The sequence below is a fragment of the Aphelocoma coerulescens genome, chromosome 1 (assembly GCF_041296385.1).
Source record: "Aphelocoma coerulescens isolate FSJ_1873_10779 chromosome 1, UR_Acoe_1.0, whole genome shotgun sequence".
Lineage (NCBI taxonomy): Eukaryota > Metazoa > Chordata > Aves > Passeriformes > Corvidae > Aphelocoma > Aphelocoma coerulescens.
Window position 1 is genome coordinate 72,612,996 of NC_091013.1, and position 287,329 is coordinate 72,900,324.

The 287,329-nt window shown below is 43.0% G+C and overlaps 7 protein-coding genes, 1 long non-coding RNA gene and 1 other non-coding gene across 22 annotated transcripts; 3 read left to right on the top strand and 6 right to left on the bottom strand.

Annotated features, from left to right (window-relative positions):
- Window positions 1-7,973: 7,973 nt before the first annotated feature.
- POLR1D (RNA polymerase I and III subunit D) lies at window positions 7,974-25,530 on the bottom strand. Of its 2 annotated transcripts, none has more exons than XM_069012788.1 (3): window positions 25,410-25,530; window positions 17,406-17,480; window positions 7,974-9,313 (listed from the first exon to the last, which is right to left on the bottom strand). In XM_069012788.1, the coding sequence occupies exons 1-3, from the start codon at window positions 25,433-25,435 to the stop codon at window positions 9,028-9,030; spliced, it is 387 nt and encodes a 128-aa protein (XP_068868889.1). In that variant the 5' UTR covers window positions 25,436-25,530; the 3' UTR covers window positions 7,974-9,027. The 2 variants fall into 2 exon arrangements, with proteins under 2 accessions (XP_068868889.1, XP_068868899.1); XM_069012798.1 differs by having other exon boundaries at window positions 17,406-17,476; window positions 25,410-25,502.
- A 177-nt stretch (window positions 25,531-25,707) lies between these two features.
- On the top strand, window positions 25,708-85,452 carry LNX2 (ligand of numb-protein X 2). 7 transcript variants are annotated; one of them, XM_069012833.1, is made up of 13 exons: window positions 25,708-26,239; window positions 55,018-55,083; window positions 55,552-55,602; window positions 56,126-56,183; window positions 58,624-59,155; window positions 66,866-67,104; window positions 68,143-68,342; window positions 71,936-72,307; window positions 73,830-73,976; window positions 76,188-76,365; window positions 78,092-78,323; window positions 80,070-80,228; window positions 83,064-85,452. In XM_069012833.1, exons 5-13 carry the CDS (start codon window positions 58,755-58,757, stop codon window positions 83,197-83,199), a joined length of 2,064 nt encoding a protein of 687 aa, XP_068868934.1. In that variant the 5' UTR covers window positions 25,708-26,239; window positions 55,018-55,083; window positions 55,552-55,602; window positions 56,126-56,183; window positions 58,624-58,754; the 3' UTR covers window positions 83,200-85,452. The 7 variants fall into 7 exon arrangements, with proteins under 7 accessions (XP_068868934.1, XP_068868924.1, XP_068868943.1 ...); XM_069012823.1 differs by lacking the exon at window positions 56,126-56,183; XM_069012825.1 differs by lacking the exons at window positions 25,708-26,239; window positions 56,126-56,183 and adding an exon at window positions 35,659-35,809.
- Window positions 85,453-88,502: 3,050 nt separating this feature from the next.
- LOC138109477 (uncharacterized) lies at window positions 88,503-122,801 on the bottom strand. 3 transcript variants are annotated; one of them, XR_011150503.1, is made up of 5 exons: window positions 122,556-122,801; window positions 98,420-98,636; window positions 95,364-95,430; window positions 89,901-89,982; window positions 88,503-88,644 (listed from the first exon to the last, which is right to left on the bottom strand). It is a non-coding gene; the product is annotated as an uncharacterized lncRNA (long non-coding RNA). The 3 variants fall into 3 exon arrangements; XR_011150502.1 differs by having other exon boundaries at window positions 88,503-89,982; XR_011150504.1 differs by lacking the exons at window positions 98,420-98,636; window positions 122,556-122,801 and adding an exon at window positions 97,527-97,697 and having other exon boundaries at window positions 88,503-89,982.
- Window positions 122,802-123,024: 223 nt separating this feature from the next.
- Window positions 123,025-127,990, top strand: MTIF3 (mitochondrial translational initiation factor 3). Of its 3 annotated transcripts, none has more exons than XM_069012895.1 (4): window positions 123,025-124,473; window positions 124,993-125,456; window positions 126,704-126,849; window positions 127,706-127,990. In XM_069012895.1, exons 2-4 carry the CDS (start codon window positions 124,994-124,996, stop codon window positions 127,916-127,918), a joined length of 822 nt encoding a protein of 273 aa, XP_068868996.1. In that variant the 5' UTR covers window positions 123,025-124,473; window position 124,993; the 3' UTR covers window positions 127,919-127,990. The 3 variants fall into 3 exon arrangements, with proteins under 3 accessions (XP_068868996.1, XP_068869007.1, XP_068868991.1); XM_069012906.1 differs by having other exon boundaries at window positions 123,025-124,449; XM_069012890.1 differs by having other exon boundaries at window positions 123,026-124,586.
- Window positions 127,930-132,796, bottom strand: GTF3A (general transcription factor IIIA). 2 transcript variants are annotated; one of them, XM_069012871.1, is made up of 9 exons: window positions 132,643-132,796; window positions 132,311-132,411; window positions 131,826-131,922; window positions 131,549-131,637; window positions 130,548-130,621; window positions 129,227-129,310; window positions 128,610-128,839; window positions 128,458-128,517; window positions 127,930-128,204 (listed from the first exon to the last, which is right to left on the bottom strand). In XM_069012871.1, the coding sequence occupies exons 1-9, from the start codon at window positions 132,787-132,789 to the stop codon at window positions 128,046-128,048; spliced, it is 1,041 nt and encodes a 346-aa protein (XP_068868972.1). In that variant the 5' UTR covers window positions 132,790-132,796; the 3' UTR covers window positions 127,930-128,045. The 2 variants fall into 2 exon arrangements, with proteins under 2 accessions (XP_068868972.1, XP_068868978.1); XM_069012877.1 differs by having other exon boundaries at window positions 128,155-128,243.
- A 64,524-nt stretch (window positions 132,797-197,320) lies between these two features.
- On the bottom strand, window positions 197,321-198,885 carry RASL11A (RAS like family 11 member A). The gene is made up of 4 exons (XM_069013006.1): window positions 198,706-198,885; window positions 198,563-198,619; window positions 198,411-198,490; window positions 197,321-198,205 (listed from the first exon to the last, which is right to left on the bottom strand). Exons 1-4 carry the CDS (start codon window positions 198,824-198,826, stop codon window positions 197,759-197,761), a joined length of 705 nt encoding a protein of 234 aa, XP_068869107.1. The 5' UTR covers window positions 198,827-198,885; the 3' UTR covers window positions 197,321-197,758.
- A 5,332-nt stretch (window positions 198,886-204,217) lies between these two features.
- Window positions 204,218-209,070, bottom strand: RPL21 (ribosomal protein L21). Its single transcript, XM_069013013.1, has 6 exons — window positions 208,971-209,070; window positions 207,503-207,581; window positions 206,885-206,946; window positions 205,777-205,889; window positions 204,961-205,111; window positions 204,218-204,356 (listed from the first exon to the last, which is right to left on the bottom strand). Exons 2-6 carry the CDS (start codon window positions 207,567-207,569, stop codon window positions 204,267-204,269), a joined length of 483 nt encoding a protein of 160 aa, XP_068869114.1. The 5' UTR covers window positions 207,570-207,581; window positions 208,971-209,070; the 3' UTR covers window positions 204,218-204,266.
- On the bottom strand, window positions 205,585-205,717 carry LOC138120252 (small nucleolar RNA SNORA27). The gene has a single exon (XR_011155794.1). It is a non-coding gene; the product is annotated as a small nucleolar RNA SNORA27 (small nucleolar RNA).
- Window positions 209,071-223,279: 14,209 nt separating the features above from the next.
- On the top strand, window positions 223,280-256,296 carry USP12 (ubiquitin specific peptidase 12). 2 transcript variants are annotated; one of them, XM_069013022.1, is made up of 9 exons: window positions 223,280-223,522; window positions 234,418-234,498; window positions 239,957-240,170; window positions 243,151-243,377; window positions 248,366-248,442; window positions 248,629-248,712; window positions 251,056-251,253; window positions 253,060-253,138; window positions 253,673-256,296. In XM_069013022.1, the coding sequence occupies exons 1-9, from the start codon at window positions 223,475-223,477 to the stop codon at window positions 253,772-253,774; spliced, it is 1,110 nt and encodes a 369-aa protein (XP_068869123.1). In that variant the 5' UTR covers window positions 223,280-223,474; the 3' UTR covers window positions 253,775-256,296. The 2 variants fall into 2 exon arrangements, with proteins under 2 accessions (XP_068869123.1, XP_068869132.1); XM_069013031.1 differs by lacking the exon at window positions 251,056-251,253.
- Window positions 256,297-287,329: the final 31,033 nt, after the last annotated feature.

Here is a 287,329-nt window from a genome sequence, read left to right on the forward strand (position 1 = left end):
CATGCATATCTTCCTTCCCAGAGGATGACTTTCTTCATTAACACAGAGCTGTCTACATTCTGTGCTCTTGCGGCCTCTCTATTTTGCCAATAAATGGGAAATTTCCCATTTCATCTCTTTCTTCCCCTGAGCCAAAGAAACAATCCCATTGGGAGAGCCACCATTAGTCAGAGCCCCCTTTATGCTAGCACAGTTGATGATCATAATATTCTTAAAGTATTTTCCCATTTCCATTACCAGGAATTCTTCCTCTCCCATTGCAGCAGGTAAAAAACATAAGGGAGTTGGCATGCTTTTATGGTGTCCATTATCTCTACATACAGTGAAATCAGTCACACTGTTACCAACAGCAGTTGAACCAACAACAAATCATCACAATGTGATGCTTGGAGATACTCCTAACTCCTTGGAGATACTCAGAAGTCTTCTGGACATGGTCCTGGTCAACAAGCTTTATGTGGCCCTGCTTGAGCAGGTGGTTTGGACCAGGTGACCTCCAGGAAAAGCCTTCCAACTTCAGCTCCTCTGTGATGCTAGGTTGAATGCTGAATATTATAATATTGCTAAAAACTCTTTATGATATTGATAAACTACTGTGAACATCCTTCAGAAAGGAAAGGTAGCAAAAATCAGCAAAGGATGTTGAACTTCAGTGATAAAAGAGACTATGAAACAGCTTCACTTCAAACTTGCACCAACATAAATTCACAGTAACTCTTTGGTTTAAGGATTTGCAGAGATTTAAAAAAGGAATCCAGTCCAAGTCCCAGAGTTCTGAAATAAAGTGTCTTAAAGGTCAGTTAAATACAGTAATGCATGAAAAACCGTTGTTGTGGAAAACTTCACTTGGAAGCCATTTCACATCGTGCCTACTTACATTATTTGCAGAAGAATTTAACTGCTTTTTTTCCCCACAAGGTTCTTCATTTATAAGCTTTACAAACACAAGCAATTCAAAAGATTGTATCTGTATGCAGCTGTTTCCATCATGGTCAGACCTATAAACACAGCTCTGATTTGGTGCGATCATGGTCCATCCTGCAAGTGAGTTGTGATTCACTGGGCAGCAACTTTGCCCTTCTTTACAGCATACAAATTAGGATGGTAGCGGTACACATTTGCCTTTAGGTAAGAAATATTAAAATTCAGGGAGTGGTGACCTCTGAAATAGAGAGCTAATATGCTTTTTATATAAATTCCCAAATTTACTCGCCTAAATTTACATATATAAAATACCTACTCAATTACAGAACCAGATAGGAAAAACTGAGCAGTAACACAACACATGGTGTAATCTGGTTCTAAGGAGAGCACTGATGTGTCTCAGAGCTTGTTTTCAAGGTGTGCATGTCTTGTCACTACAGCTGTCACATTAAGGTTGTTAAGTAACAGCTAAAATACACCTCTGAACAGGGGAAATCAGTAGACTGCTATTGCAGCTCAGATACTTTGAACTTAGCAGAGCTTAGAAGCTACTTCCATATTTTTATCCTTTGCAAAGAAAATGATTTAACCAAACCTCAGTACAATTCTTCACTGTGTTATTACCTCACCAGGTACTTTACCATGATATAAGCACAAAGAAAGCCAAATAAAACCCGCAGCCAACTCCTCCTCAGTAAGGTACATAGTGTACAGCTCCTTTGCTGCTGACGGTGAAAAAGGATGCAGAGACCAGATGCCTAATGGCACAGGAGAGGGGAAAAGAGCCTGTGCTACCCATGGCACGGCTGAAGTTGGCTCTGGCCCTGGAAGTGTTAAATGCTTTGTGGTGAGGTAGGACAAACTTCACTTAAACTCAATTCTGTGGCCAGCCCCGATTGTTTTGACACCTGCACTATGTGAGGGATGGCATGGTCTCCTTTGTGGTGCATAATGACACATCTTCATTATTGTTCTAATACTCTGAAAAAAAAAATCCCTAATCTTTCTGTGGTGCCAGTGACTGTAACAATGCCGGGACGTTTTATTTTCCTCCTTGCTCTCTCTTTCCCTTAACCCGCTATTGTTGCCATAGCCACGATGGTGCAGTACTGCTGGTTCAGGGAAGTTTCTGTACTGTACCGCCCTGAGCTTATTGTTTAAATCTGTATTATTCAACTGTTCTGAAGATTTACATTTTTAATGGCTCATTTATGTAATCCCATAAATAAAGTAGCAGAAAAGCATCCCACACAAATGAGTGAATTGGGGTTTGAAAAAAGCTGCTGAAGCAGGTCACTCAGGGTCTCAGCTGCGGGGCCTTGATTGGTATCAGCGATATAACCACTGTGGCAATGGACTTAAGACCACCCAGTCAGCCCCAAAATGGTGCATTACCAGGGAATAGTGGAATGGTGCTATAGTTCAATCTCCCCTATTTAACAGGGAGCAGAGTTCTGCTGCAAAAACCATTTCAGCCTCAGACTCATTTACCTTATTGCTTTGACAGCTGCACCTCTCCCGCCTTAAAGTTTAGATGATTAGCTTTTCCCTCCTTGCAGCTGATGGCGATAGGCTTTTTTTCTGAACCAGTATATTCCTGAAGGCTGATAAATTCCCTCTGAAGAGTCAGTGAATTCAAGCACCTGTCTGAAGAATTTGTTTTACAAACTGAGCACTGAGATGGAGATACATTCTAACAATTCTAAGCTTCTGCCCAATGCTCCCCTTGCTGGCTCCCTCCCTGCACACAAATCCTTCATGAACTGTAAAACCTTTGAGCAGGGCAAGTCTATTCTACTAGTCGTGCTAATGAAAGATGGGGAAGATACTTTGTTTTCAGTCAGTTCTCACCCTTCAAAGTTGATTTTTGGTTGTTACCTCATAGACCAGCCTCATAGCTGCTGCACATTTGGGGTACTCTGCCTTGGGGCATCCACTGCAGCTCCTGAAGCATCCTGCTCAGCAGGACAGGTACCAGCAGCAGTGGCTGACACTTCACACCCTTACGCTACTCGGCTGAGTCAGTAGGAGAAACCCACCTAATCTCAGGCTTGTGACCCTGGCACAGCTTTGTCTCCACCAGCAAGCCCCACCGCAGAGGGTGCCAGGCTCTGCATGGGCAGCTTGCCTGGGGTGTCCCTGTTTAAGGTACTGCAGCCAGGCAGATGTGAGGCAGCATTCCTGGGGCTGAAGGATTGCACTGATGTAACTGCGGAGAGCTGGTCCTCAGTGCCTCAGCTGTGCCCTCATCACCTGGACAGCCTGGGCTTCAGGGGAGCTCAGGTCACAGCAAGATGGGGTAGCTGGGGCAGGGGGACAAGCCTGACAAATGGATATAGGACTGGCACTCCTTGTCACTCCAAGAGTTCTTCTGGGGATCCCAGCTGGCAAAGCACATTTGGAGAACAGTTTGCTCTCCTATCCCCTCCAGGTGGACACCCCTGCAGCTGCAGCAGGGAAGCCTGGCAGAGGCACGAGCTGAGACCCTGCCAAGGTCAGCACCTACCTTGAGGGCCTGCCATCACCCACCTCCCAAACGGTACTGATGGGTAACAGTGGGGACCATCCTTCCCCTGGCAGCCAGGCCAGGCCAGGCCCTCGCCGTGCTGCTCCCAAACATTCCCTCCTCCAGGAGAGCTGTGGGAGGGCATGACTGTGAAGACAATGCCATCCATCCTCCCTGGCCCTTCCCAAGGCTGTCAGGACAAGTGCCAGCCAAGGCACCGGCTGGAGGACAGACAAGCAGCACACAGTCAGAGCTGGAGCGATGTGCCCTTGTGTCCAGCACCGCACCGCAATACCTGGTCTGCTGTTACTGAGACACAGCGGCACTTCCCTCCCTACGCACGAGTGTTTCTGATGCCAAGAACAAGGCGTTTTCCCCCAATTCCAAAGCAAAGCAGCTCCTCACAGAGGTGTATGCTTGCAGAAAGCTCTGCTGGCAGATAAACCGCAGCGATCCACAGGGGAGGGGCAGCTGGACAATAGCCCTTCCTCAGTTTACCTGCTGGATCTTGTTCTGCCTGGCTGCATGGAGTGGAGTCAAAGAAGCTGCTCAGAGGCAGGGAGCAGGCAGCAAAACAAAGGCGGGGAGAATACCAGCCAGCCCAAAGGAACAGTGGGGAAGCTGGTAATTGGGCCGTGTGTGTTTGGCTTTCGCCAGGCTAGCAGGTTTGTTTTTCCCAGGCTGGAGCCCAGACTGAAAGAGACACGAAATTATTAAAGACCTCAACCTAGAAAGGAGAAAAAAAAGGAAAAAATGTTAGTAGTGAAGGTTGGAGGTGAATCTCAAGTAATAGCGGTGCGGTGGGGGCTCTCTTGTTCCTTTCCAAGGGCATAGATGCCCGGGAAATCATTTTCAATGGCAAAGAAAAATGAAGTTTAGATAAAATTCATTCCAGTTGACTTTTATTGCTAGTTTAACTCATTTCTTCGACAGCTGGGAGCTTACTGGGCAGGATGCAATAGGTCCTGCTACAGAAAGGTAGAGCTGTGCCTTCCCGGTCCCTTTCTCATTGCAAGAAGTTTCCTGCAGAGATCCAAGTCTAAAAGAGACCTGTTGATGAGGCAGACCCAGAGCCACCCTCAGGGATTCCCCCACAGTGGGGCTGATCCCCAGTCCTTTTGCCAGGCAGATGTTGCAAGGAGCTGTAAATCTACCTGCAGGTCTGTAGACTTCTGGCAGGCAGGATGCGTGCAGGAGCTCAGCGCAGCAGAACTTCCCTGATTCACACCAGACATGGGTTTACTCATTGACACAGTACTACCCACTTCCCTAGGAGCCTATGCTTTCTCACAGACATTTATTTAACCAGACTGACTCAGGTGCTTGACATGAAGGAGGTCTTTCAAGTAGGCATGCTCCACACAGCATCTTGCTGGAGTCCTCTGGAAGGGAGGTGGAGAGCCAGAGCATGGGAAACTTCACCTGTCTCTCCTTGGGGCATCCCCCAACTTAGTAAATGGACACTAGGAGAGAGAAGGGGGTAACACTCAAACTTTTCTAGACAAAACACACTCTGTTCTCCAGGGACTTAGCAAGTGCCTTCTCAGTATGGAAGGGTTCAGAGAGGTACTGACCACACAGCACTGCCTGGAGGAGCACTGTCTGCTAATATGGTAGGGAGAGAAAACTGTATTTGAATATAATATACAGAATTAATGTAACGGCTTATGTAGGGCCTTGGTTTTCCTTCATGTGTTATACTCCTTTCTTAATAATCTTGCTATTGAACTTAAAACCAGTTCATTACCAACAACTGTCAGTTGTTGCTGGTCCTGGTGGATTAAGCTGCTTGCTGGCATTTTTCTTTGAGAAATTTTAAATGACTAGCATTAGGCACCTTTCATCTCTCGTGTGGTGCTTTAAAAGACACAGGCAATTCCTTTCCAGGAAAAGCTAGAGAATTCAGAAGACAGAGTCTCAAGCAGATCAGAATGCCCACTCATGTTTCCCAAAACCAGACTTCGGTTGTACTTACACAATTGATATTGAGATACCACTCAGTTGATATTTGAGATATCACTCAATTGATGTTGAGTGTCATATTGCTGCTGTAAGCACTTTCTGCAGGCAAAATTTTTAAGGCTTTCTTTTAATCAGTTATGCGCTCTTTAACATTTACTCTTGATTATTTCCTATTGACAGTCACTAAAACGAAGTGTATATTAACGCAGACAGGAGTTTCATTCATAGATGGTGAGCTACAACAGGATTATTTGCAAGTGCAAAGATCACTCACATGAATAAAGATTCGGTGGATCAGTGACTCCACTGGTAAAATGACTAAAATCCTTCTCCAAACACAATCCAGATATGTTTTCTTGCTACTTATCCAAGCAAGTCTGCTTTCGTGTTGTTCCAGCTTAATTAACTGAAAGCACATAATTATTAGTGAGAGCTTCGATGGGACAGGAGAGGAAACATGCTTCTTGGTGATCGACTTGCAGCCACAACAAAAAAAACCCCAAACCAGTTCTGTGCAGGAAAAGCAACCCCCTCCTGCTACATTATTCCATTGATCTACAAACATTTACATCTCCTTTGTTAACTAGTTTTCTGTAGAAATTTCGTGATCACTAAGGAACACTCTTTCAACTGCACCTCAAGAAACTTCTGGTTTAGACCGATCCAGTCTAAAAAAGAGGGTGGGTTTTTGCCTTTAAGTTGTGTTATACATTAAATCTGTTGGGCTTTTCTTGGATTCATGATTCATTGTAAATAATTCAAATTGGATTTACAAAAGAGAAGAGGCTGTACAATGAATGCAAGAACTGCATGTTACTATCTCTCTGACCATCAAAACTAACAAAAGCATTTTGTGAAGGCTACATAAAATGTTTCCTCCTCTTTCACATTGTTTTGTGATCTCCATTCAGTACCAGATTGAGGAAAATGAACATTTGGAGGATTTCTATCCAACATAATGATGAAGTCTAATGAGAAAATTGTTCTGGCTATGGCCAGAGAATAGTCTCACCTGAATAAACTTTATCTACATAATGTGCACTGAAACGAAACATAGACAACACCAGTAGCTCACAGATTAACAAGAAACACCTGTGAAGTACCACTGCAGCAACACTAAGGCAAGGTGCACTCCCTTCCCACGAGAGTAACTAGGAAAGCTGAGACCAAGAACATACTATTTATTTACGTATTTATTTAAGGACTAGGCACTTTTACAAGTAACAAGTGTACAGCAGTTAGTAACACATTGGGAAAAGTCATGTCCAAATCTGAATTTTCAAGGTTAAATCCTATCTTTAAGATGCCTTATAAACATGATGCTAGTGTTGCACAATATGAGCAACTGCAGACAAAATACAAACCTGGCTTTGTGCACCCAAGTTCTTATTTAAAAAGTAATCACTGTGCCCCCTTCCAAGTTTACTGTGATTCTATAAAGAGTTGCCTTAAGAACAGTTAATGAGCAGCAGATGATTTTGTTTTTATTAAGTACACTTACAAAAGACAACATTCAACGATGGAATTAACCAATGCAAGATTGATAATTCGTATATTCTGTAAGTCAGAAAAATGTGGAATTAAATCTGAACCTACCACCAGCACCACCACCACTCATAAAAACAAGCTTTCTCCAGTTATCTGTGCAGGTCATGTCAGATCCTTTAGCTGAGCATTTCCAGTATGCAAGCATTATCAGCAATCCAGACTTAATTTTGAGAGCATGCTCTAATCAGTTTCCCTACCTGAAAGCCTGGCATAAATTAACATAGCATCAACAACAGCCCTTACCCAAAGTGGTATTTGAGGGCCTGAGAGTTGAAAGCTCTCAGGACAGCATATACCAGCATGAGCCAGACCAGCAAGAATTCACAAAAATTTCTTCTGTGGAACATCTCCAGTCCAAATCCTGACCAATGGTGAGATGAATTCTCTGCTTCAAAGTCACATCCATCCAGCACTGTCATTGCAGCAGAACGCAGCCAGTATTATAGCTGCTGTCCTTCCAAAAAGGATTATTAAGGAGTACACAACCGGCAATCAGCAAAATAAGGACTGCAAACATCATCTGCTTATTTAAACCAAAGACAGTCCTTACATTCTCCAAAGATACTCCTTTTTCACTGATCCCACTTAAATAATTGTAAATTTTCCGAAAGACTGAGAGTTCTATTTTAGTGCTGTGGGTCATGCAGGGAAATAGAGGACCTGTGCATAATTCCTTTGGGGAAACGTCAAAGTATCCCACTTCACTGGATATGCTGACCCTGGCAGTCTCCAGAAGGCTCAACACCAGTATAACTACCTTCCCACTACTCAGAAGAGCAATTCCCAGCTCATGCACCAAAATCCAGCCAGAGCAGACCTCCACTTTGGCCGCCCCATGCCGCAGCTGACACGAGCTCTCCGAGAGTCAGGTAAGCGCAGAGAGGAGAGGTGCTCGCATGCCTATAGGTGGCACTCTTGCTCTGACTCAACACGGAAGGGCCACGGAGCCCCGGTCCCCCTGTCCCTTGGAAGAGAGAGGCACATCTCACTTAAAAAACCCATCAAAAGCATTAATTCCACAGGGCACGTTCAATTAACATTTTCGATTTTATTGTCACACACTCAAAAACAAAACTATGTCGAAAACAATTATTTCTGGGAACAGTAAAATACAAAGTATTTCATACAGAAGTTTGTTGTTGTAACACAAACAGAAGTGAGACATAGAATATGCCAACGTGTATTATTTGTGCTCACAGTCACAAGTTTAAAAACTGTACCGCTATAGAATTGTCACATAGGCTTGGAAAGTGAGCGTTTGAATGTTTAAGCATCACCTCTGCATTTCTAGTATTACATATTTACTTTGAAACTTTCTAGCAGTAGATAAGAGAACATGAAAATTTTGTCTTCAGGGTTTGTTTTGAAAGCACCGTGACAACAGACTGTTAAAACTACTTCCTTACAGAGGGAAGTCTAAACAGAGACAATTATTGCAGTTGCAGCTTTTTAGGGGTAATGTTTATTGTTATCTATGATAGGTTTGTGAATATACATTAACAAGCAAAGTCACTATTTCCCAGCAGTCCCTCCTGGAAAGCAAAACCAGCATCGCCCATTTAAAATTTTTTTTATACTAAAGAAAGCAATCTCATATATTCTATACAAAATGCATATGCTTGGCCAGGCACTGACCAGCTTTCTCTTCTACGTTCTAAACCAAATAAGCAAAACTTCTTTATTGGCTAGCAGCAAAGAAGTTCTGCAAACTTCATGCAATAAATAGAATTCTGCTTAATTTAAATTTATTTCCAGAAGAGTGACATGACTAAATGATTTGTATTAGACAGTGACACACATATCACGCTCCATCACCAAGACCCTAAGCTTAGTCAGAAGGGGAGAGAGGAATGGAGTAAAGGGAATGTCTGTTCTAAAACAACTGAAAGTTTTATGCTGTACTTCGCTTTTCTCTTAAAAGTCCCAAAGGAAAGTTTCTAAAGCTACCTCAAGGTTACTTCTCACACAGGCAACTTGGTTCCAAATGCAAGTTTGAACATCATCTCTTCCCGAAAAACTGAGACACCCCTGCTTTCCTATACTTAATGACATTCCTGACTTGTAACAACACATACTTGTCACTCTCCTCATCGCTTGCTTGATCGCTTTTCATGTTTATCCTTTGTGTGCTGGTTCCTGCTTTGGTGCCTTGGAGGAGAGTAGCTGACTCTCCTTCTGGACTGAAAGCTGGGTGTATACGGGTGAATTCTGCGTTTCTTTGGTTTTTCTTCTTTCCTGCTTTTGTTTGGCTCAGACTCCTTATTGTCTTCCTTTTGCTCACGCTCTTGGTCTTGTTCTTTTTGAGATGGCAACGTGTTTTTGATGGTATTAATAAGAAATCTTTTATTTGTACCAGCAAGAGGACATTTCAACCTGTAAAGACATTTAAAAGTGATCAAAAGAGAAGGTAAAAATATCTCAAAACAAGTCTGAGATTTTAACTTCAGTGATTTTAAGACAGGTTTGTGATTTTGGCTTTCCTTGCATGCCACCTAGTGTAAACTCTCAGTACAGAAAAAGAAGTTCCAGATTATCTTCATTCTCCTTTTGTCTTACTCTTTATGGAAGAAAACTATTTTACTTCAACACAGTGAAAATCCACATGATTTTCACAAGGTAGTGTGTGCAGGGGGAAGCAAAGGATAATATATTTTAAGGTTGACGGTGCCTAACTTAGGTATTCAGAAATCAAACATTTAGTAACATATCCTAAGTCAAATTGGAATGGTTTACAGAGATCGTGATCTTCTAAAGGCAGCAGTATCTAGTGAACTGTGATATTCAGAAAGTAAGATACACGGGAATGAAGAACCCAAATAGCTGTAGCATAAACATATACATGAGACATACCAATTTAAACTTATACTTAGCAACCACCAAAGTGTTTTATTTCTTCTTCTTAAACAGTAAAGATACTTATCCAACTATTTTCCATTTTTTTTTTTTACTTTCTCCTCTCACATCTTAACAATTTTGCACATAATTTATCAGCTAGTTTTAGTAAACAAGTATCATGAATTTCATTAATCTTGTTGGTATCAGCTGTATTCTACTTACTTCCAATTTATCATCTCTTAAAGAACAGAATAAGAAAAAGCAAGTTTGAATATGTTCCTACAGAAAGCAGAAATCACTCTGAAGGCTTTGTTTATATTTGGAGTCACTGTGGTGCTTGTCTTCAAAATATTTTTGAGACAAGTTATGGGATTACTTTTAAAAAAATCAGAGCTCTTAGAGATCACAGCCACTTACTGAATCAACCACAAAGTCATGGAATCCTAACACCACAACGTTAAGATCATCTATTCTACTTGAATATTTTGTGTAAGTGTAGAAACTATACCCTAACTACTCAAAAACCTCTGACACCTCTGAACAATCAGAGCTATCAGAACAATAAGCAAACTGCAACAAAGATCACATACGATTATTTAGCACACTTCATGACTTAACTGGACATGAAATTTATCATGATGTTTTGCTTCAGGCCTGCCTACTAAGCATTCCTGATAATTGTTCTTTTCCTAAATCCTTTAAGAACTTGGGAGAGCAATTTTAGAAGCACACAGCCATGCTGTTTCATTTCCACTAGGTATTTTCTGACACTTTTATTGCATAGAATTTTAGAATTTTCTAAACTTTCTTCATATAAATCTACATTATTTTTCTCAAATTCTGGTTTTAAATAAATAAGATCTTTAACCTAGTATAACTTTTGTAAATTAGGGAAACTATTTATCCATTAATTGTATTACTGAGTAAAAACAAGAGGCTAATAAATGTCAGTAGAACAGGGTTTCTACTTCAAGCTACACCACCTATGAACACGGTGCTGAACATGTCATGCCACAGGTTACACTCAAGACATAACACAAACCAGCTAATATTTAAGTCCTCTATATATCTTATGTGAGCATTAAACTAAACATTTCCTACCAAGGAGGGCAGCTTTCTGTAGGCTGCATCCAGGCAAAAACTACTTCACATTTGTTCTTCCTCTTGCTTTTTCTTAAGAGCTAATGCACTGATTTAAGCACTCATATATGTAAGGCTAGAATGAGACAGTCAAAGTGCCAAAAATAAATCTGTCTGCTTGAAGCATTTACTTCTTTTTGACACTCTGAGTGCTGCCTGAGCTATACTAAGAAAGAAAACTGATGAGAAATGCAGGACTTGAGTCAGCTAAGAGATGCCATTAGTTTACCATCATACTGTGATTAAAGTGAGCCACCAGGCTTTCATGGAGCAGCAGTAAGTCATGGCACTGAAGCAAAACATTAGTTCTTAGTTTTATTGACCTCAAGACTTCAACAAAGCAAATTCTACCTTTAAATCTTAAAGTAAACAAGATGTATGGCATGTGCTACATTACATACACACACACACAAGTGCATATTTACATATAGCCATGGTATATATGGAACTGTGAACATTAAAGTGAATCGTATTAATCCACTGATATCTTTGAGACCATCTCTAATGGTGAGAAAATTGACATCTCCAAAGATCAGCCTTGGGTTTGCTGTAGGGTCTGATCCTGCAGTGCTCAGTTCACAAATAGGTTTGCCCACAGTGTGAGTTCTGAAGGGCTGGGAGGCAATCTCAGCCTGGGCACGGTGGAACACAATACTGCTGTGACCAGTGAACAGTGCCACAGAACTGATTTGACAAGCTTTGCTTTAAAACAAACAAACCAACCAACAAACAAAAAGAACAACAAAGACATGTTAAAAGAACATTAAAGTTCTGAACTGAAATGTGCCCCAAGCAGGGCTGCAGGCATGAGTGAGTGACACAAGCACACAAACTGCAATGCTAGAGCCATCCTGTCTACTAGACCCCTGTTCTGTAGCAGTGTATTCAGCCACTGTAAGGTTCACTTTTTGCTTTGCGTGCTCCAAAAGCTAAACCAATTACCAACAGAATCTTGCCTCCCTCCACAAATAAATCTCACACCCCCCAAAACCTCTCCATGATGCAATAACCAAGACAATGCAACGCACTGCATTTTGACAATGATAGTGCCTTTTGAGAAAAAAAATTAAATCCATCATTGTGAACATAGGTTAAATCTCAACCTACTGACCCTTTAAGCCAACTTCTGTGCAGGAATACAGAATTTCTAACCAGTGCCTGTCATTCAGTGCAGCAGTGCAGTTCAGCACAGAAATGTACTATACAAGTTCTTAACAGTAAAAACATGCTGATACCATTAAGACACAAGAGCACAGTGCCATGTGCCATAGTCTTGTCTCTGCTGAGTAACTAGATGTACTAAACAGGATTGGCACAGTCAGCCTCATCATACAGAGTAAAGCCATCTTTCCAAGAAAAAAGTTCACTATGAATGAACTGACAAGTACATTTCTACCATTTCCAAACTGCCATAGAAAATATCATATTTCAATAGAAGAGTGACTGAAGGGGGGGAAGCAGCGACAGATTGCTTTGGCAAACCAACTAATCTATGCTGTTACCCTGTCACAGGAGACCTTACAAAAGAGGATGCCTCAGAGGACACTTAAAGCTTTGAAATATGGTCTTGGCAGCCAGATGCAGCTGGCAGGACGTTGTAGGATCATAGACTCACCTGGTTTGGAAGGGACCTTAAAGATCATCAAGTTCCAACCCTGCAGACAGTAACACCTTCCACTAGACCAGGTTGCTCAGAGCTCCATCCTACCTGGCCTTAAACACTTCCAAAGATGGGGCATCCAGAGCTTCTCTGGGCAATCTGTTCCAGCGACAACTTGACTTGGGATGTGCCCTGATTACAAGATTTTAACATATTTACTTTGCAATCTCTATCTGTACCCTGTTTCTCCTCCTCCTCCTATTCAAATGAAAGATGAGGGGAATCACATTGCAGTGTTTCTGCACAGTCACACAACACCCATTCAAAGACAAAATGCAACACAGCACTTCACAGTTCCGGTACCCTCATCATCATCATTCTGCATTCTGCTGTACTTCTAACAGATTTGGTATGGAACAGAAAGCTATCCATAGGAATGAAAGTGGTTTTAGGATTTCTTTACAAAAAACAGAGTCAAAAATAATTTAATGCTTCCAATTTTTTTTTTTTTTTTGTAATTTCAGCTGCTCTTACAATGCAGAGCTGAACAAACCTTCCAAAAATATCCTGCTTTCCAGTTCTTACTTTGCATAAGCTTTTCAAGTAAGATGATAAGCTACATTCAATTTAGCTTTAGCTCACATTATCAGCATCTTTGAAGATCAGACCTATACACTGGAAAAAAGGGCCTCTAGAACTTTTTCACACAGTAACTTTTGTGGCATTTTAACTGCCTTTCTTGGTTAAAGTACAACAACTGCTTAAAATGGGACCTAATTTCACTGCCATAAAGAAGCTTATGGATTATCTACATAGAACCAAGAGAAACAATTGAAGGAAGCTGAACTTTTGGCTTCATTTTAACCAGACACAATGGAAACCCCCAAATATCCTATTCCATCTATGTCAAATAGCCTCTGATGAAACAAAGAAATTTATCTAACCATTTCAAATGTTCTTACATTATTTTTCCACAACTTCTCACCCTAGATCCAACTGATCCCTTCAAATGTTAGCTTCCAGACAGCTGCTCTGATGTCTTTTCTCATCTCAGAAGTTCCAGCATATCAGCATCATCACTAGGATTCAACCACAAATTCTGCTCTCTTCTGATCAACAATTCCAGGATTAAGACACCTTCAGAAGCAGGTTCTTCCTTACCCTTCTCTCACACATTTCCTTTCATTTGTGATTAGCTGTACTAATGCTTGAGCCAGATATATCAGCAGCAGGATGTACATCATGTGTTATCATAAGGATGCAGGAGACCCCCCCCCCCAACAAGAATCACCAAGGCCACAGAGTACATACAAAAAGAAACACTGCAGGAACTAGAAATACTGTATTGCTGAATGAAATCTATAAATAAGAATATCCAGTATTTCTTAGATTCATTTACCATGGACCTACACACTGCCTATCTGAGCAGTCCCTGAGAGTATGGAGGCCAGTGAGCTGAGACTCTTAACCAACTAAGAGATCATGCAGCCCACCAGCAATACTGACAGTTGCTCCATGTCCAGAGAGTCTCAGAGAATTACCCTTCCTGCACAAACTCTCGGCCAATATCACCGCCAACCTCCAAACAGGGACAAGCCTTTCTTCCACCAGCCTATAACCCACACAGGTTGCAGCACCTGCCCATGTCATCCACATTAAACTTGTAAGACAATGTAACACCACCAAAACGTTCCCAAACTGGAAGAAATACTAACAACACTGTCCTGTATTTCAAGGCTCAGTCTTTATATGAGAGACTGGGCTACAGGTTGACTGCTTCGTACATTTTTTCTGTACCTGTCAGCTAAGCTAGCTTGGATACTTGTATTTTAGGCTCCAGCAACAGCTGACTATCCATCTCAAACGATGAGACAGCAAAAGGTTAGGCAGGGGTGCTTGGGGAACTTTTTTGAAAGTTTTTGTGGAGAACTAATCACACTGGACAGTAACAGAGCAATAGCTTGAACCTGAAAGCAGTTCCAAAAGTGTTCAGAGGCTTGCTGGCTAAGGTTTTGCTGCCATCAACATCCACCAGGAGACACTACTCCTTGTACTGGTATGCACAGTATAGTCACCCCACCCAGGAATGCCACTTCTCCATACACCTCCCTCTGACCAACTTCTGTCAAATGCCACTGACTCCAGAAATGTATTTCCCAGTATTCAACAGCTGCTGGAAAGCAACATAAACTGGAATCAGTGAAGTATGAGCAGTAGTAGCCTCTGCTTCTCCTTACCCAAAGACAGATGGCAGAACAAATCTTTTCTTCATAGGCCGAGCTGCTTCAACTTTCCAGTGCCAATGCAGGACTGATGGCCTTACACTAGATGTCTCCAGGGTTTGTGCATCTCTTCTCGAGGACTCCTCTGACAAAGGGCTGAGGAATCCCAGAAGTCCTCATGAAACACACCTGTAAGTATTTTGAGTTTGGCAAGGAAGGAAGGTTTTGCGTTTTACCTGTTAACAATGTGCTTTTAGACAAGCTGATGATGACCTTGTCTTTGCTTCTATCAGCTACGATTTTGTGGATCTGGTCTACTAATATACATTTTCATGAACTAACTTTTCTGCTCATTTCATTTGCTATCCACAGAGCTCTGAGCAGCAGTTACCTTCTTCTCAGTAGTTTACACCTTGCAAGGTTACATATCAGTCCTGGATATAATTTCTGAAGGCCTTCAGGATTTACTTTTTTCCAGGATCAGTTACACTTGATAGCATTTTGCTGGAGTATGATACTCAACTGAGCACAGTTAAGTTTTCTTTCAAACATTTTACCCATTTTATCCCCCACATCTATATGCAATACCCAGCTGTTGGGCCAGTTCAGAAGCACCAGAACAGTGTAACAGGGCATAAAAATATTAAAGAGGTGAGAGCAGTGGCAGCTTGCAGCTGCTGTTCTATCCGTTGTGCCTGCAGAACTGAACAGCAAAGACTTACTGGGAGTTTGCCTTTGGGGGGCTTTATACTTTCCTTATAGCCACACACACCAGCCGTACACTAGCCTATGCCAAACCCTACAGCAGCAGATTTGTGACAAATGGGATTACTACCAGTCTAGGGATAAATTCAGTGACATAAAAATCCCTGGAGGTGCATTACAAAGAAATCACCTCTGAGAGCACGATATTCTGAGCTGCAGAAGAAGTACCTTGAAGAAGGTACGACAGAGCGTATTCAGAAACAAAGATATTCAGCAAAGCACTTCTTAGGCACCGGGTATGGGCCACTGATGGAGACAGGGCACTACATTTTGACCTAGTACAGGTGTTCTCAGGTACCACTACAGTCTTCAGAAAGTACTTCAACAGCCTCAGTTCAGGATATCACCATGCCAATCCCTACGTCCCTGTGTCCCTCTGCCTTGAAGCCTTCTTGACAATCCTTTCCTCCTACAGCTTTAACAGAACCCTGGCCTAGCCAGACACCATTAATCTGCAACTGCTCTGAAGAACAGGCCACCCTTGGCTATCCCATCTCCTGGCAGGTCTTGGGCATCAGGCTTTAGCAAACTGCATCCCGAGCTGATCATCACAGCCAGCTGAACAGGACCACTACCCTTTTACAAACAAGGAATAAGAAGGAGCCACACTCAGGAGCAGATGCCCATACACTCTCCTGGCAGGTATTCCAGACTGAACAAGTAGCAGCAAAATTGTACAGGGACACCTGATTATCTCCCTGCAGAAATCTTCAGTTTCCATATCTGGAATCAACTTGCAAATTCTCAGTAACTGGATGCATGCAACACTTCATGGTGCTAATTATGTGCATTGGCCACATGGCTAGGCTGACAGGGTCAAAGCACGGTGGATCAGTACAGCTATAGCCACTCTGGGGGATTAAACCAATTAAGCTACTTTAACAGAAAGGGTACAAACTGCATCCCTAGAAATACTGAGTAAAACATACAGAAAACCCCAACCTGTTTGAAAACATAAAGGAGTAACTTTTTTATCAGCAAGGCATTATTTTAATCTCTTCAGAGCTACTAAAACAAACAGATAACTGAGCTGAGAACTTCATGAACAGTGCAAGCTTCTCTCTTACTACGGCTGATGGAGGAAGCCAAACCTTATCTACAAGTGCGTTTAGTGCAGTCAACTGGTGCACTACTTGTATGAACATCCCTAGATCCAACAGCTTATCAAAGTCATACACACTATGTCATGATGAATGACTCTCCTCAGCATGTTATTACTTCTCTAATTACAATTACATGCATTACATTCCATGACAATCTAGCTGTAAAATCTGGAATACTGCATTGAAGAATCAATGCTGTATTTAAGATTTAAATACTGCGATTCTTTTCCCAGTTACTATACAAATTAGCCCCTGGGTTTTAGGTTTTTTTAGTATTAAAAAGTAACCCTATTCCAAAACTGGATTATACATTTGAGTTCAATGAGTTCATTTTTGGCTACAATTTACACATGAATTGTCTACTAAAGGATAGTTTGTTATTTTATTAGTACAAAGCTTTAGGTTTCCTTGTCAGGTTATGAATTCTTTTAACTTAAAACAGAGTCCAACCCAGGAACATGTAGCTAGTATGTAAGTACATGCATAATGAAGACGACTGGCATGTTAAAGACTCATGAGGTTCCAACCCAAACTTTGCAATTCAATCTATTATAAGAACATATTCCCAATTTTTCAATTGCTTTGTCTTCAACACATTCAGACAAGCAATTTCACGCAGACAGAATTTACCTGAACTTCTTTCTTATTTAGACTGGAATTTTTGTCCAAATTAACATGTGGATGAAGATGAATTATTTAAACATGAAACACATAAAAAGGTAGAGACTTCTCTCACACAATAAATATAAGATTTATTTTGGCATCAGTTGTAGCATTCATTTCCTTTTGGCACAACTTACCAACCCATAGCTCCCATTGTTTCAGCTCTAGTTCTCCCACGTTTTGCCTCTTTAAGTAACTCTTCCACAGCCTTCCTAAGTAAGAGAAAAAGAAAAAGGTCACCACTTGTGGAACACAGGAAGATGCCACTTTATGCACTTAAGCAAATAAAGCAGATAGCTTTATTCACTGTAGTGAATTAAGCAATAAAGAAGCTACCAAAATCACTTCGACTTTAAGATAATTCAGATTCCTATGCACCAAGATTAAGGGAAACATTCTGAAGTACTGAAACCAACAAAAGTTGTTGCAAATACAAAAACTGTAATACTGCATGAAGAACAGGACTTGGCACACTTCAAATCCTTTTTAAGCACACTTCTGACTGTGAGGACAAGTTGCATATCCCGTCATACCACAGGCACTCACGGAAACACAGTTATCTCCCAGGTAAGCTATCATCTGTGGGCAGTACCTGCTCCAAGATGCCAAGTACAGCATCAGCAACCTCACCAGCTACTACTGCCTTCCCACGTAAGAGAAGAAATGTGTGTGGCATGGCTACTTGCAAGAACACCAAAAAAAAGGGTGAAAAACACAGGCTGTACCACTGGAACGTGAGAGATGTTGCATTCACAGATCTTCATGAAATTACAGCAAAATTTATTTTTTTCTCCAGACCCAGAACTTGCTATCTGAGCATCCTGAGCTAGGTTATAGTGATAACGACAGGAACACATGGCATTTATAGAAGCTTGCCCTGAGCCTTCAAATAGCAATGTCAGACAAAGGTGAGGAAAAAGGAGAAGAAAGTGTCTGACTTTCAATTACCAGTTACCAAACTTGGTGATTCTCTTTCTGAGAAAAGCCTGTCATTATTATTGTACTATAAAATCTGTCACAATTTATAATTGAAATAATAAACCAAAGAATTTGAGCTACAGAGCACTAATAAAACACACACATAGGTATTTAAAACAGCTATGATTCAGTCTTAGGGAAAAGATCATAATAAATTAATATGGCGACACCAATTCTATTAACTTAGGTAGGAATTACACACTTTTAAGTATATGAGACTTTTTTTGTTATATCAAAGCTCAGACTGACCTGGAATCCATCTTAGTAGCCTTCTAGGTCCACACCTTCATTATCAACATTGTTCCCTAATATTGTTGTTTCAACATCACCCTTTTTCACTGCACCTTTACAAAGCCCTTTCAGCTTGCATGGACAAATGAAATGCAATGCTCAGATCCTCTTTGAAATCGTATGTTTCCACTCACTGAACTTATATCCTCTACACAAGTAAGCCAAAAGCTACGCAAACAAGTTTTTAAAATTTGCTTTTAGAGGCCTCGCGGGACTCCACATTCCTCGTTCTCTTCATTTTTACAGCTTGGTTACAATACAAACAGTTCCGTGGCTGCCAGCTTCAATTCTAAGGGCAGCAGCATGAGCAAAGGGAATACAGCATGCAACTTTCACATGAGAACCATCGAAACACTGGGGGACTGACAGGAGGGAAAATTAGGGACAGGGGCACATTTAAGAATCCTGTCATCATTCTGACATCTTTTATAGCAAGCACCACTTAAAACTTGCTGTGGCAAATATTTTTGGGCAACCAAGCTACAGAATTACAGTAACATGAAGGTACAAGCAATGATATTTTTATCTTCAAGAGTATGGTACAAGACCTATTTACACTTCTGAGGGATTAGACTTTTTCCTCTTTCTATATTCCAAGGTTACAGGCAAAGCTCCCATTGCATATATCCTAATAACCAGTATCACAAATGCGTGTGTCAAAAGAATAATGTCAAAGGCTCCCAGTCAGGCAAAATGAGAAGTACTTTCTATTCCTCACTCAGGGGAAGAGCTTCATCATTTTTTTCCAAAAGGTCAAACGAATAGACTGAAAAAATGAATAAATGGTAATAAAGAGGCATGTCTGATAGGTACAGGCAATGAAAACACCATGTTATCACAGAGACCACCCAATGTCTGTGATTACAGATGACTGTCAGAAGAAGACGTATCATGCTGGATCCGACAGCCGAGGCCAGACAGTCACAGCCCCACATCCAGGTCCAACCAGTAGCAAGGCTGAAAAATCTGCTCCTAAGAGGCAGATGCACACACCATGTACTTACACTGCTGGCCACATCAATCACAGACAGACACACACAGTGCTCACACCGACAGCTTTATCCTGCTCTTCTCTCCAGCCGGGTGTGGGAGCCCAAGACTTCAGCCCAACTGCACTGCTGGTACAGACCACCACGCAGGGCTGACTGGGACACCTTGGTCCCCCAATATCCAACCCCACTGCAGTCTTGCCTGTAGAGACACACAGGCATACATACACATCTCACCCCTGACCCTACAGTCTCTCCAGCAGCTGACCAGGACTCCCTGGTGGTCCCAACAGCTAGCTCCTCCTGGCTCTTGGAGATACAAGCTTACACTCCAGCTCTCTCCTTATTCACCCACTTACCAGCTACTCCAGCTTGATCTTCACCAGCAGCCACTTGGTCCCATACTTGCTCCAGTACTACAACACAGATAAACAGGTCCCCAATCCCACTTCAGGGGCTAACATTTGGTTTTACTCCCTCCATGAAATGTCCCCAGTTGGTCTGGAGACCAGGAGTGCCCCAGGCCTCCAGCCCAGGGTCCAAGCCCAACTACTGGCATCCAAACCTTCACATGTTCCAGTTGCTGGCACCATGGACACATGGTCCCTCTGACCCACAGTCTGACTGTAGCTGCTAGCGCTGAGATGTATACCTTCTCCCCTCAGAGGCCCTCACCCAAGAGAGAATTAGAAAGGAATTTAACTGGAAGACAGGACAGGCTGCGATGATTAGGCACAGGGCATGGCCAGACAGGAATACCAACCGGCAGCCTATACACATATGACCAGACCTTTTTATCCCCTTATTCCTCTATTTTCCCACTCTTACTTCTCCCCAAATCACTTGAACTTCCCGCTTTCCCTGTCTTTGGTTCCTCCCCTACACATCCCATAATAACCCACGAGTTAATCAACACGCACAGGTAAGCAGGGTGACCACCACGCCACAGTTGAAACGCAAAGCGTGGATTTCTTCCCTTAGCTCACTAACAAGGCTGGGTGGCATGGACGTGTGGGGATACAGGCTCTGTTAGGCTCAGTTCATCCTAGCGGCCAGGGGAGCCCACTGCCCACCCGAGTTTACCAGAGGGCCTCGCACTCGTGCAGTTCATCACCCTGCTGTACTTTATATCATCTCCCGGCTTTTGATCTCTCTCTCCCAGCAGGAGGTTCAAGCCTGTCTCTGAAAATGCCTCTTAAGTCTCTGGTAACATTTATGTTATCTCTACAGCTCTGTCAAACCAGACAGAGTATAACCAGCAGTAGACATAATATGTGAAGTTTTCCCACACTAATATTCTTAGCATTCCCAGCTGCAACATCACTTGAGCAAAACTATTCCCTCCCCTTGCTAAATCTTCCCTTTTTGACTCTTTCCTCCCAACATGCCATATGTGATCACAAACTGCTTTTCTTCTGCATCCCACAACCCCTCCCACATCCCTATGCAGCAACGCCCTTGAGTCCCAAAGATGCTCCAGCACTGACTCCTCTTGATAGGTATCATGCCTGGAGGCCCAGGCTATCTTTTGGGATCAGCCCTGGAGTGTGAGGGGGGCCCAAAGAAGACATCCATTTCTCTCTGACCTTACTGTGGGTTCCTACCCACCAGCTCCTCTGGGCTCATGGAGATGGAGCTCTGATGGGCTGGTAATTCTTGGCACGGGCCTGGGAGGAGCCAGGACTGGGTGTTATTTGGGCTCCCCCCATCCATCATGGTCTCTCTGTAGTCCTCACTGGGAGCTTTTGGCACATAACCTAAAAAACCCTGTCATCTCCGCCCATGCCATCGTCTCATTAAAGATCCTGATGAGAACTCTAACGAAAATGATCTACTGGACTTGCTTCACAGCACAGCCAGCTACAGAAGTGCACAGACCTGGAGTAGGATGGCATATTCATATTCAACATCTCCCAGTCAGAGAAGGGACATCTTTAACAAACACATCTTCGTGAAAGCATTAATAACTGTTTGCAGTCTATTCCACTACTATTCAAGCTCAAAGACCAAGCTTCTCCTCTACTGTAATCGACAAAAATCACACTTAAGCCTACTTCCTGAGGCACTCTAGGTCCTGACAGCAAGCTGCAAGCTCAGGGAAAATAATTAGCAATTTTTAAAATCAATTTTCTCAAAGCATTTTTATGCTAACTATACAACTTATTTTTAACTGTGCATGGGGCTAGAAATAGAAGTGAATGTTGGTATTCCAATTACAGCTGAATAATTAATATCATGATCTTCAGTCAAACAAATGACTGAAGACACTGACAGTGTTATTTAAAATTAACTCTCGTGAGCTGGTCCTATCTGCTAGCCCTTACGAAGAAAACTGATGAAAATGGAAGTCAGGAATAAAACCTAAGCCACAACTGTAAGAGCAAGAATGAAAAGAGGCACAAATACACCACAAGCTTCCTAACGTTTGTTCAAAGGCAAAGACGTTCCACACCAGGCACATGAATGCTCTCATTCTTTGTGGATCAGGTTTTGTACTTATTTAAACATTCTACTTGTCAATCTTGTGAGTGCTATTTGCAGTACATTTCTGTGCTGATATTCTCACCAGCCTGAGTAGTGAACATACCACTCCATTTCAAACACCAATCTTAGCTTGCAGACCACCTTTTTTTTTTTTTTTTTTTTTTTGCCAGGAGTATGGAATACTGAATCCTGACACTTGACACTGTTAAAATCAACAGTAAGTACCATCAGTTTTCTCCAAGGCACAAAGCTTGCTTGCTAAAAAGCATAGTTGGGCTGTCTGTGCAGCAAAAATATTAGATTATTGATTCTCAACTCAACTACAGGCCTCTTGTTACAGAATTATAGCCTTCTTTGTGATTCAGAGCAGCATCTCCTTAGGAAACACTTAATCCCAAGTAAATGATGCTCTAAACAAGCTTGGCAGGCACTTCTAATAAAGTATGATATCCAAAGTTGAGAAATATTTGTAGCTATTGAAAGACAGAATGGATTATGGAAGGGTTTGGGCACACAGTCTAACAAAGCCACTTCCTCTGTACTTGAAGAGAAACGATGCATCTTCTGTGCTTCAAACACACAGAACCACCATGACAATCATTAAGGAAGGAGAAGGGAATTAATTTTTTTTTTTTTAGATAGGAATGAAAATGGTGAGCTTCGTAGTATCCCAGTGGACGTTTAGCTGAAATAAACTAGGAAAAGCACATACAGGTACTTGCAGAGGAAACAAACTGAACAGCTCCTTCTGGCTGGTTTGCAACTTCTTTCACCTCCTTCTTGGGTCATAACTTCACAAGTTAACATTATATGTTAACAGAACTAAGAATTTTCTTAAGAATCAATGGAATCTCAAGGCTCAAGTGTCTTCACTGATGTACCAGCAAGTTCACAGGAGAAAATCTCAGTTCATACTTCCATCAAAGGTTTTTGGGTGAGATGGAGCAGAGGATGTAATTCAGCAGAATGTAGCAAATATTACTATTTTACACACCTGTGGTATTTACAGCTTTTAGAGTTTTAAAATCCACAGAATGCAACAGTCACACAGGAATTTATAAGTTAGTACTCAGCTTTCTAGGAAAACTTCATATTAAAGTGAGGAAAACATCAAAAGTAAGATCAAGTGAGAGTCAGACATGGCAAAATTGAAAAACAATATCAGGAAATGCGGCAGTAAGGATCAAATAGAAGAAGCTAGATGAAGAGACTTCTCCTTAGATAGTCACTATAAAAAAATAGGGCAACTGACTTAACAGATCACTTTTTGGAATATTGGGACACAAAATTAATTTCTGACCTGAAAAAGCATGCACAAAACCAGTTACACTTCCTTCTCCCTCAAGGTAAATTAAATAAAAACCACATGTACAAAAACCTTAAGTTTTTCTTTAAGATTGTGCATTGCAAAACAAGCCTGAATTCAAACTACTCAAAATATTCCACATAAACTTGCTTTTAAAGACTAAAAATCCACCCAAAGTAGTTAACACTGTGGCTACAGAACAGAAATACCATTAATTGTATGCTAAAGCCATACTACAAACCCCCTAAAAATTAGAAGCCTAAACTACCATTGCCACACTATTCTCAGGAGAATATGAGCTACAGGTTATTGAATATGAATCTAAGGCATAATGTCTGTAACCCAAAGGACAAAGAAAGGTCTCTATTAGACTGGAAGGGGTCTGTATTGAAGATTGTACAGGGAAGCATATTTAGTGAGTAATACCCAAGTACGACATCTAAACGCACACAGCACAAGCTCATTTCAGGGTGCTACTACCAAATTGAGCTGTTATGAAAAATTAAGGTATGAAAAAGTAACCAATGATAGGTGGATCCAGGACAGAAAGAGTTAATTGTCAAGTGCCCTACGTTGTAGTTACAATGTGTTTGGAGCCGACTGAACACACTCTGAGGTGAACAGTGGCATGGATTGGTGACACCAGACAGCTCAACCCTCCTGTGTACCCTTTGGTAAGTGTCACTGAGCTTCATCCTCATTATCTACCGCAGCCACAGAAAAGGAATAGCAAATCCCAGCTTGGACTGAACCATTAAGGCAGGGTAAAACTTCAAATGTAGCTCCTGGGAAGAAGAGCATTAGTATCAGGAGGAAACTGTGGAGCAGTTGGCCATAGCTGGGTGAGTGAGCAGCTATGCCCTGAATTGCCCAGAGAACCCCAGGTCCCTGGCATGGCAATAGCAACCAGAAGTCAGTGTGGAAGAACAGTGACGTGGTTTCAATTTGCCATGAACAAAAATGTTTAAGTTTGGAATGGCACTAGTAAAAAAATGTTCATGCATACACAGAAAGAAGCTTTAATTATTAAACTGATGATCTGAGAGCAGAAGTAGCTTAGCAACAATTAAAAGCCTCTTAGAAAGCATTATGCTCTCTAGCCCTTCCAATGTCCCAGTGCTATTGCTTTTGGCACATTTCATATACATGCCAGATATAAAGAGAATAAAGTTATTTTCTACAAGCATACTCAGACACGGTTTCTAAAAAGTTAAAGGTGAGAACCATGAGGAGAACGGTTCAGAAAGCTTCTGCTCATCATGTCACTGTAACAGTTGGTTTAAACAGCCATAAGGAAAGTGAACAACCCAGAAATACGCTTGCAAAAGGAAAAAAAATCCAATCACACAAATACGGCTATTTTGCAAAAAATTTGTGATATAAACACCAAAAGTCTATTCCTAAAACACAAGTAAGAGAAGCCGACTTTGAGTATCCAAATATAGAAATCTATGTTTTATTCTTCAGTGTTTGCTCGGGAGGACTGCAACTCAAAAGGTGCAGCAAGACAAATCCACTGGTCCCAACGAAATGCCAAGTAGAAAACAATTTTATTTTTTGACAAAATAACTGCCAAGCATTTTATATTTTCTTGATACAGGAACAGGGCAAATTCAACAACTGGTCAACAGGCACATCTCCAGCACTGAAAACTGAAATTTGGGATTTAAAAAATTTATTTTACCTAGTACACAATTCACCAAATTGTAACAGATGAGGGGTGAACCACCCACGACTTTCCAGTCTTGTCTCTAAGCGATACCAGCACGCACCCAAAGTTCTGTGCGGAAGACACGGCAGAAGCAGCTCCAGGCCGCGCTCCCCTCGGGGCGCACCCGCACCGCACAGCCCACAGGAGGGGCTGTCTGGGGACAGCGGGCAGAGCCCGGCGGAGCTCGGGGCCCGTTCTGCACCGCGGAGCACTCGGGCCGGGAGGAGCCGCCCCACGGCCGCCGCCAGCCCCCACCGGCCCCAGCCCAGCGCTGCCTGGGCCTCGCGGGGCGGGAGGCGCTGCTGGGCCCAGGGCGGCGCAGCAGCCCCGCAGAGGCCGCTCGCCCTCGGGGCCGCTTCTCCCACTATCGCTCGTCCCTCACCTCTCCAGCTCCGGGTCCTCCTCCATGGCTCCCCCACCGTCCCCCGCTGCGACTCCTCAGGCGCAGGCCGGCGCCATCACCCGCTGTCGGCCGTGCGGGGCGGGGCAGCGGGGCGGGCGTAGGCAACGGCGAGGACCCCGGCAGGAGGAGCCGGGGCGGGGCGAGCCGGGCCCCGCCACACCCCGCCGGGCACCTGCAGCACCGGTGGTCGCGCCCCCCGCCAAAAGGAGAGCGGGGGCGGTGGGCTCCGTATGCGGGCAGGACTCTCATGCATCTCCGACAGGGCGGGGGAAGAGGGCGCGGGGCGGTGACTGAGTGTGGGGAGGGCGGGAGCGCCCGGAGGCGGGAGCGCCGCTGGAGCTGTTACTCACGGACCCCCCCGGGGTTTGCTCCCCGGGCACGGCCGCAGGGCTCGGGCAGGCAGGGACAGGTCCACGGGCTGCCTTGGGCGGGCACCGCCCCACCCGTCCCCTCCTCCGTGTCAGCCCCGCCCGCGCCCCCCACCGCTCCGGGCTCCGCACAGCCGATCAGGCGAGCGGCGGGGACACCCCGGCCCGGGGCTCCGCCGCGTCCCGCCCCGGCCCCGCTGCCATAGGCTGCGGCACGCCCGGCCCCGCTCCCGGGGCCGCCGCCGGAGTGGCGGAGCGCCGCTGTCACTTGGGCCGCGCCGCTGCCCGCGGCGGGGGGCGGAGGCGGGAGCACCGGCCCGGCCCGGCCCGGCCCGGCGAGACACGTTCCCGAAGTGCTGCTGCCCGGAGTTTGCTTTCCCGAAGGCGGGGCGGGCGCAGCCGCCGCTGCTGAGGAGGAGAGCGCGGCGCGGAGCCGGCGCGGTGAGTAACTTCCATGCCCCGCCGCGGCGCCGGGCGGCTCAGCCCCGCTCCGCCTTTCTCAGTGGCAGCCGCGCCGGGGGTCCCCGCAGGGGCGGCGGAGCCGGGCTGAGCCTCTCTGCGCGGGCAACAAGTACGGGAGAGGGACCGGGGCCAGGAGCCGCCGTGCGGGGCTGAGGTGGGAGCTTGGGAGTAGGGTCCCCGCCCTGGAGCCCCGGCTCGGCGGCGGGGCTGAGCTCGGCGGCGCCTGCCCCTGCAGCGCGTCTCTGCGAGGCTGAGCTGTGGGCTCGGGTGCTGGAGAACCACTCGGAAAGCGCCTGGTTCTGGATCCCCCGATGCACCTTTGCTGCTCTCGTGTGGCTTCATTAAAGAAGCTCCTTCCTGGAAAGGAGTCAGATTACTGCGTGCGGGGGAGGCAGAGGAACAGCTGCGAGCGAACCCCTGCTGCAGGAGCGGGTTTCAGGTTGTGGGTTTTACAGCTGCGCCAGAGGAACTCGGGGCTGGCTGCGAAATGCCGCTGGAGTCCGTATGGTTGGCAGCTATTTCCAAACGTTCACTCTAGCTCTCGGTGCTCTGACCCACACTCCCTGGTTTCCCCCCTCATTTGTTAGCTCTTAGCACTGAAAATGTGGTTAGAAAACTTTTTGTCTTTTATAGTTTTAACAAGGCATACTTGTTAAAATTATCATTGCTCTTGACGGAATCATACTATTTGGTCAACTAACTGAGAAAACCGTTCCTGGAGCTCTGGTAGTCCCTGGTGATTTTTCTTACCGTGTTCCTAATGCACAGCGCTGATTGTTTACTTCTCTAGGACTCTATTAAGTACTTCTGAGCTTCCCTTAATTCCTCTTTTAATTACATGATATTAGAGGTTATTTTTTGTCTGTGTGTAAAGTAAAAAATGTCTGTTAGGGATTAGCTTTGGACTGTCTTTGATAGTCTCTGGAAATACATTTTCAATCATAAATACTTTCGAATTTCTGTTCAAAAGAGAAACTGGGGTGAGCTGGACTCTTATTAAATAAACACTTTGAATTACTGATTTTTGGTTTTTTATTCCTCTACCCAGTTCTTCTGGCTTCATAATGCTTTATTCTAAGCTGCAATCCAGCAGCAGATCAAGGAGGCTTAGGAAGAAACATAAGATGGTTTTGGTTAGTATCCCTACCACTTGGAAAATAAACATGTTAGTACCATATGCTTCCCCGACTTTATTAACGCAAATTTTCTCAAAATGGAAGCAAGCTATATCACTGTACTTGCTAGAATCATATGACTTAATAGGAGTATTTGTAATTACTTTATATATAATATATAATTTGCTTTATAATTACTAATTTTTTTCCTAATTATCAGATCACTGAGTAAGGAATCCTCTTTCCTGAATACAGTACAGTATAAAATTATTAACTCCAGAGTCAGTAGGCTGCAAAGAACACTATTGTGCCCAAGTAGATTCTTTCAAAATAAAAAAAAAGTTGTAATATTATGTTTTAAAGTGCTTGTACTGTTGCAATTCTAAAATCGATGGATATTTTTAAAAGCTTGTAATTTTGCAATGAGACTTTTGGTACTGAATTTCTTACTGTACTCACCCTTAACTTTGCTTAGTGACTTCAGCAAGAGGGAGCCCAGGGCCTTGGACGCAGGTCTGAGATTTGCAAACATGGTATCTTTTCCTAACACTGCCCCCGAATTTTCTATTACCAAACAGCAACAAAAAAAAAGCAACAATTTAGAGACAAAACTTTGGAAGAGGAATGTAATCTGGTGATTGGGTGGAAAAGGACTGTTCTTCTGAGACAGGTTAAAAAATAAGCTTACTAAAACCTGTCCTGCCAAAAACGGTGGCTTTGACATTGCAATGTTTGGCATTTGTTTGTTGTGCTCTCATGGAAGCACTGATCACCTCAGGGAAAGTTTCTTTTTTTGTAAGCCTTTACCCATACTGAGCAGCCTCAATCTTGGTATATATTTATGGGCCTGTACTACTAAAAAAACAGCAGAAGTTTGTTAGGTACTAGTTAAAACTGTATACTTGAAAATATGCTGAAATATCCCCTTCTTCCATCTCATTTTTCTGTACTTCTGAAGAATATTAATATATTTGAAAGCAGTTGGGAAGAAGTTATACCAACAATATCAAAGTGAAATGTGTAAAGACATGATGTGTACTAGACACTGAATTAATATAAATTATTGCCTCGCATCAGCACAGTGTTGCTTGTTTAAAGAGCTGCTAGACATTAAGAGCTGTAACTAATAAGAAAACAACATTAATTTGGTGTTAAAATGCTCCCTGGTGTAAAAGGCACCAGAGGAAGCTGGTTGCCTATTTGATACAGTAGTGGCTTGTCTCTGATATTTGAAAATTCTTTGTTGATTTGGTTTGCAGAAGCATTTTTAATGTGACACCATTGAATTGCATGCTGCTTAATTGCTTTATTAGGTCAGTGGAGTTTGTCCTTTAGAAATTGTAGTGCCTTTTGAATATGAAAATGCTTTTAAATATTAGTATTAAGTTATGTAATTGATAGGTCGAGGTTTCTATGGAACAATAAAAATTAATAATATTGTTGAGTGTGCTTTTTGTGGGTTTTTTTGGTCCTAATTCTGTAGATGCTTGTGCTTGCATATGCTTAATTTTAAACATCCAAGTATTTCTTTTGGAATTAGAGGGTCTGTTCTTAGGCTTAATGTTAAGCCTGCATGTAAATGTTTTCAGGGTCAGGATTTACGTTGGCAAAATTCATAGGCTAAACCTGTCGTGTTTTCATACTGACTGGTATGTATCCTGCATGAGATGATATAGGTGGCTGGCTGGGGACTGGTCTGCATCTCGACACATGTGGAGATGCCCTCAGCCCTGCTGTTGTGTTGCAGGGGGTATCAGTGCTGTACCTAAGATGACTTCACCCTTGCAATGTGCTCTGCAGTACTACAGATGTCTCTTTTATTTCCAGAGTACTTTGGTGATACCAGAGATGTCAATCCTTTATGTTCTCATAGATGCTTATTTCAACTGATGCCAGGTTTTGCAAGTAATTTGGGGGCTGGAACAGGAGGGGAATCTCTTGCAGAGTCTCTCCTGCTGAGCTGTGTGTTAGATGGTGAACGCAAAAGCCAAAGTATGCAGCTGTTTGATATAAAGTCAGATAACTTGTGAACATGCAAGATTTCAGATTGTTTTGCATTTTTGCAGTTTTTTCCATCCAAATAGTGGGAACTATTTTTGACATGGAAACTTGGGTTAACACAGCTCAGTATTTGTAGTCTCATTTTTGCTTCAAGTACAAGTTGGTATTGCTCTGGAGTTGTGGCATTTTATTAAGAAAGTCTAGAATTTTCTTGCTGGCATCACAATGAACTGGACCAAATTGGGTAGTAAAGTAATTGTTAGATTATAAATGAGTCAGATCAGATACCTTATATGGAAGGTAATTTTTACTCAGGAAGAGTTGGTTTACTTTGGAATGGAGTGATAGATGTTGTATTTTGCCTGGCTGTTTTTACTTCCTTCCACAGAGAGGAAGTCATATTGGAATGGTTTGGGTAGAAAGGGACCTTACAGATCATCTGGTTTCAATCCCCCTGGGAAGGGACACCTGCCACTAGACCAGGTTGCTCAAAGCGTCATTTTGGAGGAGGTGATCTTTGAATATTAACCAGCTTTTTTGGGCTCCTCTTCCCTCAAGGGTGTTATCTCATTATGCTAAGCCAAGCAGACCCCTGGAGAGGCCAGTCTGCTCCCCTGAAGCGCAGGGTACTGAGCCTGCCATGCTCGCTGCCCTAAGGTTCTCAAACTCCACCATTCCAAGGTGACTGCAGCCAAGGCTCCCCCCTAGCTTCACATTCCCTACCAGACTCTCTTTGTTGCTGAGAATAAGGTTCAGCATAGCATCTCTTCTTGTTGGCTCTTCTGTCACTTGGAAGAGGAAGTGTTTTTGTATTTCTTTGGAGAGATTTGACAAACTTAATCACTGTTTGATGGGCTGTGCAGAATTTTTCAAAAGAACCCTTTTTTGCAGAACAAAAGGCAATTTACTCAAGTAGGATATCCAATATATGAACTGATCCAGTTTTAAAATGATGTAAATGGTAGTAATAAGTAGTTCTAAATAATGAAACAGAGGGAACAATGACTTATTTATCCTTTTTCTAGCATAGAGTACAACGAAAAGTGGTCCATGTTAAAGGAGAACCCATATGTTTCTGGGCAAAGGGAGGCACCCAGTAGTTGCAGAAAGGCAAACCAGGACTTTTGGATTGTGTTGCCTGGAATGGTGTAGTGCTGTCAGATTCTGCACAGTGTGGAAAAATGAGCTACAAGCTTCCTACTTCTGCTTTGTAATTCCTTGCAGTGGGAGTGATTTTGAAGTGTGATACAGGCTGTGTTCCCCAGCCCCCGAGATCTCACTACCGCTGCATGTTCCCATGACCTTCTCTGAGGAGGTTGCACAAGCCCAGTGGAAGATGTCAGGATGCTGGCATTGTGCATTCCCAGGGGCTTGCTCTTCAGAAAACAATTGGTAATAAGCACAGTTTATTATTGGGTTCAAGTCAGTGTTCTTAAATGCTGGCACTTTTATTGACTCTTGCAGTTGTACTCATTGTGTAGATTTTTGTTACATTCTTTGCATGCAATTTTTGCTTGAATCTGCGCTGTCTGCCACAGACAACCCTCTCTTAATGCAGTGTCATTGTTAAAAACGGTGGCCCCAAAAGACCAAAGAATACCGGTGATGAAGGATTTTAAGCTCTTACCTTCCTGTGGCTTTCTTTGTTCTTCACATTGGTGCTAATCCTTGTTTCTGAATTCATAGATAGGAAGAAGAAAGCTGGTGCAGCAGAGGTTTTTGGCACAACAGAAGAAAATTGAAATTCAAACAAAGCTAATGGAGGCTGACTTGTGTACTGAAACCAGTTCGTGGAAAGCGATTTTCCATGGTTGCTGTCTTGTGCTTGGACAAGCTGTCGTGTTCTGCCACAGGAATGTTATGTTTACTTTGAAAGGACCAACCCAGGAGGCTTTTCTTGTGCTACAAAGCAACATTTCAGAATCCAGACATGTCATGATTCTTCTGGCCATCGAGTTTTGGTTGGCTTTCCTGAACAAGGTCTTAATTTAAAAAAAAGCAAATAAAGCTTGCCTGGTATCAGTGAGCCACCTTTGTTGGTACATTTTACTTTGTCATGAAGTGAAAGTGCTTTTGTCTGCGTACCTCATAGTCCCCAGATGAAATGAGCTGTATCATAGTGGCAATAGGATAGAGCCTCTAGTGGGGGGTTCTGTGGCTATGGCCATGTCATCCAAATAATTCCTCTAATTGACCAGCAAAACCAAAACAACAAAGAGAAAGCCCATTACCCCTACAATGCTCTTAAGCTAACCATGTTCTGACTTCAACACAGCTGGTTCAGTAAGAGCCTGTGCAGAACAGCACCTTCGAAGTCCATCTTAGGGCCAAGCAGCCTCCATTTAGAGCAAGTCGCATTTCAAGGATGCTGGAGACATTCATATCTGGATGTGCCTCATGGATAGTGCACTGAATATCTGCAGTAGATTAAATACTTAAGTATGGATCTTATTAAGTTGCCTCTACATGTTAGGAGGTTAAAAGTTAAAGAAAAAACCCAAACTAGTTACTACTATTGCCAATTCATGTAGAGGAGGATTCTTTACTGTTACTTCGAAGTTCATGCATTTATGTGCCTGTGGCCCACCCTTCTTTGTCTTCTTGTCTCTTCTTACTGGATCTATTGCCCTGCCCCATGTAATTTTCTCTTACATTGGTATTTTAAATCGAGTTGTTTGGCATTTATTTATAACCAGAATGAATTAAGTGTAAGTGAAGGCTGATCAATGCATCACAAGACCACATGGATCCTGATGTGTTGTGTAAGCGTTCTGATTGTGTTCAAAGAGTTTGCCATTAACCCCATCCCAATCGTGCATCTCTGAGTACCTTGGAACAGTGCGTGTGCACCACGGCTCTCAGCCAAACCCATGCTGCTCCATGGGGGCTGCCCCAACTCTGAATTAAAGTAACTTGTTTTTTAAATTTCTCAAAATACTTTTTCAGTCAGGCTTCTTCCGGAGCAGGTTGATGAGGGTTTCCTTCTGTCTGGCCTCTTTTTCCTGTTTTTATGTCTTGTTTGCTCTAGTGCAGTTTTCTCAGCCTTTTATTGTTACTGACAGAAGCTAATGAAGGCTCACCCAGTGAATTAGTAAAATAGTTCTTTCCTGCCTTTATGTTAATTAAAAATTAGTACAAATCAATTCCTGGACTATTTTTACAATTAGTCCATTGCTAAGCTGTCATTTCTGCTTCAAATGAAGATTGCAGGTTTAAAATTCACAGGGTTTCCTGCCTAGTATTAAACCAGTATTGAATGCCTTCAGATTGTAGGTTTGCTTCTTAACTATTTTAATTCCTTTTAGATGTTAAAGGTACAGCTAGATTCATCCATATTCGATTAGACTAAAAACACAGATATGTTTGTGTATTTGTGGATCTATCATGCATTTCATGCAAATGTCTTAAAACTGTGTAAGTTAGGTCTGTACATACACATAACAAAACTTCATAAGAATTCCGTGACAGCTGTCAAATGTGTTTCCTTTTGAAACCACTAATAAAAAAGGTACCTTTCTACTTTGTCTGGCAAAGTAACTACTCTTTATTCCTGTTATCTGGGAGGTGGCTCAGCATGTCTGTTCAGCACTGATACTTTTATATTCTATAGCTGGAAGTGGCATGAGCTGAATTGGGCTTTACTACATGTACAGCAGCAATATACCTGTCGTGGTGTATTTATACAGTGTTGGAATGATCCTGCATAAATAATCCTGATGGATTTAGTTGTGTGGAGGGTTTTTTTCCCCATTTTGAAATCTCTTTTGACTGTAGCTGCTTACTTATCTATTGAATGTGGCTCCCCTGCTTTTTGCAGGGAAAATAACTTTGCAGTGAAGCAAAAGTGAAGGTGATTTAGTGGTGGTATAAAGGAGAATCAGCAGCACAGCTTGTCTGAGCACTTGACCTGAGCTGTCTTGCCGTGTAAGCAGAAAAAGAGAATCTATGGGAAAATTAACACTAAAGTAAGTGGTAACACAAGATTTTGGGTTACTGGAGTGTGAAATGAAAACTGTTAACAGTCCTTTCTTCTGCAGTAAGAGATGTGTGCTATTGACCAGAGAAATGCTGTAGAAGTGTAATGCTTTCCTAACTGATATTTCGAAAAGTTTGGAAAGCTGTGAAGCCAGGAAATGTTCCTAAGCATTGTGCTGTTACGAAGTTGAAGATGCTTGACTAGGAACTTTTTGGTACAGCTTGACTTGTTATCTTCTACAAACAATCAGATCTGGATTTCACAACAGGTGAAGCCTTTGAGTAAGCCTCAAGTTCAGTGAAGGCAACTTATTTCACACAGTAATGTTAACATTGTTCTGACATTTTTATTTTTGCCTCAAATTGTCAAAGAGGAAAGAGTTTTGTTTTAGCTGATACTGACTTTGAGGATAAAGAAGATGTTTTGATCTAAAGTGTTCCTATAGGTGAGTCTGTCTAAACCTGAAAACCTGCTTAGCAGGTTAAGTTGATATGCAGGAGAGAAGGGATTCACTACAGTGCACCCAGGTATTAGGAGCAGTTGCTATCCTTTATATACCATTTTTAAGGTGATGTATCACATGTTGAATCCTATTTAGCCATCCCTGTGGCTTGATTGTACAGTCGAATCCACACTGGTGGCTCCATAGGGTTCTTTATGGGTATGAGAGTTCTTTTGTCTGCTTTTGCTCCCGAGAAAGTCACTGAATTCAGCACAGTTATGATGATATGGTTGCAGAAAAGCAGCCCTGATGGGCTTTCTTTGCTAAGGCTCAATAGCTGCTTGTACACATCTGGTTAACATTCTACTTGACACTGAGCTTTATGTGTAGGTGTACATATAAAAAATTAATTTCTGTGTGTAAAGAAATAAAACATCTTAAAAAGGGAAAAAACAAACCCTATAGTTTGTTTTCTTTCTTTCTTTTTTGCTTTTCAGATCTTAGAAATCCTTCCAGATTTAGCTCCAACATTAACTATTTTTATGGAAGAATGGAGTATAAATACTGAGTGAAAGACATTACAAGATCTGAGCCAGTATGTTTTTACCAATTTAATTATTGTTCAGTTCTGTAGTTTTTACTTTTTAGTAGTAAAATAAATAGTCTTCTGACGCTGTCAGCAGTTATAGCAGTGAGGAGCTTCAATCATGCAGTGTTTAAATAAAGAGGAGTACTGTTAATTGTCAACACTGATTATAGAAAATGTCATGAGTTTGTGTTCCATTGTGGGGATTTTCACCCCACACCAAGAGTTTGGAACACAGTAAATGGATGATGGAAAACCAGTAACCTTTGTAAGATAAAAGGAGTTTATTTTCTTAATTTTCCAGCTGATGAGTAAACAAAAAAAGACACCAAGTTGCTTTTGCTATCATGATATATTTTTATTAGTCCACAAGTTGTTCTGTCCTTATTTAATAATAAACTTACCCAGTTTTCTGACATAAAATTATCCTGCTTTTCAAATTTGGAATAAATTTGAAGCAATTAAAAAGTGGAGTAATCAAGCAATCATTTAATCAGGATTAAAACTGTATGTAAATATATTTAAGTATTCATCTATAAAATTACATTTAAATATAGTGATAACAGTCTTTATTAGAAAAAGTGCTCTGATTTAACATGAATTGACAAGGATTAGGATTTAATAATTGATTAATTACTGTTTCCTCTTCGAGGGGGGAAAATACTTTCACCAAAGGTTTTGCTTTTAATACTACCATCTTTTTTCCCAGATGTTCTCGAATACATTCTGCATTGTTTTAAAACAACTCTAATCTTTAATACGATTATCTGTAAATTTCCTTTGTTTACTGAGGGATTTTTTCAGATTATCAAATCATTTTATATACAAATCCTCCTTTCCTTGGTGTATGCTGTAACTCTCCATTGCATGCCTGAGGCAGTGCCCCAAATGAAACCAACTGACATCAATTATTGATGATTACTCTGCCCGCTGGGAAGTGAAATCAAGTCTCGGGTCTTAATTCAGGATTTGTTTCAAACACGGGGTAATGAGAGCAGGTGCAGGGAGACACCGGAGCAGACACATTGATTTGCACTGTAAGCATAGACAGGTGCCTTAGGAGTACACAGGATTGAGAAGACAAAATGGTTACAGCTGGAGTTGTCATTGTTTCTGAAGAGCTTGGGTGATGTGTTTTCCTGGTACCAACATACCAAAACGAGAGGAGCTATTTTTTTCTCATCATGGTGGTAATATTTCATTACACTGGGGCATGTGATAGCGCTTAACAGGAGGGGAGAGCCCCTCTGTCCCAGTTCTTCATCCCACCTAAATGTGGCCTGATTTGATTTGCTGTGACTCCATCAGGCTTCACAAGCTGAAACTGTACTCCTTGTTTCTCATGCACCAATAAGTGTTTTTCAGTGGCGTTTCCTAAGTGTGGACTCAAGCAACCTAACAGTGGAAATATGCTTATGCATCCCTTATGGTACTCCCTTTTGTGTCCATGCTTTGTGTGGGATTGGGTTGTGGGGGAAAAAGCTTCAGAACAGAAACCAGCAACTGGGTTACAAAATAGGTTCAGTAGACATGAGGAAAAATTGAAAGGCAGTGGATAAGCTAAAACATGGCATTTCTTAATTTTGTAAATTAGCTACATGTAATTGTAGGCATTGGTACATGTAATTTTTGACATTGTCTTTTTAATGCAACAGTTGCAGCAACTACATCATCAGTAATGTGAGGTTGAAAAGGAGCTGGCAATACTGCCTGAGCTACAAAACAGCTTAGACACAGCCGAAAACTTATTATCTTATAGGGAGAAATAAGTCTGCTTGATTTTTTTTCTGGTGAGCAAAGTAATGAGTGAGGATTTGGGTCCAGCCAGATTTCCTCCACTGCAAATTCTTTCCAATGCTGGCAGCCCCTCATTGGCCTGCCTGCCTGGGTTTCCCTGCAAAGCATTCACTCTTGTGTGTTGTGTTGGTAAGCTGTCTTCAGGCTTTCTGAGCAACAGACAAAAGAAGGGAAATACACATTTTATTCAAAACCCAGTGTGGAATTTCTTGGGACAGAGCAAGGTGTGCAGAAACGTAAGCATTTTTCATGTTTGAGGTTGTCAGAATCTGTTGTAGGGAAAAAGGTCGGATATAAATACAAGAGTCGGATGTTTCCCCATCAGGACTGCCCTTCCATCCTCCATCACGGATTCAGGAGTTCCAACACCAAATGTTAGGCAGGAGCAAGAAGTAAGTGAAAGAGGATGCATCTTCGAAGGACAAAGCAATGCAGGGAGAGCTTCCCTTGTTGGCAAAAGCCTGAGTAAGCAGGTGGGGCTGGCAGTGTGCCCTGAAGGTTAATGCAGTCGGTCACCAAGCTGGAGGGGAAGGCAAAGCCCTCCGTACGGCCAGGCCTCTCAAGAAAGGTGCTCTGAGCAGGCTTCTGGCTGCTGCCTCTCATTTCACCTTGGGTGCTGGGAGCAAGAAATGGTAGCTAGGACTGAGACAATGCAAGGCTAAAAAAAGCCAACCAAAAAATCAATGTTTATAGTATTGATGGCATTTAGAGCCATGTGGGTTTCTTTCTTTGGTGAGATCCAAGTGGCAGGAGGGCCAATGTTTCCTTTCTTCTGCAGCTGAGCTGCCCCAGTAGGCTCAGAGGCTGCTGTCTGCCCACCCAGCCACCCCAGCTGCCTGCCGTGCTGGCTGGGATTTTATGGTGCCTCTGAGGCTATTCCTGGATGTCAAGTCTATATTAGAGCAATACTGACAAATTTTTTTAGTGCTAATGCAGGAGCGGTCTAGCTGAGCAGAGACAGTGATATTGTTAATTTTCCAGGCTGTTGCTATCTTACTCTCAGCTGTCCCTAGACATCGTCACCATTTTATGTTTCCTCTCTAATGGCATGAGCCCGGATGTCATAATACTCAAAATCAAATGTACCAGAAAATATAATAAATTAGAGTTGGGCTAGCAGAGTAATTGAAGAATAAACTGAATTTAAACTAAACAGGATTATGTTATGAACTGATTGCTATTCACAAAATGCGCCAGAGGAGTGTGACTTCATGTAGATTTACTATTGATGGCAGCATTTCCTAGATGGCTATTGGCAGTAAAGAAATGAAAATGGTGTGAACTTTTGAGTTAGTATCAGAACATAATATTGCAGTAAAGGAAAAGTACTGTTCTTGTTACACTGCAAAGTAATTCTGGAAGAAAAATTTTCTTGTGTTTTATTTATTTATTTATTCGAGATGTTTACGTGTATTTAGAAATCCTTGAGTTTATAAAAAGGGAATGCGGGCCTTGGCATGGAAAGAACTAAATTTTCCCTCAACTCCTAATGTAATTCTTTTGTAAGAAACTACTTAGGAAATGTAGCAGTATAGTGGGTTCCTCTCAGTTCAGAAAATTGAGTTTAAGGACATTTGATGTCCTTGAGGAATTTTAAAGTTGTTTGCTGGGACAATTTTACAGCAGATACTCTGTGTATTTTTCTTTGAATAGAATTTTCTATTTTTTATTTCATTAAAATTAGGTAATACATAAGACATTTGAAAAATAACCCTCCAGATATGATGATAGTAGAGATGTAGGGAGATGGCGTAAGATATGCATTTGTGAGCTACAAGTTACCTGAGCTGAGCCCTGTGTTGTTCTGTTCTCTTGAAATGTGAAATGAGGTAGTGCTAGTGAAAGGCACCCTGAAGGTTGCTCATAAAAGTAGAAGCCATGGGAAAGCCTGTGGAAATGGAAGCAGTCAGCAGCAGGTACTTGCTAAAAGATAACAAGTGTTGTCTGAGCTGCTGGGTTGAGAAATCTGCATGGGTTGTACGAGAGTAGGCCCTGTGCTGAGGCTGGCCTGTTGATGTTGAGGTAGTCAAATTGCTGGTGTGCAGAGAAACTTAAAAACCACACTGGACAATACTTTATTTTATATTTATTCTAATTTTGAGTATGCAAAAGAAATTTTGTAAGGATGAGATTTTTGGTGGCAGTGATCCAAGCTCAAGGCAAGACTCTGCCACTTTCAAAATGATGTGCTACCGTGGAATACCAGCAAACGGAATGGCTGTTCAGTGGTAGAAATCAAACAAGCCTTTGGTGGCGGTGGGGACAGAAGGGAAAAGAGCAATATTGCTGCACCAAAATAATTAATTTTGTAATAATAAGCAATATGGTTTGTTAATAATTGAATGCTTTTAAGTTTAAAGGTTTAAGTTTCATTTAAACATGAAATGGTATTGTTTACTTTCATTATTCTTATAAAATTTAAGTAAGGTTCTTTACCAGGAATGGTAATGAAATCCATTTGATTTTTAAACTAATACTACAGAATAGTAAAAAAAGGCAGCTCTTGTGAGTTAAGTGCTTGAATATATACAGTAAGGTTTAGCATTATTAAACTAATTCAAAGTGCTGTTAAATCCCTTGATTTAAATTACTTCACTGTGCCATGACCTGATGCAATAAGAAATTAATCTAGAAGATGCAATTAATATACTACTTACATCCCTCATGTAGCACTTAAAATGAATTCTTTTTCTGTGTGTATTTTGATCACTTAATAATTTATCTCCTCATATCCTGTCGAAGTAGACTTGAGGGATCACCCCAGGAGGGAGGATGGCCATCTACTGCCTGTCCTTCTGGGCTGACTGGGGAGATAGTGAGGGCTAGTTTCATAAACAAGCTGCAGACCACCTTGGCTCTCTCTTCAAACTTGTGTAGAAGAGAACTTGGGACAATGCTGTTATAAGGGAAAAAATGATCTTCCTAACAGTAGGGGGGAAATAGGCAGCATTTAACCCACTTAAAAAGAAACAAGCAGTACTGGAATTCCTACAGGAAAGTTTTGAGGAAAGTAGTCTTCAAGATCTGATATTTCTGCTTGCTGCAATGGGAAGTTCTGATATTTTGTTAAAAATTAAGAGCTCTTCTGTGCTAGTGAGGACTCCCTGTTACTTTCCATCTGTCCTGCATCCCAGGTGACTTTTGGTGAATTAAAAAACACTGCTTATCTTTGAGAGCTTTCCCCAGTGGAGCACAACACTTGTACCAAGTATTGTATGATTAAAGTTTTTTCTAGCTATGGTATCTTTCCTAATGCTTCTTACCTCGTTAACTTAGCACATGGAATCTATGCTATAGGTGAGCTCTTACTGCGGGTAAGACCACTGGAGAAACTTTGAGTACAGTTGTTAGGGAGAAATATGATGGGTAAATGGAGTTCTTTCAGAGACTTGTGAAGCATGATTTTCTTTCAGAAAGATTTGTGGCATGGAAGAAGGTAACTATTTCTGATAAAGTTCATTTCAGTAGTAAGCATTAGAAACAACTCAGTTCGAGCAGTCCAGATTGTTTTGGAAGCTGCAGGCAGTTGACTGATATTTTAAAATTTAAGCAGTATAATTTCTTTAACATTTAGAAGCAGAAAATCTAAACCATTTTCACAGGGTGAATGCATCCTGGAAACATGTGGCAGTTACCATGATTAACCATTGGAAAACAGTGCTGTGCTCTATCCTGTTGTAATGTGACTAAAAGTCCTTTGAGGATCAAAGGGAGTAATAACAAAGAACTCAAAGGTTCTGTTGCTGGGGTATGGGGCACAGGCACCTAGGACCTGTCAGTTTCTGATGTGAATGCTTTCAGTTAACACGTGAAAGCTGAAAGGACTTTAAAAAGAAGAAAGTTTAGAAAGAAATACTAGAGGATGCTTTATGGTATTTATTCAAGAGCTCTTCTTTCCTCATCTGATTGGTAGTGCATATAACCATAGTGCATAAAAATGATGGGAGTTTTCATAATTTTAAAAAATGTTTACATATCTGGTGGCATCACTGATGGGCAGCTAATCCAGCTAGGTATGCCTGGTAATAGTTTGCTACAGACTGAGTAAATACAATAAACACCTAATGATGGGAAAGCCTCAGGAACAGTAAACGTGACCAGCTAATACCAATGGGTAAAGATTTCACTGTTGGATGCAGAGCTGCAGAAATGTGTATTAAATGTGTATATGTGAACTAATTGCTTCAGGTAGTTACGTTGTGCCCTGATGCTGTTGGGATGAGCATTTAATGCTACAATTCCTATTGAGGAATGCTTTTCCTGTATTAAGTGGGCAGGGAGACAATATTATGTAAAGTCATTGATGACCTTGCATGGCGGCTGATAAGGCAGGCCAGGTGGGATGGGAGATCTGAGGCTGATGTGCAGGGCAGCCACATCCATGCTTGTACACCCTGCTGCTGCAGTGGTGTTAGACTGCTGAGGATCATTGTATAGTATGTTGTTGAATACTGTAAGGAAAGACTTTTAAAAGTCTAGCAATCAGCTTTGCCGTGGAGATTTTTATGCCTGAAGAATCTCTTCAGTCTATTATTTTAAATTATATATGCCCCAGAGCAAGTATAAATCATAGAATCAAAAAATACCAGGGTGGAAGGGACCTCAAGGATCATCTGGTCCAACCTTTCTTGACAAAAGCACGGCGTAGACAAGATCATGCAGCACCCTCACCAGATGCGTCTTGAAAGTGTCCAGCATTTGGGAATCCACCACTTCCTGGGGAGGTTATTCCAATGGCTGATTGTCCACATTGTGAAAAATGTTCCTTTTGTGTCCAATCAGAATCTCCCCAGGAGTAACTTGTACCCATTACACCTGGTATTTTCCATGCGTCTCCTTGTAAAATAGGAGTCCCCAGCTTCTTTGTAGGCACCCTTTAAATACTGGAATATGTTGATAAAGTCTCCCCTAAGCCTTTTCTCAAGGCTACACAAACCCAGTTCTCTCAGCGTCTCCTCATATGGCAGACTTTCCAGTCCTTTGATCATCTTTCCCCTCTCTGGGCCTTCTCCAATTTCTCCACATCTCTTTTGAACACTTTAGGTGTGTCCATTAGATAGGGAGATGAACAGCTCATAAATTCAGATGTTGCTCTGTTTCATGTTCAGTCAAATAGACTGATGGTTTTAATGTAGCAGCACAAAGGCATTTTGAGTTTTGTGAATGCAAAAAGGACTATTAATTCCAGCTTTATCCCTGAAAAGTTGAATGAAAAGACCCTTTCATATGTTTTGGTATGTCCTTTTCCTACCTTAGTAAGAACTGCTTCTCTTTAGCCTTTATAAAGGATGTAGTAGCTGAAAGGACGCTTTTTTCATGTTAAAGAAAAGAAAGAAAGTGAGAAACTGCAAAATGAGTTTAGAAGATTGTCAGCAGAAATATTTCATGGGGCTTACAGAGGACCCCTTTGTATGAAAGTGGGAGAACTACAGATATAAACTAAGTCCCTAAATGAGGCAATAGTTTGAAGTGGCATACCAGTAAAATTGGAATTTTTTTTTCCTCCCAGCTCTTCCACCTGTCTGAAGAGGGCATGGAAAAAACCCATCAGAAAAGTTCATAAAGGTTAAAACCTTTATGATTGTCAGTGATTTAGAGATTATTGGGTAAAGGCATTAAATAAGTGGAGTGTACAGTGACTGTATCATGGGCTGTATGTTGTTCTGTTACACCTTACCTTTAAAGTGTCGTGAGTTGAAAATGTGTTTCCTCATATTTATGCACACCATAGACCAGCACAATTGCTCAGCTAAATAAACAGGACATTTTCAATTATAAGGTGCCATTACCTTTGTGTGTTCTTGTCATTTATGAAATCAGTGGGTGGTTAATTAAATTGCTCCTTTGGACTCTCCTGAAGGCTGTGTATTAATTATATTTTAGTGTTGGTGTGCACATTTCTCAACTTTTTAATGAGGGTAAAAGTTGTTTACCTCTTCCTTTGGAAAGCCTTTTTTTTTAGATTATTGTAATATGGGGTTTTGTGGTAAATTTTTCTTTATTTCTTTCATATAAAATCTCATTATTCAGCTGCTCTTTGCAATCATGTGGCATGCTTAGTTTAAATGCAGTCTTAAAATGTTAAATTTCATGTTGCAAACTATTACTAAAGCTGCAGTCTGTGCATTAAACCCCATGTTGTTGGAAGGAATAGGTTCATCACTCAGGAGAACAGGCTTCCTTCAGCCACTCAGGTCTTTTGAAGACATGGCTTCTGAATGCAATTCTGGGGCTCACATCCAGAATTCTTGTTCAGCCTGTTGGCTGAGCAGGCAGATTTCAGCTGTCCTCTTCTGCTTTCCTCAGTAGTAGGAGCAGCGCTGATGCTTGCGAGTTTGGAGGGAGGCATGTGGCAGCAGGGCTGGGCTGGGGAGCAGCTTTTGTGTGGCAGGGTAAGGGCTGTGCTTACACACCCTTCCTCTGCTGTGTGGTGTTTCACCACACCGTTTCATGCAGCTGAGATCCTCATAGTAAAAATCGTGGTATCTTAGCAAAATGCCATTTCCAGCTATGACTTTATTTTAATTAATGTCACATGTACTGAAGGAGCCCCACGTAGGTGTAGTATTGGTGTGCTCACGGGGGAATACAGTAGCTGAGATTGGTTTGCGTTGGTTCTTCAGCTGAAATGGTGCATTACAAGTAGATGTAAGGACCCAAAGAAAATGCCCCTAGCCTGACATTGTCATTTTAGTGCTGTTGGAAATGACTCTAGCAGAGGTCAAAAGTTTTCTTAGTGCTATGTCTTCGAGATACAATCACTGGTTTTATATCATGGGAAGGAGCAGAATGGGCCTCACTTCTTACTGGACAATTTATTTAACTGTTCTGATGGTCTCACCAGGAGTGATGTCTCATCTAAGCCATGCAGCTCTTCTGTGAACCAGAATGACATCAGTCCTCTTCATTATGCTGTTTATCCAATCCTGTTTGTTTAAAACCAATGCAAGCCAAGAAGAAGCAAGAAAAACAGTTTTGCTACTTTTTCATATGGATGATTTACTTTGCAGTCGTGTTTTCTCAAGTGGAGGGTATTATAAAGGCCACCCTGAAGTCTTCTGAAGCATCCACTGAGACCTCAAACTGAACCTTTTGCTGCTGGAGAACACTCTTGTACAGCTCATTTATCATGGTGTTTGTAGATTTGGGGTTTTATTTTCATGCACTTCATGGAACTAAGAGAAGGAAGAGGATGGGCTGTAAATCAGCCCAATTTTGTAGTATTCAAAAAACCAGGAGCTTAATTTGAAAGCAAATCATAACAATTTTTTCCCCTCCTTTTCTAATTGACAAAAGTAAAGCCATTTCAGGATGTGAAATGGACTTTCTGCATTGAAGACACCTCTAGTATTGAGATACTGAATTATAAAACTATACAGAAGTTGAGACTTTTTCAGGAAGTACGTGCAGTTTTGAGAACAGTTTCAATGTCTAACTTTCTTCTTCAAAAAAGCAGGATTTTTTTAAATAGAGGAGTGGAAGAAAGAAAAAGGATGTTACATAATGCAATTTGTTGTTTTTCTTGCAAACATTGTGTTGCTTTACATAGTATTTATAGCATATAGCAGGACAGAGACTCAAAATGTCGTGTCTGTGTTGTGAAGCCACCGTATGCACGGAGTTACTGTGAGGATTCCTGCGCGGGTCATCCCCGCACACGCTCTCTGGGTGTGCTTACCAAACTGTGATGTGCTGCATGGAGTAGCAATGTCTCATTATGCGTTCATGAGAAATTGCTGGCGACATTTTAGCCCGCAGTTAATTTTAATGTTAAGTTTAGGTTTTGAGAAGGACACGGTGTAAGAGAGTGCCTGCAGATCTTTTACACTGACTCCTGCTCCGGTTATTCGTTGCTGAGCCACAGCTGTTAGGGCTTCACTCATATTCATGTGAGGTTAGGTGATTAATTTACTGCTTTAAGGAAATCAAACCCCGAGAGCTGCTTAGTGGCTTTAGGAGGAACTGGTCCTGTTTTAATTACCCACTGGTGATTTAATTTGTGTATACCGGCATGTCAACAACCTTTTTCCTTGGAGTTCTTGTTGTCATGTGATATCCCCTCCTCCAGGAGACCAACAGTATGTTCTTCTGTTCCTGTTGGGCAGGTGTTCTGTGCTCCCTCCTTGCCTCTGCTGGGATGGAAGGCTAAGAAATGTAGACTAAAAAGGTGATGAAGGGAAGGGGCTGTCATGCTCTGTGTTGCAGGTTTTGTAACAGATCCTGGGTGCCGGCTGCCAGGGAATTGTACCAGGGTGTTTTCAGGGCTCTGCTCGGCATTTTAAGGATGCTCCTCTTCAGAGGCTGGGCGATGAGTCCTTAACTGCAGGTTAGACCCTGTGATGAGAATTAAAAACGAGAAATGAGGGGTATGCTTTTGATTCAGCTTGTTTCAAATGCATAGGTTATTCAAACATGAGTATAATGTGAGTCTCTTTTAAATTAGCTGGTTTGTGCTTTTTGGTTTTGTTATTTTTTTTTTTCTTTTTCCTAGGCTTTTTCCTAAATTATATGGTTCTCTGGTATGTTTTATTTTTTTTAACAGGCTGATGCTTTGCAAAATGTTGTGGTCAGGAATCTAGATTTCACTTGACTAAATTGTATGTATGTATGTGAATTTTTAAAGATTAAAAGAAATTTAGCTTTGCACAGTTGTAAAATTCAATTTTAAAAAACACATTGCATGAATTACGTGAGATAATCTTACAGAGTATCTTTGTTGTCAGGAGGTGAGAAGAAGGGAAATAAAATGAAATATTTATGCAGATACAAGCAGAGGTCTGTGTACCTTCTGCCTGAAATTAAACCAACGTCCTCCTTTCTCATGGCTATTTGTATTATTTATAATTGCATGAGATGTGTATCAAGAGGGTGGCTGGGGAATAAGCTCTTAAATGTGAAAGCTCTTTGGTCTCCTAGGATACGTGTGTAGTAGTAGTTGTACAGTTATCCATAAGGTTTTCCAGTGGGCATCCTAGAAACCCCTGGTAAACTTCCAGGTAGCCTTTATTAACCACCTCGCAAAAAAAAGGTTGCTCATTTTGCTGGGTGCTGTGCAGAGCATGCAAACTTTAAGTAACACAAGTCCTTTGATTAAGACTTATTTAAAAATTGGGAAGGGGTGATATGCTTCTGAAAAACAGAGCGAGAAACTGAAGATCATTCAGGCATTTGTTCCTTCTATTTTTAATAAATCTGTTTGCCTTCAGGATTTGTTGATGTGTAGGAATTTTGAAATAACTGCACTTGATGTTTCCAAGTGGAAATGTTTGTCCCAAAGAATAATTCCCATTTTGCTGTTTTTCCAGGATTTGAGGAGGGGAAGGAAGGGGAGAGAGAAATGGGAGGGCAAGTGAGGCATCAGGTCTGGCTGTCAGGAGTTGTTTCTTTTAATTGCAGATTGGAAGTTGTTGGTGAGGTTCAGTGGTTTTTTTGGTATATTTTCTTACCCTAAACATACTGTGTATCAATACTAACAATAATTATTTGGGATAAGGTTCTATAGCTACTTCATGGCATGCTTTGGCCCCCAGTTTTCCACTAGTTAGGAATCTCTAAGCCAAAACACCCCCTTGGTTGCATTTGCAAGTTTGAAGGGAGTCAGGAGGCTAGTGGAAAACAAGGGTCTCCAGCCAGCAAGAACCTCAGCCGATGTGCTGTTCTCCAAATCCATCATCTAGAAAAAAACCACACCTTTTATTATATATGGGAAAGCTGCAGTGATTTATTTTCATGTGGAAAAAAAAGTCTTTGTAAACCCTTTCTGTTTTATATTCCACTTAGTAATAAGGGTTGGCTAAAGCAATACAACATGCTTTAATAGCAAAGTATCAGTTCGAATTTAACTTTATTGAAACTTAATATTCAGTTAAACTGGTCTGATAGGACAAGCAGTAAATCTGAGTTCATACTTTTGTAGTCCTGAAGTTTACAAAGGGAAATGTATGCAAATTACTCCCTTTAGCCAAAGTAGGGTACATTATTGCGGAAGCTTTCCAGTGTAACTTACTGGTTCCGTGAATAGTTTTGTCTTTTCTGTCTTAAAATTCTTCAGCTAGGATGGCCTTTTCATGACTCTGTCCTCCCTGTATCTTTCATTTACAGTGTCAAGTTGCCTGGGATATTATTTATTGTTTCTGTATTCTCATCCTGTATGACTGATATTAAGAGGCAGTGTTGCTTGTAGCTGAGTCTTCTGCTTTTAAAGTTGTCTCCTTTGAATGAAACTCTCATCATGTTCTTGTCTGGACTTCAGGCTTTCAGATTGCACACAGAAAGGACAGGATAAAGGCTTTTAATTACCCTGTTTGCTCTCCTCTTGGTTTGTTAAATTGAAATTATTAGCTTTTTAACTCTGAAAATCAGTGAAAATCAAGGCTGTTTTCTTATTGCAGAATGAAACAGTTCTTCACTGAAGTGTGGAAAGTTGGGTTTCTGACCCAAATGTCTGTGTCTAGGTGGAAGCTAGTAACTATAGAGCAGAGTATTGTTTGGGGTATTTTGTGGAGGTTCCCTCATGCTTCTCTGTATTAGAAACTTGATGCAGAAGGGACCCTTCTCAGGATAGTGTGCACTTGTTTTCCGGGTATTCCTTAGCTTTTTTTAGTGACTGCCAAATGAAGATGACTTATGGCATTGTCTGTTTGACCCGCTTAGACCCAGTTCCTTTGAGTCACTGCACTGCTCTGAACTTGATGGTATGTTTGAGTTACTTCTTTAAAGATCTGGGTTTTACCAACAGCCAGTTTGCAGGTGAACTTCCGAATAACTCCTTGACTCCCTATCGCTGCTGATAGGAGCAAAAAAGCTTGGAAGTATGCTATTTCCAAATAATCCGTTGCCTGAAGCTATCCTGGCCTTATGAACACAGATGCTGCTTGCTGTCTCTGTATGAAGGGTAGGCAGGTGTCTACAGCCCCTCTGGTCCTTGTGTTGCATTTCTGGTGTCCCACAGTCTTTGTGCACAGCACTGCTCCCTTTTTGTGGAAAAGAAATACATCTCAGGGGAATGTGTGTCCTTATCTTGGAGACACCATAATACTTTGGAGTCATTTGCACAGCTCCCAGTGCAGCTGCGGTGTTGTCTGGGATGGTTTCTGGCTTTTGGACAATGTAGCAATTTAAAAAAAAGTTTATGAAGTTAAAAAAAAAGTTTAATTTAAGTATCTGGCATAAAACATGTGAAAGTGTTTAGTCTGAGTTGGGAGTTAAAAAAAGTATGGAAATAAAAGATGGTTTGAATTTTTTATGTCTGTGAACCTAGCCTAACTAGTTGAGAAGTGCTTGGTTTGGGAAAATGAAGATTGTGGTTAGAGAGAGTGCAAAGAAGATGGGTACTCCAGAGGGCGAGTCGTCTGCCTCTTAAAGACCTTTTTCCAACAGCACTGCTAATGAAGTAGTATCCTTCAAAGCAAGACTGGTATTTTAAAAGCTAGCTCTTAAGGTTTGAATATATAGAATAAATGAGGAAGTGAAAATTGTGTCATCCCCCACAGAATCTCAAATGCAAAATTTCAGCCTGCTGAGAAGAGATTGGACAGGGAGGAGGAGGAGGAGGAGAAGGTTGGCTCCTTCCCGATGTAGCATGTTTCTGTCAGCCTCTGTTGCTGCAATCATTTCGACCATGGATACAGAAAAGTGGTGCCTGAAGTTAGGAATCTGAACTGGTAGGACTCTTTAGCACACCACTCCTTTACCACTGTCTTCCCAAAATGTGGTGAATTGGAATTCCCTGGTGATGTGAGTAGATGTCTTATATATATTTTGCAAATTCATTATTAACTGTCTTATGAACTGAAATGCATTTTTCTTTCCTAATGTCATGCCTTTGGTTTTTTTAACAATTTGGGTTTTGTTTGCTAGATGAGTGTAGCAGTTGGAGTCCGATGCCTCCCCACCCTAGCAAGCTTCTGAGCTTTCACCCATTTGCTTGTAGCCTTCTGTGAGGACTTAGCTCTCTTTTATTGAGCAATTCTATTCTAGTTTATTTATTGATTTATAGTTCTATTAATAGATCTCTTCTGTATAATTTCTGCCTGTGGCTGCCAGTTTGATGTTTTACACGGGTGCTTCCACTTAACCTGTTTTTAGTGTCATTTTTTTTCTTTGATTTTTACTACTCACTTAGAAGGTAATGATTTTAATTTTTTGCCTTTGTTTAGGAATGTTACCTTTTCTTAAAGAGAATGAGACTACTGAGGAAAGCGGACAGAAATGCTGTAACAGCAATTCTGCTCTTCCACATTATTTATTCTGCAAGGGGGAGTTAGGAGATTGCTGCTTAATATTTAGCCCCTGTCACTCATGTGAGAATACATACCAGGGCCTGTTGGCCTGCTGTGTTTGTGCTACTGTGCGTCTTTGTTAACATTTCTCACTTGAATCTTAAAGGACTGTTTTTCAACAGTGTAACCACCAAAGTAGTTTCTTTCTGAGGGCACTAACAGGATTCAGAGGACACGCTATAGCAGCCAAACTTTGCACCTCAGGCAGGTAAAGAGCTGCACCGTAGAAGCTTCCCTATGTAATAGCTAGTGAAATTCTATATTTTAACGTGTGTGTGTGTATATATGTATATATAACGTGCAATCAGGCAAGCTAATACAGAATGTGAAATAAAGAGCTGGCAAACATGGTTAGGGGATAGAGAAGTGTTTTTGGAAAAAATGTTCATTCAACAACTGTTGTCTCTACTTTTTCTTCCTGGCTGTGTAATTACAAGAGCTGAAGTGGAGAATATATGATTCCTACAGCAGGACTAAAAACAAATGCAGGCTTTGCTTCCATATTCTTTGTGTCTGTAAAATACGTATAATCAGACTGGATTTTACATAGTCAACTCAGTGTCCACTTCCTTTTCTGAGTCCTGTCTGGAGGCCTCAGATCAAGCAGTAGTCTACTGTGTATGTAAAGACCTGTTTGCATACAAAGTATTTAAATGGATTTAATTTAAGATAATATTTGTATATTTTAAGACTACAACTTCTAGATCTAACATGTTCTTACTATGTAAATTTTGCTGATGTGTGGAGCCATTTATTTTCAGTATCTGTACAGAGTATGTCTGTTGCAGTATGACAGGTAGCCTAACTGGAAGGTCTCAGTGTAAAGGTTTTAATTTCTGAAAAGCATCTTACAAAATAATATGGAGGTATTTAGTGCAACTAATGTTCTGCCTTTTTTGTGTGCCCAAAGCTGGGTCAGGCAGCTAGCTCTGAAAATAACCTTTTTACACTTACCAGAAGGAAAGTTCCTCCTGGAAATTAACTGGAAATTAAGTTATGTACAGCAGCAAAGTGAAATGTCTTCAGCAGACTTAATGGGGAGAGGCACAGCCATCATACTCAAGTGTTAAGAATCAAAGAACTTGCCTTTACTGTGGAGTTAATTCAAATGACGGCTATTGCATGGCATCCTAACATAATTCCCAGGCATGAGTAGAGACTGCTCAGGCATGGCAGCGCTTTTTGGAATGAGTCACCTGCTTGCCAAGGGATGGCCAGAGCCAGCCCAGCTTTCTCTGATCCCTGGTTGTGCTGGGCTGCAGACCAAGTGGGGCAGTTGTGGTGGTGAGTCGGTCACTCTGCATGCAATACCGCTGCTCATGGGCAAGTTATAATTTGGCCTGCACCCAGGTAACCTGAGCTAAATACTCTTTTGCCTGTGGGCTTAAGGCAGCTCTTATTTTCTTCTTTTTCTCGAGAGTTCTGATGTGGTGATACTTGTTTTATTTTATTAGGGAGAAAATAAGTAGTCTCTAGGCAGGGCAGACCGGTTTAGGAGGTTGCCTTAGCTCATCAAGTGATGTTCCTTAGCTGCTGGGATTTGGCAGGTTGAGGCTGAAAATTGAAGCTGCCAGCTTCAGACCAAGTCTAGAGCATCCTCTGCACTCTTTCTGCTGTACTTTCAAGTTTCTTCCTCTGGCCATGGGTTGCCATAGGCTCCTTGCAGGCCAGGAGCACTCACTCCTGCAGAGGACTCTGCCTCCTTTCCTGCAGAAGGATGACCGTGTGGCTTATCATTGATCTGAGCTGTCTCTAAACCATGTCCTCTTGGCTCTGTCTTGCACAGATCTTAGAAATGCCTGTTTTCAAAGAGATTGGAGCTTTTTGTTAGCTTAGGAGGTAGCTTCATCTTTTTCATGCTACGTCTAAGCTAAAAAACTGCTTAGTAACAGCATAGTTAACCTTTGAAAATAGCTTTCATCATCACTCAGGTTGTGATTGATGGGGGAAACCAGCTGTAACAAGTTGCGCAAGGTGGCATATGCCTGAAGGAAGATATGGGATGGTGTTTCTCCCTGAAAATAGTTAAGTCCTACAATTTAACTATTCAGAAAGTTCTTTCATCCTTTCCACCCCTCCACCCCCAGCTTCTCTCTGTCATCAAAGCTATTTCGTGATTAATCCCAGTGCTGTCTCCCTGGATTTCCTCCATGCACACCCGTAGGGATGGGGGCTGGTTATAAAGAAGTGCAGAAAAAGGGAACATAGCTCTCCGATTCCTTTATTTTCTTTGAATCACTACTGCTCCTTAAAATCTGAATTAATCAAATCAAGTTCTCTCTGTACATGTCCAGGAATGAGCTACGTTTAATCTTGTTAAGTGTATTCTGTTCATCCACAGAAGTCCCCGTTTCAGGGCAAAGTGCGTAGGGGAGGGCTTTCCAGAAGGTTTAGCATCTTGATGGACAGCTTTCTGCTGCCTTCATCTCTCCCAGCAGAAAGGGTGGCACATATGGCAAGGGCTGGTGGACAGATTGCACGGCAGAAAATATTCATGGCAGATAAGCAAATGTTTTACTCTTTCTTGCTTTTCTCCTCTGCTCCATCAGCAAGAAGAAAGCCTCACTAATTGTCTCCTTTTCATGGATTTTTGACTGTTGGGGTACTTTTTTCACTTCCACTGGATATAAAAGCCCACCTGTTACAGCAGCAGTAATTAAATACTGCTTTCCTTATTCTTTCGGTGCTAGGAAGGAAATTTGGTTTTGGGTCTTCTGGCAGGTAAGTCTGCATTTCTTCACTTCTATTTAATTTTGTTTCTTTCTATTTACTTTTTTGCTGCTGCAAAAATCCAGAAATGAGTTTTAGGAATTTGGAGGTTTCTTGCAGATTTTTTTAATGCACTTAAACCTAAAAGTTGCAAACCTGCTCGATTGTTGAGAGTCCTTGGAGCATCTTGATTCCCCAGGTGCTTGTCCTGTGTTTGGGGGTTCCTGCCATGGCATGATTTCTGACACAGCAGGATTAGCTCCCAGAAACAGGCACGTCCCCTTCCACTTAACAGAAAATTTTATGTACCTCCAGAAAATGGATCTTCTTGCAAATTGTAAAGGCAGCTCCTACCTCTCTTATGAAACATAATGGCAGAGAAAGGCAAATGCTTGAGTAACACTTTGATAGGGTGGGCAGCAGTGCCTGGAGAAAAGAGGGTGCAAGTTCAGGTTCCTCAGTGGGGTTTGTGCTTCCTGCAGACCAGGACAGCTGACTGGCCATCCAAACCTGGGTGGCTCTCATCTAGCTTGGCTTGTGTGTCCTACTTCCTCCTTTTTCAGCGTTACTCTTGCTCAGTAGGACTATGCAAAATTTAATCTGTAGATGCGTAGATGTATCGTTGTTAAAGATTCATACTTGCCTCCTTTTCTTCTGTTCTGAGATGATTTATCAGATGTAGCTCTGTATTTGCTATAAAGAATGGATATTTCATTGCAGGGACCTCTGTATAGTCACAGTCCTTATCTTTCCTGTCTCATTTGAGACCAATTTGACGAAAGTAAAGCTATTTTAATCTCCTGGTCTCAAAATAGAAGCCATTCCATTTGTGCCATAGAAGATGGCTGCAGCAGGATCTTTGTCTGGTAGAGCAAAACCTTCTGCCTGCTTGTTTTATCTCTGGGCACCAAGTCCCTCTTTCCTGTCATCCCGATGTTGAGCATTCCTGGGTTTGAGGTGGTGGTTTTGGGAGGTGGGCATCATTCATCATCTCTCCCAAGGATGGTCAGTCTTGTGCTTCCCCTCAGTTTCCCTTTCCCAAGCATCTCTTCGCTTTCTGGTTGCTCGGATCCCCTCAACCTGTGCAGGCAGCTGTGGGGCAGAGAGGGCAGCGCGGACGGCGCTCCTCGGTCCCCCTGCCTGGCAGCGTCTCACACCCCTGTACAGCAGGGACCCTTAATGTTGCGATGGTAATTAAAGCCCATAGCCCCCAGTTGCCACGGAAACGCAGCACTCCACAAATACGAAACACAACTTACGGTCCTGTTAATTTTCCCAAACGCTCCTTATTTGTCAGATTTAAGCAGGGTTTCATGTTGCATCCTTGAAAAATGCTGTACTGTGAAAATACCCAGCAAGGGAATGCGTGTGCACTTTTTTTTGTTTTTGAGGAATTTCGTATAAAAACCCTCACCCCTGGGGCAGGGAGGGAAAGCTGTCACCTGTGACCCATTGCCTTTGCAGTGGTGATGCCACATCAACACCTGGTGTAGGGCTGACTCCTTGTCTGTGAGGGCATTCTTTTGATGGAACAAAAAGACTAGCAAAGACGCAAAAAAAAAATCTCTGGAGGAATGGTTTTACTGCAAGCCCAGCATTGCGTGGTTGTGGTTCAGTGGAACAAAGTCACCATTCAGGCACAATATTATTTAGTTTGAATGTAAAAATTCCAGTCATTCTGCTGAACAACTTAAAAACATGGAAAAGGTTGCTCATCAGCACAAAAAATAGGTGTATTGGATAATTGGCGTGCAGTGACAGTGGGGCTGCAGCTTTAGCAGAAAGTGTCTCAGGCTAATTGCTGTGCTCTGTCCATCTCTTGTAGATTTTTGACTTGGAGCTGCCAGGTGCCATGTTTTGACAAAAATTTCATTTGTTTGCATATTCAAAAGAGGAGGAGTCTAACAGGATTATTGCCTCATAAACTTGGACAAGGATTGAATCGGGGTTTGGTGTTTGAAGGCAGTGCAGCCCTCGGATATCAGTATGACTAACATAGAATGTAAAGTCAATACATGTTGCATCATTTGTTTGCTATATGGCTTTAATATTAAAGCAGAGATTGTATCTAATGAGCTAGGTCACACTTATTGGGAGATGGGAAATAACATTTTTCCCCTGTGGTGATGTTTGCTAGCTATTTATTCTCATTGTTTTTTATTAATTTCTTCTGTCTTTTATTCTTCCACTTAAGCTAGGGTCTGCTTTGAGAACAGTTAGAAGTCATCAGCCTGATGCTGATATTCTGTGAAGAATACTGGACTGGGAACTAAGAACTAATGTTTAATTAATGTATTATGTGGTTTTAAGCAATGGTTTTAACCACTGTCTAGTTACCCTTTCCTGGGGCTTATGTCGATCCACTCCTGACTGCTCAGAGAGCCTTTTCACAGCTGTGGCATTTGAATGAAGCAGGGGAATTTGGGAATTACAAAACCCTTCCTAGTTACCTTAGGCAGTCAGGGGCCACGGAGAACAGATTTTGGAAATCCTGTGACATTTTAAAATTAAGCCAACCTTTCCTGAAATCCAGGGTGACGGCCGTGCTGTTGTTCAGAGTTATTGATTGCTGTGTGTTATGTATTGCCTTGCAAGGTCAAATCTGCCTGCCCAGGACAGGACTGCCTGAATTTAGGGTCACATGAAACCTTTGCCGTGGCTGTTACAATTTTTTCCGTATGCTCCCTTTCCACACTGGAGAGGGATAAGGAAGGGTTATACTAAGGCATTCCTGTGATGCCAGCAGGCAGCAAAATTTTGGGATCTCATCTCCTCTGGGATGAAGAGGAGAACCAATACCCAGTGGCCTTTAATCAAGGGGAAAATACAGGTGGACAGCTTTTCACTTGCAGCTGGTTTAAACTACACAGTAGAAATTAATCATTGATTCAGTGGTTAGATAGATCTCTGTGCAAATACATCCCTTCTGGTTAGAGAGTTTTCAGGCACAGAAATGAGATTTGCATCCCAACCATTTTGGGATACAGGGACAATGGAGTCCTCCAAAGGAACAGGGGTGTCATTCATCTCAGGGTATTCTTTTGACATTTGCTTTTGGTTGAGAAAATTGCGTAGACAGTTGTAAACAAAATAGAAAATTGGGGTATATTAAAGGTAATTTTTAAAGAGATTAGTTGGTAAGATGGATGTTTTGCATAGTTGTTTACTTCTGGGGTATACTTGGGTTTTTTGTAAAATTTTGAACAGTCACTTAATGGGCTGTAAATCTCTAGGATTTTAATAAGATACTTTAGAAATAGGTTGCTTAAATCTCTGCGACTGTTAATTGCAAAATACATGTTTCCATTAACTTCAAACTGAAACTAGTGTTAATTATTTGTGACTTATGTAAAGACAACTACAGTTAAAAGGTTAAATTATTGCTACAATTCTAGTTTGCTTGTGGTTTGCTTTTTTTAATTTTAATAGTGCCCATTCAGACAGAAGGAATAAACATTGTGAAATCTGATGTAGGTATAAAGACTGACATCTTCTGCTTTTGTAAAAATGTGTCGAGCTTCTCCAGAGAATGTTTGTTGAATCAATAAATCAGAACTAGAGGAGGCCTAAGGATAAGGCTGTCTTTTTCAGTCTAAAATTTCTCTTGCACACTCTTCACTTAAAAAAATAAAATAAAAATTTGCACAGCTGGATGTCCAGTCTTGTCCAGTTCCCAAGTAGATTGTAATTTAAAACTGAAAGCAGGGCACCACCTGCAGTATTTGACTGTTTCAATGAAGTCCTGGGAAAATTACTTTCTAGGGAATTACATGACTTGAATAACAGGCCTGGCTGCCTCTTTTACCCGCTTCATATTTTTTATAATTCTGGTTATTTTTCCTGTTTGCAGCTTTCCTGGGCTGTTATCATCCTGTGGAGCTGGTGATCTGCTGTGATAAGAGATACAGAAAATAATGTAAGGGATGCAGAAAGAGGGTCGAAGTAGGGTATTTTAAATGGCAGTGCTCTGGTATTGTGGATTTCAGGGATATAGTACTTTACATCAGGGAAATGTAGTCCTGGCCGGTCATCCCAGCTGTTGCTCAGACCACAAATTCTGTGTTTGTGAACTTTGTAAATAAATTGATATTTTGCGCTGGGAACAGATGGTAAAAAGTCCTTAGACCAATAATGAGTCAGCCACAGCGTATGAACAATAAAACTCCTGGTGAGTGTTTCCTCAGTCATGGAATAGGCTTGACCCAAGTACAGCACAGCAGTGTGAAAGTAAAGAAATCTTGATTTTTTTTTTTTTTTGGGGGGGGGAGTGGTGGTGTCTTTATTTATTTATTTTTGTTGGTTTGGGGTTTTTTGGGTAGTGGCAGTGGGATTTTTTTTTCTTTTGAATCTTCGTGCTGTAATCTACGATCCCTTTCTTCCACAGCACTGCTGGCAGAGAGGTGGTGGAAGAGTGGTCACATCCACTGCAGAAGAGGTGATGGACTTAGTTTATATGGTATTTATTGATGGTTTAAGCTACCAGGGCACTGGCAGCACCGAGGCAATGTCAGCTGCCACCTGAAATAGCCTGTCTCTTGGCCAGGGTAGCACCTCTGCAGCAAAGCACAGCCCAGGGCATTTGTCCCTGCACCAGCAGCATTCAGACACTGGGATGGGTCAGCCCTAGGAACAGGTGTGTCTGCTCACCTCCTGCAGTGGTGGGCAATAAAGTGACAAACTCTTGTGATTTCAGTAAGTAGAGCCTGTCTCTGGGTGTACCTTCCCTAAGAGAGAAGGCTTGTCATTATAACATGGCAGTGAATGCCTGGTTGCTCAGTAACTTCTCTGGTTTTACCTTTTGTTCAGAATTTATAGAGACTTGCTAAAGTTTTTAACACAGAAAAGGATTTAATTACAACCTCCTCAAAGAGAGGTATCTTTGACCATGGCCAGTCATAGAGGTCAAAATACCTCATGGGTATATTTACTGTATGACACTGCCTTGTGCTCTGTCACAGACTGCCATGTGAGTTACATCGACTTCAAAGGATAGAAATGCTAGAAGCCTTCAAGGAGGTGAGTTTGGGATGCTCACTCTCAGGGGTCCTAACTGGATCTCCAGTACAGCAGTGCACAGAATGGTATTTGGGTTTTTCCATAGCCTCGCTGATGGTCTTCAGCATCCTCATGGGGGAAGGTCAAGGGGCAAGTACTGATCTCCACACTCATCATGACCAGTGACAGGACTCAAGGGAACAGCATGAAGCTGAGGCATGGGAGGTTTAGGTTGGATATCATGAAAAGTTTCTCATCCAGAGGGTGGTTGAGCACTCGAATCATATCCCCAGGGAAGTGGTAACAGCACCAAGCCTGACAGAGTTCAAGAAGAGTTTGGACAATGCTCTCAGGCACACAGTGTGATTCTTGGGGTGTTCTGTGCAGGGCCAGGAGTTGGACTCGATGATCCGGATGGGTCCCTTGCAACTCAGAGTATTTTACAATTCTGCGTAACAGGACTTGGTCCTTTGTTGGGATTTTGGTTGCTTGGAGAAGGAGGGAGATTCCTGGTCATAGCCAGTAGTAGCAATGGGTCTGCAGTTTGGTCAGCACACTCGTATAGTGGTTTTTGCTGCCTGTTCTGGGTGTCTCTTTGCTCTGCAGGGCTTGTTGATGTTGCAGGTACCCCCAAGTACAATACAATTCATGCCATATATTCCTCCCCTGGTGCCTTGAGTGACAAAATAATTTGGTAAAGTCATAAATCAGTGCTGTGTTTTTTCTAGAACATTTATCTGGTTTATTTTTCGTTACATAAAGACCAGCCATTAGATGGGTCTCATCCCTTCTGCATTAATCCAGCAGCATGAATGCAGAGCGAGAGAGCTGTGGTTTGAGCACGAGGGCCCTGTGCGCTGCTTTCCTTATCTGCTCTCCAGTCTTTGAGCTCTTACATAATATATTTAAGACTGGTTTTTTGACTAATCTCTTTTGGGGTCTCATTTTGCATTCTTAGTCTCCAGCAACAAAGAACTGCTATATTCTTCCCTTGTGAAATCCTTTCCAGAAGGTGCACATTATCTACTACGAGACAGGGCAATGATGAGCATCAATTTCCATGGCAGAATAGGAGCCTGGATTACAAATTACTATTTAATCCTTTTTGCGTCAAAGGATATAATAATCCTTGTAAAATGTGCTCTAAGTCTTGTGCTTGGCTGTGTGAGGTTAAGGGGCAAAAATCAAAATAGGGAATCTCGTAAAATGTAAGACAGGGGGAAATGTATATGTTCCACATGAATTTCAGAATATGTTTAGAACTGCATTTCAACAGCCAGAATAAAGATGATGGGCTGATACCTAGACTACTAGTTTTCATTTCCCTGTATGCTTGCTATTACTCTGCTAGAAAACAGTAGGTCTGTGTCATGAGTGTTGCTTGCTGAATTGCAATAAAGAATTTAGGCACAAAGTAAGCATTGCTCTGATTTGATTTTTTTCCTTCCCCCACAAGTGAGAATGTTTACCAAAACTAACAAATATGGAGGTGTCTTAAGACTGTGAGAAAATTTGTTTTATTTTTTAAATCATGAGGCTGTGTGTGTCAGGCAATGTGATTCTGTAAGGGAGAGAAGGGTAAATAAGGTTGGGAGGGATAAGGATTTAGTGTTTGAAATTGCAGACTGATGGCTGCACAACTTCCTGCCCAAGCAGCTATTTTAAGAGGGGCAAAGTTTAATAACATAAAAAGTTTAGAAAATAAATCCCATGGTGACAGACTACAATCCTTTCTTGCCACACTGAGTATGCTGTAACTTTTAGGTAAAAAGCAAAACAAGGAAGTTGTTTGAAATCCGTAGTTTCATATTACTAGTTTATTCCATATTTTTATTACTGGCCTCTGTACTAAATTAGATGGGGCATACTGGATAGAATCTGTCCTTCTTACTGTGTAGCAATCCACAGAGAAAACCTAGAAGTAAGTGACGATATATCTGCAATATTACTCATGGAAGGAACCAGGGTAAGCCGTTTGCTGTTATTTTCAATGCAGTGTATTTAGAACTTTGCTAATAATCTAATATTCTATATAGTCAAAATCCTAAAAATAGAATAGGACCAGATTAAAATTGTTATCTCATATTAAAGAACACATTTAATTATTTGATCATATAGCCATCATTCCACGATAAGGTATTTTTGTGCCAGCTGCTAATTGCATGCTTCTAAGTGTGACAATGCATAATGCGGTGTCCTTGCTGTCACAAAATGGTCATCTTGCAGGTGAAGACTGTGCACTACAGCAGCCCTTATGAAGCCATAAAATGTTTGTATTGTAAAAGGATTCGTATTTGTGGATTTTTTGTTGTTCTTTTCTATGACAAATTCACAGAAAACGGGAATATTCCCCTGATCTATCTAGCTGTTGTATTTTGGTAAACCCAGAAGTCAAATGTTTTGAAGAGAACTTCCATATTTCCTGTAAAATGAATAATTTCTATTTCTTTATTTGTTGTAGAAAATGACACTTGACTGAAGAGCATATATAAGTCACCCTGGAAGAAGTTGCTTCGCTGTGAGCTTTACAGGAGTATCCCCATCCTATGAGAAGGAAGAGGAGAAGGATCCGTCAGCCTTCTTAGCTGTAAAATGGGGACTGCAGGTGATGACATGGCTGCAGTGGAGCAGAATGCCTCCTTGAACCCTCTGTGCTTTGAGTGTGGCCAGCAGCACTGGACAAGGGAGAACCATCTCTACAACTACCAGAACGAAGTGGATGATGACTTGGTCTGCCACATTTGCCTTCAGCCCTTGTTGCAGCCATTGGACACTCCCTGTGGACACACTTTCTGCTACAAGTGCCTAAGGAACTTTCTGCAGGAGAAGGATTTCTGCCCATTGGATCGAAAAAGACTCCATTTTAAACTCTGCAAAAAATCCAGCATCCTCGTTCATAAACTGTTAGACAAGCTCTTTGTTTTGTGCCCCTTCTCTTCTGTGTGTCAGGAAGTGATGCAGCGATGTGACCTGGCCGCACATCTTAAAAACAGGTGAGCGCTACAGGTGCTTGCATTGCATTTTCCCTTACACCCTTGTTTGTGGCCAGTTTGTGAAGCAGTAGAAATTGGGGGCAGGAGAGGGGGAGAGAGTTGGTGGTGGCTTTTAAATTCACGGCAGAAGACCGTAGGAAATGGTCAGTCTGTAACTGTGCACAGGCAATGCACTGGATTACCCTTTTTTGTTCATCCCACCAGAAAATAGTGAAGAATGCTTGGTGATAGCCATAGGGAGAATGACGTAGATCATTAGAGGTCTGAAGAAAACGATTTATCAAGAAAAATAAAATACAATGGCAGTTGATTACAATAGGGGAAAAAAAGCTGGGGGGGGAAATGAAGAGATGTGCAGACTGTCTGCAAAGAGGAGAGAAATGGTGCAATAGGAGCAAGAATATTAAGTTCAGATTTTAGGAAAAAAAGCTTTAGAATGGTTGGGCACCAGCATAGATTGGTTAGGTGGTAGTTGTCCATTCCCCGTTTTTAGAAGTGTTTATGAACACGTTAAACAAATTTTCATCAGGAATAGTTACATCAGAATTGGTTCTGAGGTAGGCAGATGGACATGGTATCTCTCATTACTGGTGGGCCTTCTCTGCCTGCCTTTAGTCCAGTCCAGTGACACTGGTGACCACCCAGACAGAAGGGTTCATTTAAGAGGTGCACAGACCTCCTCCATGGACGCCTTTCCAAGTCTTGATCTTTGTCCATTTGGACACTCTTGGAGACCATCTTCAGGTGAACAATGATGTTGTGGAGGACATTGGGAGCATGTGCATGGTGTGGGTGTGCGTGCAGGCAAGTACTCTGCAGAGAAGGGGAAAAGGACAGACACCACCTGCCTTGGAAGCTGTTGGTTTGCATTCATATTTCCAGTGTGCCCTCTTCCTTTTTCCACACATCCTGAGCATTCTGGGGATTCAGAGCTTGGGAGGACTCTGGGCATGCAGAACATGCAGCAGCCCTGTGGACTGTGGTGAGCCTGGATCTGCCTGGGTATTTTTCATTGTTGTAGTATGGTGTCCATGTCAGGGAGGTACAGGGACTAATGAGGAGACTTTCTCTCTAGATTTTTATGTTCTTTAAATTCTCTGTGTGGTTTCCATGTTAGCTTAAGCACTTGCTTGTTTCCTTGTGGCAAGTTTCTGATCTATATGATAACTTGGGGGTCGTGAGGAGGCCTAACTGTTTTATGATTTATAATCCTGGTATTAAACTGATTCAATTTTAATAAAAAGCAAAATGCTAGCAAGACTACTGCTAAATATTTGATTCATCTTCTGGTTTCCCACTGTCATATCACTCACCTCTTCAGCCCTTTTTCCTTGGCTGACATCTTCTTGAACGATATTAGGGCTGTTTACAACAGGATCATGTAGTTTATTTGTACATAGAACACTGTATGCCCTCTTTTAAGTATATGTGAAATATCCATTTACTTAATGCACAAGGTTATTATGGAATCCAAGTGAGCTGAGTCACAGGCTTTTCCTGTTTGTCAACTGGAAAAAAGCTTTCAGTTGCAGAAGGCTGCTCATTTTCAATTCCTTCTGTTGTCTTGGTTATCTTGGCTGATACACATTTTGAGTATATGGTGATTTACAGTTCCCATTAAGTTTATTTGCAAACATCTGAACACCTATAAATTGTCATTGCTGACATAAATGATGGCAGTAACTACGTAGTTTGAATTTAATTCTATATGGATTAGTGAATCCGGTAAAATTCTACTGCTGATCATTACATTTAGGAAAGAAATAGAAAATTCAGTATTATTGTAATTGTCAGCATTGATTAATATAAACCAGTCTCAACACGCCTTTACATGAGCTGGTTTCTGTTTCTGAGAAAAGCAGTATGGCTGGTTAATTTTCACTGTCTAAAAACGTTCACACTGGGGTTTTCCAGTGTTTTTTTAATTGCCTCCATTTGAGCATAAAAGCTGGAAGAAAATGTCACTGTATCCACCAGGTGCCTCAGACTGTAAGGTTACTGCAAGATGCTCCCACAAGGAGATGAGAGGCATCAGACACAAACCTGATTACTTCTCAGTCACTAATTGCACTCCATGATACCTCGTTGCACAAAGAAAATATTCTTGATTTCTTAAACTCTTGAGTTTCATTGCATTCACTTGCAAACTTGGTTTTTAAAGTTAAACACAATGCATGTAATATGATTTAAAGGAAAGAACCATATGAGTAATGTACTGTTTTTCAGTCACTTGGTATAGAAAATTTGTTAATGTTTGGTAAAGTAAGTGCCAGTTTCATTCCCGGTAATCATTTAAGGCAAGACTGGATGTGGATCTCAGTGCCATGGTCTAGTTCACATGGTGGTGGTGTTCAGTCATGGGTTGGACTCAATGGTCTCAAAGGTTTTTTCCAACCTAGTTAATGCTGTGATTCTGTGATTTCTAAATATCAAAGGTAAATTTATGAGAAGAAAATCCGACAAAAAGTTACTGAGATTTTCTGTGTATTATTTTAATTCGGTTAATTCTTATGGGTTATTCAGAACTGAAAAAAGTCCATTGTACAAAAACATATTGTGAAATTCATACAACTTTATAATGAGAGGGTCAGGTATTGTGTTTATGGCTTTTGAGTTGGGCTTTAGCTTTCGCCTCCTGTATTTCCCTATGGTAGCTTAAGTTATCATTTTGGATGGAGACATTTTTCTGACTGGGCAACATTGCAGATAATTTTATGTCAAGTTAAGTTTGAACTTTATATAGGATTGCCTTTTTTGGAATTGAAGAAACAATTGGGCTATTCATTGTATGTCACTCAGCATGCTTAATATATGGATTTAGAGTAACAAAAGCCATGGGAAAACAAGTTGTAAAGGTACACAATTTTATCATTTAAAATCATGGCAATCCCAGTTATTTTGGTGTTTATGACAGTGTTGGTGAGTCCTGTTCTTCCCACCCTCTCCTGTGTTAGCTGCAAGCAGTTGTCCCAGCCTGGCACTTCAAACAGCAGAAGTGAAGAGGATCTATAGGATTTAAGCCTCTTTTGAATAAGTGGATAGGCAACAGATTCATAGTTTTTCCATGCCCTATGGGTTCTATCCATTGCTGGAAAGGTAAACAATCTGTGGTTGTTCTCTGCTCTGAAGCTTGTTGACAACGTAGTAAGCTGCTCTTGGGTGGGAGAGAGAAGTATGCACCAAAACCACTCTTTTTTTAATTTTTCCTTAGTCTTCTCTGACTCCTAAACCTAGGTAACTCCTGGTGCCTCATTTCCCCCATTTTCTTCTCTTTTCCCTTCTTTTTTTTTTTCCCTGTCAAAAAAAAAAAACCCAGACACTTTACTTTCCAAGCAGCATCAGGTTTTACTTTGAATTGCAGCTGTAAATCTTGCCAGAATTACTGCTTAAGGTCATTTTGCTGGCAAAGTTTTATGAGCAATAGCAAAGGCACTTGGGTTGCTTCTTTGCAGTCTTTGCTTAAATACAGCTCCTGCTTGGAAAATGATTTAGTACAACTGGTCTGAGGTTATTTAGTGTGTTTGCTTTTATCAAACCGCTAGACTGGGTGCAGAAGCTGATGGCATAGGTTACAATGAATTCTTTCTTTTCAGTAGTCAGTGAGCAAATGTGTTTTTCAAGCTCCTACTGTTATTCCACAGAAATACCCTGTAAACTACATCTTAATTTTGTATGAAAGCTCTTTTTATCAGCAAAGAGGGATTGCTGCTAGTGTTCCAAGAAGTCAGCTTTTAAATGAGAAATCCAGCAGACTTGGCAGTAAAAAAACCCAACAAAAACCCACCAAACAAAAAGAGCCATTTTTCTTCTCTGTCTGATATGAATTAAGAAAAATTGAAGGTAAAAGCTATACTTTGTCACCATCCAGAACTGAGCAGAAGCTGGTGCTAAAGAGGGTAGAGGAAGAAGTGGAATATAAGCTGAAGCTAATTTTACATCCCTAGAATAACTGCCCTTCAGTCTTTCCATTAAATAATATCACTCAGTTGCTTTAGCTGGGTATTTTTACTATCATAGAATAGTTTGAGTTGGAATCTTTCTCTTGAGCATCTTGTTTCATGAAAGAAATTAAGGAATTTCTAAGTATTCTTAAAACAGTCCTGCCTTTGTTCTTGCTCCTAGACAAGGTATTCTGGCCTTGTAGGTAGATTCAAGATGCCATTTCTATAAGTTTGAATTCAACCCTTATTTATGCAATTTGTTTTATGAGAATGTTTCCATGAGTAAAGGAATCCAACCTTCAAAGCTTGTTTTCATCATGAGATGCCCATCTGTGTACATAACTTGTTACAAGATTTAGTCCAAAATGCTTTTTATCCCAGATATTTGGTATTAGTGAAAGTGTGCACCTCTGGAGATTTATTTGCACTTTGTAACTGTTAGAACTGCTGTATGGTTTTGCTGTTTGTGAATAATACATTCTTACTGCCAGTAAAAATCTTTTTATGTTGCAAGTGAAAAGGAAAAATCTCCGTTTAGATCTGCTTGAATACCAGTACAGGGCTTTGCTGCTTGGTAGGCAGCTGTGTTTAAAGACCTAGGAATTGGCATCCCATGAATTAATGTCTCCACTAGACAACTACTTTTTTGGCAATGCAGGTGCACTATACTAGACTGAAATTCAGAGTCTATTACAATTACTGGTTAATTTGGGGTAGAATCTGTGGGGTTTTCCCCTTTTTTGCCTCATACAGTGCTGCGCAAAAGGGATTCCGCTGAACTGAGTAGGTGTGCTCAGGAGGCTGTTTACATTTCTTGACACTAGCTTTTGAAATGATAATTAAACGTCATTGGCAAAAATAAACCTCAAATCTATTTATATTTTGTGTGATGACTTTCATCAGCTGGCAGGTAATGATGGGAGAATGTGCTCTGTGAAGGAGGGTGGAGGAGGACCTGGCTGTGGTTTAGGAGGCTTTGACAGAAATAGGACACTTCCAGGGATGAGTTTCATGCTGTCCTGGTTTGACACAGCTTAAAAAACCCCAAAACTCCAAGGTGTGCTTTGCCACCTCGAGCAGGTCTTTTGAGCTCCTCAGGCCTTGTGAGATGGCTGAGTCAGAGTCAACAACAGCACAGTGGTTTGGTAGGAGGTACCTGAGGAAGTATCTTGCTCTCGGAAGTAGTCCAGTAAGGCTGGACTCTGATGTCAGGCTCAGTGGGATTGAAGCGTGGTTCTCTGACAGTGTTGGTTTCTGTTTATTTACCTCCTTGCTGAAGAAGCACCGCTTTTATAGCACAGCAGTTCAGGGGCAGCAAGGACACACAGCTTGGGGTGGTTTTGTCCTAAATTCTTGTGAATCAGTGTGTGAGAGCATGTCTGTCAGAGCTCCCAGCAGACAAAAGGTTTTCTCTGCAAGAGCATTTACCCCTTGCTGTGTTGCTGCCGAAGTGAGTGATGTTGGAGACTGTTTCTTTATTTTATTTTCTTTCCCTGTTGACACTGTTAAGGTTTGAGGGAGCATGTGGCTAACCCGTCAAGTTAAAGTATGTTAGAAATACTGAGGGAAGTGATAGCATCCTTATTTTTCTTGGTCTTTTGGGACTTTTGTGTTGAGGTTTGCATTGTGAAATAGTTGGTGATAGAAATATCCTGGTGATTTTCACCTGTAATTGTGTGTCTCTATCACCAGACAGATATATTGGCCAATCAGTCCCACTATGCCAGTGGTTTTCTGTAGTAAATACTGTCTGGGCAGAGCCAAAAGATAGGGTTGTGTTCCATCCTTAAAATAATAGAAACATTTTCACAAAGCAAAACCTGTCAAATAATTTTCATCTTTCATGCTTACACTTTCTTAGCTTTGAAGAACAAAATGACCAGCAGTTACTTTGGGAAAAGCCCCAAGGAATTATTTCTGAAATGCATCATGTCATAATGTGAACTGTCTCTAATGTATGCTTTTTTGCATATTTCAGAGCATATTTGGTTACCTTTTTTTTCTTCTTAACATGGAGAAGGCAAAGCTCCAGGGAGGCCTTATAGCACCTTTCAATATCTAAAAGGGATGTAAGAGGGCTGGAGAGGGATTTTTTGTAAGGGCATGTAGTGATAGGTCAAGGGGAATGGCTTTAAACTGAAAAAGGGTAGATATAGGTTAAATAATAGGATGAAATTCTGTTCTGTGAGGGTGGTGAGACACTGGAAGAAGGTTCCCAGAAAAACTGCAGCTGCCCCATTGCTGACAGTGTTCAAGGACAGGCAGGATGGGGCCCAACCACAACCATTTCTATCATTCTATGTATATAAAAAAAAAAAAATAGATATAATGTATTTACAGCATGGCTAGGGGTCACAAAAGCTTTATCAACATTCTTTGGATCTGAAAACTTTGTTAGCAGGTTATCTTCAAAATCCCTGCTGAAACAGTCTAACCATATAATTACCAAATCCCTTTTACAGAATGTCAGAACAGAGTCGTGATTCTCAAAACATTCTGGTTTAACAAGTTAGGATGTCATTAGGCTTCTGCTGTCTTTTACTCTGTTGACACATTTCTTCTCTTGCAAAAATAAATAATTTCTTCTTTTGTTATAACAGTCTGCCAAATTCTCAAATACTGAGTCCTTTCAAGAATGTGATTCATTTTTTTCTGGCACTGCTACAGTATGAGTGTTTTTAGGTGGTCAGCACCTTCAGAAGCAGGAACTTTGAGGACATCGAGTACTGTAAGACGTGATTTATCAGGCACTGGCAGAACTGTCACAGAGGCATATGTAAGATTGATGTCCACATCTAATTATGTACATGTAAGTGCAAAATGATTCGATAAATGAAGACTTTCCATGAATTTGCAACATTGTGGCCCTTTTATGCAATAAACTATTGTAGGCTTTTAAACATAGCCACCCCCCCCCCCAAAAAAAAATACTGCATTAAGAGTAATGGAAACTCAAAAAACTGAGTTTGTAGTGAGAAGCATCAAATGCTGAGGGAGCATTGCTGCATGAGGGAAAAAAAAATTGCACCTCCTATGTGAAGTCAGAAATTAAAAACAGGAGACAGGAGGGAGATGTAAATGCCTTCTACTGGCCCGAGAGAAGATGATGAACAGAGCTGTTACTTTTGCTAAACCTTTCATACAGATTCCTAGACAAGCATAATTTTCTTTCAGTATTTCAACGCTTAGATTGCAACATAGGTAAAATTTTCATCTCTTTACTCCCTTGAATGAGCCCAGGAAAATATGATGCTTACTTCTGGCTTACTAAGGTGAAAGGAGATGGCTTCAGTGGGTCTCCCGTTGTGTCTTGAAACAGGGCTTCTCTTCTGTGGATTTTTTTTTACCATCCTGTTTAATCTTTCCAGCAAGGTTATCTTCCAGAAATTGAAATGTACAGAATCCACCTTCTAGTGGACCGTGTCCCTGTCCATGGCAGAGGGCTTGGAACTAGATGATCTTTAAGGCCCTTTCCAACCCAAACCATTCTATGATAACACAGTAAGTCCACATTCAGAAGGTGTTACAGCACATTGAGTTCATGGCCAAAAGACTATCTAGTAGAAGTTTTGTGAGCAAAGCAGTATTGGGGTTTTGTCCACTAAAACATATTTTGGCCTTAAAATTCATTGTGTTTAATATTTTTTTAAGGCTGTGTTTAAAGCTGTGGCTTTGAAGAAGACTAATTTAATTTGATGAAGTACTTGGGCATTTTGTGCTACAAACAGGGCTGCAGGCTTGAACCGTGATTTAAATGTTGTCTTCACAGGTGTCCTGGGGCTTCCCATCGGAGGGTTGCTCTGGAGAGAAGGAAAACGAGCAAGCTGCAAGCAGAAGCAGAGGGCGAGAGTGGTCTTGGCGGGCTGGAGCAGCCCAGCAGTTTATCCCCGGATGCTGATCAGGGAGTAGTGCCAGCTGAGCAGAGCTTTACCTCACCCGCCCTTCCCGTGTGGACAGATGAGCCCGGCATCGACAATCCGCCTTTTGAAGAGAACACAGTAGCAGACAGTATGTCATCACTTATCTTCTCAAGTCTCTTTTATCAGATGTGGAAACATTTGTGGTGTCAGAGCTTGTCTCTTACCAACTGTGAATGTGCATCTTTGGCTCTTTTCTTTTGCAATTTCTGGAGAAATATTAGTGGGTTTCAATTATGTGCAAGTTTACAACTGAGATAAAGTCGCAGGAAGGAAAGAAATATCTGAGTGTGTGCCAGCTACTGTGGTGCTATATCATTTATTGTGTCATGATGCAGTAGTTCTTGTTAATCTGCTAGTGGAACTGGCCTCACAAGTGAGATAGAAGGAGTGTAACCTTTGTAAAATTACAAAAGTTGTTTTCTAAGATGAGATTTGTTTTTCCCTCTTCACCCTCTCCCCCCAACTGGATCAACAGCCTTCCCACAGATGGAGCGCTGTCCTGCTCGGGAAAATAGGCAGCTGAGTTACTCCTGCATCCAGCTGCACTGAATGAGCAGTAACACCTTTAGCATCTGGGATTTTTGAGAGGAAGTGCTGAGCCTTACCACAGAGGAAAGTCCTGTCCCCTTTCCTCTATATTTGCCATCCTTTAGCATTCTCCTTTTCCCTTCTTAGTCGTATCCATGTTTGCTTCAGAAATGGGCTCCTTCAGTTAACCCAGTAACTCAACAGCAGCTCCCAATGCAATTGCAAGACAAAGAGGTTATCGTGGAGTAACCCCTAAAATACATTTTTATCCTCATCACCAAATGCAAATCCCCAGGTGACCCAATGAAGTATATGAAATTTATTATAAAGGATGGGATCCAAAGGGTTCAGAATATCCTATTCCAATCCAAATGACCCCATTTCAGGAAGCATGGATGCTGCTAAGTCTTTAGAGAGCTGTTTCTAACAAGCTAGGGGTTTCAACAAGTAGTGGAACGGACTCATTTGCACTGGTTTAGCTTTTTGTTAAACTGCTGCTTTGTGACCTGTCTACATTATCTTTTGGTGATTTATTTTATTGAAAGCGAATGGGGTAGAAAAGATACTAATTGTCTTTCTTTCTAAAAATAATTGGCAGCAAATCAACAGCCACCTACCTTGCCTGAAGGAGAGATCACTACTATTGAAATTCATCGGTCCAATCCTTATATTGAATTAGGAATTAGCATAGTGGGTGGCAATGAAACACCTTTGATCAACATTGTCATTCAAGAGGTTTATCGAGATGGGATCATTGCCAGAGATGGAAGACTTCTTGCTGGAGACCAAATACTTCAAGTATGGAACCTAATTACGTATTCTGTCTGCTTGCTTTCTATTCACTCCTTGCAGAATTGTTGTTAAAATGAGATGGAAGATTTTCCTTGTCAGACTATGTTGTGTCAATGTTAGCTTTGCAATTATCAGTTGGAAAGCAAATTAATATTCAGAGCAGAGCCTGTTGTTCTAGCACTTTTGGCTATCATGCTTTACGTTGTTTGTCGGACCAGTCCCTGGCATTATCTTTCCTCCCTAGCATCTGTTGTCAACGTTTAAAATACAAGTTTATTTTTCTGTTTTTAAATGTTGTGGGACTTGGTCCTTATTTCAACTTTATGCATGCATTCCGAAGGAGCCCAAGGTTATTTCTGGCTAGCAAGTTGGCGTAACTTGTCCTATGTAAAAAGCAATTTGTGGATTGTAAGGCTGGCTTCATCTAAAATGTTATTTTAGTCTGGCTTCACTCTTGCCTTCCAAAAGCCGAGGCAGTTGACCGGCATCTTTCAGTATGTATAAAAGACTCAGTGATAGCCTTCAATGGAATGATTTAAAGCCAGGTGCTGTAAGTGTTTAAAGAAAAAAAATAAATAAAATGTAAGTTTGTTTTGATTGATTGTGTATTTTTGTTTTGGTTCTAAGTAATTAGCCACAGGCAGTAGAAAAAGATAAAATTCTATTAATTCTGAAGTTTAAATTTTTATATTTGGGGAAGGGGTTGTTTATAGGACACTTCAGAATGACAGTAACTGCGTGCTGCATAAACAGAACAGTCATCCAGCTTCTATTTTTAATCATTCCACCTGAAACAAATATGTTATTGTCAATTCAAAATTACTTCAGTAAGAATGTTTGCTTTTGATCTGGCAGCCTAAGATCAGTCCAAATGTAGTTGTAAGCCTTCTTCATTTCACTGTTTTGAAATCAAGCCGATAGAAGTAGCTTAAATACAGTAGTTACCCTTGGAAGGAAATCAGTTTGCACTTCAGAAAATAAAGTCCCTTTTGAGAAATGTGCCTTTTTCCTCTCTTGGAGTGTAAGCATAGTGGCTGGCCAAGAAAACAACCCAAGAGGTTTCCAAGATGTTGCCTTTTCAACAAGTAATTGCAGACACTGATTGAATGCTGCCTCATTTATTTTTATACTAAGGGCTCTACTTGTTTGACAGAATAGGGAGCTTGAGTTCCAGTGAAGCTTTGGAAATTCCTGCTGTTTGGGCAGGTGTCAGTTACAGTTTCCAAAGCCGTAAATGGCAGTGAATTGACTGTAAATAGGAATTTACAAACTGCAGTGAGTCTTCCCTATCAACATCCTGGCAGTGAGGCTGTCAGATGCTAAGTGGGTATCCACAAGAGTCATCCTCTCATGCCAAGGGAGAGGTACAGAGGGCAAAACCTAAATTTTTAGGGGAGATAGAATAGCTTTATTTCTTTGAATTTACCTGTGCAGGTGCTAAGCTGTTGTATTAAAATGATCAGGTTCAATCTCTGCCATCTGTAATTAGGTGCACTTAGGTGCAGCTCAGCATGCACACTTTGGTTGGATATTTCTGAAAATGTCTTCCAGGGCTTTTATGAGCTGTAAAGGTCTAAAAGAAAGAGCCAGAAAGGACTGTGAGATGAAACTCAGCATTTTCTTGCCCAGTCAGACAAGAAGTATTACCCTTTTAAGAGCTGTGGGAACAGCATTTAGTAACAGCTACATAAAAGCTTGTGTTGTCTGCAAGGTACAGATAGGTGCCTAACATTTTCAAAGTGCTCTACAAATTGTCGTTTTTTTGTGCTGGACTGTGACTGTAATTCATGTGAAGCATGTCCTAATGAGAATCTCTTTCCCCAAGAAGTGATAAGGCTGTTGTATTCTGAAATTTTAAACTGCCTTTTAGAAAGAAGAATTACATTTTATTGCATATATTCTTCTTTGCCCTTTGAGTGCTCCTGTATTTTATGTATTTACTTTAGCTAGCTACAGTTAAAAATAAAAATGGATTTAATTTAAGGGTTTTGCTGGATGAGCCCTAGTGGTTTTTGCAGGAGGCAGCTCTAAATGTTATTTCTCCTAGCTGTGCCTCTTTTCCCTCTGCCCAAGGTTTACAACCTGTCTCAGGGCAGTAGCAGAGCAGGACACCACTGTGGTTCTGTCTGAGCTCATGGTGCTGCCAGCAGCTATGGCTTTGTGCTGGGTTTTGGGCTGGAGGTGGCTCAGGGAGGGTGCAGTACCCCTTTACCATTTGGAAACCACCTCAGCCAAATGGTTTGGCACAGACTTCTGGGAGCCCCTGAGCTCAGATGTGTGATGTAAATGTGGCAGCTGTTGTACATTGCTTAGTATATTTAAAAAATTTTAATATTGCTATTAGATGGTGAGAAGCTGCATGCTTGTTTTTACTCACTCAGGTTGCAATGGGGAGTATTGAAAGGCTTAGGTAAGGTACATCAATCAGTATAGACCATTTGGTGTTAGTTTCTATCTGCTGAAATTCGGGGGCAGGGGTTCCTCCACCAAGGCTCAATAATATGTGCTAAGGATGAAATTGTAGTGTTAACTTTAAACCTTCTTTTAAAAAACAAGGCAAACACAGCTTTTGTGCTGAATTTTTTTCATGTTCCTCTTTTCTGCCAAATCTCATTGCTCTGTCAGTTCTTATTTTTACAGTGCATGAAATGACTGAAGGTTACTGATCGTTGTATCAGTGGGCCATACAACAAACACAATTCTTAGTTGTAGGTAGAGAAAGTTAAATCTGTTTTTCATTTACAACTGGATTTTGTGTGATACAGGTTATAAGTCTGAAACTCTGACCTAGTTGAAGTCTGTGGAAAATCTAAGTTCATGTTAAGACTTGAGAATTAGTACAACTACCTTTTTTCTACTGTCTTAATGAAGCAATTTCATTATTCTGGATTTCAGTTTTTTTAAATGTTTTTTTCACAAAATGCAAGTACGGCGTATTGTAACACACAAGCTTTCTTCAGAGATTTGGATGCATTCTTTTTATAGTTATTATTTTGCAGTTTTAAGTGATGCTGGGCTTGGCACTGAAAACACATGCCATGTTCTTCTCCTGGGGAGCAAACAGTGTAAAGATCTAAGGAAGACAAGTATAGGAGACCAAGAGGACAGATGGCAGAGGGTGTTAACTTTGGAGGACGTGTTGTCACCTTTGTGGGAAAAGGCCTAAAACAATGCTAGAGGAAGCGTATGTTGGATATTAGGAAAAATTTCTTCACAAAAGGGTTGTTAAGCACTGGAACTGGCTGCCCAGGGAAGTGGTGGAGTCACCATCCCTGGAGCTGTTTAGACATGTAGGTGTGGAACTTGGAGACATGGTTTAGTGGTGGAGTTGGCAGTGCTGGGTTAACACGTGGACTTGACGATGTTGAGGATCTTTTCCAACCTAAAAATAAAAATGTGTAGATTGAGCATCCAATGTGAGTTTGCAGGAGAGAATGGAAGGACAAGGGAGGAAGCCTAGTAGGGTCCGACATGTAGGTTGCTCCAAGGCTGGTTTTGCGGTGAGTGCATTTACTTTGGAAAGGGCTTATTTCCATAACCAGGAACAACTAAACATACGAAACATCACTGTGACCTTTGTTTGCTGCTGTTGTTTGCAGGTCAATAGCTTTGACATAAGCAACGTGTCCCACAACCACGCTCGAGCCGTGCTGTCGCAGCCGTGCTCGGTGCTGCAGCTGACGGTGCTGCGGGAGCGGCGGTTCGGCAGCCGCACGCACACCCACGCGGACGCGCCGGCCTCCGGGCGGGAGGACAGCTTCCAGGTGACCCTGCACAAGCGCGACTCGAGCGAGCAGCTCGGCATCAAGCTCGTGCGCAGAACAGACGAGCCAGGAGTTTTTATCCTCGACCTTTTGGAAGGGGGCTTGGCTGCTCAGGACGGCAGGCTCTGCAGTAATGACCGCGTGCTGGCCATTAATGGACACGACTTGAAGCACGGCACACCGGAGCTTGCTGCTCAGGTTATACAGGTAATTTGCTTTCCCTGCCTGAGCCCTTAGCTCAGCTTTATTTCTTGGGCAAAGCCTGGGCTGGAGTCTGTTCCCAGGCAGAACAGCTTTGTGTGAGGCCTAAAAACCTGTGTCAATGTAATTTACAGTGATTTATGTTCTGAAAATAATAGTGAAGAACAGGATCTGCTTTGGCACCTACCAGATGAACTTCACCCCCTCAGAAGTGAAAAATGCATTAGTCTTCCCTGAAATGCAGCCTGAAGATTAGAAGACAGCTCATACGAGCAAGGAGTGTAGCCTATTGTAGCCTATTGCTTAGCAGGGAAGAAAAAAAAAACGAGGATTATTATTATTCTGTTTATGTATGTATTGTATTTTAGTCTCTCAGTAAGCTCTATAGAAGTGGGCTTTGGTTTTTATTGATTTGCCTGTGCATGGGATTGAGTTAAAACAAGAAAGTAATTTGTCAGACCGTAGAGTCAATAGGTAGCAGCTGATAAGTCAAATATAGGTTTTCCATGAGTTCTGCATGTTACAGCTCATTTTCTGAGTGTTCAAAAAAGGGCTGTTTCCAATGTCTGGCTATGTTCCGGACATGAGTATTACCCAAAGCTTGATGCAGTGTGACATATGACCCTTCTGTGTCCCCACAGGAAAACCTTTACTCCATGCCTTTCTTCCAGTCTGTAAGGAAACAGATGCAGCACTGCTACTTCCTGCTGATGGGATATTGTGAAAATGGCTCTGTTTTTAGGAAAGTTGGAATATACCAGTAGTATGTTCCTGCAGTCTGGTCATCCTTGCTTAAAGCACCACATAGAGAACTCTGATACAAATGAGTAGTAAATACTTGTTCCAGGAGTCATTTCAAGAGTTTTCCTTGCAGTGAAATTAAAATAACAACAATCTTGGGAATTGTAATTTTAGTTTCCCAATTTTTGTAAACAGTGATCAGAATTTAGTATTGCATAACTTTTACCTTTTAAGGTGTGGCTTTGCAGCAATAAAAAGAATTGGTGTTTTATTTAACATCTGGTAACTCCAGACTGGAGTCTCCCAGTATTCCCCAAAATCCGGAGTATGATGGTATGCTCATGTGTATCATCGTTCTTGCAAGTGTCTTTGGGAAGTACCAAATGCGGTCAGAGCTTTTGATCAAAATCTGCAGATCCTGGGGCTATCACATAGGCATTTCTTCCATTTATTGCTGTGTGTTGCTGAAGTTCAGAGGCTGCAAATCAAATGGGGTGAATTTTAATGTTTGAAGCTTTGTAACACAAAGTGAGAAATGGTCCTTTTGACAAAGGATTTTCAGCTGATGTAAAGGTGACATCAGAGGAGAAGGAAGAGTGTTAATTTCCCTTCCATTCTGGGGGGAATTGCAAAAAGAAGCAAGTAAGAGACTGAGCAGTCTATAAAGGAACTGGAAAACAAAGTCTTCTGTTGTCTGGTTTTGCATTCTGTCATATGTTTTCCTCCCTTTCTAACAATCAGTATCTATCAAACTTGATGATGTTTGATGACCTAATGTACTCAACAGGCTAGCGGGGAGAGAGTGAACTTGATCATCTCTAGACCCCTGAAGTCACAGACAGTCAGTATTATCCGAGACACCGGGACACACAGCAGCAGCTCACACCAACACCAGTCCCAGCAGCTGTTTCACAGCAGACCTAACTCACATAAGGTTGGTGCTTCTCCTTCTGAAAGGAATAAATACTCATTTACTCATGTGATGGTGTGTGTAGCAAGGCAAAGCTAGAAGAAAGGATTATGTCTTCTTTCTAATCTAATTAATAAAACAACGGTGATGACTTCCAAGTGCTCAAGTCCTGCATCATGTCTGGAGTAGGAACGAAAGATACAAAACAGGTTCTCAGTATGTTTTTTGATTTGCTGACTACAGTGAAAGAAGCAAGTTCTGTGGGCTCATACAGCTGTAGTTAGACCTTGTCTAAGACAGTGGCTGGTGTTACTCCTTCATGGAAGGGCTGTCATTCAAGAATGTTACGGTTTTTGTTGCTGCTGCGCTGGCTGCAACCAGGAAGGAGCCCACCATCCAGCATATGAAGAGCATGTTGGAGGGATGTGTCATCTCCTTCATGAGTCTACCATCCTGGCTACAAGACTGATGAGTACTGCAGGGTCTCAAGCAGGGAGAGAAAGGCAAAATGAAGAGAATTCCATGAAGCTAGTGTCAAATTATTTAGAAGAGCTGCAGAAATAGAGCCTGTGTCTGAGATGTTCTTGTAATTAGAAGAAATACAACTTCTCACTCTTAAGAAGTTGACTTTGTGAAATAATTATGTTGGCCATGTCAACAAATCCACCTTTGCTTCTGTCCACTCTGTTTGCTTTACTATTTACTGTCGTACTTCTGTTAGGATAATTTACGTGTGTTAATAGTATTTTCTTTTAAAAGCGGGGATTGTTTCAGAAAAGAACAAATGAGGCTCTAGGAAGGTTTTTTTCCTCCTGAGGGACAAAGGTGAGGTTCCTTAAAACCATGGCTGTGGGTACTTGCCACAGTGCTGGGCCATACCTACACAACGATTAGTTCATTGGTGTCAGAGTGTGAACCAACTTTGCATGTGCCAGCATGGGTTGTGTTCTTACCACAGTTCCAAAGTTGGATGAGTGGATTTCCCTCGTGGATCAATGCTATCTGTGGGCTCTTTAAAAATGGGAAGTCCCATGTAACAGCAAGAGGATGTTTCTCATGTTTTGTATCATTTATCTTTCTCTCATTGACTTGTAGTTGGCTTAGAAGCCTTGTGGCTTAAAATACGTTTATATGATTGTGTGGCAGCAGCCAATTCTAAAGCCTGAAGCCTTAGGAATTAACTGGTTTTATAAGCTATGGTGTGTTTACATGTAGCTACTTCCATGATAAATGTGTATGTGAGGAGCAGAGCCAGTCTGAAGGAACACGTGGCACTGGAGGTCAAAGAAGACAATGTTGTCATTTTCCAAGAGAAGGCAGGGGAATATATACATAGATACACTTTGAAGAATATCCCAGCTTACTTCTTTCATTATTTTGGATTCCTTGCAAGTATTCTGTTAATTTAAGATGCTACTACAGGTGTATGTGCAGTGGTTTGAATCTTTCGCTTAATAGCCTGAGGGAAAGGCTTCAGCAAATAAAATTTACTTTGATTTAGGTTTAGATCTTTTTTATTTGGCAGAACTAAATACAGACTGAACTTCATTCAGTTGTCGGAAAATTTAATACAGGATCTCTTCTTGTTTCAAGCTTGAGTCTTCATTATAATCATTAGGAAGGCTGCCCAAGGTACCCATTACAAGCCATTAGCATCAATTGGCCTTAGTTTGTGCTCTGGGAGGTTCTACATACCAGCTGCAAAAGAGAACATGATGCATAAGGGCTTTAAAGGGTCTCCTATTGTCATCATGTTTTCATTTTCATTTCTTAGCAGCTTCTTTGTAGTTCTGGGGCATATTCTGCTGACAAATGAAGTAATGCTGGTGTTCACCAAGACATCAGAAAGATTCGTTTCTGGTTTGTCTGCAGAGTTTTGACCATATGGTTTTGTAGTGCAGTCCTAAAATTTAGCCTGTTCCAGTGTAGGATGTTCAGAAAAACTAGAGTGGGATTTTCAAGATGGGCCTTTATAAGCTTTCTATCTGTGTTTAGGTATCTACATCCATGGGTTTTTTGTTGGTGATTTTGGGGTTTTTTTTGAGGTGGCAAGGATCTGACCTGGAAGAAATCCAGCCAAAGCTGGTTTCTACTACTTAGTCCTTTTAAACTGTTCCATTAAAGTGCCAAAGCGTGGGTTTGGCGTGCATTTAGTTGTTGTGTTCTGGTTTTTTGTTTTGGTTTGCTTGGGTTTTTTCCTTAGTTTTAACAATGTTTTTTATCCCTATTAAACAGGATCTCTCCCAGTGTGTTACATGCCAAGAAAAGCACATTACTGTGAAAAAAGAACCACATGAATCTCTGGGAATGACAGTGGCAGGAGGCAGAGGCAGCAAAAGTGGCGAACTGCCCATCTTTGTGACAAGTGTGCAGCCTCATGGGTGTTTGGCAAGAGACGGCAGGATTAAACGAGGTGGGGTTTGGCTTCCCTGGTGGCATGGCTACCTCTGATTGCTTTTTGATCACTGCATTCTCTGGAGTCAGGTGGTGTCAAAAACTCTTCTCACAGATGCAGGGAAATGCTTATGGATGTTTTTCTCCACGATTCAATAATGGAAATACAGTATTTAGTGTTGCACTTTCACCTTTTATAGGAAGGGGATGTTTACAGCATGATAGCAGGGGAAGTGGATAAGATCAGGAAATGTATGTTTAAATTCTTTAAAGCTGATGGTAGTCCCCTGAGCTGGGGGTCTGGTGTGATGCACACACATCCTGGTTTTATGTTTAATTTAGTGGATTGTACCACATCTCTGTCCAAGGAATCTCTGCTCCCCAGTGTAATATCTGAACAGCAGAGAAACTCTGATGATAGGCCACAGCTCACCCACACACAGTTTACCCTAAGAGCTACATCAGTGTTGATCCCGTTCCCAAAAGCTTTCTTATCCTCTGGGATAGCGTGAGCTTGCTGGTCTTCAGGGGTGCTGCAACACCTGCCCTTGTTCCTTGGCTTTGTAAAAGGGAACGGGGAGGTGGAGGTTAGGCTCAGCATAGGGGAAGGCAGTCCTGCATAACTGATAGCAAAGGATTTGATCATTAAAATGTATTATGTCATATGTGAATCAAAGACTGCCTATGGGATCTCTGAGATTCTCTGAGACAGTTCACAGAATTAGAGAATGTTTCGGGAAAGAAATTTAGGAAAAAAACTTCACAGATTGTACATTTAGAAGAACAGTGTGGGAGCATCCTTCTTCGCTTCTGAGAAAGGGAGATTTACACCCACACACCAGCAGGTATGCTTTCTTTTTCTGTACTACTATGAAAAACACACTTGGTAGAAGAATCACTATTGTTCTTTCATTGTGTAACATTAAAGTAGCCACAGAAGCTACTGGGAGGAAAAAACCTTTTAAAAACTGAATCTCATTTCAAATGTGATCTGGGTGTTTGCACTTTTGCTTTGGTTTTTCTGGCTTTCATTGGTGAGACATTGTGTGGAAAAGGAGTCTGCCACTGGATAGTTAATAACATTCTTGATTTTATCCTGAAGCTTTTAAAAAACATAAAGCTAAAATTGTGGAAATTTTTTTCCTGGCTTTGACTCTTTCTAAATTATCTTTGTAGAGAGGTTCCATTTCTTTCTTTGAATTAACTGGGTTTTATACCAAACTTTCCAGTAGATTTTGAATTCCATTTTCTTCTCCCAAGTAACAAGTTGTTAAAACCAGATGAATTAAAGCACTTTGTGGAACCTTACCTGTACAATAATTGGTTACTTTGAGGTGCCTGCATTGTTCCTGCCATCATTCTTCCTTCACTTTTAAAGTTAGAATGAAGCCAAGATCCATGTCTGGAGACAGCTGTGTCATGGCATCTGCAGTATTAGTTGCAGCCAAACTGGTGAGGTCCTTAGCTAATTTCTATTCCAGATTTTCAGGGCATTATACATAGGAGTCACAGTATGTGGTGTGTTATGTGGAAATAAACTACACTGATCCAACTTGATAAAAGCTCAGTACGTTAAAGTTTCAAACTGACAATATAAGGCTTCAGAGCTATTCACATTCCCAGTCTGTTAGTTAAGACTGTCTTAGGTCCCAGGACTCCAGTATGGAATGAAACCCTGGTGTGGGAGGTGCTGTGGGTGGGCAGGACTGTCAGACTGATGTGCTCTGTCTCGCATCTTTGCACAGGTGATGTGCTGCTGAACATCAATGGCATTGATCTGACCAACCTGAGTCACAGTGAGGCGGTGGCCATGCTGAAGGCTAGTGCTGCCTCTTCAGTAGTTGCCCTGAAAGCCCTGGAAGTCCAGATTGTAGAAGAACAGCCCCAGGCTACTGAAGAACAGTTGAGTACCATCAGTGAAAATGAATACGATGCCAGCTGGTCACCATCGTGGGTCATGTGGCTGGGACTTCCGAGGTACAGAATTAATCAATAAAGTACTTACTTTGCTGTTGTAAGCTAAGTCCTGTGAGAGACATAAAGAAGCAGAGACCTTCTTAGTTGCAGCACATCTGCCCTTATTTCTGCTTGACCATCTCAGCTATATCCAGTCAGCAGTGTGCTTGGAAGCAGTCTGTGAACAGGAGCGGTGTTTCCTTAGGAAACTCAAAGATTAATAGACTGGATTTATCCCTTCACAAACCATAGTAACTACCCATGTGGAATGTTCTGTTCAGGCACAATTAATCTTTTTTTTGTTTTATTGTACTGTAACTTTCTGTAGAATATCTAAAACCAGAGCAATTACTAGTAAAACCACAAAGTGTATATCCATCTTTCTCTTTGCTAATCTGCTACCTAAGTTTATGAGGCCAAATAGTTCACTTCAGAGTATTGCATTAGATTTTGGCCATTCTGACAGATTCTTGACATGTCCTGTGCCAAGACTGTTGCCGTGTAACTATAGGCTCACACTGTTTTTTCTCAAGAACCCACTACCATCTCTGCCAAACACAGAAACTCTTAGACATTTGCAGAAAGCTCCCTCCCCTTAACTGCTCTGCAATCTGCTGGACATCACTTCATTTGTACTCCTCACTCTCTTGAGGCTGCAGCTATAATCTCATTCTGGCATCACTTGCTATCAAGAAGAGTTCCTACTACAGCTAGTAGAGTTGTTAACTTCAGTCAGGGCATACAGGTTAATTCCTTTCCCTCTGATGAATTTGCCAGGTCTGTACTTAAAAGTGTAAAACCACAACAAGAACCAGTCAGACTGGGAGCAGAATGCAGCTGAAGATAACACAACCATGCATTGGCCCTCCAGAGGTTTCTCTTTTTCTGAGTTTAACTGTCAATTAATCTATCTTCTATTAAAGTGTTAATGAGTAATCTCAGTAAATGGCTCTCAGTTTTGGTAAATATACTTCCTTTTCATGCTTTAGCAGCAGTTTATTTCTTACCTGGTGGTTTATTTCTTCTGTGCTGCAGATGCCCGTGTATGGCTCCTCACGTTATGCTCTGCATTGAGCTTTAAAGCAGTGTTGAACAACAGTAAAGAACTTGGTGTCTTTTTAACAAAAAGTTAATTTCTATGTAGATTTGTTTGCTTGTTTTTTAAATTACAGTCATTGCCAACTTCATTGGCGAGAATTAATTTTCACTAGGGCTGATAACATAGCAGTACAGTTAGTGAAGTGTGATCTGAATTATTTACATTCTGTGTAATAAAATGGTTAGTCATTTATATTGTCATTACTGGTGGTGAATCAATTCAGAGGTAATGAAGATTGTGCATGGATTTTTAATTTTTACTTAAAGAGAAAAAGCTTAAACTGAATGGGGGTGGAAGACAAATGCTCTGCATTTTTGACTTGCAAGCTGAACACATCAGGTACTGATTTTTCACCCACATTGTTGCCACCTGTGAAATTCCTAAAATGCAGTTCTATTACTGTCAGTTTGCAGAGTTAACTGTGTTTAAGTAATTATTCTAGCACTGTGTTGTTTCTTTTAAGACACTTTCCTGTCTCAGGATTGTGGGGCTTTTTCAGTAATTGGTTTGATTATTGCAAAATTACTCTGGGAACAGAGGTCTAATCACCATCCCTCCCTTTCTCTTCCACTCTTGGTGCAGTGGTAATGATGAGACAGCAGATGTTGTGCCTACTGTAAGACTATACATGGCTTTTTCTCTTGTTATCCTGTGCTTCCATTCCACAGCTGCCTGCATAGCTGCCATGACGTGGTGCTGCGGCGGAGCAATTTAGGGAGCTGGGGCTTCAGCATCGTCGGTGGCTACGAGGAGAACCACACAAACCAGCCTTTCTTCATTAAAACGATTGTTCTTGGAACTCCTGCCTACTTTGATGGAAGATTAAAGTAAGCCAAAGTAACAATGGTAGAAATAATAAAAATAGTAATAACAGCAACAATAATAAACCACTTTTAAACAGTTATGTGCAACTAATTGCTTAAGGAAGTACACTGTAGCATCTTGTGCTGCTGGATCGTGCAGCCTTGTAGTGCTTTGCCTCCTTGATGAGTGGGATGCAGGGAAGTAACAGGGTGTTTCTGCTGGGGAAGGGGCATCTCTCAGAGGTGATGGCATCTCCTGTGCTCCTCCCCAGCTGTGCTGGTGATGTCACCTGCTGTCTCCTGTCGAACTCTTCCTTCAGCCAAGAGACAATGTGCAGTGTATATGTGCAGAACTAGCTAGTTTTTGTCTTCCTATAGAACAGCTAAAAGTTAGAACTTAACTTCTGCAAAGTGGGCAAAACTGCTTTGTCCTTTCACATAGCCTTCTGAAGCCACTGCTGGAAACTGGTACTGAGGATGGGTGCTGCTGCTTTAATAGAAGGGCAAGAAAGCAAGTGATAAAGATTTCTGAAAATATTGTTAAGGAACCAAGTCCCCATGGCATTACCCTGTCATTAGTTGGCAGGAAAGTCCTGATAAATGAAGCAAGTTCAGCAGAAGCCCCTGAGATGGTGGAGCTGGAGCACTTGCCCTGTAAGGAGGAGGCTTCAGGGGCAGTCAAAACTCTTTCCAGTACTTACCCAGAGATTATCAAGGAGACAGAGGCCAGGCTTTTCAGTGGTGCAGGGTGAGAGGATGAGTGACAGTGGGCACAAATTGCACAAAAGAGCTTTGAGACTGCCTATAAGAAGAAAGTATTTCCCCATGAGGATGGTCAGGCAGTGGCATAAATTGCATGGTCTCTGCCCTTGGAGGTTTCTGAGACCCTACTAGGTAAACCCCTGAGAGTCCTGGTCAGATCTTACAACTGACCTTGCTTGCAGCACAAGGTTGGGCTATAGACCTCCTGAGGTCCCTTCCAACATTAAAGATTATATGATTTTACTTACACATTAAATTTGGATGCAGCCTCCAGGTCCAGTATCCAGATATACGTCTTAGCCTCATGTAGGATTAGTTCAGAACTAGGACTTAAAATTCCCATTAAAGGTTCTCTTGTTCATAAACTTGATTTTTTGTGAAGGTGGCAGTCAAGAATATGCAACTTGAAGTTTTGTGGCATGATTTTTACATGCAGATTTTCTTACAAAGTGACTTAAGAAAAGAATGTACTTACGCCTAGAGCCTTGACAGTAATTGATTTTTCAGTTCAGTGACTAAATAAATAAATGAAAAAAATTACTTGGCTGAACACAAAATTACGATTTTTTTTTCCAACTGTGGAACAGTTTGGATTAAATTAAAGATCTTAGTTCAACCCAAATTAAATAATTTCACGTTGGGGGCTTAATAACTAGAGGTCTTCACACAAAAGGAAGTTCAAGCATCATTCCTAAGAAGAGTGGAAGAATCATTGTGATCACATTTGTCCCCTTGTATCGTATGGAAAAGATGCTCTTGTGTGATAATGTGATATAATACTCTCTTTTCAAATGTACTGTTCCACTGAAAATGCAGACTCAAAAACGGGCCATCAACAAGGGAGAGCCCCTTAGAACCTGCACCGTGAGTTATTGTGGGGCAGGTCTCTTCTAAAGCTGTTCTGTTTTGTTTTAATTATCTAAATGTTAGGCTGCAGAGGAAGGGAGTAAATAACTTCACAGTTCAATAGTTTAGACAGTTTTCTGCTTACATGATCTGTCTGGTGTGATTTTATAGAAGGCAAAATGACTTCATTGGAAAGGCTGTGGGATGTACTGAAGTGAACTGTAGCACTGCAGTTTGGGTGATAGGGTTCCTTGGTTCAGGCAGAAAAGGACTTTGGAGTGTACATTTGACTGGTATTGGTAACTGCTTCCTCTTCCTTGGCTCTGCTGTAGGGAAAGCTCAGGAGAGCATGTTTTTGCCATACATTTTGGTGTTTTCAATACTTGAGTGGATCAGTTTCAGGAAAAGTCCTGTTTGATCTCCAGGTCACGTTTGACTACTCTGGGGAATGTCACACACTCAAGTTGCAAAGCAGAGGTGTCTAGAGATGGAACATGGTCAATACAGAAAGAAATTGGGTCCATTTTTGAACTTTCTCTTGAGGTGTTAAAAACCAGAACTTAACCCTTCAAGGTCAGTTTTCTCAGGGCCAGCAAATGGCACCCTCACAAATTTCTGTTACCCATTTCAAAATGCAGAGATGCTGCAATTCTCAGTTGAACCATCTGCTGAGAGGGATTTCAAGCCAAATGGTTATATTTGACAAAATCATAAACCACTGAAAACAAGGTTCTTAGTTGGAATGTGGTTGGTTGGTAACCATAAGTATCTTTACTTACACCTCCTACAGTAGAGGCATGTTTGGTGTAAATGTGTCATAATCCACACAAACAAACAGAAATGCTTCTGTCATGCACATGCTATCTCATCTTCTCTTGACTCTATTAGGTCTTTCCAAATCTCTTTTCTCATGTTTCTATACAGGTCAGCTCTTAACGCAGAACTGTCTTGGTATTAGAATTGAAACAGAGTGATTTGGGAATTTCCCAGATGAGTTTCAGAGAATCCTAGAATAGCTGGAAGTTGGAAGGGACCTTTTAGAAGTTATCTAGTCTAACACTCCTGCAATGAGCAGGAGCATCTTTCAGTAGTAGGACAGACTTCAAATTGAACTGCTTTGGGATTTTTAGCTACACTCTCCAGCCTCACACAAACCTACCACCCCAGCAGTGAAGTGCTGTTTGTTGGTGTGTGCTACTTACTGCAGAGCGGGACTCATAATGTGTTTTTTTTTCTTCTTGTGTTTTTTAGGTGTGGTGATATGATTGTTGCTGTAAATGGACTATCCACGGTTGGAATGAGTCATTCTGCACTCGTTCCCATGCTGAAGGAGCAGAGGAACAAAGTGACTTTAACTGTGATTTGCTGGCCTGGAAGCCTCATATAGAGTTGTGAATCACTTCGGTTCAAGCAGTGTCTTTTCTAGATAGCTGGCACAAAAATCTCTATATTTTTTTCCCTATTGATACAGCTGGTTAAAAGCAGGGCCAAAACTGCTGTATTTTCCTTTTTTTCAGGCCTCTCAGACTTACTCTACCTATTTTGCCATCTTAAAATAGCTATTTCTGTTCGCTATATCTATTGCTGACACAAATGCAAATATATTTGAGCTCACAGAGAAACCCCCACTCAGTATGGCTGTCACTGAGCTTTTCCCATCAGGCTTGTAGGGTCAGCAGAAGAATTTAGCGGTTCTTTGGGTTTCTCTGCAAAGTCCTCAAGTTGTGATATATCAATGTAACATTCATGTGCGCGCTCTTTGTGGCAAAGAGAACGTGTGTCAGTACCAGAATGACACATGTCTGCTGCTACAAACCAAAACCTGTTCCCAAAGGTTGCATCTCTTCATTTCGTAAGCCTTTCCATTCTTGATTCCATATTTCGGACTGATTCAAGTATTCCATCTTACTCATCAAAAATTACTTGGTCCCCCAAATTTTTCTTGCAGGGCATCAGTGTTCATAGAAAAGTAGGACAAAAGCCTGATATTACTAGAATTTTTATAAAGTGCAATAATTGGACTCTTTGTTAGGAAACTTTAATATATTACAGAGTTTGTACCCTATAATGACAAGAAATACGGAAGCAATTCCCGTTGCAATGCTGGCAAGGATACATGTGCCCAAGGTCGCCTTTGAGTGAATGGCTTGCAGTATTAGACTTTACTTTACAAATGAATGTTTTGCTATGTCAGAGAATTTTGATGAACATTTTTATGAAGATCATTTTTACCGTTTCTATTGTAGTTGTCAGCTCTCTTTATTCAAGTGTGGAAACAATACTTTGACTTGTACTTTCTAAATGAGAGAATTATTTCCAGGGAAAAAAGCAAGCTATTAAGAAACCATATGTTATGGTTTACAGGTGAGCAGGCTAGATGGAAAGCTCTTTGATTTCAAGTCCAACTGCAAAGTAAGCTGCAAAGTTCACTCTTACTGTCTGTCACCTCCTGACAAATGTGCAAATGCCTTGATATCAAATGCTGAAAAGATCTCTTTTGCACTTCAGGATATTTTTTTTCCTTTAGAGAGCACCTGCTATTAAGTTGTCAGTAATACTGTTTGTCTTGGATTGTATTTAGTATTTTTACAAACCAACCTGTAACTTCTAGACTTTGCCTTTCCATGATATTTGCAGGCTAAGCACCCACTTGTTTAAGAAAAGAGGGGTGGAGCACAGAAAGGAATGTGCTGACCTGGAGCTAACCCTGTGTGTTGTCAGTGTTCTCAATATTTGAAAAGAGCTTCATTTATAAACCAGGTTCCCAACCTGAACTGATTTTATGAATGACCTCTGTATTGTATTATTAATTACCAGAGAATGTATTTGAGAGTCACAGCATATTTCAATTGTGAAGCATGAACTTTATTTTCAAACTTAGCTGGTATAATATTGGGGCATATTATCGCATGTCATTAATTCCAGTAGCTTTGTTTTCAAAAGAAATAAAGTTACTCTTTTGCAAGAAAAAAAAAAAGTTAAAAATCTCATATGAATGGTTTTATTCCTCTCTGTAATGTATACTGTTGGTTTAATTTCATAATGTTAAAATACAAAAGAATGTCCTCTCCAGTATATTACCGTAGTGAGAATCCTTGTTTCTGAAGCAAACACCAAATTTATTTGATACTCTTAACTGATTTAAGAACCAGTTTTCTCCCATCCCCAGATGGTGTTTAACTGTATGCTTTGCCCTTAATGCAAACTTTTTTGTGAAGTACATCTTAGTGTGTAGGCTTTTGTAGGGAAGTTTTTGACATATGTACTAGATTTAGTGTTTTTTATTTTAAAAATTACACTTTTCATTCAAAATCCTGCAAAAAATATTTTTAGACTTTTTTTTCCTTTTATACGTTAAATGTAACAAAAGCATGGGTTAGCTTAAACTGTGCAGTTTTGTTTCTGTGTGCTGTAGCTTTTGATCAGAATATCTAGCGATAAAACTTTTCAGAATAAATTCACTTCTCAAATCATTTTTCCCCTTTCTCTTGTAGCAGAATAGTTGGGTTTGGTTTTCTGTGCCTTCTGTTTTAAATTATTTCAAGATTATTTTTTTCCAAATATTGCTATATAATTGTATGGTATTAATGAAGGATGAATGAAAATAAAAGTTCATTCTACACATTGTAATAACTCAAAAGTATCGTCTCATTCTTTGCTAAAGACATGGGGAGCTCAGTGCAGACTCAGTTTAATCACAGGTTTCTCCTGTGATTTATCATAAATTACAGTTAGTGAATGTACCATAGGGGTCTGAGGGTATGCTCATCCTGCCAGGGTGACATACCAGCTGTTTAACCATTAATCCCAGCACTGAGAAGGGTTTCTAAAGTGGAGGTAAGATCTGTGCTGTATGGTACTTTGCCACAAGTAGTGTTTCCTCTTTCCCCTTCCATGCCAGCTGGTACTGATCAGCTGGAGGATGTTTTCACAGCAGAGATTTGATGCAAGGAGACAGTCTTGCTGGAAACATCAGTTTTACAGCTGAAACTTGACCCTCCTGGTTATCAATTCCCATCTCCATCTCCTGCAGGCAAGTATGCTCTATCCTTAGATGTCTGCAATGTTACAATGAGTCTAAAAGCAATTTCTTAATGATTTGCAGTAAAGTTGCCCAGACTCTGTGTTACTGCTCCTTGCAGTAGTTGCAAATAGTTGAGTTCCTTTAAAAGAGAACCATGCCTATGTGCACAAGTGCAGAAGAAACCTGCCCATATCTGCCAGTAGGTTATGAGGTCTTGTACTTCTTGTAAGGTAGGAGCCAGATCATCAGAGTTTTGGTTTACAGGCAGATGAATGAGTTCATTGCTGCGGGGGGAGGTTCACAGAGTTTTGTGTAAGATGGTGGACTTGGTCATCTGTGTGCTGGAGCTTCATGGGAGGAACACCTTTTCCAAATAACCCTAGGGATCTCCAGTTAAGAATGTAAAAGTTCATGCCACATCTCACAGCATGCCAGTAAAGTGAAATGTAGAGAGTTTGTTTGCCACTCTAAACTTTCTCTTTACAGTCATGAGCAGCTGAGGGGAAAAATCAATGTCACAGAATAATTAAGAATAGGTATTAAGAATATATTTCCAAATTCTGTAATAGATCTGGGGTGGCTATAATGAAAATATAAGCCTGGTTCTCAGAATGTCACGCAGACAACATCAGAAGCAAGGCAAGTTCCTTTTTTTAAAGAAACTTGACCATGTACTACTGAGGCAATTTTAATGGATCATAAACATTTATTAACAAACTAAGGTAGGAGATCCTGATGACTTAAAAGTGTGTGTATGCCAGGCAGGACAGCAGTGATTGCAAACATGGAGTTAAGGCAATACATGCCACATGGCCTGAGAAAGAAGGTGGTGTAATGCCAAGGCAGGTCAGTGAGCCTCCTCATCCCATTTGTCTAAGCAACTTCTAGGTGAGTTTACTTATCTAAAAAGTGGTTCTTTGTAGACACATAGAGAAAGGAGAGACCTTGTCACACCTGAAATAAGTCTGTCTAGCTAGTGAAGAACAATTCTTAAATTACTTGTTGCTCAGAGGATGAGAAGGCTTTCGACTTTATACTTCTGGGATGATTCAAATAACATTGTATGGATAAGAAGGCTTACTCTTAACTAAATGCTGATGTTGTCCTTCTGTTTGTTGCCATACCACACATGGATAAGTCTCCTGAGTATCAGCAGGGCACTGTGGATGCAACACCCATGTCAGTGATGCATTGCAGCTGGTACAGTGGCGATGAACTCCCTTCCGGAGAGTCTCACAGAACTCAGAAATCAAGTTGGCCCAAGAGTCTGGTTACAGGCAGCCTGCTCAGCTGTGGCATCCGCTGGGCCTGAAGCTGGTTTAGAAGGAGAAGGAATGTGTTTGGGTTTGGGGATTTTTGTTGTTGAACTATGCTGGTAAAGGCTGGCTGGTGGAGTCTGTGGGTTGCGAGCACAGCCAAACAAACAGCGTGCTTCTCAGTGGGGAAAGCCAAGTTTGCACAAGGAGGGATAAGGGCCAAGTGCTCTCATCACAGGCTGGGAAGGAATTGGGCATGAAATAGAAGGGCAGAGCCTGTTCTATGACTCTAAAGGGCAAATACCACATCTAGGAGGGGCTGTCCCTCTTTGCTCTCCTTCACAAGTAGTAGCTTCGACTTCCCTCCCAGACCTTTCTTACCCTGGCTTAGCCACAGCAACCAGGAGTAGAGACCCTGTAGAGACCATGGCTCAGGTTTAGAGAGGAGAGGGAATAGCTTTGAGGCCACTTTACATCCCACAGCACCCTGCTGTGGTGGCAGATACTGGCTTCAGCCACATGGGAGCTGGTGGTCCCACTGGTCTCCCAGTCCTGGGGGGTCTTGCAGGGAGGTGGTCTGCAAAGCAACCACCCCCCACTTTTAAGATGCAGGTGCAGGAGTTGATATAAACACATCAGGAGCATTCTCTAACTCTGGTCTCAGAGCTCAACTTGCTAATGCTAGGGATCCATAGCACAGAGAATAACCTCTGCTGGGTACAGGGTTCATCTGCCAACCCGGTTTTACCCCCAAAACATAGTGTATGGTGGTGCAAAACCACCAGGCAGCAAGACCCAAAATGCCATTTTCTGCCCATGAAGAGGCAGCTATTGAGCCTTAAGCAGCCTCAGGGCAAGCCTGGGCATCTGACTGGTTCCAGTAAACAGATCCACTAAAGCCACACAAGCTGGGTTTGCAGTTTGGGTGCAGCTTTGTAGGGTAAGGAATGAAGTACACTATTAAGGAATCCATTTGGTATTTTGCTTGATCTGGGACAAACTGAAGTGCTGGTTGCTTTGCTCCCAGGTTTTGATGTAAAGTGATTGTGGAAAGCTACAGAAGAGAAGCCTTTTAATCAGATTAGAATAGATAAAGAGTATAACCCCTTGGTTATACAATTGAGCTTTCTAATCCTATTAAACTTTAATACCAGCATCAGTGCCATACTGGAACAACAATAGCAAAAAGCTGTAAGCATCAAATATTACAGATCCTTAAACATATTACAAAATGTCATCCACTAAAGTTAAAAAATGTTATCGTGTTTGGGGAAATGTGCCAGAGGAAAAAAAAACAACACCCGCGAGGCTGAAGTCCTGTGTACATGTGCAGATTAAATGCAACACAGCAGAGGCAAGACTTGACCTTTTTATTTCTTACATTTTTATTAATTAAATTGCTTCCCAAGCAGCTACTTCTGCTATGGCTATTACCCACCTTAGCCCTCATCTGCCAAGGTGCTAAGTACACTTAACTCTTTTTGCAATCAGTTATAAGTGTCCCTTGTTGTAGGATGCAGCAAGAGGTGGCTCCTCTTCACCGGTGAAACCCCTGGAAAGAAACAGCTTTGGCTCTCTTGCCCCTCCACTGCTGCAGCCAGTGCTCAGCATCCAGCAGTGCTTAAAGCCAGAGAGGACTGAAGCCAAGAGCCAAAGGGAAGGGATGTTAATGCATTTCAAACGCCTGATTTAAGTGGGTTGATTTTCTGGCGTCTCTGTGTTCCTACAGATCTGAGTTTCCTCTGCGAGTCAGGTTTGCGAGTACAAAGGACCCTGCTTGGAGTCAGTGGTCTTGCACCGAACCTCTGCCCGCGGCTGCGAGTCCAGCCAGGACACTTCTGGGCTGCAGCCACCTTGAATCGTAGCAGATGATTGTGGCTGTGCCTCCTTGAGCAAAACAGCCAAGCAATAATTCAAAACTGAAGCTTTTCCTTTCTTCTTCCCTCCAACTGGAGCTGCCTCTTGCCTCAGACATGCCGGAGGTGCTTTGTGGTTTGTTTTGATTGAGCAGAGTCAGGGTACCAAAGACCTTAAATTTCAACCACGCAGTCCCTTCTGGCTGCAGTGTGAGCGTGGCTGGCAGCTTGGCACAGGATGATGATGGCTGAGAGGGCAGTCAGGACTGGCCAGGAGCCACCATGCCATGGCAGCCCCCATGCCATCCTGGGGAGCTGGCCCAGGGATCCTGGGTCAGCTGTCCAGATGCAGTAGGTTTTTTCCTGTTTTCACTCTGGGTGAAAACCACACCAACCTGTCTGTGGTTTTCATCTTGGGGTGAAATTTTATTTAGCTGAATATTTTGCACCTCACAGAGTCTTTTCCATCCTTAGCTAAATAGCATTTACCTTCAGATATTTCTTCCCAAACTTTCCACCATTTTTCTGACCCTCTGCAGTCCCTACAACTTCCCTTGGCTGCTTCCCTACAACTGCCTTAAATGCTGTTTTTTCCAAGGCATCTTCCAGCCCACTAATGCCTCCTTCAGGCTCACAGGGTCTCTCTGCATCATCCTCTGACATGTAGCACACAGGGTGGTGTAAAGGCTATTTTGGACCAGCAATGATGGTGCTGGGGGTTCAGGGTGGCACCAGGACAACTGCTGGATTTTCTGCTCCCCACCCAGGGGAAGACTGGGACCCATCATGGCTGGGTCTTGGAGAGGTCCCCCACCTCTGGTGCCCACCCCAGCACCCCACACACCAGTGGCCCCAGGTTGGGGGGCTGGGACCGCTGTCTAACAGCCCGGGAAGTTTGGTTCTTTGTGGTTCTTTGTGTTTCTTTGTGATTGGCGCCCTGGTAATTACGCACCTTATGAAGATATCCGATGTAATCATACCCTTCTAAAAATGCCTCGGATTAAAAGCTTTTCCTGGGTCTTCAGGTGATGGGCCTGCAATTACAGAAAATGAACTGCATTTTAGCTTTCCATTGAAATTAATAACAGTGGTTCTCCAGTTGACTCTGGGAGTAGTTAATGGAACAAACTGGATGCTCCACTACAATGAGGGCTTTAAAGCTATTTGAGAGAGATTTTGTGTTTCAAATACGACAATAATTCGCACGATGCAAAATCATTTTGTCTTTGCATCTTTGAGAAATAATGGCTCTGTGTAGCTTCAAGATGCAACTATTTATCAATAATTGTTTCAATGTGCTCTTCCATCCTTTGCTGCACTGGAAGAGAATGATCTGCAGAGAACTTTGGAAAAACAAGTCAAGGAATTAATGATGCAGAAAGAAGCTCCGGCCTTGTCTGAGCTCCGTGAGGGGGTTTTACCATGAACCTTGAAAAATAGATTTGTGTGAGTTCATGCAGGGCAGAACAACAAATATTTTGAGACTTGTTGAATTTCAGTTATTCCATCTCCAACTCAGCTCAGTTAAACTCAGCCTCTGAGAATTGGCAAATTTTGGAGTGCTGCTGGTGAGTTGCAGCCGGTATCAGGGAGAGAAGAGCTAGCCCCTCTCCTGCATCCTGGTTAACCTGCCCCATAGGCAGGGGCAAAATAGCTCACAAACCTTCTGCTGCATCAGCTTCCTTTCATAAATTCTTACCCACGGAGTAGAGGCGTGTTTAGTGCATCACTCTCCAGGGGAGTGGAAAAGCAAGTGGTCTCTCTGTTCCCACTGCCTTTTTCATATGAACTGGGCAGAGGATGAACCAGGATCCAGCTCTGCACCTCTCACGGTGAAACCAGTCCCACTTCTCCTCTGCCCTGGGGATACTGGAGATTCAGAACAGGTTCAGACCATTCTTCCATGGAGCAGATGTACTGCAGGGCCACCCTATCTTTACAGACACTATTTCAGTGTCCCCAGATTTATCTCACATCCGTTGAACACCTTTTTGCACCATGATACTGCAGCAGAAAGGGCACTGAGGGCCCTGAGCAGCTCCCTGGGATTGACACCGGGACTGGCTCCCTGATCCTGGTTCCCTTAGCAAGGCAAAAAGAGCCCTGAGCATTCCCACCTCCTGCCCAAGTAGTCCTTCCCTTGGGCTGTCCTCCCACCCTGCAGGGTTGGTCCTTGCTCCCACATGCTATATCTTGCCAGGAGTTGCTCATCTGTCAGTAGTGCCAGTTTTACTGCCTTTTCCCTGGGTGATATCATCACCTATCCAAATTTTACTACCTTCCCTGACATCAAAAATAGTTGTGTTTTAAGGGCAAATCTCTCAGATGTCCAAAGCAACTTGAACTGCAATCTAAAGAAACTGTGTTTTGCATGGAGTTTCTTGAATGAAACATTTGCTCTTTTCTTTCCTCTCTCTCCAAAAGTATCTGTCAGAAATCCAGTGAGACAATCAATCAGAGGAATCCTTTTCATCAGCTGAGTCTCCTGGGACCCACAATCACAGGAAAATACTCCCTCAGTCAGTGGCCATGTGTGCAAACCTGTAATTCAGCTGCATCCTCATGTACCCTTGGGAAGGGTGAGAGGCACCAATTTCCAGCAACAACCCAAAATCTCTGGCCTGGGCCCAGAACCACTTGTAACAGCAGTTCTTGCACAAGGACAGGTTTTGGCAACGTCCTGCTTCCCAGGCAGGTCAGATGTGATCAAGAATGAGGGTGTGCCACCAACCAAAACCTCAGCACGTGAGGCTGTAGGCTGTTTTCTAGCATGTTTATAGATATTTTCATGACCCATATGTTATGTATTACCCATATATTATAATTACCTGTATAACTAACTAAAACTACTTATATGATATACGTTACAAATTGGAGATAATTACCTAAAGGCTTGCAGCTTTTGGGTGGCCTGGTGGGCAAGACTGAACTCTGCTTGTTTGTTCTCCTTCCAGACTTGCAGCTCCTCAAGGCACAGCTCTGCTTCCTTACACAGCTGTAAATCAGCCTCAGCTAGGTTAAAAAAACTACCCCCACTCAGCTTTCCTTTTTTTTCTTTTCTCCTAATTCACCTTTCCCTCACTATTTGTACAGCCTACCTTTTCCAAAGGACCAAGACCTGGGAAGGTCTGACCCCACCAGCCTGGACCAGAACTGCTGCTGCGAGTACAGCTGGGACAGGTGGTTCAACCCCAGGACAGGCTTTGAAGGCATCCAGCAGCAATGCTTCTGTCTACACTTATTTGATTTTATGTCTGTGTCTCATTATTTTTGTTGGCAAGGAAGGCACAGGGAGGGGTTTTTCATCAGGAGTGGAGTCAATTGAGAAGCAGCACAGAAACATCTTTTGGCAGCTGCTGCTGCTGCAATCCCATCTTCCGTGAGGCAGAGGAAATCTTGCCTAATCTAATGAGGTCTGACGTGTTTGTCTGCTTTTAGAAAATCCTTCCTTTATTGCTATGATTGGTTAATTCTGATAGCAAACAGATCAGCTACATCCACGTCTTTGTGTGTACGTGTTGATGCCATGATGATTTTTTGCCTTTTCTTTTATACCCCTGTTATACCTTTTTACAACTTCTGTATTCCTAGTGCTTTTTGCCTACACTCTTGGACTTGTTTGTTCAGCTAGGAGACTAAACATTTTAGAAGCTTTGTAGGTACGAGTTAGTGTGCCCCAGACCTCAAGGTCCTCTCCAGAACACATTCTGTAAACTAAGATAGAACCATCCAGGGGAAGGTTCCTTGGAGAGGGGGGCTCACTTGAGCCTCTCATTGGGGAATTTTTGATAGTTATGCTAATTATTGAGACCTATAGTGTTATACCAGATCTTTTGGGGGTGTGCATTGTGGTGTGCATCGAGGTGTATTCGACCTGGATGTAAGTGCACCCAAGGATCCTTAAAATAAATACCAAGGTAAAATCCCTGCTTCCCTTCTAACCGTGTTTGACTCTTGATTTTAAGACCAGGAAAAGGCATCATGTGCCACACAACTACTCTGCACCTGGATTATCAACGGGAGGTCTCTGTGATGACTGTGCCTTAATTCGTGCTCTGCCAGCACAAGAAGCCACACCTCCTCAGCTATTGCTGGTGCTCATGGCTGGGGCACTCAGATGCCTGTTCTTGGAGATACAATTACACGAAAAACTCGCTCCCCAAACAAAATCCTCTGTACGGAGCTCCAAAGCAAATCAACATTTACACACATGTTCTAAAGTCTTGAAAGAGGAGGTTTTAGTGTCAATGCTGCCAGTCCCCTGCTCAGAGCCACTCTGATGACTGGCCTCACAGTCATGACACTGCCCAGTGCTGGTGGCATTGTGGTGGCCATCAGCTGCTCCAGGCTGGCAGGGTCTTCCTGAGCACCAGTCACAGCTCCCTCTCAGAGACTCCAGGTAAAGTCAGTCAGAGTGAATGAGAGGTGGGGCTTGGGCTCATCCTTCAGTTGATATTTTCCAAATGAGCAGGTAGATGGATATCTTCCTTGGTTCAGGGTAAATGCCTTGTCAGCCGTACCCTTCAGATGCTGTGTTGGTCTCTCCCTGTCTCCCAGTCGCAGGAGATGCTCACCTGGGCTTGAGAGTGTTTGATTACCAATCCTATGGGTTTTGATGCTGAAATGGGAAACCTATCTACTTTATCTCGAGGTGGAAGGCTGAGCGCAGAGATGCATCTTTGTGATGCAAATTTCCCCTTTGTTTAGCGTGATTTTTCATTGTCGAACACATAAAAGCTAAGCAGGGAGCAAGGAGCAAACCTGGCACGTTGTGACAAGCACTTGCAAACAACAGACAAAATGTGCCAATTCCAGCTTCAGCCAGGTATGTCTGACTGTCACTCGGTGAGTCTTCGAAAGATTCGAGTAGCAGATATTTTAATTATAAATGCTCAGTCAAGTCAATACATTTCTCAGTACTGAAGCAGTGACAGACAAAAAAAAAAAAAGGATTTTCTTAACATTCAGCATGCACAGCAACATCCCCAAAATTTAAAAATAAGATAAGCACATTTTTAAAAAAATATAAATTAAAACTCATATTACAAAACAGGAAGAGCAAAATAGACCTATAGGGAAACTGCACGTAAGTGTCAGCCCAAGCTTGGAAAGATACATAAGCCTTGGAAGTCTGGAAAACCTTGCTATTGTGTAATTATGTTGCACTTCCATAGCTCGGTGTAAAACCCAGCTGTGCAATCTTTGGGCTACCCGGGACCTTCGTGACGGAGAAGAATTGCACCAGATGAGCACTTCTCCCACCCACAGTCTGGGAGCGAGGCACGAGGAAAGAGATGCTTTGCCCAGGCACAGGTATCTGTCATGTTGACACCTGAAGTTTATACCAGGGAGCCTGAGCTCCCTTTCTCCTTAATGGAGAGAAATTGGCACTTTCAGGTGCTCTTTGCCTCATCCTAGTGTAGTTGTCTAAAACAAATCAGATGACTCACAGTGTGGGCATAGCTTTTCTTCTCCCCTCTCCTGAAAGGGAGGGGGGATGAGCAAAGCAGCCAGTGTACCAACTTTTACACAACAGTGTCTAAAGCTCGGTGAGAGGAATCCTACCACAGACAGGAGGAGTTGTCCAAGTTAGTCAGAATTAAAACCTCTGAGAAGGGCTGCTTTGAGAGCAGCCAGGCAAGCTTGCCCTCTGACCGATGGATGCGGGGGTTAGCTGAGCCCTAAACCCAGGTGAGGGGGGCCCATCATGACAGCGTCACAACCAAGCAGCAGTGCTGTGATGTAGGTTTAGAGGGCAGACATTTACATCAGGCATAAGCAGTGGCTGATTTTAAACACAAAAATAATGCATTGGTTTGACTCTCATGGTAATTCATGGTTTCTCAGAGCCACGTGTTGCCTGCTACACCTAAACTGAAGAAATGTCAACTCCCACCTTGAAGATATTCAGAAGCTGGCTGGATATGGTCCTAGAGAACTGGCTTAGGGTGCTGGACTAAATGACCTTCAGAGGTCCTTTCCCACCTCAAACCCTCTGTGATCCAATGAAATCCAAAAATAATACAGAAATTAAGAATGTTCCCAATCAAGCTTTTCCTGAAAGACAACTGAGCTTTTCAAAAATACTTCCATCATCAGGAGCACTTTGTGTTTGAAATGTCATGAAAATACGCTTTCATGGAAGCCTGCCAAGATCCACAGATCACTGAGCACTTTACAGCAGAAAGGATCATCCTCCTCCGACCTGGCTGGACAGGGGGTCATCACCACCAGTGCTCAGAAGGGAGGCAGCACTGGGGCATCATCCTCTCCCCCAGAGCACTCCCTCCCCTCCTGGCCTGCCCCTGCTCCCTGCCACATGATGGGGAGGTGGCCATGGTGCCAGGCATCCCTCCATAGTCACCCCATGGCAGCCAGCCTCATGTCTCACTCCTGTTTGGATTTTCATACACACTGTGGATGCACCGGTGAGATACAGACAGCAAAACCTCATCCCTTCCTCCCCTTCCATGGCTCTGCACCTGGAGGGGAAGAGGATACTGATGTTGTTTAGAGACAAAGGTAGAAAGAAAGAAAAGGAGCAGGAGGCAAAATTATTCTTCCCTGATGGAAAGCTCTTATGTTTGTTCAGATCATTATCATGTCAGCAAACCTACATAAAAGTACCATTAATTTTAATACTTTCCCAAGACTAATTAGGTTTAAATTGGGTAGAAAATATTGTGCAAATAACTAGCTATGCATAAAATCCTCGGTGAAGTTTAATCAGGAGGGGTAGAAAACTGGGAAAATAGTTTTTATTAATGCATTTACACCATCTTAGAATTTCCCTGAATTGTGTTTTACCTTGGCTATAAAAATGAAAACATTTAAATTTCTTTAAAATTACATTTGACTTAATTACAGCCAATCCCTAATACCAGCAAACAACCCATTTTGCCTACTTTTCAGCATAAATAGCCACCAGCCTCATCATTTCATAAAGAGTTGTTTTCCTACATGATGTTCTCTATGTGCAGAATGTTAATAGCTACTATAGCTGAATATGAATAGGCTTTGTAGCTCCACTTGAAATATAGAAAAATGGCCCAGACATTAAAAAAGATAAAAGGGAAAAGGGCAGTAATGAATTTAGAGGAAAATGAACATTAATGGTACTAGCATTACCTCATGTTCCACATAACAAATTATTGGAAATCTGTCAAGCACACCAAATTATCTACTCATCTGCTGTTGTGGGGCCCTTTGGAGCCATCCAAAACCAGCAAAAGCAAGACAATTTAAGCTAATTTTACTATTTATAACAATAGAACAGACCATTAAGATAAATTAATGTCATTATCAAGTTTCTATGAAAATGACAAATACCGCTATTTCAAGCAGCTTTAGAAGCTGTTGACTATAATGAAATCTGCTGTACAGGTACTAAAAAGAAACACTCCAAGTAATTATTTTCTAGTAGCTTGTTTGTTTCCTTCACATTCATTTACTTTCACCACAATTAGTTCTGTACACAATATATGGTAACTAAACAGTCAACACTACACAGCATTAGGACTAATTGGACAATTATGATGCAGTTTTCAGCCTTTTAGGTCCTAAAGAGAGCCAGGAGTAAACATTTTAGAGGCAACAATAGTGGCACCGCATCGATTTGCGGGGTTGGAGTTTGAAGAAATACAAAGCAATGCGAGAAATAAAGCCAGGTAAAATGCTTTACACAAACCAGCTCAAATTGAGATGGTTATTAAATGATCTAATTGCTGAGGCTCCAAGCATGAGGCTGGACACTGCCAAGAGAAACCAGCCGGGGTTAGGATGCTGGAGCAGGCTGGCTCCCGGGTCAGCTGTGAAGCTCAGGGTGAGAGCAATGCCAGGTCAGTGCTGGCAGCCCTGAGGTGGGACCAAAGTAGCCAGCTGACCAACAGCCAGTGTGACACCAGCCAGGGTGGAAAAAATGAATGTCCTGGGAAGATTTATGTGTATTCTCTCAACACTTCCTCGAGGTTGTAACTCCAGGTGTTTCACATGCACCGCCCCATCCCTTCAAACTTCCAGCACCGCTTTGTCCACTGTGCTGGACAAAGAATTCTGCAAAAAGAACATATTTTATTAGTGCCAGTCTTGTCTTTCTGCTTTGGAGGATAAGGAAAACACTCCACCACTTAGGGATTTCCTGGACAAGGCGAGGAAGGATCCATATGTACTGCAAACACAGCACAGATGCCACTTGGCACATGAACACATTCCAGCCAAAGTATCCATGTTCAGCTGCATTAACCAAGCACAGTGGAGGTAGCCATGGAATGCTAGGTGGAGATGTCATGCTTTCCCTGGCCAGCCTTGAGTCTTTTTCCTCACCCCATTTGCTCACACAGAGGGCAAAAATAGGATGAGGAAGCTTAGCATCCCTCTTTGAACTCCTTTTCACTTTTCCCATTTCTGTAGCTGCCAAGCTTTTATCTGCTCTGTGTGTGCCATTTCATGCCAGCAACATAATGAAATAATTTGCATATTTTCACATAATTTCCAGGGAACCATCTCCAACTTTGAAGCCCCTGTACAGCTGGGTTGTGGGGCCAGTGTGAGTTGCAGGGATTGCTCCCTGGTGTGATACCTGCTGGGGAACAGCAAAGCAAAACTCTGCCTTCCTCCCTGCTTGGGGACGTGCAAGTTGGGCCAGGAGCCTCCTTCTTGCTTCAAACACAGCGAGGGGTTGAGCCGGGCCATTCCAGGTCCTGCATCTGGCAACACCACTGTGACACCAAGATATCTTAGTTTGGGTGCTTATCAGTTCTGTGCTAATGATAATGAAAGGTAATTAGTCTATAAAAGCATTATCACAACGTTTATTGTTATTTATGACATTTTATTAGTACTATCAGTCAGGGATTTTATGAAGCAGAGCTTTTCTTTTTCCTTAATTAGATGTTTATGAGAGAATATCAAATCTGACAGTCCATTTAGGAATTTATTACAGAATAAAGAGACTCCAGCTGAAATCTACCTTTGGTTTATATGACCAGTTTTGCACTGGATTTAACAGAAGCTGGATCTATTTGCAAATTTGGCTCTATGTCCCTGTGATGGACTATGCATCCATCGATTTAGGGAAGGCTGAACCATCCACCCTGCTCACAGCTGCTTCCGAAGGCTGGACATGCTCAGGTTGTGTGGGCATGCAAAAAGGTCCTGGGAGCTCCTGCAACAGGATATTTTCTAATGTTTTTTTTTTTTTACAGTAACTGCCTAAGTGAGTGCTTCAAAAAAGTGCTTAAAACCTTCCTAAAGCTCTCCCAGGAGCAGCTGGAGCCTGGCAGCCATCATACAGCAGGGGCTCAGTGAGTTCAGTCACTCAGATGGATGCCTGAGCCCCTGGGACCTTCACTTCGGTTTCTGTCTTGTTACAGTCTTTGGCCCTTGTGCTTTGTCCTGCATTTTTCTCTACCTGGACAGATACTTGCCTTGCTCCACCTCAAAAAGATGCTAAAAGGAATTAAAATTCGACACCTGAAAGGGGTGATGACCTGGCTGCTGGTTCCTCATCCAGCAGCTGTCAGCAGCACCAGAACACTCAGCGGTCGTGTGCAGGATGGGGTGGCTTCGACAGGAGACAGCAGGGACTGGCAGTCTCCTTGGTGACCAGGAGAGCAGCACCTTCCCAAGTGGCTCAGGAGTAGCTGGAAGGCACAGGACAGCCACGCTGGACTTCTCAGTCTGCCAAGCCCTACAAGGAAAAGTCTTTTGAAGTCTGGAACGAGATGCAGAGCAGTAGGGAAGGGAGCAGGACAGCAAGACTATGTCCAAGGAGGGATGAGGTGTCCAGGGAAAAAGCAGGAAAACGTCCTTTGGGTGCCTAAACGGTCTCTGCATACACAAAGGAACTGAAAGGGGTATTTTAACTGTGCACATTGATCACCTTAGCACTTTATCCACTCCCGGCTCTGCAATTCTGGAAGCTGTTCAATATTTAAGAAGTTACAGTAAAAAAACATCCTAAACATTTCAACACTTGGAGAAAACCTGAAGTGCTTATAAAGGATAGTGAGAGCTGACCTTGCTACAATTTGTATGAACTTTTGCTCAGGGGGAGAATAGGGGTCGCAAAGGAACAGCTATAGAGGAGGAAATCATAGCAAATACTGAGGAATGAAGCTGCAGCCACACAAATTCAGCCTGGAAGTGGAGTGCAAACCTCCACCAGCCAGGGTGCTTAACCATTAACTCTCAGTGCCAAAGGCAATACCTCTTGCCAGCTCAAGGTTGGATGCCTGTATTCCCACACAAGTAACTGAGCTCCAGACAGAGGTGAGCAAATGAAATGTAATAGCCTGTGATAGGCAGGCAGTCTGCCCAAGAGATTTGAGGTTCCGTTCTGCCCTTAAACACTGTGGGTTGACGAGAAGGATCTGCAGGCTGAAGAGCTGGGTCAGCAAGGAGCTCACCTGGGCACTCACTGAAAATACACACCAGAAAGGACTGGGATGGAAATACCACAGCATTAGCACATTTGCTGATTTTTCCAGAATTTCATCTCTGTAAATAAAATACACCCTGGGAAGTTTCTGAGAAAACAGGATTTTTTTTGTGTGTGGTCCTCTGCAAGCACAGGATTGTGGACAGGCAGGAAGGGAGAGATTTACCACAGGAACTAGTTACGTGCTTAAATACCAACTCCCCTTGTTCCACTACAAACCGATGCAACCCCACAGACACCCTCTCTCGTCTCTTTATCCCCGCTAAAGGCAGCTGGAGGTCAGCTCGGCTTTGGCAGCCGCGGACGCTGCGCCTGCCGTCGGTGCAGAGCCGCAGCCCCAGCCAGAAAGCGTCAGATGCCCGACGGGCGACCAGCCCCACGTCTCGCACCTCAGCTGCGCTGCCAGGCGCCTGGGGCTGCTCTCTCCCCGTGGAGGCTGCTCAGCATTTTCTTTATGCAATAGTAATAAAAATTAACACTTTGTCTGCAGCAACAGACCCAAGTAGGGAAGCGAATATTCTTTATCTGTGTATATGTGTTAAGGAAAGGGACACAGACGGACAATGGGAAAAGCTGCAGGAGCACCTGTGAGGATACAGAGAAAGATAGAACAGAGCTTTTCTCATTTTTCCATGCTTTAGCAGGAGACACAGGACAGCAGTATCACCATGGCTGGCTCTTCCCTCGTGCCCCTGCACTTGCTTGTGCAATATCCAGAAAGTCCCAGTTCACCTGGCAAGTCCCTCTGCCATGACATACAGTGCAGAAAATTACCAGCAGATTTCCTACCCACCAAGCTGATGCTTTGCAATAGATCCAGCCTGAATAACCCAGAAAACCATGTGGTCACTGGTTTATGTTTTTCTGGACTTTTCTGAGTTTGCATTTAATCTTTCCCTCTACACCTCAGAAGCACAACCCGGGTAGTCATGAAGAAATCTCCTCCTCCCACTACCCCAAGTATTTTTTCTTTCCCTCTGCTTATAGCTGACACAAGCAAGCCAAGATCAAGGCAATGAGATGGTGGTCAAAGTCTGCAGGCAGCCTGGCACAAGCCACTCCAAGGCATGGGCTAGCACGGTAATTTAAGCAGCAGTGAAGTAAAATCCAAAGTCATCAAAGTGCAGCTGACTGAAAATGGAACTTTGTGACCACAGAGACAATATAGAAGTGTACTCACAAACCAAACAGCATCAAACTGATCCTACTGTATAGTTACTGTCAGGTGAATTTCACCAGAGCTCTCCATTTTAAGAAACAGATGGATTTTCAAGGACGTTTCCATTCAAAGAGCGCAGGCAGCAGGAACCTGGTGCAGAGCTGACAACCAGCTCACTGCGGTGCTCAGCAACCTGCAGACATGATGCTAATAGCTGCTTATTACATCCTTCTCCAGGCTGGATGCAGAGACTCAGCCTCTTTTTGCAGGAAAATGTTCCATAGTACAGGGTGTGCCAGGCTGTATTAGAGGAAAAGCTGTAGTCTCCTTAATTGTCTTTAAAGCATCTCTCCTTCCCCCAGGAAAAATTAATCACCATTCCATTCTGAAGATGGACGAAAGTGTGTTCCCTTCCATGGAACCAACTACAAATTACAGCTAGTGAACACTGTTTCCCCCTAGATGAACGGGTCACCTGGCAGTAATTACTGTCCCTCCACTGATGGAGCTTTTTAATCCCAGCAATGCTTCCTGCTCCCTCCAGAGAAGCCTCCTGAGAAGGCTGCAGAGGTGGGTCCAGAGGCTGCAGCCCACATTTACTGCCCCTGTGAGTAGGTGACCTTGGAGAGGCTTTGCCATGGAGTGTATTTCATGGCCAAAGGATGACAGTGGATAGCCTCTTCCTTTACACCCTCTGCATACAGGCAGTGACGAGCTGTCCAAGCCTCTCTCCAGTGCCCTGTTACCATCAGGAGCTTCTGTGCCTTTGATGGCCAAGCTGTTCCTGGGATGTCCCAGCACTTCACCCACATTAGAAGCCACTGGGGTCTGCTGCCCTCAGGGCTGGGAATGCTCTCAGAAGGACCCACCTGGGTGATCTTGGCCTGAGAGGGATTTGGGGGACAACACACTCAGTCTGTGTGATTTATAGCCATCTTGGAACAAACTACTTTAAACTGAAAAATTATTTGGTCCAAGAGAGTTTCGGAGCAGTGTTGGGTGACATGGGGATTATATGACTTACTTCAGCAAGTTAAGGAAAGGAACTGGCACCAAAGCTGTCTAGAGAAACAGGTTTCTGATGTACCTGCCTGTGGGGAGACGAGCAGCTCCTGCCATGGCTGAGGGGACCCTGACCTGCCTGCTTCAGGGCTGCAGGAGGGACCTGCTGTCCCTATCCCTGCAGAGCTCTGCTGGCACGCAGGGTACAGACACCTTGCCAAGACAGAGGGCTCAGGAGCACCCACAAGCTGTCAGCTTCCACAGCTTATCTGTGTGTGTGCCTGAGCTCATGGGGAGGGCTGGAGCACCAACCTATTCTGGCCACGCTGAGGAGAGGAAAGGTGCACACACACAGAAAGCTGGCATGGAAACCTGCTAAGAGCAGAGGGAAAGGCATTGGCATGAGCACATCAGTGTGCCACTGTGGTGTTTGAACAAAGCACTTTATCACACAGCAGCTGTGGGACACAAGTACCTGTGCACAAAGACTCTCAGGCATCAGGAGCAGCTGCTGACACTCTGCCTGTGTTTGGTCTCCAGAGCAGGGATGGGGCCATAGGGATACCTGACAGTATCAAAATCCCAAACATTCCTGATACCAGCACTGCGTGGGGGATCCTGGTGTCTCCATGTGAGATGTGGTTAGGACCTTGGAAACATGGAAAGCACAGAATATGTTTCCTGGGCTGTACACATCTCAAAATGTACTTGTATTGTGTACATTTCTACATTGCCACTAACAAGACAGTCAATCCATATTTCCCCCTAAATCCATCTTCAGCATTTGCTTCTGCTTCTAGGCTGCCCACCAACTGTGCCAGCACGGTCACTTGTGCAACACAGGGTGAACAGGATCCCTGTATTTACTTGGATGACAAATAACCCACCTTTTTGCAAAGTCATTTCTCAGCTGTTTGGCTCAGCAGTCATGAAGCTGCTTGTGCCAGTACAGCACAGGTGGTAGCATGGTGGGTGGGCATGAAAGGGCAGGGAAAGGAGAGGAGAGCAGTGGCTGATGGAGAGCTGTCTCTACATGAGGCTGTGGCTTTGTGGAGAGCAGCAAAGCATCTCTGCTCCCTCGCTCCTGCAGCACATTCCTTTGCCCACCTGGTACCCTGTTATATCGTGGGTCTGGAGCAACCATTTTGCAGCCACATTGTGAATCGAGTTGGTGCTTTTGGCCTCATCTCTAAAAAAAACCCCGCAAAATGTTTATTTTTAAACGGGATCAGTTTTTCAGTCACGATTCCCAGCACAGACGTAAGTTTCCCACTCAATTCAATGGGTGGTGTGACATAGCATGGGCTGGAACCGGGGAAATGCAATTTACAGCAGCTGCTGAGACTGCTTCATAGAGTAACACCATTGAGCACTCCAAGTCAGGACCAAAGTGGGATGTGTGGGTCCACAAAAGACTTCACAACAATAATCACAACATTCTTCAACACCCCCACACCCCTTTAAGCTTAGCAAGTGCAATCTGCTGAATGGCTAATGATGTAAGGCTTCTTAAAGGAGTCCGTGTTTCTTTTAAGACTGGTGTGACAAAAACAAAGGAAGCAGGGGATGTACATTGTCACACTTCATGACAGGGACTGAAGAGATAAACATGGAATGTAAATTGTTTTGTGATATTGTGCTCTATGAACTTTATCTCAACAATCAAGCCCTATAAATAATAAGGCTTAATAGAGAAATTAATATAATAAATAGGGCTTAATAAATAGATCTTGCCAGCTCCAAGACGGACCTGGTGCTTACCAGGGCTGAGCCCATCAAACACAGTAGTAATGCCTCTGTGATAACATATTTAAGAAGGAAAATAAGTTATTTTGCAGAAGCAATTGCAGCCAGAGGAGAGAGGAGTGAGAATATATGAAAGAAACAGCTCTGCTGATACCAAGGTCAGTGAAGAAAGAGGGAGAGGAGGTGCTCCAGGTGCCAGCACTGAGATTCCTCTGCAGCCTGTGGTGCAGACCATGGTGAGGCAGCTGTGTCCTTGCAGTCCATGGAGAATGAGAGAAGAGATGATGCTCTTTCCTCAGTGGGCCTATCTGCTCACACTGCTGTGTCCTTTCAGTTAAGAAATAAATCCCTTTCTCCACTACCAGGTGTACCAGGGTGATGAACTGCACCCCAGAGCCTCAGTCCCACCTGGGGAGCTCACTGCAGTCTCCAGACAGAGCATTTTGCACAGCACCTTTACCACTGGCCTGAAGGACACAAGCAAGTCATGACTAAATCATGAAATGGCAGCTTGAATTAAACAGCAATTCACTTTTTTACAGCCCATTAATAGCAAGCCATCCCTAATTGCAATAATTTGTGGTAATAAATGACAATTAATATCAGATTTGACTGGGAGAAAGATAATTTCCTATCTAAAATGAGGGACATGAAATGAATTATTATGTAGGTGCTGCTCAAAGATATGATTTGGGTTGCTCATGGGGACCATCACAGGTTAGGCCAATGCTATCTTGGGTCAGGACATTTACAGGAGAACTTGACAAATGAAACATTCAGAGTTGCAACTGCTGTGGAGGGAGTCTGTGGACTTTGCACTGACTGCTGAAAAGTAGGATTTGAAATGTATATCTTAGGGCTTTCTTCAGCCAGAGTCTGAAGCTCTGCAAGGAATGAGACTTTCTGGCTACCTGGGAGAACATCCTGCCTGCATGGAGAATCTTTTCATCCAAAGAGTTGCCGTAGATATTTCATTTCCCACTTGCTTTTATCTTACCTCAGGTACAACAAGGCCAGTTGGAGCTTTATTTCACCCACCTTCATAAGTACTTTTCCCTCTGGGCACAAGGAACTTTGTGCTGTTACTTTTTTTTTCTTATTTTCTCAAAAATCTCCCACTCAGGTCCCTCATGGAGAATCTTACAGAAGTGGGGCTGTCATGAAAGATCCTCCTATGAGGACTAATGACTAATCTAAAGTGGTTAAAAGATGTGAAACAAAAGGTGAAAAAGATGAGACAGTTTTTCACAATGAAGGAGATAGCCACCGGGGAGCTGTGCTGGCCAAGATTTTCATAAGTGATTTGGACAAGGGGTGAATAGTGAGGTGACAAAGTTTGCTGATGTTGCAAAATTGCCTGGGAATAACAATGACAACTGGGTATGAAGAGCTGCAGATGGATTTTATGCTGTGCAGTGACTTTGAGGATAAAACAGAAGATGAAATCCAACACTGAAAAACGCCAAGTAATGTGCATGAGGGAAAACAATCCTAACTATGGATGCTCCATGATGGGCTCTAAATTAGGTACTATCAGTGGAGAAAAGATCTTTGAACAGCTCTCTGAAATAACAGCTTATTACTCAGTGGTGGTCAAGAAGGTAAATATGATGTCAGGGGTTATTAGGAAGCAAAGAGAGAGCAAAACAGAAAACACCATTATGCCCTGGTATGGATGTACTCAGACCCTGGATATTGTATCAGTTCTGTCTCACTACCCTAAAAGCACATGCTAGAGCTGACAAATGATGAGATAAGGACATTAAAGCTATGGAATTACTTTTATGGGAAGTGACTACAAATATGAGGACTCTGAAATTTACAAAAAGAATGAAGACTGATATTAATAATTGCTATCAATAAATTATTAATAATATACTATTAATAACATTGAAAAAACAAAAGAGAATGGCTATGTGCTGCTTCTCAAAGAACAGGTTTTAAAAGGAGCAGAAAAGCACTTACATTTGGCAATTGCCACAAGATATGAGATAAAGGCACAGATGAGTTGTAAAAGGGATAAAATATAAATAACATTTAAAAAACCCAAACTCTATTAAAAAAAAAAAAAAAAGAAATGCAATGTTTAGCTCGAGAAAATAGAAATACACGTTGCCACAAACAGGAATGGATGTTTAAGTACAAACATGAATATGAATGCACACAAACACAACTATTCCAAAGCCAAAAGGGTACACCAAGGAAGAAACACCACGTACTCTGTCAGTACATCCCTCTGTAAACATCCACCCTGACCACTCTCAGGGGCCTCTCTCTCCCAAGACTCATTCCTGTGTCCCTCCCCTTCCTTTCAGGGTCACTGTCACAGATGTCAAGCACTGTTCTCTGCCCTCAGGTCTCTCACTGGAATTGATTCTTCACATACAACTGCTTCCTGGGACACTGGCAGCTGTCTTGAGCATTCAGCAAGAGAAGGTGCTTTTGTGTGTGACCATCTTTGTTCACAGAACTGCATCTGTGCGTAAATAAGAAGGGCGTGGTAAAAAAGAGAAAAAAATCCACCATTTATTCATTTGCTGATTAATCCTGCCAGAAGGAAACTGAATGGCAAAATCCTGAATTCTGCTGGGATCTGACAGGTAAGAACATTGCTTTTCTGTCCTCATACGGAGATTTGGAATCTTGTATGACAAAATTAAGTCAATAAATACCATGTTTACAGGGGAGCTTGGAACATAAGAACTAGCAAACATCAGGAGGAGGGTCCAAATCTCCTTGGACCTGCAAGGGCAGGATTGATGCTTGCAAACAAATGTTTTAGTGTATGTCACACTCTCAGCTTCTGTTATAGCCAAAGTGAGCATCCTGTTGTTCTTCTCCTTTTATGACACAAAATAAACCTTGTGACTGGGAGGTGCAAGCTGGCAAGAAAAACATGTGAGACTGCTCTAATGACACTGCACATTCATTCCTTTCTCATGATTCAATGGACAGGTCTGGAAAAGGTGAACATAAAAAAGGACATTGCATTTCCATACTATCGAGAAATGAATAATGCATTGGAAAGCAAGTATAAGCATCATTTCTCTGCTACTCAGTATCTGGTGGTTTGACCCTGGCTGGATGCCAGGTGTCCACCAAAGCTGCTCTGTCATCACCCTTCTCAGCTGGGAAGGGGGAGAGAAAATATAAAAAAAGACCTATGGGTCGAGATAAGGGCAGGCAGAGATCACTCACGAGTTACTGTCACGGGCAGAACAGGCTCAGCTGGGGCGGGGGGAAATTGACTCCAACCAAGTCAGAGTAGGAAAATAGGAAATAAACACAAATCTTCAAACACCTTCCCCTGATGCCTCTCTTCTTCCTGGGCCTAACCTTACTCCTGATGTTCTCTACCTCCTCCCTGCAAGTGGTTCAGGGAGCTGGGGAACGGGGGCTGCAGTCAATTCTTGGTGTCTCTGCTGCTGACTCCTCCTCAGGGGGTGTACTCCTCTGACTCTTCCCCTGCTCCAGTGTGGGGTCCTTCCTACAGGAGACAGTTTTCCATGAACTCCTCCAATGTGAGTCCTTCCCACAAGCTGCAGTTCTTCACAAACTGCTCCAGCATTGGTCCTTCCACGGGGTGCAATCCTTCAGCAACAGGCTGCTCCAGCGTGGGTCCCCAGTGGGGTCACAGCTCCTGCCAACAAACCTGTTCCAGTACAGGCTTCCCACAGGTCACAGCCTTCTCTGGGGCAGCCACCTGCTCTGGTGTGAGGTCCTCCACAGGCTGCAGGTGGATCTCAGCTCCACAATGATCTTCACCACAGGCTGAAGGGAAATCTTTGGTGCCTGGAGCACCTTCTACCCTTCCTTCTTCACTGGCCTTGGTGTCTGCAGAGATGTTCCTCTTCTCTGGCTGCCATTTACTTCTGCCCAACATCTTTTTTCCCTCTTAACTGTGTTATCCCAGAGGTGCTGCCACCATCATTGATGGGCATCAGCCTTGGCCAGTGGCATGTCTGCCTTGGAGCCAGCTGGCATTGGCTCTCATGGACATTGGAGAAGCTTCTGGCAGCTTCTCATAGACCACTCCTGTAGGCCCTCACTACCAAAACCTCGCCATGCAAACCCAACACAGTATCCTGAAGCATATTACAAATTAACCACTTTCCCCAGACACTTGGTGTATTAAGTAGCTCTAGGCTGGGCCCCTGTTAGGGTGGACCATGCCATCTGCATTTAGAAAATTGCCCATACATTTACTAAAGTGAAATTCACCCATTAATTAGTCCTGTCAGCGTTCTCCCTGGAAACTGTCATTAGCACATTGAGCTAATTACTACAACTAACAGCACTAGTGGGTGTGTGTGTGCAGGGTGGGGAGGAGGAAAGGTTATTCTAACTAAATAATGGAAAGGACACCTCATTCTTACATTTACATTAATATTTAAATTCAGAATAACATTGGCATGAGATAAACCTGTCATTTTATTTTCCTTCCATACTGGAATCTTTGCTGTAGGTGGAAAAATATATTTACAGCATGGCAGAAATCTTCTGAAGCTGATAAATGAGAAGGAACAAGACCATCTTCTAGCTATCCATTCCTACATAACTCTGTGTATATGTTAAGTGTTTTGACCTAGGAAAAGGAAACTGAATTTGTGTAATACTGATTTATGTTTGATACCACAGCAGTGCTACTCAGTCTTTTTCTTGCTCAGGATATTTTCCTGCTTGCTTGTGTGAAGAAGCTGGCTGGATGGGAGGACTTGAACATCCCACAGAGTTATCTTGATCTGCCCAGCTCCTCCTGTGACGTGAGCCAGGGGTGAATGCAGTAAGATCTTGGCATGACAGAACCATCAGCAATGCTGACTTGAACCTTTTTCATTGAGGTTTGTGTTAAAAGATTTTCCTTGTGTGTCCCACAGGTCAGGAGCAGCTGTGCAGTCATGGAACTGTGGTTCAGTTGACAGACAGTCTTTTTTGATGCCATGGCAGCTGTGTATCCCTATGATGAAGGTCACTGTATGAACATCAAGTGAAACACAGTGAAAACTCTTTGGGGAGCCTGCTGGCTAACCCAACAAGGTAACAGGTGAGGGGGAAATGGCAGTGTAGAGAAATGAAATTACTTTTAAAGGTCTTTGGGTAAGAGGAGGCAAATACTTAATCCAGGAATCTTAACTTCTCATTGAGTCAGTGTCATGGTTTAGTCTGGGATAGAGTTCATTTTCTTAGCAGGTGGTACAACACTGAGTTTCGGATTCAGTGCAAGAATAACGTTGATAACAAGGTGATGTTTTGGTTGTTGCTAAGTAGTGCTTACCCTAAGTCAAGGACTTCTCAGTTCTCATGCTGTGCCAGGGAGGAGCTGCACAAGAAGCCAGGAGACAGCATGGCCAGGATGGCTGACCGGAACAGGCCAAAGGGCTATTCCATAGCATGGAGCATCACACCCAGTATATTAACTGGGGAGTGTTGGCTGGGAGTGGGGTTGACTGCAGCTCAGGGACAGGCTGGGCATCAGCCAGAGGGTGGTGAGCAATTGTGCTGTGCATCACTTGCGTTTCTTGGGTTTTATCACCCTCTCTCCCTCTCCTTTCTATTATTAATAGAATTAGCATTATCATTATATTTTATTTTGTTTCAATTATTACACTGTTCTTATCTCAGCCCACGAGTTCTATTTTCTTTTCTTTCCTCATTCCTCTCCCCATCCCACAGGGAAGAGCGTGTGTGTGTGTGGGAGGGGGAGAGGGTGTGTGTGAAGTGAGTGAGCAGGTGTGTGGTACTGCCAGCTGGGGTTAAATCACAACAGCCACCTTGCCAGCAGACACAGTTGCCCACCCTAAGCATCTCACAATTTTTTCCCCTTTTTTAGAAATTCACCTTATGCTGCACATGGATACAAAGGGGAAAGAATTTTAACAACTCCTCTCCATCACACTCTTGTGGTGTAAGTGCAAATACATCTGTAACTGCCAGCACTGCCCGCAACTTTTCCACATGGACAGCCCTCCACCTGCAAAGTGGGAGCAGTTGGGAGGGGAATGGCAACAATCAGATCATTCACAGCAAAATACAGCTGGCAGATGGGCACATTATCCAGCTGACAGGCCCGGGACACAGCTGGTGTGAACACCACAGCAATACCCTCACACCTGGTCTTTCCAGAGTCACGTAACAAAAGAGGGTGGGATCTGAAAGCGTTTGGTAGAAGTGAATGTTTAGAGGCCCAAATGTCAGAACTGGTGTATGTGCTGGGAACTAGGTCAAGCTCTGCAGGCCTGCATCCTCAAGAGAGAGGAATCAACTGCTGGTCATACTATCCATAGATTACACAAGGATCAGAATTGAGGATCCTCTCTTCTCCAGACACTGCAGAGCACAGCACACATTTGTAAGCAAGAGACTATATGAGGTCACTGTAAAAAACATTTCTCAATTAAACATCATTTGCTTTTACTAATTTCACTGTAGTACAATCCTTGTAACTATGACTATCCAAAGCTCTAAGCAAAGATTTCTGCAGGTACATGCCAATGAGCCCCTCAGCAGTCCCAGCTCTTCAGCAATCTCCTGCATACATAACTTTTCTCAAGCCTTTTATGCCTTCAAAGTCAGTAGGACAGTCCCTATGTGTAAAGCAGTTCTAACACACAGAATCAGACCTTAAGTAATGCTTTGTTAACCCTAAAACATCTTCTATTTAATAAAGACTAGCAAAAAGTGTTTCCTTTTCAATGAGATAAAAATACTTTCAATGAAATCAGGTCTCTGACTTCAAAGAGGGAATGGGATTACTTAAACTTGCTAGGATTTTCACTTGCACTTCCTTGCCTTCTAATACTGACAGATTTCAGCTGTATCCCTCTAGCAACAAATGGATTCCCCCGTGGCTAAAATAATTGTATAAATAGGGTTGCTAATGTACTCCTTTCAGCTGATTAATATCAAGTTGCAGAGACAGTAAGTTCAGCTTGTACTTGTGTAATAATTTCTATTAACTTCTGCCCCCAATCTCTATGTAGAGATACTCCAGCAGAGAAGTAACACGAAATAAGCACAAGGTGCAAAACAATTCTGGTGTTGAAAAATGAAAAGAAGAAAAATTTAAGGAAGAACTTAATCTGTGTCATTCATGCCAGATGGCTGCTTACTTAACTAACCAAGTTAAGCAAGATGTATTTAGGACTATCTTGTTTAATTTGATTATTTAAGTGAATAAACTGCCTGTAAGGCAGTGGGGTTTTGCACATATAATCAGGTCACATTCAACTCTGGCTCATATCTGCTGATTTTGATATGGTTAGTTCATAATTTCTCTATGTAGCCAAACTGTTTTGCTTACATGAGGAATGTTTTAGATCAGATGAGAATTACTCCCATGCACCAAGTGATATTATGTTAATGCCTAGCAGATTAATGCTCCAGCAAATTTGCATATAATGAACACAGATCATAACCCTTTGCTGAAGTGCACATCCCTATGTGCCTGCCCCAGATAATGGGCCCTTTTCCTATCAACTGGGAACCGAGAAGGGAGGAGAAGCAGGTTCTTTAATTCCTCTTTTATGCATTCAACAAAACTACCACCATAACCGCAGAGGCATCGAGTAGTTATGCTACAGGAGTGATTATGCAAATGACATTATGCCATTCCAGTGACTGAACTAACACCACCCTAGGACTCTACATTTGTTCAATCTACAGCAGATATTTCCAACCCATACAGTCTTCAACAAAGACAAGTGCTTATATGGTCAATAAACAGTGATGTTCTGCCCTTTTTCCTGGCAAACTTTGTGAGCAGTTATTACCTAGGGCTTGTCCAAAGATCTTCCACTGAAACTGTTTTCATGGAAAACTTCAAGTTAAAACTGAATAGCTTTTCTTTTTATAATTGAAAGGATGTCTCCTGTCTGTGGAATATTGTCCCCCTTCTGCCCCAGTGAACTGTGTCCCAAACAAAGCACATTTCCATGGAGATATTCTCTGAATATTCAGAGAAACTCAGAGTGGGCATCCTTTGAGCTGAGTGGGTTGACTCACCACAGGGTGGTCAAACACTGGAACAGGTTTCCTAGGGAGGTGGCTGATGCCCCAAGCTTGTCAGTGATCAAGAGGCATTTGGATAATGCCCCTAATAACATTCTTTAACTTTTGGTCAGCCCTGAAGAGGTCAGGCAGCTGGACTGGATGGTTGCTGTAGGTCCCTTCCAACTGAAATTATTCTATTTCTATTTCTATTCCTATTTCTATTCCTATTTCTATTCCTATTCTTTTCAGAGCTCAGCTTAATTGCTGAGGCACAATTTACTAAAATTAGTACTTGGTGTACTTAATGAAATTTAGTTCAGCTAGAAAACCCAGCCTGCAGAGGGCAATGAAGGTATGAAGAACCTCAGGGCATTTCCATATAAAATCATCCAGCTCTACACTTGGACAAAATCTGTTTGAGAGGAAAAGATCAGTAGCTTTGCCCACTGTACAAAAATATACTGATTGCCAATCAAAAGCTAATTATTTAATCTCACTGAATACATCCAAATTTGGAAATTCTGTATGCTTTTTCTGTTTCTCCTGCAGTCAGTTTGTGAACATCTGGGGAAGACTGCATGGGAACATGGAAAACTAGGTTCACATACCTAGCCTGGAGCAATGAGAGATCAAAAATTTTGATAGGAAGCTGATAGAGTGAAAACTTGAACCTGCCTTTTGCTCCTCTTGAGCAAAGCCTTTGGCTCCAATGAAATGCTACATTATATACAATATTTAATTTTATCAGAAATACACCAAAGGATCTACAATTAATACAATTAAAACAAAATAAAAACCAGTGGGACAGCCTCTATATATTTGAGATATATATATATATATATATATGTATATAGACATTTGATACATTTACTTTATATAAATCACTTTGCTTGGCTCATGACTGGGCTTTTTTGGACATAATTAGAAGATACTCTTTACCTTCTAGGGCATCAGTTAATTATAAATCAAGCTCACAAATTGCAGTTGTTTTTCATTATCCGCATACGGAACTGTAAAAGCAAAGCAAATGCTACTGTTATAACACAGCATTCCTGTCCACAGTTTACAAAAGCAGGGTGAGCTAATGGAAAAAGAACCACTAAATAAAGCACCAACTGGCCCGGTTTCTAGGCTTGCTTTTAACTTTTTCCCTTTTTTGGCCATTTCAGAAAAGATACTGTGATTTCTCCCACTTTATTTTTAACCAGACATGAAATAGCTAACAAGAACTCTTATCTTTTTCAGAGACATGTTGAAACATGTTGTTTCAGATTAACGAGATTTGCATCTTGAAAATATGATTCCAGCTCTGTTGCTCTATTTCCTTGTAAGTAAGCAGACAAACAAGAAACTTCAGTTTCCCTATATATGCTCAGGCCCTTACTTGTTAGGGCCAGACACTAAATTTATACTACACTGAACATAGGGGATCACTGTATAGCTGCAGATTAATAAATTTTTTTTTCAGATACTTTTTCAGATAGTGTTGTGGTCAATACTACTTACAGAACTTTTTATAAGCATATTTTGCAGAATTATTTCCCTTCTACAAATTTAAACAGAATAAATGTATATGAGCCTTTACAGCACGAATAAATTCTGCTCAGTCCTTCTAATGCCATCTGTGTTTGATGGTTACTTGATCTCAGCAGAATATGGGAATAATCTGTTTGATTTCTGAGTACAATTATATGTTCTGATGCAGAGCTGGTTTCTGAATTCCTTATGAAAACAATTACCTCCTGCTGTTCTTTAAAGAAAAAGTTATGACTCATTTCTGTGGCTCCATCATCCATGTTTAATTTATGTAAATAACTTATGGTCTGATACCATGTAAGCATCACTAGCATATGAATCCAAATAAATTCATAAACTGCTGGGAATGCAAAGATGTCCCAGCACAACTAAAGTGCTTTAAAATGATTAAAAAGTTCTCCATGTTCTATTCAAATACAGATTATTTTCTTATATTCAAGTGTACTGAACTTGTAGGACTGTAACTGCTTCTAAGAAAATGTATACATAAGGGTCTCCACCCTTCATTAGAATGTAAAAGGGAAGAACCACTCAGGTCCTGCTAATTCCTTAATTGATTCACAGATAAGTAAGGGGTTTTTTTTTACCCAAGTTGAGGTCATACTCCAAAATTCTTAGTATACCACTGGAGCAGATGACCCCCCCTGAGGTCCCTTCCAACCCAAATTATTCTCCAATTCTGCACTTCTATCACAAAGTACTAAATTATCTTTGACAGCCATTTCTCCTGAAGCCACAAACTTGTTCTTATAATCCTATATCATGTGGAGGGAGGGAAGAAGGGAAGGGGGACGGACACTATCAAAGTCAAGCATGAGGTAATGCACTGTGGGATCTGAAATCACAACTGCACAAACTCTGGGATCAGATAATTTATGCAGGACACTGAAAGCTGTGAGAGGTTTGTTGTAGATACTGTCTGAGAGCACACCTGATATAAAGAAAAAAGACACAATATTGTAGGAAAACGTGAAACACAAAACTCTGGATGATGAGTTTCCTTAAGGATCTCACAGAAAAATCCAGTCTGAATTCTGGTTGGGACAGAAGGAGATGCAAGGGCAGATATGGATTATTGGTATGCATGCTTTGTTGCTGAAGGATGTAAATTTTTTTTTTCCCAAGAGCACAGTAGGGTTTATTTATATGATGTTGATATCGTGGACCAGGTAGAGAAGCATATACAAGGGAAGTTGAACTTAAAGAACATACTCAATTTTCCTGAGATCACATTGCACAGCAAGCTATCCTGGCACTGGACCCCATCCTTATGGGGATAAAATGGACTAGATTTCAGAGGTACTGTGTTATTAATTCTGAAGGAGGCTTTGTCTCTAGTCTCAGGCACATGAACTGCAACCCCACAAAAGAGCAAAATTAAGGAAAACCTATAAAAATGAGTAAGATATATAGCAGCATGCTGGTTTATAATTCACTTTGAAGAAAATTAGGCACAGTGAAGTACTGAAGCTACTGCTGAGATTTCAGGAACAAAAAATATGTTACCAATAATCAGGAAGTATGAAATAGTATAAATCATTTTTTTCTGACAACCCAGGGATCATAATTGATGTTTTTTCTTGTTCAAGATGCTACAGAAAAAGCAGGCAGTTGGGCAGTAGGCAGGAACACTGTCTTTTGAAGGACTTTTACTTTATTAAGGTTGTCAGCAAAGCCCTGAGATAACAGGAGAATCCTAGTGAAGTGCTCAGTGCAGTATTTCTTTATGGTTCAACTCAGACAATAGCAGTGCCTAACCTGAGAGCACAGCTGCATTCTGATAGCCATGGTCCAGATGTGTAATTGGGGAAAGACACTGCAAGTAAAAAGGGAGAGAGATTTTAAGTGAGCAAAAAGATGAGAGGAGAAACACGGGGATGAACAGACTTGTCCAAGGTCACAGGGCACGTCAGCACTGCAGTCAAAACTCACATCTTCTGACTCCCAATTCAAGAATCACCCAGACAACAGAAACATGAGACAAAAGATGTAGCTGAACTTTAGGCTGTGTGAATCCAGGGCTCTTTGGGCTGCTCTAACTCTCCTTCTCTGCTGCTCCATCATTAAAAGCAAGCTATGATCACTGACTTGTAACAAACAAACAACCTTGCTTCCATGTCTGCAGCCATCACCCTCACAACTTACTTTGCAATTCTCCTCCCCAAGCTTCCACTCAGCTTGGACTGTTTGATGCCTGCTGCTTTTGTGAAGCTTTTGAAATTAATGCTTTAAAGCCTGTAAGAGCAGCTCAGAGGAAGAAGAAAAAAAAAAGACAGTTTTACATTTTTAAAAAGATGCTCTTATTCTCCTCACAGCTGAGTTTTGGTGGCAGCTTGTGAGCAGAATAGTAAGTGGGAGGTTTTGTTGTGTTTTTCCAGGCCAGTCTGTCTGGGCTGTGGAGATCCATACTTTTTCTCATTTGTTTCTCACTGCAGTTAGGCCTTTCGAAGTCACCTCCTCAGCAGAGGCTTTGGTCCCGTGTGGACTGAAGAGAGAGGGGGTACACAGGGCTCAACTGGTTGGGCTGGATTGTGCCATTTCCCTCATCTTTGGGGACAGAGAAGGCCCTGTATTTCTCCAGCTCCCCCTTCTCCTTCTCTAGTCCTTAGCCTCTCAAGAGTCCATACACTTGCCTGTACACCATACCAGTGCAAATGCTTCTATCTATGATTGCATAGACTTTCTCTAGATGTGCTAGCTGTCCCATAGAGAAGGATTAATTCTACTCCAACAAAAGAGTTCATACTAACTGATTCCAAACAGAACTCTCCCAGAAAGGTCAAAGTGATCACTTGCACCAAAAGGCCCAATCCAGCCCTCTGGAGAGAACAACCAGCTCTTGGTTCTATGGCTGGGAACCCACCACTAGCATGAGTTAACAGCAAGTGAATTGGAAGCTTCAAGCCTTCGTCACACACACACACAATGACACCACAAATCAGACGAAATTTCTCCTGTGAGCAAGTGAGCACTGAAATAACTGACACTTGAATTGTTGAGGCTTGTGTTGTCAGTTCCCAGTCTTCCTATCTTCTACAACAGACCTACAGTATCAAATACCAGGATTATAGATCCAAATCACCCCAGCATATTCCCTACACCTCTCCATTGCCATCGAAATGTTCTGGCTCCGTCTCCTGTCTCTAAATCCCCCTCAGCCTTACATCACCCATGCAGCCCCTGAGCAGCTGGCAAGGCAAAAGACACTGTGGACTGTAGATGATCATGGCATCATAGAATTATAAACTGGTTTGGGTTGGAAAGGACCTTAAAGATCATTTCATTCCAACCTCTCTGTCAAAGGCAGGAATGCCACCCACTACACTGTGTTGCTCAGGGCCCCAGCCAACCTGGTCCCGAACACTTCCAGGGATGGGGCAACCACAACTTCTCTGAGCAACCTGTTCCAGTGCCCCACCACCCTCGAGCAAAAAAATTCTTTCTAATATCTACTATTAAATGTCTCCTCTTTTCATTTAAAACTATTCCCTATGTCCTATCTCTATCTGCCAGTGTAAAAAATTAATTTCCTCTTTTTTACTTAAAGAGGACAACCCCTTTAAGCACTGAAAGGCCACAATCAGGTCTGGTAATACCTGTGTGTTACCTGGGCAGCCCACACACATATGCACTCTGGTCAGCAGATGAACTCTTCTGCCAGAACAAGACACCAGTTCGAAGGTCTCTCCACTGCTCTCACAAAACTTGTCATAAATACATATAGTTATTATAAATGTACAATATCTTTGAGGCTCCCATTTCTTTGCCAAACTGGCCTGAAGTGTCCAAGCAATTAAAACTGCTGAGAGAGCTTGCAGAGAGACAGATGGATAGGGAGACAGGATGATCACATTAACTTTTTTCTTCCCTTGAGGAAAACATGTTAAAAAGAAAAAAGAAACCCACCAAAATGCATTGTTTGTAGTTATGAATTATCAGTCTTAACTAAATTTTGGTTTCAGGTTTCTGCTTTGTATCAAGATAAAACTACAAAAAAAAATTTAGTGATTTTATTAATTAATTTTGATTTTAAAATGACTGGCAGAAGATGATCTCTTGTGTACAAAAATGTAAAAATGCTACTGCACCATTTAAAAAATATTTTTCTTCAATAATTTTCAGAAAAATTTAAACTTTCCTCATTTTGCATTCCAAGAATTTGGTTGAGAACCTGATACTGCAACTACACTGGGTGCATTTTCTAGTTTCTGCTTCTTCACTAAATTGGGAGAAAAACCCACAAAAACCCCAAGACTGTACATTATAGACTAAAATATCTTGAAGGGAGATGATGAAGACTGTTGTTAGAGGCATTTGACTTTGATCATCTTTAGAGGGCGATAAAAAAGAAAATAAGATTACCTTGGAAAAAAATACATACCAAATCAGGCAGATTGTAAGGCTTCTGATAAAGCACTACTCTTGGCGAGCTACACTGGAGAAAAAAAAAAGCAGCTCCTCTGTCCGTAATGTGTATTTTTTTTAACATTTACAAATTATTTTTGACTTAGCCACGCAGGGAGCCTACTTTCAACCCTCAATTTGAAAATCATGGAGGCTTTATAAAGTCTTCCACCTGCATCTCTTTTTTGCATCACAGTTCTTTATCCTCTAAAGGATGAAAACCCTGGCGTATAAAAACTTTGTTAAGCTGTCACTATCAATAGAGTAAAAAAAAATAATGGTTGACAAAGAAGAAACAAATTGCATCTTCGAATAAGTTTCCTTCATGCTCTTGTTAAAAGCTATAACCTCTGATGTTAACTAAATTTAACCCATTCTGACCCTTGTGGTGGCCCTTAACCTTTTCTTTATTCTGCTTCCTGTGGTTGCTGAAGAAAACTGGCCCAGTCATTGGAAAAGCGCTCTCTGTTGCACACAAAGCCCCAGCCTGGCTGCTAGTCTGTCAGGAGGGATAGAATAGACGGGGAGGTCAGCACCTGTGCTGAGAAGCAGGTGACAGGGAACTGCTTGGACCATTCTAGGGCAAGTTGTAATAGTTTCTACCCTTTAAATATCGCACTGTAGTTTCGGGTATTCAAGGCAGCGAAGTTCACATTTTCTTTGTGAATGCAGACTTTAAACAAATTAATCTATTGCTGTTCAACTGACTGTAAAATTAGTAGATTTACTGTTGCAAAAAAAAAAAAAAAAAGAAAAAAAAAAAGAAGAGAGCTTTCACTTCCACTTTAATAAGGTCACGGATGTGTCCTAGGCTGCCAACAAAAGCAGCTTTTAAAATCTTCGCAGCTGAACCCAACAACTTGCAAAGGCTGTAGAACAATGTCCTCAATGTACAGTGGAAACTCCTCTCCCTACAGTCAAGATGTAAAACTAGACAGTTAAAAAACTTTCTATACTCTGAAGTTTTAACTCTAATTGCATCTCACCCCAGGGACCCACAGGCTTGCTCTATGATTAACATTTTAATAAATTCAGTCAGCCTTGCTTTTCACGGAGCAAAATTGGTTCTTTGCCTGGATTCAGTAATTCAGCCCAAGCAATTTAATGGCAGAGCATGCATCTTCGAAAGATTTGTTTTAATTCCCACAACAGGGGTAGATCTCAGAAATCAAACAAAACTATCTGTTTCAACTATATTTGTATATTTTATGCAGAGCATCAGTTAGAAGTGACCATTTACCACTCACTATAACAAAATTTTTGGGCTTTCTTTAATTTTTTGCTGTCTCTTGCTAGAACAAAAATAGAGAAGTTTGTGTAGGAAGCAACTTTCAAAAGCTGTGGATAGAAAAGGAGTAAATGAGCTACTGCAGATCCAGAAATCTGGACCTACTACACACCCAGAATTTCTGTGTCCTTTAAATACATGTTTACTCTGACGTGTTCTCTGCCATATGGCAATGCTCAGCTCAGCACAAGGGAGTTTTTTATCTAAGTTATGTGCAAAAGTCTTTTATAAACACTAACGGGAAAAGGAATACTAAGGAGTGTAAAGGGGAGGCTACGGCCCCGCTCTGAACCAGGGGTCTGCAGAAACACACAGCCACGATTATAACCAGCAGGAAGGTGGAGGGGGGCTATGCCAGCTGCCAGCAGGAGTGGGGAGTGGGGAGGAGTAGGAGACTCTCTCCACGTCTTCCCCAAAGCTTCCCCGCTGAAATGCCCTGTGAAGGAGGGAATTATACAGAAAAAACAGGAAAACAGAGGTGCACAGGGTAAGCAGCCCTCCAGATGCTCAGTACTTTTGTAAGCACAAGTGTGCAGGAGACTAATAACAGATTTAGTAATAAGACTGGAAAAAACCTGCTGTCCCACCCACTGCTACTGCTCCATGTCCAAGGGTCCCAGGCACTGCATAAACCCCACAATATCAGCAATAAATTCCTGATTATCTTGTTTGGCATTTGAAATTTTTTTTAGCAGATATTCCTAAATACAGCTCCAGTTTAGGCAGCAGCAAGATATTCACTGTGGACCAAGGAAAGACCAGTCCTCCACCCAGAGCCAGCAGGTAAGAGCTCCTTGCAGGTGTAAGGCACTTCAGCAGCTTGCTTCCTGTTTCCACAAGATGAGTGATGAAGTTTGAATGACAGTAAACTATAGCCTTGGGTCTCCAGGTGAACACGTTGTCATCTAGCTAAAGGCATCCTCACTCTCTGCTGGGCATCACAAACTGCTCACTGTCCCCACAATGAATAGCTTTTGGGGGAGATTTTAGGGGGGACTATGCCGGTGCTGAATTGATGGCTGACTAGATGATCTTGAAGGTCTCTTCCAACTTTGATGATTCTGTGATTCTTTGATTTTGAAATTAACCCCAAAACTTAGAAGGCCTGGAACCAATTTCCAGCATCCTTAGGGGACACAGAAACCATCCCCCAGAGATCAGTTGTTAATGTGGAAGAAGCTTCTCAGTAGCATCTAGAGCCTCACAATAATTACTAACATTAATAACATCCAAACTGGCAGATCACTGCACTGCTCATGTACGAGGACAAGAAACCTCTCCATCCACCCATCCTTTCCCCCTTCTCATATATTTGCATTTAAAATTATCTGGGGAATGAAATGTCTATGGTTTGGCACAAGGTCTAGCAGAACAGGCCTTAATAGGCTCAAAAAATAACAAAGTGAAAACAATAACTTTGTAAGTAAATGTCAAATGAAAAAAAAAAAAGAAAGGCAGATGAAGATTTAGGAATTAAAAAGCAAACAAATGATTGACTGTATTGTCAGGGGTGGGCAGAGGATGATGTGCATCAGGCAAAGTAGAAGGAAGAAAGTTATTATTAACTGCACTTATTATGATAGTGTCTTTCAAATAATTAAGACTGCAGTCTCGCTGTGGCAGGCACATACAAAAACATGGCCCCAGGGCAATTACAGTGTAAACAGACATGAGACAAAGAACAAGGAGAAAGAGTACAATGAACCCCCAGAAAGATCAAGTTAATTGAGGACAAACAGCATGAGAAGGCTGCGCTATTTCTTGGCACACTAAATTTAATTAGAAAGGCATGAAGTAAAACAAGCATCAGGTTTAAACTTAACAGAATTAAATAACGGGGAGAGAAGGAATGTGAGTTGTATGCTCTGAAGTACCTTGCTTTCATGCAGGTAGTTTTTATCACAGTGAAGAGGATTATTAGCTTTATTGCTGCTACTAACACTGCTGAAAATTATCTGTCTTATGGGGATGGTTCTCGGAGTGGCAATAGTAGCTAACTGCAAGCGGGGCTGCTGACAAGCTCTCTTCTAATGCACATTGCAGAGCTGATGATGAAAAAAATATCTCTCCAGGCTTCAGCTCTGCCAAAATTTCCCTTCATACTTATTCAAATTCCACACTTGATTTCCAGACCATGAAAAGAGCAGTAAAAAACCCTTTTGTCTCACCTTTTCTTATTGTGGAATATCTCTCTCTCCACATCTGGATACTGTAGAATTTCAATAATTCATGTTTCAATAGCATCAAACTGAGATCCGGTTTTCTTAGGCATTCTACTGATGTAAGTGATGGTAATCCCTGCTCCCAAAGAGCTTACAACTCTAAAGACATAAAGCCCGATTGAAATACTAAAAAGCACAAAAGAGCAGGATGGAAAAACCTGGCTCCATTTGCATATAATAGGAGAAGCTACAGTTGTCATTCAGGCTCTTAACACAGCTCACCATCTATTTGGCTAATTCTGTTACTGGCATTTTTCCAAATTCATTACTGCAGGAGAGGAGTTTTAATGAGGATAAGGTGATATGAATGAACTTCAGATTGTGAACTGATTTAGTAAAGTTTTCTGGGTTTGCACACAATTACCACATGATGTCTTCTGTGAAGATGGAGAGCATGAAGCAATGACAGACCTTTTTTCACGTGTGTACCATAATGACAAAACAAAAACCGCAAGCACATGAAACTAAACCATCCTAACACCACAGTTAAGAACAGAAAGCTAAAGATCAGATAGATCAAAAGATAAAGATAACCCGAAAACATAAAGATCAGATTTTCATTGCATTTCTTCCTCCTGGGCAGAAAAGGAGGACAGGAAAGAGGGGTCACTTAGCTGTGGCCTAAAGCATGTAAGCTAAAAAGTTCTGGTTTTAAGCAGGAAGGACAGCAGACAAGGCCTTCCCCCCACCTGCTTCCAGTTTGTACTACATTCCGAACACAAGCACACTTTGAGTGTTGTTCCAGCTCCTGCCCGGCTGGCTAAACACCATCCCTCGATAGACACGAACACCTGGGCTCTGGAAAGAGGTCCTCAGCACACCTCAGTGTCTCCAGAGCAACAGACAGCAACTCCCATGCTGTCCAGCGGCTGACTGCCATAGCGTGCTCCTTACAGCTGGGGACATAACGCTTGCACATGAATTTCAGCTTCTCTTTCAAAGGTTTCTGTCTCCAAACCGGATGGAGGAGCTCACAAACGCAAGGCAGAGCCTCCTACCAAAGAAGGTAACAAATCCAAGCATGCGAGCCGCTTTCGGAGTGACTGACGCAGCTGCAGAGCCGCACACGCTGCTGACCCCTGCAGACTCAGCCGTGCCGTGCCCTGCCCGCTCCCCGCACACAGCCCGGCCCGCGGCCCCGCGGGTGGGGACGGGACACGGGTGCTGTGCCACACTGCTGCATCCAGCTCGGCGGCCACCGGCGCAGGAAGGACATGGACCTGCTCGAGCGACTCCAAAGGAGGGACACAGAGATGCTCCGGGGGGTGGAGCACCTCTCCTATGGAGACAGGCTGAGAGATCTGGGGCTGCTCAGTCTGGAGAAGAGAAGGCTGCGGGGAGACCTCACAGCATCCTTCCAGTGCCTAAAGGGGGCCTATAAGAAAGACGGGAACAGACTTTTTGGCAGGGCCTGTAGTGATAGGACAAGGAGTTATGGTTTTAAACTAAAAGAGGTTAGATCTAGACTAGAGGTTAGGAAGACGTTTTTTACAAGGAAGGTGGCGAAACACTGTCACAAGTTGCCCAGAGGGGTGGTGGATGCCCCATACCAGGAAACATTCAAGATCAGGTCAGACAGGGCTCTGAGCAACCTGATCGAGTTGAAGATGTTCCTGCTCTCCTGCTTATTGCAGGGGGGTTAGAGTAGATGAGCTTTAAAAACCCTTTCCAACCCAAACCCAAATTCTGTGATTCTATGCCTCAACACACACACACGCAGCACTCAGCACCCACGTAATCCCCGCTCACAGCAACAAGCCGCCCTGCTGGGATGGCCCTGGGCACAGTGGGAACCCTGTCCCAGCCGCGGTCCTGACACCCACCGCAGCGCAGCAAAGGCACACCGGGAGTCCACGGAGCGATGCAGGGAACAGCAGCTCCCAACAGCCGCACACACAGAACGGGGCACACCGCGTGTGGCGGCCTGGAGCGGCGGGAGCACACAGGGAGCGGGGCGCAGGCACACACGGACCCCGCTCGCACCCCGCACCCGCCACGCGCGCTCACACGGGCGCGCACCGGCAGAGGCGCGCTCACGCCCGCGGGCACGCGCGGACGCCCGGGGCGGGGACAGGAGACGGAGGCGCGCAGGGAGGAAGAGGAAGAGGAGGAGGAGGAAGAGGAAGGGGAAGAGGTGGGGCGTTCCGCAACTTCCCGGCGGCTCGGGCCGGTCCTTCGGCTGCTGCGGCGGGCCGGCGGCTCGGCTCGGCTCGGCTCGGCTCGGCCCGGCTCGGCCCGGCCTGGCCCGCAGGTAAGAGAGGGTCACAGGGAGCCGCGGGTCACGCACACGGGCACGGCACAGGCACGCGCAGTGACCTCCGCGACACGCACAGCCGGGAACGCGGGCACGGCAGGGCACGGTGACAGCCCCACGCACAGCCCTTCTTCCCTGCTCTCAGGACGGACGCCCGCGGGAAGCGGCTACCTCCCGTGACGGCCGCCCAGCACGGGAACCGCGGCTGCTCCCGCAGGAAGCGCGGCTGTTCCTACGGTTCCCAGTATGCCCGTAGCTGCCCGCTCCTTAGAGCTCCCACCCAGCGACGTCAGCCGTTCTTGCCAACAAGGATGCCAACAGGATGACCGAAATGCACGACGCGAAACACTCGTACCTGCCGTGTTACGCGAAAAAAACTCCTTCCATAAAGAAGAGGGTTATTTTCTTTCAGACAGCTAAGGCTGGATTTACTAGATTTAAATAGCAGCAGAGAATGAAGGAGTATAAAGGCAACACCATGTGTTTAGCAGAGCAAGATCGACATTTCCTTAGAATAAGCTGCTATTCCATTGCAGATACTGCTACTTAGTTTTATAAATCAGTAGCTCTCAAAGGCAAGCCAGGCTCTTCTGAATGGAAGATAAATTTAATTATATCATTTAATAATGCAGCAGTGATGCCTGGATTGCAGACCAAGTCTGCAGTGCATGATCCAGAGCTGGTTTATGAAAACATTTATAAAATAAGGACATCGAGGCTTTTGTGTGGCTGCACTGATGATGCACAAAGACACTTGGGTATTGGCAGTGGGTGTTCAGTCGTAGGGCTGTTGTCACAGCCAGACAAAAAGCTGTTTTCACAGGGGTCTGGACTGGACAGAGACACAGCCCGGGGCAGGAAAGGACAGTAGCTCTGCCAGCTGGTTTTAGACTGCTGTGGATATGCTGTTACTTTTCTTCTGTGTCCTGTGGTTAGCTTGAGTTCTGGATCCAGCTGTAGCACATAGCTGTTATCAGGCTGCCCTGTTCATGAACTGATCTGGCTCCTTCTTCAAGCAGTTTGCATGGACTTTGTCCCTACTGCTGAGGTATGAGGTCCATCCCAGGCTCCAGACAGTCCCCTTTTCAGACTAAGTTTATTCACAGGCAGGTCATTTCACTTGTTCCTGTGCCAGCTCTTTATCCTTGCTGATGCTTTATGCCTTTTCCATGTGTATGTATGCACATGGATACATGTTTACACAATGTCATGTATGTATGTATAGATATGTGTATGTATGCATGTATTTATAGAGTGGAGTCACATTCCTTCCTGGGCAAAAGAGGTCACACTCTTGCCAACTCCTCTGGTGTGACATGTCTTTGGTTTCCTGCATCGTCCTCGGCTTTTCCTGCAATTGCTCCCTTTTAAACATAGAATACAAAACCTGCAGAGAATACTCACAGTTTGCTCTTTATTTCTAAAGTTTTTTGCAGCTGTTAGAAAACGGACGATTTCTGAAGGTCTGAACAAAACGCCAAGTAATGGTCAGCTGCACCAAAATTGCCAGGGGGATTTCGTGAACCAGGGAAGAATGGGGGAAAAAAAATCCAATGGACGAAATGTCTCAAAGATGAGTTTCACTAGTCTTCAAGCACGGGTATATTTTGAAGCTTGTTTGAAAGTTTATAGCTTCGGGAGTACCCTGTCAGGATAGATACCTGTAACAATTTATTTAAATTTAAATTTGAAAGTGACGAGAAAGGAACTAGAAGTCCTGGATCCTTTAAAGGAGTTCGGGCTCAGATATTAAGATGCTGAAGGTAACATCAACTCATAAATTTTGCTCATTTGTCAGATATTATCTCTGGGTTAAATCCCTTTTTTACTGTAAAATGACTGTTGATTGCTCATTCTGTTTAGTAACGCCATGTATCATTTTAAAAGAGTAGTTACAAACATTAGGGTTTACTGACCTGGAGTCAAGTCTTTCTAATATAACTAGAAAAATCTGACTGATAGGGTTTTTTCTTCTTCCTCAGAACTTGTTTTTTCTTCTTCCTCAGAATGACTGCCTTGTGCATGGTGAAACATTTATGTCAAACAACCAGAAATGGGAACAGATATGCAAAAAGGTTCTTTGGCACTCTTCTGACACAGACAGCACAAAAGTGGCTCTTTTCTCCATTCTGGATACTGGTACCCAACCCTAGGAAGTCAGCTGTGTTTGGGCTTACTCAACCATTTTGTACAGATGAAAAATCTCACACACAACCAAAAAGGAAAGCAGCATTTGGAAGTGTCGGGCGAAGAATTCCCTATCGTGTTTTGCACGTAATCAACCAGGATGGAGAGAGCTTAGGAAACATGCACCGAGCAGAGGCACTCAGACTTATGGATCAACAGGGCCTGAAACTAGTTCTGCTTCGTGAGAATGTAGAACCTCCAGTTTACAGACTAATGACTGGGCAGCAGATTCACGAAGAACAGCTTAAACGTGCAGAGAAGAAAAAAGCAAGTCCAAAGCCAGGTATGTACATTGTAAACACTACAACACTGAGGACTTTGAAAAATGCTGCATTAAAAGTGGTTTCAGCAGATTAAATCCTCTTACTTGTATTTGTGTAAATCCAAAGTAATGTCACTGCAGTCTGTGCTGTTAAGGATTTGCAGTGGTGAAAATAAAATTTTGGATTAGTCCAGTCTTCCAGAGAAGCCTTCTATTGCCCTCTCAGGATTTGCTATTTTGGCATCTGCTGACTTTAAAAAAAATACCTTTATTTGAGAGAATATAACTAGGCTCTGGTTCCATGAGACTCACTGAATTTCTGTTCTTTTACTAAGGCATAGAGTGACAGGCAGTTTTTACAAACTAAGGACCAGATACACCAACATAATTACATAGTTTGTCACCAGTAGTCATGAAACACTCTCTTCCTTATTTGCTTCTAGGAAGACAAAATCTGGAGCCCTTTCTTGTACAGAGTAAGAGAAAACTTTTTCAATATTGAACACTTTTCAGTTTGGTTTTTTTCTTAAGACAACCTGCTCCAACAGTTTAACAAACTGAGTTTGGTTTTAGAAAAGGCGTGTGACCTTGTATCCTCTCTTATCCTCAGGCTACCAAAGATAGCTGTGCTTTGGGTAGAGTTCTGATTTTAGAGAGCATTACTGCAGTAATGAGTTGCTCTGTTAAAGAAGCCACAAAAATATTATTCAGGTGGTGACTACTTTAGAGAAACTTCAAGGAGGAAGAGACTGTAGATAGTTCAATATATTACAAGGCATTGTTGCACTTCCAACTGAATATTGCACTTCAGCATTCAATAAAATGGGCTTGAGATGAAGAGCTATCTAACGTCAAAGCTTTTACCTTCAGCTGTCCTACGTGCAGAACACAGGAATTTGCACACTAAGTCTTTAATTCCAGATCCAATGCTTACCTGTCCATTAGACCTACGAACAAGAACAAGACTATAACTATGAACAAGACTGTCATTAAAAATACCTTAAGCCTTCTCACCCTGAAGAGATTTCCTGGTGTGCCTCAAACATGCATTCAGTCTCCCAGTTGTGGCAGTGAGTGTCAGAGTATCAAGTAGGCACCCTTTAAGGTGAGAGTGATACATGCTGAGACAATGAGATCGGGGCACTCTGAGAAAGCAGCATGGGAGGAAGGAGTCAAGCAGACAAAGCACCATAAGCTGATAAAAGAGAGCAACTAGTACAAGTGTGTCAAATGTTAAGCCAACGCAGTTTCAATTCTGTTTTAAACAGGGGTGGTTCAGAAGGAGTTATCCTTTTCTTCAGCTATTTCCAGGAACGACTTAGAGACCAAGACTAAACAGATAGCACAGTGGATTGAAAAGAAACACCATGTTAAGGTTACCATCCGGCAAGCAAAAGGTAGCAGTACAGACATGGTAAGTGCACTCCTGAAGGCTGGACCAGTCAATGTCATTAAATAGCTGCAGCTGTATTGACCATCCCTATTCAGTACTGCCATGATTTTTAGTATCTCAGTGAAGACCTAGGTCCCGTGCAAGTAATGGTTGCCTGCCTTAAGCTGCTCCTGTTCAAACACGGGTAGAGAAGTAGGCCCAGAGAGACAATTCAAACATCGTGCTTCTTAAGAATCCAGCTGCAATACTGGCTTGGACAGCAGAGTCCTAGTAGTAGTAGTAGTTCCTACTCCTAGGCAGCACCGCCTTATTAATGGGGCCAGGGCAATTTTGTTATCTATGGCTTTAGCCAGCTCACCCACTGAAAACTTTAAAAGTGAGGTTTAAAAGAATTTGTCTGTATTTTAGCTGGATTATTTCACCAACTGTTCTTCTGGGGCTGCGTTTGTGCAACTTTGGCTGAGGTTAGTTGTCCATTGCTACGTAAAAAAGTCCTGGAATAGTGTTCCAAGACTGGCAATGTGAACATCTAAAAATGGCAACTTACCAGTGTAATTGCAGGGCCTTGAGACTTCACTGTCATTTGCACAAATGGATTTTTTATAAATATTCCATGCAAGATTTTTTTCCCTGGTAATGTCTATAGTGAATTAGTGTTAGGAAAAGGCTGAATGCCCCTCTAGTGACTTGCCTAAACCTGCTTATGAGTAAAGAACAAACAGTTAAGAAAGGAAAAGGTGAAGTGCTCAAACCAGGACTAGCTTGTTTCAGCTAATAGCTAAACTAAGCAGGAGATCATGTTATTACAGAGCAGCTTGAAATGTTTTTCTGCCTGTATTTGTGCATTCATTTAGTTCCATTTTTTCCTCTTTTTTAGCTAGAACTTTTTGATCAAATTTTGGAGACTGTGTCTGAGAAAGCCACTTATCTTTCCAAGCCAAAAGTTGCTAGAGAAGGAGTGAGTACCTGTATTTTGAGGCACATGTCTGACAAAGAGCTGAAAGAACATCAGAAGATGGAAATCAAGAAAAACAATACAGTAAAGAAAGATGAAAATGAAGATCTGAAGTCAAATGAATTGCATCAGTGACTTTCTGAAGCTGTGTAAACAATAGTAATTTATTAAAAAATAAAATAAAAATATTATCTTTAGATAAAGTCATTGTTGAGTTTTGCATTGGTCATTCCATGAAGAACGTTGTCTCGGTTAACCTTTGCTACAGAGTCTGAATTTCAACAGTTGGTATTCCATTTTCCGTGAGCTCATCCACTGCCTTGCTTTCTGTCACAACCTCATCCTTTCCTGGCTGTGTTTTAGGAGGAATGTAGCCACTGAGACGAGAGGCTAAGCTCCTCTTGGGCCGAGAACGCTTTGCCTGGCAGAAGATGATCCAGAATCAGTAAACTTAACATATCTGTGGAGCAAAGGTTACTGCTGTGGTGGGGAAAGAAGAAATCAATGTACAGGCCAGGACTGCATTAGCTAAAGGAGCTTCATAAATTAAGGATCTCACAAATTAACTAGATATTGTTTTCCTGCCTGAAGTCTGATTCTATAATAGACAATGTTTACCCTCCTCTACAGTGACAGAGTAGGGTTGATAAGACTTTTCCAAGAGTGTAACTTACTTTCAAGTTCAGCTTCCTCTTTTCAGGATCATGTACAACTGCATGCCTTGCTAGGCTCTGCTACAGTTACAAAGAGCAGGGGGGAAAGAAAGAAAGAAGTTTATAATTTCAGATTATGTGATTCAGATAAGAACAGTTAAAAAAATACATACCTTCATTGCAAACACTTTTCCACAACCTGGATAATCACAAGAGAATGGTTTTTTCTCCTCATGAAAAGAGAGAATATGGCTTTGAAGGTTAAATAAAGTTGTGTAAGTTCTTCCACATCCTTCTCTGGGGCAGCGGCAGACTTCCCTCTCCACAGCGTGTGTCTTTTGATGCTGCTTGAGGTAATCTTTCCGTTTAAAAGTTTTGTTACACTCACTGCAAACTATTGGCTCTGAGTGGGAGAAAGAAAGGCAGAGTATAAATTAACCATTTCTTACAGAAGCTCAAAATCAAACCCTAGTGGTCCATTAGAACAATCAACATTAGAACAATCAACATGAAATGCAAGGAACTTAGAGACTTCAGGAGGATAATGCAATGTGAATTATCCAGATCTGAAATCCTACATTAAACAATTTTTTGTTAACTGAATCACAAAGCTAAGTTAGTATATTGAGCAGAATTTTCATCAAAGGTCTGGAGTGACAGCCATTTTACCAATAAAGTTAGACAAGTTGGGACACAATGACAAGTTGGTGAAATGAGTTCAGCAAGGACTCCAGATTAGCAGTTGGTTTCATATTTGTATCATAAGTTTACTAAAGCATTTGGAATTTACCTGTATGACTGACTTTATTGTGTTTCAGAAGCTCTGTCCAAGTTTTTCCTATGTATGAGCAGTTTTCCTTCTTGCATGCATAGCCTGTTGGACAGGACAGATGTTTACAATCACAAAGGGTCTGGAAAACAGTCGTTTTACAAGGGGGAACTCCACTTTCAGTGTTTGAAAATTAAAAGCCAGTTATTCCTTGTCTCCTCCCATACTGCACAGGAATGGGGTAAGAGACAACAAACAATCAACACAAATTAGAACAAGAGAAAATCCTGACAGCTTTAAGTAAGAAACTTTGTATCACTGACACCAGTTGTCCAGAGAGGCTGTGGAAGCCCTAGCCCTGGAAACATTCAACACCACTGGATGCAGTCCTCAACAACCTGGTCTAACTGGCCCCACCTTGAGCAGGGACCTGGACCCTATGACCTCCAGAGATCCTTTCTGACCTAAATGATTGTGTGAAACTCTCTCTCCTTGCTTCAGTAAAGCTACTTCCTCCCAGCCATACACCTTCTCTCAAATAGATGAAAATAACTAATAATATATATTACTTCTATATAAATATTTGTCCTGCATATTAAAAAAATAGAACACTGACCATACAGTAATATTCCAGAGTCTAAAGAGATTCTACCATTCTATCAAGCAGGCAGGAACCACAAAAGTCAACACTATTTAAATCCCAGGACTGGAGCGCTCAAAAGACTATGAACAAGTCCCTGTCTTAAAAAAGGGAGATCACAGTACAAATCACAGCTTTCTGAGTAGTCTTCCTAGTCTGCTGGGTTGGGTTGGTTTGGTTTTGGTTTTTTCCTATCACTGGAAAGCTGGTTATCTGTCAATGAAAGAATGGATAGGAGTGTAGCAGGATTATCTCAAACATACAAGGCCATGTCATGATGACTTCACTTAAAAACCTCTCACATAGGTTCATTAATAACTAAAAATACACGTGGTTCTGCCAAGGCTCCATAGGAAATTTGTGGCAGAACTAGCAACTGATCCTAAGCTCTGGAGGTCTAGGCTAATGTCCTAACCATCAGCCCATCTCCAAAAGATGGATTATTGACAAGGAAGCACCTCAGGAGAAGAAATAAGGAATCCTGAGCTCTGTTCAGCCTGCCACAAACACACCGAAACTGAACACTGCAATGCCTTGCAGTTGTATCCCACTTCACTACTCAAAAAGGCTGTTCTTGTCTGTCTGGATCGCTAGGCCCAGAACACTTCACGTCTGTCATGCATCTGTGCATACTCTGCACTGGAAGCAGTCCTTGTTCCTTTGCTAAAACGTAACTTAAGCAGCAAGGAAAAACACTTTTACCTTCATGTATCTTCTCGTGCCGTTTTAGCCGACTTGGAGTAGAGAAGCACTTTCCACATCCTTCTTTATTACATCTAGGTACAAAACACAGTGGTTTCATTTCTTTCACTGTATCCATGTATTTTTTGTTCTTTAAGTTAAGAGCAATTAAAATGAACAAAATAATCCAAGTTTCCCTTTGCCTAGAGATCAGTGTGTCCCCACCTTGTAAAAGTAAATTCCATAGTATTTTTTTAATAGACTTGGATGCCTTTGAGAGTTAGAATTATACTATAATTTCCATGTATACAGCAAGTTGAGCTTTAGCTAAAAAGTCAAGCCTTGTATCATGCCTACACAGCAGGTTCTTCAAACATAAAAGGACAGAAAGTGGAAGGTTTAAGTGGCTTGTACAGAACCAGCAGCCGGAGCCACAGCAGAGCACTGACTCTTTTTGTCTGTCATCCAACCATAGTAGTGCATTTCACTTAAGTGGAATGAACACTCATGTTAAGTGTGATCCACCTGCAAGAAATACAAGATTGAACTTTGCTTTCAGCAGATCTACAGTGATGTGTTACCCAAATGGAGTTGCAGTGCACAGCTGCCAAGATTAATGTCCAAGTCTCTCCTCTTTTTCTAGGTACTACTCACTTCAGTGTCAGCCAAGTCACTGCATTTTACTGGGAAATAAAGGTAGCTGTATTTTTCCTTACTGTGCATGCTCTTATGCTTGTATTTCAAAATATGAACTAAAAATTGGTGGGGAGGGGGGGTGTTGTATTATTTTTCTATAAAAATGCTGGAATGCTGAAGTTACAGAGCACCAAGACTGTTGCTCAAAACGGATCACTGAGAAAAGGACTACTATAAGAAATAAACTTGCAGTCCTGACTACACATTGATTTATCTTTTTTTTTTTACTGCCACATCAATGAAAAGGCTGAGAAAAAAGGCACCTATTTTCATCTACAGTGTTTAAATGGAATCATTAAAGTTCAGTATTCAAATTATCCACCTACTTGAAAGGAGGTTCATTGGTGTGGTGACACTGATGAACTTTAAGTTGTTGATGCTTCTTGAAAGACTTGTTACAGCCTTCGAAGTCACACTATTGAGGAAATTAAATTATCATTAGAGGCCAAATAGTGACAGCTCAGTTCACGTGTTTGCTGAAATTCCAGTCATGATATTTGAACTTATACAAGTACCACATAGTAACAAGCTGAAGTATTTCACCAGATACACAAAAAGGAGTTTGTTTAGCCTCCACTGTACAGTACAAAGATAATTACTCACCACATATTGCTTTTGCTGATTTTGATGCTTGCGCTCAACGTGCTTCTTCATGTTTGATTTTGTTCCAAATTTCTCATTGCACCCATCAGTTGTGCACCTGTAAATGAACCGCGTTTTTTATCACTGCTGTCAAACAGTGATTTGTTCCCCAGGCAGATACAGAAAACACTGTACTAGAGGAACACAGAAGAATTACTGAAACTCACAACTCAAATACAAAAGTTTGTTTTGAAGACACTAAAAACCAGAGGCTAAGTTAGCCTTTTAATAATGTATTCTTGGGGGAGATCTGCCCATTCCTTTAAGCATCTGTTATAGATCACTGCCAGAAAGAGAGTCTGATCCCCACGTCCCGCCCTGTGTGCACACTGTTATGGCACTGCCCATGACGCCAAAGCTAGGCATGCATGCCCTGTACCCCCGCCCCGTCCCTTTCCTTACGGACAACCGCACTCCAGCTTCAGAAGTAAAAACTTGGGCCTTACTCGAATGGTTTCTCCCCGGTGTGCGTGAGGAGGTGTCGGGCGCGGTGGAAGTCCCTCGTGAACCCTTTGCCGCAGCCTTCATAATCGCAAACATACGGCCTCTGAAAGAGAGGAGCTGTTCCAGGGCACAACCCCCCGCTCGGGGGCTCGCCCGCTCCCGGGAGGCCGCTGTCAGCGGCATGCCCCGGCCGCACCGGGCCCCGGACACAACCCGCAGCCCCCGCCGCGTTCCGGCGCGCCCGAGGCGAAGCGGCCTGCCCGGGCCCACGCGGGGTCCCAGCACGGCAGCCACACCTCGGTCACACAGACCACTCCCAGCCGGCGCGGCTCACCTCGCCCGTGTGCCGGCAGAGGTGGGCGGACAACCGCCAGGCCTTGTTGAAGGTGGCGTCGCAGCCGGGAAAGGAGCAGATGTACGGGCGGATGGGGAGAACGCTCCCGCTCCCGTTCCCGCCGCCGTCCCCCTGCGCGCCGGCCATGCCGGAGGCCACGTGACCGAGCGGGCGGGCGGGGCGGCGGCGGCGCGTGCTCGGTGCGGCCGGCGCGCGCGGGGCCGCGCCCTCAGCGACGCACACGGAGCCCCGTCCTGTGGCTGCGTGCGCGGGGCCCGCACACGGAAACACGGAGTATCCTGACTTGGGAGGGACCCACAAGGATCATCGAGTCCAACTCCTGGCCCTGCTCAGGACCATTCCCAACTCACACCATGTACCTGAGAGCATTGTCCAAACGCTTCTTGAGCTCTTGTCAGGCTCGGTGCTGTGACCACTTCCCTGGGGACCCTCTCCAGTACCAAACCACCCTCTGGGTGAAGAACCTTTTTTCTAGTACCCAGTCTAAACCTCCCCTGACACAACTTCAGGCCATTCCCTCGGGTCCTGTCACTGGGCACCACAGGGAAGAGATCAGTGCCTGCCCCTCCTCTCTCTCATGAGGAAGTTTTAGACTGCAATGAGCTCTCCCCGCAGTCTCCTTTTCTCCGGGCTGAACAGACCAGTGGCTGAACAGCAGCTCCTCATACGGCTTCCCCTCCAGACCCTTCACCATCCTTGTTGCCCTCCTTTGGATGCTCTCTAACAGCTTAATTCTTACATCGTGTCATCCGAAACTGCCACAGCACTTGAGGTGAGGCTGCCCCAGTGCAGAGCAGAGCAGGACAATTCCCTCCCTTGCCCGGCTGTGCCTGTATGCACGCCAGGACACAGTGTGCCCTCCTGGCTGCCAGGACACTGCTGAGTCACATTCAGCTTGCCACAGACCAGGACCCCCTGGTCCTGTTTCATGGCACTGCTTTCCAGCATCTCATTCCCCAGACTGTACAAACATCCAGGGCTGCCCTGTCCCAGGCACAGAATCCACCACATGGCAGAGGAGATCGGGTCATGACAAGTCTGATTCTGTGTCTGAGATCGACAAGTCTAATTCTGTGTCCCTGCCCATATGTAACAACCCTCCTGTGGTTTTAGGGACATAGGGGCTCTGCTGCCTCTCTGAGAAGCGTTTCATGGCTTTTGCAGATGCCAGGTTGTGTCCTGGGGCAAAGGCTCTCCAAGCAGGTTCGGTTTGGCTCCTTGCCTTGTCCAAGGATGAGTCTGCATAGTGCTGGTCAGCCTCTGGTCCAGACCAGGGGAACCTCTTGGACTCCTGACATCAGCTTCTGCCTGTGGTCCTGCTGTGTCCCCAGGCCACCTGAGGGCACAGCCAGAGGAAGAGGACATGAGGCTAAGCTGAGCTGAGGGTCCGTGGTACCTTGCTCAGCACCTTCCTGGTACTGACTTGGAGCTGAGGGAGCTGGAGGTGTTTAGCCTGGGGAAAAGGAGGCTCGGGGGACTTTATTGCTCTCTACAACTGCCTGAAAGGAGGTTGTAGCCAGGTAGGGGAAGGTCTCTTCTCCCAGGTAACAAGTGACAGGACCAGAAAAAGTGGCCTCAGGTTGTGCCACGGGAGGTTAGATCGTATGTTAGGAAAAAATTCTTCAGGAAAGGGTTGTCAGGCAGCCCAGGGAAGTGGTTGAGTCACCATCCCTGCAGGTATTTAAAAGCTGTGCAGATGTGGGACTTGGGGACATGGTTTAGCAGTGGACTTGGCAGTATTAGATTAGTGGTTGGACTCAATGATCTTAAAGGTCTTTTCCAACCTAAATGATTCTATGATGACATCATCTGCTCCGTTTTGCTCTATTTGAGTTGTCACATGAGCTTTATTTTAGGTGACATCCTCCATCTGCTGCAATTCTTCCCGCAGAGTGGGTGTGAGGAACAGGGTAAGAAAGCTGGAATATGATGTGACAAGGGAATCATCCTGTGTAGAAAAAATTCCCAATCCTTCTTCCTTGTTTGTGTCCTCAGAGCTGTAAAGCCTGAGCAGATGGCGGTGCTTCGGGAACTGGGGGAAGATAAGGGCCAGGAATCCAATCTATGGGGACTGGATGAGGGAAGGGATGCATGAAGTGAGGTGGCAGGAATGCCAAAGGATGGGGAACCTAATGGCTGTGCATAGCACACTGCTGCAGAGCGAGGAGTTCATGCCGGCCAGGAGCAGATCCCCCAGATCCCCATGGCCCCGGGGGATGTCTCGTATCTCACTCATCTGTAGCAGGATTAAGGGGAGGGCTGAATCTGTCAAACCCTCACAAAGCCAGGGCAAGAAATCGGCTTCTTTTCGGCAGGGTAGTCAGTCTGAAAAAATCTCAGCTTCTAACAAATATTAACCAAAATACATAAAAGAAAAAGTTGGTGCGGTTTTGGTTTTGTGGGTTTTTTTGGTCTGGGAATTGCAATAAAAAACAAACCTGAAAGTTAAAAAAGAAATTATAAATGTTCATCTTTGACAACATTTTTTTTGTTTTCTGTGAAATGCTATTACCTCAGGCCTCTCTAAAACAGGTGAGGAAATAGCTTGCAAGGCAGAAAACTTTGGAAATGTTGCTACTGGCTAGACAGAGAACAAATATTCATCACATTGGGTTTTGTGCTATGCAATGCCATTTTGAGATCTCAGCAGAGTCCACTGGGAATTTTAATCCAGTTTTGGAAATATATAAATGGTGAGTGACTCAAGGCCAGAAGGATTCTCATTGTGTTGTATTTTTGATGTCTTCTGACTTGATTAGTGAGAGGGAGGATTTTGAAGAGTCCTCTAGGAGAGCTAGAAAGAGAGTGGGTTGCCTTTCAGATTTGATGTTATAATTTTCCACTGTGGGAGGTGAAAGGTAAACCTTCTAAGAGGTAGACATATGCAATGGAGAAAAATTAAATCTGAAGGTAAACATTTCGGAAGCAAGGTCCACACTGCAGCTGATAAATTTTAATAATCTGTAAGCTGAAATTGAGCAAAAACTCAGAAAAAGGAGGCAGTTCATTCCCTCAAGAAAAAATTACAGAACTCCCTCACACACACATAAAACCCCCACAGGGTAGTAAATCTGTCAGACTCTGAAATTATTTCTTTAAGCTACCAGGATCTACTCAGAATTAAGTATCAATCTGGGAAAGGCTTCACGTAGTGCCGTGAATACTCATATCCCTCTGAAGAACTGCTGAGTGAATAGGCCACATATCCTTTTCTATCAAAGGCTGTTTCATTTTCCCACCCCACCCTTCTGCTGTAAGTAGTGGTATTTACTTCATCTCCAATGTAAGTTGCTTCTCTTTATGCAGCACAATTGAAGTCCAAAGTTCTTATGTTTATGAACATTACACAGAAGTTATTTCAATGTGTACTAAAATGAAGATAAATATGTTTACATGTGCTTCCAGAGTAGCTCTGTGATTGCAGAAATTATTCCCTTGCAGGAGAAACTTTGGAAACTGGAAGATTACTTTTTCCTATAGATTTGTAGCAAGCTGAATATTGTTTGCTTGAGGCACCATATCTGGAGGTCTCTTGGCCCGTCCACTGGAAGTCGGATGCAGAGAGACTGACTTAAGAATGACACTAACTACTATTTATGTGTTCTGAGCTGGTCCCAGTAAGTTTTCTGACCCTGACTGCATTAGTGGTTCAACAATCCTGCAGGAAGACCAGACACATGTCTAAAAAAATATAAGGGCTTTCTACTTTCCAGAGTAAGGGGAGAAATCGTGATGAAGTTGGCAAGAGTTGCCAGGAAACTTCCTACGGTTTTTGGAGAAGTCCCTGATGATGATGGTGAACCAGTGCATGTAAGGTAGGACAGAAGTAAAACATAGCAAAGAAGTAATTTTAGCTTTTTTTATAGAGGTGAATCTACAAATGTGGATGAAAAGAGCAGGGGTTGGGAGAAGGGCCCTGGTGGGTGGTTGCACCAAGAAGGATAAGCCTAGACACACTGGAAGTACTTCCTATGTCTACTGTATTACTGCTCTGATCTTCTCTGACAATCTTCCCTGTTTCAGTCTACTTGCAAGGTTATATGGACCCCAGCTCTTTTCCTCCTCACAACAATGGATTTATACTTTCCTTCATCAAGTATGGGCTCGCTCTTCATTTTTCCTAAATCACCAGCCTGCCACACAGCTAAGAGAGAGTAGGATGAAGTACATGTGAATTATGCAACCTGGATGCCAGAGGTGAACTGCAGCCAGGATAATGTTTTCTTCATCTCTCTGTTTACTGAATTATAGCTGGCTTGTAATGGTGACAGTGTCCTCAGAAGCCCTTTCTAGGGATTTCTGGGAACCACAAAAACATGTTAGGAAGAGGATGGAGTTAATCAGTTGGGCTTTCCTGCTGCTATATTCAGCCCAGCAAGCCGCCTCTGACAGATGTTTCTGCTTTTAGGCCACAAGGATTGTTATTGACTGGCTTTCACTGTGTTCAAGAAGCATGTAAAGCTATCAAGACTTGTTTTCCATAAGAGCATTTTCTTGTCAGGTGATGTTTTTCTATCTTGGGCACAGTGGATTTTAATGAATTTCGCAATAGACTGATTCTCTGAAGAGAAGAAACAGAAAATCTGCATTACTTGATTTTTCCTCCTGTCTGTGGGAAGCATGGGATATAAGCAATGGTGAAGTTGCACAGCAGAGCTGTGGGGAACAACATGCAGAGCCTTCTTCTGCCCATCAACCCCCCCATCCACTATCCTGACCCACTTAGTTTTAATAAAATTTTCTGTATGTCATACGAAGCAAATTAGAGCCAAGTCCCAGGTGTTCCTTACACAGTTTGAGGCCAGTCAGTTCATATTGCTGCCTAGGTCCTGCATCTCTACCAATCTCCCATGACTTGCATGTAAAGAAGGGAAAAACCTGACTCCATTAGCTGGTTCCTCATGAGCTCTTTCTGGGCGGGATGGAGGAAAGGAGAACTTCGGCACAACCCCTCCATGGGCTGTGGGATAATGGAGGGGCCCTCTTCTGGAAAACACCTCTCTTCACCCCATTCCTGCATTCACCCTGGTGGATTTGCATACCTGTACATTCAGCTCACCCAGCCATTACACAGGGTCAGACAAAACCAGGTTAAAACAAAAGGGCCTGAGTTCTCCTTTTCGCCACTGTAGTCCTCTGAAGTGAGTAGAGTTACTCCTCAGTTCCCCAGCTCAGCTCTCGATAGGAGCTGGAAGGACATTGTGCCAAGCAATAGGACAGAAGGCAATGCACAGAAACTGATGCACAGTAAGTTCAGCTGAACATGAGGAAGAACTTCTTTACTGTGCAGTGATTGCGCACTGGAACAGAGGGGCTGTGAAGTCTCCTTCATTGGAGACATTCAAAAACTGTCTTGATGCCATCCTGTGCCATGTGCTCTGGGATGGCCCTGCTTGAGCAGGGAATTTGGTCCAGGTGACCCACTGTGGTCCCTTCCAACCTGACCCATTCTGTGATTCTGTGATTGATAGGGTTGTACTGACTCATGGCACAGCCAGTTTTCAGAAGGGACATAACACCCAGCATTATGTCTGCTCTGCAAACAGTGCTTTTCCTAATAAGCCACAACTATTTGTGCTCACAGTACTGGCCTCTTGAGGCATCACATGATGTGGGTCAATAAGGGCCGCAATTATCCGTCTGACCAAAATTGCAGGTCCAAAATTATGCCTGCAGCTATCTGAGGCCATAAAAGCAAGGCATCCTCGGAAGCTGCCACTCAGTAGCTCAGTGAGCCCCTTCCTCTCCCAGCCAGGCCCCATGGGATGCTTCTCTAGCACATGGTCTGTTCACTTAGATGAAGGAGAAGCACAGTCTTACCCCTCCTCTCCTGGCAGCAGTGGCTAGGAGAGATGGTTGTTTTAGTGGACCATAACTATTGTTATAATTGCTGCTTCATCAAACAGAATTATTAGTCTGTCAGTAATGTGTTAGACAGCAACACTTGTCTCAAATGCCTGTTAATTATCTAAATAAGCAAATTTGCTTCCTTTCCCACCATGGTCACTCATGTCTTGTGTCATTTGTGCAGCTGAAGCTGTGATCCTTCAAACACCCCTGCAAATAGTTGTTATCACAAGGGTTGTGTCCTCAAAGTACAGAGGCTGCTGATATGAGGGAGAGATGCCAGACTAGTTCCTCAGGGCCTGATCCAAATCCTTTTGAAATCAGTAGAAAAATGCTCCCAGTCTTTCATGAGTTTGGATTATACCCTCAGATAGTAACTTTTTCCAGGCAGGAATTTTGTTTCAAACATCGCTTGAATACACTTGGGATATCTGGCAGTTCATAAAATACTCAGCCTTAAGCCAATACAGACAGTGAAAGCCCTGAATATATTGGGTTTTTTTCCAACATAAGAGTATTTTTCCTGGGGAAAGCAACAATCTGACTTGCTTGCTTGTCCAGATTCAGACCTGCAGTAGCTTTTCAGCTACTTAGAGACATCCAAAACATGAAAATGTGGCTGTCAGTGTAACGGTTTGGGGCAGCAGATGTCCACAGGGCTTTAGTGCATGTCCTCTGCCTACTGCACAGTCAGGGTTCAGTGTCCCTTCATTTAAATGCCAACGCTCTGCTCCAACAGGCAGAGCTGCCTGCCTGCTCCACCTCATGGAAGCCAAAATCCCAGAAGAGTCTCCTGCCACTGTCACGGGCCAAAGAATGGGATGACTTCCCTGCAACACTCTGTCCCCCACTGCCTCCATTGCCCCAGACCTTCCTCCAGGCTGCTGTGCATGGGCTGTGGCAGTGAGCTCCATGTCCCTGAACAAGAGCATCTTCAGAAGGTAAATTTGTGCCTTGAAGCCGCAGCCCCCAAGGAGATGCAGCACAGAAGCAGGTCCCAGGGGCTGAGTGTGGGACAGGATGGGAGTCGCTGACATGGGGGCAGCATCCCTTGGGCAGGGGCCAGGTGACCCCAGGAGTGGCTGGTGGTGCACAAGGAACCTGGAAAGCCTCATCCCACCAGTTTGTGTCATCTCAGGAGTGTGCTGGGAAACAGCCCCTTCTTTGTCTCCCACATAATAAAGGATTGAAGAAAAAAAGTTCCTGTCCCTCCACCAGCCTGCGCCCGAGTTAAATGCCCAGCAGCTACTCAAATGCCTCCCTTTTTGGTTTAAATCTGCACAGCATAGCTGCTGGAGGAGTCTGAGATGAGGAAATCACAGAACTTCTCTGCAAGGGTATCATTTCATACAAATCTCAAAGCATGAGTTTTCTTCCAATAGTATTCATTTTACTCAGGGAAGTTACCAAGGACACTATGAAAATCACCATCAAAAGCCCAGGTGAATTTTTCCACCTCCTGGAGGTTTTCCTTCCCAGATGTGGCTGATGACCCTGCAAGCACACAACTGTAGGGCTGCAGATGTGAGGCTGTAAAAAGAAAACCGTGTGCGCTTAGTGAAAGGAGATAGAGCCATCTAGTGACAAGTGAAACGAGTTCTTCATTCTGTTCTTCGCTCCGTTCTTCCTTTCACAAGCCCACGTAAACCTGCGCTGGCCACCAGGACTGGCAGGGGCAGCCCCTCGCCCAGGGATGTGCATGGCTGAGCCTCATGAGAGTCACACCGCTGGAGCTTTGCATGGTGCTCAGCAAAGCTTTTGCGAGCAGAGATGGCAGTGCCAAGCAGAATGGATGCTTGGCTCTCTGACAAGGTTTGTGTTTGGGAAGAGCCCGTGGTGCCTCACAGGCAGTACAGGGGGCCAGGCGCAGGCAGAGCTTGACCCGGGATTGACAGTGGGAAGTGGGGCTCTTGTGTTTGTTGGGAGGTAGTTTCCCCAAGACTTTTTTTTTAACTGCTGTAGGCAAGCAAGGAAAAATTCAGGACAGGGAAGATGTTCCTTAGGAGAAAAAAAAAAAGTACTTTGTTTCAAAATATGCATGAATTTTATTTCTTAAAAATAATTTAGAGATTCTAGAAATTATAGAAATTGTGTCCTTTGTACGTAAGTACTTGTACATGGCATTCCCTCTGACCTAAACAAAAGTCTTCCATAATATCATTAACATATTGAAAAGAATTTGTTTCTTGGCAAAGGAAGCTTTTTTTCTTCTTCTTCCTTTTAGTTCTCTCTTTGTCTAACAAATTTCTCCTTTCCTCTGAAGAATTCACACAATTCATCTTGTTATCAGTTTCGCTAATTACATTACTGCACTTCCCAGCAAATTAAGACCCAAAGCCTGCCGGTTTACAGTAAACTCCACAAAGAAAGGGATAATGAGGTTACTTTGCAGGTTTTGTTCCTTGGGTAATTTCCATACACTTAGTTTATAAAGTGGGAGATAAGGTAGCTGCCATAGCTTTTATGTTACCCTTCCCAAGTGTAGTCCATGTCTCCTAGCACTTCTGGGAAGAAAGGGATTCTCCTACTGGCGACCCAGAGGTGACAGCACTTTCCCCAGGGTAGAGAGAGAGAGACCATATGTGTGCTGAAAGCAGAGCCCAAACACAGATTGTTTGTATGCCTTAGGCTGTATCCATGCTGCTCAGGGATGGACCCCTGAGTAAAGTGGTTGTGTTCCAACCACAAAGCCCTCAAGCTCGTGTCTCCTTGCGCCATGGGATTTCCCCATGAACAAAAGACAGGGTTGTCACCTTGTGCCGGGAGCAGAAACCACTTCCAAGCACCTGAAATGGATGAGGGGTGCACGGTAGCCCATTGGAGCGGTGCTTTCATAGCGTGAGGATTGAGATACCTGTGGGAGTGTGGCATGACTCTGTCTGAAGATGCTGAGCTGGGACCACCACACCTGGTCTGCACTGAACCAGCAGCAGACTAGCTTGGGGCAAGTAAGGACAGACTAAACTATACCAAGCTGTGCTGGGAGGGGAAAGGACTTGAACTCCATTTTTGTGGGGAAGTTCCAGCTACAAAGTTTGGTTTGACTCAGAATGGAAAAAAACTCAACACTGTCTGAACCACAAAACACCCCAAAGCAAAGTAATCTGTTTGGGATCAATCTACTTGTTTGGATTAGCTTCTGATTGCTGCTTTTCTTTTGAAAATAAAGGCCAAAATTTTGCTTTTGTTGTTCCCACAGAAAGGTTTCTTTCTATCAGATGGCAGGTTTTGGACATTTTCTACTTACTGGTTTGTTCATATCTCCAGTCCCAGCCAGAAACTCAGCATTAACATTCTGATTGTTTCACACATCCCTAATAAAGCTAAGGTGACATGAGTGGATGTAATAAGCTACCAGAGCGTGGAAGGGTGTGGAAGGAGAACAAGGACAATGCAGTCAGCAAAGAAAGAAAAACGCTTTTGTGTAGGCTTATAATTTAAACAAGAATTCCCTACAATTATTACCTGATTATGGTCAATCTCTATCACACTTTGCTTTGTTTTTTTTGTAATCTGTCCTCTTCCCAGATCCTCTCAGCTCCCTTTGTCCATTTGTGGATGAAAAATTCACCCACATTTTGTACTTATTCATAAATCTGCGTACTAAAGTGTGGGGCAAGAGGCTGTGCTACATGTTCATCCAGCCCTTGGCATCCCCCAGTAGGGATTCCAGCCTTTCACTGGGCTGTTAGAAACACAGAACAAGGGCCTCAGCAGTGCATGGTTCTCCATTACCGTCTCATCTGAAGGTGTTACTCCGGTCATGGTTAATCGATTGTGAGCCTGGGAGTGACAAGTCCGTTCAGTCAAGTCACTTTAATCACTTTAGAGACAGGTCCAAAGACTGTAGCTGTCTCACAGTGCTGGCTGTGACACTTAGTCAGGTCAACATTTAATTTAAAGGCTTAATTCTGAATGAATTTAAACAGAAAGCTCTCTGTGAAGATGTAGTCCATCAGACCTCCCAGCTGCTGGAAGCTGGGCAAATATGCACTGTGCTTTCTGGAAAGGACTCCAAACAAAACAGTTTTCTGTTTAATTTCAAAAGTCTCCATATCTCCATCATAGTAAAGAGAAAAATACAAAACCCTTATTCACTCTGCATCAAACTGGCAAAACCAAATGCTTTTCACTATTCTACCTCATATCTATTAATAAGTCCAACTACAACCAACTTGGATGATAAGTCACCAACAGATTTACTCATGAGGCTCTCTGCCTCTCTATTTTGGCCTCCATTTTCCCTGCTCACCTAAAAGATGTTCTTCTGCTCCGTAGCAAGCAGCTGCCACACCTCTGATAGGTGTCTTAAATACATCATCTGCCTCAGAGGAAACAGCCTTTCCCTGCTGTAGCAGATTTTGGGGAGTAGAGGGCTGAATTATTCACCTCATGCTCTTGGAAGAAGTCTTCTTTCCTTATTAAGAGAACTAGCTCTCTTTACAAATTTTAATTGTAATTAGCACATCTGGACCACATCCTTTTTCTCTTGCATCTCTCCTGTTGTCCATGCTGCCCCTCAGTCCTGCCTAATGTCTTTGCTTGTGCCATCTCTGGAAGTGTTCAAGGCCAAGTTGGATGGCATTTCGAATGACCTGATCTCGTGGATGGCACGGGGGTTGGAACTGATGATTTTTAAGGTCATTTTAAAACGAGGCCATTCTAAGGTTCTATGTTTCAATGATCCAAAAACACACACATCTGTGTCACTTGGGTGCCCATCAGACCAATGCTCTCTGCAGCTCTAGTGTCAAGTGTCAAACACATGCTGAGCCATGTGCAGCCCAGGAGGGGCAGGGAGAGATGGCATCAGGACAGGGAGAGCTACTATCAGCTTGGGGATGGTTTGCAGGCAGAAGGACAGATTGCATCAGTTAGCTAATGATAAGCAGGGGGGTCAGTTGGATCATTAAGATTCTTTGGGAGGCACATTTACATATTTGCCATACTCAGAAGGTGCCGGGTCGTGTACGCGTGCACAGTGATGTGTTGCGGTGTTTGCAGTTGTCCTTGTAAAAATGCCTGTTGGTTGAGTTTGTTTGTTTGTTTTCTGTGCTTTGGCCCATTGGTTTGCCACCAGCTTGCAGCTCTGCCTCCCACATGAAACAGTCCTGCTAAATAGATGCCTTGTCCCTAATGAGAGTGATGAAACAGCAAGGTTTTGGAGCCCAGCACAAGCTCCCTTTTGCAAAACTTTTTTCAGCAGAGTCATCTGTTTACAAGGAAGAAAATGATGATTAATTAATTCCTGGGGTCTGAGTCGATGACCATCCCACTGAGCCCAGAAAAGCCATACCAGTACAAGCCAGTTTAAGCAGGAGAGTCTCTATAGGCTCTAACAATGGGCTCTACACTTATACCCCCACCCACATTCAACTTCTGAAGCTTGTAGGTGATTTCACTGAAGTTTTATGACAACAACAATGGAAAAAAACCTTGGGAACTAACATTGCCCAGCAAGACACAGCCTGCAGCATGTTTTTTATGGCCAAGAACTCTCAGCGTTCCTGGCTTCATTTCCTCACTGCTCACAGCATTCCCTCTTTATGGCAGGGCTGTGCCTCACCCCAGCATGCAAGGCCACATCCTGGACTCAGTCAAATCACTGGCACAGCAGAGAGCTGGGATTCAAAACCCTATGTGAGTTAAAACAAGGCTAGTCTGGGCAAGGTAACAACTGAGAGCTTCCTCTTACAGCCAGCACCATCAAGGCACATAGCCACCTAGGCAGGGCACCGGTGACTTTGAGTAGATGCTGGGAAGGGCTCCATCAGTGTGGGGCTGGGACCATGATCAAACACAGACAGACACCATGGTCTCTATGGCTTTCAGTGCTTGAGCTGATATGATCCAGACCAGTGCTGCCCTGTGTGGTACCCTCTTTAGAGCTATTGCAAAGGCACATCCAGCAGATGCATGCAAAGCTGCTGTCACTGATATCCCTAGTGTCAGGTTTCCTGGGCTGGTGGCCAGGGGTTTTCCTTATCAGTAGGAACTTTATAATGTAGCACTTCTGCTCACATCAAAAGGAAGGAAATAGAGAAATATGTTCTCAAATAAAGGGATTTGTTCCTAAAAAGTCAGTAACACTGGTAGAGGACCTAATGGCAGGGTCTGGCCTGAAAAGCATGTGGTGGGAAGAGTTGGTAATGAAAATAGAGCATTTTGGAGGATGAGGTAAGACCCTACAGTTCCAGAAATAATGCAAGATGCTTGGAAACCAGAAACACATGCCAGACCTTATTCTCTCCCAAGGCAGTTAAACATTAACAAAGGTCACATTAAGCAGCACTGTGCTGCTGGCAGGAGGAGTCTGATGCTCTCTGCAGCGTGCCTTCCCATTCTATCCAGGCTCCACTGATGTCTCGCTTCAGCTTCATGGGGTAGGGGGACTGCAAACCTCTGCTCTTGCCTTCACTACTCACATGGTTAGGTAAATCCCAGTGGATGCCCACTATCCATGTCAGAGGAAATCTGGATGGAGCATACCTGAGTTCTCCTGAGAGATGAGATGAGATGAGATGAGATGAGATGAGATGAGATGAGATGAGATGAGATGAGATGAGATGAGATGAGATGAGATGAGATTGCTGTGGCTGAGCTTGCCTTCTCCTGAGCAGGGATTTCTGTGAGTCATAACATTTTTTTTACTCCAGCCTTTACCAAACTTGGCTGTTCCCCAGTCATTTTAGCAGATTTTTCTAGCAAGTAAGGTTTGGCTTTTGCAGACATGCTGTGTATCCCATGAGGTTTTTACCTTGCTTGCTCACAGGCAAAGAAAATACCATTTGTTGTGTGAGCATATGAGACAAGCAGCAGCTTGTAGTTTCATTATTAATTATTTACCAGACAAAGAAATCCTCCCCATCTGGGAATGTTATATTTTCCCAGGGTACTGAGTGGACAGTCATGACATGAGAATGCAGGAGTGACATTGGTATTCCCAGCTGTTAGACAAAGATGCATCCATTGATACAAAATCATTAGAAATTACTTGTCTGTGCAGGGAACCTGGTCATAACCCTTTTTGAGATGTCGCCATGCAGAATTGCACACTGCAGGAAATCAGTCTGGCAGGTACAGATACCCTGATAACACTGCCCACATAATGGCAGTTCAGCTCTTAATTATAACAAGCTGGACTCCATCTGGACATTTGAAAATTAACCATCCACTCCCAATGTGAGCCTGTCCTGCTTGGGATTTAAGTTCACAGCTAACTTGATAAGTGTGTGAGTCAATCCCAGTGAAACCCTCCTTAGCTCTGTTATGCTGCAAACCTCCAGGCCAGCTGGAAATATTTGTGTTTGAGAACAAAAGGAGGTGCACAAGCTCCTTGATGATCTCATGCTGCCAATCTTTCGCATTTCTTCTGTTTGCATCAAGACCGGAGGACTTTGTCCTCAGTCAGTGTCAGTCTTGATCCCTTGGATGACAGTGGGAGGATGGTGGGTGCAGCTGGGATGAGCTGCATTTCTCTCTGCAGGCATCTCAATGCACAGCCACTTTATGCACATTTCTGGCATAAGACTTGTTGGGAAATGTCTTTGTTTCTGTCACAGGAGCACAGAGGAACTATAGTTGGTGGCTTCAGCCAGATCTTCCACTGCTGTAAATATTCACAAGCTCATCTCACCACCTGAGATACAAATTTCCCCCTGTACACTCACCTTAACTCTCTTGTCACCCTGCAGGAGCTCACATCACAAAGTAAAACCAGCCAGCCTGCAGCAGAAGCACCATGTAACCAAGAATCCTCTGGCTGCTATTAGGATAACATAGCAATTTGCCATCTTCCTTTTCCTCTCTTGCCTGTAATTATGCTTTAGTCACTGGTCATCTGTTCTCTTCAGACCTTTAATCTGGCAACCTTTCCGGTCCTGTCACCTACAAGTACTTATTTGTTTGCCCGTTAGGAAGACTTAGCTTCTTTTTCTGCTCTTCTGGGAAGATACAAACGGCAGCTGTCAACGTAACACCGATAATGTGCCTCACTTAGAAAAAAATCAATAGGTGCTGTAAGTGTTAACCATATGGGCATGACAGTAAACATGCTCAGAAAGCCTCAGGAAATGTTAAATGAAAGCAGAGCTGCAGTGGGGAAGGCAGCAGGGCAGCCATGACTCAGTGCAGGCAGAGATTCCCCTTCGTGTTGTACATGTAGTGATGCCCATCTCTGACATATTTAACAAGATATAAAGCTGTAGTGCCCTGTATGATCACTAAATTGTCTTCTGTAAGCAACTATGCGTATTTGACTTAGGCACCTTTCTAGCAGTGTGGAAAGCGTTTGTAAGGGACCATAAAAAGTCATTACATATGCAGAACAATTGAACCTCCTCAGCATCTGTGGTAGGAAACACATCTGTCTTCTGTCCCTTTCTTTCCTAAATGTCTCCCTGAATCAAGTTTTATGGAAGGGTCGTAAATATCCCTTTCTATTCGAATCCAGGAGTTAACAATACCCCCTGTGACCATAAACACAAGATGTTTCATTGAGGAAAGAGGTGCACTCAAGTAAGCAGAGATCTTTGTGACAGTTGCTGCCAGTATGGTCCCCATGCACCGCTAATCACATTAGTGGGAGAGCAAGGAGGTGGCCAGCAGACAGCAAAAGAAAGAGGGAGAGAAAAGCAAGACTAATCTTGTTAAAAGGGAAGCAAAGATAGACGCTACTTTTACACAGAAGCTTATAACGTCCCCATTTTCCCAGGGCTGGAATCACCTGGATGCTCTCTGAGCAGCGTGGCTGCTGCTGCTGCTGCTGCTGTGGAAGTGAACAGCCCCACATCTCTTGTGTTTCCGAGGGCTGGTTTTTCTTAAAGCTCTTTGCCATCCATGGTCTCTTGGCTTCTGCACAGGCAGCCCTGAATCCTTCCTGAAGTGGAGGTTTACTTGCCTCCAGATGACTTTAAAAGCAGCACAACTGGTTTTAATCCCCTGTATGAGATCCTTTTCCACCAGAGGAAGAGCCACAATTTTCAACAGATAAAACAAATGCCTGATCTAAAATATTCATGTGTTTTCTCATTCTCCTCTGGAGAGGCAATGTCAGATGTTGGAAGGTGCTTTCTTCCTGAATGAAGTATTTTGCTGTCTGGTTGTATAAGGGTGATGGACAGATCCCAAATGCACACTTTTCTTACTTGATGAGGCACAAAACACCCCCCAAACTGGGAGCTGAGGATTAGGCAAGCAGTCACTAAATGGCCTCTGACAGTACCCCCCAGACTAAAGGTTTCATCCTTTAGTCCTGGCACACAGTCTTTCCATGCTGTGAGCCGTGATGCAGATACGTTGTCTCAGGGCTGGGGTGCTCTCTGTCCACTCCCTCCTTCCACATGTGGTGGAGAAGGGGTGAGGGAAAGGGGTGTAGGACGAGAGGTGCTCCTGACCAGACACACTCACAGACGCATAGGCACCAGCACATGTATTAACCTGCAAACACAACTCAGTGAGCAGGATGCTGTGACAATGTGTTGAGGCTCTTCAGCCAGCAGAGAGCCCAGAGCCCACAGCACCCAGTGAGCTTCCAATTCAACTAAGCAAGACTAAGCTTTAGGGAAAGATTTTCCTCTTCTGGGGAACCAGAGCCTGGAGAGGCAGAACCTGTCAGAGGCATGTCAGAGTGACTCTCCAAGCCAGGGCTGGAGAGCTGATGGATACAGCCTTTCTGAGTACTTCTCCAGCAAGACAGTCCCATCTCCCACCACCCATGACTGTGTACCTAGCAGAATTGTGTTAGTGGACCCCCTCCCACAGAGTTTAATGTTGGAGGGGAATGCAGCATCTTGATATCTTAAAGGAGCCTTAACCCAGTTTTGTGCCCAGACTGTTTATTCAGTGTCATACTACAGAGCTGAGGGTGGATAAACAAAGTTCTTGCATCAGTGGTTGTGATGTCTGCTGCTACAAGCGCTGGTGCCTTGCCAATTAATCAAATGGAGCAGGGCAAGGAGGACCTGACAGACGTGCAGGAGAAATCCCTGATGGAAAATCTGACTTGTTGTTGCATGGGGTAGCAGCAGCAGGAGGGAGCAAAAAATGAAGACACAGCTGGAAATCTGGAAGCAAGGACAGTGATGATGACTTCACAGCTGAGAGTCCATGCCCAGTCAGGGGGGGACCAGCCACTTGTTGCCTTGACATTTCATCAAGTTCTTAAATACAAAATGCAAAACATAGACCCTTTTGGCATTAGAGCAGGGAAGTGGCTGTTGTCAGTGTCCCGGGGCACTTGTGCTTCCCTTGCCATCAGAGCTGGGGCTTTCAGGAGGAACAGAAGCACTGGTCAGGAGTGGAGCTCCTAGGGAGAGGCGAGATGGGCTGCAGAAAGATGAGAGGCTATAAAAGAAAACTTTAAGAATGCTTTCAACAAGGTCTGAGAAACGTGGTTGGATTGGGGACACAGTTCTGGAGATGCAGAGACCCCTGCAATGCAGAGGAGCCCAGGCAGACACAACATTTCTGAGCATCAGACAGCAGGACCTCTTAGTACCCAGTTAACTGTAAGGGGAACCTGAAATCCTTACTCTGCCGAGAGATGGATGTTTTGGTTTTTTTCCCAGTCCCAGGAGTTGATCAGTGAGACCAGGACCCTCCAACCCTGCTTCTCCACTCTTCTTCCTGCTCTCTTCTCTCCCTGCAGGGACAATGCTGCACCCCAAACTGGGTGGCATCAGGGGTGCCTTCCCTGGCCCCTGCAGCCTCTCCTACCTCACATGATATTGACATTCACCATTTAATCATGGCTGGGTGAGAGCCTGGGACCCACACAGAAGAAGGAAACCAGGAGCTGCGAGGGGAAGGATAGGCAGCAAAGGGAATAAAGGAGTTGGGGCTACAGATACCAGGGAACAGAACAAAGAGGTGCCTGAAAGGAGGAGAAAGGACAGCCAGAAGGAGCTGCTGGAGAGCTTGTTTGAGTACTGCAGAAAGTCAGCATTTCTTCCTGTGCCAGGCTTTTGCAGGTGGCACGGGACATCCTTGGTGTGCATGTCCCTGAAGATACACTGCATTTCAACTCCAAAGGGAATGGGCAGCTGAACCCACACCCTACTCACCTCTTCTGTGGGGGCATGTCTGGATTACTATTACTATTTAAGTAATTATTACTGGTTGTAATAGCAGTACCGCTATTAATAATATTACTATTATTATTATTATTTCCTGATTTCCCCAGGAATCTGGACTTTTGCCTCATGCAGGCAAGAAAGTCATCTGTGCTTTGTCTTAAAGAAAGAAAGCACCTTCTTTTTTCTTTTGATGATGTCTGTCCCTCAGTTACAACTCACTCATCCCCTTGGCTGAGACAACGTATTGATCCTTCCCCTGGGCTCTGACCCCTCCATGCCTTCTCTGTTTACAGAGTTATCTTTAGCATTCCTGCCTCCTCCTCACTGCTCAGGGGCAGCAAACATTTCAGGTAAAATTGATCCAGTGGATACAAGGAAAGACGTCACAAAGGAACCTGGGGCACGAGGCCATTTGCAGCCTCTCTGCCATCACGTAAGCCTGCTGTGGGTCAGTTCAGCATTAACTGGCTCGTGAGGTGGGTTCTCATAACAAGCAATACTGGGCAGCTCTTCCAATGCAAACTGGGGTGTCAGTACAATTATCATCATTGCTTTTGTGCAATGAACTGGACAAACCCTAATTCCACCTTTCTCCCAAGACATGCTCACAGGTTTTGAAGGCCAGACAAATGATGCAGACCACCCAGCCCGACCTGCACCGCACAGCTCAGAGCTTCTTACCCTTAGTTTCAGCTTTAGCCCCATGCTTTTGTGCAAGTGCACAAATTCCACTTTCAGAAGTGGAACACAACTCTTCTTGGTGTTTGTCAACACCTTCATCAGACCTGCCTTCAACTATGCAAGAGACACTCAAAACAAATGTTTTAAATGAAATGTCAGCAAGAAGTTGACTTCTTGGGGACATGATGTATCATCTCCATTTTGTAACCATAGACAGGGTACAAAAAGGGTATATTAATGTAACTGCTTTCAGGTCCCCTTCATTGCTCCCTGGTCCTGTAGACCGTCTTCAGAGGGTTTCAGATTGATACAAGTCATACTGGAAACCCATCACTTCCCTCAGGAAAATTACTTCACCCTGGGCTACAGTGTCAGGCTTCTATGTAGGTGCCCTGCTGTCCTCCTGAAATGTCACTTTTTCCTGTGGAGTGGCCAAAACTCAGCCACAGGGGTGAGGTGGTGGTGCATGACTTCCCTCCCAAAGGAAGGGGAACGTTTAACCTTCAGGCATAGCCTTGCTTAGAGTGGCAGTACCCAATTCCTGGCATGACTCCTTTGCCTGCCCTTCCCCAAGATGTGTGGGATCATAACTCCAGCTCTGCTGTGCTCAGAGGAGGTGGTGGAGAGTGTGGGAGGGGGAAGGACCCACAGTGCACCCCACAAATCACAGGCAATAGCCTCAATCCCTGTGCAAACAAGTGAACCTGCCAGAACAGTATAAACCTGTAAAATGACAAACACTAAGTAAAAAAAAAAAGCCTAAACAACTCCACATGTCCAAAAATCATGTTTGGCTGCTCTAGGTGATGGTGGCTTCAAGCACCATTAAGTGATGACTCCATTCCCAGCAGCTGTGGACAGCTATTTACTCTGCAGGTCTCAATCCTCAGAGGTGCTTGAGCTGCACGCAGCTGCCGCAGGTAGGCTGGCAGGAAAGCTGCTGACTGGGATGAGGTCTGCTGGAGCAGCTCAAGAGCTGTTTGCTTGCTGGTTGTTCTAGGCAAGCTCATCCGATTGACTTTCAATTCTGCTAATAATAAAATTCATCTAATGAAGTTGGATGTATAGGAGCTTTTTCCCTTCATCCTAGTTCTATGTGGATTTTTATGTCTGCTTTTATGTACTGTAGTGATCCTTTTTTCTACTGTTGTTTCTATCAGAGGAAACCTGTTTTCTAAGGTGTTGCCCTGGGTGGGAAAATCTGTGAAAGGTGGTTGTGATTTCTCCCAGGTAAAGGCCAAAGCAGCTTAAAAAGTGGCTTGGTGAGGCCAAGTTGACTTGACGCACCTTACAGCCATCTCCAGCTTTTGAGTACTTCTGGAGCCCTGGTAATGCAAATTGTAGGAGCACCATTCCCGGGGGTAGGAGGGACTGGTAAGGATGATGTCCTGATTGACAAGGGGACCCAAATATATAAGGGTAATAAAAGTGATTGAGTATTATCAAATATCAAAGTATCTCGACTCCAAAACTTTGTGGTCCCTAATAAAGTGATGTCCCTGAACATACATCACTTAGCAGAATTTTCTTGTCCACAACTTCTCAGGTGAACATATCAAAACAGGCTGAAACAGGCTGCCACTTCCAAGCAGGGCATGTTCATACAGTCACTAGGACAAGGAATAGTCAGGTAATTCTGCAATACAATTCTCTTGACTAATTTAAATTTAAAAAAAAAAAGCTGAAACAATACCCAATGATCAGCACAGGGACTGAGGTGTCTGAGAGAACAGGACCTCTGTTGGTGTTTCTTTGGCCATTCTCCAGCCTGCAGTCTACACTTTTCTTCCTAGTTCATGCTTTTCCGACACTTCTGGGATTTCTCTCTGCTTATTTGGTCTTTCTGGTTGTATCTGCACACACACGCCCATTAAAATAACAATTTCTACCTTGTATTTGCAATCAGAGGTAAGAAAAATCCTCTGTTTGCATAGCTTGTTCTCGAACAGCTTTTCAATTTATGTGTTTTCAGACTTCGTTCCTATTTTTCAGCTCTCTTATGCTCAAACAGAAGCTTTACTGTATTAACCGTATCCTGAGAGGAGGAGGCAGCTGCCACATTGGCCAGCTTCCACAAGTCTCCATTTTATCTTGCCTTTCTGGGCAGATCAATATACTCCAAGTGCCTCACAATGTACTCTAAGTCACCTTGCGGTATAAGGGCTTCATTCTGTACTGCTACAACTAAAGAAACTTTTGGGAATGAACTTCCAGGGCTGCAGGATGGGACCAGATACCTGCAGCAGTCGAGTCCCTGCTTGCAGCCAGAAGATGGGTGTGCAGGAGGGAGGGAGCAGACCACAGAACTGTTGGCTGTGTGCTGTCCACAGACGCTTGACATGCACAAAGAGCAGAGCTCACGTAACTTACCACAGCTGTCTTCAAATAAAGTGTGTTATTCCTGTGGGTGTGATTCCCTCACTACATTACCCCAGAGTGATCTGGTGTTACTCAGCAAAAGCAGCTCTGCAGTGAAAAGTTGGGCAGGCCATGCTTATTTTCTTGTTTGCATGATACAAGATGAGCTGCTTTTGGATTGCTACAAAAATGCATTTGAGAAGAAGAAAAAGGATGGATCGATACATTTCAAGAGACCATTCCACACTGAATCATATGGCATTTCCAAATTGTCTGTGGGACGGTAGCTGGTGAAGAGTTCCATCTGTGATCTTTCTGCAAGATTAGAGTAGTCAAAAATTTATAGTTCAAGTCACAGTATTTATTTTATTGCTGTCTTTGGGCCAGTATTTACCAGTGTTTACTAGTTGTTTGGAAGCAAATTAATTGCATAAAAGTCATGTTGCCTCTTAGACTCTAGTGTGCCTTGGGCAAGTTGCTTATCTCTTTTCTGATCTCTGCATGCATCAAGCATCTGGCACAGCACACAGGGAATGAAGCATTGCATCTCAGAGGCAAAGCTCACCATGGATCTGGCTCCTTGAACTGCCCCATGCCTCCACTTCCAGAAAAGTGGTTTGGTGGCCTGTGAAGGGCACTCAGACCATGTCAGGAGGTCCCATCTCCACAGTATCTAAAAGTTAAGAACCTAATTTCAAACTGAAGTGTAAATCCATGGGCTAACACTTACTAGCTAGTAAAAAAACTCTTTACAGCTTCCTGAACAGAGGTTCTGGTGAGGTGGGGGTTGGTCTCTTTTCCAGATAGCAAGAGATAGGATAAGAGGAAATGGCCTCAAGTTGTGCCAGAGGAGATCTAGATTGGATATTAGGAAAAATTTCTTCCCCTAAAGGCTTGTAAAGAACTGTAACAGGCTGCCCAGGGAAGTGGTAGAGTCACCATCCCTGGAGGTATTTAGAAGCCATGTAAATGTGGCACCTGGGGACATGGTTTAGTGGTGGACTTGGCAGTGCTGGGTTGGACTCAATAATCTCAGAAGTCTTTTCCAATCTGAGTGATTATGTGATTGTCACTACAGGCTGCCACCATTTCATTCACCTTTTAGATGACAATATCCAGGACCTACATTTTTCAAGCTCTTGTATAAAAGAAATCAGGCTATTTCTGGCCATAAGCATCATATCTCCGTCTGCTTGGTAGCAGTCGTACATAACCAGCCTGATATCCCATTATCTAGCTCCCTTTCTTATGAAACATCTTCCTAGACTTCTTCAGAGAATCACCCAAGCACTACTTTATTTCTCCTGCTACATGGGAAAGCAAATAGACACAGTGCTGTATTTAGAATGGATTTGTGTTTTTTCTCTAAACCAGCATATCTGAGAATGATGCAAGCTGTTATGTGGATATGTCAGATTTTGGAAGGAGGGGGGTGATAAATGTTAAGTTTCTTGCTTTTTAACCATAGTCCTAAAGACTCAAACCCCTCAGTTGTGTCTTTGTCTCCTTTTGGCACAAACCATAAGTTTTTCGGCAGGAATTACTTTGGAAGTTTAAAAACTCTGTGACGTGAGATTGGAGGAATTTATGCATAGCAACTGCAATTCTTTACCTACTGAAAACCCAAGAAAGCTTTTCTCACTTTCAGAAAGCTACACAGTGAATTTACCACACTTGTTCACTGCTACAGATCAACAGATGAGCTTGAATATTGCCCTTGTGATGTTTCCAAGACATCCTTTGATAGCTAGTCACTCTCTACAAATGATGTCATAAAAACCCAAGAAAAGAATAAAAAATAGTCATATTTCTGAGACTTTCTGTCTTTACACTTACATGATAAAAATTGCCTGGAATTTGTCTGGTCATTAAATTCCTTTACTGGACTAAAATGATTCTGTGTTAACATTCACAATTCAGAACTGCAAAATTTACCTTTACTAGGAAAAATGTAGTCTTTTTTTCAAAAATGAGTGAAAAAAGATTAGTTTCCTTTCTGTTCTAGATGGGAATCATATTCCTTTTTAAATTGAAACCTTGTGGTACACATTTTAAGTTTTTTACAGCTGTGCTGTAAGCTAACACCAATGCACAGCTTCCATATATTCTTTTGAAGGCTGACTACGTCCACATGAACTTTGAACTTTGCCTGTTGCTGTTGTGAAAGATTTCTTGTATAAAGACCTCATCTTCCATTGCTTTTATTCTTGCAGTTATTAATATAATATTATCATCAATGACATTTATGTGTCATTTAGCCAGTTGCTGTACAGGCACATAATAAGAGACGTGCCCTGCCCATGTGCATTAGCTAACGAAGATTACTTGGTAAATACAATTCTCCTAAAGACCACACAAACAGTTCATGTTTCCACATTGCACTTGCCTAGTTTGCCATTCTCCTTGTCTGGTTTCATTGGTTTATCTTAATACCTTTCTAGGCTAATGTGACTGTCCTCACATTCTCCCAGCTTTCTCCACCATTGACTATCATGATGAACTGAGTTGCTGCATCAAAGCAAATCCCAGTTTGATAAGAAGCAATAGCATGTTAAGCAGGTTCCATGCTTCTTTCACAGAATGCTTGATTCAGCTGATACAACCTTAAACTATGATTGGCTCCATATCCCTGTCATGGTCATTTGGTTTTAATGTCTCTCTGATGCTCGCTCTGCATAGTCAGAATGCAGTGATAATAACTACAGACACAATCTCTCTTAATGATGAACTCAAACTTCCTTGAAAATGTACCAAGATACGTAGCAAGTTAGACTTCATCTAGTGGACTGTTATATGTCTTGCACAGAAGTGTATTAATTGGAAATGCACCAAGTCAGAGTTTTCCAGCTGAGCAAACCTTTCAGGACAGCAAGAGATGCCACACAACCTTTATGCAACCTTACTGTGCTGCTTCAAAAACATCCTTTGACAGATTTAGATACGTGAACCAGAGTGAGTCCTTGCTAAAACACTCCAGCCCTGAGGGGGTCCCAGGTAACTTTGAGCTGCAAGCTGCAAGCCTCTACAAGTAATTGACCTGTGTGGAGAGCCAGCTGAATCACCTGCAGATGTTAGTGGTGGTAGTACACACTTGCCCAGAGGAACTGGATTGAAGTTACTCAGCTTTCATCAGATAGCAAAAATTATCCCTCTTTATTGACCCCAACTGTTTTGAGCCTTAACTGTCCAGTGAGAAATGCCTCTGGATACCAGCTCAAGCTCACTGAATAGAGACAAAGTTGCCACTGGTTTCCTCCCGGCATTGGATGATCAATACAGACAGAAAGCCTTTGTCATTCTGCCCTAATCACTTGCACTTTTGAGCTCAGTCCAACTCTTAACACAGCAGCCCTACTCTTAGCACAGCATCACAGATCACAACCCTTATCTTCAAACTGTCTGCATTCAGGTCTGTAATGAGTCCCATATCCTCATCTCTCAATGAATCCTGGCCAGAGGGGGTGTCTCAAGTAGCCTTGGCCAGTTAAAAACAGTCCAGATTAATACTCTTGGACCTGGACATGACTGTGGAGTTAACTGAGGGCATGAATCACTAATGAAAAACCTTTGTGCCTGACTGCTTTCAAAGAGATAGGGATGTGTCCCCAGACCAGGATAAGCCAGAAACAGCAGTTCAAGAAATTGGCAATGAAGTAAAATACCATTCCTCAGACTCTGTCTTTTAGTGTGTGGTTGATGTGTAAGAGTCTTTACTCATTCAACGGCTGCTTAAATGACTGCAGATAGGATCAAGCCAGCTCAGAGGGTGGAGTTGCTGCAGGCACTTTCCAGGAAGAGAACCATGTCTTGCCTTTATCCCCTCTGAAGTTTAAAGGCAGCTACAGCCAGCCCTCCAGCTAAAAGGTGAAGATCTCCTGTGACAAGAAACTCAGAGCAAGGAAAATAATGTATTCTGGGAAGATTGGTTGGGTATTGACTATGTGGAATGGCAGACCTAGAATCATAGAATCACAGAATATACTAAGTTGGAAGGGACCCATCAGGACCATTGAGTCCAACTCCTGGCCCTGCACAGGATACCCCAAGAATCACACCATATGTTTTGAGAGCATTGTCCAAATGCTTGTTGAACTCTGTCAGGCTTGGTGCAGACCTCCTGCATATGCCTGAAAGCTGGGCCCGCGCTTGAAGATCTCTCCCAAGCACTCATCTGCCAGGACACCTGCTTTTGCTCTCTGAGAAACCAACTAAATTAGTTGCAACAGGCATGAAAATGTGGACACTGTAACAAACTGCATTCTTATTTTAGGCAACATCTTGGCTGTGATGAAGACTCAGTTTTTAAATACAGTTCAAAGAAACCCTGTGACCTGGCCTGAGCATCTGGAAGATCAGGGTGAGGTCAGAGGAGCACAGGGGTTTAAGTTTGTAGGTGTACCTGCCCCTGAGAGCAGAAGCAGTTGGTGTGGACCTCTTTAGGGCTAGAAGATGAAATCCAGATCCCCAGCTGGCTACCCATATCCTAGACTTTGTAAGAAACAGGTTCCAACCCATGCTGTGAATTTCAGTTTGGGATGCCCACAGTATATGATATGAAGCCCTGCTTGGTATTTCAGCTTTGTCCACCTCAATACTGGAATATTCTGTGTAAGAATTGAGTGGCAGATTGAAAAATGAAGGAAACCAGTGGCTGGGTACTTTAGTTGTCAGCAAAGCTAGAGTGATTCTTCCCAGAGATGTCCAGAACAGCAGTCCTTGACCTTGGTGGAAGGGAGGAGAAGGCCTTCTCTGGGACCCCCAGTGTGTATCTCAGAACATGTCAGATGGTGAAAAGCCCCTGGTGGTTGTCTTTGCCCTCTTCACTTTTCTGTATCTTCCTCCCTACACACATATATCCATGAAATTTTTTCTCTTCAGGAGCTGTATGAAGATAACACTTGTCTGGAGCCAGCGACACTCTCTGGTGATTCATACCTTTCCATCAGATCCAAATTATCAATACATTCCTCAAAGGCTAAAAGTCAGGCTGAAGTCTAAGCAGACAAGAATAGGACTGGAAAGCCGATTTGAGAACCAAGAGCACAGGCTCCTGTGTGCACAGCAAGAACCATGGGTGCAATGAGGAGCCCAGCATACACCAACATGTCAGCATTCCCATACCTCCCACAGTCACACCAACACTTGCACATGAAGGATCCATGCTCAAGCTGATTTCTCCTGGACACCAGAGCTCTGTCTCGCCCAGAGCCTTGGCTCCATCTTACAGCTCTGCAACAGAGGACCACAAGCCCTGGAAGTCACCAATTCCCCGGTGTGTCACAGACAGCCTTGGCTCAGCAGATTCTGGGAGCCCAGGCTGCTTTACTGCCTGCAAGACACGCAGGCAGCATCTCACAGTCAGATCTGATGGATGTGTGCCCACACATCATTGAAATGAGTGTATTTGCTGAATGTTCTGACTCCTGCAGATTGACGTTCGAGCCTGGAAACCCCTGTCACTGCAGAGCTTGCAGGCTGCCCTGGCTCTGCCCTCAGTCCTCGTCTCTGGGATCAGGACAGTCCCTGCACAGTTCCCTGTGCCTCCACAATCACAGCAGGCACCACTGCTTTGGTGTTTTCCACAGACCATGATTCCACCTGAGTGGCCATCCATGCTGTCACGCATGTGGGAGGCTTGTGGGACATGTTTGCTGTTGAGTACTGATGGGAGGTGGTGACCTTTGTGTTTGTGCTGGTGGGGATACAATGTGGGTGTCAGCACTGAGTTATCGAAGAGCTTTCACTGCAGGAAGGATTAATAATGTCTGCTCTTTCCTTCACACTTCTGCAGGACCCACTCAACCCCAGGGCTGTGATTGATGGCGTGAGCAAAGCCTTGTTGGCGCCGTCTCGAAGGCAGGTGCCTATTAATGAAAGGAGGAGACAAGTATGAAGGTGTCTTGCAGGACTTACAACTCCCCTATCAGCGCTGGGCAGTCAGAGTGAGTGGCTTGTTCAGGGGGGTGTATTTGCTGACAAAAGTCTGTGCAAACAAGGACCTTGCGAGAACGTCCAGGGAACAGCTGCGCTGTATCTGGGAAAGGTAAATGCCGTTTGCAGAGCAAACTCGCTCTAATTCAGGCAAATACTGTTACAAGCAATGTAGCTGAAAAGAAAACACGTTTACTGGGATGTTAACATGACTCGTATCAAGTGCAGGGAAATGGGGAAAATGCCTGTGTCTGTGAGATTGCCATTTGAAGCAAATAATTCCTGCTAGGAAAACCCTTTCACAAAAGCATCTTGCCTTGACTGAACATTCTCAATACCTGGGGTGAGAAGGTGTTTAGCATTGTAGCAGGATTCGGCCTTCACAGGCCCCCTCCAAGCACCAGCTCAGTGGTTATTTGCAAAAATATTACTGCTTTGGATTTTGGGTGCAGGTTTGAGCTGCCCCCAGGCTTGCACTGCAGAGGCGGGGTGTGCTGAGCACTTCCTGGGTATCAGCATCTTTCAGGGGGATGACACTGAGCATCTCCATGCTGAGCACCTCAAACCACTGTTCCATCTAAATTTCATACCATGTTTCTCCCTTCCCACCTCCAGGAACCACCACCACTGCCCTGACCCTCAGCACCTCAGAGGGGAAATCTGCACATGCCTTCAGGAAAGCAGGAAAACCTGCAAAATTTGGGGACAGAGCCCCACCTCGTGGAAATTATGTCAGGACCTGCTTACCAGAGGCTTTTGTGGGTTGGCTTGTGAGCCCCAGCAGGACCTCATGCCTCATATCCTGCCTGCTGCTACATTAATTAGTCTAATAAGAGGTTTTATCTCAGTGTCTGTCACAGTCACACCACACATAGCACAGGCACGGGGTGGTGCCTGGGTCTTCCTCTCCCATAGCTCAAGATACTCTGTGCAGCCCATGTGGATGGTAGTGATATTTGTGTTACTATTGAAAAGAAAAAAGGTTTTTTCATTACAGCAGGTCTCTGATATAGAGACAGTGGGAGAGCTGGTTGAAGGCCAGGCCAAGCATCTTCCATTGAAGCAAAGAAACTGAATGGCCTTTTAAGTGGTCCAACCAGGCAGCCATGGGAAGGCACCAGGCAGAGCAGCCTCGAGGACCAAGGGGTCGCCGACAGCCAGGTCAGCTGCCAGGGGAGCACTGGCTGGGGGAGCTGCTCAGCAAGCAAGGAGGGTATGGCCCAGGAGAGGCTACAAGTCAGCAGCTCTTCGAACCCTGGCTACCCCCCCTGTACTTGCTGGGTTTCTGTAGAAATGGCCCTCTCCTCATTTTCCCACCTGTACTCAGGGAAGGTGATCTCTACCCACTTTTTTCATACACAGAGTGTGATACTAACAACAGTTCATTTTTCTCCACCTTCTGGAAGCCCCCCAGGAAAGTCCTGTGGCACTGAAGCAAAGGGTACCGTGCTTTGAAATAATTATTCAGTGGCACCCACAGGTAACACAACCATTCAGGAACTCCTGCACCCATGTGAAGAGGTACAGGATTAAAGCTGCTCCATCAGACTAATTTGATTTCTGTTGACAGTGTTTTGTTCCTGTCAAGAAAAAAAAGTGAACTTGCCCCCTTCCAAAGATTCTGATTTGGGAAATGAAGTCTAATTTGGCAGACAGGTCAGAAGAGTGATATTTCTCTTTCATTTTCTTCTTTTTTTTTTTTTTTTTCCCAAGACCTGTTACTCTTTCTAGAAAAAATTATACTTAGCTACCTGTTGCAGCCAACATGTAACTGTGGCTGCTGCCCTCAGTGTGTGTGATTAGGGATCCTGGAGGGATTATTTGCCTAGAGTCAGCATGGTTAAAATTCTTCTTTTCATTTGGTTGACACACAAAAACCCCTAGAAACATCAGTGATGTTCTTTGATCCATTTGCCATAATTAGGGATGATCACATTTCTCACTGCTTGGCTGATTTTCTTTCCTAAATTAATATTTTTCTATCCTATGTTTCAGTGTCCAAATTCCTGTGAACCACAGAGGTGATTTAAGAAGCCCATGACTTGTCTCACTGGAGCACAGTGCTCCAGAGCACACAAAAAATCAGAGCCACTGGTATATCTGACATTGTTCCCAATTGTCCAGGCTGGGAGTTCCCAATGTCTTGTTCAGGAATCATTATTAGCTGGTAAGATGTGAGAGTTGGTTAGACAGCCAAGTTCCCCACCAGTGCCAGACACTGGTGTGAGGCAGGAGGTGCTCAACCAAAGCAGTTGCCTTCTACCACAGCAGAGAAGCAGCAGCAAAACCCTGGGCTGTGCCCAAATGCCCTATTGATAAGAAGATCAGGGTGTAAGCTTGACTATTTCTAAACCTTTTGCAGTAATAATGCAGGGACTGAGCAGTGTCAGTATGTCTGGGATTAATGAGACTCTTAATGTACCTTGGGTACAGGGTTTGGGGAGGGTTGCAGGGTTTTGGTTTTAGATGTTTTATAGAAGACCTAAACAAGCACCATTAGTCAGCTCAGTGCTAATTAATGATTAAGCTGGATAGCACCAAGCTACTTTCAATTGATTTTTAGAGAGGAAAAAACAAGCTGGAATCTTCATTTCCATGACACACAGGTGTAAAGAGGAGTGACAGGGGCTGGCTGTCTCGACCTGCCGTGCTGGGGAGCACAAGTCCCTCAGCACACAGGACTGCAGGAGAGGACACTCTGTCAGGGACATCCCCAGCCCGGGAATGGTGACAGGAGATGGGGATGAAAATGGTGATGAAGAAAAGGTGATGGTGGAGACCAGCTCCCCAAGGTGCCGGCACTCTGCTTGGGGCACGTCTCCCTGTGCCCAGCAGAGCTGACAGTAACACCTCCTCCCTTTAGGGCTCACCCCTTGCACAGAGGCCGGCAGTGGAGGCAGAAGTTTGGGCGCTCTCCCCATGTCCAGCATGGGTCACAGAAGTTATCGCCATTCAGGATGCCCATGGAGGCTGCCCTCTGAACAGCTCTGCCCCAGCCATGGACTGCATTTGAGGTAAACCATCCTTTCAAGCCTCCTTGGAAGGTGGCTCTTTGGGTGGCTGCGGAGCGAGGTCTGCGCGCTTGGTGCCTGGTGCATGGGTGACATCTACCGGCCGTGTCTTCAGCTTCGTTTTATGCTTTTACGACTCGAAAAAAACCCGTGCCAAGAAAGCGCCACTCGAGGCTGTGTGCTGTTCTCTAACTGCTCGTTTAACTGCGCCAGGCTCAAAGCCAATACATTATTTTAATAACTGTGTGAAGGCTGTGCGTCCCATGCCACGGACCTTCTCTGGGGTTTGACAAAAGGCCGAGACTTCAAATGAAGCAGTGCAAAGCCGTAGGAAATCTTTAAACACGAATGGAGGTTATTCCCCTGTAGTTTATTCCCCTGAAATTAAGATTAGATTTTGGATCTGTTTCTTTAATTGAAAATTCACAACCAGTCCAAAGCGAAACTAAAAATATGAAATAAAATGAATGAAGTTTTCTTTAAAGAAAATTGCTGCCACTCATCCTAGGATTTATTTGAGAATGGCAAAATAATGGTCATTTCTCTAATATTTTTTACCTTTTGAAGAGTAGAAGGTAAAATTTTTAAAAAAACCCCACTTGCCTAGCTGTGACCAAAACCCAGAATAATAACTAATCCAACACATATTTTCAAAAATTAAATACTTGTATCCTTTTTAAAAGAAATAGTTCCAGCCTGGAGGCTTTTGCTGTATTGGTATTGGATGAAATATTATATTTAAGCTCCAGGTTATAACACTTGGATCCATGTTGAACAAACTGCCCTGGCTGAATACAACTCACCAAGTGCCTGGCTGTGGGCACAGACCAAACAGAAAACTGTAGCTGGAGCAGTATTGCTCCATGTCCTTTCATGAGGTTCTTTCACGAGATTGAACCTTGCAAATTCTTATCAATGCAGCCATAAAGAAAAAAGTGGTAAATACACTACTCAAAGGGTCAAATTCAAAGGTGAATAGAAAGTAAACAACACTCATACTTTCAAATACTGTGATTTTTAAGCTTTTTATTATTTTGGCACCTGGCATATAATTTGTGTTTAGGTAAGGTGAGGCAGTGGTAGAGACTGTACAAGCAGTACTTTGGCATCCCACAGTATAATAGCAACCGCAGCCACTGCAATATCTGCAGTGCCATAAACATTAATCCAACTTGTCCTCTCTTCTCATGTTATCTCTTCCCATCTATAGTCAGCTCCTAAAGCACAAGACTGGGACAGGAGCACCAGGAGCAAGAATAATGTGCCCTGTTGAGAGCAGCCCTGCAGAGAAGCCTTGGGTGTTCTTAAGGATGAAAGGCTGGACATGAGCCAACAGGGTGTGCTTGTAGCCCAGAAGGCAAACCACAACCTGGGCTGCATCCAAAGCAGTGTGTCCAGCAGGGCTAGGAGGGGAATTTGCACCTCCACTCTGCCCTCATGAGACCCCACTTGGGGTGCTTTGGCCAGCTCTGGGGTCCTCAGCACAGGAAAGACATGGACCTGTTGGAGTGAGTCCAGAGGAGGGCCACAAGGATGATCAGAGAGCTGGAGCACCTCTCCTTTGAAGACCAGTTGAGAGAACTGGGGTTGTTCAGCCTGGAGAAAAGGATCCAGGCAGACCTTATAGCACCTTCCAGTACCCAAAGGGGGCTTATTAAAAGGAAGGAGAGAAACTTTTTATATGGGCAGATGACAGGACAAGGGGCAATGGTTTTAAACTGAAAGAGGGCAGGTTTAGATTAGATATTAGGAAGAAATTCTTTACTGTAAGGTGGTGAGGCAGTGGAACCGGTTGCTCAGAGAAGCTGGGGATGCTCCATCCCTGCAAGTGTTCAAGACTAGGTTAGAGGGGGCTCTGAGAAACCTGATCTAGTGAATGGCATTCCTGCCCATGGCAGGGATGTTGGACATAGATGATTTTTAAGGTGCCTTCCAACAGGCAGGGACGTTGGACATAGATGATTTTTAAGGTGCCTTCCAACACATACCATTTTATGGTTCCCATTCTGTGATGGGAAACTGGTTCAAGCTGGGAGAAGGCAGCTTCAAGATCAGCCCTGAACATAAAAATCTCTTTTTTCTTGTTAGCCATGCCCAAAGCATGTGCTGAATTACTGTGGATTTCTCAGCATCCCTTCCAGGGACTGTGAACTTCCATTCAATACAGCTGAGCAGTTGGTCCAGTCTCCAAGGCCACCAGTTCTTCCCCTACAATGTCCAAATCCTCTTATGCTCTGACTGAACATTTCCATGTACCATCCTGGAGTTCTGCTCTCTACCTTGACCACTGAGGTAATTCCCACCATGACCAGTTCCTGAAGGCCACCTCAAAGCCTTACATATGTGCTGTGCTGGATCCCATTTTCTAAAAGCTGCTTGATAATTTCTCTGCGTGCATCCACTGAGATGCTTTTCAGATATCCACAGAGACTAAATACTTCTTTTGTGAAGTAGAACACCTGTGAAGAAAGGTGTCAGGTTTATTTGGTATTACCTACCTTTTCTAGATCCGTGTTCTTCCTATTTTTTTTTCCTGTTATATGTCCACTTTTTTGGCTTTCATTATTCAGCCCTTCATGGGCATGCAAACTAGTGGGCCCATGAGTTTTTCCTGTCTCCCATACTCCTTCTGGGTAACCTCATCTCAGTCCTTCTTGATTATATATCTTCCACAGATCAATAGATATCATCTGCTGCTGTTAATAAATTGCTTTTATTACTTCTTTTATATATTTTCTAATCTAAATATTTCCTGATTAGCTACATTTGATCACCAAGAAAACTTCCCCATGCTCCAATGCAGGCTGTTAGTTCACCCATCAATCACTGCTTCCCCTGCAGTCAGCTCTAAAGATTGGAACACTATAAGCAAGCACAGTATATTTCACATGTGATGCAAATGACTCATGTTATGTTTTGTTGTGTGAATTATAAAATAAACTCCTTCTGGAGATACAAGAATGGAAATCATGCAGAAAATTATTTGTTCAGATTGTCAACCATGTGGAAGAAGGTTGTTTAGCAGCTTTAATGTCTAATCTCCAATACTAGACTGGATGACATTTAATGCAGCTCATTTTGTGGTACGCTTTTGGCTGAAATCTGTAAGGAAAGCTCATATAAGGAAAGCTCCTGCATGTTAACATCCTGCACTTTTATTTTTTTAAGAACATGTTTTAGCTCAGATGTCCTTTGGCAAAATTCTCTCTTTTCCTATTAGATGTTCTGCTCACCTACCTCAGCTGGCATCTTCCAACCCTTTAATGGTACTTCATAATTATTGCTTTTGAAGTCCTCTGGAATTTACAGCTGTATAAATGTCAGCACTATTCTGCAAAAATATCAGTTATGTGAAAATCTTGGAAACCTGCCCAGCTATGATACTGCCAGGAATTTGAATATAAGTGCAATGTGACTGTTTTGATTCGAAGGAGACTAGGGCAAGTTTTTTTTTGATCGATAGCTCCTAATAATCATGCTCTGAGTGCCGGAATAGAGTTCGCTGTGGTTTAGATTTATCCATTCCTGCAGAGGAAGAAATTGCTCTGGTAGCTTCTCGATAAACAACATTGTTTGGGATGCCACCAGGTGGTGCCAGCAAGTCAGGGAAACACGGACAGGACAGACCCGGAGAAAATCGGCCTGGATTGAAGATGAGACGGCTCCCGGGACCTCTTCTCTCTATTTCTAGTCGGGGACTTCAATCCCAGTCCCTTCCAGCTGCTCTTAAAATATTTTTCATGGTTTTGTGCCACTCTTCAATAGCCTATTTTAAGATTCAGCTCAGGATGCTGTAGGGCAGTTGGCATTCCCTCAAAAATGTCCATTTTTTAAAAAGACAAGCACTTCTGTTGTTTTTCCTAGTTCCTAACAACTGTTTAAAATCAAATGACATGGAAAATCTAGTGATCTCTATGTCTTAATCCTTCATGCCTCATTTATTTTGGATTAATATTTGACTGTGAGTATTTTTGTTTCTTAGTCACTGAAAATTCAGACCAAAGTCCAGTGTTTCTTTTAAGAAATCGTCATTCTAAGTTGCATACCAGACTCTTTTTCTGAACTGATATTGCTCACATCCTGTTAAACTGTTGTCAGAATATTTCCCGTCTTTGAGTGTGGATGTGAAATTAAGTCCTGCTTGAATTTAAACATCAAAACTCATGTGGACTGTTGTGAGGAAGCCCAAAGGTCCAGAGAGATTGGAGATGTAGTGTTGCTCTTGCCATGGGGTGGTAACAGGGCCAGGGAAATACCCTACAGCCACATAATTTCACACAAGCTGGGCTAAAGGATGGGGTACATGGGGTACATGGACTGTTTCTCAGCCTTTGCTCATACAGGTTGAAGTAAAAGAAAGATTGTAGTGGATCAAGAGAAGGGATTATCCCCTCTAGTCAGCCCTCATTATACCACATCTACATACTGCATCCAGTTTTGTATTTCTCAAGTGAAGAAAGATGATAATGGGGATGATGGGGAGAACTCAGCAGAGTTCATCAAAACCTATTCCTGGAGGTGAGTAGGACGAATTACCTTTGAAGTGCTTTTCTCTCTCCTCTGATAACAGAGGGAGCCTAAATACCTAAAGTTAGGTGATATGAATCTCCTATGAGGTGAATTTCTGAAAGTTTTAGGGGGATCTGGTCCAGCAGGACTGAAAGCATGAGTTTCTTCAGTGTTTAGCAGCTACTCTAGCAACTGGCCTGGACTTGATTTCAAGTTTGTCCCTGTGGGTGTCCAGTTTGCCAGGCCTTTTTCATTGGTTTCCACCTGTGCAAATGTTAACCTTTAGCCAAGCTTTCATCACAGGTTACTTGCTCAATGCATGTAAAAGCTCTGTATCTACACCACCATCTTTCAGGTGATCCAATCACCATTTCAACAGTAGTTTTTGCATTGACCCTAGAAAAAGAAGTCCAGGTCCTCAGTTGGGTCAGTTTTTATGGGAAACAGACTCCATAGACCAGAAGCATCCTACAGACGTGTGTAGCCCTGAGAGAGAAACAGGTGTGATCAGCAATTCCTGCTCTGTGATCTGCATTTGAGTGTCTTGCTGATTGATGCTGTGAGGCTGAAGTAGCCATGGAAGACAGTATCTCCTGCTTCCAGGGTTCAGCCCCCTAATCCGCTCTCATTTTCAAAGGTGGAAGCTGAAGATGCTGGGCAGTGCAGGAGATTAGGCCTCTTGTACAAGTCTGTAAATACAGGTATAGATGCCAAGATGAAGTAAAAAAGAAAACAGATACAGCTGTCTCTAACATAGCTGCTGCCTTATAGACTCTTGAAATTATAACACACAGCTCTTGTTGGCCACGATTTATATGGTAATAGCTGCAGCAGTAAAAAACATCCTAGCATCTTCCTAACTGCATCTGCAGGCCACAAGAAGGGAGAATACAGATTTAAAATATTATTTTTATCTCAAAGTCACAAAATATGTGGTGAAACTCTACCTTTCCTTAAAGAAGACAGTATTCTTGGAAGGTCAAATCATTAGAAAGCTGTTTGCATTATTTAGTCATCTCAAGATGATTACAAAATTTTAAAATAATACAAAGAAATTATAATTTTTTCTTTTATTCTGCTTTGTTTGCTATCCCTGCAAGAGCTCTGTGCCAACAGAACATACAGTCTCTGTGCATGCAGTCTCTTTCTGTAACAGTGACATTTAGGCACAGCTGTTTAAGAACTCGGTGTAAGAGTCTCTGCTACAGGTTGTATTTGATAACAGAAAAGGTGCCAGGGACTCTGTGACCTTTAGTGCAATAAAACAGTGGGATAACAAGGATCAAAACTTAAATCCCGAGAACCCACAACAAGCATGACTGGTGCTGAGCCATTGGAGGAAAGTTATCTCTGGAGCTGTCTGTCATACCTTGCTTGATATGTCACATTAGCATCTTTTCAACGCTGACCCCACTGAAATGTCACAGCCCATTTATTTCATCCCAAACGTCCAGTGCCAATGCTCGTGGCACAAGGTTGCATTAGCTCTGAAAGATTTCCTGTGCATTGGCCTGAAGACAGAAGACAAACAGGGGTGCTCTGTGCTCTAGCTTGGTTAGTCAGACTGACCTTCCAGAGCAGCCTTACTTGGATTTATTCCAGGTTTTCAGCACCGGAATCTGAGGGAAGTTTTGCGCCTGTGTTGCAGAGAAGCAGGCTCTCCTCCACGAGGGATGGCAGATGTGCATGTGGGAAGAAACCTCAACCAGTCCCTGCAGGAGGAATAATAAAATCATAGACTCATTTAGCTTGGAAAAGACTTCTCAGATCATCAAGTCCAACCCAGCACAAGTCCAACTCATCACATTAACCCAGCACTGCCAGGTCCACCACTGAACCATGTCCCCCAGTGCCACATCTACACATTTTTTAAATACCTCCAGGGCTGCCTACTCCGCCCTAGGCTGCCTGTTCTAACACCTGACTGCTCTTTCAGGAAAGAAATTTATCCTAAGGAAAAGAAGCTCCTTTCCGTAGGGACAAGGAGAGCAAGGATGCTTGTAGCTGTGGGAGGGAGCTCTATCACCTTTTTCAAAGAGTGTAGGACTTTCTCAGATCTTGCCTCTAGCATCAATGTTTGTTTGCATGCTTTCATGTGTCAGTGTTTAACTGAAACAGGGCTTCCCAGCACACCTCCAGAGGCAGTGGGAGAAGAGACATGTCCCAGAAGACAGATACATGTCTGAACACACTCCTCACTTGTGGTCAATGCTACTGCATGAGCATGGCATAAGACCCTACACAGAATAGAGTAAAACTTTCCAACTCTTACATTAATGTCATTTTCTGGAGGAAAAAAAAAAAGTAATTTGATAGAGAAAGCTTTAGAAGTAATTAATATATACATAAAGCAATAGCCAAATTATCCTTGTAAACCTTGGTCTACAGTTTTCAATACATGGCAATAAAAACTGGGAAACAGGAGCTCAGTGTCCTTCAGCAGAAACCAATCAAAACTTTCCTTAGTTATTTTAGAAACCTGAATAGCACTGCATAAATATCTTTTCCTCCTTCAAAAGGCAGGTCACAGCAGCCTTAATTATCAGAGGGACAGAATGGAAACAACATAAAAATAAATCCTTTGAAAGTTTGTTCTCATTACCACATTTGGCATATTTAAGCATAAACACCATCTGTGTTTACCAAGAAACACAGCAATAGCTGCCGTCCGCTCTCACAGTGACACCAGTGTTTATGGAGAATTACATTAAGGGGCACATGCAAGGCTTCCACAGAAACTGAGCTCCCTGAAATTATTTGCTTAGTCACCAACTGCTCATGTAGATGGAGGCACTTTTGCCAAGAGAAGAATCATCACAGAAGAAAAGCAAAGCCTCGAACTTCTCATAGAAGCTTCTTCTGGCAACCCCAAGGAGGTAAATAGCAGCAAAAGTTACTCACAGCAAAGGATAAAGCCATAAAAACACTCTATGCCTTTAATGTTGTAACTGCCATGGCATGAGGAGGAGCATCTGCAGCTCCAGGGTCACCTCACTGCTCTGCACCCCCGCTGGCACAATGGGGACCTGCTGTCCCTCTGTCTTTGCAGCAGGCTGGGAATGCTGGAGGGGACTGAACACAAGGGCTGGCTGGGCTCTGTCCTCGCCCTGGCAGACCAGCTCCCAGGCAGGGAGAGTGTGGTTTGTGACTGGACTGGGCACTGTGTCCTTGCACCAGTTGCTCTCCTCCAGCTCTGGTGCAACAAGAGACCCAGAGGGGTTTTGTAGACAAACAGGACATGATGCTGCCAGTGGGAACAATTCTTCTGAGGATGCTGAGGTAGCTTGCTCTGCCAACCACCTGTGCCCATGGGTCTGGACCCTGGATTATGTTTATTTTGGCTCCCCTTGATCCTACAGCATCCTTCTGTGCAGAAACAAAAGCAGAATGAAAAGATAAGGACAGGAGCAGAAGCAGGACATGCCCTGCCTAAAGCCAGGATGCAACACTGGCAAGGGGCAATGATGGCTTCAACCTAGACACCATTGTCTAACTCAGCACAGGCATTTGGAATCCTTCCACCAGGACCAAACTGTCCCGTGGATCTGGATCCAGGCAGTTGATCAGCAACAACCAGCAACAACCAGCAACACATCCTCTGTGAAAGTGAAGCCCTGAACTATCTGAAGCACAAAGCCACAGGTAGCAACAGGCCTGCCTTCACTGCAGGCAGTGGCACCAGTCTTTGGTTCTCCTTTGCTGACACATGATTTAAACAGATCGCTCGTACTAAAATCCCAGTGTGCTTTAGCTTCACCATGCAAAAGAGCTGTGTGAATAAATGTCAACTATTTTTAGATGATAGAAATAATTATGTGAATAGATTACAAGCTCTTTTACATTGAAAAATTAAAAGAAAAAATACGTGGACATCTGAAGTATATGACCTAAATCTGAACAGCCTGAAACAGTATTTGATCTCCATTGCTCTAGCATCATTTGCCCAAAACCAGTTAAGAAGACTGATACTAATACTCTGAGCATAATTTGGCTCTTCTTGTAGAGGTGACATTGAGTGGCCTGATTGTAATAGAGATACATTGAATGATGCAAAGACAATCCAATTAAAATTAAAACAAATTAAAAATCCAGAGTATTGATGTTAATTTGTTCAATTCCAGCCTGATGTCTTTATGAGAAGCAGAATTGTGAAAGTTAGCAAAAACTGTAGACAGCAGTTTTATAGCCTAAACTCTCTCACAAATATGCCCACAGTATTTAATTTGAATTTTCCTTTTCTTAATTTTCTCTCATTTACCCTAATTACATTGTCAGTGTGCTTGCCTAAGTAATTTTTTTCTATCAACAGTGTTTACTCTCCTCAGATATTTACAGACTGCTTTTACATCTGCCCACACACTGTGCTTTACGTCAGAAAAACCCTATTCTGCTTTATGATTTTACCTTAGAAGTTGATCACTCTGGTCTTCTGAAATTGCTGCTTTGCTCTGGATTCTGTCATTCCACTGGGACAGTGGTCTCAGCACCAGTGTACACTCCCAGAAGCTGTGAAGGCAGAAAGGGTGACCTGCATGTTAAGGACCCTGTCCCACAGCCAGAGAAGCAATTTTCGACCTGTGCTTAACTTTAAGCGCACAAGAATTCCTGTTTGCTTTGCTGAGATTACACATGCCCTTAAAATAAAACCTTGCTCAGCTGCTGTGCTGGAGTGGGACCAGAGGGCTCTGTTCTACATCAAGCCCATTAAAAAAGGTCTTTTCACCCATTTTTCCATGGCAAAATGCGCGTGAACAGAGTTCAGGGTGTGTTTTCTTGCAAGTGTTTGATTTGCTGCTCACTGTCACTTCAGTGTCTCTGGATGTGCTCTTGTACCTGCGCTTCTCCTCCCTAAACATTTGGGGCTTATGTATCTTTCCTGAACAACTTCATATTCCTCCAAGCCAAGTCACATTCTTGTTATTTTTTTGTCTGGATTAAAAAGACCACACGGGCAAGTGGAGGGATGAAGAGAGTTTTGGCGATGTGTTTGCCTTGAGAAAATATGACTTATGGTGGGAATGTAGGTGGAGTGGTTTCCTGGTGGATTTCTGCTGAGTTGCTAGATTCTTCTGTGCCATCTCCAAGACATTTATCAGTGGCTGTGGTAGTCCTAATGTACCTGTAAAACTTCCCTGGTATCTGTGAAGACATTGGTCCTCTTCTCCTGCTTCCCCATGCAGACATTCCCAGCATCTCTTTTTCTCCTGTACATAGCCATTTATTTTTGTGAAAGTAATGGGACACATTGGCTTATGTCAGTCACAGTTTGATAGTGCAGGAATAAGGAGGAACACCTGCACACATGCTTTTCTGCCTAAACTGTGGTATAGCAAGACCTTCATTACTTTAGCAAGCCTGGCTAAAAGACGACTTGCTTGAGGAAACAAGGAGTTATCCCAGATGAGTTATGGAGAGTTGTACCATTCTAATCACATTCTCATTCCTTTTAAGTGAACAACTGACAAAATCAGGGAGATCTGCAATGCTGAGTGCCTTTAAAGACTGATCTGTTTTACTTAGATGCCCAAGAATGGGCCTTGGTCTGTAATGCTACTCCTACAGATCTATAGCTGAGGCTTTCCAGGTCTGGCTGCACACTGCACTGGTGAGGCAGACAGATGTTGGTGACTGCTTCAGATAGAACAGACTTGAAGATGTGACATCTGTGGTGTGAGGGAAAAACAGCATCAGTGTGTTTGAGTCCAGGAGACCACATGAGCAGTTGCAACATGCACCAGAGGCTTCATCTGTGATAGTCAGACAGTGAAACAGGCCACAAACACAGCTCAGAGAGCTGGAAGATGTGTGGGGTGAGAATGAAGGGCACCCAGCAGCCCTGTGGTGAAACATGGTGTGTGCCGCAGCCACAGAGGGCGTGGGCAGCCATAGCTCTATTCATGGTGAGCACACCCAGGCCTGGCACTGCCGGCACTGGTGGAGCAATTAACTGGGATCCTTGAAACACCCATACACAGCAAGGGGAGTCTCATTTCCAAGGTGATGCAGACCTGTAGACCTCTTCTGTCTGTCAGGCTTATTTTTTCGTGAGTTGAGATCTCACAAATCTTGTGTTGTTGAGCCCAAAGAAATTTTCTTCTGGGATGCCTGATTGCTCCTTTTGATTCTTCTTTTGACCCAGAACAGCTTGTAGAGCAACCAAGTGTGAGGGGAGTGCAGAAGGATGGACTCCATTGCCTGCAACTGTACGAGTGAACATGTCCATGGCATAGTTTGCATTTGCTTGGATAACCCACCTGCACCTACAGCTCAGGTGTAGATCCATACAGCCCATTGCACCTGTGTGTGCGCTGAGTCTCTTGGGAGGTGAACTGTGCTCAGGTGTTTGCTGCACTGAAGGGTGGCTGCTGGGGCTAAAAACCATGCCAGGGGGTGTGCTAAGTATTCCACCAGGACAGCTGCAGGCCAGTGCCAGAAGCCTGTGTGTGTCCTGTCCCTTCCTAGTTTACTTGCATAGGTGTATCCAGAGACCAAAAGGAGGCCCAGGAGAAGATGGTCTGTGCTAGTGAAGAGCAAGGCAAGGACAGTCTCTGGCAGAGGTGACAGCGTAAGAGCTGAGCTGGAGCTGGAGTAACAAGCCAAGCCACCATCCCCCAGAGCTGAGCTGCCAAAAGAGGTGAGCCCTGACCTCTGCAGAGGCAGCAGGAGGTGTCAGGGTGGAAGGAACCGGCAAGCCAGAGGGGGGGACAACCATGCACACCAGGCTGGATGGACCCCCCATGCACCTGGGGGCTGGATGGACCGTTTCTTTCAGAAAAATCATCCTCTGGCTCACAGCCCAGACTCTCAAATCTGCTGTGAATCAAGCTGCCCTCTTTCAGCACTGCACATGCCTTTCATATTTCTTTCCCTCAAGGAAGTGTTTTGTGATGATTAATGAATTATGAAGGTCACCTTTTGAGTCTTCAGCTCTTACAGAACTCCAAAGAAAACAAAATCCGGAAAAGTTCCAGCTAAAAGTGTCATGGCAAATGCATCCATTTTACTTTATTTATGATTATGCTCACAATGGACTTATTAAGTACATTCTTTAAATAAACAGAACTTGAGACTGTTTGTGAAATGCTGGGGTTTTCTGCCTTAAAACATCTGCTGTCTATTTCTTAAGGACCATTTAGGTAACACTGGAGCACGTACTGATATGCATCTATTTTCTGGAAATTGCTTAAGCATACTTCAAAAATGTAGAAATCTGCACCTTTACCACCCAAGAAAGCCTAAGACTAAAACAAATGAGGCTGGGTAGTCTCTAGCTGAGAGAAATTCAATAAATCTACCCTGCACATGAACTGTGTTGGTATGTGAGATTGGAAAGCTTGCTGGCAGGAGACAGGGAAATTGACTGTAAGTCTGTATAACTCAGACTAATAATTCATGATGCTGCATAAAGCAGCCTGCCTATTTGAGCACTGTGCTTTTTCTAATGGTGTACCTAATGAATAAACATCTGGACTTGCATCTTCTTCCACAACTGATGATGCTCCAGATGGGAATATCCTTTTAAGTGTCCATGTCATTATACGGTTAATAATTTATATCCCTGAGGAATCTTCTTCTAGATGCCAAGTAAGAAGAGGCATTAGGAACATCTGCAGGATAAGCTTTTAATGAGATGTGTTCCTTGACAAATATCTCCATGATGCTTGATGTGACACCCCCTCTCTGTCAATGAGAGTCCAACTGCACTCTGACATCCAGTGGTTCTGTAGACAGTGTTAGACCTTCTCCAGTCTGGCTGCTTCTTGGCTGTCGTCTTCACAACCATCTTCTCCCTGATCAAAAGGAAGTCAGAAAATTAAGTCAGATTCAGCCTTCAAAGTCCAGCTGCTGCAGAGTGCTCCACAGCATTTCTTGCTGCTTCCTACCTTACCTCTTCCTCAGCCCATCACAGCCTTTATGCTCCTGTGAATAACAGCATGTCCTGTCCAAGTCTGCTTGAGCCATACTGAACTGACTTGAAGGATACAGCTGAGATTGTAAGAAGCCCCTTTGAACATTTGCTGAGCTGCTGTTACATGGGATGTAGATATCCCATCCCATTCATTTATGATGCAGATTGCTGTTCTGTTCTAGAAGAAAACAGAAGTCCAGTTTCCAGTGCATGCTGTTAACATGGCTAGACTTCACAAGGACCTGCCTGTTACAGACAGCATGATGAAACTCATTGTCTGTGCCTGTTATACTGACTGTTGGTCTCTCCAGTAGATGAACAGGGACCACATAATCTTGTGAGTTTTGGATGAAAGCAGACCTAGACTACTATTTCCCTCTTCCAGAACTACTGTACCTCAGCAAAGACTAATCTTGTCCTAGACCTGGGAAAAAGAAGAGGGTAAAAAGCACATGGTTGTAATATAATGTGATGCATCGTCTGGCTTGCAAGGGAGGCTTGAGAAATGCACAGCAGGACTTTAATAAGACCACAGTGGAAAAGCCTTTCTGGTCCTAAATGATAGCCATGTGATCCCACCAATGAACAATTACCCCAACAACAATTCTTTAGGACATATGACTTTGAACTATCTTGAGAGCTCACAGATCATCTTATGGCAGAAGGGTGAGCTGGTACCCATCTGCTCACATCTCTTCCCACCACTCAGCTCAGGAGCTGTTCAGACTTTCTGAAGCCTTTGTGTAGCCCCCTTTCAGCTTTGCACTTGCCAGGTTTGCAGAGCATGATATGTGTGCAAAGGCTAAATTGATAGCCAGATTCTTTTACATTTATCTGGGGTCATACAAAAACACTATCACAACCCCTTAAGGATCATCTTAATTATTCACAAATGCACAAATTCAAAGCACCTGAAATCTAAACTGCCTCTTTTTACTTAGAGATTTTGATCTCAGTCCATTGTTCCCCTGGCCTTAAGCTGCTCTTAACCAATCAGTTGAGACACATCAGACTTCTTTTTTGCCATTTCAAAAGAAACATCTTTATGCCAAACTCTCCTATTCCTGCAGATAAATGATTTGTCACTTTGTCAGCTGGCTAGCCACAAATGCAATCCCACAACATCTGGTTTTACACTAGTGATTGACAGCACCCTTATTTATTCCTAACCAGCAATGTCTCCATAGCCACCCCGTCAGCTGTGTCTGCCAAGTTGGTGCACATTGCACGGCCTCACTGCTGCTGAGCTGCATCAGAGCAAAGGCACCTTGACCTCTGGTCATCACTCCAAACATTTTGTATCCTGGGAACAGCTCTAGTGACTCACACATGTCTCTTGAAAGAGCACCAGTCTGGATCCTGCATTGTCTGGATTTGTTATCAGTGAAAATGCACTGATCCTGCTGAAGTTTCTTTTCTCTAGTTTTTGTGTGGCTGAAAGGGAGGCTAAATCTGGGCATGACAGCAGGCTTGATTGCTAGTATTAAATATGGTGTCTCCGGGCCTTGGAGCTTCTTGCGCTATTCAGGATGGTTATTGAATTCTCCAGGCAGGAGCACTGTCTGCCTTGGCTTGCTGAGAGCAAAAGGATGGTGTGATCTAGGATATGTCACTTGGAGAAAGTCCTTCTGGTCAGAGCCTTAGCAAGAGAATCAAGAATCCTTCCTCAGATCAATCTCATCTTAAGCACACATTAGAGGAGTCCTGAAGCAATTCTCATGTAAACTGCAGGCTATCAGGTAAGAGGGTTTGCTATGTCATCCAGAAGTCATTAGAGAAGAGAAAACTTTCTTGCTTGAGGGACTTCAGCAGCCACCCAGCTTGAAGATTCTATTTTTCCTGGCAGCAGCAACTGCCTGCTGATATTATTTTTCTTTCACCTGTGAAGAGAAAGTAATAGCCTCTCTTGGGTGTGTGTGTTCAATGGAAGTTGTGTTTAAGAACATAAATTATACTAAGATGCCAGAGTCTTGGCATTTCTAGGATGCTGAGCAATGGGGTCTTCCACCTCTGCATACACCAGCAGTGGGGTGGGCAATGGTCCCCATCTCAAGCAGGGAATGGCCATGGCCTCACTCCTTGGACTGACCTTGCCAAAACAGCAGCTCTGTGTCACGTGTGTGTGTCAAGGTGCACAGAGTGCTAGGGATTTCCAGACTGGTGAGAAAGCAGGCGCGGCACAACTGCTGACCTTGCCAAAAAAATCTTCAAATGAAGACCAAATATAATCTGTTGATAATAAAAATTCACAGGAATTAATCACATTCATCTGGATTTCTGGAGTAGTTTTGCTCTGTTCTGATTCAGTTAAATGATGATCTGTACCAGCTGCTGTAAACTGTGTGAGTTCACTTCTTTCAATCAGTTATGCCTACGCATTTTGGCGTCAGCATCCTTCTCCTGAGTGGAGTTCTCTTCAGAAAGTTTTGCCCTCCCATGGGGCTGGGGGGAGTTTGTCTGCTGGCAGCAGTGGGGCCGTGCTGTCCCACAGCCCACCATTTGCGTGGGCACTGCCTCCCACCTGGCCCGTTGTGCACGGATGAAGCACAAATAACCAGAGGCAAAAGCCACAGCATGCAGTGAAGTCCCCCTTAAACCTTGTCTTTGCTCAGATGGTTTCAAAACCCTGGGTAATATTTCAGATGCTGATGTGCTGCATCACCGCTGCATCACCCCCTCACACGTGTTTGAGGTTTTCCCCCATCTCCCTCAGCTCCTGGCCTTGCCAGGAGATCTGCCATCTCCTATCGTGTGCTGGGGCACTGAGCACCTTGCAGGGACTGTGCCTCTGCACCACCAGTGAGATGGGGGCTGTGGCAAGAGCTCCCAGTCAGGTTGCTGGGGCTTGTGTAGGCTCAGCTCACACCCCTGTCTCTGCACTATCAGTATGGGGGGCTGAGGGTGGAGGTAGGGTGCCTCTGTGTTGGTTTTAGCCTCTACCAGCAGAATATCTCTTTTCAAGATTTCATTCTGTTCTGCTTTTTTCTAGTCACTTAGCCATGGTCTCAGGCCTCCTGCAGTGTGTAGGGCTAATGGATAGTAACCTTTTTCAAGAATGACATGTACTTTCCTGAGGCATCTTTTACCTTTGGAGATACTCCCTTTACATATAGATGACTCTTCCTTGCTTCTAAAGAGAGAACCCCTTAGAGGAAGATCTGTAGTGATAGATGTTGCAGAGCCTGGGTGTGGAAGAGACAGAACACTCATAGACAGAGGTCATTTCAATTTTCCAAGTAGGCTCAACTATCCAGGCAGGACAATGAAGTTACTGCTCTCAAGACCTGCCCTATTTTAGGCCTTTATGCCCAGGTCCCTGTGACATGTACTAAGAGTAAATGTTGCACTTCACAAGCATTTCTGCCAAACTCACCGCAGCAGCTGGACGGGGCAGCGATGGTTTCCACTGTGCTTTCCAGTTAGGAGTTGGGACGTCTTTCATACACCTTCAAGGAGGAGAAACGTAGCAATGAATAGATTTAGGTTCTGGCCTTCTTTTGTTCTTGATTTGAACAGCTCCTGTCCTAATTATAATCATTTGCCATGTGATTTTAAAGCAATTATGAATTGACTGTAATGCATGCAGATTACTGATCTCTCATGCACAAAATTAATTTACTCTGCCAGCAATTTCAGACGCTGAACTTCAGCTGGTGACTCACAGCTTTGCGTAAATCATTCTACAGAAAACCAGGGAAATAGTAAACCTTCAATACACATTTTTCTTTAACAGAATCTTCATTATTACTACTCCTTATAAAGAAACTTTGCCAGTGAAAAAGAAAACACTCCCACACAAACACAGGCAATTTACCTGGATACCTTTTATGAGGTAGGAGATTGTTTTATGCCTGATGTATTTATTATGACTACACTTAATTATGGAAAAGAAAGAAAAAGAAAATCACATGGGCAGAGGTGCACTAGAGAAGCTGAGAGCAAAACCTTACCAGGTTCCTTGTCCAAGAGTCACTGGGTCATCTCCGCAGGTGCTGCATGAGAACTGCTGCAGGTCTAGTAACAGTGGCTGGAGGATGCAGCCCAGGAGGAGAAGCTATAAAACATAGAGCAGTCCTTAAAAGATAGAAGCCCTTCCAAAACCACAGGCTGTTTGTGAAACAGGCCAATTCAGTCACATCAATGAACATTCTTGCTTTGCAATCAATAAAGTAGACTTAAGTCTGATGAAATAGTTGAAAACTGCATGGAAATCACAGAACCTTAGAAAGGTTTGGACTGGAAGGGACCTTAAAAGTCACCTAGATGTCCTTCCCAAATCTTGGTCAGCTTTACTAAATTATTCAAAACAATTGCAGACAAGACTGCCAGGGACCCCTCTCAAACCATTCCATACACCAACACTAGCACAGTTGCTCTCCAATGTCAGGGAAGCAGCAGATCCACTATATATGCACAAAGGCCACTTGTCAGGAACTTATGGATGTTAAGAAGCTTGGGAAGCTAACCTGGGAACCCAGGAGAGCTCTGCCCAGAGAAGCAGTCAACCATCTGAATAAACAGGGATTGATAGCTTGACGTAGGAACCTTACAGCTGGTGACACTGTCAGGAGAGGGAACTGACACCAAAACCGTTAGTTCCAGTTAAAGTTATGCCAAGCAGTTCAGCTGCAGAATTAGATCAGTCAATTCCTTGGCCTTTATCATTGCCTGCCCAATACTTCCTTCAGCAGACTTGTGATGATAAATACGCTACAGTTTCATAAAATATTACATACAATTGCTTGCTCATGAACCACATTGTGACTCTTCTACAGCAGAGACCATTACCCAGCAGGAAAAGAGTGTGTTAATTCGCAGCATCACTTCTGGGAGGGCAACCCATGGCTGTGAACATCAAGATCAGCCCCACTGACCAGAATTCCTAATCCCCAGCTCTGAAGCAAGTGTGCTTCTGTCTATTCTATACAATACTTCTGAACACCAGGCTTGTCCTTTTTTTACTTAGTGATATCAGCCACAGCATCTGAGGTTAAATTCATATCAAGATAAAGTCCTGCTGGCTCCAGAGAGGGCCAAGCCAGGCCCACAGTGATGAAAAAGTGTTGGAGACCAAGTGTTCAGCCGCTTCACAACGCGGGAGTTGTTAGCAAACAATGAATCAGTTGTCTTTTATCTTTTATAAAGGTCTTGCAGCAGTGCACTAAGGGAGAGGAAACCTAAGAGCCACTTGGAAAGGAACAATAACACTACAGAGTGAATGAAGCCTTTATTGCACAGAGGTCCAACAAAAGCAGGATTCCACAGCTGTGGCAGAGGAGTAGCAACTCAGTAGCACTGCAGCCCTACAGGTACATACTTCAGGCAGTTACATAAGCTGAGGTGTCACAGCATCCAGTGCAGGTAATTGAAGGGGACCCTTATGGAGACAAAGCATAGGACAACTCTTTGTTCCACAGATCTGCAAATACCTCACATCAGCAATCAGGTCAAAATATCCTGGGCTCTTGTTTTTGTGTCCCGAGTGTGTGCATTCACTGTCTGGGGCTCAGGCAGGGACCATGGGCAAGGACTTGACCTTAAATACAATCCTTGGCCAAAGTTGAGTTGATACCCAGGGTCCTCACACTCATCCCACAAATGTGCCCAGAATGAAACAGAGGCACAGTCCTCATTTATCTGGAAAAGAGAGAGAGGCAAGTGTGCAATGCAGGTGTATTGCTGGGAAATATCTGTGGAAACACTGCTGGCCAAAAGGTGGGTGAGTATGATACTGCTGGGGACAGCAATTACTGATTTTACTGAGTCAAAGGGAATTTGGTGGGACTTACCCACTAGATAGAAAGTCCTGCAGACTAGATCCAGGCATAAGTGTACTTACACCACATGTTTGGTGGTATCCATTTCAAAGGCAACTGTGGCAAATGTGACCATAACTTTACATTATCTTAGCTCTTCCCATTTTCTGCCATCTTCCTGACAGTTCTAGCTCAGGAGGAACTAAGAAGGACAAAAACCAACCCTGGGAATATAGCAGTTCAGGCAATTAACACATCAAATACATTTTCTGTTTCTCTATCTATCCATCCATTCATTCATCCATTCGTTCATTTTCAGGCACAGTCTACAGAGAAGGGCACGGTTGAATTGGATCAATCAGGAGATGGGTCAGGTGGTAATCTGGGACTTCCCTCGTCCTCTGACTTCTACTCAGGCAGAAGTTGAACCCCAGTGGTATTTTCACTCAAGCTCAAGTGACTCTTACTTGACTACACTTTGCCCAGGCTGTCCAGTAAGAACTTGCTACCTTTGTCTAAGACATAGATGTCTTTGCTGGCCTGGGGCCACACTTGCTTTTGTGAAAAACATGTCAATGGACTAAAGGTATAAGAACAACCAGTCTTTAAAGGATGTACCTACTTTACTGAGTAGAAGAGACCCCGGGAGACAGCTCAGGTACTGAATCCCCCAAGCAGTTGTCCACACTCTGAGCTCATTCCCTGGCTCCAATCTGGATGTCTTCAGCTATCACTTTTCAAGAGAAATCTCCTACAGAAGGACTAGCCCTGAGAGTTGTGAACACCCAGAGCAGCACAGCAGTGAGGGTGGGGAATGTCTCCAGCAATATTTAGTCTCCAGAATTACTCATCTAGTCTCCACTGTGTTTAGCAGTACAGAAAAAGCTGTGCAGAATCTGGGTGCTCAGTATATGGATGACTGATCTATCCTCAAGTCATGAGCACATCCTTAGACTTCCAGAACAAAAAAGGGAGTGAGAAGTAAGGAAGTAAGATACGAAGTTGTTCATGATCCTGGAAATGAAATAGGGTTGAAAGCCCATAAAGGAATCAAGAAGTAAAACAGAGGTGAGCCTACCTGCATAAAAGTTTGAGAAGCAGTGATTCAGGTAAGTTCTAACTAGGACTTACCAGGTTTTCTGGGCTGAAAGCAAATGTACTGCTCTTCTGGGAGATATGTGCAGTGTTTCCAGTCCCCATCCCCTGAATAGATTTTTATCAAGTCAAAACCAACTTGAGTTCACTTCTTCTCACTGGGAACAAAAAGTGACATGAGAACTTGATGGTGGAAACTTCTCTAAAATCACTGATTGGATCTTAACTAATAGTCAAATAACAATTCCTTCTGTTCAGGAGATATTTTCGACAGCTGGTTGATTTGGTTGTGCTTCACTGCCCAAAATGTGAAGCTGGAAATGGTAAAGCCTAATTCAAACTTTTCTTCTTTGGTGTTCAGGCAACACCTTGAATGTGTTCCCCAGGAATTGGGAGTTAAAATGATTTTGGAAAGTTCAGCTCCCAAGAGGTAGTAAGAACCAGAGGAGCATCTTGTCTGTATGGAAAAGCCTTCCTCCTTCTTCTTCATAGCTGCTTACGTTTTTTTTCTCTCCATTCTTTTGGTACCTTCCCTACAAATGGGAAGATAGTGATGCTCTGCCCAACTCTTCAGGCTTCTTTGGATGACTCAGAAGCGCTGTGTGTAATTTTATTACTTAAAAGATAAAGAGGGAAGGGCAAAGCTCTACCACTTGTTACTGTACTTAAAGCTGTAATTGTGTGTAAGTACTTGCAAATATCAAGGCCATCTTTGGAAACAATGATGTGTAATGGCTCTTCTGGCTATATCCCGTTTGTCCAGCAGAACATAACAGGCTAAATCAATGTAAAGTGTCATGCATTTCTTTTTTCTGCTCTCCCTGGGGCTGTTCTTTCCAGTTACGTATGTTCAGCTTTGATCTCTAGAAAAATCAATGAAGATTTAGTTGCTCTCAAAAAAAGCCAAGGTAAAAATTTAAAGCATTTTCTGTCATCTTGGTGTGGAATATGTAATCCCTCTCCCCCCCAGGTACCCTTCAGAGCACATGACTCAACAAGCTTTTGTGAAATAAGCAGTAGCATAAAAGCAAGTTTTTACTTAAATGGGTTTTTTTCTTGAATCTCATTTTTAACCATAATCAGTGAAGTTTTATTTTTTGTACTCTCATAAACACTACCACTTTGCTGTTCCTGAAAAATAAAGGCAGTTTTCACTCCCAACAAAATGAAATGAAAAAAGAATTGGCTTCTCTATTCATCTTTTGACATTCTCTTTGTGTCAAACCCTGGTTTTCAGTTCACTTCTACACAATAGAGATGCTCATGATGCAGTTAGCCAATGACTGCAAGAAGACAAGGCATAGCTATCAGACTGGATGGGGGAATAATCTGAAAATAATAAAAAAAAAAGAGCAAACTAAGCACAAACCAAAATATTTCTATGTCTATACAAAGAATAAATCTTTAGAGAAGATGCAGGAATGCATTTGCAATAAAAAGTTCATTTCAGCACTTAGGCCTTCACAGTGGCTCTGGCTTCCAGAACAACTTTCCCTACTTGATAAAGGTCAGGTACCACAACCAGTAAAATAACACTTTACTTCTCAAGCCCCCTTGAGAAGCAGTGAAGTTTCATATCCTCAGATATAATTCTGCTCTTATTGCAGAAAAACCTATGATTTTCAGGAACAATGCTACACCATCAGAACATCTCTCAGCAAAGTGTAGCAGGGGCCTTGGGGGCTAAAGGCATAGCACCCAGGAAGGTTTGGCATCACAGCTCACAGGCTGCCTGCTCAAATGAAGCAGTGGGAACACTGAGCAATCCAGGGAAGATGAAGCAATTCACTATCATTTTGGAGAGTGCTTGGTCCTGATTTTAGCAGCTCCAATTCCAAAGCTGCATGGATATTGTAAAATCAAAGGAACTGCTTAGGAACATCAGGGTTTCAACAGGTAGAAGATAAAAGCTGTGAAAAGTACCTTCACAGCACCTCTCAGCCCATTCCTCTGATTTATATATTCTTCCTGTGGGTTGTGTGGAAGTTTGGGAGTTTTGCTTTGCAGACAGAAGCAGACTGAAGAAGATTCAACAGCCCAGTTCAACCAGTTTCTTGTACTTCTTCTGAGGAAGGAAAGAAGACAAATCCTCCTGCAGTGTGGGGGTGTATCAGCACATCAGCTGGGTTACTGCTGACACTGCCAACCAGGCAGGACGCAGAACCAGCCACAGCCATTCTGGTGCTGATCACACCTTCTGTGCCCCAAGCACCCTCATCATCTCCAGCAATGAGCTCAGTGCTGGCAATGAGTTTACTTGGGTTTGGTAGGAAGAATGTGTAACCCCATTTTTGGGGAAAAAACCCTCAAGCTCTTTGTCTGCAGCTGCTTGGCAAATGATGTCATCAAGACTCTGTTTCATCGTTTTAAGTGGAAAATGTTTTTGTCAAGCCTTGTCCCCGACTCTTATGTAAGAACAGACTGCAGGGGGCGGAGATTGCCAGGAACCGACGTACACCTACATCTGTGGTCACTGGTGCCATTGTCACAACTCTCGTGAGCAGAGGATAACAAAGGGGAGCTTGAGAACTGAAAAGGCTTCTTGTAATGCCACTCTTCAAACACGATGTCCTTGCAGGCCGTTGTGGGGAGCAGGTAAGCCAGGAAGTGAAGCTGTGTTTGGCTCTGTAAGGAAGCGCAATAGCCCACAGCGTCTTGTCCTGGTTTATCTCACTCTCTCTCCCATCTTCTCTGGCTCAGCCAAGCATTACCAGCCACACTGCAGGAATCACCTGGCACTTTTCTTAAAAGCCACAAGCCAGCTTCAACTTGACTGGTGTCTTCAGAGTAATCTGAGGGAAGTTAAACCAGCAAATTAAATTCTCTCATCTGACCAGCAGAAATTTCTGGAGTGCAAACTGAAGAAACCTTGGCATACTGGAAGTGGCTTGGAGGACAGGTCAAGCACACAGGAGTTTGAAACACAGTGTTTGAGACTGCCAGACACAAGTGAGGTTTCTGAAGAAAGAAATAAATTTTGGCCAGCACTCAGGACTGTACTGAGAGGTATGTGGGGCAGAGCACAAAGGCTTGAGTAAACGCGGTGCTTTCCAAGCCTTAGTGTTCTAGGGAGGTGTGGATGATGTCCCTGTGGATGTATGCAAAACACTTCTCTCTTCCAGAAGGCTCCTGGAGGATGCCCTGGTGAGACCCCTTCCCTCTGAAAGAGCACGACAGGTCTGTTAGCAGGGGATGACAGGACCTCCTTTTCACTCAGCTTGACCATCCATCACCCATTCAGGCCACTGCAGCAGAGACAAACCCAATTACATCTAACCCACCAGCTCCTCCATTCATCTCCTTCTGCAGGGGAAAAAAACATCCACACCAACCTATGCAGCAAAAGCTACCACCACCCTAATAGCTCACATTTCAGAATATTGAGAGTGCAGGGTACCCTGCTCTGCCCAGGCTAGAGGAGTGATGTCCGGTCTCTTGGCAAAAACAAGGGTAGGAAGGAGAGCCAGCATCCCAACAAGGGGTGCAGGGACAGGGATGGGGACAGGGGTGGGTAGGGAGTACAGGCTGTGTGGTCCTGCACCCCACTCAGAGGACCAGTAGTTGTCCCCAGCAGGCCCTGGAGCCTGTGCCTCTGCTTGATGAGGAGCTCAGCAGAAAATGATAGTCACACAGAACTCAGCAGAGGTTTAAGACTACACTATACACACAAAACCAGTACATGCATAAGATGTACATACATAAGTACACCAGTACATACATAAGATGAGATTATATACTTATTATAAGCTGTGACGCTAGCTGAGCTCGTCAGCACGAGCCTTGGTGTGCCCTCAGACAGAGGGGACGCAGCATCGCTTCTGCAACGTCCTCGCCGGACGCCTTTGGTGCAATAGCGCAAGATGGACGCGGGTGCTGGCTCCTCCTTAGAGAAAGCATGTCAGGGAGCCAACAGAGTGGGCTAGCATTGACCCGGAGACAAAGAACACAGGAGGGGCTCTTGGTATAAATTCCAAGAGCTTTACTTGCAGGAGGACTAGAGACCAAAGACGCACCAAAGAAGCCTGTGCACGACATTTTATAGTGGGGTGGAAAAAGGCGGGGAAAAGGGAAACAACCAGTGAGGTACAAGCAAGGGGGTGGATACAATTCCACAAGGACCAATAGGGGAAACCGGGAGGGGGGAGTTACCACAAGGAGCCAATGAGCAACCTAATAGGGGAGAACATTCTAGAACAGGGGGAGGAATTGAACCAGGGTGCTGCCCAGTGGGGAGTGTGACTTCAGACCTCAGTCCCGCCCAAGGATCCACCCTCAGACCCACTATCTTGGGCGGGGAAATCCACCCAGTGGATGGCACTAGCTTGATAGACACCCAGCCCATTGCGGGGTTGGGTTACCACAACAGAGCTGGAAGACAGGAAAAAACAGTCTTTACAAAAGACCCTGTAACTTTCTCTTGTGTTCTCTCTTTTGTGCTCAGCTTGACCTGCCACGTGCTTGTCTCTGTGAGGCTGGGGACAGACAGCAGATCCCCACCTTGGGCCACCCCAGAGCCAAGGGTACTCCCTGCCGCAGCAAAAGCTCTTGCTCAGGTGCGCTGAGGTTCCTGGGCTCAGTGTTAGCCTGTGCGCAGAGGGAAATAAGATTCAGCAAGTCTTTTCTGAGCATTATAAATTTCTGGTGGAGATGGATCCTACCTCTGAGGTAAGAGCCTCCCAAGGTTGTTCACGTCATTGATGCCTACAAGCACTTACTGAGCTCATTTTAGGAGATCGGACTAATGCCCACATCCCACCCTCTTCAGAGGGTTGTTTCACTGAGTCAGGGCTAAGCGGTGTCAGTAGCTCCTGTCCTCAGTGCAATCTGCCCCAGGCAAGCAGCCCCCAGCTAAGGCTTGTGCACACTTCTGCTTGCTGCACTTTTCCTCCCTCACCTGTCTGCTTGGGCTCTCCTAGCTGAGCACAACCGTCTGCCCCATGCTGATTGATAGCAACAAGGGCCTGATTCAAATTAGAGCTGTTGACAGCAGCAACTTGCTCAAGCCTCTGAGCACAGCCCCAGGAAGATTAAACAAAGCTGTCAGAGTCCCCATTGAGCAACATTTCCAACAACCATAAGGGATAAATCAATCAAATTTCCCCAATCCTGGAGGAAGAGGGCAACAGGAAAGCAAGCAGATGATGTACAGTAACCAGCATTTCCTTCCCCAAAGCACACCAACCCCTGTCTAGAACTCTCAAGCGCTGCAGCTCCCAGATTTCCATGACTCAATGATTTTGGCTGACACCACTTTCTTCAGCTCACTCCAATGGATTGCATGGCCATTTTCTTAAAGTACAGAAAAGCTGGAGAAGGGAGAAAACTCACCACAAGCCATCCTTTCTCTTTCCCAATTCTTTCTCCACATTAATAGATTGATTTAAAAATCATAAAATTTAAAATATAAGCTTTGGAGATCAGGATGTTCTCTAATTTTCTGAGCCTTTGGGTCACATTAGATCATTGCCCATCACTTTTCTTTTAGTGTGTGAAGGTTAGAAATTTGCATTGAATGACAGGAGAGATTTGTCTCCAGGAGCCGAGGGTTTTAAAGTAAAAGTCACACCACAGGACTTGTGCTGTGAAAGCAAAAATTTATAACATTACAAATAATTTAGAAAAATAGGTAAGAAAAGTCTAGCCTGCCTTTGATTTCTGGTGAGGAAAATGGTATTTTCTTGAGAGCAGCAGCAAAGACTACATGAATTTATCTTTATTTTTCAGACAGAAGAAACTACTGTCCATAGTTGTCAGTAATAAAATCTTCTCTCAGACTACCTGCTTGTGGATAGATTCCACAGAGTTTATCAGGAGAAGAAAAGGAACATAAAAAATAGAAAAAATATAAGATATAAAAGTCTTCCAAGTTCCCATTTGCTTTGGGAAATCTTTCATTAAGGCCTTTGATGCCACAAAGTGTCCTTAGGACTAAAATTGGTATTGACAAACTTCAGGAGGCCTCCTGAGGCTTCCCCATTTTAAATGTTGTTTAAATAGTATAAACTCTTACAGCAGTTGCGTTGTACTGCTTGAGTGCACAGTTATATGTACAATACTTGTCCCCCAAAAGAAACATCACCTTCCCTATCTCCACCCTTTGCAATGTCCAAAACACTATCCCAGAACTAGATCCCACCTTCCTTACAGTTTTGCAGCAAATTCTGAGTGTTGACTGGGAACTAAAAGCAGTGAACATCCATGGGTTAATAATTTTATAAACCACTTTTGAAGAGCTGTGAAACTTCACATTGCACAAGCTCATCATGGAATAGGCTGATTTCATTAGGTAATGTGGAGGTTTAGAGATGGTTTTGCTTTTATCACATCTGGTTTTTGTTAACTGGGGCAGAGATTTGTGACTTGGGATGGCTGTGAGTGTTCTTAACTGTGGCTCCCATGGGATAAACCTGACCTGCAGGAGGCCTGTGGAAGAGTGAATGTGATTAGATGTCACTTTTTTCTGGAAGTGCACATGCTGAAGTGAAGAGCTTCAGCCCAGGTTTGACTGAAGTTTTTGGGGAAGACAAGGGTGGGCAGCACAGGTGGGAGCAGCTCCTGCCCTTGCAGGGGTGGTATCCATTGGAGCCTCCCCTGGGGAGCCAAGCTGCACCCTGAGCACCAGGGCTTTCCTCTCCAGCGAGCACAGAGCCCCACATCCCACACTTGATAGCAACTGATGAGGTGGTACAACCTTTCCATGGCACGCTGCTGAGCTGGAGATGGAGGAAGTGTCCTGACCACAGGACCACAGGGCACAGCTGTGTTGCTTTGTCATATGGGGAGGACAAAAGGGAGTTACTGCTGAGAGCGGAAATTATGACAATTATACCAGATTTCTGCTGGTATTTGCTGAGTGATTCTCTAAATGAAGTCATCTAAAAGGATCCCTGGCAATGTTTGAGCTGCTGCTGATGGTCATGCCTGTGAGCATGTGTTCCCTGCTAGGTGGGAGCTGCTCCAACAAAGGGAGGTGGCCAGTTCCATCTCACCCAGCAGCATTCCCAATGCTGGTGGTGGGCAGCCATGCCAGGGGGAGACTTGTGCTGGTTTATATTTCCAGCTCCCTTTCAAGATCAGCAGCACACATTTCCTGCATTTCTCTGGGTCCTCTGGGAAGGAGCTGATGGGTGGGTGGGCAGCCTTCTCCAGGGGAGGATAACAGCCCCTTTCCCCAAGGACCTTCTGTGCTCACAGGCACCCACTAGTGTGACTCCATTGTTTTTCAAACCATGAAGAGATGGAGCTCCTGGTAGTGAAGGAATGAAATGCATTTTTCTAGACCAGAAAATGGGAGGGTCAGAGGGAGCCCTTGAGGACCTGGTCATGTGGAGAAAGGAGCTGAAATGAGCAGAAATGACTGAACAAGGCAGATGGTACATTGAAGAGAGGACAGAAAACTGGGGCTGAGCGGGGCTTAGGAATTCATCCAGCTTTTCCAGACCCAGCACAGGAATACCTAAACCCACTACCCTCTTCTTTCTTCTTAAAAAATTCTGAAGAGTGAGATTGTATGGGATTGCTGTATTCCTTTTCCAGACCTAACTGCCCAGACTCTTAGAAATTATGTTCGAATGTCTTGCCTAAATCCCCGTGCTGCAGCTTATATCCATTATTTGTTGTCTTCTCTACAGCTGACATGAAGGAGACAAGACAAGCCCCACAGAGAGGGAGCTGAACTGTCGAAATGCCTGAGGACAGGAGGGCTCCTCAGCACTACGTCTGCGGTTCTCAGAAATGAGGTGAGATCTGAGGCGGTGCCATGGACCCAAAGCGCAAACAGATGGGGAACTGCAGTCTGGAGGTGGGATGCCAAGGAGGAATGCCTGTGACCTGACACCCTAAATCTAGCTGAAGGCCTGGGAGATCAGAGTAACAGTGGCTCAGGGAGTATGAAAATGACAGCTTGGGAGCAAACCATCCCCTTGTGCAGCATTTTGTCCGAGCAAGTATATTCTCAGTTAACTGACATGCAAAATAAGACATAACAACTGGAAACATGGGCAGACAAGCAAAAGGAACCTGCAAGCATTGTTCATTCACTCTGGGATGAAATCAGAAAGGACAAAGCCCAGCTGGAGCTTAGACTGCATGGGACAAGAAGAAATGTGAAGGATGGATGCTACATGTGTCTTAGCAGCAAAAGCAAACGTGGAGAAATTGTGAGTCCATCGACAAAGTGTGAGCCAACCCACTGACAGATGATAAGCAAAAAGACCAAAGAATTTCATGCTTTTTTTTGCATACGTTTCCATTGGCAAGGCTTACTCCCACACCTTCACATATCCAGCATGATTTGGGAAGAAGGGGAACAACCAATAGGAGGAGAAACAGATGAAGGTCTACTTTGAGATGCTGCAAGTATTCAGATTCAGGTGAGCAGATGGGATTCACCTGAGGGTGCTGATCTGACCTCATGGCTGCTGTCCATCATCAGAAATTCACAGTGATCAGAAACAGCTCTGATAGATGGAAATTCTCCTGCAGCATTTTCATGCAAAACCTGAGCAAACATGAATTGGATGAACAAATTGTTAGATGGATTGAAAATTAGCTGGACCAAAAATTAGCTGGACCATTAGGTCAAAGAATTATAATCAATGTTGTGATGGGCCATCTGGCAGCCAGTAATGAACAGAGGACCCCAGGGAATGACACAGGAGTTGATATTGTTCAATATTTTCATCAGTCACCAGGCTGATGACACAGAGGGCACTTTCAGCACATTTACAGATGGTAATAGATGAGAAGTAATGACAGCCATCTCCATTTGGCAGAGCTGGCAGAGAGGCAGTCCAGAGGGACCTTGAGAAACTTGGGATGTGTGACAATAGAAATCCCTCGGAGTTCAACAAGAGCAGTGCAAATCCTGTGCTTTGGTGTAGGATGGCATCCTTCTGCCTACATAACAGCCATGCAGGAAAGGGCCTGAGTTTTTCTATGAGACTTCTGGGAGAATTCAATGCAAATGAAGCAAACAATACTCTGGAGATGCATTATGAGCAATGCAACCAGCAGTTGATGGGTAGTTATTGCTCCCTTTCTACTCAGTGCTAGTAAATCTGCCCCAGAAGTGTTGTCCCATTTAGGACCTGTAGTTCAGTAGTTCATTGAGAAACTGGAGAAACTCCGCGGGATTGCCAGTGGCCTAGAGAACATGAGCCACAAAGAGATACATGGATTTGGGTAGTTGACAAAGAGGTGGCTTAGGAGAGCTCTAAAATTGGCCTGAACCTGCATTAAGGGGAGTGACAAAGACATTGGAGCCAAACTCTCTTCATTAGTGGCAAGCTATACAGAAAAATCCTGATCTTCACTGGAGTGAACAGGTTTGTCTCTTCAGGGGCCTGAAGGAGGGTCATGGAGTGGACCCCTGTGGTGGAATTCTGACTACCTACTCCAGCTGACAGCTCACTGCCTTCTGTGGGTGGCTCCAGCCAGCTCCCTCCAAGCACTGCCCTGGGAACAGCTCGTTCCCACAAGCTGTGTCCCAAAAGACAGCATGAATGGTGTGGTGCTAGGTCCTGCCCATACAACCTTTAACAGGACCCTGTTGGGCATTGCACTCTAAAATGCCTCCATGAGCCTCGTGCAAGAAACCAGAAAACCTGTTTTGCATGCTAGAAATACCACTCTTTTGGGCTCAAACACAGCTCTCAAATAATTTTGGGTATTTTGAAGTGCAGGGGGAAAGAAAACAAGGGGAAAAAAAAGAATCATTAAGGACCGGAGTATCCCAGAGGGCCCAGAAGAATCCCAGGACTGAATATTATTTCATGTAGACCTGCCTAATCTAGGGGCAATCAGCTTTAAGAGGAGTGGGTATGGACCAGTCCACTGGATGTTGGGACTGGGATTCAGTCTCCAGCTCTCTTTCAGGTGGCAGCATAGGCACAACCATGGAGACTTTCAGTCAGCTGCCAGGAGGAACCTCCCCAGTGTCTAAGGCATGTCTGCCAGCTCAGCTCCCTACTGGGAGGATGCTGAAGATCAGGAAGGGCACAAGCAGTGAGGGGAGCCCACTGTGTTGCCTCCAGGTAAGCAAGAAGCTTTTACAATTACTGGTTCCCATTGTACAGCACGCAGGCACATGCCTGAACTGACATCTCCTTACCTCTCCTCTGCTGTGTCCACATGAAGGTGGACCCCTGAAAATCCCTGTTTCCTCCTGTGTTTTTCCTTTATTGTGCAGCCAGCAAGACAGCTCACTGCCCAGGTTAAAATAGCTCAGTTCTACTTCATGCCTTCCTTATATTTTATCAGCTTCATATCTGAATGTCTCATTAACACAGACAAATAGATTATAATGCCTTCTAGCAAGCTTGATCAGAAATCCCTGAAACAAAAGCCTGGGAAAACAATTCATTGCATTTGATGCATCAGTTCTTGGAATTGCAGCTATATTAGGCAATACGTCTTTGTTCACTCTCATTAGGCTAATTGAATGCATATTTATTGTGCAGTGTTCTTCAGCATCCAGGCAAAATCAAAGGAGTCTGTTTCACTACCGAGATGGTTATTTTGCATAAGAAATATGGACAGGTTTACATCAGACTATTAATGCTATTCCATTATTCAACACCAGAGCTAAAATTAGGAGTCACCTCAACAACCAGATGCATATTTTATCTTCAAGGTATGAGCCTGAATTAGCACAGACCTCTGCCTCCTGCCAATAGCCCTTAATTCTAGACAGGCTCTTCTACAGCAGGATCATTGGTATGAGAGAGGCACATGAGACTCAGACTAACTCTTATGTTTGCATCTCCCTGTTTAAATACTGAAGGGTCACCAGAAGTCACGCTCCATCTGCATCCATTTGCTACATGCTGAAAAAACATGAGCCTCCAGATAAGAAATTTTATGAACATTTTTTAATAGCAAATCACTTACTGGTACCAGTTTGAAGGAAATGGAGCCCACACTGCACCTGACTGAGCTCACTGCAAAAGCACCAGTGCTTTCTTGAGGCCTTACTTTAAATAATACAGCACCTTTCCCTTTGCTGTGTGTCTGAGGGATGGGGAGCCCCAAGCACCGAGCAGGTGCTGTAGCTCATCTGCACATTCTAATAACAGCCAAAGCCTTGTTGTGCAACAGCCACAAACCAGCCCATTAGGAGCCTTTTTAATAGGCCATATGTGAACAGCATTTGGGCAGATGTAAAATTTCCCTCTTGACTAATGCTGTGTTTTAAGTACCTTTAATCTGCAGGGACATTGCTGCTTGAATGGGATACTGGACACCTTGAAGAATGCAATAAACCCAAGCAGAGCTCTCTGGTTTAGCCTCTATATGCTGTCTAAAACGTGAAGGCGTAAGAGAAAGGGTAAAAAAAATCATAATTCTGATATACAATCCTCAAATGCTCCTCCTGTCTGTACTGATGGAGTGGTTACTTCATGTCTAAAGCCCAGGCCAGCTTTTCCCCAACTCAGTTCAGAGGCTCGAAGATGGTGAAGAATGAAAAAGTACTGTAGGTCTGGACCACGGACTTATCTCCTCCTTGCTTGGGGAGCACAGACCGGGGATGGCTGCCCACGATGGGGGATCATGCAGGGTGGTTTCTCCCCGTGGAGGAGCAAAATGATCTAGCTCAGACATACCTCCTTTCCATGGGCTGCAGGGCATGCTTTACTCAGAAGCTGCTGAGATGTCTCTGTTGAGGTGAGGGGAGTCTCCCCAGCCACAGACAGGACCCAGGGCTAACCAGCTGCCCTCGTCACTGGCACTGGGCACGCTGGAGTGACGAGGGCAGGCCTTTTCTTTCTCAGCATCTGAGTGCAACCAATGAATTTTCACCCAAATCAGCCTAATCACATCCATATTTATTGCCTGCTGTTTTGTTACAGGAAGGCAACACCTCCTTATCTGCTTCAGATCCTAAGGGGCTGCCAATACCACGCTGCTGTCGCTATAGTTGCTCCATGACCTCTGCACTCCTTGGGCTTCTGCCAGATCTATCTTCTAGGGTTAAAAGGGACATTTGGACTTCTTAATACCCAAAAGAAATGGGATCATTGGGAGGTCTGCTTGCTGAGTGTGGCTCAGATCAAACTACCAAGCTCTTAAAGGCTCATGGAAGGGTTCAAGCTCTGAGCCCCAAACAACAGGCACATTACTTTGCCTGCTCTGGGATTTGTTTACAGGAGTGGAAGGAAGTATCAGCTGCAGGACCGGAGTCTGTAATTCAGCTGACTGCCCCAGCTGGGGGAGAGTGTAGTCACCTCTTCTCTGAACTGCTCCCAAAAAAAATGTTTGTTGATATTGGCTTACCATCCCAAGGGGTAAAATTACTACAAAATGTTTACAAGAACCATTTGAAACCTGAGAAGAGGATGTTTTTAGTAATGCAGAAAGAGCCAAATACCTTAGAATAAATATTCCAGCTTTAAGAATTAATTATTGCTTCCCAGTAATGCAGGCTGACAAATAACCTTGCACAATCTCCCGGACAGATATGTTTTAATGGAAATACTGTGCACAGGTCAAGAGCAAAATATAGTTACTGAACCACAACCCCACAAGCTTGGGTACATGGGTACCTCTGCCCAAACATTGCCCAGCAAAGCCCAAAGGACGAGGCACGGGGCTGAAGCAGCCACCTCTACACAGCAGCTCACACCATGAGGGTCTCTGGTGAGGATTGCTCCTAGGGTTGGTTATTTTCTGTCACAAAGGGAAAACGTGGATAGAAAACAACCAAGTGCATTTTTCAAAACAGCAGCTATGACATCTATGAAGCTCTGTAATCATTATGCAAAATTCACTACACAGCTTTTCAGTTGTAAATCAAGTATCACAGGGCACTGAAATGAAAGCTCAATCTCCGTTTCCTAATTTTTCTTTTGGTAGTGTGGGAAGATAGTATACAGCTGATTATGCTCCACAATATACACTGGCATAACAAGTCACAATATACATTTATAGTTCTTTCGGTCAAAAGCATCAAGCATTGAATGTAGTAAGAAAACTTCATGAGCCAATTCTCTCAAAACCATTTTCAATAAAAAGGCTTTGCTTCTCCATCTTTTTAGATAGGGGAAATGAGGAGAGTGGTGGAAGAGCAAGCCTGAGAACCAATAGGGAAATCTGAATTGTCATTAATTACCCCAGATCCAATCTGAGTTGCTGTTTTGTGAGCCATGCTCTACTCATAAGAAGCTTCTTAGGGATGTCATTCTGAGGGTTGGAGTGTTGCATGTAGTGTGCAGTGACCCAACAATAGCATCACCCTCAACGGTATTGCTCCTAGAAGGACAACAGACTTTGGATCCTCACTTCAGGAGAAACTGAAGAGATCCTGCTGCCATACTGGTGTGAATCACCAGTGGTCATGTGCCAAGTGCAACTGCCACAAAAGGTCACCTTTGCCTAAAGGACTTTATTCTGAATCTATTCAGACCTTCCATTCACCAAAAGCTAATGAAGTCCCTCAGGAATAAAATCGTTTTACAGGACATCCAGACATGGGATGAAGATTTGTTTCCATCCATCCATCCATCCATCCATCCATCCATCCATCCATCCATCCATCCATCCATATCTCAATCATTTTTGTTCCCTGCCTGAAGCTTGAACCAAGCTCTTGCCCATGGTGTGAACACAGTCCTTGCTCACAGTCTGCCTTGTCCACGATCCTTCATACAAACAAACCACAGGATAGAGCATGAGCCTGCAACACTGACCATTTCCTGTGCTGAGAGCCAAGTCCCCATCAAGAGACAGTGAGGAAGCAGCTTGGGTCCAGGTGCTTGAGTGGGACAGAAAATAAAGGGAACATTGATAAAGCTTTTTGAAGAAAACATCCCTATCTCTGTCTAGGGATGCGCAGCTTCTGAGCTGAAGTGCACAGAACAGTTTGATGGCAGCTGCTATTTTAAAATTCATGAAGTCTTAAAGCATTACTGGATGATTTCAGAGCTTGGAGATAAGTAGACAAAATAGTCCAACAGGGGCGAGATGCTGATGTAGTAGCAGCCATAATAGTGTGTGATGCCGCACACATCCCTGCTTCTGAAAACCCACTCATCCATCTTGTCAGGGAAAATTGCTGTGATTCTGTTTCATAGCGGAGGTGGTGGGAGGAAAGAGGCAGATGCATATTTTTTTCTGATCAAGGAGAAAGGCCAGGCTATGCACCACTTACCCTCCTGAAGCCACCCTACCCTCTGTGTGAAGGGCTTAGAGACTGGGGATAGCAAGTATTCAGTAGGGAGGGCATAAGTGGCCATGGCCCAGGAGAAATAAGGCTTTGGATCTCCCCTGCTAGTACTTGAGAGATGCTTTGCCCTCCCGGCCCTCTTTGCTCACTCAGGACTGAAGTAAATGCTGGGGTAAAATGAGCTGGGAGCCAGCAGGTTCTTCCTGTGCTTTATCTGTCAGCTCAGAGTTGAAAACTTCTGGGCAAGAGTAGATCTGTGCCAGCCAAGGAAAATTCAGACAAACAGCATAAATGCCTAATTTATGTACAAAAGTGTTATCCAGAGTGGTCCAAAGCAGCTGCTGGCTTAGGTTGGAGGCAGATCAGAGCAGCACTCCCTCCCTGCCTTGGGCACGCTCTAGTCAGCCATATTCCCCATTACATCCCTGAGGGGCTGATCCTGCTCCTGACACATGGCTGAAGCAGCCTAACAGCATGAGAAGCATGGGGTGGAGACAGGAGGATCTGCACCTTGACCTGAGCATGGGGGCCTAGGTAGCAAGAGCCATCTCTAGCTTTTTCCCCATGAGAGAAAGAGATGGGGAAAATGTGACAGCATTCATCCTCCTGCTCCTGCCCATCCCTGCCCCACAAGTGCCCACTGCTTCCTGCACAAACTCTCCCCCTGTGTCACAGTGAGGACCCAAGCTCCTGCTTTGCCAGGGGCTGTGGGAGGCACCTAAGTCAGTGCCTAATGTGATTTTTCACCTGGCCATTGAGAACCATGGTGAGATGCAGACTTGTCCGGTACACATTACCTGACCCTCTAGCATATTTTGTACCCATGTGTGCACTGAATGTCTTTAGCAACTTGCTTGGTGAAACTCTGTACCAGATGCATGAGTAGGAAATCATTTCCAAAGACAAAAGTTACAGGTTAAAAAACAACCAAAACCGTACCAGAGTGGTATTTTCTCTTGAAAACAATTTGCTATCCTGGTTTCAAGATGGCGAAATGTTTCACAAATAACCCACTTGTGATTTTTCAACTCCTCTTCAAATTTCCCCACGGACACATGTTCCATGTGGTGAGCTCAAGTCTGACAAGGATGCACTCGTTCTCACCAACCCCATCATCCTGCTCCCCTCAAGCCCAGAGCCCTGGCAGAGCAACTCTCACAGTGAAGAAATACTTGACATGTGTTAAATACTGTCTTAACATGTTCAAACACTACTTTGGTTTGTCCAGGCTGTCACCATGCTTTTTGACATAAATTAACTCCAAGAGTTTTGGACCCAGCTTGCAGTGCCCAGTTCCAGTCTGTTCCTGCAGGTCTGGGTACCAGCTCTCCTGTGCCCTTTGGTAGGGCAGCACAGGGCCTTCAGGGAAGAGACATACAGGTGACATGGACTGAAGATGTGCACAGAGCCCTGCGTGGGGAATAGTACTGCTGGCATCCCACACCCCTGCCCAGTGCTCACACAGGCCTCGGGTGCTTCTGCACAGAGCATCATCTTTAACGTGCTCAGTCACCCTTCCCTCAGTTATCACCATCAGGAAGAGTCATCTGCAGATAAGGAGTGAAGGTGGCCCAAGAAGCTTCAAGTCACAGGGGTCAGAAACAACAGGGGCTGCCCACTAACTGCAAGGCACAGCACCTACCTGCCTTTCCTGACACAAGGAGAGAAAAAGGTGGTCTTTGGACTTAATCTATGAGATTTTTTAAAATAAAATTGTACTGGAGTTGCACTTGAATGAGGACATTGAGTTTCCCAGTGAGGACAGATGAATCCACTTCCACACTTTCTACTCAGCATGGAGCAGTTTTATTTCTTACATACACAATTCAGAGGCATACTGGAAGGGCAAACCCCACATTCCATGCTCAGACAACCAGCAAACAGTTAATAAAACCCATTCTAGTATGGTTTAGAGTTTATGTGAAGTAAGAGTAAAGTCTGACCTGTTTCAAATAGCTACAGAATTACTCTGGGGAAGATTAAGGTGTGATTCCCTTTAAATGTAGCTATTTTCTGTCCAGGAAACCTAAGCTTCAGGCCTTCCTATGACACATCTCCAGAGAAAGCAACAGCCATCCCACATACTCCTCTGCTGCAGATTGCTCAGCACTTTGTTCCACAGCAATCTGTAGAAGAAACTCAACCCTCCTGTTAAATGCTTGGGGCTCAAATGATTGATTCTGTAGAACAGATCTCTAAAGCACATCAGAATCTGGAGCTCATTCCTAACAGCCTATCAGCATTCAGGCTATTACAGGTGCAAGCAAAACAGCAGCTTTGAGGGAATAAAGCAGACCTGTTATAATCAGGATTCTTACAGACACTTTTATATTTTCATGTTTAATAGAGCCCTTTTTTGTCTCCTACAAAGTTTTCCGCCAATGGCTTTACAAGCATTGTGTAAAGGCAGGTAATGATTTACATCATTAACACTCCCATTTTACAAACAGGAAATGGAGGCCTCCAAAGAAAATCACATGAGTATCTTAGTACAGAAAATTCCAGGCCCCCCAAAAAAGAAATGGAATCAAAGCCTCCTGGCAAAAGTCCCCTCTCCAACTACCTCTATTTAGTTGCTATGCAGCTTTTTTTTTTTTTTTTCCCAAAATAACCCAACCAGTCAAATGAGAGAACAGCAAGGAAATTGTGAGCTTTGACATACTTACTTCTACACTGCTGGCATTAGTATAAAAATAAAGATTTTTATTAACTAGTATACAAAAATAAATTCTATTGAGTCACACAGGATCTCATTGGGAGGTTTACTTGACTTTGGAAGATAAAGCCTGTTTGAAACGTCTCTTTAGATCTTGCATGTTGGGAGATTTGGGCCGAGGGATGATGGATGACCGCCTCCTGTCCGTGCTGCCGGCATGCTGTAGTTTGCTGACCTCCTTGCAAAGATACTGGAAGACATCACAGACGCCTTGGGAGTCCTCACTGGTGGAGATTTCCAAGAACAGGCTGCCCAGTTCATTTGCCAGCTGTAGTCCCTCTTTTGCTTGTACTTGCCTGGCGTGGAGGAGGTCTGCTTTGTTCCCCACAATAATGATGGGAGTCCTGGCATCGGGGTGCACCTTGCGTATGTGCTGGTAGAGAGGCTGGATGGACTGGTAGCTGCTGTAGTCTGTGATGGAGTAGACCAGCAGGAAGCCCTCTGCCCACTTCACACACCTGGACAGGGAGTCCAGCACCTGCACACAGTCTTCCTGCACCGGAGGTACAACAGAGAGCACAGATTCTGCGTTGGGTCATGAAAGTATAAAGGCTGTATCACAGCACCATCAAACAGGTTCAAAGGGAAGCCTGAGCTCTGTCTCAGGAGACTAGGTCTGGGCATGCAGGAAATTTGGGCTCAAAAGCTGAGCCTTTGGGCGGCAGAGAAGAACCAATTGATCCAAAGTACGTCCGTACCTGGATGCATCCTGGCGTGTCTTGGATCTGTACGGCAACGTGGTCCCCGTCCAGATGGACCAGCCGGGAGTAGAGGTTGCCTGGGGAGCAGAGAGCCGTGAGCCGCCAGACGCGGGGCTCGCCGCGCCCGGCCCCGCCGCCCCCCTCCTCACCTGTGTTGGGCTCGTAGTCACCGATGAAGCGCTTGGTCAGAAACCGCACGATCACGGCTGAAACACAGAGCGCCGCGTTAGGCGGGACGGACGGACGGACGGACGGACGGGCAGGGGAAGGGGACGGGCAGCCCCGCACTCACCGCTCTTGCCGACGCCGCGGGCGCCCAGCACGGCCAGGCGGACCTGGGCGCCGGGCGGTCCCGGAGGGCACTCGGCGATGGGCGCCAGCAGGAAGGGCTGGGACATGCTCGGCAGGCGCATGGGAGAGGCGGCTCGGCGGCCGAAGGACTCGCAGGGCTCCGCTCGGCTCGGCCAGCAGCGCCCGCAGCGAGCGGCCTCGACAGCTTTTAAAGGGCCCGGCGGCAGCACCGCCCGCGGGGCCGCCCCGCTCCCGCGGCACCGCCCCCCGGCAGCACCGCCCCGCGGCCCTCCAGCCCCGGCTGTCCCCCGCAGCCGTCCCCGCACTTGCATCCCCTCGCTGCCCACCCGGGTTACACCCTTTCCCCTTTCTCCCACCTTCCCCGCTCCCAGGGCGTGGGGTGGCCCCGGCGGGCGCAGGCACCAGGGGGCTGGGGGATAGCCCCGGCAGGCCATGCACCCTGCTGGGCATCCCCCCACCCGAGGCAGGCGGGCAGATGCCAGCACAAGCCTCCCTGGGCTTGAGATGTGCACCTGCACAACCACACGAGCCCCAACTGCAACAGACTCTGGCTTAATGCACCACCCTCCCTGCAGTCTTGAAAGAAAGGAAATTATTTATTCTTTTACCTCAGACTATTTTGTTTCCCACACCTGAACACATCCCTTTACAGCCAGTGTTGAAAATCCAGCTTGTGGATCAAGCAACAGCCAGACCTGAAACCTGAGAGGTCTTGCTTGGGCCTTTTGGGTTTTTTAAATAGTAAAGTTTCAGAGAATGGTGCTCCACCACGGGCTGCCCTTAAATGAGCCTCAGACCTGCAAGCAGCTGTGTGAATGTTTCAGTCTCCACAAACTGTTGCTGTGGCTCCTGCTGTGCACTGCTTTGCAAGTGTCTAAGTGCTTAAAAGATAAATAATCTGTTCAGAGGCTGCTTTAATTTTTATCAGGGAGACAGCACATGCCAGCAGGACACAACATGGAAGAGGATAGTGGATGGTACACGAAAGGACTGATCTCATGGCATGGAAGGATGGAGCCACTGTGAGAGCTTCTGGGCCCTGGATGTGGGGTTGACGCCCCAAAAGCAGCCCAGGTGACCCTGGATGCTCACACACAGGCAGCTGAGTTACAACAGTACTAATTAACATCAGTTAAAGTAGTACCTGCAGAAAAGCATGGTGGAAGAAGCATTGTTATTTGTGCTACTCCAGTGCCTAAGAACCCCTATGGCAACACCAGGGCCCCTTTTGACTGCCAAAACATATTGCCTCTAAGGTTTCTACTTCACTCCCCATCATGCCAGCAAGCTCTTTCTTTTGGGAAACAAGATTTCTCTTGTATCACTAAAAGCTTTTGGTTTCCAGAGGTTCCTGCTATTGTCATCTGCTCCTATTGTCAGGGGATCACTTGTCTTTGGCCTCACAGTGCCAGCAGCAGCTATTTTTATACATTCCTTTACAGAACAGCTATTAGAGTACATTCAGTGTGCCTCTGAAAGAATGCTACTGAAACAAGTCCATTCCAGGCAGATGATTCCCAGGTGCTGAGCTGTGAAAGCAGTATTAACCAACCAGCCTTCTCAAACCTTGAAGGAGCTGCCCCTTTCTGGGCAGCTGTAGAACTCAAGCTGCCTTGCCTGCTGCTGGGAGCACCCCCAAAGGGCAAATGGGGATGGTCAAGCAGAGAGATAATGTTCCCAAGCCCAGGTGGAACACCCTGTGAACGAATTAATGTTCAGGGTGCGATGGACTATGTCTCCATCAACACCTACCCAGATGCAGCAGGAACAGCTCAGTAAATTGAAGCAGCTGGGGCTCAGATTAGCCGTCCCCATCCTGCAGACTAAGCACTCCTGGGACGTGTGGGCCTCAAAGCTATTCCAAGGGGCCTTTCTTGGCTCTGCAGGCCCCACTTGAAAGCGCCAGGCTTTACTTTTTCACCCACCGTCTGCAGGTGGCCTATGCCACTATCCCTATGGTCCATCACTATCCACTTTCCCATAGCAACACTGCTCAGTGCCAGGTATGCCATACTGCTGCCTGACACATCTCCCTATTCCAAGCTGCAGTAACGTTCAACAGCAGTACTTTTGGGGAGAGAGCAGGTGTCCTGCTCCTGTGACGGTGGCAGGGAGGACATCCCGAGAGCCTCTGGAGTTAGTTTTTTTTGTATTTTTCTGGGTTCCTAAGCTGTATGGGTGCTGCTGGTGGGAGCAATGTTCCTACCCCCTGCTTGAGCAAGGATGGTTATGGCTGTGTAAATCCCCACAGCTGTAATTTGATTCTTACACAGACCTTAGTAGTGCATCCACTGAAGCCAATGCATGGACACAGAAAACTCATAACCTGTCTTTCATACCACCATCCTCACCATTGCAGGGACAGCTGGCACCTTCCTCCTGTGCAAGGAGAGGACCATTTGCAGCAACAGGGTGCCCCTGCACTGTGGGAGACATTACCCACACCCCAGTCAGGAGGTCCTACCCAAGGGTGGGCCCAGTTTAACCCTGTCTTTTTCACAACACAGTCTGAACTACAGGAACCCACAGTGCCTCCTCAAGCACAGGGTGAGCCTGTCCTGCCTGGACCGGGACAGGGAAGGCCACTGTCTCCGGCAGGTGCGTGCACAGCTCTTGGCACCCCCTGGATGTCAGCCCCTGCTGACACTCCAGCACAGCACCTGGGATGCCAGCCATCTTTTTCATCGTGAGGGCCACGAATATGCTGAGTCCAGGATTGCACTGAGAAGGAAAAGAGAGAGAACATCAAGACTGTTTACTCCATCCAATACATACAATGGGAAGATTATAAAATCCCTTGCCCCACTCAGGTGCATGCCTTGCTCCCTCCTGGAGTCCTCAGCCTGCAGCCTCTGCACTGACATGGTTTCTCTGCCTCCTTCCCAGTCCTTTCTGCCCTTTCACTGACCTTCCCTGCCTACACAGTCCTCAGGAAATCTCAAATCCCAATGTTGCCAACACGCTAAAAAAGATGAAGCCAACAGCTCAGAAGGCAGCTTCCTTGCTGTTCTCTAGGAGACAACAGATTTTGCCAGGGCTTTTGGCAGGGAACCAGCAGTAAAGGTTTGTGACAGTAAAGGAGCCTCAGAACAGGACTGCAGAGATCTGGTTACAGCTTATGGGTTTAGTGTGTCAAACAGCTTCCAGGGCAAATCAAAACTTGTGACTCAAAACCCTTGTAAGGAACATGCTTCACGTTTCAGCTCAGGACTGAGATGTCCTAACAGGCAGCTCTTCAGCTTTTCCCAATTCACAGATCTCCCTCTTTCGTCAGGATTGTGCAAAAACAGGGCAGCCAAACACACAGGAAGCAAACTTCAGCAGCAGGTGCTGAGATCTGTTAAGCGTCTGGGCTGTGCTTCTGCAAACCTCAGGTGATCATGAAAACCCCACTGCACTGAGTGCAACAAACACACAGGTTACACCTTAGTTTATCTGTCCTGTTTCCAAACACTAAAAACAAACAAACAAAGTTTATTCTCTTCCTGTACAAACCCAGCTTCATTTTCAGTCGTTTCTGGGAATCCTGACCAAGGGAAAGCATTTCCTCCCTCTCTTCCCAGCCCACGCAGGGCTTCCAAATATGCATTTATGACCAACCACCGTTGGCATAGTAACCTTAAAAACACTTTTACTAAATTGGAAAGTGTTGCAACGCAGTGCCTCAGGGAGCACAGCTCTTAAACAAGACCACTGTAATGCTGTCCAGTCTTATTATTCCAAATTGTTGAAAATAAGTTCAAAAGTTTAGAACTATGCCCCACTTATGATGTTAATCATTTCATCATGCTGATACAGCTAATCCACCGTGATTTTGACAAATGAGTACAAACCAAACACAGAACCAAAATAGCTTAGACATGCATGCATGAGAAGCAAATTTAACATGTCACCACCGAAGTTTGTATCCAATAGCCTCCCACTTAATTCCTACAAAGCCCAGTGGAAAATGATGCTTATCTTGGGAGGCAAATGCCAATTTTAAATGGCTATGGAAACTGACAAGCCAAAGAGGTTGATAAAGTACACAAACCTTGCTGCTCCAAGAAGAGCCGCTTGACCGTAAAAGCCAAGGTGCAACAGTGAGGGCTTCAGGATACAGTGCTGCACGCCATGTCCAACACCTCTGGTGTCAAAATACAGCACAACTCTCATGGATCAGTCTGCTAAGGGGCAAGCTCCTTCAAGTCACTTCCAAAGTCATTCCATCTATACAGCCTGCTGCATCTTGAGATGGAAGCTTGGAAAACCTCAAACATAGCAATCTGCTCACTGGACCTTTGAAACTCTAGCACCTAAAGCCCATCTAACCCTTAAATTCCAGCCCATGCCAGACTGAATTCAAGGTCCGAAACCTACATTAATTCCATGGGAGTGGAAACACCCACAATTGAGTTAGGTAAAAAGCAAACCTCATCATCTCCCTGTTTCTTACTCCCACACTTTAAACGCTGCAATTCACTGCTCAGTAATTTTCAACAGTCAACACCTACAAAGAGCTTGAAGTCACTTGCTTCTCTGGTGCTCTCTCTCTACATGTAGACGTTACTATTACATCACTTACTGAAGGTAGCTGAGCAATGCCTGACATGACACTTCAAGGTAAAATACTCTTTACCTGTAACTACAACACAATTAATCTTGAGACTGTGCATTTTCAAGGCTAACCAAGCAGGTTACCTTCAGCAGTCTCTAGCAAGCTTCACGCTGTTCCAAACAAAGCTCACTAAACCAGCACTGGTTAGTAAACACTCAGCTGAAGATCTTCTTCCATATAAGAAACTGCACAGGTAGCACTGGGCTTTTGTGAGAGATCAGTAAATCTGGGATGAGAGGAATTCATTACAACATTCAACAGGCATGCAACAAACACGTAAAATCCAAGTGTTTAGCTATGCCAGCCAATTAAAATGTTAAAAATCAAAATACAAAGGCTGGCAGTTTTGGAATTAAAACCTTGTTTCTAAACTACTTTTATAAGAATGCTTATTGGCATGGGCATGTTCTAAACATTGTTCTGCAGGTTACAATGGTGGAACACCAAAATCTGCCCACAGGCCATTCTCTAGAGAGGTTGTTTTCAAAAATGGTTTCAACAATTCCTTGGTAGTCATGAGGCCCTTTAGCCAAAACCTTGTATCAATGAAATCTGAAGGCCATTATCTCTTTTCCTACAAAAAAAAAAAAAAAATAAAGCCTTTAAGTGACACTGGACAGTTTTTGATACAAGTTCTTAGTTTGCTGGTGAAATATTCCATGGCCCCTCATATTACCTCATGATCATTACTAAGCACTAGCAAATTTCAGTGTTTCTAGCATTTATAATCTATGTATATGACTAAACTCGTCAGCAAAAGCTGCAGATGATTTAAATGACTAAGCATCATGGTAAATGCAAGCTAAATAAATAAACTTCAATAAAAGGTTTCTAAAGCATCTGTTCAAACAAAAAAAAACCCCAAACCCAACTAAATGAATCAGCCACAATCACATACACTTGTCCAAAACCAGATCTTTAATTTATTTTTTTTTAAATGTGCATTATGCCATGAATTCATAGGGAATTGGCTCCAGCAGCTCTGGATCCTTGCCATTAGTTCTCACAAAGTGTGCTTCTCTTGGTGGAGCAGGCTGTAAACAGAAAAATAAAAAACAAAAACTCATGGCACTACAGCTCAAAAACCTTTCAGAAAATAACACTGTCAACCATTTAGCACCTTACTATATAAACACTACAGCAATTTTACCATTCCTAATCTCATAAATTTGATTCAAGAAGTAGCAGTAAGAAAATGATCTGCTAGAAAATGTGCTGCTGAATTAAAAAATTTATACTTTACTCTCTGCAGCTCAGCAACCCAATGAACATGGAGTGATGTCTCCTGCAGTTCCAGAAGCACTAGCCATTATATCTTCTGTGAAGTCTGGTTATTCTTTATTTCAAGGGTTACAATAGAACCTGTTGTAACTTAAAATTCAATTAAACCAAAGACTCTACTGACCTGATAAAACTGACTGATAAAACCATCCAGAGCTGCTGCTGCTGCAGATTAGCAACAGAACAGGAAGCACCCAACCCTTTGTTCACAGCTGCAATTTTCACCCAGCACAGACCAGTTCTGCTCAGGCACCAAACATCCCAGACAGCCCGGATGCTGATGCACTGCATGCAGCTGCTACTCCAAGAATTAAGTAATCTCCTGAAGAAGGACTGTGACCCCAATAGAAACATTACCTGACGTTTCAGTTGAACCCAAATGCCTTTTTCTTTTGCTTCCTTTTTCTTCCTTTCATTTTCCTTCACACGCTGCAGAAAGCTGTCTCTGCTCTTGGAATGTTTAATATGCTCTATACGCACATTGATTCTCTTGGCCAGAATCTTGCCCCTAAGACAGGGAGTCAGTTTTTAATCCGCACTGAAAAAAAGGTCACTTTAAATCAAGACCTACAGCCCTTACAAAAGTAACTCCATAAGCTCAATTACAGGTAATTTTTCTTTAAAGGCCAATATCTCAACACACAGCTGCAGACGCACATCAGATGTAAGTTACACATAACCAAAAGGTTATTAATGTATAACAGTATAATAGATAACAATGAGCTGACACTTTCAAATTAAAATTGTGGAGAATACATAATTTTAGCCTCTTAGCATACAAACAAGTCATTTTATTACCAATGCACAGCAGTCCAGCTCCTGGAACAAAAAAACCAGCTTGTCCTTTTTTTTTTGCTAAACTGTACAAAAACGAGCTGGATACAGCTACAGACTAGTATTTATAAAGGGCTTCAGTACCAGCACATTGGCTGAAAACCCCTGCTAGGTAATGGGACTTTAGGTGCTAGTAAGAAAAACAAAAACTGTTTCCTCTGACAGGATCCAAGTCAAATGAGCATCATTTGCTTGGGTTATAAAAAGGAAATACACTTTACCCACCTTGAATGACCAATAAAGACAATAACTGTCCAACTGGCAAAGTGAAAGGAGGGTGCAATTACAGGTCAACTTTCTCAAATACCAAGTTTCAATACATGGAATTTCATTACTTACTTAACCTGCTTGTTAACAATAATGCCCACAGCATGCTGAGTAACATTATACACCCTTCCAGTCTTGCCATGGTAACACTTGTGGGGCATGCCTTTTTGAACAGTACCCATACCCTGTTAAGAAGCAAAAGAAGGGGAAAAAAAGAAAGGGGGGAAGGTAGCATCAAGCATTTTTCTTTCAGAAGTAATTTAAAATATATATTTCAAAATATTTGAGATTAATTTAAAAATATTTCCATTTTAAGTTAACCATGCATTTTGCATCTGAAAACTACCAAATTTTGCTACGTCAGTTCTGGCTGCTTTCAGTGTCGGTGAAATGACTGATCACTTTGCTTACAGAAAGAGCAAGCAATCACAAGAGACATTCATCATCAAGCTCCAGTGCGTCAGGAATTGTCAATTCTGAACAGTACATTCTCCAAGAGTCAAACAACAAACAAGCAAATTGTACACCACCTTCTGTGTGACTGTTCCAAGAACGTGGCGTTACAAATTAAACCGAAGGATTCAACAATGTAGGAATCCTAGGTGAAAGGCTTTCACATTCACTACAACCCAGTTATGAAAGTACAGTTAACTTTAAAAGTTCTAAAAAATACCAAGCAACAGGAAATGTTACTTCAACCCCCCCCATATTTATATATATGATGGATCCTTACATTTATTTCTCAATTTCTAGTTTTAACATAGCTTTGCAATCACATAACTACGAACTGCCCCACCATAAATCATGGCTCATCTGAAGAGAAAGCTCAAGTCGAGCAAAACAGAACATCTACTGAAACAACAGCTGAAGTTCCTATGAAAGTAGTGCCAGTAGCCAACTCAAACATTAGCTATGGCATATTTCACTCCTGTTTTTCAGCTGAGCACACCGTAATAAAGCACAGCCAAATGATATTCATCTACAAAACCCCACATACACCAGCATATGACACCGAAGTGCTGCTACTGGTCCAGAAGCACTGTCGTTCCAATATTGCTCTGAAAGCGAGCTTGTGTTGATACACGTGACCCAGTTAACAAAAAAGTCCACCCCAAGGAACTGGAGACTGCACAGGACCACGCTGCTTTAGCTTTTAGTTACACAGCACTGCAGAAAGTACCTTGATATCAACTATGTCACCCTTCTTGTAGATCCGCATATAGGTAGCCAGAGGGACAACTCCTGTTAAGAGATACAAATTTGGATACTTAGGAAGCCCAGAATTTCACACATACATAAAAAAGGATGGGGGATACAGATCATGCATTTGATAGAATTTTCCTAAATACCTCAAAAATCAAACCACGTTTTTTTAAAGCAGTAATTACACACTTCACACACTTCAAATTTTTAAGATACTCAGCTAAAGAAAAATTAATTTGTGTTCCTAATGCCGAAGTTGAAGAGACTTGTTTAATATATCAATACAAATGGAACTGCTTATTGATCAGAGGAAAAAACCCTATCTTTTAAGTAACTGCTGAAATAGTTTCATCACTTTTAAATTAATTTTCAAGCACTGACAGAATTAGCCCTGTGACTACTGTCAAGCAATCAGAATACCAATGCATTTGCTGTAAGAGTTCAGTGTACGTCTGCTTATGGCCCTACAGTTTCTAGCCCAAGTTGTCAGAAATCCTTTGGCACAAGCCCTTGTTTCACAGTCCATCCTCAGGGACTGCAGAGGCCCATCAGGTCAGTAACTGGATGCAGGGCTGGTACTGTAAGGGATACTCACCATGCTTGCGGAACGGCCTCGAGAACATGTAACGCGTCCCCCTCCTCTTTCCCTTTGTGTTCGTCATTTTGGCTGATTACTGTAAAAATGAAGGCAAACTATTCAGAACTACTAGTTCACTCACCACAAAGTTGATGGGACTTTCAGGTATTTCAGATTAATGGAGTCTTTAAGCCTATTCAGAATGACACTGCTTCGATTCAACCAATGGTATTCACTTAGGCATCCGAAGAAATCGGTGCTTACAATGGATGCCAGCAAGGCACTCAGTTAACTCCTGCTTAAACCAAGGTCTACTATGAGATCAAACCAGGCCACTCAAGAGTTTTGTCCATCCAGGTCTTGAAACCCTTTGAGGATCAAACAACATTCAGCATTGGAAGGGACCCACAAGGATCACCAAGACCAACTCTTGTCCCTGTGCAGAACACCTGAAGAGTCACAGCGTGTACCTGAGAGCATTGTTCAGAAGATTCTTGAGCTCTGTCAGGCCGGTGCTGTGACCACTTCCCTCGGGAGCCCATTTCAGTGCTCAACCACACTCTTCACAAAGGGTGAAGAACCTTTTCCTACTATTCAACCTAAACCTCCCCTGACACATCTTCATGCCACCTCCTCGGGTCCTGTTACTGGTCATCACAAAGATCAGTGCCTGCCCCTCCACTTTCACTCATGCAGAAGCTGTAGCGATGAGGCCTGCCAAGGGACCTCAGCTGCTCCTTGTATGGCTTTCCCTCCGGACCCTATTGCACATCCTCCCCAGGCAGCGTGTTTGGAGGCCTGGCTGTTCCCATTAACATTATTCCCTTTATATCCAGTCTGAGCTTCTCCTTCTAACTTCAGCTCGTTGTTTCATGCTCCTTCCACGTGCTCTTTCCAGGTACCAGGATACATTCTGTTGACTGTGGCGCTGTGAAATGTCCCCGATGACACCTCTGCCCCGTTCCCTCAGCTTCTCCTTATAAGACATCCATAAGGCAGGATCTCCACCACCACATTTACCGGCCACTATTACGTCTGACACAAGGCCCGGATGCTCCGCAAGCCTACGGAGCCATTCCGGGGGTGTCCGCCCCGAGCAGCCACCACCCCTGCCGCCTTCCCAGCCCCGACATCCCGCCGGCGGCCGCGGCGTGACCGGGCCCGCTGCCACGTGCTGCAGCCCCGCTGCTGCTCCGCACCTGCACCCTCCGCGGGCCCCAGCGGCCCCTTCCTCGCTCCCTCCCTCAGCAACCTCCCTCCTGCCCGGCCTCCCGCAATCCGCCCGGCCCGGCCACCCGCAACGCGCGGCCTCCTCGCTCCCTCACTCCCCGCCCTAGGAAGGCCGTGGTGCTCCCATCGGAGCCGGCGGCCCCCCTCCCGCCCCTGCCGGAAGCACGACCCCTCCGGCCGCGTCCCCCCTCTGTATTCCCGTCCCCCCGTGTTCCCACCGCGTCCCCCGGAGCGGCAGAGGGCCGCGGGCGCTCACCGTGCGTGCGCACAAAATGGCGTCCCGGATCCAAAGGAAGGGGGCGGCGCCGCGCCCGCCCTTAACAGCGGGGCCTTCGCGGGGCTGCCCGCGCCGCGCCTGACGGGAAGTGCTGCGGCGGCGCGCGCCCGCCCGCCCACGGGAAGGGAATGTCATGAGGGGCAGCAACCCCCGGGATGCTGATCCCGGCAAACAGCAGCGGCACAAGTCTGACCCTTTGGCTAAAGCAGGGACAAACACCGGGGGTTCCACGGCTGTGCATGTGGTTTCGTGGCAACGGGCAGAAAGCGATGCACAGGAAGTTCCAGCTGAACATGAGGAAGAACTTCTTCACTGTGCAGTGACCGCACACTGGAACAGGCTGTCCAGAGAGGTTGTGGAGCCTCCCTCACTGGAAATATTGAAGAACCGTCTGGACACAGCCCTGTGCCGTGTGCTCTGGGATGGCCCTGTCTGAGCAGGGAGGTTGGAGCAGATGCCCCCGGTGATCCCTCCCAGCGTGACCCGTTCTGTGCTTCTGTGAGGTGGGGGCGGGAGAGGTTTGGCAGCGGGGATGGCGGGGAGGGAAGGCGAGCCCCAGGTGTCCGTCAGGGATCCCGAGGAGCGAGTCCTGCGGCGAGCAGCTGGCCCGCCATCCGTAAGGAGTTAAGTTTGGAAATGTGAAACATAGCACCCGGCAGGGTGTTTCACGACATTAAAGTAGTGCACCAACATTTAAATTCGCGGCAGTGTGAGCCTGCTGCCGCTGCTGTGTCAGTCACGGCTGCCCGACCGGCGATCCCGGATTCCCGGGCAGGGAAGCGGGGTGGGAGAAGCATGCCAACGCCAGAGGCGAAGAGGCTGCGCAGGTTTGGGATTTCTTCGTATTATGATGCCATAATCTCCAGTTTGTGTGCCAGAGATTTCCCCAAGATAAATCGCGGATTCTCTACAAGGAGTCCTTACAGTGCCACAGGTTGCATCGGATGCGAGGTGCCTGAGAACGAAGGGAATGGTGAGCGGGTTCCCGAGCTGGCAGAGTGCCTCGGTGTGTTTGTGCATCTCCAGTACCGGAGCAGACAGGAATCGCCATAGGAAGCTGATTGCAGTGAGTCAAGAGAGGGCCTCCTTCCTCCAAGCTAAACATGCAGGGACAGTTCAAAACTTGTCTCAGCGAGGAGTTGCCCTACTGCAGAAATTTTTGTTTTGAATGAACGAAGCACTTATTTAGTTTAGGGGAGGGATGATTACTTAAAGCAGCGTATAAAAACATACTTGATCCTCTGACTAACTTCACAGTTGTACTAATGTTGTCTTGCAAAACTCAAGCCCTTTCAGTCATCACTTTAAAGCAAGTTTAATATTTATGGATCACAAGAATGGATATGGAGGATTAAATACACTATCAGGTTCTGCTTGCAGAGCTACTTGGCAGGACATGTTCTGACAGACAGGCCCTGTCTCCACATCAAATCTTTTGGAGTAAAGTGTTATATTTAGAAAAATGTGTCTGTACTCCATCCTGTCACCATGAAAAATCTAGAATTTACAGTGCCTGATATATATGCAGAGAAAAATCGATATAATTTAATGTGCATTCAGCCTAGGTACCATGAAACTTTTCCAAGCATGAGCATAGTTACAAGCCTGAACAGCTCTTAGGTAAGGAAGTGCATTGGCAACAGATTTCAGAGAGGATATCAACCAAAGTAAGGACAGGAAGCCAAATCCTAAAAGGCATTATTAGATGAAGGAAGCTAGGCATTTACAGTGAGTGAGCGGAATGCCTTAATCTTACCAGTGATTTACATGGAGGGCAAATCTCTGCATCAACCTGGAAGGAATGGGGAAGAAACACCACGTGTTGAAACCCATGTCCGCATACAGAACACGTATGGAAACACATATGGAAAGTGTCATTCATAAGGGAGTGGTAGCCTTGAACTTACTTGAACTCTGCTCTATTTGTGGCCAAGTAACACATTCAGAATTTGCTACATATTTTTTCCTGAATAAATCCATGACAGGTTGATTCAAAATTGCAGTAATGTTTTTATTCATAAATTTACCTTGATTAGCACATTCCCACGATCCTTCTTTATCTCCACATTTCAAAGCACTCATGTTTCACAGTTTGTCTCCATTGAATCATTCCCTAGGCATGCTGAGCCTGATGCAGAAGTCCATCCTACCTCACAACATTTGATACATGGTTTTCCAAAACTGAGACCTGATGAGCAGTTAAAGGTTGCAGAGCCTTTGCATGTTGCTCACAAAAGGATTTCTTAGTAATGGCTGTCTCCAGCAGATAAAGGTGCACAGTTTGTGGGGTGATTTCTGGTTCGGAAACTGGAGCTAAAAGCCAAGCAGATGTGGGGGAGACCTGCAGCTCCACACTCCAGACTGCATGTGCTCCCCTTACTGCCCAGCTCTGTCCTCTCAAAAATCCAGCCTAAACTGCTCTTCCCTGATCAAACTGCAAGTTGTAGGACCCAGACTCCAGTTTCTCCTAGGCTGTAGGGCAAGCACCACATCTGGTTCTGCTCCAGAAACACCAGGTACTCAAGGTGAGTGAACACAAGTAGCAATGCACAGCTTAACACGAAGATCCAAAACACCATGAAGGTCCCAGACTTGTACTCCACCCACTGATGTACTCTGGAAATCTTTCTACACCATGCTAGACTGTTTCCTTCCCACTTTGCCTGGCTTGGAGGTAAAGCAAGACAGGGAAAACAGCTTCAGTGGGAACCAATTCAAAAGTTGCTGGGGAAGGGAGCTTGAAAGGGAGGGCTCATTAGAAGTCAGAGGAGTGGAGAATAGATAAACATCACTTTGTTTTTCAGAGTGGAAAGTACCATGCCAAACCCCAACCATTTTCAGTCCCCAAGCTCCCACAGTCAGGATCCTGGTATCTTCCCTGGGAGAGCCGTGTTTTGTTTCTGACATTTCTCTGCAGCATCTGTCTGGATGATGGCTCTCTGTAAAGAATAAATGTGCTGTGATGATTCTGCACATGGGGTTGCCAGGAATCCTTCACTGAAATTTTAATGCACAGTGGGATCTGGCTTGCTCCTATGCTCAGCGGACCAAGTGATACACAGAGGGATCTTGAGTGTGACATTCCATTTGTGTTGGGTTATTCAGCAGGAGTGTGGAAGGAATTTAAATTAATGAGAGTTTGTAAAGGGCTTTGAGGTGAAAAATGAAAAATATTCCCCTTCAGTAGGGTGTAGGTCTCCTGTGTCTCACATAATGCATTCATTACATGAAAAGAAAAAAAGCTGATGAGGACTGGAGCAAAATTTTAACAAATAACTGAAAATAGATGTTAAAGAAGATTAACATCTCCAGTTCCTTTTGTGATACCATTGTAAATCCAAGAGCCTAAATTGAAAATCAAGATTGTGAAGTTAATTGGTTACCCCATCCACAGCATCTACACTGCGCTTTTGATCAAAAAGTTACGGACCAAAGTAATCTGTGTCACCTCCTCAGTTGACCCAGTTACTCCCTTGTTCATTCCTTCCAAAAGGATCATGTTACATGGCATCTGAGTCATGCTTCTGTCCCCTTTTATGGTCTCTTCAGCTACCCTGTGATTCTAGCCCTAACAACCAACCTTTTTATTTCTGTAGTCAGTTCATCTCTTTATCCGCAAAACCCCTTCTGAAAATACAAGGCTGAGCCTAGTTCCAAGGGAGTTAAAGTCAATCAAATTAGTGTCTAAGCAACCAATCACCTTCCAAAAATGACAGTGCAGACAAACTTCTTCGAAGGGCTCACTGTGGAATTGCAGAAGTGCCAGTACAGGTGGCTGTACTGAGATGCATTGCCAGTGAGGCATATCATGCGGAAAGGAATGGGAAAAACGGCAGCCTGCCTTTGAGAGAACTGAAAAGACAAAAGCTCTGTAGACTAAGAATTGTGATGGGGCTCAGCATGTGGAAATTTTCATTACAGTTATGGTACTTCAAGATTTGTTGCCTTGATGCAGGTGGATTGACACCGGAGTGAAACAAATGGCCTTTTTTCCATCATTATCTAGACTGCAACATGAAATCTGAAATACTGAACAAATTCTGTCATTCAACTGCTTATTTGATTAACATGGCATTCTACTTTATATGTCAGTGAATACTGCACTACTGCCCCTGCAGAAATCATCAGCAACTTCCAAGGAAGCTGTTTTAACTGTGACCATCTTCTTAAAAATACCAAATAATACAATTATCAAACTTCAGATTTATCAGACTTCATTTCAAAAGCAATTAAGGTTCCCTTTCTTTCCTTACTAACAGAGCAACTTCTCAATCAACTGGTTTTATTATTCAGTGTATCCAATATTCAGTTATTCAGCTGGTATCACCATTCAGTGTTTTCTCAAACTTCTTGTGTTACCACATTTTTGTCTCTGTGTAACCTCTCCTGAGTCCAAACCAGTTACCCACGAACAAGCAACTCCTTATGTTGTCACCATCAGCTTCACTGTACATTTACTTGTTTTGGCTAAAGGTGATTAGCCACTCCTACACTGATACAGCTGATAATTACAGATAATTCTGCTCCTTTGTCATGGAGGAACTCAGCTGCTGCCAGTAGTAAATCTGCATAATGTGGGGATTTTTGTGCAGATTTTCTTTTGATAATGTACTGAATGTACATATAGAATTAATATTCAAATATATGATTAAAAATCTAATCTTTCACATTCCAACCTTGAGCCCTTTGCTAGCCCTCTTGGGAGTTACTAACTACAGTTTAAGTACTGGCTTAATGATTAGGATGCTATTTTCTCTTCTTTTGTTTATGTCTGATCTTAGTGTACTTCTAGCTGGAAGAACAATGATGCTTGCCCTTTTTCTGTAATTATTTGCACAGAATATCTCCTTTACACTTTCATTTTACCAAGCTAAATACTCCATGCTCTTGAAGCCTCCACACACTTAGCAGGCTCTGTGCATTTGCCCCTACTCCCACACACCTCTCTTGATTATCAGTGTTCCAATTTATACACAACAGTCCCTGTTAACTTGCTTACTGTGCACCCATTACTTCTGAGATGCTTTCTGCTATTACTGAAGATGATCACAATCATCAACAAAAAAAGGTGTTACAGTTATTACATCTGATGGATGTAATAGCACACAGTGAAAATGTGGGTGGAATAATTTTCTATTCTATAAATACTCTATGGCATTCTATTAGCCTATTGGCATCTGGAGTAGCCATTTGCATTTTTCATTAATTGTTCTGATCACAGCTATTAACATAATTGTTTTTAATTACTTACAAAATGGCAAAGAACCTTGCTGGAAGGAAAGGACTATATAAAAAATATTGCTAGTTTCATTTCAGGTAAAGAAATGTTTTCTACTTAGTGTTAGCTGAACTCCAGTAAGCACAAATTTAAATTTATCTTCCAACTATGCCAGATTAAATTTGTTTTTCTGTATGAATGCCTAAAGACAAAGTAGAATGTTTACAATTTTAGTAGTGCTACAAAATGCTCTTTTTAATAATGCATGAAGTAACCAGAGTTATTGCAAACTCATGGTAACAATCTTTAGGTAGACATTATTGTCTTGAATCTAGTTCCAAATACCTTCCGGATGCCAAAAGAAAATCCTATCCTGCTTTCATATCATCTTCTTGAAAGAAAAAAAAGGAAGGAAGAATCACATCCAGAAACTACAGGAGTAAAAAGCTCACTGTTATCTGCATTAGAGCACTTCACATGTGTTTATAATTCCACTTATGTATTCTTTCCTAGGTGCTTTAGCAGAGTTTGAATCTGTGGTCAGGAAATGTTAGCCTTCACTGAGTGATTGGCTTTCTGCCTCCTTTCCAAAGTGGGAAATGGACTGTAGCTTCTGCAGTCTTACACATACCAGTATCTTAAATTATGAACCTGAGACAGAGCCCTTGACATCACAAGATACAAATGCCTTTTAACAGTTGTATGTTTAAAAAGTACATGTGCTTTTATTTTCACCCTGTTTTGAACATTATCAGTCCTGCCATCATTTTTCAGCTTTCTAGCTTATTGAGCCATAAACTTGTTATAATAAGGTGAATTTCTCAAGTAATCCTCATCACCTGAACCCAGGAACTGTGGTTGCAAGGGAGCTATCAAATATCACAAAGCGTGCGATAAAATAATGAGAGTTGCCTACACTCTGACAGTGCCTGTCAATGAGACAACAATAGCTGCTCTGAACAAAAACTGCAGCCAGAAAAGAACAAATTAATGGTCAGTCAAGGAGAAGTGAAACGGAGAATTAGCAAAGGATAAACTTGACCAAACTTTGACCAAACGAGGATAAACTGGACCAACTTTCCCATCTGTGTAATAGGAATAATAGCACTATATAAGGAGCAGGGTTATTGTTATCAACTAATTAATATTTGTGAAATGCTGTGGAGTCCTTAATGGAATAAGTAAAATAGCAATGTGACCTAATCAGCATATGAGCTGCTCCAAGGTAGCTGCAATTTGTCCAAGGGAGAGAGGCAGCTGAAGGGACAAAACAAGGAAAAAATCCCACGGGGCAAATGGCAATAAGTGCTGCAGGGAGAGAGAAGGAAATGAAATTGCAGAGGAAATGGAAGGAGGAGATGAGACTACACGGGACAAAGAGGCGATGCTTGGATTACTGCAGTATAAAGACACAGGGCACTAACTGTACGAAATGGAGCTTTATTAGTTCTGCTGCTCGTGCAATAACTTGTTGTTGGTTGGTGGGTTTGGATTTTTTCTTTGTTTGGTTTTTTTCCTTTCTTTTTTGTTTTGTTTGTTTGTGGGCTTTTATTTAGCTTTGTTTTTAGAAAAAACTAAGTATAACCAGATGGGAGTATTTAACTGACCATCTGCAAGTACAGAGGGGAACTGTGGATTCACCAGGGTATAAATCTTGCAAGAGAAGAAATCAGAATCATTCTACTTCTGTATTGCTGACAAAGAGAGCATTGTTTGAGAACTGATTGCAACAAGGACTTGAACAATAGCTTTAAATCAGCGGAAGGACAAGATATTGCTGTGAGATATGTTTCAATTAAAACAAAAGTAATTCACCACCTGTTAGTGTCATGAAAGACACAGGCTATTAACAGTAAATGCTCTTTAACAAATTTATTCTCTCCCCAAAGCAGTTTCCAGTATTTTTTTTCTACCTCTTATTGGATATTTTTTTCTACTGCATATCTATCTCCATGCTGGTTTACATATTCCTCCTTAGCTTCCCTTATATCTTGGTACTGTAGAGAACTGATTAGTGGGGGAGACTGTAATGATACAAACTCTTCACCTGGAGGCTGCCTGTTGTCAGATTGTGCGTCACTGTTGTTATTCCATGACAGCTAATCTTGCTTTTGGGGAACTGCTGCGCAGATCACAAAAATAAAACCTTGCTGACTGCAATGGGAAGTGTTGCTTGGTATTCTAGTAGAGAACACAGAGACTGAGGAAGCATCTTGCACTTCTTACCTCTAATAATGGATTTTCCAAGTTACTGTTAGACACTGTCACTGACTCACAAAATTTCAGACTAAGGAGAAGCTGGAGTTACTGAAACAATGGCATCTCAAGTGCCTGGGTCAAAGATCAAAGCCATTAATTTTTAACAAGTTTCTGTTATTGAAAGCATTTCATTAAAATATTAACCCCTCCTACTTTTTAAATATACCTGTGGCCCCATTTATCCAAAAGATTCTGTTCAGAACAGTGTAAAAAAGCACACAGTTCTTGTTTTTGTGCCTAGCCCATGTCCTTTTATATCAAGATCACCAAGACCCAAACTATACACACTTCTCTTGCAAAATACAGTAACATCTTTCAAAAGAGTTACCATTTTATAAATGGACTCTTTTTCTATGAATTGGAACTTTATTTTCAGTTAGAATTCCACCTTCTTTTAGAAGTCTAAAGACTCAGTGATAACAGTTTAGAAATCTACTGTTATTTTCAACACAAATAAATTCTTATATTTTACAGTCCATTGGACATCTCTCTTAACTGATGTATATTTCATTTGTGTAGAAATTTTCATTCAGTTTACTAGCATAACATTTTTTATTTTCCCTTTTAACTTCTCAGATGCTGGTTATCCTTTGTATAGCAGATTAATTGTTTGCCAGCTATACATATATGGCAAGACGCCCAGTATCAGCTGAGCTGTGAATATCAAAGTATCAAAATATCTCCATGTGAGAACTCTGCAAGAAACAAACATTGCCCTCTGCTTAATAAGAAAAAAATAGAACAAACCAAAACCACCAAAAACACAAATCGACAAAAAACCGACAAAACTCACCACCTTTACTGAGGAAAGCTTTGATCTTCTAAAATGAATGCAAGGGAAAAAACATCATAAGCAAATTTTACCCTGCCAGAGAACTCGACTAATCCATTTTCTTAACAGATTTGGCCTAATAATAATTATTTCTCACACCTCTTTGTAAAATATTATGAAATCTACTGATAAAAAAAGCTATGAAATAAAATAAACAGTACAATTATACATCATAATGTGTACAGTTAATATGCTTTCCTGAGATAATTTATTAATATATTGCTTATGATTACAACTAAGACAACTTATGCTTTTGAACCTATGCATAAAATGCATCACTTGTTTAACTACTTGCTCAGATCCTCCCACATCAGGTAGTTCAGCAACACCCCTGTATGGCTCCCAGAGAGCATGTACAACTGTTATGTAAACAGTTGTATTTTCTGAAAATGTACCCTCAATGTAATTTACAAAAATAATTTACTAATATAGATGTTTCACTAGCTGTCAGTTAGTCCAAGGTGGTTTGATAACATTATTTTCCAAATATATTTCCTGTTGTCTCTTCAATTCCCCAGAAGGATCCAGTTTCAATTTTCATAATGTGTTAAGAGTCCAGTTCTGTATAATTTATGCAGCATCAGGTTTTCTTGGAATTATGAGATACGAGTTGGGGAAAATTTATTTTATGTCTTACTCTCTATTGCCTCATAGCACAAATCCTGGAATTCCCACTGACCACAAAGTAAGGTGCATTTCCATAGCAAGGCTGGTTAATCTATCATGAAAATGGTGGATGGCCTTCACTGGGACATGTGTCAATACAGATGGTGAATTCAGATGGCTTTCTTGCATGGACAAAACCGCCTCCCCTCCACCCCCACTATTCAGTCTGGATCCAGATTTAAGAGTGTCTGGAACAAGTGGAGTTATATAGAATCATAGAACCATTTAGGTTGGAAAAAGACCCTTAAAATCAAGTCCAAGTGTTTAGCCAGCATTGCCAAGTCCACACTAACCCGTGTCCCTAAGTGGGACACAAAGCAACCTGCTCTGGCCTCAGATCTGACTGTGCTATGAGCAGAAGGTTGGACTGGAGACCTCCAGAGGTCCCATCCAACCTGAATTATCCTATTACAGTATGCTCTTGCAGTCACACTGTACAAGTCCAAGAACAGGTGTGGTATGTTTGCATTCAGGTAATGCAGCAATAGTCCAACCAGGTGGTGGTTTGACTGGTTAGCGGAGGGCTAAATAGACTTGTGGGACCAATTCTGTTGTCAAGCAACATTAATGAAAACCTGACATCCCCCAGATTCAGCAAAACCATCTACAGTCACAGATAGATGATACAGGCACAAACACACCTGTGCCATGCCTACTCTTCAATTTCTGAAGCCAGCCTACTCACACACCCTAGAGTAAGCTGGGTGCTTGCCAAACCACAAGATTATGAAACAAGGAGAGGCACAGGTTAAGCAGCAGCAGTTTACCCCTGTTATATTTTCTTTTTTGCTTCTTTGTGTCTCTGTACATTCGGAATGTAAGTCCTTCAGAAGATAGAATGGGGTTTTCTCTTAGTGTCTCACGTATTGACTGAGGAGGCGAAGCACTGTGGCTTCTGACTTGTAGTCTTAGATGTTGTGGTAGTACAGATGTTATGCAATAACAACAAGTATATGCTCTGAGACATTTTCAGGGCAGGGAAATAACTGTATCTGTTCAACTAATGTACCTCTGTAAGAAAATAATCCATTCTTTAGTGAAGCCCTTAGGAGATACTGTAGGTGGCATTTCTCTTGGCAGCATATTCCAACCATTAATGTCTTCCACTGTTAAAAAATGTGTGCCATTTATAATTAAAATTTGTTTCATTTCAGTTTATAGGTATTTTTCTTGTTATGCCTCTCACTGTGCAAGATTAAAGATCACTGTAGCCACCTTCCAGTCTGTTTGAAAAGCCAAGAAGATTGTGCTCTTTAAGTCTCTCCATACAAAGAATTTTCTCCTGCCTCAAATAATTTCTCAGCATTCTTTTGACAACAAGGACACCAGAGGTTAGTGCACTATTACCACAAAAATCTGTTCAGTGCCATATCTAAAGGGGAAATTATGTCCCTTCCTGCTTGCCACATCCATGGTTCCCTTGTTATATATGCAAGGATTCCCTTATTTGCTTATACCATAGCATTAGACTGGTCCCTGACCACTCTAAATTTCTTTTCAGTCACAGCTCTTCGCAACAAAGCCCCTCATCTCTGCAGACATGACCTGCTCACTGTATTTTTAAGTAACTCTACTTGAGTATATATTGAAATATACTGTAACTGAATGGGATGAATTTACCAAACAATGCAGATCTTACAATAACCCCAGACTGAATTTAATTTCTCATTTAGCTACTCTTTCTATCTTGACAGCATATCAATTTTGCTTTCTCAGTAATACCTCTATTTGTTTTTCCCACTGGTAGGATCCTAGCACTCTCCTGCCAGCTTTTCTGTAACTTTACCCTTCAGTGCTGCTGTTCAGTGCATCCCACCTACCGGTTTCCTGAACAAACTTATCTGATCCTCTAAATCCAGGGTTGGTAATCTCCTACTCTCCTTCCTCAGACCGCAGAGGCTCACGTACTCCACTCCTCAGTCACTATAGCTCAGGCTTTGATAACCAAGGGTTTGATTACTACATCCCCTAGCTCTTTCTTGTTAGTGAAGAGCAGATCCAGCTGTGAAACACTCCTGGTTGGCTCAGCCACGATCAAGAAGTTATCCTTGATGCCTTCCAGAAATCTCCTTGATTGCTTGCATCCTGATGTGTTATTCTTGCAGCAGATATCAGACAGGCTAAAATTACCCCAAACTCCAGGGTTTGTGATCGAGAAGCTTCCTTATTTCTTATTAAAGTTCTCCTCAGCAGATTGGCTAGCCAGTTGGCAAAGATGCTCTGGCTGCCTTTTGTCAGTGGATTTTGTCTCTTCCCAGCAATACAAGACATGACTGATACCTCTTCTCAGACCAGGTCAGTTACCATGCTGCTGTTTATGAATTACAGTCATTCTGTTTTCAAAACGCTGTAGCCTTGAGCATACACAAACATATGTACAGTCCTGGTCTACCCACCCTATTTTTCCTTAGCTCACCAAATATACTTAATTTTTGAGTAATTCCAATTGCCCCAAAGGGCTTGATGATGACAATTAAGGGATAATTTTCAATTCTATTCCTCATTTCCTCATATTTTACTCTAGTTTAATGGCTGATAGTATAGAAAGTGTTTCTGTATTTCCCCTCATTCTATGTGGCCTGAGTCCAGTTTGCTTAAAACCCAGCAACTCAGTTTACACAGCATTTTGGAACAAAATCAGTCTCTCTGTATGTTACTAATTTACCATCTTCCCAGCTGCTCTGCTTAATCTCCAGCCATGCTCACTCACACCTGCCAGATACAGGCCAGCACAGCCATACATTCTCCACACTTTTTGAAATGTAGTCCAATATTCCAGAATGATTGAATTTTTGCCTTGGAACTAGAGACAGAAGGAGCATTTCAAAACAAGTATATTTTACCTTCTTTCTCGAATTTATGAGCAGGAAGAAACTTCTAGGCAATCTCTGACTTTCCGGTTGAGTGCCTTTCAAAATTTCCTGCCGTATTCTCTGGCCCATACGGTTCTACTTGATGCCACATAATTGGTTCCAAACTGAATCACCTCCCAGATAATGGTATCAGCTTCTGCAATAGTGCAGTTGCTTTTCATGCTTTTCTGCTTCAGGAAGACAGCACACTGCCTTATTTTTCTCCTGTCATGTTTTGAAGATTTGGCCTTCTCTGGATGATAGAGGAGTACCTGTTGTGGTGGATCTGATTAATAGTGTAAGGAATTGTTTTGGAGATGTTTCTGGCAGCAAATGTGTTTCAGTGGATGAACTGTTAGATATCTGAAGGTTTGACACTTCTATCCTGCTAAATACCCATTCTTGCTTTTTTTGCTCATAAATGGCCAATCCACTACTTTTGTTTCTATTCTTTCTCATTCCCCTGATGCTGTCCTCCCCCATGGTTTCTGTGGCAACAGTTTCAGAATGTAGTCATCCAAGAGGTGTTCATTTTCTCAGCTACTATACTTTTGAAATATACAATTCTAGATGACAGGTATCATATAAAATGATTTTATATGGTATTTCAGGATATTTCAGGTTGCAGTAGAGTTCATAATTTATAATATTTTCTGAAGTCATATTCTTTATGTTTCAGCTGAAGGAAAATTTACTCGTCCATTAACTTAGTTGCTAAAGAACATTTACTTCTGAAGATCATAGAAATTGTAATGATTTAATGTTATAGATATTAAAATATCTTTTTTACAGTGAAAGGATGTATTTATGATCAAGACCTTGTGTGCATTGGCATTGTTTTTAATAATAATGCATCTTGATCTACTAGATTTTTTTTATGTACAAAAAAAGACAGGGTGGCAAATATCTTGGCTAGCTTTGTGCTTCTTTAGTGCAGGTATCAACATCTTGAACAAGTCATACAGATTTCTCTTACAGTCTGCAGACAAGCAACATGATTAAGCTCTTTCTCAAGTAGGTCCCTCAAGTACTTGGTATGACTACTCTACACATCAGCTTTACTTTTCAAGATGTCTGAGGTGGGGGCGTGCAAATCCCAGACTCACAGAAACCAATGGGTTGGTCATCTACAGCCAAGGCAGGAAAAAGAAGACAGGAATTAATAGGCACGTGCCTTTCCACATCCCCATCCTCCTGGGAGGTACCCCAGAGAGACAGCTTTTACAGCTGCTGTTGCGACGAGAGAAGTCACTTGGAAGTTATCTTGGCATGAGTGACTGAGCTGATAGGAGGCAAAAGTTTTCTTAATGCCATTCCATAATTTTCTTTTATTGTTTAGCTGTGAGTTATGCCTATTCACTCTCCTCACCTCTCTGGGCCACACAGGAACTCTTTCCCTGGACTTTGCTCAGTATTTGCATTAAGCCATCACACACCAATTCCCCTCACCCCCAACTCTCCCACTACCAGTGCTCACCCAGCACCTACTCATTAGATTTCAACTAATCTCTTTTCAGTCTAGAGAAGAGGAGGTGATCCTTCCCCTCTACTCAATCCTGGTGAGGCCATATCTGGAGTGCTGTGTCCAGTTCTGGGCTCCTCAGTACAAGAGAGACATGGAGCTCCTGGAGCAGGTCCAGAGGAAGGCAACAAAGATGATTAAGGGACTGGAGCAACTCTCTTATGAGGGCAGGCTGATGGAGCTGGCCCTGTTCAGCCTCAAGAAAAGACGAGTGAGAGGGGACCTCATCAATGTATATATCTAAAGAGGAAGTGCCAAGAAGATGGAGCCAGGCTCTGCTTGGTGGTGCCCAGTAACAGGACAAGAGACAACAGGCAGAAACTGATGCACAGGAAGTTTGTTTGAATATGAGCAAGACCACACACTGGAATAGGCTGCCCTGTTCAGAGAGGTTGTGGAGTCTCCCTCCTGGAGACATTCAACAAGTGTCTGAATGCAAATCCTTTGCCATTTTCTCCAGGATGGCTCTGCTTGGGCAGGGATACTGGACCAGATGACCCCCAGTGGTCCCTTCCAGCCTGATCCATCCTGTGATTCTGTGGTCAAGTATTGGAATAGATTGCCCTAGGAAGTGGTGGCGTCACTATCCCTGGAGGTGTTTTAAGAGGCGTCTGGATCTGGCGTTGGGTGATGTGGTTCAGGGGTTACAGTGGTAGTGCTGTGTGGACGGTTGCACTTGAAGATCTTAGAGCTCTCTTCCAACGCTGACGATTCGATGACTCTGCATAAACGCCCGGGCCACCAAGGGACCTGACCACTCCCTCCGCGCCTCCCGCGGCGCCGGGCGCGGCCAGCCGAGCATGGCCGGCCCGGGCGGGGCGGGAGGCGGGGCAGAGGCGGAGGGGCGGGCGGGAGCCGGGCGCTGACCCTGCGGGAGGCGGGGCCGCGCCGAGCCGGGCGGGGCGGGATCGCTGGGAGCCGGCGGCGCGGGCGGCGGGAGCGGGGCTGCGTGGCGGCGGTGGGAGCTGCGCGCCCGGCCGCGGGGGCCCCGCGCCGGCGGGGGCGGGGGGCTGCCCCCGCCGCCTGCCTTCCTTCCCTCCGTCCCTCCCTTTCCTTCCCCTCCTGCTCCCGCCCGGCCCGGCCCGGCTCCGCTCGGCTCGGCGCTGTGATTGGGCGGAAGATGGCGCTGGGCGGATGGAAATCCTAATGACAGTCTCCAAAATCGCCTCCATCTGTACCATGGTGAGCGAGGGGCTGGGGCTGTGCCGGCTCCCCGGGGGTGGGGACGCGGGCGGTGGCAGCGGCTGCGGGGGGCGGGCTGCGGGGGAGGCCGGGCGGGGGCGCGGGGCGGCGTCCGTGGCGCGGGGCGGGAGCGCTGCCGTGGGTGGCGGGCGGGAGCGGAGCGGAGCGGAGTTAATCGGCTTTGGGAGACTCAACCTGGATGCGGGCGCCGAGGGGGCTGGGCTGGGCGGGCGGCGAAGCGGGGTCCCGACTGCGGACGGGGCTGGAGCGCGGGGTGACCAAGCACAGCCTTCCCCAAAGTGTGCCGAAAGCGGGGGCAGCGCTCGAGGGCATCGCCTCCAGCTCGGGGCTGCTTATTGCGGGCGTGTGGTGGTTACGGTCGGGTTTCTGGAAGCGCCCTCCTTCTCCCGACACACTCCGTAGCGTCCCTGCTCTCCCTCCGAGTGCAGCGCCTCTGAGCTGGGGCTGGAATCGCGCATCAGCGGGCCGGTGCTCCCCGGTTACCCCGACAAGTGCGGGCATCCCATCCCGCCCGATGGGCTCGGCCAGGCGCGCTCCTTGTCATCTGACTGGTGTGCATCGATCCCGGTCCCGATAGGAGGCTTCTCCCTGTGACTGCTTTCTCATTACTCTCCCTCGTGATGAATTAGAGCCAAAAGCAGAAGCACAGATGTGATAAGGCTCTCTTGGGTTGTTTTAAAGAGGGATGGGCGACTCAGTAGATTCGCTGATGGAGGAGTGATGAATTTAAGGAAGGAAATATCCCTTAGTCAGTAGAAGTTACTAGTTGTCATGCAAGAGATGTGCTGGTGGTTCATAGCAGAAGGTCTTGCATTTGTGCTCTCTTGTACCTATTCCGTGGCCGTGTGAAAGTTCTTGTTACCAAATCCGTTTCCACGGGGGAAGCAAAGAGATTATTAAGGGGAAGAACGCACTCTGTCATCTACTCTGTTAATTTGCTGAGTTGCTATTATATTATGTCTCATAACATCAAACAGTGGGAAGTGCTTGCATTTCATATTATTGGAAACTGATTTATGGTTTTCATGAATCTTGCTGCAAAGAGGCTTTAATGTCTCAAACAGATATTTCAGAGGTGGCCCATGAGAATTTTGAGTGAATGTCTGGAAGCCCATAGGATGGGATTGCTTAGGTGATGTTTAGTCACTGGAATAATGTTTTTTGTGACATGGGAGATGACATCTTTCAGTTTGGAATTAGAAGAGTCTGATTAAAATTCTTGATAAATTCTTGAATTTATCAGCTGTATACTGACATCTTTATGTGGCCAGATTTGTAGGACATATACCATGTACTTCAGGAGTTTCCATTCTCTGGAGGCAGGTTGTTGAGGAATCAGTGTGACTGATCCCTGAGCTGGGGTGATCTCCTTTTCTTGCAATTCTAGCTGACATCTTTTCACCCAGAGTTGGCCGCTGGCCTTTGTGTCAGCATAAATTCAGTGCCGGCCTCTTGATTTGGGTCAAGTGTGACACCTCACTGCTCTGCTTCTGGACTGCATACAAACTGTAGGTCTGGACTGGCCAAGCAGATAGTTTAAGATTATTCTGTGTGTATGTTTATTAGAAATGATGTTATGTCACTGAGATTTAGGTCAATCCCAAACCAAATTTTTCGACTAAAAATCTTATTACTAACTAAAGTATCTGTATCCATAAAGCTGAAATTCTGATGGCCGTTAGATATTATCTGTCCAATCATTGTCATGTGTGCTGAGGTGGATAAACTCCAGGCATAAGATTTTTGCTGGGCCTTTCTGATCCATGAGCTTTAATAGTATTGTGATATGGGACACCCAGCATAGGATACCAGCTGTAAAAACTTTTCGGCAGTTAATATAAGATGGTGCTTAAAAGTATATCCGTAAAGATAGTGTGAGGGAGCACTTGGTAGTTACTGTGGAGCTGTTCAGAACAGTGTGGTTGTGGTGAGGCAGATCTTTTTAATTTTGACAAGAGTCAAATACTTATGTTTAAGCATATGTTTTACAAAATTGAGAAGGATTATAATTGCTGAGTAATACTGGTTTTTTTTTCGGCAATGCTTCTTCGTGTCAACACACTTTGATAAAGCGCCAGACAACTACCTAAGAATTCTCACAAGTTTTTCTTGCCTTTTCCTATGCCTCTTACAAGAACTCTCAGACTGTTACTTCTCTTCTTATGATTACTTAGTACAAAACCAGTAACAGGCAATTTTTTTCAAGAGACAGTTTGTGCCTACACAAACCTAGCATGCATGTACACTTATAATCTCTAAGAGCAGTCTAGAACTATTTTGAAAAAGCTCTTCCATTGCAATTCTGCATTTCATGACTTTTTTTTTTTAAATCTGAATTCAAGTTTTGCTTCTGCTGACTCATTTATATTTTATGCATCTTACCCTCGTTGTTCAAACCCTGAATATTATAAAGCAGTTTTGCAGTACTGGCATGTTGTGTGGGTACAGTGAAGAGTGATAACCAGTATGTTTAGTTTACCTGTAGTACCTTTTGGGGATGGTCTTCCAAGAGGACATCCCATCTGTGTTGATTGGTTCCTTTGTGTATGCTCCATTAGTTCATTATCTACACCCCAGTGTTCATACCAATGTTAACAGAGCTCTCTCTGTAGTAATGTTTCCTAGTGTTGTGTTGCCTTTCAACTTCCTTAAAATTCTTTGCTCTGTATCACCATTCCCATGCTTCCTTGTGCTGCACTAAGTCTTAATGGCAAGGCTGGAGATTGTGGAAAAGCACTGGAAATACCTTTGCCCTTGAGTGGTTTAGCCACTGTTCCTGTTGCAAAATGCATGAGGTTAAAATTGTGTGGTCTTTTTTTTTAAATTATTTTTAATGTCTTTGCAGTAAAAGTAGAACTTGGTCTTTTACCCTCATCCATGAGTAAAACTGCAATCAGAGTCTTACCTGACTGAACTGTTTGGGGTTTTTATGCATGGCTGAGGAGGGATAAAGTAACCCAGGCTAACTGCAAGGAAGATGTGCCCCATGCTATACTCACAGATTGCATCTAGTACTTCTGACTTCTGCTTCTGTTGTCTAGAGTCCAGGAAACTCTTGCCAGCAGTTGAAAGGTATCAAGTCTTTGAGTAGCTGAAGCAAAGAGAAGATAGAAATTACATTTGTAGCTTAAAAGCTATGAAAAGCCTCAAAGATGTCAGCCTCAGACACAGACAAGGAAGTTGTAATGGTAGTAGTACTTGTTTTCAGTGTTTCTTGTAGAAAGTGGTTGATGATGTTGGCACAACCTGGAAAAGTGTGATGATATTTTAAAACTATGCTAATCTAGGAGTTGTAGCATTAGACATCAAAATCTTCATGTTCTGGGTATTTGTCTATGTATTCCCTTCTCTGCCTGGCAGCTCAGCATCTTGCATCCAGAGTCTGTCACTGAACATCTTCAGTGATGGTTTCAGCCCCTCAACACTGACATCAAATAGATAGTTTGTGGTTAGATGTTGACTGTGTGATGTAACAGTGTGTTCTGCATGAGGACCTCTGCTTATCTTACAATCCAAATTTTTGTTTTGTTTTTGAAAGGATTAAGACGTGGAGTCACGCTGAATGGCTGGCTCTTGTCCTTTTCCTGCCTGCCTCCTCTTGAAGGGCAGTTATGTTATGAGTACCCTTTTGCCCATTTCAGTCACATTTCAGAAGGGTGGTGAAGATGTTTCAGAGGTACTGGAGTTCAAACAATGTGTGGAAAAGGCGTCCTAACAGAGGAAACAGACCCTGGAAGTGCCCAGCTAAGGGAAGGTTGCAGTGCACCTACCTTAAGTGTCACAGCAGAGAGGCTCTATAAAAACTCTTAATTGCAGGAAAAATTTGTAGCTAACTGTGGGAGAGGTGTGCATTTATGGGCTTTCTTACTGCTTCAGGAATTGTTTGTTTACAATAGGATTTTCAAACCTGATTGTGAAATCTGCACTTCATGTAAATTGATGTTTGCCAGAGTCTACAGCCAGCCAGAAATGGCTGTGAGGTACTCACTCCTGTTTCTTCTAATTGCACTGTCTCCTCTGAGGCATGAATTGTAATACTTAAACATTAATTGATGATCACGTTAACAGATTCCACAGGAAGGTATACAGAGGACCCGTGCTGGAAGAAGGGAGAATTGAGTAACAGCAAGGAAAGAAAAGTTATGGGAAAACCACTTCAAAATGAGGAGGTGACAGAAAAATCCAGCAGAGAAGGACAGGACTAAAGTAACACAGAGGAAACAGTGGTGTTGTGGCATTCCTTCATCCAGCTGTCTGCCTTGCTCATGTAGCACGGTTGGCAAGAAGGAACATGTGCTGCTGCCGCTCATCTCAGCCACTGCATTTCACTCTGGCACCATGACCAGTGCCATGCTCCGTGGACCAGAGTGCTCAGGGACATGTTCTGTTGTGATGGCTCTGTTGCAAGCACAGGAAATTTTGGAGAAGTATTTGTTAGGCAGCTGGGGTAAGAGTTTACACCACAGTGGGGAGGTTCACTTGTCTGTTGGAGTTCTTATCAGGAGACTATTTCATGATAAACATTACACTAAGATTCAAGCATGGTTGTGACATCTATCATCATCATTTTTGTAGCTGTAATATGCTATAATATGGTAATAAAAGATGAGTGTTTATATTTGGTCTTTAAACTGCTGGGTTTGTGACACTTTTTAGTACACTAATTAATTTAGACAATTTTGTTTTCAATTTTCATCAACGTAGGAATTTGACTCTAATATAAAACAATTGTCAAATATGAAACACAAAAAGTTCTTGAAGTTATTGTAAAGCAGTATTTATACCAGCACAGGGAATTATTTAGTTGGCGTATTATTTAGGTGGATAATTTTGTTTATGTAAGTGTTCCATTTTCTTTTTACGTGTACATGTGTATATTCATCTTGCAAGTTCTAAGCACAAAGAAACAATGAAATACGAATTTGGACTCTAGTCTTGGCAGCAGAATTTTTAGCTGTGTCAGTGTGAACAACTGATCCCGTTACTAGACAGCACTGGAATATTTAGATCAGTCAGTTATGTAGTCTTTGTATTTACCTTTTACACTCCTGAAGCAACTCAGTTGCATTAAAACTTATAGGAATGATTCTGTAAAAATGTAGCAAAAGGGGCTTTTCTCTTCAAATTTCTTGAGGGAAAGAGGTGTATAAAAGCCGTGTGGAAGGGGTAACTTTTGTTTTTGTAGCTTAGGAAGATTGCCAAAATTAAATGCTTTTAACAAATTATTTATTTCAGTAAGGTGTACCTGATCTTTCAGCTGAGGGGAAAAAAAAAATCTAGATCTTCTTTGTAGCGTAAAACCAGAAGGTTGTATTAACATAAGTAGACCAGAATAGGAACACATTTTTACCACCTCTTATAAACTTAAATTCTTTTTATGATTCCATGAACATGGGAAGTTATAAAAGCAATATATTTGTTTTCTGAAACTGGAATTACGTAGGTTAATAAAAGCATGTGAAACACATCACAGGATGCAGTTTAGCAAAAACAACGATTGAGCAAATGTGTTTTCCCCACTCACCCTGCATTTTAGGTAGTATTTTTTCTGAAATTTTAACTTGTCTTTGACTTCGGTATTCAAAAGGATATGCCATCATACACTTGTCATACACAAGGAAGTGTGATTATATGTAGTTGTGAAGGAAAATACATTGTGAATGTTCAGTGGGGCTCAAAAAGATTGGTTTGGTAGACATACCAAATACAAAGAGAAATTAATTTTGTGATTTGGTATAATTTTCCTTACGCAGGCAGAGGTGTTTTTACTTCATACTCAAAAAATCTTTTGTTTTAGCTGCACATGATATAAATATATATGTCTTAGACTGATTAATTAGTAAAATAACACTATTTGGAAGTATTTAAAAAGTATTAACTGAAACTACCGAAATATTTCATGTATTAATAATGTGTGTTCATTTGTAAAGAAATGAACAAAAAGGATTATTGAATTACACTCATATTTCGATGCTGCTTCCTGGCTGGAAACAGTATCAAAAGAATTGCATTTCAGTCTTGGTTGCAATTGAAGCAACAAATATAAACTGATTTAATATAGCTGTTTTCTTTGCTCTTAATCCTGATTCCTATGAATACATGGAAAAGTACGAATTCACGTACTCTGATAAAACACAACTGGAAGAGCAGAATTCTGCATTTCTTCGTTAAGAGAGGATTCCTTCAGTCACAGTGCATTAATTAGTGCATTAGGCTGTGAAATTCTGTATATCTTCACTAGTGGCACAGACAAGGATAGCGAAAAAAAAAGTGAAAGCACTAGTGAGTGCTTCTATACTGAGATTTGTTTTTGCAAATTATAAATAATTCCATTAATTTTACACTTGTTCAGGAACATTGTTCTTCCTGATTACTGAATTTCCCTTTTACTTGTAATGCCTTTTGGTCACTAGGAAAGGTGATAGTTCTGTGTTGTGTGGTGGTATTGTTAATTTACCTATAGCTAAGGTCATGTTTTAGAGATTTGGCTTATATATACACCTGTGCAACGTGGTTTAGTTGTATGAACCACCTTTAATCAGTGTTGTTCCTTTTCTTGAGCGAGGTGGAGGGCATTGTAGGGAACGATCTAGCATAGTGCATGTGTGAAGGGAGAAATGGATCTTCAGGATGTTGGTGACAAATGTAAGTTTTGAGACAAGAAATTTGTTTTAAAGGTGAAATTTTGATTTTACTCAGGAAGTTTACAACTTAATCAAACTAGAGGGTAAAGCTGTTAAACTACTGCAAAGATAACCCACAAAGCAATCAACTGATACTCTAAAAGGGATAGATCAAAGCCCCTCTCCCGTGCCAATAAAAAGTGTAAGCATCCAAGCATGTTAGGCTGGTTATGAATCAAGCCTTTGTAAGGGAAATTCTGCCTGCTAGGTTGGATGGTAATGACAAGGTAGGACACTTTAAAACTGCAATTGTTTGCCTGCTTGCTGACATGTTTTTAGACAGTATTTTTAATATAGGATGGCATACCAAGTTACCATGCTTTGGTTTGCACTTTGGGAGCACTCTTAGAGTGCACAAATTAGATGGCTTTTGAAGGAAACTACATCAGACAACACAGTTCAGCTGCAGCTGGTGTTCAGTCACAAAACCAGCCTACAACTAATCTGGCAAGAATGCTGTGAAACCCAAAGTGTGTGTGTCAGATCCTAAGCACCAACTGATTTGTTTCACAGATTGGCTCCAGTTATCCTATCCATGTGTCAGCTGTTAGTGTGTCTCAGGAGGACTAGTTCAACATGTAACACCACAGCAGTGTGGCCTCTGAGGCTGTGAGGAAAGGCAATAATAAAAACGGAAATGGCATTTAATAATATTATTGTTTCAGCACGTGAAAAACTAAACAAACAAAAAAACCCATCTGCGTTTGTCTGTGCTTTGTTTTTTCTGCCCTTTTCCATTGAAATGGATGGCATCAGTTTTTTTAGTTTATTTTAGTAATTTGGGAGGATGTGTATTTATAAAATGTGAAAATCGGGAAAATACAACTGTACTCAATTCAAAGATAATACACTTTCCTATTCCACTGTGTTTCCTGGGCTTTGATTCCACTAAACTGAAATAAACCCCTCATCTGGCTAATGTTAAATGTGTTGATTTGTAGAAAGCTCAAGCTCTTTTAAAAATAAAAGTTGAGAAACTTAATTAAGGGGCTTCCGTGGCAAACACAGATTCTTATCCCTTCATTAAGAAATTAGCATTTACGGTGATATTTATAAATCCAGTAGTATAGCTTTTTTCTTTAACTTGATGGGGGATATAAGCAATAAATGTTCAACTGATTTGAACATGATTAAATAAAGGTTACATAACATATCATTTTGAAGGGTGAAATCTGCAATAGTTCAGTTTTACACCTAACTTTCATTAGGTTTGTGAAGATTTTTTGTATAATCATTGATGGTTTAATGTTGTTTCCAAGATAATTTTCAGTAACAGATAAAAAGCAAATCTTGATTTCATGTTATGTTCTTGTAAACACACCTTAGTTGCTGAACTTTCCACTTTGTAAAGGTGTATTTCATCAGCTATGAGAAATTCGTGTTTTCTGTGCCTGTACTATGATTATCTCTTTGCTGGAAAGGGGTTAATGTAAGGCACTGCTAGGTTGTGTAGCTGTATAGCTTTTACAGTGATACAGTGCAAAAAGTGGTAAATCCCAGTACTACTGCAATATTATTAGCTTTTTGGACTTCTGCTGTGCCTCTGTTCCTTCTCATTTCTGGGTAAGACCTTGTGTGCTTCCCCTCAGAAGGACAAGGGAAATTGGAGGTGGAGGTACTGACCAGACTTACTGATGTTCCCTTCTGTCCCCTATATAATACCAAAGCCAGGTTGCAGTGTGGGGACTGAACACCTGTTGTATGTGTTATTAAGTGAGCACCCCAAAGAAGAGGGGTTTATTTGGGGATTTTCCCTGGCGATCCCATTTAAGTGTCAGAGGAATAAATTATCTACTCCACAGCATACAGCACAGCCTGAAATTTCCTGAGTCTAGTTCCCAAGTCCAGTAAGTCTGACTTGGCCGATGTAAAGAGAGACACTCCCACTTCTGCCTTGAACCTCTGCTGTCCTCATGTCCAAGAGGTGATACAGCACCGTAATAGTTGGTGGTGCTGCAGTGCTTCCCCTCCTGCATCTGTATTTGCATAATGGAAGAGTCAGCTGGGACTGATAACATGTACTGTAATCATGGCTGGGAAACATTTTGAAGCAAGGGATAGTTAGGTTTTAAAATAGCTTTTATGGGTCAGTTGTGAGCATGCATTTTAGTGTAGTCTTCCTGTGTTTCTGCTTTTGCAACCAGTACACTGTGCACAGTATAAATGATCACTTTGGAGGGAATGATAGATCCTGTATGGCAGACAAAAAGAGAGCTGTAAAGGGAAGTCTGAGTAGCTCAAGGGTTTTATATTGGTGTAAAACATCCCTGCTGGTTTGTACTAACATTCATAAACAACTGCATTCAAACATAGATGATGCAGTGCTTTGAAATCATGTGAAAATCTGAGCCTTGAATGAAGCACCTTTGAATAATTGGAAAACCATGACAATCTTGTAGTATCTCAGCATGTCTTTCTTATTGCCAAGTTGGATCTTTATTGTGCTAGAAAACTAAATACAGTGTTCAGGTCTGTACAAACAGAAGCATCAATGTTTGTATCATAATATTTTCCTTTCAGATATAGAATAAAGCAGCTACTCCACCCTAGCTTCGAAAAGAGAAGGAATTTCCTTAAGCCTGCTCTTGAATTTATTTTTAAAGAAGTAGAGATTTTAACAATAGCATAAAAGGCCACCACAGTTCCTTCTTTTTCCTGGTTTATTTGTAATACTCACCTTGCCAGAGCTTGTGGGTGCATTTAAATAAGGCTGCAAAACTAAATATTCAGAGTCACAGAGTGCTTTAATCTTAAATGAGGGTTTATACCCCTTTTCCTCACCACTATAATCTCCATTTGAGAACAGCTTCTAAGTAATAAGCCCTGCAGCTAAATCCCCAGTAACGGAGAGGCTTTATCAAACTGGGTAATTGGAGGAGATGTGACTGGTGAAAGCAGCTGGGGCTGTGCTGTGAATGGAGAAGAGCTGTAGTGTCTCAAGTTTTGCTATCTTTTGCCCTGTTCTAGTTAAAGTTAGTACCTCCTAATGGGCCTTTGAGCATGTGCTTCCAGTTTCAGAACTGCTGAGGTAGTTTCTGTAAAGTTCTGCCGTACCAGGGTCATACCATGGCAGATGCCACGTCATATACATTTTGATACAGTTCTAGTTTTCATTCTGTTCCACTTCTTCCTGTCTGTAGTTAATCTGTGCAATTCTGTGTGCTGTTTTTAGTGCACTCTGTGATTTTAATTTAATTGTTGTGATAGCCTATGTAATGGCTATTTGCTATATCTTTGGTGTAAAGAAAGAACTTGTTGGGAGGGAGTTGCGCTTGGTTTTAAGGTTCTTTGCTGTATATTATGTGCTATTTTAGCTGCAGTTAGACTTGCTGGAATATTCATGCTCATGTATTAGTCCCATAGGAGAGAGAGAGAGATAGATAGATAGATATCAGTTTTGTTGTGTGCAAAAAGTTGCATGTGTTTCCATTTCTCTAAAAGCAATCAGTGTAAGAGCTCACAGAAAGCGGGTTTTTTTTTGTTCTCTGAATTTTCTAGCACAGAGGTTTTTCTGTCTCTAAATAAAAAAGAAAACAACACTTTCCTTTGAAACCCAGTGTTTACTGCTCCAGTTCAGTCAACACCCACAGAATAACCAAAGTTACCTGCTCTGGCTTCTTTTTGAGGATCAGACCCAACAGATTTTTTGGGCAAAGGATGCAGCTTTTGTAAGGCACACCGTCAGTAGCTGTACTGCATTGTCTTTTAGTTTTACAAAGTTCAAGGTGTTTAGCAAAGCACTTTGTACGGCTTGTGTTTTCAGTGTAAGTGGAACAGACCTATGAACAATCTGCATCTCTTAACTTCTTCTGAAGTGTGCTTTACAGAATGCAAGTTAGACTTGTTGGAAGGGGCTTGCCAGTGGGCCTTGTATGACCTGCTTTGCATCCTGCATTAGTGCAAGTGCTATTAAAGTAAATCGACTCTGAAAATAATAAGTACAGAACATCAAAACAGTGTAATTGCATGAAAATATGTGAAAATTATATAACTTTGAGATGTTTTTGGACAGAACATATTTGGAAACATCTCTAAGGTAATTTTTAGTTGTAATCAGTGTGTTTTGCAGGGTTTTTTTGTGGATGGTTGGTTGGTTTTGATCATCTATCCTTGCCAAAAATTTCTTTTTCCTCAGCAGCTTAAATTCACTGTTGCCACACTAATATTTTGCTACTTTTGATTTTCTTCTAGGGCGCCAATGCCTCAGCTTTGGAGAAAGAGATTGGTCCGGAACAATTTCCAGTCAATGAGCACTATTTTGGTTTGGTTAATGTGAGTTTCAGACCGTAACTTACTGCTTTGAAAGGACAGGGAATGGGTTTGTTAAATAACAAGACTGTGATGATGAGTGAATACTTAAAAATATGAAAGGTATAGTCACTGGATATTCATACTATTGAAATTTGTTTCAGTACTTAGGGTATTCGTTGAAATATGCTGCTGAATTGTTGAGATGGGCTTTCTATTGAATACTTTTTCATTTTATTAGTTGTAGGGTAACTTCTACATAATTTTCATGTTATTAAAATGTCTAAATCTTAAGAAGGCTATTTAAAATATGTAGCTTGTTGTTCATAATATGCCAATGAAGTAAAATAAATACATAAAAAGAAAAAAAATCTTGTGAAAGACCATTGATGATCTGAAGTATTTATGTCTGCTATTTGTATTAAGATTAAAAAAAAAAATACAGCCCAAAGGAGAAAGCAGTGGTGGGAAAAAAAAACTAGATTGTTTAAATCAATAATTGGTTTTAAGAAATGACATAAACTTTAATTTCTGGTATTACTGATGAAAAGCATATTTTGTTAAAAATTGCATTGTACTGATATGAAATATTAAATTATTCCCTTTATTGGGGCTTCAGAAACTACATAGTTTGAGCAAGCTGGTCTAACAAGAGCTATTGTCTGGCTTTTCTTAATGAAACTGATTATTTAAACGTTGTCCTGGTGCTGGAACGTGTCTCTACCTCCAGGTGCTTAGCACTGACCTGGTTCAAGAGTCTCCAATCCAAACATGCACTGTGGAGTCTGTAAACACTGATAAGCTGACTTCCATGCATCTCAAAACACCACCACTTAAATTTAAGTGATTTCTTTTCCTTTCTCATGAAAGCTGAAACACCCTCCAAATGCTGCCTTATCGGAGGAGGAAATTCAGGAGTTTCACTGTTCATACCTGTCAGTTCTGCAGCTGAGCTTAGGCTTTCCTTTTTTCCAATAACAGGTTTTTGCAAATCTCTTACTCTGTTGACAGATAAACTGTTTTCCCAATTTCTTGTCCAAGTCCAGAGAGGATTTAAGACTTAACAGTGAAATTGTATTGCACACCTAAGCTTGAAGTTTTTTTACATAGCTTGTACCCTTAAGAGGAGGTTCAATAAAGGACAGTCCTCCTAATATGTAATGAATATCAACAAGTTCTGGTTTTTTGTACTCAAGAGGGAGTAGAAATTTGAGGGAATATGTGTCATTCAGCCCTCAACCATGCACATGAGAGACAGGCAGCTACAATATATCGGAGTGCTTTTAACTTTCTGTCTACTACAGGAATTTTGCTTACTTTAGCTTCAAACAATAAAATTTTATGGACTCAAATTTTCTGGATTGTAACAAATAATAAAATGGGATCTATTATATTTATAGCACACTGGTGCTGGTTTTCAGGTACAGTGGTTAGCTAAGGAAATTCAGTGATGGTGATGCCTGAATGGTTTTAGATATGTTCTGCAGGTTGTGTTTACTAACACAGCACATATACACCATGAATGTGTAATAAGCCTACAGCATGTAAATCTGCCAGGAAAAGTGAAAGTAACAAATTGTGGCCAATGACTGGAAAGAATGACAGAGATAATGATAATGAAAAGAAATACTAGATAATTAGATAATAAATTAGTACGATTAGATTGAGAAGCAATAGAAATCACAATTTTTGCCTTCACTGATTTCTCTAATTTTTGGTAGCAATTACAAGAAGTGAATCTCCTAGACGTTCATTAACATTTACTGCTAAATTTTTCTAATTTGTTCATTGATTTTGTTTGTCCTAGCTTTGTCCAGAGTAATAGAAAAAAGTGAAATGATGTGTAAGTCAGTAGCTTTCTTCTAACTGTGTGATAGCTAGCCATTTGAGGTGTCTGGAATACAGAAAGGCATTTCAGATAAAGATGGCAATCCTGAAACAGAGCTCTGTCAGTTTATCCAGAGGCAGCATAAAAGAAGAGGAGGCAGAAGCACTGTCTTACCTCTTTTCCAGCTTTGTGCTAGAATCTAGGGATTGTTCAGAGGATGTGCTGAAAAAAACAGTTTGAGAGGTAAAAGAAGGCCTAAGAAAGGGCAATTATGGGAAACATATGGATGACCAGATGGTTGATGGGAATGGAAAATTCATCTTACACTTGAAGGGGCAATACCATTCACTAAATCAGCAGGAAATATGTGAGATATGTGGTAAAATGAAAGTGTTAGCAGTGTGATGTCCCATGCATATGGACAACCAGGAACATCAAGTCTGCTTATCATTCTTCTTACCCTCTTCAGTGCAGTAATGCAAACTAGTCAAATCTATATGCTTCACAAATTAAATCAGTCATTTTATCCAGTGGGCATGAAATAAGATATTTTATCTCAAAGAGCTGCTCTGGGAACTCTTTAGCAGTTTACCAGACTTGTAGAGCAGAAGGTTTGGTTATTCAGTCCCTTGCAGTGGATCTGTGTGTTTTGCAGAAATCCTATGCTAATGGAGTGGCCCATTGCAACAAGGAGAAGTTGTTAGAGCTGCCAGTACATCAGAGCTGGGAGGAACCCTAGAGCTGCACAAAGACAGTGTTTCAAACAGATCTAAGTTCTTGTAAATCCCTTTGTTGAATGGGGTTCAACAACCACATTTCTTCCCAGCTGTATGGGCATCAGAAGAGTAAACTATAAGTGTTCATGGATGTGCAGTGGTTTTGTTGCAGTGTCTTTGTTTTCCCCACTGTCTCATTCTTCTTATTTCCATATAGGTTTAGGTGCTGTAACTTTGATTTCAGAATTTAAAAGAAAAAAAAAGGGGGGCGGGGCGGTGTAAAATGTAGAGAATGCAGTATTTTTGTGAAAGGAAACAGTCTGATTTCTCAGAATTTAGTACAGAAGAACAGTATGAAATGATAATAGGAGAAAATGTGGATTTTTTTACATCTCTTAGAAGTACACAGTGTAAGATGGTCTTTCTTATATTTTTTACTGCTGTTCTGAGGCTGGCTGGCCAAGCATGAAGTTACACAGTGCAGGGCTTGCACTCCCAAGTGTTGTGGCTCTGAGGCAGTGCTGGCTGGAGTGGAGAGGAGGATGTAGCAGAGCCCAGTGCTGGAGACCCAGGATTAGAAAGCAGAGTATAGGTGTCAAGTGGGTGGTGGGAGGATGGGGAGACTGCAGCAAGGTGTTGGGTGTTTCTCTGTAGTGGAGTCAGTGATGGGAACTAAAGTAATAATGGTGGTAAGATCAGAATTTATTCATTTATCAAACTGAGTATTTGCATCATTGAGAAGCTTCCCAGCCTTTTCCCCCATGTTGTTTAGTACAGGTGCCATTTTATTTTTTTTAATGATTGGAAGCATTTATTTTAAAGATATTTTGAGTTTTGAAGTGATAAAGACTGATGCTTTAGAGATAAAACAAATGTGAACTAATTAAATTTTCTTCAGGAGTTTGCTTTCAAACATTCTTCTATTGCCTGCTGTGTTTCTGAATTTGGTTGGAGAAAGCCTTTTATGAACTTAATCTGGTTGCTTTAATTTCATACTTGCAGGCATGTAGGTTAACATACATTCATATTAAATTAATCTGAATTTTGTTCAGTGTTCTGAGGTCTTCATATTTTGTTTGTCTCTCACTGCATGGTTGCCTTTCTAATTAATTTATTATCAGACTGCTCCTTTTTAAAATTGGAATCTCATGAAATTTCTAATTTGCTTGCTTTTCATCTTTTGACACTTGCTGTAGAAATTTTAGCACTTTTCCAATTTGATTAAACTTTAAGAACTTTCTTAACCTTTTAATGTAGTTCTCTTTTTATGTCAGTTTCTAATTATAAACTCATAAATAGCTTACAATATTAAATGCTTTGTCAGAAGCTACTGTGTGATTTCATCAGCTTCCTTTAAGGTAAAAAGCCCCAGTTTTCCTCTTAAGTTCATTGACTTGTTTGTGGATTTGGACCACAAAGAAGCTAATATAAGCAGTTTCCTCGCCTAAATAAAGAAAAATAATGTATTTTAAACTCATCACTTTTTAATATGGATACCTTAATGACATCTTAATATTTTTTTAAAATATGCTTCTTACTTATTCTTTGAGTGTGTCTTGGTTATTTAGAAAGTAGTTCTTCAAATTTCATTGGTTTAAAATAGAGGAAAGTAATTAATTTTTAAGTTTTGTAATGAAATGGCATTTTTGCAGTGCATCTTGTTTGTCTTAATTGGTAGAGAGCAAAAAGTAGTTACTTCCCTGTTATTCCTAAGATGTGAAGGCTTTTAGCTCTTTTTCTCTATTGAAGGAACCTGCTCTTAAAGTACCTCTAAAGGCTATCTTTGCCACGTAAGTTTCCCCATCACAATAATGAAGTCTCGGAATTTGCTACCTATATGTGCTGCTATCTTTATATAACGTAAATCTGAATGTGATTTCCACATTTTGCAGAATGTGTGTAGTAGGTACATGCTTCCATTTGCAGGTTGCGTGACTGCAGCTGAAAGATTGGATTACTTGCTGACGGCCTTGTAAAGATGTTTCCCACACTTTCAGTGTTGGATAATAGGTTTCACTGGAGGAGGGCAGCATAAAATTAGAATGGCAGCATAAAATTAGAATGGCTTTATCCACTGACAGCTCACAACGCCTTCACAGATGTGATGGGGACGTTTGCAGTGTCAGGGTGAGCTGCAGACAGTGTCAGTGATCTCAGGTGCCTGAAGGAGTCTGGGGAAGGGGGACATCTGGAGTGTCCCACCTGCAGTGTCCTGGTACAAAGTGGGTTACAGATGCTTTGCCTGCTGACTCTGCTTTCTCCTTTCAATCCAGTGGCTTGCCTCCTTCAAAGTGTGCACATCCAAATTGTGTTCTCCTTTCCTTGCAATCTTGATTTCAAGCTACCAACTGCCATAGCTTTGAATCCTAAGCAAGCCATGTCACATTGGCATTCAGGAGTTTCCTTAAATCAATCTTGGAACGAGAACTGAAAATGTGGGAACTGGTTACAGTAGATATTTCTGACTTCAATGGCAGCTATTAAGATTTGGAGAATCTAATTTCTGTAGTGTCTGAGAAGCTTTGTATTTTCAGCTGAATTTCTTCACAGTTCAAGGTCATGCTGTGCCTGTTCTTTGCTATTGTGGCTGATGTGTGGTAGACAGAGATATTTTTACCTGGGCATATTTTGGTAGTTGTGAAATTGGGGGTATTTTTTTGAACATTTTGACCCAAATAGACGTAAAATATTACCAATAAGTTAAATTTTAAGTGAGACAAAATTAAATAGTATTGTTCAAATTTACCTAGGTTTTTCGTGCATTTACCTACTTAGTAATCCTTTGTGTGATATTAATATGTTTTTCTACCTTAAAGTCAGGAAGAAACATCTTGCAGAAAGTTGGCCCCTGCTTATGCACTTTGTTATACTTTGGAATTAGTTTTACCTCTCTACCATAATACAGTGCAAACTAATAGATCTCTCTTTTGTTTTGTAGTTTGGGAATACGTGCTACTGCAATTCGGTTCTCCAGGCACTTTATTTTTGTCGACCCTTTCGAGACAAAGTCTTAGCCTACAAGAGTCAGCCAAGAAAAAAAGAGAATCTCCTTACATGCTTAGCAGATCTCTTCCACAGTATAGCCACCCAGAAGAAAAAAGTTGGAGTAATACCTCCCAAGAAATTTATAACAAGATTACGAAAAGAAAATGGTAACTTTTTTTCTCTTTTTCTTGTGTAATAATTGCAGCAATTATGATTTAATTATGAAGTTGACATAGTGGAATACCTATATATTTGTTACACATAGAAAGTGTTCTTGGTGCTGTAGTATAAACAAGAGGTGGCCCCAGGATAAGGGTGTAACCTTGGAGCAGTTTTGAGAGAGAATCCTTGTGTCTCTCTGTCCCCTCATTTAGAGGTAAAGTGTATTGTCATATTGTCCCTGGCTGCTTATGAAATTTCTTGCTAGTTTTGTTTCTCTGTGAGTTTTATATTTGTAATCAAAATTCACTGTAAGGCCTTTGTTTTAAAAAAATATTTTTTGAATGGGGGAATCAGTCTCCCAAACTGTGTGGAAAGACTTGTCCATAAGAATCTAGCTTAAAACCCGCCACCATTTTAAAATTGATTTAGGATTTATGCAATATGCAATTTGACCTACTTTTTAAAGAATTAATTAATTTTAAAACCACTAAGTAGTTTCGGCAAAATGTTTTTTAAATGTCATTGTTATCCTAAATTTCAAGAGATTTCTAGGGATTTTTCACATTTCTTGTTTCTTATCTGCAGGGCTAGTTGGTCAGAATGTTTTAGTAAATGATTTGATGTTAAAATAGAAATAAAGCCTTGTAATCTACTACTCAGTTTGGATGTATTTTTATAAAACTACAATGTTTTTTTCCTTAAGAAGTAATTACTGTATTTAAATAAACTGTTTGAGGTACCATACTTAACACTGCTGCGATAGACATGTTCACACTGTTGCAATCTTTCCAAGGCTATGAATGGAGACTTAAAAAGCATTTAAATGGTATGATGACTATCTCTGTCGTAAAAACAAGAAATAAAATATTATAATGACATTCCTCGTTTGACATGGCTGTTCCAGCAAATGCACACCATGAGTTGTAATGTTATTGTTAAAAAAAAAGCTCTTGGGTGCTGTACAATCACTTGGCTGTGCAGCGTAGGAAACTTGAATTCCCTTCTTTGGCACTTCTACTCAAGTAAGTGTGCTTGTGTTTGATACAGGTACAGAAACAGTTCATTATAACAAATGCAGAGAATCATTCAGATGGAAAGCAGAAAGCAAACCACAGGAGCCATTAAGTTCATTTTAGAACTTGTTCTTTGTAATGTGTAATTATGTCACGCCGCTAAAATTCTGCACAGGGCAAGGCAGTTGGAAAACCTTCAGTAGAGAAGTCACATGTGGAAGTTCAACCCTTGTTTTCTTTTTGGGTCTCTTTTAATGATGATACTCTCACCTTTTGTACAAATAAATAGCTACATTCAGGCTGCAATTACATGGGTATCATATATGCTATGAAGTGTGTATTGTGAAGGTATATAATTTTAAGCTTTAAAGAAGTTTAAGAATTGGGTAGGTGTGCAACACCATTCAAGAGTCTCTTCCAGTTGGTATGCAGCTATACCAGGGTGATAAGTGAGGACATAGTTTTAATGTATTCCAGACTACAAAGCTGCTGCTCCATCTTTTATTTTCAGTGTCTGAATACAACATGCATATATTATACATCTCTGAACTGGAGAGGAACTTTTCGCAAGGGTGTGTAGTGACAGGACAAGGGGAATGACTTTAAACTGAAAGAGGGCAAGTTTAGGTTAGGTATTAGGACGAAATTCACGCTGTGAGTGTGGTGAGGCACTGGAACAGGTTGCCCAGAGAAGCTGTGGATACCTCATCTCTGGAAGTGTCCAAGGCCAGGTTGGATGGGGCTTTGTGTAACCTGGCCTTGTTGGAAGGTGGCCCTATCTGGAGCAGGGGGGTTGGAACTCAATTATCTTTAAGTTGCCTTCTAACCCAAGCAATTCTGTGTTTCTCTATTAATGACCTTAAAGTTTAATTGGCTGGGAAGCAGCTGCTGTCTTGAAGTCAGCTGAAGGTATACTGTTAATATTTGCATGAAGTTCTTCTAATTGTAAAATGAACAATCTGTTGTAGTTTTCATTTTGCTGTAGTTAATGCTAATTACTGACTGGGCACATAGCCCTGAGAAGTATGTGATACTACACTGTGAAGAACCTCTGAAGTCTTTTATCTCAAAAGACTTGTAGCTCTTGTTCTGCCTTGATTTACTTGATCAAATAAAGACCTTGCAGTTGGCTAGATTGAACTTACTCGTCTCAAAAATCCTGTAGTAGTTCATTAAGTAAACTACATGGTTCATACTCTTGCCTGACCTATTGCACTACTTAACCTCTCCAAATTACCTAGATTAGCATCAGGGTTTCCCTACTTAGCTAATAACCCTGGACTTTTTTTCTATTTGAAGTTTATTTCTGGGTGCCATCAGGTGAGTGACAGTAAAGCTGCCATGGAGTCCCTGTATGCATTTCAAAACTTCAGCTTCACTGAGTATCTTTTTCATTCATCTTTCCACTCCTGTACTGAAGACATGTCTCTTAGAACATTCTTGGACTGCCAGCAAAGTGAAGTACTTGCACAATAAAAGACTTGTATGATATTAGCTGGGGATATAGAATGCTTTTTAAATAGGCAGGTAAATTTCCTCTTAGCAGTTCCTGGTCAGACAGAAAAGAAGTAATTATTAAATCTGTGTTATCCCAGACATTGACCTAAGCTTGGCAGAGATAGCATAGCCCCTGTAGGAGATGCAGTGGCATCTGGAGGCTGGACAGGATGACCCATACAAGTTCAGGTGGCACTCCACGCACACCTGTGTGTAGGCAGTTGAATTGTGCCCTGGTTTTCTTGCAGTCTTCTGGTAATTTCCAGTGATCTCTGCCAATGCAAGCTGACTTGCTGTCTCCACCCCGTTTTTTTGACTTAGTTTATCAAGTAGGCATTTTGGGTTGGTGTTGTATTGCCATCAATGATTCAAGATGTGAAATAAAGGACTGGTTTTGAAATACGACGCTCTTAAAAACTTACCCGTAGTACATCACTAACCAATCAATTACACCACCTTCTGCTTTATCTGGCAGAACTTTTTGATAACTACATGCAGCAGGATGCACACGAGTTCCTAAACTACCTGTTAAATACCATTGCGGACATCTTGCAAGAGGAAAGAAAACAAGAGAAGCAGAACGGGCGCCTGCCTAATGGCAACGTGGACACTGAGAACAACAGCCCGCCAGACCCCACCTGGGTGCACGAAATCTTTCAGGGAACATTAACTAATGAAACCAGATGTCTTACCTGTGAAACTGTAAGTCTTCATGTGCCTTGTAAACACAAACTCTGTGGTGTTTCTGAACGCCATGCTTCACGATTCATTTGTCTCAGCAGCCCAGCAGATTAGATTAGTTTCTTTCTTTAGTGGTCTTTATGTTTGTGGGGATATTTGCAGTTTTTCCTTGTTAGTGAGAACATTCTAGCAGCTGATGCATGAATTGTAGGAAAAGACACGTGGTCAATATTAGGAAAATTCCCAGTTGGATTTTTTGTCAGTGTGGTCATAATCACCTTCAAAGTTTAGATCAGAAAATTCTAAAGTGATGCATTCTTAAACAAAATAAAAATCTGCGATTTGAGGGTTGTGAGGTTCTTCTCAAATTTAATGTCTTAATAACTGAATGTCATGCTTAGTGATACATCCCGTAAGTAAGTATTGTCAATCAGTTTCCATGGATTCCTAGTTTTTAAATTTAAAGCCATTGAAATCAAGATACTAATGGTTGGCTTTTGGCACTAGGATAGTAGACTGGGATTCTCAAAAAACATACCTGCATGTTCACAAAAAGTAATCCTTTCCTAAATGTCTGTCCACAGGAATTCTTCTAATACTACATCCTGAAAAATAAACTCTTTCTCTGAGTATGCTCTACAAAAATATTATTTGTGAAGTTCTACAATAAGAGATAGAATGTATTTCCTAAAAACTTAAAATTGAATTTTACCAGCTTGAGAAAGAGTAAAAGCAGCACAGTTTGAAAATTACAGTAATTCTGTCATCTCTATTCCTTAGAGACTGTAAAAAAGGTAAATGACTGTGCTTTTTGTATAACTCTTCATACCTATTTTCTTTAACTGAATTAGGTAATGCAGATATGTCAGCATGACATTGGAAAGGAGGAATTCATCAAATCTGTATATTTCACATGTAATTTCTCAGTCTTCTAGAAATACCCACCTCTTTTATTTCAAAGAAAGAGCTTCATAATGTCATGTATAATGTAACTGCAGACTATGAGTTATTTAGGTGGTGATTCCAAGTTACCACATTTTCTTTTCTGGCAGATTTCCCCTCCCTAATAAGTATTTCTTGTCAGCTGTCAGTTGCTTCTCTTCTAGTTCTTGAACTGGTTGTTGTTTTTTTTTCTTGAAACATGAGTTTAGCTTAAGTCTTTTGACACAACTGACATCATTGCCTTTCCTCACTGTGGCATAATGGATTGCTGCTGTCAGGATTTTGATCTAGGTACCATCCTTAATGCAATTTTAAAACACTGATATGCTCTTCACCAGCATATTTTATTAGTTATCAGGCCTGTCACAATTCTGAGAATTCTACTAACACTGCTCAGGTTTTTTTTTTCCTATTAGCTATTGCTAATAGAAATATTCAGCTATTGCTGAACAAGATGATAATCAAAGTAATCTGGAAACTATTTTATCAGTTTCTGTCTTTTTAGTATATCAGCTTGTGTCTAAAACACAGTGACCTGAAAATGAGCACTTAGAAACAGATTTGGACACATTAATAGGTAATATCACTGTGAAAAGTGTTTTATTTTCAAATATAGTGAGTATATATGATTGTTTTTATGTTTATTAGAAGCTGTTGGCATTTAGATTATTTCTGTGTTTAGAAATATAAATGAAAATGTTAGGAGTACTTGGAAATAGCTCCTGTAGAAGATGAATTACTGCTTCTTAATGACGAGACAATAGCCCTAGTATATTTTTTAATTTAAATTGGAAATTTATTGCATATGTAAATATATAAAGCATAACATATATCTTTGCTCAAAGTGACAATGATTATCTTCTAACTGGACTAACCTACTCAATGTTCCTAAAATGAGCAAAATATTTATTCTAATTTTAGTTGTCCTGGTTATGGAAAAGAGCATCTTTCCAGGATACACTGTTTCATTAGCCCATCTTAACGATAAATATTGAACTGGCTTAAGATGTATCCTCAGTCTAAGTATGGACAGTGGAGTATAAGGAACACAGATATGATGCTTTAACAAAGATTTGTGTTGTGAATCAAGCCACACTATTAAATGAATATGTTACAAAAAGGATTGTAAGTTGCCTTTACATGCTTTAACATGATTCCTCTTTGTAATGCTTTCACCCTTCCTCGATAGAGGCAGAATGATGAAGTGAATGTAAATTTTGTGGCTAATTTGTAGAAATTATCTAGAAGTTAATTGGTGTTACCTGTTTCTCTCACAGTTTAAGGAAGAATAACAGTAAACCAGAAAATAATGTAATTGGCTTCATTAAGATTAAATTTCAACATCTAAATGTGGCCAGTACTTCTACAGAGAAATATAGGAAATTGTCAAAACCATATCAATCTCCAGGTGATGGTCTTGCTCTTGGGTTCAAATGACTCTACAAGGCATACAATTCTTTGGCTCAATCCTGCTTTGGACTGAGAGAAGGCAATAAGGAAAACCTCAGTGTCCTCTCTTTCATGAGTACTATAGGACCTTTAACTATGTCTGATTTTCATTTCTCTTTTTTTTTTAAAACCAAGATAAGTCACACATTTTGTTTCAGCTTCTTTAAAAACTGCTTTCTGTCTTAGCACACATGGGAGTCTGTAGCTGCAAGAGCTCTTTGCCAGTGCTCAGATTAGCATTGCCAGTGAAATTCCCAGCTGTAAGAAATAATGAATTCTCTGAGTGCCAGCCTTCTGAGCTTTCTGTTCTGCACAGCTTTGGTCATCAGAGTACAGCTGAGCTGTGTGGGTGCAGATGATGTCCTTGACATGAGAACAGCACACCATCCTCTTCAGCCAGAACACTGGAACATCCAGATTCCTCACTATTACTCAGATGTTCCTGTTAGGAGCCCTCAGACAGCTTTTTGAATGCATCGGGGCTCGATTCTGCAGGTGATGAGGTTTTCTGATCATGCCCATCTTTTTTTCATTCTATAGATGATTGAAATACATATCATTGGTGGTTGTAGTCTAAGAAGCTCAGTGATGTTTATTTGAAACAGAACCTTTACAGGAGGGGGGACTCCTAAGACTGCAGAGTGGCTTTTAATTTTTTTTTTTTTTAATTTAAACTTTATGAGTTGACGTTAGAAAAATCTGTTCAAATACTAAGGCTCAAAGAATCTTAAAAATTAAGAAAAGCAATTCATGAACTACCAACATAAATGGAAAAAAATCAACCTGGCTGTTCTTGCAATAAGGCCTTTAATGGTTCCTCATGATCTTAAGTGCACAATGGACTGGCTAGGTGGAGTGTGGTTTTTTAAGGCCATATTGTCACAGAGAATGGAAATTGTCCTTTTGCGAACTTCTGGTTTCAATACCAATCTCTTTTTAACCAAGTACAACACATCCCTTCCCTCCTCTCCATATCCTCTCTGCCCTTACAGCTTCTGCGTGGGATGAAGCTGCCTGTGAAATCTGTATTGTTTTGCAGAATTTTCTTTGATTAGACCAAAGGAGGAAGAATTACCTAATTGCGTGTCTGAATAACACTGATCACATGACTCCCTAATTCCAGCTGTCCTAGCTGAAGACTGCAGCAGCAGAGTATTTTCTAGAACTGATTTTTTTTCCTGAGACATTCTTAATCCTCAGTTATAATGACTTCCACCAGAGTTCCTGGTGTTACAAACTAAGGTCTGATAATCCCAAGAGTGATTGGCAATGGGATATTATGAAGAATTGTCCACACAACTAAACCATAGTACATCCCTGGATTCAGGAAATGTGCAGCACACTGAAGATGCAGGTGGCTTTTTTCTTCCCACTCTAAACATTTTGAAAGATTTCCATATGTGTTCTGTCATCTCTCTGAAAGTGAGCATCTGAATATTGCAGTAGAAATGATGTGTACTGACATAGTGGTGTTTTTTTACATGCACACTTAACTCTTGGAAAGACTAGGTACAGAACAATGGGAGCCCAGTCCTCTCACAGAAGCTTTCAACTTAAGTTTCATGAGTTTTTGGACTTGCCTTATGGTATTAATTCTCAAAAATACTTGTCTTGACCACCTGCTTTTTTCTTTTTTCTCCAAGTATGCTACCCTTAGGAGCTGTGTGTTTCTCATCTCTTGATTATCAGAGAGCAACTTTACACTTTTTTTTAATCCTGAGTTGAATTTTCAAAAGGAACATAAATCTCATTTGTTTAAAAGATCAACTTACATTACTTCTCCCGTAGCCATTTCACTTCCTGCTTTCAGTCAAGAAACTGCAGCCAGATATATTTTCTAAAAGCCTTTACTTTTGTATCTAGGCAGAGGATATTCTCATGAGTGTCATTGAGTATCTTTAGATAGATACTATCTAAGAGAGGAGACACTAGCAGACAAAAGGTTGCACATTACTGTTTTCTAAAACTTCAATTACATAGTTGGTTTTCAGGGCAGCTATGGCTTTTTTCATCATTTGTCAGGATTTGTGGTGGAATTTATTTTTTGCTTCCAGAATGTTCTGTTTCACTTGTTATTCTTACATTTTTGTGTGAATTGGCTACTATTCTGCCTCTATCAGACCAAGCCCCAAGCTCTCATTTGCCAAATTTACTGTCTTCTGTTCCTTTAAGAGTATGAATCTAACCAGGAAGAAGCTTCAAAATATTCATGCTGTTTATTAGGTTCATTATGGCATGCAAATACATAACTTTCAGTTCAAGGGAGTCAGAGGAGAGGAACAGAAGTGAAAGCACTCAGCAGAAGAATCACAGTGGTTCTGTTCTTTTGAAAAATGTGAAGTGTAGAAGAAGCTTGGCATTAATATTGATGATCTGAAATCACAGCATAATGACGACTAGCATTATCTACACCCAGATTCATACACACTTCCCCATTCCTGAGCAAAATCAGAAGCTATAACAAATTTCTGAAATAGAAAGGCCACTTGCAAAAATTTCTAAAAGGATGTTACAGGGTAAAAGATGCATTCTGTCAATAGAAAGTGGTACTGAAAAACAGAGGTAAACTAGTATCATTTGTTTTAACTGTGTTCTGTTGGTTCTTCTTTTCATGCAAGGTAAGCAGCAAAGATGAAGACTTCTTAGACCTTTCAGTTGATGTGGAGCAGAATACTTCAATCACTCACTGTTTAAGGTAGACACAAAAATCCAAATTTTTGTAATTTGCCTTCACCTGTTGCCCAGAAAGCAGGAAGTAATACTGAAAGCTGACAGTTCTATCTTATGTAGATATAAGTGTATAAAGTTATGTTCATATGGTACATTTATGTGGCTATTTCATATAAAAAGCTAGCATTTACAGCTTTCTTTCTTTGCCCAGGGGTTTCAGCAACACAGAAACTCTGTGCAGTGAATACAAGTATTACTGTGAAGAATGTCGCAGTAAGCAAGAAGCACATAAAAGGTAATCCCACTTAGGGAAGGAGAAAAATAACCCATGCTTTTAATGAAAATACTCTGGTATTTCCTTTCATGTGCATGTGTCAAGGAGAGAACACCCTTTCCCCCTTATTTTTTCTACTCTTCTTCCACTTAAAAGTAACTTGCCTGCATTCCTCTTGCTAGAATTCAATGTGTCTATTTCCATGAGTAATGAGAATCCATGTAATGCATTTAGGGACTCCTTTGATCATTATTTATTTTACAGATGAGAAAATGAAGGGTCTTAAGACCAAAAATAAGTTAAAAAGCCAAGTTAAAACAAAATGTCAGTGACTAATCAAAGATAATAAGCAATGTTGAAAAGTCGTTGATTGCATGTGACTTTTTAAACTTAGTTTTGTTTTGAAGATAAAATAATTTTTCCATTTGCTGAAAGAATCATTTTGATAGCACTTTTTATAACTATTGTTGTTAGCTGGGTTTCTCATTTCTTAAAACTGTTTAATTAGTTGTGCTAAACTGCTTCACAGTGCTCCTGAAAATCATCAGAAGCTCTGTGGAAGCCTGAAAATCACTATGTTTAAAAACAATTCTTGTCTGCCTAATAATTCTTCTAGTCTTGTTTACACCTTTGAAAAAACCTGTCATTTTGTGTACTGTGTGGTTATTTATTATCTGAGAAAGTGTTTGGCTGAAGGAGTGGGAACTCTGACATGCTCTACTGGTTATACCACTGCTGCTGGTTATTTGGTTTACCATAGATTGCACAAACAGCTTTTGCATATCTCATCTGCCTGGTCTGCCTTCACATGTTGCCTAAGCTTACTAATTGGTGTCTGGTAAAGGTTGTGAATCCAGGCCTGGCCTGTTGTTTTCTGTTGCCTGAGCTCTTTTTCTGTGTGGGAGGTAATGTGATCCCTGGCCAGTATCAACTGGGTTGACATAAACCTGTACTGCAGGCACTTCTGTATTGGCAAAACACAGCTTTGATTGTTTATACTTTGGGTTTCACGTAGGGCTGAAGTTCAGTTTCACTGCAGTCACATTTTTCTTCCATCTCTATAAAACAGTTTGTCTCTGATGGGGTCTTCTCAGCTAGCAAAGGTGGTGTACCAGATTTCTTCACCATTGAAAGAGCTCCTATTATCAAACACAGTTACATTATAAGGAGAGGACTTAGTTTTGAAAACAGAGCAGAAATTATAGCCACAATATAATAAAAACATCTCCCTAAAAATAGTTGCTTCTGTCATCTTTCTGCCCTTCTCCAGCTGTTTTCATTTCCTCGTTCCCATGAGGGCAGGTGAGTTATCAAGGAATTTTTCCCCAGTCCCCTACCTTTTGAAAAAGCGTTGTCTTTTACAAACTTCCTGACATTCTGAAAGTACGGTCTTAATAGACATGTCTGAAACCTGGCCTGTATTGCAGAGACTTTTGAGCTGCCTTTTGGGGCTGAAAGCAGTTTGAAAAACTCAGCACTGTGCTGATCTAAGGCACTTGGCTGTGCCAAGAAGCAGAGCACTCTGGTTTGGTTGTTCTGCTAGGGCGGGCAAATTTCTTGCCCAGAGATTTGGAAGTCTGTGTTTGCTGCCAGGCCAGCTAGGGTTGGCTGAGAAGGGTTCATAGGCACTGATGTGAAATCTCAATACCTCATACTAGGGAAAGGGGCTAGTGAGCCCTCAGTAAAACTAGGTCACTTTCTGGCTTTGACTGCCGTAAAACTTTGCTGCAACATTTGTACAAAATTATTGTGCCAGAGCACAGCCCTATCTTGTTTGGGTAGCAGGAGGTAGGTGGATAACAGTGGGCTGTTTGTGTCCCTTGGAAATTCTAAATGAATGGCTTGGAAATGAGTGGCTAGGTAAACTTGGAGTAATACTTGTGTGACAAAGTGGTGTAACAAAGCTCATTTTGAAAAGCTTGTTTGACTTGGCTGGTGTACTGGGAAATTGAGCTGGAACACCTCTGAAACAACTCTATTGCAATACCTGCATTGTGTATCAAGTGGAATCTATGTTTTGCTTTTGGAAACTCTAGAAAACTCTGGGTAAATATACTTAAAAATTGAATTCTGTGCTATGTGATCTTTAGGTCTAAATTAGTATGCGAGTTTATCATGGCTGTTTTTATATATTACATCTTATTTTTTTAAGCACATTTTCAGTTCTCTCATTTGTTAAAAATCTCCCTTTAGCAGCACAGCTAAACTATTTTTAAACAGCTGATTATTTTGGTTTCTTTTAATGTAATGCAAAGTTTTTTAAAGACTTCAGTAGAACAGGTTTCTTGTTTGTTGATATCAGCTGAATGTTTTGGATGAATATTGGAAATACTGCTGGTTTTTTGGTTTTGTTCCTTTTTTCAGGATGAAAGTAAAAAAGCTGCCTATGATTCTAGCTCTCCATTTGAAGAGATTTAAATACATGGATCAGCTGCATCGATACACAAAACTCTCTTATAGAGTAGTTTTCCCTTTAGAGCTTCGTTTATTTAACACCTCAGGAGATGCCACCAATCCTGACAGAATGTATGACCTTGTTGCTGTGGTAGTTCATTGTGGAAGGTAATAACTCTCTTTTAAGCAAGGGATTTTTGTATAAGCATAACTGTGTTTAAAAGAACAACACAAAGCATCCAGTATCATATAAATCAATGGCATTTAAAGACCTCTTAAAATAAAAGTTTTTTAGGAAAAAAAGTGTTGTGGGGAGAAACTACCAGTCCTGGCAGAAATTACAGCTTTTTTACTGTGACAGATCAGTGTGAAAAGTAGTAACTGTATTTCACATTAAAAATCTTTTTATGAACTTAACTATGTTAAAAAAAAACGAAAAACAACACAAAATGCACAGTATCATGTAACAATAATAACATTTTAAAACATTTTCTGAGAAAAAAGCTTTCTTTGGAAGGAAAGCATTCTAGAAAGATTACTGTATAAAGCATTTCCTTTAGGGTGTGGGTTTTTTTCTTAAGGCTTGAGCAACATTTTCTGAAATATATCCATATATATGAATTTTGTTGATTACTTTGTTTCATTGCCTTCAAAATAGGACTGTTAGATTTGTATTTGATTTTGCTGTACTCTACAAATGTTCTTGTGGCTGCAAGGCTTAAAATCATGTTGTTCTACAAACTGCTTATTGGGTAGATAAAAGCCCCAAAGGTGAAAATTACAATTTGACACTAAAATCACAGAATAATTTATGTTGTTAGGTCAAATATTTAAATCTCAAAGCAGGGTAACTTTGACATTAGATTAGGTTGTACAGGTCCCAGTTTCATAACTAGGAATGCTGATTTCACGTCCTCTTTTGGCAATTTGTTCCAGTTACTCAGTGTTCTCACAGTGAGTAAAGAGTAGAGCTAAGATAAATAGATCTCAAATTGGAAAATTCTGGAAAATAAGCCTTTGTGCCATAGCTTTCTGGGACACTCTTGTTCTGGATTTTGAGGGAAATTCTTTCTGGCCATTCTGTCCTCTTCTGACCATTTCTGCCTCCTTCATTGAAGCTGCACTCTTGGGGACTTCTCTATTCTCAGAGCCATGGCATGAGATGCCCCCTGTTTTCATGGTGTAGGTGATCTGGTACACAGACATGGCCCTCAGGAGTGGGAGCCTTCCCTCCCTCCTCCAGGCACAAAAACCACATGAGTGCTGTTAGCCAGTTAGGGCAGTTCCAGAGCTGCTCTAACTCACTTGTACACTTCCAGTTGTAAGGCTCTTTCAGAAGCTGCACTGTTTGCTTACTTGAAACCTGATGACAAGTAAGACACACTTAAAGTTTTGCTGGGTTGTTTTTTTCTGTCACAGTTGCGGTGAAATTTCTTGTCTGCCACAACTGAAGAGGGCTGAGCATTGTTACAGTTTTGACTGGGAGCCTTCTCATTGCTGAGCTTCATGAGACTCCTAAACTGCCAGTTTACCTCAGTTTTTGTTTACAGTGGACCAGATAAAGACGTTCATGACCGAGACTGTAGATGAGCTGCAGTTCTACAGCCCTTTTTCTTTCTGAAGATCAGAAAAAGTTTGGGATCTGTTCTGTCTCTATGAAATACCAGAATGCTTTCTTGATTTCACTCCTCTGTCTCTGTCTAAGATTTCATTTATACTTTTAACACCTGTGCTGCTTATTCCTCATTTGAAATGATAATCCTTTATTTAGCACAATAAATAAGGCCACATTATGAAAATGATGTAAGTAGAGAGTAATAAAGAAGAAAAGACACATCCAAACAGACATTGTAGTGGTAGCCATTTTAATTACTGTTCAGTATTGCTTTTCTACAAGAAAAAACAATTAAATGGAATGCATGTCCACATATATGTGTGTTATTGTTTATGTTTTTTCTTAATTTTATTTTGCAGTGGCCCTAACAGAGGACATTATATTGCAATAGTGAAGAGTCATGATTTTTGGTTGCTTTTTGATGATGATATTGTTGAGGTAAGCCCAACCAGAGCACATGCACCCCCCTTGTGGATATGTTTATTTAAAGTAGAATGACAGAAATGAAAAGAGGCTTCATCTCCAGTCTAAATGATCAATAATTGCAGAGGTGTGCCTTACAACCTGATTGTACAACCCTTTGAATTGCATTTAGGATTTTATACTTAAAGGAGCTCCTTTTTTGATGACCACTGTCTTTCACCATTGTTTAATAAGCTATTCTGTGGCCAGAAGACAAATAATGATACAGATAAATTGGGTTTTTAGCTTACAATACACAGGAATTTGTGCATACTTAAAACAATATTTGAAAATTTATGTTTAAGACATACATAGCTGCTCTCCTCTGTGCAGGTGATGGCTGAGGGGAAGCTGAAACACAACAAGTTTAAGACTTACTTGGATTTTACTATTTTATCTAACTATATGAAAGTTAATTTGGTTTGACAGTAATTTTTAGAGTGGAACTTAATTTTATGTGTATATTATGCAAGATATTCCTACTTTAATTTTTTGTGTTTTTATGTACAGAAAATTGATGCACAAGCTATTGAAGAATTCTACGGGTTGACATCAGACATCTCAAAGAACTCTGAGTCTGGTTACATCCTCTTCTATCAGTCTCGAGACTGAGAGGGAGCTGTAGTGAAGAGAGATTTTTGTGTCTCACATCTTCTCTATCCTGGAATGGAGCAAGCACTGAAGAGCAGGAGAGCAGGGAGCTGTAGGGGCAATAGCACAGTTTGCACACAACTAAGTAAAGAGTTTGGGGTTCCTAAAACTTTTGTATCTTTTTCATTTTATTTGCTCAGGTATCATACACATCTCCACTGCATCCCATAAGCAAAAAGAGAGATACCAGCCACTCTTGCAGGAGCTTTCCTTTGGGGAATACCATCTCTGTGGTCCTAGTTCAGAGCCCATTGAAGCCTTTCATGGACTTCAGTGGCCTTTGAATCAGGTTCTCACCGTGCTGCCAGCCTGGTGCAGTTAGGAGCGTTAGAAATCTGTATTTTATACAGACTTTGTGTATAGCAGGTAGAGGATTCTCTGTGGAGTTAGTTTCCTGTGCTTAAGTTTGAAAGAATGAGGTTTGGAGGGTTAACATATAAGCTAGAAATTATGTCTGGGCCCAACTCAATTGCCTTCTTGATGGAAGTGGTTTAACTGAAGGTGTAAACTGGTGTCAGGGAGGCAAGGATGCTTTGCTTCTCTGGAGAAGCTTACATTATTTATAATGTGTGATCAGGAACAATCAGTCAAGATTATGGCTTTTAATCTCCGTATGGGGAAAGATTTGGTTTGCAATAGTTTATTTCTATTTATAAATTATTGTAGCTTAGGATCTTGTGTATTGTCCTTTATTCTAACAAGTATTGGAAATTTTATATATTAATTTGAATTAAAACTAATCATGTTTAAATGTTAAAGGAGAGTCAATACAAATTACAAAGACAACAACTGCAATATCTGAAAAATCTTAGTAACACAGAAGAGATTTCCTTCTGGAGGAACTGGTGTCTAACCAAGGTACTTTTTAAATTAGAATAGACTCTTTTCATTAATGGGTGAAAAAAAGTGGTCTAACTATTATATAAAAAGACTTAAATCATCTTTTATATAATAGGAAATGGTGATGCAGTGGTGGTATACTGGTCTTTGTAGTTCTCTGATGATCTGTTAATGGCTCATACTCTAGGCATATTAGAATGATTTGAATCGAAGTAAAAAATTTTAAGAATATTATTTCCTCTCCTAAAAGCACATCAGCTTCTGTTAAACATTAAATTATGTCTGAGTAATAAGAAGAAATAGGTTTGGAATTTCATGAGACTGAAGATACCACATTCCTGCAAAAGTAATAATATTTAAGTCCTGTATAGTGGAAATTTTTGAAACTAAGCAGTTTACCTTGCTTTAGGTTTATGAAACAGCATTAAGAATTAAATCTTGACAAAACACCTGATCTGTAAGAAATGTGAACTATTTGGCATTCTTCACTTAGGAGTACGTTGTCTGACAGTAGCTGAATGTAATTTCTGGAAGGTCATAGGATGTACATTCCAGATTGTGGCAATCAGGTCTTGGATGTCCTTGTCACTCCCTTGTCAGCTAGTGATTTTTACATTACTGTAATTTTCTAAGGTTGTTCTATTGATACTGTTACAACTTTTAAAAAGAATGTCTCCTGTCTGCTGCTATAACTGACTATTTACTTACCTGTATCTTTTAGCTCAGGAAATGACTTCACCTATTCACTCAGTTGAACAAATCTTTAACAGGGTCACTAAATAAATTGGGCTATTGAGCAACTGTCACACTGTAACAAATCGCTTTTGTAAGATGCAGAGTTTCTAACGCCTTGGTTTGGCTAGAATTCTTTTATAGAAGATTATGTATCATGATTAAACTACCAGCATTGTAAAGTAAAGCCTAAATATTGTGGAAGATGCAGAAAAAGATGGTTGGATTTTTCTGAAAGGATTCAGATAATGTTAAAACTCCTTCTTGGCTTTCAGTAGAAAAAGGGTTAAAGGGGTAAATCAGTTGGATAATGGTGCATGTTAGAAGGATGAAGTCCTTTGCATACTAAAGGTACAGAATTGCAAAACAACTGTCATATTACCTTTTGTTAATTTGGTCTTTTTTTTCCTCCTTTTTTTTTTCTTTTTTTTTTTCTTTTGTTTTAATGTAGTTAAAAGCTGAGGCTAGTTGATAAATATTTTATACCGTAACAAAATTTAAAACATTTCTGTTGTTTTACTGGTTTTACTCCTGCTCTGTATTTTTATAAGATACTGACTTTTATTTTGTATAAGGGTTTTGAGATAGTATTCCAAATTATATATTTCATTTTTCTTTTAGCGCAGCTGAAATAATTGTAAGTTCTTAATTAAACTGATGTCAGAAACTGCAACTTAAAAAAAAATTAAAAGAGACAGAAATATGAAATATAACTGATTGGCATGTAAAACATTATAGGATTTTTTTCTTGACTGTAATACAGTGAGGAGTGTGGGAAAGTTATCAGTTGTTGTAAATGGTGGAATTCATTTGCTGTGTAACTATGTAAATGTCAATTGGGATTACAGTCCCTTATTTTGTATATTGGAGCAAAAAAACTTCTATTAAATAAAGTATGTTCTCTAAAGATACATACTGTATCCTTTGTGGAGCCCAGATGGTCAGTCAGCTGCCTTTTGTGCTTTACAGTGTTTTTAAACAAAAAAACTATCTGGAACTTCCTGTATTAAGCCAAGTGCTCTGAGCCTTGGGGGAGAAGTGGTTTAAATATGCTGCATTTAGGAAGTCATTGGGTGGCAGCCATGGTTTGGGTGGTGTGCTTCTCTAGGAGGAGTTTTTTGGTAAATCCTTTGATTCTGGGGTAGAAGAGAAGGGAGTTTTAAATACTGTTCTTCCTGGACTACTTCTCCCTTAAAAAAAAATTTGTACCTTGCCACAAAATATGAGTCCAGGTTACCCAAGGGATTTCTTGGATTGCCGCTCTGTGGGAGGGAAAACAGAAGGAGAAAAAAATAGGAGTATTTACAGCACTAATGTGGGAGAGAGACTGACAAAGGACCGGAGTGCAGCATCAGAAGTACAAGCTGCAGCTGTGTATGATCTAGGATCATTCTTCACTTGGAGTCCACTCTTCTTTATCCCCCACTACAGTCTGTGACATCTGCATAGGACTGGCAGATTAACATAAGATCCACAGATCCTTATCCTTCTGGAGCAGCAGCTTGGAGCTGGGTAGGACATCCTGGCTTCTTCCCTGTGTCTGTCTCAGTGCTTCCACAAGTACTATTGCATATGCCCTGTTTGGATCATGTACAGATGAGAGTCTGTATTGGTTGGTTGCTCTCTTTTGTAGTGATGTTTGTGAAGTTTAAAACCTGAAGTATCTGAAGCTTCTAGTTACTTTCCTAATTCCCTTACTAAAATTGAAGGAACATTATCTTGTGCTATTTGGTCTGGTTTCTCAGCTGTAGGTATAAGATGATCATGTTTAGTCTGTCTTATTATTAGGCTCATCCTTGTAACTAAATGAAATTTTGAAATGTGTAATCTTCAGTCTTCAGTTACTTCAGAATTTATTTAGCTTTTTTTCTTCATACCTTTTCCTACAGGAATTTCCACTTGTCCCTGTCAGAAAGATCCTAAATATATGCATTTATGTCATAAACTCCTCCTAACTTCACTTGTAACCTTTCTAACTCTTAGACTGTTGATTCAAAATCAGTAGTTAGCATACAAAACTTCCACAACATGGATTATAAACGAACAGGGACGAATTCTTTTACACACAAAGCTTTGTGTACTTATACACACAAAAAGGTGACATCTTTTTTTCTGTTTAACTGCTGACTTTGTTCAGTGACAGAATTCAGCTTGGTCTGAAAGATGGAGAGTGGGGCTTTGAGGAAGTGTTGGAAATGCATCAGCCACTGAGGATGCCAAAAAGGGTTTGTGGTGGTTGGTTGGTTTGGATTTGTGGGTTTTTTGTTTTCATTTTGTCATGGTTTGGGTTTTTTAAAGTTGTCTGAGAGCAGTTTCTTGAAATTGTATTCATAGATGAAACCACCTCTTCAGTTACCTTTATCTCTAAGAGAAGAAAACATTTCAGTACATGTTAATTATCTGTGGGCTGTAGAATTACACTGAAGATACTTTGTGACTTTTCTAAAAGTTTAAACAATCCAGGTATGGATTGTTTTCTTCCAAAGAGTGGCTTTAGTGTGGGAAGATTTCTACTTTTCCACCCACATTTGTCTGGGTTGATCTTAAGTTTGTGTATCTTAGAAGTTCAGGGCTTTTTTTCCCCTCTTGACAATGCAATATGCACTGTTTATGGTTTTGGTCTTGTAAGGCTTCAAAGTCCTCCAGCCTCTCACAGCATAACATGAGATGTGTAATACCTTAGTCTCTTTAGCTGTGAGCCTCCAAGTACTCAATTGTTACTGAATTGATATTCTACGTAATCTGTATTCAAGGGTGGTTCACTTTGCAGCAGCTTTGCTACTGATGGATTGCTATAAATGAGCTGTGCAAGTCAACTACCATGCAAACAAACACAGGCTTCATCTCTTAAATACAGAGATCCCTGAAATCCATTGTTTCCAGTTTTAATGATAGAGTGTGGTGAGGCAGTAATGAACTTCCTTTGGTCTCTGTTGAAATATGTTCTTTGGGTAACTTCTATAAGAATGTGTTGGATATATAAGGAAGATTGTAGATATCACCAGTTTTGAAATGAACTGAATAGTATCTTTGAGTTTCTTAACAAAAATACAAATAAATTATATTCTTTCTTTCTCTGTAGTGGCTTGTGATTGCTGCCTGCATAAGAGATTGTAAGGGCTCAGAAGAGAGCAAGGTACTTTTTACCCAGGTCTTTGTTACAGAATCTATGTTGGCATCATTAGGGAGCCTTAATTACAGAGGGCTCATCAGTCGTGTCCTTGATCTGCATTCCACAGGTTATATAATGCAGGAGAGAGAATGCACAGCAGGAATCTGTCTGGAAATAGAAGTAGCTTTAAAATTATTTACTGACACAATAGATATGAAAGCAGCATTCCCCCAAAAGACAAAATACTGTATTTAGTGCAGATTCCTGGTATTCAGAGAGTTTAGGGGGTACTCAAAACATCCTGCCATTCTAGGTTTTTTCATGCCTTTGTATATAGGTTTAATTTGTTATTTCAATCTATTTGAAATTTCTGTCTGTACACAGATTTTTAGGTTGATATGATTGTATTAATGAGTGCTCTTCCAGAAACAATTTATGCATATATGTGAGTCACATGGAGTGTAAAGTGGTCTGATCTACAAAGATTTTCTGACTCTTCGCTAGGACCCCTTTGTGTATTTTCTGTAACTGATTTTAGAAAAAAAAATACTGAAGATCTCAAAATATTTTATTAGCAAGTTGTATTATTGAGTGATTCAATATCCAAGGATGCCTCTGCTCTCAAGCCTCAGCTGAATTTGAGTGTCATCACATCATAACACAGCTTGGTGTACATCATCTGCTCTGAGGTGCATTGTTACGGTATTTCAACTCTGTTTCATGAGATGTGCTAACAACATTCAGCTTGAGTTGCCTATTTCCATGCTTGCACATTTATTTGGCTTTCTGGAGGCTCATTAACCCAATGTTATGTCACATCAGTCTTCTCTGCATCTCCCACATCAAGGAAGATTGCCGACACACAGCCTCAGACAATATTTGGTAAATTACTGAGTTGTACATCACAGATGAAAATATCTGATGATTTCTGTTTTCTAAATTGTCATGTCTCTGTGGTGAAAATACTCTTCAATATAAAAAAAAATTGGAATCATGGGATTGAACAAATGCAGCCTTGGTGCACCCTTTTCCTCCTCTTTTTAAGGAGACTATGAAAGGCACGCAGTGTTCCTCCCTAAGGTTGCTACATAATCAGAAACGTATTTGAAAAATGAAATCTTTGTTTTGCAGCAGATGCCTTTTAGATTATTTTTGAGTTTGTTTGGAGTTCCATGTGATGGCATGGCGGTGTTACATGGGGGTCTGTCAGAAGCAGGTTATGAGAAGACCTGTTAGGAGCTAGATGCCAGAGAGGTCTCACTTTAATTGCTAATCCCAGTGCAGTCTAACAGGACCCAAATTTTGCAGAGCAGCCACCAAGATACCTTCTTTTTTTTTTTTTTTTCATAAAAGAGAGACAAAGTATTTTAAATGTACAATTTCAGTATGTATAAGCTGTGTATTCACTCCTTTTTTTTTTTTTTTTTTTTTTTTTTTTTTTTTTTTAATTCTGGTAACTTTCCTGAATTGGAGAGTATTGAAGGGAGATACTGCAGGTTGAGATCCAGAAGTGTGTTCTACATACATATCCCAACACCGGTTAGGCTCTTTTTTCCCATATTTTGCATGTAGAATAACTCATAATTTACCAAAGGAGAAGAGAGACAAAAATTACTATAGTTCCTAAGCTGTCTTTTGTCTTTATTCATTACAGGATTATGTGCAAGGTAATATATAATGGTGGGGAGGGGAAAGATGTTGAAAAATAACTTGGCCATTTTAAAATAGTAAAATGCATGATAGTTTTGCACTTCAGTGAGTGAAGAAAATTTTTGAAGAATACGAAGCAGTGAAAGGCTGCTTTTTGGACAAATTTGGTAAATTTAAAAAATAATCACATACTGAAAGCTTGTTAATAAGGATTAGAGTGAGATGAAAAAAAGCCCCAGAGCCTTGAAATCTCTGAAAACAGTGACAGCCCACCAGGCTGGCTGATGGGGCAGTCTGTATTACACCAGTTATTGACCTGCACTGTCAGGTGTGTGTCCAAAACGTGGCATCTCCTGGTGCTTGTGTTGCACATTGGATACCTCTACACACCTCAGAAGACTCAGCTGTCTGTTCAGCTGAAAACTTCCATAAGGAACGTACCTGGGATGATAATGACAGCACAGCAATATTTGTCTCTAAGTGCACAAATGCCAACTTCCATTTTGGAAACTGAGAAGGAAGAATGTGAGAACACAACTGCCAAGTGTCCGCCTCACAAAAAGATAAATCTTGGGTTTATATGGGGATGCTGAGTCCTGAGTAATCCAGTCCCACTTCAGTGTTTTCCATCAAGAAAATGTGTTTCAAGCAGCTGCCACAAATCTCAGGAGGAGACTTGGCCTGCCTGCCACTTGTCCTGTGGTATTCTAGTGTTGCAGCCACCTACATGAAGTGCGATAAAAATTCCATCTTCTAAAACGCTCCTTGCAAAATTAGTGGTAAACCTGGGTAGAAAGCTGCATAAACTGGTCGCCTGCTCTTCCTCTTGTGTGCAACAGGCACAGCAGCTTCAAGGGCTTAGCATATGCACAGTGGTTTTCATAGTCAAGACATCTTGTTCTAACTTGCTCTATTTGGCAGTTTTTAACTGAGGGGCACTTCAGCATCTGCTTGTGGCGATAATCTCATTAAACCATGATCTGACTCCAATTTCCATTCCTGGCTGGGCATGCATAGAAAACATTTCCTGATGTTTCGTGGCTATTTACCGAAGTAATAAGAGCAGAACTGTGTTTTTTGTTTAGTTCCCTCAAGGTTTGGGTAAGATTGTAGGGGTCAATAGGCAGGAAGGTTAATCATTAAATTTAAAAGGAGTTACGTATTTAAAATACTTTTGTTGACGAGGACAATATCATGTAGTGCAAAGGCATAATTCATATGGAAGCAAGGAGTTATGAAAGTTTGTGGCCTTGAATATCTGAGAGAGCAAACCTTTCAAGTGCTCCCTATGAGCATATGGACCCTGTAAAAGCAACATCTCTCTCTGAGCATTACCTGATAGGCTGATTCAGTGCAGATGACTTACCTTTTCTGGTGAAATGAAAAGCAGTGAAGCATTTTTCGCATTCTGCTGGCAAGGTCTACAGTAATTTTGGAGGCTCGAGATGTTTTTCATTGAAAATTATTTTGATGCTTTGTGATTAATGATTTACTGGAATCCTTCTTATAGATGATTAAATTTGGTGAATTAAAGTTCCAAGTCTCCTCGTATCAAGGCTGTTTTTCCATTGTTGCTGTTATTTTTTTAATTATATTAAGGAAGATGTGGAGATTAGGATTCAGCTGTCACATTAGCGCTCCATTTCTTTGGCTGATTGCTCTGTTGTGGATGTCTAGATAATTATATGTAAATCACTGATTTCTTGCTAATGGCCGACTTGAGGGTTTTTTTCCACAAATCTGTCAGTTTTTGAATGTTTCTCCTAAAGTGTGAGGAGGAATTAAAAAAACCGTTTTGACATATTCATAGAAACGTAAGCTGAATGTAGACGTGCCAATGCCTAAAGTGCCGTATCTAAACGTGGATGTTTTCAAACTGCTACTTTTATACAGGAAACCAGGCTACATATTTAAAAACAAAAACTGCTGAAATGAAAGTGCCTGAAACTAATCATTTCAATATGATTTAAAATCCTGCGTGTCTTCTGAATATTTCTTCAGTGTCAACGGTAAAAGCCCCCTGAAATGAAAAGGAGCTACATAATCTCAGTGTCTTTGGAACGGTCATTACAATGTGGATGCCTAATACGGAGTTGGAAGCCTAACTTTTTATACAGAGTTGGCAATTTTGGCCTGACTTATTAATAGAAATTTTAAGTAAGTTCACATAAGGTAAAAATTCCATCTCGTGGATGGTGATGAAAATCTACAGGGCCACAGGATTGAAACTTTTTGCATTATAAAATCCTTGTTTTCTTAAAATCACTGGAGCTGGTAATAGCAATGGTCAAAGCGTTAGGGGTGTCCTGAGTGTGGCATGTTCAAACCTGTGTGAGCAAAGGCTCGCGTTTATGGATGATTAATGCTGTTCGTACAAAAAGGCTAGCATCAACAGTGAAGCTTTCACATGCTATGTCTGAAAAAGCAGTAGAATTTTCAAAAACTCTTTTGAAAGCAGTCTTTGCTCATAACTTTACTGTGCTCAGTTAATTGAACTATTCTTTTCTCCAGAGCTTTGTCTCATTCCGATACCATTTGGGGCTTGGAGAAAACATTCGCAGTAAGTTTGGATGCCGTTAAAATTCAAATGAATGAATTTCAACCTAAAACTGAGTGAAGTATGCAGCCAAACATAGTTATAATTATTCCATTCACATGTCAGTAATAGCTGACTTATCCCATATAGAATTTTAAATCTTGAAAGCTGAATTAATAAGCCTCAGAAAATTATGCTTAGTCTGTTTTCTTATACTGTTGACCTGAAGGTTTTTTTGTTTTGATCATACAGCTATTTGAGAAGAACAGCCCCCTCCTAGAACATGTAATAGACTAAATGACAAAGTTATGTAACATGTACATGCTGTTCTGTCAAACACTCACTCCGGAGTGTTTCCTCCTGAAGTTTTGCCTCAAAAACCAAGACATAAATTTGGTGCCCAACTTAAGGGGCACGTGAAAGTGGGAAAAAAAAAACCAACAACAATTTGGTTTGAAGCACTTCATATTGAGGTACAGCAGTAAGACCATGCTGTTCGATTTAGTAATTTTTCTGTGGAACCTAACCATAAGTACATGTCCACAGCTATGGGCAGTCGGGTCCCTGGCTTACACCTTTTATAAGTCAGGAATAAGAATCAGGACTGCCATTTTAATATGCCTGGTAGTAGTGATTCATCAAAGTTTGGCTGACGTAATGGAAACCATTGAGAATGTGTATGTCATGTTGTTTTTCCTTTCTAACCGTAGTCGTTTCCTTTTGGAATGTATTAGCAATTACACCCAGTTTGTTAGGGGAAAAGCAGGGGATGATAATTCCCAGCCCTTCATCTCCTCCTTCCCCTTGAGATCTGGCATGTCACCTTTTGAAAGTGTCCAGTTTCCCCTGGATGTTAAAGGTACCATTTTCTTATTTTATCTAGCAGGGTTTCTCTATGTGGTCTCCAGCTTGTCTAAAATAAGGGCTGAGATTTCCAGAGGGGTTGCCCAGACACCTGCCCCAGTTGTGGAAAATCCTAAGTGGTGTGGGGTATGGGAGGACATAGGCCAGACCCTGAAGCAGTTTTCTGACCCAGTAGCCTGGAACTTCCCCCCTGAATGAATTCAGAATCCAGCTGAGGTGGGGAAGTATCTGAAGGAAAACTGCAATAACAACACTGATGAAAAGAAAAAGCTCATTGCCATGTGCTGGGTCCTGGCTAACGCTTACCACACACTGCTAGATACTGTAGGGCAGAAGACACAGCCAGAGGAGCAGGAGAATAAGCCTGCAGACACCCCAATCACTCCAGCTGCAGAGTGGAGCCTAAACCAATAACAATTGCCCCTGTCCAGAGAAAGAAACACAAAGCCAAATCCATTTGCCCAGTGGATGATGATGGGCAGCCAGGACCTTCACAGCCGGCAGAGGAATCTGAACCTGAAATCATCACTGAGTCCCTGTCCATAGAGAGCCTTTGTACCCTGAGGAAGGATTACACCCGACGGCCTGATGAAACTGTATTAAGTTGGATGGTCCGAATCTGGGACGCTGCAGGCGATGGTACAGTTGTGGATGGCACTGAAGCGAGGCATTTGGGGTCCCTGTCATGTGATTTAAGTATTGACCAAGGGATGACGAGGGGGCCTGAAGCTCTCAGTCTCTGGACATGGCTCTTAAAATGTGTAAAGGAAAGATACCCGTGCTGGAAAGATCTCCAGCTGCAGCTAAACCCCTGGAAAACCATGGAACAAGGGATTCAATGCCTGAGAGAACTGGCAGTGATAGAGATCATATTCTCAGATGACCAAGCAATTAGGAGCCCTGACATGGTGAAATGTACACCGGTGATGTGGCTGAAACTTGCACAACACACGCCACCAGAATACACCCCTGCTTTGGCAACGATGACGTGGAATGACGGGGATGAGACAGTGAGTTCTATGGTGAGGAGGCTCTGGGTGTATGCAGACACTGTGCACAGCCCAACACAAGCAAGAATTGCAGCTGTGGAAAAGAGTGTCAGAGCCCATACAGAAGATGGAAGATAGGATGGACAAGACTCATCAGAAACTCAGGAAGGAGCTGAAAGAGGGCCTTCTCCAAATTGCATCAATGCAGACCAGAGGCCCTGTCACCAGAAGCAGACATCCCATGGCTAGGAAGAGAGGGTACACCCCAAGAGCTGAACTATGGTTCCTCCTGTGTGACAGTGGGGAAGACATGAGGTGGGATGGAAAACCAACTTCTGTCCTGGCAGCACAGGTGATGAATTAAAGGATGGTAATGCTGAGAGGGAGTTCCATCAGAAGGGAAGTAGCCCAAGTTTTGAATGATAACCGGGACTAGAGGGGCCCTGCCTCTAGCCAGGTAGAGGCCAGGGAAAATTGCATCTTTTGGACAGTGTGGGTCTGATCGCCTGGCACATCAGAACCACAAAAATACGAAGCCTTGGTTGACAGGGGTGCACAGTGTGCCATCAAGACATGTGGGGGCAGAACTGGTTTCTATTTCTGGAGTGACAGGGGGATCGCAGCAGTTGACCCTACTTGAAGCTGATGTGAGCCTGACTGGAAAAGAGTGGAAGAAACTTCCTATTGTGACTGGCCCAGAGGCCCCGTGTATTCTGGGCATAGACTTCATCTGGAGCGGGTATTTCAAAGACCTGAAGGGACTCAGGTGGGCCTTTGGAATAGCTGCTGTGGAGGCAGAGGGCACAAGGCAATTGAACACCCTGCCTGGACTATCAGAGAATCCTTCTGCAGTTGGGCTCCTGAAAGTGGAAGAGCAACGAGTGCCAATTGCCACCTCGACAGTGCACTGCCGGCAGTATCGGACAAATCGAGATGCTGTGATTCCCATCCACAAGATGATTCGTGAGCTGGAGAGCCAAGGGGTGGTCAGCAAGACCCACTCACCCTTCAACAGCCCCATTTGGCCTGTGCGCAAGTCTGATGGGGAATGGAGATTGACTGTGGACTATCGTGCTTTGAATGAAGTGACTCCACCACTCAGCGCTGCTGTGCCGGACATGTTGGAACTTCAGTACGAGCTGGAGTCCAAAGCAGCGAAGTGGCACTCCACTATTGACATTGCCAATGCATTTTTCTCCATTCCTTTGGCAGCAGAATGCAGGCCCCAGTTTGCTTTCACCTGGAGGGGTGTGCAGTACACCTGGAACCGACTGCCCCAGGGGTGGAAGCACAGTCCCACCATCTGCCATGGACTGATCCAGACTCCACTGGAAAAGGGTGAAGCCCCAGAACATCTGCAGTACATTGATGACATCATTGTGTGGGGGAACATGGCAACGGAGGTATTTGAAAAAGGAGAGAAGATCATCCAGATTCTCCTGGAAGCTGACTTTGCCATCAAGAAGAGCAAAGTCAAGGGACCTGCCCGAGAGATCCAGTTCCAAGCTGTATATATGTGTATAAACGTGTGTGTTTAAAGTTGAAATGTATTAATTTGGGCATTGAGCAGACGGTATGGAATAAGGGGTGGAATGTCCTGGGGTGATGTTATGAAGCCCTTTATTCCTTAACCATCTGCTCAATGCCCAAGGACGCTGTGCCTTTAGGATGGACCTGGGGGCGGGGCCGGAGCCATGGACCCGAGGGGGCAGTTGAACGGTTCAGCCCAAGGGCTCCAGGGTCTGGGCAGGGCTCGGGAGGGAGTGAGCCAGGAGCACCGTGCTGTTTTTCTGGGTTTCCTTTGTGCCCCAGCTAGCTGGGAAAAGGTTCTGTTGGGTTTTTTCTTGTTCTTTTTTCCCCTTTCGTTCCCCTTGCCTCACTGCCTCCCTTCCCTCCTCGCTGGTCCAGGGAGCCTGCGCTGTGGCCCCAGCTGGTCCAAGCCCAGGTGTCTGTTCCCTCTCCGGGAATTTGTTGTGTTTTGAGGGAGTTTTTTTATCCTGTTCTACCCTGTTTTGTTCGTGTGTTAATAAACAGTTTGGTTTCTTTTTCCCACTTTCACTTCTTGTGACCCATTTGTCTCATTGACGGAAGACAAGGGGGGGCCCTTTTCCCTTCAGAGGAGACACCTATTCCGGAGTGTTTTCTCCTGAAATTTTGTCTCAAAAACTGAGACATGTTTGAATATCTTACATAAAATACTGGAATAAACATTGATGATGATGATGATGATGGTGGTGACTAATCAAGTGCAATTCCAAGCTACAGAATGGCCAGCTGACTGAAGGGTTTGGATTTTTTGTTTTGTAAGACATGTTTTGGTTGCTGGAGGTATATCACCTTGCAGAGACCCTTATGTCTCTGCTGTGCCCTGAGATTAAAACCTAAATCTGGTGTTCCTGTTGCTGGATTAGGACTGGTAGACCACAAGGAATAGTGGCCACTGTGGATTATAGAAACAGCCACTAGTGTTGCCCCATCTTGCTGAAGAACAAGGCAGACTGAAATACTGTGGTTATGACTGAGAAGAGCAATGGTCCCACCAGGATGCCCTGTGACCTGGGCTCCAGGACTGGCTCTGGCTCTCTTGTGGAAAGACAAGCATTGCACCCTAATGCAGAATTCAAACACATTAAACCAGTCCGGCCAAGGCAGTGCCATGTATATGTACTAAATACTCAATGTCACCAGGAATTTTGCTGATGACTGATTCTTAGGGAATAATAATGTTGCGAGGAAAAGCAATTACATTCATATCAGTAATAAGTGCTTTTAAAAGCAGGGCTGCAAGAGCAGCTTTCTGAGAAAAGGGAATCTGGTTCTATTGAAGCATGTTTCTCTTTCCACATCAAAATGAAATCCAGAAATTTGCTTGGGCAAACAGTGGGACTGCAGAAGGGAGCATAGAAGGAGTTCCAGCTTGTTGAGCATGCAGTGGGCCACCTACCGAGCAGCACTTGTGACAGTAAACATAACACCCCAGCGTGCTCAGCCCTGTGCTAGCTTTCAGTAGGATACTGGCTCAGATCCACTGTGCTATTCCTGGTCTTCAGAGCACCAGCAGAATATGTCTCAACTTCTTCAAAGCCCATCCATCTCTCACTGATTCTCGATGGATTGGAGATCACCAAACCACCGAGGGCCAGGGTAAAATCCACTGATCGGGTACGGCGCTTTCTGAAGAGGGTCCGTTCCTGTTGCGTTTGTGCACTTGTGGCTTCTGAGCTATAACTGGGTAGGAATTCTCCAGCAAAGAAAATTTTGTTAGAAATTGATGATTTGTGAAAACTGAAATGTTTTTTGGAATGTAATTCACCAGTTTTTTGGCAAAACAGCTGCAGAGTGAAGACAGTGATCCATTCGCTTGCCTACCAACTCATCGTGTGGGTTTATGGGGAGTCAGATTTCAGGAGCGCTAAGGGGTAGTCATGAGGGTTTCAGACAACATAAGTATCTTGAGTCTGCTGTGCTTGTTTAAGTTCTCCACAAGATACGGTGGCTTCAGCCTAAACATTTGATAAGCCTGATAACATGCATTCACTAAGAGGTTGGATTGAGACCCCCTTCCTCCCACTTCTACCCTTTGCATGCTTGATTTTGTAGCTTTCTGGGTTCACTGAAAGACAACAGGGAGAAGCAGAGGTGGTTTATTGTGCTGATAATTTATCAGTATCTAGAAGGGCTGAAAACTTTGGATATGTACAAAAACCTGTGATTTGAGCTAATAGAGCAAGAGATAGGATGGTCAACTTCTGAAGACTTTGGTAAATAAAAAAATTAATCATATGAGATAGCAAGGGAGCTTCACAGAGACTTGAAGAAAACAGGTGACCTTGCAATGATCTTCTGACTCCCCAGGCTGGAGGAGATTGTTTCCCACTTAACTCTCTTTTTTCATGTCTGCCCATAGCAAGTTTTTGGAATTGTCTCCCAATGCCATCCTCTTGTTTGCTTTTAAGTGTGGTGAATTAAAATTTGTTAGTGAAAGAGCAGGAGCTATTTGCTTCCCAAATCTGTGTTCAAACAGTGTCTGTGGTCATGCTAGGTTGCTCAGGGCTTTGTCTATTTTGGTCTTGAAAATGCCTAAGGCAGAGATGCTATAGCCTCTCTGGGCAACCTGTGTCACTGCTTGACTGCACTTGCTGTGGAAGTTTCTCCTTGCGAGTCTGAACTTCTCTCTCTTCAGTTTATGATGATGATCAATCATCCTCCCACTGTGTACCACAGAGAATAGCCTGGCTTTTGTCTTCCATGTTTTAAAATCAAAGACCTATTATTATTTCATGTGACCCCTTGTGTATAACAGAGCTATAAATTTCACCCTGCTGCTCCTGGGGGACACCTCTAAGTGGTACATGTCTCCACATGTAAGGTGCCTCTTGCTGGCTTTCTTACGAGGTTACCTCTCGCAGCTCAGTACCCTTCTGTTCAGCTGCCTTCAGGATTTTTGTGTGACCTCGTATATGGTCAGTTTGAACCAGCGATTTCCTCCTTCCCCGTATGACTAATCTCTCCTGCCCCATGTTTGCCTTCACCTCACTGTCCCTGAGCTCCAAATTTCTTTGTGTGTAAGTCTCATTTTCCATCTGACCTGCTCCCCACCTCTGAACTCTTATCTGCCTCTCAAGGCAGATGTCCGCATACACACAATTCTGCTTTCTGTTCCTCCCTCTGCCTTCCTCAGTGTCAACTCCCAGCCTAACTCATCCCACCAGCTCCAGTCCTGCTCTCCTCTTACTCTCTCCCCTCTCCTCTGGGGTGGATCTGAGACTTGCCTCCTTTGCATTCAGACTGGAAGTTCTTGGCCTCTCCCTGCCAGGGCTCAGCAGCAGGATGCTTCTTCTGCAGATTCAAACCTAGCCCCCAACCCCAGAATTCAGTTTGTGACTCATGAGTTCTACCTTTTGAGAGCTGCAGATTCACAGGCTCAAGGTAGTCCACGTAACATGGGATTAACCTTTGCCAGAGACTGGGCGATGCTGCTTGCCAGAGGGGACATTACCACTTACTCTGTTTTCAGCCTGGAAACTCTCTCCTGTGCTGTGCTTTTGTTGTACTATACAAAGCTGCACACTTCAGTTCCAAGGTCTCCTACCTGTCAGAGGTCTGCTCCTCATCTGTATCTGCACTTTGGTTTGGGCAGCCATGTCAGCTTCATTTTCCTAGCAAAGTCACAATACCTTTTTCTTCATCTCCATTTATGAGTAACATGAGGGATCTGCTCAAGATTTTGTAATTTGTAAACTAGAAGCATTGGAAAGATGACTTAATTTCATGATCTCCTTCCTAAGAAGAATTTATCCTTGGAACACCTGTAAATCATCTGAGGTACTGTGTCTGCTGCTAATAATATCCTATTTTTTCCCATTTTCTAATTTTAAGTTTGCACTGCTTGTATCCATTTATTTGTATCTCCCGGTGAGTTACTGTGTTATCCTGGAATTGTAGAGCGACCAGGCTATTTCCACAGTTTATACAGGATAAGTCCAGTGAGACAAAAACCTCTAGACACAAACTCTGGGAGAAGTGTTTTATAAACATTGCACTATTTTTTTACAAAACATAGTGAGGCTGTAATCAGGAGTAATGAGAAGAGGTGCAGTTCCAGCATGCTGCTAATTAGGCACTAAAAACCTGAGCACAGTTGTCAGCACCTCTTATCTTGAGTGATAATTCAAAATGTGGTGTTTCTCCCCTCCCAATTCCCCCTTGATGAATAAATAAAGTGATATTCGGTCATAATCACAAAAAGTTATGGCAAAACCCATTCCCTTTAAGCTGTTACACATCCAACAGTCTCTGGCAAAGTCAAGAGGGCTCATTCCAATTATTGAAACTAAAAAATATATTGCTATCTTTTTTATAACAGCTACAGAAAATTGCACTTGTTATTTCCCCACAGCCAATGGCAGCAGTGCCACTTCCTTGCTTGGCTAGAATCCAGCCCCAGCCTGTGCCGTGCGCCTGCCATGGCTTGTTTGGTTGGGAAAGCAGCTCCCGAGCTGTAATTTATCCCTCCAGCTGGTGCTTGTGCAGTGTTACTGAAGGGATGTGCTAATTACCTTGTATTAATTCAAGCAGAGACAAGCAGACTGCACTTTCTAATTTGTAGGTGGGATGAAGATGTTGGACATTGGTCCTATCTTTAATAGCCTTTTGTGCACACAGCCAAGCCATCCCCGTTTCTCCAGGTGAATGCTGTGGGAAACAGTGTCAAATGCCTTACTAAAGTCCAGGCAGACAGCATGCACAGCCTCTTCCTCATCCACTAAGCCTGTCACCTTGTCACAGAAGGAGATCAGGTTGGAAGAGCTGGACCTGACTTTCACAAGCCCACGCTGGCTGGGCTAGGTCCCCTCGTTGTCCTGCACATGCTGCTTGATGTCACTCAGCAGGACCTGCTCCATGACCTTCTCTGGCACCAAGGGCAGGCTGGCAGGCCTGTAGTTCCCTGAATCCTTCTTCCAGTCCTTCTTATAGATGGACATCGCATTTGCTGACCTCCAGTCAACTGGAACATCCCCAGTGAGCCAGGACTGCTGGCTAATCACGGAACTGTACAATGAATTGGGTTGGAAGGGATCATGAACATCATCTAGTTTTAACCTCCCTGCCATGGGTAGGGACGCCTTGCACTACACCGGATTGCTCCAAGCTTCATCCAGCCTGGGCTTTGAACACTTCTGGAGATGGGGCATCCACCTCCCCGGGCAATCTGTTCCAGTGCCTCACCACTTTCACAGTAAAGAATTTCTTCCTAAATTAAATTCTTTAATTTAAACCTACCCTCTGATGGAAAGTGGCTCGATGAACACCTGAGCCAGGTCACTCCATACCCTTGGATGAATCCTGCACAGCCCCATAGACTTGTGTCTAAATGGTGTAGTAGGTCTAGATAACTAAACATTTCCCCTTGGAAAATGGGGGCTTCATTCTTCTCCCCATCCCTGTCTTCCATCTCAGGGGAGCCCTGTAAACTCTTTTTGGCAGGCCATGTTGTAAAGGTTGCACACTGTATTTATTGCTCAGATCTTGGAGGAAGGGTAAGTGACTGCTCTTCTTTAGAAAATCCTCACGTTTCTAGATCACACTCTCATCTTCTCTATTTCCAAAAGGAAAGCACACACACCAAATGCAGGGCTGCGTAGAGGTCTTAGGTGGCACCGAAGCCATCCAGCACGTGAAGTCTGTCCTTGAGGTGCTGGTGATGCCCAGGAGGCTTTTGGTCCTTGACTGCTGCTGTGCTGGACCCTCCCTGCCAGCCAGTGGCTCCCCAAGACAACAGCTTATCCTGGCTAATTGAGTCTTCCAGCCTAGGAGAGACCTAACAATGAATGGCAGGAAAGGTTCCATGCTTGATTCACACTGGATCAAAAATCCCTAAATGGAATTTAGGATGAAAACCCTGATAGCTGGCATTCCTGTTCTTAGTAACAGGTTGGATTAGCTGGGACATCTAAGGGGGTATGGCTGTTCATCATCCTTGCCTGTGGTTCCCTCATGCACTGCCTGGGGCTCAGGACCCCTTGTCACTTCTGCAGCCAGCAATGCCCTGAGGCAGAAGGACATTTCCCAGAGCTTTAAAGGCTGGGAAACTAGAGGTGAAGTTGTTTACTTCTTCACCTGACATTTACCATAGAAGTAATGATAAAATCCAGATCAGCAGTGGCATACAGCTGGCTGGAGGTGCTGAACCCGGGAGTCTGATGAGACAAACAGATGCGTTGCTTTAGCTTCAGAGGAGTGGTCTCAGCCCCTAGTGAAGTGCTGGGGTTCCAGCTGCTGCTCCAGTGGGCTCCACAGGATCCTCTCCTCGCCCTCCACAGCTGATGACTCCTCCTTGCTGCAGGGCAGCTTTCCTCATCTGAGAGACCATCCTGTGAAAAAGCTTTCCCCCAGTTTTCTGCCTCACCCACAGCCTTCCCCCCATGCTCTTTCTCCAGCAGCTTCTGAACCAAACCCATGCCAGACTCAGGAGTCTCAAAGGCCATCAAGTTTCTCCAAGCTTCATGTTTGGTGTTGGATAGGTAAAGGAGAAAACAGAAATTATTGTTTCTATTAGTTGTCTCTTTTAAACGTTTCATAACAGGTTTTCTTGAGGTATTTTCACTCTTGAGGAGTGAAAACCATCCCTGGGAGTTGAAGATGGAAAGAAAGCTCCCTGCCAAGTGTCAGTGACTTTGCCCAAGTCCCAGGGAGTCTCCTTCACACCACTGCCCCCCCCCAAGCTTCTCAGATAATTCAGGTTTTTATAACAGCACTGCCCCCATACCAAGGGGACTATGCATTTTTCTAGGCTGAATATCTTCTCTTTTTTTCCATCTTAGTTTGTATTTTCCATTTAAAAAATTATTCTTCTTCCAATATCTCTATCAAAACACACATCAGGGCTCATTTTTCCTTACTCTTTATTGTCCTTCACTACATTAGAAGTTTCCTTTAGGGGCCCTCAAAGCTCGGCACAGGGAGTCTGGCCAGAGGTGGGGCATGGTTAAGAATTGGCAGGATGTTTTAATTCCGTGGGTGATAGGAAGGTATTAACCCCAGTATCAGTGCTTAGTTCTGGTCAATGTGCCTTGCAGTGCTTACCTGGTGTGCAGTTCTCTTAGAAACATCCTAAACTAGGGCATATTCTTGGTATAAACAAATACGCCAGGAGTTTGCCACTGACTTGTTGCCCAAGCCCTCTGCTGTGGCCAATGTCCCTGAACTTTAAATAGGATACCTCGGCTGGGAGCGGCGCGCCCGCCTTAGGGCAGCCCTAAGGCTCTGCATAAAGCCAGAGCCGGCTCTGCCGAATCCACCGAGCTCGGCGGCGTTTGCATTTCTGTAGGTGCTCCTCTAAGCCCTTAAATAGCCCTTGCTGCTTTGAGGCCAGACACAGGTATTGAAGTCCCGCAAATATTTCATCTGTCATCAAAAGCAAGAAAGAACTTGAGTAGGCAGAGGCTTATTTTTAGAGCTGATGATAAACCCATGGAAAGGGTTTTGTGGTTGCGTTGTGAACATCTTTCCACTTAATAAGAATTATTCACCCACTCTGCTGCAGTTTGCTTTGTCTGGAGTAGGCAGTGACTTGGAGTTTCAGTCACAAATCCTCACTCTCCATTTCTGAGGATCCCTCCTGGCACAGTCTACTCCAGCCATCCTGGGGACAGTGCTTGTGTCAGCCCCTCCAGTATGTCTGACAAGGCAAGGGAAAGGCAAGTGGTCTCTCAGCTCGCTGTCATCCGCGGCAAGGAGGGGCACCTGGCGAGTAGAGAGTGGGGACTGGGGCTCTTCCCCTCTCCCCAGGCAGCTGAGGATTGCATGCTGCTTGCTGTGAGCAAAACAGACCATCCCCCTCTTCTTTAACTCTGCAAAATATCACCTGTTCCGCTGGCAAGTGCCTTTAGAAAGTCTCCGGGTAGCAAGGTAACAGTCTCCCTAGCAGAGAGGCACACTGGCATCATGATGTCTCAGTTCCATGTGGTTAACCAGTCTCTTGGATAATTAATGGATGTTTTTCAAATTGGTAGACCCTAAAGATGATTCTATTATTCAAGGTAGTAATACTAGAAAGAAAGTGGGAAGAGGGCTCTGGGCTGTGATGAGCAGTGGGTGTACATGTAGCTGCAATGAGCAGTGGGTGTATGGATAGCACAGCAGCTGCCAGCCGAGTTTTCCCAAGTTAGTTAGGGCCTCTCTGAGAATCAGGTTGCACTGAAAATGCTAAAACCTGCTTGCAAGCAGTCCTAACAGTGATACTGAAACTTCAACGGAGATATGCTTGATCTGGAATGAGATTAGAAGTCCCCGGGGTTGGACATGAAGAAGGCCTCCATCTCAAAGTGCCTTGCTCTCTGCAGCATTTTCTGCTGGCTTGGTCAACACAGCTCCCTCTGAGAGATGGCAAGACTCTGGGTTTTAGAATCGCTTCCCTTCTCTGTCTATGCTACCATGGAGTGTATTTAATTCCACTGGGGGATGAGAGATAAAAAGGGAGAGATGCTGGAAGTGTGCATTACAGGTGCCTCAGTCACTTACCAGACCTTCCAGTGAATTATTCTCCCCTCACCCAAAACATTCTCATTTCAGGTGTATAATGTGAGAGACATAATTAAAGAGTGAGAGACCTGGCGGTGCAGCAATCAGTGCCTGTGAGAGGGCAGGAGGTGCTGCCTGCAGCCACAGAAGCCCTGAGGAGCTCAGTGCTGGGCAGCTGGGGACAGCCATGGGGGGATCTGTTTGGCATCTCCCCTGTGGGAGATGGCCCCATGGTCCCAGCTGCCCAGGATTCAGTAGCCAAGCTCTTACCTGGACACGTTCATGTCCCTGGCAGACAGGGCAGTGCTAATGTGCCCTTCCAGGGGGTCAACCAGAATTTCCCCAAAGACAGAGCCAGACCCAGCCTGGGTTGCCTAAAGCAGCACATTTATTTTAAAGCAGAGACAAGTAAAAGATTCAATAAGACCTATAGGAAGGTTTCCAAAATGCTTTTTTTTCTAAATCCAAGTCTGTAGGAAGCAAAGATGTTACATTGCAACACTCACACTGGGCTGTTTGATTTAGTAGGTCAGGTTGAGCACAAATGTAATTTCGTTTGATTTAGTAGGTCAGGTTGAGCACAAATGTAATTTTGTCTGTCCCTCCTCGGCCTGCTGTCCTCAGATATAGGCCAACTTCCTTTTAGATACAGTCTAATGGTAAAAGATCTCATTTCCAAAGGCCCAATCTAGCTGTGGTACCTGCTGCCTCCAGCAAAGTTCAGGAGCTCCTGGGGTGTGTAAGGAATCAGAGCCCCAACACATTGCACACACAGCATTTTCCCTGCAGGTCTGCAAGAGCCTGGAATCGGTTGTGATGTGAGATCACTACAGAGCAAAGGTTCATCCAGTTCAGAGACTGGTTCAGGGTTGTCCTTTGTTCTCCTCCTCTTCTTGCTGTGCCACACTAAATAGTACGAAGAGTGTAGGAGTGCTCATCCATGTGCGGCTGCTTGGAAGGGGAGTGGGAAGGGAAGGAGCAGCTGGCTCTACTGGTGTGGGTGCTGTGAGAGGCAGTCGTGGGCCTCTGGGGTTATTTCTGGTGGGGATTGCAGAGTAACTTGGAGAAACAGCATGCAAGCACTAGGGCCTGTCTGCTCAGTCCAGGTACTTGCTGGGTTCCCTTAGTCACCTCGCTTACGTCTTCTCCAAGAAAGGCTCTTGCTGCTGGGAGCTTGGAGAGGCCTTCTTCTTGGGAAAAAACTGCAACTGGCAAGAGGAAAGACAGAAGAGGTGCATTAAATGAGGGAGCACATGTGGAATATCCTTCTATATCCAGAGGAGCAGCAGAGCAGTGGGAAGACAGGAAGTCTTTAGGCCACCTCTCTACAGCTCCCTTCAGCACCCCCTGCCTTTCTAGGGGAATGACTTCAGTGGGACTGACTCACAGAACTGAGTGCTTCTTTGAAGTCTGGAGATAAGCATGAAGGGCTTTGTGAAACCCTCTGATGTTGCCCACGAGGAGGGTACAGGACAGCACAGCAAGAATGGGACAATAATTGTTGCTGCACAAATTTGCTGGTGGATCAGGGTTGGAGATTTTTCAGGGTGCCAGAGGGATGCAAAAACATCCATGCCCTGATCTAGGAGGGCGGGGGCTCTGGCAAGCCAGATACAGCTCCTGGACAGGGTGAAGCCTTTTGCTGCAAGACTCTTGCCAAGAAGCTGTGCTACTCCTGTCCACCTGACTAGCAGCATGCTTCTGTCTGTCTCCCTTTCCCAGAATCACAGAATATTCTGAGTTGGAAGGGATCCACAAGGATCATGAAGTCCAACTGTAAAGTGAATGGCCCACACAGGGATCCAACTTGCAACCTTGGCATTATTAACACTGTGCTCCAAACAACTGAGCTCATCTCGGGGTCTTTCCTCCCACCAGCTCCTGTGGGATCCTGGCCTGCCTGTTGGGATTGCATTGGGAATGCAATAGCACAATTATTTATTTCAATTAACCTGTTTTCTGATTAGAGCAATCAAGCCAGCAGACACACATCTCATAGAAAGTGGCTCCAACATATTTTTTTGATGGCTAATGCTGCCAGCTGAGTCACAGGAACCTGGTATCCAAGTGCTCAGGTGCCTGGGCATGCTCCTTTCCTGGTCTTGTGAACCTTGCGGATGCTTTCTGCCACCCAGTTGAGTCTGCATGTCAGTGCCATCAACACTGGGATAGCTATGAAGTAAAACCCTTTGCAGTAGTATCACTATTTCCTTGTGCAATCTGTAGTGTTCAGGATAGCACCCACTCAGCTCCTGGCTGAAAATGCAAGTGAAGGTACATAGGATCGTAGAATGGGTTGGTTGAAAGCTCACTTAGTCCATGACAGGCTACAGCCAAGATACACCTCCCACTAGACCAAGTTGCTCAAAGCCATATCCAGCCTGGCCATGAACTCTTCCAGGGAGGGGGCATCCACAGCTTCTCTGGGCAACCTGAACCAGTGCTCTACCACCCTCACAGTGAAGAATTTCTTCTTAATATCTAATCTAAATCTCTCCTCTTTCTATTTAAAGCCAATTCCCCAGGTCCTGTCACCACAGGCCCTGGTAAAACATTATGTCCCCCTTGCCATCTGCTGTATGAGGTATGTGGGGATGGGGCTGAGGTCCCTCTTGTGCACACACCAAGATCTGTCCGGGTTGGCAGTTCAGGCGGGGAAGGACAAGGAGGTGGTGGCTGGGAGTTGTGGCAGCTCCTGCCTGTACTCCTCTGTGGGCGCAGGATGGCTGCTGGGGTGTCAGGAATATGTCTTGTGCCTACAGACGTGGTGAGAACCTGCAATCTTGTTGTTTTATCCTCAACAAATTCTATGTAGGTGGAACCAATTATATATAATGTGCTTCAGTTTCCTAAATGCAAAGCATAGGAGGCTAAAATGTGCCCTAGACTGACGTCAGGAGTATTTCAAGTGTACAGCTGAAGGCAGTATTCCTTTGATATCTGTCTATTAGTATCTGTTTTGCTGACGTCACAGGTAGCTTTTCCTTCCATTCATCTATTTAGAGGGGTTTTTTTAACTCTGTTTTAAGTAATGATTTTCACCAGCACAATGAAAGAGAGTTAGCAAAGGCCAGGATGGGTGTGCATGTAGCTGTTGCAATATGGTACCATAGAAAATATTCCCTTGAGCCTCCTGGGTTCAGAAATAAGCTCAGAGTCATTCCCTGGAGGTGCCAAGCACATCACGTACAAGCCAGTGGACTTCAAACTGTGCATGTGTCTCTCAGCTCTTGGGGACTCAGGTAATGGTTTCATTTTAATAAGCACATCTACTCAGTAAGAAATGGTTTCTCAGTAGCTTTGGGAATCCAAGAGCTGGCTCAAAGCTGAGCTGGCAGATTAATTTCTGTTGCAGGCAGCAGTCAGGCACCAGGGAGGGGGCAGTGTGGGGGACATGCTGGGGCACATATTTGAGGGGGTTGAGGACAGGGAATAGCCTTCAGGGGGCAAGGGCTGGGCTTTCCAGGGGCTGTTGGTAGGGCTCTTCATCCCACACCACCTTCTACCTCATCTCCTCAGGGAAGGGAAAACCTCCCATTAGGCTCTCCCAGGTCCTGGGAGCCAGAGCCACCCTTATGGCCATGCTGCTGCCTCCCATCACCCCACTAGATCAGCCCACATGGAGAAGGCAAGGGATGCACTGGAAGTCAGGGAATGCAGCCCCCACAGGTAAACAGATGAAAAGACTTCCCACAGGTAAACAGACCTGTGAAGGGTGCGAGATGCAGACTTCCTATAACTCCCAGACCTTAAGCAGACAAAGAGGAGTCCCTGGGATTGCATGACAGGCTATTGGAAGATGCACACTTCTCACTTATATGGAAAATGCTGCTAATTCATACAAGGGCAGAGATTTATTTATGGTATGCTGGGCTTATTTAGCACACTCGGTAACCAGCCACCTCCTTTTCACCAGACAAGATTTTCCAACAGTTCAGGCAGGCCGGAGTGCCTGCATCCTTAACTGCTACTGATGTTTCCACTGCATGAGGGAAAAGATGGTGAAAAAGAAGGTTTATCTGTCTCCAAAAATGCCACATTTTCAGTAGCCACTGACAACCTTTACGTTTAATCTGGTAACACTGTATTCGTAGTAATGCTTCACCCTGTGAATTTGGTGTAAGCAGTAGCATTACATAAACTGCTTCTTCAGAAAATTCATATCTACCAACTAATAAAGTGTAATTAGTAATCTGGGCCTTTAGTGATGTTATTTTAAACAGATTGTTCTCCACGGATGGTAACTGTTAGTCTGTTCTCTGTATCACTTCCTTGAAAGCTCTAACAAGTACCTCTGTCCCGCTGATAAGGGCACTGCTCAGGGAGTTGGGAAATGAAGAGAGAACCTGAGCACAGAGGCAATTAGTTGAAAGTACATCTTGTCCCTTAAAAAGCTGGTCCTTTTAGAGAGCACTCAGCCCACCACATTCAGGCCTGAAAGAAAACACCCTGAGAGATCATTTGGGAAAAAATTGTTATGTGAAAACAACATGTACCAAACCCACTCAAGGTAAAGGACATTCAGGTTCCTGAGAAAGTCAGCAGCCATCATGCTGAAGGCTGTCTATACCAGCAGCTCTTGGCAGCTCCTGTTCCTTCCATGCCTCTCAATCTTTTCCAGTATTCCACAGCCACCATGTGCTACCATACTCATTGCCTATCTCGAATATTGAGGAAGCTGGAAGAAGTGCTCGCTGAGCCACTTTCATAGAATAATAAAGGTGCAGAATGGTTTGGGTTAGAAGGGACCTTTAAAGAACATCTAGGTCCAACCCCCCTGCCATGACCAGGGACATCTCCCACTAATCAGATGGTTTAAAGGCCCACCCAGACTGGTCTGGAACATTTCCAATGATGGGACATCAGTTGTCAGAGTCCTGGCTAACTGGAGAGTTAGCAAATGTGACATCCATTTACAAGAAGGCCTAGAAAGAGGATACAGGGAACTACATGCCTGTCAGCCTGACCTCGGTGCTGGGCAAGGTCACAGAGCAGATCATTTTGAGGGCCATCATGAGGCATGTGCAGGACAACCAAGAGATCAGGCCTAGCCACCATGGGTTGGTGAAAGGCAGGTCCTGCTCTTCCAACCTGATCTTCTGTGACAAGGTGACAAGCTCAGTGGATGAGGGAAAGGTTGTGGATGTTGTGTGTCTGGGCTGCAGTAAAGCCTTTTGATACCATTTCCCACAGCACAAGTGTGTCTGGAGCACAAGTTCTTATGAAGAGCAGCTGAGGGAACTGGGGGTGTTTAACCTGGAGAAAAGGGATTTAGGGGGACCTTATCATTCACTACAACTGCCTGAAAGGAGGGTGCATCCAGATGGGGGTCAGTCTTTCTTCCCAGGTAACAAATGACAGGACAAGAGGAAATGGCCTCAAGTTGCACCAGGGGAGGTTTAGATTGGACATTAGGAAAAATTTCTTCCCTGAAAGGGTGGGTAGGCATTGGAACCAGCTGCCCAGGGAAATGGTAGAGTCACCATCCCTGGAAGTGTTTAGAAGGCATGGCACTTGGGGAGGGGGTTTAGTGGTGGACTTGGCAGTGCTGGCTTATTGGTTGGACTTGATGATCTTAGAGGTCTTTCCCAACCTAAATGATTCTATGATTCCGTTTCACCCCACCAGCCCAGTTTTCCTCAGCTCTCTAGCACTTCCTGCCCTTGAATTCAGCCAATTCACCCCTCCTCCTGCCCAGTCCCCAGGGCTGCCCTCTAATCCCTGCCTGCAGCCCTTAGGGCTGGGACAGTTTACTCTTGCAGCAGCAGCAGTTGAGAGAGTCATGGATGGCTGGGGAGAAGCTGTTGGCTGAGAGACCAAGCCCAGCCATGTGGGATGGAGACCAGAGCTTTGAGTGGATGTGGGGGGATGCTGTGCTTCAGGAAATGACTGAACATATCTGGCTCAGAAAAGGAGATGAGGGCAAGAGCAAACTGAGGCCTAGAAGCTGGCCAAAGCTGCATGGGGTTCAAAAACATCACGAGAACTCCAAACATCAACCAGCAGCCTTGGGGATGCAAACATTTCTCCAGAGGCAGGTCCTCTAATGCTCAAAACTGTTGTAGCTCCCCTTATTTCATGCTTGCAAGTGGAGCGGAGCGATTCTGGCTCAGTCTGTTCCAAGTCCACCTGAATTTCATACCTACCTCACAAAAGTCAGCATAGAATTAAAGCTGATAAATTTAGACACAAAAGAACCTCCTCAGTTGCAACAAATGCCTACATAGTGGGGAAAGTCGTTAAGCCTTGCCTAAATCAACTATCCTGAGCTGGGGAGCATCTCTCCATAAATGAGCAGGAGGGAAATAAGTAAACTGCACTGATGCAGATGGAGAAATGCCACTCTGCCCTGTCTCCTTGGTGAAGTCACTGGCTGTGCTGCGTTTAGAGAAGTATCCAGACACAGGCTTGCACCAGCTTTATTTTCTTTCTATTGTTTCTTTCTCAGTCAGGACCAGAAAATGCAGCTCAACCACCTGATAAGAGCCTCCACAAAGCACACCATGTTTGGTGTTAAATGCAGGCACATCCCCCCCTCGGCCTTGCTTCAGTCGTCACTACACATGAAAGCCGGCAGAGGATAAAGCAGTGATGAGCAAGGCAGCAGAAAGATCAGCGGAGCAGGGATGCTGTGGCCGGGACTGTGGCCCGAGAACCTTGTTAGTCAGAGGGACAGTCATGCTAGGGTGACTCAGCTTGGGAAAATGTGCTTTTTTGATGACTCAATAAAACATTGTTTAATTGTTAGGGTTTTGGGTTTAAATAATTGCTATTACTGACTCGTTGCTAGTGGATATCAAGAAAAAGGAACATGATGGCACTATCTTATCCAGCAGGCTTGTAGCTACCACTTCAAAACATGCTCCATGTGGTGCCACCTGTAGCTCAGGCTTTCATTTATGCCATCCCTGTGATTTTGGTGGCTTTACAGTTTTGCCAAGTGTGCAAAATTGTACCATTTGAAAGGAGTTTTCCCATGCAGGTAGACTGCCTTGAGCTCCTTGTTAGTTACAGGATTGTGGTGTTTCAGCTGTTTCTGAGAACTAAATTAGGTGGAAATGTTTTGCAGATAACTGTTTTATACATCACAGGATGCAACAGTAGAGGTTCTGGTCTCAAAACACCACCACAGGACATGAATGCTTTGGAAATTTATCAGCCTCTGCTTTCTCAGATCTCATGTGTTTCCCAGAGACCTCTCCAGATCCAGCTTCTCTGTGGATGCTTCACACCAACACAGGGCCTGCTGTCCTCTGGCATACCCCTGTGCACTGCCTATCCTCCACACTGGCCATCTCCAGGGCACAATGACCCATTGCTTCTCCACAGGGCAATGTCAGAGCAGGACGTTCTCAGCCACAGTTTATTTCAGCTCCTGAGTGCCAAAGACCAGAGGCCAGGAAGCCTCTCAGCCCTCTGCTTTTGATACTTCTCCCATTGGCACAGAGAAGCAAGGAGGGAAAGGAAGTATTTTTGCTTGAATGCCAAACAGAAATAAGTTCATTCAAGGATAAAAGGTGTGGGGGGAGGAGGAGCAGGGCCTGAGGAGACAGACAGACTGGAGACAGCAGGGGCAGAAGGGGTCATGCTACCTCGGAGGGGATAAGCAGATGAAGAACAGTCTGTAACCAGTACAGCACACTCCTTTCTTGAAACCTGGAACAGGACCCAGCACTGGCAGCTCTCCACATTCCTGTGCAAACAGCAACATCTCTGCCATCAGCTGGCAGAGATGGCGTGGGGTCAGCAGTCAGGATGCACGGCACTGGCACATGGACATCCCTGTGGGTCCTGCAGCAGCCTGTTGGCCACAGAGCCTTGCAGTCAGCTGCACATACCCAAAGAAAGCTTTTGTGAAGCTTCTGGGCTTCAGCAGAGGGGAATTACTGCTGGTACGTGCTCTGGAAAGGGAAGGGAGAGAGGAGGGAGTGGGACGGAGTCTACACTCTGTCCTACAAGCCTCCTGCAATGACAAAGTAGACATTGCTGAGAACACTGAGACCACATGGGAAATGCCACCACCAATGCAACCTCCTCTCCATTCCTCAGAGAGAAGGAACAGTTCTTTATTGTTTCATTCCTTATTGAGTAATTCCATGCTTTAATCGGCAAATCCAAGTGGCTCCAGGAGCAGAGTCCTGCAGTACATCCCCTCCTGCTGCAGCTGGCAAGCTCCTCATCCTTTCTGTAAGTCATTCAAGTTGTCAGCTTGGGTCTTGCTCTGTCCCAGGCTCTCACTACTCACATCACTCTTCAAATTCTGACTCCTCAGTGTATCAATTTTAAGTCCACTTATTCTCAGGCTTTTCAAAGTTTTAAACTACATCAGATACTATGGAAAAGGCAATCTCTATGCTAGTAGGTGAGTCCCCAAACAAGTACCAACCTGACAGTCAAAGTAGGATTGATTTCTTTGATTGCTTTTTCTCCTATTGGCTGCATTCGTAACACTGAATGTTTTTAGAGATATTGCTGTATGTCACGTAGAGTCATTGCACCAGACTGAACTTAAACAGCAGCAGTCTATTGCCAATATTGAAAGTCCACACTGACTGAGAGCTATGAGCCTACTATTATTTGTTCTTGTTTTGCTTAAACTTTAGCCCAAATCATCTCAAAGAGGACAAGAAATGCTTGTGAGAGCTTAAGCTCTGTATCCATAGAGCTTTCTGGAAGATGGATCAGGTAGTGAATTTGTTTTATTTGCCATATAAAATGTAACTAAGTAAAGCTATAAGAATGTTCACTAAGAATAATTCAGCACTGGCAGGAAGACAGATTATAACATCTATGCTCCTTCTCTTCAACAAGGTTTTACAATTTTAAAGGAAAAGACTCCCAGTTCCTGAGAATGAAAATGAGTGCTCTCAATCACTCACACTTGCAGCTGTGTTGGTCTAATTTTGCACCGAGGCAGCCTAGACGGGTGCATGGGGACCTGTGCCCCAGAGAGGAGCAGAGTATCTCAAGCCATACAGACTATACCACTCCCCTGGCACTTTGCTTTGCATAAGAAGTATCACAGTATCACAGCATAAAGTCTTTTTGGGGGATGGAGGAGGGATAAACTGCCAGCAACAGCCACTTGCTTCCCCCACACACCTTAGGAAACCCTTCTTCAACAATTCGACAGCTCCTGCCCTTCCTGCAGCTTTCCCATGCCCACCTAGCCTTGGTCCCAGCCCATGATTTTGGGGAACATTTTCTGCCCTCCCCTTTCTGTCGCATTTTGCTAATTCCTTTTTTTTTCTCTGTCTTCCTCACTCTTCTCCCTCTCGGCAAATTGTAAACATGATGTCCCGGACATCCCGGCCCTTCCACAGCACCTTAGCTGGTCTGAGTGCCCTTTAAGCAGGGGATGGCCACAGTCAACTCCCATGCCACCACCCAGCTGGGAAAACAAGTGGGGGTCCGCAGGAAGCCCTGCACGCCCTCCTTAGCAGCTGAGGCTTTGCATTATCCATGGGTAAAGGCGGCGCGGGAGCTGCCGCGCCTTTGGTGGGAGCGCGGCGTCCGCCCGGCCCAGGGAGGGCTCGCTCGGTGTCGCAGCGCCACCTGCTGGGACAGGGCGGCTCCTGCGGCTGCCCGCGGTCACCTCCCGGCCCGCGGCACCTCCCGGCAGCGAAACACGGCGGAACCCCGCCCGGCCGGGCTTGGCGGGCCCCGTGGCTTAACCCCGGGACGGCACAGCCCTGCACAGCTGCTTGGTCAGCCCTCCCTGGATGACCAAAATCCGGTCCCCATTGCAGCCCAAGTAGTTATTAACCTCTCCCACCCCCTCAAGCCTGAAAAGGGTTGGAAATCTTGACAAACCTTGGAAAGCAATGTCTTTTCTTACAGAACATGCACAGTGATTCTTTCTATACATGCACAATGATTCCTTCGGTGGAGGATTAGCACGGAATTAGCAATGATGCACCCAAAAGGTGTTAACAAAGTTCCCACCACAGAAAAATTGGCTGAAGCCACATCCTGCGCAATCCTGGGGACGGCTTCTTGGGGATCAGTAAGATTTCCATCCCCTCTGCTTCCTTTCTTGCTGTCTGTATGCAGCACATTTGCAATCAGAGGCAAATTAAAGTCGTCACTGGCAGAGCTGTTGCAGATCTCCTGCTCCCTTGTGTATATCAGGGACGAAGCCTTTTGCACTTCACCATGTCCCATTTCCATTAGAAACAGACATGCATTTTCCCGGAGGTTTTATAAAACTTCTGCTGTACATCCCATTGGAAGTCAGGACGATCAAATGGAGGGACAAGCTCAGGACATGGGGAAGGGCTCACAAATTGCAAATTTTAACCTTGTCCTGCCACACCTGTACATCACCCCCATTTTTCCTGCCTGCAGAAGAGTGAGAGCAAGGGAGCCCATTTTGTCTGTAGTCTAATGAGCTCCCAGGAAAAACAGGCTGCGTAGAGGCATGGTCTGCATCTCTGCAGGTGAGACCTAAACATTTTGTGGAGACCTGTTCTTTTGGGCTCCTCTTTAAAGCAGCAGATGTGAGACCCACGGGTGGGCAGTGGGTGCCACACCTCTGGCATCAGCAGCCCCTGCTACTCTGCCTCCTCTGCCTGCTGCACACACAAATGTGCCACTGGAGAAGTTATGAGCTTTTTATTGTCACTTGTGGAGTGAGATATTGAACCATCGAAGTGCTTATTCATTTCTGGTTATCTGATTGTCATAATGTTTCTAAACTGCCAGTTGAAGGTAAGAGATAAACTACAGCCAGCCTCAGACTGAGAGGCGCCTTTGACGTAGTCAGGTTTTTTTCACTAGGGGATGATATATTATTTATTGACTCACACAGGGTCACTTGGAAATATTTCATGCATGGAATCGAAAGGGAAGGGTAAATACTGAAATCAAAGGCTGTCAGGACCTCCTTTTGCCAGTGGGATGGTTTTTCTCTGCTTGTGTGGCCGTGGTGGACACAGACTCATGGCTGTTGTCTCTGCTTCTTAGAAGGAAGGGAAAGTCCTGTGCCCTCTGTCACTCCAAGAAATGAAGCATGGAGAAAAACAGGCAGCTGTTAATTTATTTCTCAGTGAATTCCCTTCCCTTATTTTCATAACCTTACTCTTTTAACACCAGCTTAGAGGCACCAAACTACTTGAAGGAGTGAGATGGGGGGATCAGCTCAGGGATGGTGGGGAGATCCAGCATTACTGCCAAAGGAGACCCAGCAGGAGAGAACATTGCTGTTCTGTAGATTTCCCAGGCTTGCTCTCTAAAATCTAATCCAAATCCATCCCATGAAACAGCATTTGAATTGTAAAATGAAAAAAAAAGCTTTCCTGAGGCTCATGGGAGTGGTGTATGCACAGAGCATTCGCAGATAACAATTTTCTGAACAAATCTTTGATGTTAGTATTTCAGCACATAATTTCAATGGGAGGCAGGAGAGACATCCATCTGCTAAAGGGAATAGTTCCCTCTTGCATTCTGCATGCATCTTTGCTGTTGCTATGGTCACATATTGTTATAGTTGTCTTTTATTAAGGAGAATCTCCTTTAAAGACTTTTCTACCCAGTGCATCTTGCCAGCTCTCTGGTTCATGAATATTTACCTGTTTAGTCTGCCTGATGATGGTATTTTTAAGGCCTCAGGATATTTGGTTTCCAAGCACTGATAGAATTAATAGAGAAGTTCCCAGCATGTTCATGATTTCCTGAAGTCAAAGTCAAGTGAAAAGAGGTGGGGGGAGATATTTTTATGTCCCTTTATGAAAAAAAGTGTGAAGATTTTTTGCTTTTTATCAATCAAAGATCAAAAATAATACGCTGAAGTAAATTAATTAGTGTAATTTGTTTGCTTGGATAGAATGGCTTGTCTGCCTTCTGACAGAACTTTGTCTCGCCTGTTTTTCAAGGGCCTGCAATTGACCTACTATGACATATATATGGATTTTACAGTTTCCCTGGAGTCTTTAGTGCACTGGGGAGAAGTGTCTTATTTTCAAAAGCAAATTGTTCTGCAGCAAAGCCTCACTGTGCACCAGGCTGGGTGTGAGCAGTGAGGCCAGGGCCCTCTGCACAGGAGCCACTGGAGTTTGTGACATCTCCATGCCTGTCACTTGTTCCAGTGCCTCACTGTCCTCACAGTTAAGAACTTCTTCCTTATATCTGGCCTGAATCTCCCTCTTTTAGTTTAAAACTGTTACCCCTTGTCCTATAAATAACCCCACAGAATGATATCTAACCAGAGTACACCCATATTGGGCTTCTCTTCACGTGCCCTCCAAAATGGGAAGTTAATTGTTGGTAACTACTTACTGCCTTCTTTGGTTTGAGCACACAGAGAGGTTGAGCTGGCAACGTCCTCTCAATGTTGAGTGTAAAACGTTGGCTGAGTTCAGGCTGACCTGGCAGTGGGACAAAGCTTTCAAAGAAAAGTGTGTCTGTATAAATGTCATGAAAGTGGATATGGCCAGACTGGAGACAAGGATCCTTTTCAGTAACTTTTCTGAGCAAACAGCTGTAGCTGAGCTCGTGGCTTGTCAGACACTGAGGAACCCGCACAAGTGAGAGCTCTTGTGAACCCTCCAGACAAAAGCAGAGCTGGAGCCAGGCTTATTGCCATTGATGCTGGAGTTGGTCACAAGACAGGCTCGTAGGCAAGCGGGCTGTGGGAGGCACAGGGCTGAGTGCAGCTCCTGAAGCAGCTCCAACTCTGCCTCACCACCACTTTGCCTCCTTTGCTGGGTTAACCCCAGCTCGGTCAGGGTGAAAAGCAGCACACTGGTCCAGAGGAACAGAAAGCAGCAAGT

Coding starts and splice junctions, on each gene's coding strand:
- GTF3A (XM_069012871.1), bottom strand. CDS start 132,789: ATGGCCGGCGCGCAGGGGGACGGCGGCGGGAACGGGAGCGGGAGCGTT. Junction 131,923..132,310: donor ACCGGGGAGAAACCATTCGA/GTAAGGCCCAAG, acceptor GTTCATTTACAG/GTGCACAACTGATGGGTGCA. Junction 131,638..131,825: donor ATCAGCAAAAGCAATATGTG/GTGAGTAATTAT, acceptor TTTCCTCAATAG/TGTGACTTCGAAGGCTGTAA.
- MTIF3 (XM_069012895.1), top strand. CDS start 124,994: ATGACTGCCTTGTGCATGGTGAAACATTTATGTCAAACAACCAGAAAT. Junction 125,457..126,703: donor AAAAGCAAGTCCAAAGCCAG/GTATGTACATTG, acceptor TGTTTTAAACAG/GGGTGGTTCAGAAGGAGTTA. Junction 126,850..127,705: donor AAGGTAGCAGTACAGACATG/GTAAGTGCACTC, acceptor CCTCTTTTTTAG/CTAGAACTTTTTGATCAAAT.
- USP12 (XM_069013022.1), top strand. CDS start 223,475: ATGGAAATCCTAATGACAGTCTCCAAAATCGCCTCCATCTGTACCATG. Junction 240,171..243,150: donor AAGATTACGAAAAGAAAATG/GTAACTTTTTTT, acceptor TTTATCTGGCAG/AACTTTTTGATAACTACATG. Junction 248,713..251,055: donor AAGCAAGAAGCACATAAAAG/GTAATCCCACTT, acceptor TCCTTTTTTCAG/GATGAAAGTAAAAAAGCTGC.
- LNX2 (XM_069012833.1), top strand. CDS start 58,755: ATGGGGACTGCAGGTGATGACATGGCTGCAGTGGAGCAGAATGCCTCC. Junction 59,156..66,865: donor GCCGCACATCTTAAAAACAG/GTGAGCGCTACA, acceptor TTGTCTTCACAG/GTGTCCTGGGGCTTCCCATC. Junction 72,308..73,829: donor TTGCTGCTCAGGTTATACAG/GTAATTTGCTTT, acceptor TGTACTCAACAG/GCTAGCGGGGAGAGAGTGAA.
- RPL21 (XM_069013013.1), bottom strand. CDS start 207,569: ATGACGAACACAAAGGGAAAGAGGAGGGGGACGCGTTACATGTTCTCG. Junction 205,890..206,884: donor GTGACATAGTTGATATCAAG/GTACTTTCTGCA, acceptor GCTTCTTAACAG/GGTATGGGTACTGTTCAAAA. Junction 205,112..205,776: donor ATTGTTAACAAGCAGGTTAA/GTAAGTAATGAA, acceptor TCCCTGTCTTAG/GGGCAAGATTCTGGCCAAGA.
- POLR1D (XM_069012788.1), bottom strand. CDS start 25,435: ATGGAGGAGGACCCGGAGCTGGAGAG. Junction 17,481..25,409: donor GAGGACCCGGAGCTGGAGAG/GTGAGGGACGAG, acceptor TCTCTTACTTAG/GAAGGCTGTGGAAGAGTTAC. Junction 9,314..17,405: donor ACAATGGGAGCTATGGGTTG/GTAAGTTGTGCC, acceptor ATGTCTTTACAG/GTTGAAATGTCCTCTTGCTG.
- RASL11A (XM_069013006.1), bottom strand. CDS start 198,826: ATGCGCCTGCCGAGCATGTCCCAGCCCTTCCTGCTGGCGCCCATCGCC. Junction 198,620..198,705: donor CCGCGGCGTCGGCAAGAGCG/GTGAGTGCGGGG, acceptor TCTGTGTTTCAG/CCGTGATCGTGCGGTTTCTG. Junction 198,491..198,562: donor TGACTACGAGCCCAACACAG/GTGAGGAGGGGG, acceptor TCTGCTCCCCAG/GCAACCTCTACTCCCGGCTG.